Raw genomic sequence first — 288,358 nt, 5'->3', positions numbered from 1 at the left:
GACTATGACTGTGTACAATTTCAAGACATTCCAAGATACTTTTGGGGTCTTTTTTGACAAAAAAGTTAAGTCACTGCCTAAGTGCATGGATCGCTTTCCTGATTTTCAAAAATTCATTAAAAATATTCCTTAAGCGATATGCAAATATTTTCAACGGATTCTTGTTCAGGGCGTCGTTGACTATGACTGAGTACAATTTCAAGACATTCCAACATACTTGGAATGTCCAAGTGCATGGATCGCTTTCCTGATTTTCAAAAGTTCATTAAAAATATTCTTCAAGAGATATGCAAATATATTCAACGGATTCTTGTTCAGGGCATGCTTGACTATGACTGTGTACAATTTCAAGACATTCCAAGATACTTTTGGGGTCTTTTTTGAATAAAAAGTTAAGTCACTGCCTAAGTGCACAGACTTTCATCATTTTCAAAAATTCATTAAAAATATTCCTTAAGAGATATGCAAATATTTTCAATTGATTCTTGTTCAGGGCGTCGTTGACTATGACCGAGTACAATTTCAAGACATTCCAACATACTTGGAATGTCCAAGTGCATGGATCGCTTTTCGGATTTTCAAAAGTTCATTAAAAATATTCTTCAAGAGATATGCAAATATATTCAACGGATTCTTGTTCAGGGCATGCTTGACTATGACTGTGTACAATTTCAAGACATTCCAAGATACTTTTGGGGTCTTTTTTTAACAAAAAAGTTAAGTCACTGCCTAAGTGCATGGATCGCTTTCCTGATTTTCAAAAATTCATTAAAAATATTCCTTAAGCGATATGCAAATATTTTCAATTGATTCTTGTTCAGGGCGTCGTTGACTATGACTGAGTACAATTTCAAGACATTCCAACATACTTGGAATGTCCAAGTGCATGGATCGCTTTCCTGATTTTCAAAAGTTCATTTAAAATATTCTTCAAGAGATATGCAAATATATTCAACGGATTCTTGTTCAGGGCATGCTTGACTATGACTGTGTACAATTTCAAGACATTCCAAGATACTTTTGGGGTCTTTTTTGAATAAAAAGTTAAGTCACTGCCTAAGTGCACAGACTTTCATCATTTTCAAAAATTCATTAAAAATATTCCTTAAGAGATATGCAAATATTTTCAATGGATTCTTGTTCAGGGCGTCGTTGACTATGACCGAGTACAATTTCAAGACATTCCAACATACTTGGAATGTCCAAGTGCATGGATCGCTTTCCGGATTTTCAAAAATTCATTAAAAATATTCTTCAAGAGATATGCAAATATATTCAACGGATTCTTGTTCAGGGCATGCTTGACTATGACTGTGTACAATTTCAAGACATTCCAAGATACTTTTGGGGTCTTTTTTGACGAAAAAGTTAAGTCACTGCCTAAGTGCATGGATCGCTTTCCTGATTTTCAGAAATTCTTTAAAAATATTCCTTAAACGATATGCAAATATTTTCAACGGATTCTTGTTCAGGGCGTCGTTGACTATGACTGAGTACAATTTCAAGACATTCCAACATACTTGGAATGTCCAAGTGCATGGATCGCTTTCCTGATTTTCAAAAGTTCATTAAAAATATTCTTCAAGAGATATGCAAATATATTCAACGGATTCTTGTTCAGGGCATGCTTGACTATGACTGTGTACAATTTCAAGACATTCCAAGATACCTTTGGGGTCTTTTTTGAATAAAAAGTTAAGTCACTGCCTAAGTGCACAGACTTTCATCATTTTCAAAAATTCATTAAAAATATTCCTTAAGAGATATGCAAATATTTTCAATGGATTCTTGTTCAGGGCGTCGTTGACTATGACCGAGTACAATTTCAAGACATTCCAACATACTTGGAATGTCCAAGTGCATGGATCGCTTTTCGGATTTTCAAAAATTCATTAAAAATATTCTTCAAGAGATATGCAAATATATTCAACGGATTCTTGTTCAGGGCATGCTTGACTATGACGGTGTACAATTTCAAGACATTCCAAGATACTTTTGGGGTCTTTTTTGACAAAAAAGTTAAGTCACTGCCTAAGTGCATGGATCGCTTTCCTGATTTTCAAAAATTCATTAAAAATATTCCTTAAGCGATATGCAAATATTTTCAACGGATTCTTGTTCAGGGCGTCGTTGACTATGACTGAGTACAATTTCAAGACATTCCAACATACTTGGAATGTCCAAGTGCATGGATCGCTTTCCTGATTTTCAAAAGTTCATTAAAAATATTCTTCAAGAGATATGCAAATATATTCAACGGATTCTTGTTCAGGGCATGCTTGACTATGACTGTGTACAATTTCAAGACATTCCAAGATACTTTTGGGGTCTTTTTTGAATAAAAAGTTAAGTCACTGCCTAAGTGCACAGACTTTCATCATTTTCAAAAATTCATTAAAAATATTCCTTAAGAGATATGCAAATATTTTCAATGGATTCTTGTTCAGGGCGTCGTTGACTATGACCGAGTACAATTTCAAGACATTCCAACATACTTGGAATGTCCAAGTGCATGGATCGCTTTCCGGATTTTCAAAAATTCATTAAAAATATTCTTCAAGAGATATGCAAATATATTCAACGGATTCTTGTTCAGGGCATGCTTGACTATGACTGTGTACAATTTCAAGACATTCCAAGATACTTTTGGGGTCTTTTTTGACGAAAATGTTAAGTCACTGCCTAAGTGCATGGATCGCTTTCCTGATTTTCAGAAATTCTTTAAAAATATTCCTTAAACGATAGGCAAATATTTTCAACGGATTCTTGTTCAGGGCGTCGTTGACTATGACTGAGTACAATTTCAAGACATTCCAACATACTTGGAATGTCCAAGTGCATGGATCGCTTTCCTGATTTTCAAAAGTTCATTAAAAATATTCTTCAAGAGATATGCAAATATATTCAACGGATTCTTGTTCAGGGCATGCTTGACTATGACTGTGTACAATTTCAAGACATTCCAAGATACCTTTGGGGTCTTTTTTGAATAAAAAGTTAAGTCACTGCCTAAGTGCACAGACTTTCATCATTTTCAAAAATTCATTAAAAATATTCCTTAAGAGATATGCAAATATTTTCAATGGATTCTTGTTCAGGGCGTCGTTGACTATGACCGAGTACAATTTCAAGACATTCCAACATACTTGGAATGTCCAAGTGCATGGATCGCTTTCCGGATTTTCAAAAATTCATTAAAAATATTCTTCAAGAGATATGCAAATATATTCAACGGATTCTTGTTCAGGGCATGCTTGACTATGACTGTGTACAATTTCAAGACATTCCAAGATACTTTTGGGGTCTTTTTTGACGAAAAAGTTAAGTCACTGCCTAAGTGCATGGATCGCTTTCCTGATTTTCAGAAATTCTTTAAAAATATTCCTTAAGCGATATGCAAATATTTTCAACGGATTCTTGTTCAGGGCGTCGTTGACTATGACCGAGTACAATTTCAAGACATTCCAACATACTTGGAATGTCCAAGTGCATGGATCGCTTTCCTGATTTTCAAAAGTTCATTAAAAATATTCTTCAAGAGATATGCAAATATATTCAACGGATTCTTGTTCAGGGCATGCTTGACTATGACTGTGTACAATTTCAAGACATTCCAAGATACTTTTGGGGTCTTTTTTGACGAAAAAGTTAAGTCACTGCCTAAGTGCATGGATCGCTTTCCTGATTTTTTAAAAAATTCATTAAAAATATTCCTTAAGCGATATGCAAATATATTCAACGGATTCTTGTTCAGGGCATGCTTGACTATGACTGTGTACAATTTCAAGACATTCCAAGATACTTTTGGGGTCTTTTTTGACGAAAAAGTTAAGTCACTGCCTAAGTGCACAGACTTTCCTCATTTTCAAAAATTCATTAAAAATATTCCTTAAGAGATATGCAAATATTTTCAATAGATTCTTGTTCAGGGCGTCGTTGACTATGACTGAGTACAATTTCAAGACATTCCAACTTACTTGGAATGTCCAAGTGCATGGATAGCTTTCCGGAATTTTAAAAATTCATTAAAAATATTCTTCAAGAGATATGCAAATATATTCAACGGATTCTTGTTCAGGGCATGCTTGACTATGACTGTGTACAATTTCAAGACATTCCAAGATACTTTTGGGGTCTTTTTTGACAAAAAAGTTAAGTCACTGCCTAAGTGCATGGATCGCTTTCCTGATTTTCAAAAATTCATTTAAAATATTCCTGAAGCGATATGCAAATATTTTCAACAGATTCTTGTTCAGGGCGTCGTTGACTATGACTGAGTACAATTTCAAGACATTCCAACATACTTGGAATGTCCAAGTGCATGGATCGCTTTCCTGATTTTCAAAAATTAATTAAAAATATTCCTTAAGCGATATGCAAATATTTTCAACGGATTCTTGTTCAGGGCGTCGTTGACTATGATCGAGTACAATTTCAAGACATTCCAACATACTTTGAATGTCCAAGTACATGGATCGCTTTCCTGATTTTCAAAAGTTCATTAAAAATATTCTTCAAGAGATATGCAAATATATTCAACGGATTCTTGTTCAGGGCATGCTTGACTATGACTGTGTACAATTTCAAGACATTCCAAGATACTTTTGGGGTCTTTTTTGACGAAAAAGTTAAGTCACTGCCTAAGTGCATGGATCGCTTTCCTGATTTTCAGAAATTCTTTAAAAATATTCCTTAAACGATATGCAAATATTTTCAATTGATTCTTGTTCAGGGCGTCGTTGACTATGACTGAGTACAATTTCAAGACATTCCAACATACTTGGAATGTCCAAGTGCATGGATCGCTTTCCTGATTTTCAAAAGTTCATTAAAACTATTCTTCAAGAGATATGCAAATATATTCAACGGATTCTTGTTCAGGGCATGCTTGACTATGACTGTGTACAATTTCAAGACATTCCAAGATACTTTTGGGGTCTTTTTTGAATAAAAAGTTAAGTCACTGCCTAAGTGCACAGACTTTCCTCATTTTCAAAAATTCATTAAAAATATTCCTTAAGAGATATGCAAATATTTTCAATTGATTCTTGTTCAGGGCGTTGTTGACTATGACTGAGTACAATTTCAAGACATTCCAACATACTTGGAATGTCCAAGTGCATGGATCGCTTTTCGGATTTTCAAAAATTCATTAAAAATATTCTTCAAGAGATATGCAAATATATTCAACGGATTCTTGTTCAGGGCATGCTTGACTATGACTGTGTACAATTTCAAGACATTCCAAGATACTTTTGGGGTCTTTTTTGACGAAAAAGTTAAGTCACTGCCTAAGTTCATGGATCGCTTTCCTGATTTTCAAAAATTCATTAAAAATATTCCTTAAGCGATATGCAAATATTTTCAACGGATTCTTGTTCAGGGCGTAGTTGACTATGACTGAGTACAATTTCAAGACATTCCAACATACTTGGAATGTCCAAGTGCATGGATCGCTTTCCTGATTTTCAAAAGTTCATTAAAAATATTCTTTAAGAGATATGCAAATATATTCAACGGATTCTTGTTCAGGGCATGCTTGACTATGACTGTGTACAATTTCAAGACATTCCAAGATACTTTTGGGGTCTTTTTTGAATAAAAAGTTAAGTCACTGCCTAAGTGCACAGACTTTCCTCATTTTCAAAAATTCATTAAAAATATTCCTTAAGAGATATGCAAATATTTTCAATTGATTCTTGTTCAGGGCGTTGTTGACTATGACTGAGTACAATTTCAAGACATTCCAACATACTTGGAATGTCCAAGTGCATGGATCGCTTTTCGGATTTTCAAAAATTCATTAAAAATATTCTTCAAGAGATATGCAAATATATTCAACGGATTCTTGTTCAGGGCATGCTTGACTATGACTGTGTACAATTTCAAGACATTCCAAGATACTTTTGGGGTCTTTTTTGACGAAAAAGTTAAGTCACTGCCTAAGTGCATGGATCGCTTTCCTGATTTTCAAAAATTCATTAAAAATATTCCTTAAGCGATATGCAAATATTTTCAACGGATTCTTGTTCAGGGCGTCGTTGACTATGACTGAGTACAATTTCAAGACATTCCAACATACTTGGAATGTCCAAGTGCATGGATCGCTTTCCTGATTTTCAAAAGTTCATTAAAAATATTCTTCAAGAGATATGCAAATATATTCAACGGATTTTTGTTCAGGGCATGCTTGACTATGACTGTGTACAATTTCAAGACATTCCAAGATACTTTTGGGGTCTTTTTTGAATAAAAAGTTAAGTCACTGCCTAAGTGCACAGACTTTCATCATTTTCAAAAATTCATTAAAAATATTCCTTAAGAGATATGCAAATATTTTCAATTGATTCTTGTTCAGGGCGTCGTTGACTATGACTGAGTACAATTTCAAGACATTCCAACATACTTGGAATGTCCAAGTGCATGGATCGCTTTTCGGATTTTCAAAAATTCATTAAAAATATTCTTCAAGAGATATGCAAATATATTCAACGGATTCTTGTTCAGGGCATGCTTGACTATGACTGTGTACAATTTCAAGACATTCCAAGATACTTTTGGGGTCTTTTTTGAATAAAAAGTTAAGTCACTGCCTAAGTGCACAGACTTTCCTCATTTTCAAAAATTCATTAAAAATATTCCTTAAGAGATATGCAAATATTTTCAATTGATTCTTGTTCAGGGCGTCGTTGACTATGACTGAGTACAATTTCAAGACATTCCAACATACTTGGAATGTCCAAGTGCATGGATCGCTTTCCGGATTTTCAAAAATTCATTAAAAATATTCTTCAAGAGATATGCAAATATATTCAACGGATTCTTGTTCAGGGCATGCTTGACTATGACTGTGTACAATTTCAAGACATTCCAAGATACTTTTGGGGTCTTTTTTGACGAAAAAGTTAAGTCACTGCCTAAGTGCATGGATCGCTTTCCTGATTTTCAGTAATTCTTTAAAAATATTCCTTAAGCGATATGCAAATATTTTCAACGGATTCTTGTTCAGGGCGTCGTTGACTATGACTGAGTACAATTTCAAGACATTCCAACATACTTGGAATGTCCAAGTGCATGGATCGCTTTCCTGATTTTCAAAAGTTCATTAAAAATATTCTTCAAGAGATATGCAAATATATTCAACGGATTCTTGTTCAGGGCATGCTTGACTATGACTGTGTACAATTTCAAGACATTCCAAGATACCTTTGGGGTCTTTTTTGAATAAAAAGTTAAGTCACTGCCTAAGTGCACAGACTTTCATCATTTTCAAAAATTCATTAAAAATATTCCTTAAGAGATATGCAAATATTTTCAATGGATTCTTGTTCAGGGCGTCGTTGACTATGACCGAGTACAATTTCAAGACATTCCAACATACTTGGAATGTCCAAGTGCATGGATCGCTTTCCGGATTTTCAAAAATTCATTAAAAATATTCTTCAAGAGATATGCAAATATATTCAACGGATTCTTGTTCAGGGCATTCTTGACTATGACTGTGTACAATTTCAAGACATTCCAAGATACTTTTGGGGTCTTTTTTGACGAAAAAGTTAAGTCACTGCCTAAGTGCATGGATCGCTTTCCTGATTTTCAGAAATTCTTTAAAAATATTCCTTAAACGATATGCAAATATTTTCAACGGATTCTTGTTCAGGGCGTCGTTGACTATGACCGAGTACAATTTCAAGACATTCCAACATACTTGGAATGTCCAAGTGCATGGATCGCTTTCCTGATTTTCAAAAGTTCATTAAAAATATTCTTCAAGAGATATGCAAATATATTCAACGGATTCTTGTTCAGGGCATGCTTGACTATGACTGTGTACAATTTCAAGACATTCCAAGATACCTTTGGGGTCTTTTTTAAATAAAAAGTTAAGTCACTGCCTAAGTGCACAGACTTTCATCATTTTCAAAAATTCATTAAAAATATTCCTTAAGAGATATGCAAATATTTTCAATGGATTCTTGTTCAGGGCGTCGTTGACTATGACCGAGTACAATTTCAAGACATTCCAACATACTTGGAATGTCCAAGTGCATGGATCGCTTTCCGGATTTTCAAAAATTCATTAAAAATATTCTTCAAGAGATATGCAAATATATTCAACGGATTCTTGTTCAGGGCATGCTTGACTATGACTGTGTACAATTTCAAGACATTCCAAGATACTTTTGGGGTCTTTTTTGACGAAAAAGTTAAGTCACTGCCTAAGTGCATGGATCGCTTTCCTGATTTTCAAAAATTCATTAAAAATATTCCTTAAGCGATATGCAAATATTTTCAACGGATTCTTGTTCAGGGCGTCGTTGACTATGACCGAGTACAATTTCAAGACATTCCAACATACTTTGAATGTCCAAGTGCATGGATCGCTTTCCTGATTTTCAAAAGTTCATTAAAAATATTCTTCAAGAGATATGCAAATATATTCAACGGATTCTTGTTCAGGGCATGCTTGACTATGACTGTGTACAATTTCAAGACATTCCAAGATACTTTTGGGGTCTTTTTTGAATAAAAAGTTAAGTCACTGCCTAAGTGCACAGACTTTCCTCATTTTCAAAAATTCATTAAAAATATTCCTTAAGAGATATGCAAATATTTTCAATTGATTCTTGTTCAGAGCGTCGTTGACTATGACTGAGTACAATTTCAAGACATTCCAACATACTTGGAATGTCCAAGTGCATGGATCGCTTTTCAGATTTTCAAAAATTCATTAAAAATATTCTTCAAGAGATATGCAAATATATTCAACGGATTCTTGTTCAGGGCATGCTTGACTATGACTGTGTACAATTTCAAGACATTCCAAGATACTTTTGGGGTCTTTTTTGACGAAAAAGTTAAGTCACTGCCTAAGTGCATGGATCGCTTTCCTGATTTTCAGTAATTCTTTAAAAATATTCCTTAAGCGATATGCAAATATTTTCAACGGATTCTTGTTCAGGGCGTCGTTGACTATGACTGAGTACAATTTCAAGACATTCCAACATACTTGGAATGTCCAAGTGCATGGATCGCTTTCCTGATTTTCAAAAGTTCATTAAAAATATTCTTCAAGAGATATGCAAATATATTCAACGGATTCTTGTTCAGGGCATGCTTGACTATGACTGTGTACAATTTCAAGACATTCCAAGATACCTTTGGGGTCTTTTTTGAATAAAAAGTTAAGTCACTGCCTAAGTGCACAGACTTTCATCATTTTCAAAAATTCATTAAAAATATTCCTTAAGAGATATGCAAATATTTTCAATGGATTCTTGTTCAGGGCGTCGTTGACTATGACCGAGTACAATTTCAAGACATTCCAACATACTTGGAATGTCCAAGTGCATGGATCGCTTTCCGGATTTTCAAAAATTCATTAAAAATATTCTTCAAGAGATATGCAAATATATTCAACGGATTCTTGTTCAGGGCATTCTTGACTATGACTGTGTACAATTTCAAGACATTCCAAGATACTTTTGGGGTCTTTTTTGACGAAAAAGTTAAGTCACTGCCTAAGTGCATGGATCGCTTTCCTGATTTTCAGAAATTCTTTAAAAATATTCCTTAAACGATATGCAAATATTTTCAACGGATTCTTGTTCAGGGCGTCGTTGACTATGACCGAGTACAATTTCAAGACATTCCAACATACTTGGAATGTCCAAGTGCATGGATCGCTTTCCTGATTTTCAAAAGTTCATTAAAAATATTCTTCAAGAGATATGCAAATATATTCAACGGATTCTTGTTCAGGGCATGCTTGACTATGACTGTGTACAATTTCAAGACATTCCAAGATACCTTTGGGGTCTTTTTTAAATAAAAAGTTAAGTCACTGCCTAAGTGCACAGACTTTCATCATTTTCAAAAATTCATTAAAAATATTCCTTAAGAGATATGCAAATATTTTCAATGGATTCTTGTTCAGGGCGTCGTTGACTATGACCGAGTACAATTTCAAGACATTCCAACATACTTGGAATGTCCAAGTGCATGGATCGCTTTCCGGATTTTCAAAAATTCATTAAAAATATTCTTCAAGAGATATGCAAATATATTCAACGGATTCTTGTTCAGGGCATGCTTGACTATGACTGTGTACAATTTCAAGACATTCCAAGATACTTTTGGGGTCTTTTTTGACGAAAAAGTTAAGTCACTGCCTAAGTGCATGGATCGCTTTCCTGATTTTCAAAAATTCATTAAAAATATTCCTTAAGCGATATGCAAATATTTTCAACGGATTCTTGTTCAGGGCGTCGTTGACTATGACCGAGTACAATTTCAAGACATTCCAACATACTTTGAATGTCCAAGTGCATGGATCGCTTTCCTGATTTTCAAAAGTTCATTAAAAATATTCTTCAAGAGATATGCAAATATATTCAACGGATTCTTGTTCAGGGCATGCTTGACTATGACTGTGTACAATTTCAAGACATTCCAAGATACTTTTGGGGTCTTTTTTGAATAAAAAGTTAAGTCACTGCCTAAGTGCACAGACTTTCCTCATTTTCAAAAATTCATTAAAAATATTCCTTAAGAGATATGCAAATATTTTCAATTGATTCTTGTTCAGAGCGTCGTTGACTATGACTGAGTACAATTTCAAGACATTCCAACATACTTGGAATGTCCAAGTGCATGGATCGCTTTTCAGATTTTCAAAAATTCATTAAAAATATTCTTCAAGAGATATGCAAATATATTCAACGGATTCTTGTTCAGGGCATGCTTGACTATGACTGTGTACAATTTCAAGACATTCCAAGATACTTTTGGGGTCTTTTTTGACGAAAAAGTTAAGTCACTGCCTAAGTGCATGGATCGCTTTCCTGATTTTTTAAAAAATTCATTAAAAATATTCCTTAAGCGATATGCAAATATATTCAACGGATTCTTGTTCAGGGCATGCTTGACTATGACTGTGTACAATTTCAAGACATTCCAAGATACTTTTGGGGTCTTTTTTGACGAAAAAGTTAAGTCACTGCCTAAGTGCACAGACTTTCCTCATTTTCAAAAATTCATTAAAAATATTCCTTAAGAGATATGCAAATATTTTCAATAGATTCTTGTTCAGGGCGTCGTTGACTATGACTGAGTACAATTTCAAGACATTCCAACTTACTTGGAATGTCCAAGTGCATGGATAGCTTTCCGGAATTTTAAAAATTCATTAAAAATATTCTTCAAGAGATATGCAAATATATTCAACGGATTCTTGTTCAGGGCATGCTTGACTATGACTGTGTACAATTTCAAGACATTCCAAGATACTTTTGGGGTCTTTTTTGACAAAAAAGTTAAGTCACTGCCTAAGTGCATGGATCGCTTTCCTGATTTTCAAAAATTCATTTAAAATATTCCTGAAGCGATATGCAAATATTTTCAACAGATTCTTGTTCAGGGCGTCGTTGACTATGACTGAGTACAATTTCAAGACATTCCAACATACTTGGAATGTCCAAGTGCATGGATCGCTTTCCTGATTTTCAAAAATTAATTAAAAATATTCCTTAAGCGATATGCAAATATTTTCAACGGATTCTTGTTCAGGGCGTCGTTGACTATGATCGAGTACAATTTCAAGACATTCCAACATACTTTGAATGTCCAAGTACATGGATCGCTTTCCTGATTTTCAAAAGTTCATTAAAAATATTCTTCAAGAGATATGCAAATATATTCAACGGATTCTTGTTCAGGGCATGCTTGACTATGACTGTGTACAATTTCAAGACATTCCAAGATACTTTTGGGGTCTTTTTTGACGAAAAAGTTAAGTCACTGCCTAAGTGCATGGATCGCTTTCCTGATTTTCAGAAATTCTTTAAAAATATTCCTTAAACGATATGCAAATATTTTCAATTGATTCTTGTTCAGGGCGTCGTTGACTATGACTGAGTACAATTTCAAGACATTCCAACATACTTGGAATGTCCAAGTGCATGGATCGCTTTCCTGATTTTCAAAAGTTCATTAAAACTATTCTTCAAGAGATATGCAAATATATTCAACGGATTCTTGTTCAGGGCATGCTTGACTATGACTGTGTACAATTTCAAGACATTCCAAGATACTTTTGGGGTCTTTTTTGAATAAAAAGTTAAGTCACTGCCTAAGTGCACAGACTTTCCTCATTTTCAAAAATTCATTAAAAATATTCCTTAAGAGATATGCAAATATTTTCAATTGATTCTTGTTCAGGGCGTTGTTGACTATGACTGAGTACAATTTCAAGACATTCCAACATACTTGGAATGTCCAAGTGCATGGATCGCTTTTCGGATTTTCAAAAATTCATTAAAAATATTCTTCAAGAGATATGCAAATATATTCAACGGATTCTTGTTCAGGGCATGCTTGACTATGACTGTGTACAATTTCAAGACATTCCAAGATACTTTTGGGGTCTTTTTTGACGAAAAAGTTAAGTCACTGCCTAAGTTCATGGATCGCTTTCCTGATTTTCAAAAATTCATTAAAAATATTCCTTAAGCGATATGCAAATATTTTCAACGGATTCTTGTTCAGGGCGTAGTTGACTATGACTGAGTACAATTTCAAGACATTCCAACATACTTGGAATGTCCAAGTGCATGGATCGCTTTCCTGATTTTCAAAAGTTCATTAAAAATATTCTTTAAGAGATATGCAAATATATTCAACGGATTCTTGTTCAGGGCATGCTTGACTATGACTGTGTACAATTTCAAGACATTCCAAGATACTTTTGGGGTCTTTTTTGAATAAAAAGTTAAGTCACTGCCTAAGTGCACAGACTTTCCTCATTTTCAAAAATTCATTAAAAATATTCCTTAAGAGATATGCAAATATTTTCAATTGATTCTTGTTCAGGGCGTTGTTGACTATGACCGAGTACAATTTCAAGACATTCCAACATACTTGGAATGTCCAAGTGCATGGATCGCTTTCCGGATTTTCAAAAATTCATTAAAAATATTCTTCAAGAGATATGCAAATATATTCAACGGATTCTTGTTCAGGGCATTCTTGACTATGACTGTGTACAATTTCAAGACATTCCAAGATACTTTTGGGGTCTTTTTTGACGAAAAAGTTAAGTCACTGCCTAAGTGCATGGATCGCTTTCCTGATTTTCAGAAATTCTTTAAAAATATTCCTTAAACGATATGCAAATATTTTCAACGGATTCTTGTTCAGGGCGTCGTTGACTATGACCGAGTACAATTTCAAGACATTCCAACATACTTGGAATGTCCAAGTGCATGGATCGCTTTCCTGATTTTCAAAAGTTCATTAAAAATATTCTTCAAGAGATATGCAAATATATTCAACGGATTCTTGTTCAGGGCATGCTTGACTATGACTGTGTACAATTTCAAGACATTCCAAGATACCTTTGGGGTCTTTTTTAAATAAAAAGTTAAGTCACTGCCTAAGTGCACAGACTTTCATCATTTTCAAAAATTCATTAAAAATATTCCTTAAGAGATATGCAAATATTTTCAATGGATTCTTGTTCAGGGCGTCGTTGACTATGACCGAGTACAATTTCAAGACATTCCAACATACTTGGAATGTCCAAGTGCATGGATCGCTTTCCGGATTTTCAAAAATTCATTAAAAATATTCTTCAAGAGATATGCAAATATATTCAACGGATTCTTGTTCAGGGCATGCTTGACTATGACTGTGTACAATTTCAAGACATTCCAAGATACTTTTGGGGTCTTTTTTGACGAAAAAGTTAAGTCACTGCCTAAGTGCATGGATCGCTTTCCTGATTTTCAAAAATTCATTAAAAATATTCCTTAAGCGATATGCAAATATTTTCAACGGATTCTTGTTCAGGGCGTCGTTGACTATGACCGAGTACAATTTCAAGACATTCCAACATACTTTGAATGTCCAAGTGCATGGATCGCTTTCCTGATTTTCAAAAGTTCATTAAAAATATTCTTCAAGAGATATGCAAATATATTCAACGGATTCTTGTTCAGGGCATGCTTGACTATGACTGTGTACAATTTCAAGACATTCCAAGATACTTTTGGGGTCTTTTTTGAATAAAAAGTTAAGTCACTGCCTAAGTGCACAGACTTTCCTCATTTTCAAAAATTCATTAAAAATATTCCTTAAGAGATATGCAAATATTTTCAATTGATTCTTGTTCAGAGCGTCGTTGACTATGACTGAGTACAATTTCAAGACATTCCAATATACTTGGAATGTCCAAGTGCATGGATCGCTTTTCAGATTTTCAAAAATTCATTAAAAATATTCTTCAAGAGATATGCAAATATATTCAACGGATTCTTGTTCAGGGCATGCTTGACTATGACTGTGTACAATTTCAAGACATTCCAAGATACTTTTGGGGTCTTTTTTGACGAAAAAGTTAAGTCACTGCCTAAGTGCATGGATCGCTTTCCTGATTTTTTAAAAAATTCATTAAAAATATTCCTTAAGCGATATGCAAATATATTCAACGGATTCTTGTTCAGGGCATGCTTGACTATGACTGTGTACAATTTCAAGACATTCCAAGATACTTTTGGGGTCTTTTTTGACGAAAAAGTTAAGTCACTGCCTAAGTGCACAGACTTTCCTCATTTTCAAAAATTCATTAAAAATATTCCTTAAGAGATATGCAAATATTTTCAATAGATTCTTGTTCAGGGCGTCGTTGACTATGACTGAGTACAATTTCAAGACATTCCAACTTACTTGGAATGTCCAAGTGCATGGATAGCTTTCCGGAATTTTAAAAATTCATTAAAAATATTCTTCAAGAGATATGCAAATATATTCAACGGATTCTTGTTCAGGGCATGCTTGACTATGACTGTGTACAATTTCAAGACATTCCAAGATACTTTTGGGGTCTTTTTTGACAAAAAAGTTAAGTCACTGCCTAAGTGCATGGATCGCTTTCCTGATTTTCAAAAATTCATTTAAAATATTCCTGAAGCGATATGCAAATATTTTCAACAGATTCTTGTTCAGGGCGTCGTTGACTATGACTGAGTACAATTTCAAGACATTCCAACATACTTGGAATGTCCAAGTGCATGGATCGCTTTCCTGATTTTCAAAAATTAATTAAAAATATTCCTTAAGCGATATGCAAATATTTTCAACGGATTCTTGTTCAGGGCGTCGTTGACTATGATCGAGTACAATTTCAAGACATTCCAACATACTTTGAATGTCCAAGTACATGGATCGCTTTCCTGATTTTCAAAAGTTCATTAAAAATATTCTTCAAGAGATATGCAAATATATTCAACGGATTCTTGTTCAGGGCATGCTTGACTATGACTGTGTACAATTTCAAGACATTCCAAGATACTTTTGGGGTCTTTTTTGACGAAAAAGTTAAGTCACTGCCTAAGTGCATGGATCGCTTTCCGGATTTTCAAAAATTCATTAAAAATATTCTTCAAGAGATATGCAAATATATTCAACGGATTCTTGTTCAGGGTATGCTTGACTATGACTGTGTACAATTTCAAGACATTCCAAGATACTTTTGGGGTCTTTTTTGAATAAAAAGTTAAGTCACTGCCTAAGTGCACAGACTTTCCTCATTTTCAAAAATTCATTAAAAATATTCCTTAAGAGATATGCAAATATTTTCAATTGATTCTTGTTCAGAGCGTCGTTGACTATGACTGAGTACAATTTCAAGACATTCCAACATACTTGGAATGTCCAAGTGCATGGATCGCTTTTCGGATTTTCAAAAGTTCATTTAAAATATTCTTCAAGAGATATGCAAATATATTCAACGGATTCTTGTTCAGGGCATGCTTGACTATGACTGTGTACAATTTCAAGACATTCCAAGATACTTTTGGGGTCTTTTTTGACGAAAAAGTTAAGTCACTGCCTAAGTGCATGGATCGCTTTCCTGATTTTTTAAAAAATTCATTAAAAATATTCCTTAAGCGATATGCAAATATTTTCAACGGATTCTTGTTCAGGGCGTCGTTGACTATGACCGAGTACAATTTCAAGACATTCCAACTTACTTGGAATGTCCAAGTGCATGGATAGCTTTCCGGAATTTTAAAAATTCATTAAAAATATTCTTCAAGAGATATGCAAATATATTCAACGGATTCTTGTTCAGGGCATGCTTGACTATGACTGTGTACAATTTCAAGACATTCCAAGATACTTTTGGGGTCTTTTTTGAATAAAAAGTTAAGTCACTGCCTCAGTGCACAGACTTTCCTCATTTTCAAAAATTCATTAAAAATATTCCTTAAGAGATATGCAAATATTTTCAATTGATTCTTGTTCAGAGCGTCGTTGACTATGACTGAGTACAATTTCAAGACATTCCAACATACTTGGAATGTCCAAGTGCATGGATCGCTTTTCGGATTTTCAAAAATTCATTAAAAATATTCTTCAAGAGATATGCAAATATATTCAACGGATTCTTGTTCAGGGCATGCTTGACTATGACTGTGTACAATTTCAAGACATTCCAAGATACTTTTGGGGTCTTTTTTGACGAAAAAGTTAAGTCACTGCCGAAGTGCACAGACTTTCCTCATTTTCAAAAATTCATTAAAAATATTCCTTAAGAGATATGCAAATATTTTCAATTGATTCTTGTTCAGGGCGTCGTTGACTATGACTGAGTACAATTTCAAGACATTCCAACATACTTGGAATGTCCAAGTGCATGGATCGCTTTCCTGATTTTCAAAAATTCATTTAAAATATTCCTGAAGCGATATGCAAATATTTTCAACGGATTCTTGTTCAGGGCGTCGTTGACTATGACTGAGTACAATTTCAAGACATTCCAACATACTTGGAATGTCCAAGTGCGTGGATCGCTTTCCTGATTTTCAAAAATTCATTAAAAATATTCCTTAAGCGATATGCAAATATATTCAACGGATTCTTGTTCAGGGCATGCTTGACTATGACTGTGTACAATTTCAAGACATCCCAAGATACTTTTGGGGTCTTTTTTGACGAAAAAGTTAAGTCACTGCCTAAGTGCATGGATCGCTTTCCGGATTTTCAAAAATTCATTAAAAATATTCTTCAAGAGATATGCAAATATATTCAACGGATTCTTGTTCAGGGCATGCTTGACTATGACTGTGTACAATTTCAAGACATTCCAAGATACTTTTGGGGTCTTTTTTGACGAAAAAGTTAAGTCACTGCCTAAGTGCATGGATCGCTTTCCTGATTTTTTAAAAAATTCATTAAAAATATTCCTTAAGCGATATGCAAATATTTTCAACGGATTCTTGTTCAGGGCGTCGTTGACTATGACTGAGTACAATTTCAAGACATTCCAACATACTTGGAATGTCCAAGTGCATGGATCGCTTTCCGGATTTTCAAAAGTTCATTAAAAATATTCTTCAAGAGATATGCAAATATATTCAACGGTTTCTTGTTCAGGGCATGCTTGACTATGACTGTGTACAATTTCAAGACATTCCAAGATACTTTTGGGGTCTTTTTTGAATAAAAAGTTAAGTCATTGCCTAAGTGCACAGAAATTCCTCATTTTCAAAAATTCATTAAAAATATTCCTTAAGAGATATGCAAATATTTTCAATAGATTCTTGTTCAGGGCGTCGTTGACTATGACTGAGTACAATTTCAAGACATTCCAACATACTTGGAATGTCCAAGTGCATGGATCGCTTTCCGGATTTTCAAAAATTCATTAAAAATATTCTTCAAGAGATATGCAAATATATTCAACGGATTCTTGTTCAGGGCATGCTTGACTATGACTGTGTACAATTTCAAGACATTCCAATTTACTTTTGGGGTTTTTTTTGAAAAAAAAGTCAAGTCACTAAGTGCATCAGGGCAAATGGATCGTTTCCTTCGTCTCACCTGATATCCTGCTGTGTGATCCACGGTGTCCAAACGTTTGTTTCCAGCGACTGGACGACATGGATGAACTCCTGCAGCTTTAATTCTTTAAAAACAACCCAAAAACATCAAAAGTTAAGTCACTGCCTCAGTGCATGGATCGCTTTCCTGATTTTCAAAAATTCATTAAAAATATTCCTCAAGAGATATGCAAATATATTCAACGGATTCTTGTTCAGGGTGTCGTTGACTATGACTGTGTACAATTTCAAGACATTCCAAGATACTTTTGGGGTCTTTTTTGAAAAAAAAGTCAAGTCACTAAGTGCATCAGGGCAAATGGATCGTTTCCTCCGTCTCACCTTATTTTCTGCTGTGTGATCCATGGTGTCCAAACGTTTGTTTCCAGCGACTGGGCGACATGGATGAACTCCTGCAGCTTTAATGCTTTAAAAACAAACCAAAAACATCAAAAGTTAAGTCACTGCCTAAGTGCATGGATCGCTTTCCTAATTTTCAAAAATTCATTAAAAATATTCCTTAAGAGATATGCAAATATTTTCAACGGATTCTTGTTCAGGGTGTCGTTGACTATGACTGTGTACAATTTCAAGACATTCCAAGATACTTTTGGTTTTTTTCTGTTAAATCAATCAATCAATCAATCATTTTTTGTATAGCCCACAGTTTACAAAACATAGTTTGTCTCAGGGACTTCACAGGGTTGGTAACATCCTCTGTCCTTAGACCTTCGACCAGGGTAAGGAAAAACTACCAGCGAAAAAACTCTTCTAACAGGGAAAAGGGTAGAAACCTTAAGGAGAACCACAGTTGAGGGATCCACTCCCTGGACGGACAGACGTGCAGTAGATGTTACCAAAAACATACAATACACAATGACAAAGAATAAAAAGTGAAAAGTCTTTAAATGCCAGGATCATCTGTCACAGCCTGTCGTGAAGGCTGTTGTGGTCAGAGACTTGAAGATGACGGAGTCCTCTTTCCTGTCCTGACCTCATGTCGTTCACTGGTGTCAGCAGAACTGTAAGAGATTAAACATCAGTTAGAGAAGGTCTACATGTGAATTTATGGTCTACATGTGGATTTATGTGCTACATGTGGATTTATGGTCTACATGTGGATTTATGGTCTACATGTGGATTTATGGTCTACATGTGGATGTATGGTGTACATGTGGATTTATGTGCTACATGTGGATTTATGGTCTAAATGTGGATTTATGGTCTACATGTCATGGGGGACATCGGGTAAGTGGTGAGGGTTGAGAAATTGAGGACGGGGTAGAGAAAGTGCGGCTCGTGCAAAGTCTGTGTGCTCATTCTAAGTGCATGATGGGAAATTCCTCCAGCAGTCTAAGCCTATGGCAGCATAAGATAGACTATTCTAATCAGGACATACCTGATCTAGCTTCGACTATAGTCTATGTTAAAAAGGTAGGTTTTCAGTCTCACCTTAAAGGCAGAGACAGAGTCAGACTGTCTGACTGAAAGCAGAAGTTGGTTCCACAGGAGAGGAGCCTCGTAGCTAAGTGTTCTACCACCGATTCTACTTCTAGTTATTTTAGGAATAACCAGTAGACCTGAGTTCAGGGTCTATTGGGTTGATATAAAGTGATTAAGTCACAAATATAAGAAGGTGCCTGATTATTCAGGGCCTTGTATGTGAGTAGAAGTATTTTAAAATCTATTCTACTTTTCACTGGGAGCCAGTGAAGAGAAGCCAAGACAGGAGTCGTATAATCACGTCGTCTGGTTCCAGTCAGTATCCGTGCTGCTGCGTTCTGGACAAGTTGAAGGCTTCTCAAGGACTTACTAGGACATCCAGACAGTAAGGAGTTACAGTAATCCAGCCTAGAGGTTATAAAGGCGTGGATAAGTTTCTCAGAGTCTTGTCGTGATATAATATTTCTAATTGTCTTAATGTTGCGAAGGTGGAAGAAGGCTGTTCTACATATATGCTTAATATGTTCATCCAGTGATAAATCCTGGTCAAACAGGACTCCTAGGTTCCTTACTGTAGTGCAAGGGACTGAAGTGTTACTGCCTCGGTTTAGAGCTCCACTTAAAAGTGCTGCTCTTATATCTTTTGGCCCAAGGACCATGACCTCAGTTTTTTCTGTGTTAAGCATCAGAAAGTTCAGAGTCATCCACGTCTGTATGTCTATGAGACAATCCTGGAGTTTTATAGATGGGTTTGGGTCATCCGGTCGTACAGATACATATAGCTGGGTGTCGTCTGCATAACAATGGAAATCTATGTTGTGTTTCCTGATAATGTTGCCTAATGGCAGCATGTACAGGGTAAAAAGAATAGGTCCGAGCACGGAACCCTGAGGAACTCCGTAGTTGACCTTAGTGAATATGGAGTAGTCCTCGTTAACACTAACAAACTGAAATCTGTCCCATAAATAGGACTTGAACCAGACAAGTGCAGATCCTCTAATCACAACATCTTGTTCTAGTCTATGTAGCAGGATCTCATGATCTATCGTATCAAATGCTGCACTGAGATCCAGCAGGACCGATCTGGCGTTGTCTGGTAAACCAGCAGATGGCAGCAACTTTCAAGAGACCAGCTTCTCCATCTCTGAGCCCAGTAATGTTCAGGTAAGGCATTGGATATTTGAGATATTATTCAATAGAATCTTCCTCTTACTTCTAATCTTACTCTACGTATGTAGAAGATGTTTCTCCTGCTTTGATCTATTCTCTCTCATGCTCTGCTTCATCAATGAAGAACGAATTCATCGACAACATCCTTTCAGCTAATGTTCTACCTTAAAAACATCCCTACAGTTTCTTCCTTTCATCACAGTGACTCAATAATGATGGATTGTCATGAGTGAAAGTGGCTTCAGCTGCTTTTCCTTGTGTTTCAGGTCCGTGGAGATTTGAGGCCGAGGAGAAGCGAGCCTGGTGATGAGTCCAGAATCCCTCAAGGCTCCATCACACTTCCCTCCTCTATCACAAAAGTCACTTTACATGTAGAGGGAAAAAAAAGAAAACAAAGTCACACACTCATCCAACAAAGCAGCCTTTCAGCACCACGGACAGCGCCCGAAGCTCCACAGTTACCGTAGCGACCCGCCCTCACCTATTCCATTCTTACTCACACACACAGGGATTGGATTGGAACAGAATGGCTACTTGAACTTTTTAAATGTTAAACTTCAAAAAAACATATATCTATATTATATATTTTATAAAATCTAAAATAAAATGCTTGAGGGGCTTAACTGGGGCTACACAGATGTTTGACGGTGTAGCGTGTTCGGTGTGAGTGAATGGGGCGATGGAGGAGGTCTGAAGGTAAGAAGGATTTGTAGGTGGTGAAGAGGATCTTGAAATGTGTTTACATGTTGAAACTGCCCTCTGGTGGACACGTTTGACATTACATGTAAGGTCACATGAGATTTAGAGCTGCTAAACTGGTGAAATAAATAGTAACTTTTGTGAGGGAAACAGTTTTTTTATGTTTAAGACCCTGCCAGGCCATAAATAATTCATCATAAAACAGAACTGCAAAAACCTGACCTCCAGTGGACAAAGGTGACATTACGTGTAGATGAAAAATGTATTCAAAGCTGCTGAATTCAAGTCACTGCCAGCCCATAAATAACTTGAGAAAACATTCAGGGTTCAGGCCATACAGAGTTTCACCGAGGGCCAGACTGTGGCACACATTTGTTCAGCCAGTTCAGCAGAGTGAGTGTGAGTGAAAGAGCGAGAGACTTCAAATAAGTGACTTATTTATTTATTTAACACAAAAGATTCAAGATGGAAAAAACATCAACACAAAGCAGAAAAGAAACAAAACGGCATCAAAGAAACATATAAAGGTTAAGTAGAAATTAAAGTCAAACAATCACAGGCTCTTTTCTTCAACGCAATAAAACAATACAGAGAAGAAAATACAGTTAGCTTTAAATAACAATAAAAACAAGAACTTATTCTTCATAAACCCTGTTGGCTTTAAACCCCACTTACACTGTGAATTAGAAATGGAAAAGAAAAAAGACTCAGCTTCACCCACTGAGGCTGAAGTGGCTGTGACGCCCCCTGCTGGTTGGACTAAAACCTCATTTAATCAGAAAAAGGAAGGAAGCAATAAAGTCCATTAGAGAAGGAGAGAACACAGGGATGGAGGAAATGGCAAAAAGAAAGGGCTGAAAGACATGAAAAAGAATGGAAGGAAAGAGAAAAGGAAAGCAATAAAAGGACAGCAAGGAAATAAATGAGTTTGTCGACTCACAGGGAAACCACATCAAGTCCAGTTGGTGAAATCCAGTCCATGTTTTGCTGCCGTTTCTGGACACATGAAAACACATGAAGTGAAAATTAACTTGACTATCGTCACAACAATGACAAACATTCAAACACATTCTACACATTAACATTTACTCAAAAAGATCAACTTTTCAAATAAGTCACAAATGTCCGGGTAAACTTATCGTTTGCCGCCGTCGTTAGCGTTACCCAGAGTGCACCACGTGGAGGTGACAGTCGGACTTGCACTCCTTTTTTTTTTTTTTTTTTTTTTAAATCATTCATAATATTAGAGAGAAGAGAAACCCAACAATTCACACAATGAGCAAGCAATCGTGGCAACAGTGGAGAGAAAAAAACTCCCTTTTAACAGGAAGAAATCTCTGGCAGAACCAGACTCAAAGTGTGCGGCCGTCTGCCTCGACCGGTTGGGGGGAATGGGAGGGGAACAGAAAGGACAAGAGGTGGTAACTTTTGTTAGTCAGTGGTTTTGGTTGGACGACCACAAGGAGGCCATTTTGTGCAGTTCATGTTGGGTTTTTTTCAGATTCTTGTGTTCCGTTCCTCCAGGTTTTGAATCCACTGATCCCATTTCCTCAAAGATCATCATGCAGATCCATCCATTTTCCAAGAGTAGATTCACTGAGGTGAATGAATTCCTCCATTTGCTGCATCATCGTGTTGACAAAGTTGTCCAGAAAGTTACTTTTGCATTTCCAAGCCATGATTCCAGTTTGTCCATCCTTGTGAGCAGATTTTTGTTTTGCTGTCACGTATGGAGAGTTCCGTCCAATCAGAGTTATCAATCCTCCGACACCTGCACCCGTTTACTGTCAACTAAGTTTTGCTAAGTGTACACATTTGTGTAACAACGACAACACAGGAAGATGAAACGACAGACCAAAGTAGAAGTGCATATTGACACAAACAAAAAAACACTCATCTTGTTTTGACAGCCGGTGTTCAGAGTTCGTCTAAGTTGTCCAGGACGTAAGAAGTCCACCAAGTGTTAGGGTCTCAATTCTGGAACAGATTAGGAAAAACAAAACTGAAAAGCAGTAGCAAAGTGTCATTGATGTCAAAAGGAGTCTAATATACTCACCACTGTAGGTTCTTGTGTAGTGGAAGTGGTTAACGAGCTCTGCAGAACTCTGATAACCTGTGCACCTGAACCAGGTGTTTTGGGGATAACTAACTAAGGTTAGCTAACCCTAACCCCCTCATTTGTTCCTTGTTGCAGAAAACGGCCCCTTGCCAAAAACTGCTGTAAAAATATCTTAATATTTATTTCCACTTTAAATGAGTCAGTCTTTTGAAGCTACTTCATCCTGAAATATGCATATCAAATATTAATATTTTTAAAAGGTGAACCTTTAAAAAATATTATTTTTAAAAGGTTCACCTTTTAAAGGCCATATTGTTTACGCAACTACACTGTTTTTATTGGGAAAAAAAAACTACAATAACTTTAGATTCTGATGCATTCTTATTTTTTGCAATGTCAGATTTTTCTAAAAACTGTCTCCTACAAAAATATTGTTCATATTTTTTTCAACTTTAAATTGTCACTCTTTTAACGCTACTTCAGACTGAGATATACTCATCAAATTATATTTTTAAAATTCTAACCCTTTAAAGGCCATAATGTTTATGCAACTCTTTAAATCAACAAAAAAACTACAATCCTTTCCAATCAATCATAAAATACCTTTCAAGGACTATTTATTATTATCAGGCCCTGAAATGGTCAGTGATTGGAAGAAACATTGATTTTGATGCATTGTTAGTTTCTGTAGTGGCAGATGCAATTTAATAATCTTGTGATATGATGGATTTTGAACCGTCTCCTTCTATAAGCAAACTTTTTTCCAACTAAATAATTATTACCCTGTTTTGTTTTAAGATAAATAAACAAGAATAGGTTCAACCTGAACAAATATTTATTTTGCAAAGACGACCCTGAATGATGAAGACTGAAATATAAACATTGAATATGAAACATGGGGCAGTTGGGTGTGTTGTTGGAGATGGGGAGAAAGGAAGAGAGATGGTGAGTGAGTGCATCATGTGTGACTGAGTGAGGGAGTGAGGGAGTGAGGGAGCGAGTGAGCGAGCGAGCGAGAGTGAGTGAGTGACTGTGAGTGAGTGAGCGAGCGAGAGTGAGCGAGCGAGCGTGACTGCGAGTGAACGAGCGTGATTTGGAGTCTCTGCTCCACCTGAGCTGAACTCTCACATTCACACATGATGAACTCACTCACCATCTCCATCTTTTCCCTTCTCCCCATCGCCAACAACACACCAAACTGCCCCATGTTTCATATTCAATGTTCATATTTAAGTGTTCATCATTCAGTGTCCTTTGCATAATAAATGTTTTTCAGGTTCAAACTATTATTGTATGTTTATTCATCTTAAAACAAAACCAGGCTATAATTGGGTTAGTAGGAAAAAAATGTTTTACTTGTAGTCGGAGACCGATTCAAAATCCATCATATATCACAAAATAAGATTAAATTGGATCTGCTACTACAAACAACTAATGCATCAAAATCAATGTTTCTCCTAGTCACTGACCCATCTCAGGGTCTAATAACAACCAAATATTCCTTAAACCACACCAAACATTTCATTTCAAAAATGAAACAAACTTGAACCCTGAGTCTGTTTATATATCAAATAACAACCTGTGTTTGAATCGTATTCAGTGCTTTGTGACTAAAGGGATTTTTGTACACTTCAAAAATAATGGAAAAACTAAATAATGAAAAGGGACGAGAGCAGCAGCAAACAAGTAACAATACTCATCTTCTTCTGACAGTTGGTGTTCAGATGTTCAAAGTTGTGCTGGACGTCAGAAATCCACCAAGCCTTGGGTCTCCATCCTGGAACAGATTAGGAAAAACGAAACTAAAAAGCAGCATCAAACAGTCACTGATGTCCAAAGGAATCTGATATACTCACCACTGCAGATTCTTCTTGTGCAGTAGGAGTCACCGATGAGATCAGGGAAGACGCGACTGTAGGGTAGAACGTCCACCAAGCACCACCTCGAGGTCGACCATGTTGGGTCACCCTTCTGGAACAGATTAGGAAAAACAAACAAATTAACAGAGACAAAAGCAGCAGCAAACAATTAACAATACTCATCCTCTTCCGACCGCTGGGGTTCAGAGTTCTTCAAAGTTGTCCAGAACGTAGGAAGTCCACCAAGCGTAGGGTCTCCATTCTGAAACAGATTAGGAAAAACGAAACTGAAAAGCAGCATCAAACAGTCACTGATGTCCAAAGGAATCTGATATACTCACCACTGCAGGTTCTTCTTGTGCAGTGGGAGTCACCGACCAGATCAGGGAAGAGGCGACTGTAGTGTAGAACGTCCACCAAGCACCACCTCGAGGTCGATCATGTTGGGTCTCCCTTCTGGAACAGATTAGGAAAAACAAACAGATAAAAGTGACAAAAGCAGCAGCAAAAACAACAATTAACAATACTCATCCTCTTCCGACAGCTGGGGTTCAGAGTTCTTCAAAGTTGTCCAGGACATAGGAAGTCCACCAAGCGTAGGGTCTCCATTCTGAAACAGATTAGGAAAAACAAAACTGAAAAGCAGTATCAAACTGTCATTGATGTCCAAAGGAATCTGATATACTCACCACTGCAGATTCTTCTTGTGCAGTAGGAGTCACCGATGAGATCAGGGAAGACGCGACTGTAGGGTAGAACGTCCACCAAGCACCACCTCGAGGTCCACCATGTTGGGTCACCCTTCTGGAACAGATTAGGAAAAACAAACAAATTAACAGAGACAAAAGCAGCAGCAAACAATTAACAATACTCATCCTCTTCCGACCGCTGGGGTTCAGAGTTCTTCAAAGTTGTCCAGAACGTAGGAAGTCCACCAAGCGTAGGGTCTCCATTCTGAAACAGATTAGGAAAAACAAAACTGAAAAGCAGTATCAAACTGTCACTGATGCCCAAAGGAATCTGATATACTCACAACTGGAGGTTCTTGTGTTGTAGGAGTCACCGATGAGATCAGGGAAGAGGCGACTGTAGACGAAAGTAGAGGTCAACAACGATGAAGCAAACACAAATAAGAAATATCACCATACTCCTCCTCTTCCGACAGTCTGTGTTCAGTCAATATGCATATCAAATATTAATATTTTTTAAAATGTTAACCTTTTAAAGGCCATATTGTTTATGCAACTACAATAACTTTTGATTCTGATGCATTCTTATTTTTTGCAATGTCAGATTTTTCTAAAAACAGTCTCCTACAAAAATATTGTTCATATTTTTTTCAACTTTAAATTGTCACTCTTTTAACGCTACTTCAGACTGAGATATACTCATCAAATTATATTTTTAAAAATTCTAACCCTTTAAAGGCTATAATGTTTATGCAACTCTTTAAATCAACAAAAAAACTACAATCCTTTCCAATCAATCATAAAATACCTTTCAAGGACTATTTATTATTATCAGGCCCTGAGATGGTCAGTGATTGGAAGAAACATTGATTTTGATGCATTGTTAGTTTCTGTAGTGGCAGATGCAATTTAATAATCTTGTGATATGATGGATTTTGAATCGTCTCCTTATATAAGCAAACTTTTTTTCCTACTAAATAATTATTACCCTGTTTTGTTTTAAGATAAATAAACAAGAATAGGTTCAACCTGAACAAATATTTATTTTGCAAAGACGACCCTGAATGATGAAGACTGAAATATAAACATTGAATATGAAACATGGGGCAGTTGGGTGTGTTGTTGGAGATGGGGAGAAAGGAAAAGAGCGATGGTGAGTGAGTGCATCATGTGTGACTGAGTGAGGGAGTGAGGGAGTGAGGGAGCGAGTGAGCGAGCGAGCGAGAGTGAGTGAGTGACTGTGAGTGAGTGAGTGAGTGAGTGAGCGAGCGAGAGTGAGCGAGCGAGCGTGACTGCGAGTGAACGAGCGAGATTTGGAGTCTCTGCTCCACCTGAGCTGAACTCTCACATTCACACATGATGAACTCACTCACCATCTCCATCTTTTCCCTTCTCCCCATCGCCAACAACACACCAAACTGCCCCATGTTTCATATTCAATGTTCATATTGGGTTAGGGTGTCCTTTGCAAAATAAATGTTTTTTTAGGTTCAAACTATTATTGTATGTTTATTTATCTTAAAACAAAACCAGGTTATAATTGGGTTAGTAGGAAAAAAATGTTTTACTTGTAGTCGGAGACCGATTCAAAATCCATCATATATCACAAAATAAGATTACATTGGATCTGCTACTACAAAAAAGTAATAATGCATCAAAATCAATGTTTCTCCTAGTCACTGACCCATCTCAGGGTCTAATAACAACCAAATATTCCTTAAACCACACCAAACATTTCATTTCAAAAATGAAACAAACTTGAACCCTGAGTCTGTTTATATATCAAAAAACAACCTGTGTTTGAATCGTATTCAGTGCTTTGTGACTATAGTGATTTTTGTACACTTAAAAAATAATGGAAAAAACTAAATAATGAAAAGGGACGAGAGCAGCAGAAAACAACAATACTCATCTTCTTCTGACAGTTGGTGTTCAGATGTTCAAAGTTGTCCTGGACGTCAGAAATCCACCAAGCCTTGGGTCTCCATTCTGAAACAGATTAGGAAAAACGAAACTGAAAAGCAGCATCAAACTTTCATTGATGTTCAAAGGAATCTGATATACTCACCACTGTAGGTTCTTCTTGTGCAGTGGGAGTCACCGATGAGATCAGGGAAGAGGCGACTGTAGACAAAAGTAGAGGTCAGTTTTCCGGCCAGTTTTCTGCTGCCTTTAACCAGCTCTGTGTCCCCTCTGAATTATTACCAAACACGGAGGTGCTCAGTTCTTCGTTTCACTCCTCCTGCCGAACCATATTGGACTCTGTGGCTCCATTTAAAACCGTGCAGCCCAAAGCTAAACCTGAGCCCTGGTTCAATGCGAGAACTCGCGCAGCCAGACAGGATTGCCGCAAAGCTGAACGCAGGTGGAAAAAGGACAAGCTGCAGGTTTCTCGCCAAATCCTAAAAGACAGCTGGCGCTGCTACCAGAGCACTGTCAAAGAGTCCAGAAGAGAGCACCTGTCAAATATTATTGAATCAAACTCTCACAACCCACGTGTGTTATTTAAAACCATAGAGTCTGTTCTTGGCTCACCTCAGCCTGTGTGCACAGAGGAATCCCCTGAAATGTGCAATAGCTTCCTGCAGTTCTTCATTGATAAGGTTGCTACCACAAGGGCTCTAATCACCACACCTGTGTCTGACCCCTCTGACAGTGTGCTTTTCTCAGCTGTGCTTGATTCGTTTGAGCCCGTGTCTCTGATTGCCTTAGAAAAAGTGGTTGCCCAGATGAAGCCATCAGGCTCTCCCTGTGACACTGTCCCGCCTCACTTTTTTAAAGAGGTATTTCCTTGTATAGGGCAGTCAGTCCTGGCCATTATTAACAGCAGTCTGTCTTCTGGTGTTGTCCCCCAATGTTTTAAACATGCTGTTGTACAACCCCTGCTTAAGAAACCTGGCCTTGATCGTGTTATGCTAGCCAATTATAGACCTATCTCCAAGCTGCCTTTTATTTCAAAGATCCTGGAAAAAGTTGTCCACGCCCAGTTGCAGTCGTTCCTGGACGAGCATGATATTCTGGAGATTTTCCAGTCTGGCTTTAAAACAAGGCATAGTACAGAGTCAGCTTTATTAAGAGTGTTCAATGACATCCTCCTGACGGTTGATTCTGGAGACTCTGTGATCCTTGTCCTGCTGGACCTAACTGCAGCGTTTGACACTGTGGACCACAATATTTTAGTGGCACGCTTGCAGCACCTAGTGGGCATTAGTGGTAGCGCCCTTAATTGGTTTAGATCGTATCTTGAGGGAAGATCTATGTGTGTACGCCTCGGTGGCTCTGAGTCCCGCTCTGCTCCACTGTCATATGGGGTTCCACAGGGCTCAATTTTAGGGCCCCTGCTCTTCTCCCTGTATCTGCTTCCCCTGGGCTCCATCTTGAGAAAACATGGCATCTCATTTCATTTTTATGCAGACGACAGTCAGATTTATGTCCCACTGAGTAAGAAAAATGCCTGTCTGCAACCACTTCTATTATGTCTTGATGACATAAAAGCATGGATGTCACTGAACTTTTTAAAATTTAATGAAAAGAAGACGGAAGTCATAATGTTTGGTCCTAGCGGCTCTAGTGAACCCCCCCCTGCTGATTTGGGCCCTTTGGCATCGTATGTGAAGCCTTTAGTGACAAACTTAGGTTTTATATGGACAGTGATTTTAAATTGGACCGGCAAATTGGGGCAACAGTAAAGTCCAGCTTTTTTCACCTCAGGCAGCTGGCAAAGGTGAGGCCCTTTCTCTCACAAAAGCACTTTGAAACAGTAATCCATGCCTTTGTTACATCTCGGCTGGATTACTGTAACGCTCTTTATCTTGGAGTCAGCCAGTCCTCCCTCTCACGTCTCCAGTTGGTCCAGAACGCTGCTGCTCGCCTCTTAACTGGAGCACGTAAGAGGGAGCACATTACTCCCATTTTGGCCTCCCTTCACTGGCTGCCTGTGCATTTTAGAGTCCATTTTAAGATTCTTTTATTTGTTTTTAAATCTTTAAATGGTCTTGCCCCGCCTTACCTCTCTGAGCTTCTCCATCCTTACACTCCTGCTCGGTGCCTCAGGTCAGCTGACCAGCTGCTCCTGGAGGTACCGAGGTCTAAACGGAAGCTCAGAGGGGAAAGAGCTTTCTCCATTGCCGGTCCCAAACTTTGGAACGCCCTCCCGCTTCATATTAGACAGGCCCCCTCACTGTCCATTTTTAAAACTCATCTTAAAACACATTTTTATTCTTCTGCGTTCAACTCAGCATGAGACTCTGCTCTTGTTTTAGTGTTTTATTGTTTAAACATTTTTATTGTTTTATAGTTTTATTGTTTTTTTTATTATTTAAACATTGTTACTGTTTTATAGTTGTATTGTTTTTATTTTGTCTCCTATGTTTTATGTGCCATGTTTTATTTATTGTACTGTTAAGCACTTTGTACCAGCTTTAGCTGCCTAAAGCGCTCTATAAATAAAGTTGAGTTGAGTTGAGTTGAGTCAACAACAATGACGCAAAGAAAAATAAATATCACCATTCTCCTCCTCTTCCGACAATCTGTGTTCAGAGTTCGTCGAAGTTGTCCAGAACGTCCACCAAGCACCGCCTCGAGGTCGACCATGTTGGGTCTCCATTCTGGAACAGATTAGGAAAAACAAAACTGAAAAGCAGTATCAAACTGTCATTGATGTCCAAAGGAATCTGATATACTCACCACTGCAGGTTCTTCTTGTGCAGTAGGAGTCACCGATGAGATCAGGGAAGATGCGACTGTAGGGTAGAACGTCCAACAAGCACCACCTTGAGGTCGACCATGTTGGGTCACCCTTCTGGAACAGATTAGGAAAAACAAACAAATTAACAGAGACAAAAGCAGCAGCAAACACAACTACTAACAATACTCATCCTCTTCCGACAGCTAGTGTTTAGAGTTTGAAGTTGTCAAGGACCTAGGAAGTCCACCAAGCCTTGGGTCTCCATTCTGAAACAGATTAGGAAAAACAAAACTGAAAAGCAGTATCAAACTGTCATTGATGTCATAAGGAATCTGATATACTCACCACTGTAGGTTCTTCTTGTGCAGTGGGAGTCACCGACCAGATCAGGGAAGAGGCGACTGTAGACGAAAGTAGAGGTCAACAATAACTCAAACAAAAATATCACCATACTCATCCTCTTCCAACAGTCTGTGTTCAGAGTTCGTCGAAGTTGTCCTCGACGTCCACCAAGCCCCGGCTCGAGGTCGACCATGTTGGGTCTCCATTCTGGAACAGATTAGGAACAACAAACAAATTAACAGAGACAAACGCAGCAAACACAACAACTTACAATACTCATCCTCTTCTGACAGCTGGTGTTCAGAGTTCGTCAATGTTGTCCTGGACATACACCAGGCGTGACCGTTCCATCACAAGGTCCATGTCGGGTCTCGATTCTGGAACAGAAAATTTGTGTCCAGCCATGGCAAAAGGGTTCACATGTCTACTTCGGGACATTTGGAGTTATTTACAGATTCCGAAAGTGTGATATCTAAGCTTTCCAACAATGTCAAACCCATGTCCATCTGATAATTTTTGAAGAAGATGTGGTCATTTGAATGTAGACACTCCTCAAACTGCTTTAGGGAGAAATTCAGCCTGAAAGATTTCGACCCTCTTGAGGAGCCAGGCCAATAGCTGCTCATTTGCATGACATTAACATGGTCACAACCCCCCACCCAGTCTAGCTGTCAGTGACATCTGATGTCTGTTAGCCCACAGGACAGTAACAGTGTAGCAGTTTGGAAAAAAAAAAGGAATGAATGTAGTTCATGTCAATGTAAGGCAAGGCAAGGCAAGTTTATTTGTATAGCACATTTCAACAACAAGGTAATTCAAAGTGCTTTACATAAAGCATTAAAAAGCATAGAAAAGAGACATTTATAAAATCAGATATAACATCAAAATAAAAACAAGCAGGTGAAATTTAAAGATTAAGATTAAAAAATAAAATAGATACAAATAAAATAAAAAGATAACAAATAAAATCAAGAGTATATATAAGGAATAAAGGTTACAGTGCAGTATTGGAAATGACTGAAATGCAGCGGCAAACAGAAAAGTCTTCACTCTTGATTTAAAAGAGGTGAGAGTTTCAGCAGACCTACAGTTTTCTGGGAGTTTGTTCCAGATATATGGTGCATAGAACTAAAATAAAGAAATAAAATATATCTAAGTGTGTGAAGGAATATTTTCCAGACCATGGACTATATTATCATCTTCAATACCAGTTCCTCCCCCACAATGTGGCTGTACCCACTCTGTCCATCACAGTTGATATGCGGACTAAATGATGACATCACAAACGCACCCTCTTCTGTGCTGTAACCTTTGGTGCTGGGCATGTGAAGAATTTTGCCTCATCAGAACAGAAAGGCCGGATTTTTTCAAAAAGATATGTCTGCCTGTCCATGGTCAGTCCAGGTGGGGCCAGGACGGGGAGACTGTCAACAGGGGGCAGAACTCCTGGGTTGCGCAGTAGCTGAAACTCGATAGGCTCTGCATCACTGTGAGTTTGAGCAAGCACCACACCTGGTCTGTTGGCATCAAAGCTGTGACAGAATAGAAGCACACAACAGGATATTTAAAACATGGCTCACTGTTCACATGGAACACTATTATGTTCATTCGTGATTTTTTTATTCATAAAATGCAGAATTTTGAATATAAATACCTAAAGTTCTGATAACTCTTGATCTGTGGGAGCTTTTGAAAGTAGGGACTCAGATGTGTCTGCCAGTCGATGGTCTTTACTATCACTCTGCCATCTGCCGTTCCAACAAGCTGCGGAATATTGAGGCGACTTTCAGCAGAGCTGTGTTCCACTACCTGTTGACAGCAAGAACCACAATGAAAATAATTATTTTATTTTTCCAAAAAAATCACATTTTACACATTACATATTGCAGTCTATATAAGCATTTGGCTATTGTATAGAAATCAATTTATACACATACCAAGAGCCTTAGCCGACCTCATGTATTGACGCCACACTGAGGCCTTGGACACATGGGTTGGCAGCAACTTCACATGCCAATCCTTATGCCCAGGATTCTGAAAAAAAAATAAAAAATACTTATTTCAGATCATGGTTCATGTTAAAAGGCATTTAATCACTGAATCAGTATAGATTGATCAGTAGTATTGCTTGAATTATGTGTGAATGCCACACCTTTATGTGCATGAATTGCACGTGTAATTAACACATTCATCACACATTGTGTTAATCATGTGTGATTCATGCATGCAAAGGTGTGGCATTCACACATCATTCAATGCAATGTTAGGTTTCGAACACGGGAGTTTCGTCTCAAAGCATTTGAATTATCAAACTGAACCTGCGGGTGTACAAAATCTCAAAGAGGGCCGTGACATGCTCCTCTTACGGCTTATAATACGCTCATCTGACCGAACAAAAGTTTCGATGTGCGCATCATTCTCATTGTAATAATACAGTACCGAGCTAGCGAGCTAAGCTAGCGAGCTAAGCAAGCATGGCTAATAACAATGTAGCCAAACGGCGTTATGAAACGCACAGTGGATTATTAAAAGACAGCTTCCCTATGTGCGTCTGAATGTGACTTTGAATGAACACTAACATAACATCGATTAACAACGTTAAGGAAAACTCACCCCATAAGAACATCAGTGTGATCATAAGAGGTCCGGGCTTGCTTCCTTTTCGTTGCAGTTTTACGTCTGTTCGCCTCCAAAAGTCCAATTCGATAGGAGATAGAGCGGTGCTGGCGTCATGTCATCATCTCAGACAACTACCGTGTGTGTCCTGCTCTCTTTCAGCCGCGGAATAATCATCTGTTTGTTGTTTTTGTGACGATGAAGTCTGCTAACACGTTAGCATAAAGATCGCTAGCTTAAAATGCTAACAGTCCACACACAGCAGTCTCTGTACGTTCGCTGTCCTTGTCCGTGAAGAAGCTGCTCAGCCACAGACTTATTGTCCTTTTCTCTTTGTCTTCCTTTGTCAAACAAAGCTTTGATGATGACTGCTTTGATGATATTCACGCTTTAATTTCGCACTGCACACATACGCTGGACATTCGACACACTCTCTCTCTCTCTCTCCGTATAATTAGCCATGTGTATTCTCTGTGATCGTCAGCTGATTGGCTGAAAAAGCCGATTGGCTGACACTGTTTTCTTCACTTTTAAGTTTTCACAAAGCATTATGGGTAATGGATTGGTTCACATGGTGTAACAGCTTCCTGGTGAACCAATGTGTTTTTACAAGGAGGGTCACATTTGATTTATGGCTGCTGAATTATTCAGACTGCTCTCTGGTGGACAAAGTTGTTATTACATGTAAGGTCAAATCTGATTTATGGCTGCTGGGTTCTTCAAATTGCCCTCTAGTGGACAAACATGTCATTACATGCAAGCTCAAATTTGATGTATGGATACTTAATTATTTCAACTGCCCTCTATTGGACAAGTTTGACATTACAAGTAAGGTCAAATCTGATTCATGGCTGCTGGGTTCTTCAAACTGCCCTCTAGTGGACAAACATGTCGTTACATGTAAGCTCAAATTTGATGTATGGATACTTAATTATTTTAACTGCCCTCTAGTGGACAAGTTTGACATTACAAGTGAGGTCAATTCTGATTTATGGCTGCTGAGTTCTTCAAACTGCCCTCTAGTGGACAAACATGTCATTACATGTAAGCTCAAATTTGATGTATGGATACTTAATTATTTCAACTGCCCTCTAGTGGACAAGTTTGACATTACAAGTAAGGTCAAATCTGATTTATGGGTGCTGGATTGGTCAGACTGCCCTCTGGTGGATAAAGGTGTTATTACATGTAAGGTCAAATCTGATTTATGGCTGCTAAATTCTTCAGACTGCCCTCTAGTGGAAAAAGATGTCATTACATGTAAGGTCAAATTTGACTTTTGGCTGCTGGATTCTTCAGACTGCCCTCTGGTGGATAAACATGTCATTACATGCACTCTCAAATTTGATTTATAGCTGATAAATTATTTCAACTGCCCTCTAGTGGACAAGTTTGACATTACAAGTAAGGTCAAATCTGATTTATGGCTGCTGGATTGGTCAGACTGCCCTCTGGTGGACAAATGTGTCATTACATGTAAGCTCAAATCTGATTTATGGCTGTTAAATTCTTCAGACTGCCCTCTAGTGGATAAAGGTGTCATTACATGTAAGGTCAAATTTGACTTTTGGCTGCTGGATTCTTCAGACTGCCCTCTGGTGGATAAACATGTCATTACATGCACGCTCAAATTTGATTTATGGATACTAAATTATTTCAACTGCCCTCTGGTGGACAAACATGTCATTATATGTTATGTCAAATCTGATTTATAGCTGCTTAATTATTTCAACTGCCATCTAGTGGACAAGTTTGACATTACAAGTAAGGTCAAATCTGATTTATGGCTGCTGGATTGGTCAGACTGCCCTCTGGTGGACAAATGTGTCACTACATGTAAGCTCAAATCTGATTTATGGCATGCTAAATTCTTCAGACTGCTCTCTAGTGGATAAAGGTGTCATTACATGTAAGCTCAAATCTGATTTATGGCATGCTAAATTCTTCAGACTGCTCTCTAGTGGATAAAGGTGTCATTACATGTAAGCTCAAATTTGATGTATGGATACCTAATTATTTCAACTGCCCTCTAGTGGACAAGTTTGACATTGCAAGTAAGGTCAAATCTGATTTATGGCTGCTGGATTGGTCAGACTGCCCTCTGGTGGACAAATGTGTCATTACATGTAAGCTCAAATCTGATTTATGGCATGCTAAATTCTTCGAACTGCCCTTTAGTGGATAAAGGTGTCATTACATGTAAGCTCAAATTTAATGTATGGATACTTAATTATTTCAACTGCCCTCTAGTGGACAAGTTTGACATTACAAGTAAGGTCAAATCTGATTCATGGCTGCTGGGTTCTTCAAACTGCCCTCTAGTGGACAAACATGTCATGTTTGTCATGACATGGGTTAACCCATGCCAAACTATGTCATGTTCAAAAGTTCATTAAAAATATTCTTTAAGAGATATGCAAATATTTTCAACGGATTCTTCTTCAGGGCATGCTTGACTATGACTGTGTACAATTTCAAGACATTCCAAGATACTTTTGGGGTCTTTTTTGACGAAAAAGTTAAGTCACTGCCTAAGTGCATCGATCGCTTTCCTGATTTTCAAAAATTCATTAAAAATATTCCTTAAGCGATATGCAAATATTTACAACGGATTCTTGTTCAGGGCGTCGTTGACTATGACTGAGCACAATTTCAAGACATTCCAACATACTTGGAATGTCCAAATGCATGGATCGCTTTCCTGATTTTCAAAAGTTCTATAAAAATATTCTTAAAGAGATATGCAAATATATTCAACGGATTCTTGTTCAGGACATGCTTGACTATGACTGTGTACAATTTCAAGACATTCCAAGATACTTTTGGGGTCTTTTTTGACGAAAAAGTAAAGTCACTGCCGAAGTGCATAAATCGCTTTCCTGATTTTCAAAAATTCATTAAAAATATTCCTTAAGCGATATGCAAATATTTTCAATGGATTCTTGTTCAGGGCGTCGTTGACTATGACTGAGTACAATTTCAAGACATTCCAACATACTTGGAATGTCCAAGTGCATGTATCGTTTTCCGGATTTTCAAAAATTCATTAAAAATATTCTTCAAGAGATATGCAAATATATTCAACGGATTCTTGTTCAGGACATGCTTGACTATGACTGTGTACAATTTCAAGACATTCCAAGATACTTTTGGGGTCTTTTTTGAATAAAAAGTTAAGTCACTGCCTCAGTGCACAGACTTTCCTCATTTTCAAAAATTCATTAAAAATATTCCTTAAGAGATATGCAAATATTTTCAATGGATTCTTGTTCAGGGCGTCGTTGACTATGACTGAGTACAATTTCAAGACATTCCAACATACTTGGAATGTTCAAGTGCATGGATCGCTTTCCGGATTTTCAAAAATTCATTAAAAATATTCTTCAAGAGATATGCAAATATATTCAACGGATTCTTGTTCAGGGCATGCTTGACTATGACTGTGTACAATTTCAAGACATTCCAAGATACTTTTGGGGTCTTTTTTGAATAAAAAGTTAAGTCACTGACTAAGTGCACAGACTTTCCTCATTTTCAAAAATTCATTAAAAATATTCCTTAAGAGATATGCAAATATTTTCAATGGATTCTTGTTCAGGGCGTCGTTGACTATGACTGAGTACAATTTCAAGACATTCCAACATATTTGGAATGTCCAAGTGCATGGATTGCGTTCCGGATATTCAAAAATTAATTTAAAATATTCTTCAAGAGATATGCATATATATTCAACGGATTCTTGTTCAGGGCATGCTTGACTATGACTGTGTACAATTTCAAGACATTCCAAGATACTTTTGGGGTCTTTTTTGACGAAAAAGTTAAGTCACTGCCTAAGTGCATGGATGGCTTTCCTGATTTTCAAAAATTCATTAAAAATATTCCTTAAGCGATATGTAAATATTTTCAACGAATTCTTGTTCAGGGTGTCGTTGACTATGACTGAGTAAAATTTCAAGACATTCCAACATACTTGGAATGTCCAAGTGCATGGATCGCTTTCGGATTTTCAAAAGTTAATTAAAAATATTCTTGAAGAGATATGCAAACATATTCAACGGATTCTTGTTCAGGGCATGCTTGACTATGACTGTGTACAATTTCAAGACATTCCAAGATACTTTTGGGGTCTTTTTTGAATAAAAAGTTAAGTCACTGCCGAAGCGCACAGACTTTCCTCATTTTCAAAAATTCATTAAAAATATTCCTTAAGCGATATGCAAATATTTTCAACGGATTCTTGTTCAGGGCGTCGTTGACTATGACTGAGTACAATTTCAAGACATTCCAACATACTTGGAATGTCCAAGTGCATGGATCGCTTTACGGATTTTAAAAAATTCATTAAAAATATTCTTCAATAGATAAGCAAATATATTAAACCGATTCTTCTTCAGGGCATGCTTGACTATGACTGTGTACAATTTCAAGACATTCCAAGATACTTTTGGGGTCTTTTTGGACGAAAAAGTTAAGTCATTGCCTAAGTGCATGGATCGCTATCCTGATTTTCAAAAAATCATTAAAAATATTATTCAAGAGATATGCAAATATATTCAACGGATTCTTCTTCTGGGCATGCTTGACTATGACTGTGTACAATTTCAAGACATTCCAAGATACTTTTGGAGTCTTTTTGGATGAAAAAGTTAAGTCACTGCCTAAGTGCATGGATCGCTTTCCTGATTTTCAAAAATTCATTAAAAATAATCTTCAATAGATAAGCAAATATATTCAACGGATTCTTCTTCAGGGCATGCTCGACTATGACTGTGTACAATTTCAAGACATTCCAAGATACTTTTGGGGTCTTTTTTGAATAAAAAGTTAAGTCACTGCCTAAGTGCACAGACTTTCCTGATTTTCAAAAATTCATTAAAAATATTCCTTAAGAGATATGCAAATATTTTCAATGGATTCTTGTTCAGAGCGTCGTTGACTATGACTGAGTACAATTTCAAGACATTCCAACATACTTGGAATGTCCAAGTGCATGGATCGCTTCCTGGATTTTCAAAAATTCATAAAAAATATTCTTCAATAGATAAGCAAATATATTCAACGGATTCTTCTTCAGGGCATGCTTGACTATGACTGTGTACAATTTCAAGACATTCCAAGATACTTCTGGGGTTTTTTGGGACGAAAAAGTTAAGTCACTGCCTAAGTCCATGGATCTCTTTACTGATTTTCAAAAATTCATTAAAAATATTCCTTAAGAGATATGCAAATATTTTCAACGGATTCTTGTTCAGGGCGTCGTTGACTATGACTGAGTGCAATTTCAAGACATTCCAACATACTTGGAATGTCCAAGTGCATGGATCGCTTCCCGGATTTTAAAAAATTCATTAAAAATATTCTTCAATAGATAAGCAAATATATTCAACGGATTCTTCTTCAGGGCATGCTTGACTATGACTGTGTACAATTTCAAGACATTCCAAGATACTTCTGGGGTTTTTTGGGACGAAAAAGTTAAGTCACTGCCTAAGTCCATGGATCTCTTTACTGATTTTCAAAAATTCATTAAAAATATTCCTTAAGAGATATGCAAATATTTTCAACGGATTCTTGTTCAGGGCGTCGTTGACTATGACTGAGTGCAATTTCAAGACATTCCAACATACTTGGAATGTCCAAGTGCATGGATCGCTTTCCTGAGTTTCAAAAATTCATTAAAAATATTCCTTAAGCGATATGCAAATATTTTCAACGGATTCTTGTTCAGGGCGTCGTTGACTATGACTGAGTACAATTTCAAGACAGTCCAACATACTTGGAATGTCCAAGTGCATGGATCGCTTTCCTGATTTTCAAAAGTTCATTAAAAATATTCTTCAAGAGATATGCAAATATTTTCAACAGAATCTTGTTCAGGGCATGCTTGACTATGACTGTGTACAATTTCAAGACATTCCAAGATACTTTTGGGGTCTTTTTTGAATAAAAAGTTAAGTCACTGCCTAAGTGCACAGACTTTCCTGATTTTCAAAAATTCATTAAAAATATTCCTTAAGAGATATGCAAATATTTTCAATGGATTCTTGTTCAGGGCGTCGTTGACTATGACTGAGTAAAATTTCAAGACATTCCAACATACTTGGAATGTCCAAGTGCATGGATCGCTTCCTGGATTTTCAAAAATTCATAAAAAATATTCTTCAATAGATAAGCAAATATATTCAACGGATTCTTCTTCAGGGCATGCTTGACTATGACTGTGTACAATTTCAAGACATTCCAAGATACTTCTGGGGTTTTTTGGGACGAAAAAGTTAAGTCACTGCCTAAGTCCATGGATCTCTTTACTGATTTTCAAAAATTCATTAAAAATATTCCTTAAGAGATATGCAAATATTTTCAACGGATTCTTGTTCAGGGCGTCGTTGACTATGACTGAGTGCAATTTCAAGACATTCCAACATACTTGGAATGTCCAAGTGCATGGATCGCTTCCCGGATTTTAAAAAATTCATTAAAAATATTCTTCAATAGATAAGCAAATATATTCAACGGATTCTTCTTCAGGGCATGCTTGACTATGACTGTGTACAATTTCAAGACATTCCAAGATACTTCTGGGGTTTTTTGGGACGAAAAAGTTAAGTCACTGCCTAAGTCCATGGATCTCTTTACTGATTTTCAAAAATTCATTAAAAATATTCCTTAAGAGATATGCAAATATTTTCAACGGATTCTTGTTCAGGGCGTCGTTGACTATGACTGAGTGCAATTTCAAGACATTCCAACATACTTGGAATGTCCAAGTGCATGGATCGCTTTCCTGAGTTTCAAAAATTCATTAAAAATATTCCTTAAGCGATATGCAAATATTTTCAACGGATTCTTGTTCAGGGCGTCGTTGACTATGACTGAGTACAATTTCAAGACAGTCCAACATACTTGGAATGTCCAAGTGCATGGATCGCTTTCCTGATTTTCAAAAGTTCATTAAAAATATTCTTCAAGAGATATGCAAATATTTTCAACAGAATCTTGTTCAGGGCATGCTTGACTATGACTGTGTACAATTTCAAGACATTCCAAGTTACTTTTGGGGTCTTTTTTGAATAAAAAGTTAAGTCACTACCTAAGTGCACAGACTTTCCTCATTTTTAAAAATTCATTAAAAATATTCCTTAAGAGATATGCAAATATTTTCAATGGATTCTTGTTCAGGGCGTCGTTGACTATGACTGAGTACAATTTCAAGACAGTCCAACATACTTGGAATGTCCAAGTGCATGGATCGCTTTACGGATTTTCAAAAATCATTAAAAATATTCTTCAAAAGATATGCAAATATATTCAACGGATTCTTCTTCAGGGCGTCGTTGACTATGACTGTGTACAATTTCAAGACATTCCAAGATACTTTTGGGGTCTTTTTGGACGAAAAAGTTAAGTCACTGCCTCAGTGCATGGATCGCTTTCCTGATTTTCAAAAATTCATTAAAAATATTCCTTAAGCGATATGCAAATATTTTAAACGGATTCTTGTTCAGGGCGTCGTTGACTATGACTGAGTGCAATTTCAAGACATTCCAACATACTTGGAATGTCCAAGTGCATGGATCGCTTCCCGGATTTTAAAAAATTCATTAAAAATATTCTTCAATAGATAAGCAAATATATTCAACGGATTCTTCTTCAGGGCATGCTTGACTATGACTGTGTACAATTTCAAGACATTCCAAGATACTTCTGGGGTTTTTTGGGACGAAAAAGTTAAGTCACTGCCTAAGTCCATGGATCTCTTTACTGATTTTCAAAAATTCATTAAAAATATTCCTTAAGAGATATGCAAATATTTTCAACGGATTCTTGTTCAGGGCGTCGTTGACTATGACTGAGTGCAATTTCAAGACATTCCAACATACTTGGAATGTCCAAGTGCATGGATCGCTTTCCTGAGTTTCAAAAATTCATTAAAAATATTCCTTAAGCGATATGCAAATATTTTCAACGGATTCTTGTTCAGGGCGTCGTTGACTATGACTGAGTACAATTTCAAGACAGTCCAACATACTTGGAATGTCCAAGTGCATGGATCGCTTTCCTGATTTTCAAAAGTTCATTAAAAATATTCTTCAAGAGATATGCAAATATTTTCAACAGAATCTTGTTCAGGGCATGCTTGACTATGACTGTGTACAATTTCAAGACATTCCAAGTTACTTTTGGGGTCTTTTTTGAATAAAAAGTTAAGTCACTGCCTAAGTGCACAGACTTTCCTGATTTTCAAAAATTCATTAAAAATATTCCTTAAGAGATATGCAAATATTTTCAATGGATTCTTGTTCAGGGCGTCGTTGACTATGACTGAGTACAATTTCAAGACAGTCCAACATACTTGGAATGTCCAAGTGCATGGATCGCTTTACGGATTTTCAAAAATCATTAAAAATATTCTTCAAAAGATATGCAAATATATTCAACGGATTCTTCTTCAGGGCGTCGTTGACTATGACTGTGTACAATTTCAAGACATTCCAAGATACTTTTGGGGTCTTTTTGGACGAAAAAGTTAAGTCACTGCCTCAGTGCATGGATCGCTTTCCTGATTTTCAAAAATTCATTAAAAATATTCCTTAAGCGATATGCAAATATTTTAAACGGATTCTTGTTCAGGGCGTCGTTGACTATGACTGAGTACAATTTCAAGACATTCCAACATCCTTGGAATGTCCAAGTGCATGGATCGCTTTCCTGATTTTCAAAAGTTCATTAAAAATATTCTTCAAGAGATATGCAAATATATTCAACGGATTCTTGTTCAGGGCATGCTTGACTATGACTGTGTACAATTTCAAGACATTCCAAGATACTTTTGGGGTCTTTTTTGAATAAAAAGTTAAGTCACTAAATGCATCAGGGCAAATGGATAATTTCCTCCGTCTCACCTGATTTCCTGCTGTGTGATCGACGGTGTCCAAACGTTTGTTTCCAGTGACTGGACGACATGGATGAACTCCTGCAGCTTTAATGCTTTAAAAACAAACCAAAAACATCAAAAGGTAAGTCACTGCCTAAGTGCATGGATCGCTTTCCTGATTTTCAAAAACTCATTAAAAATATTCCTTAAGAGATATGCAAATATTTTTAATGGATTCTTGTTCAGGGCGTCGTTGACTATGACTGAGTACAATTTCAAGACATTCCAACATACTTGGAATGTCCAAGTGCATGGATCGCTTTACTGATTTTCAAAAATTCATTTAAAATATTCCTCAAGAGATATGCAAATATTTTCAACGGATTCTTGTTCAGGGCATGCTTGACTATGACTGTGTACAATTTTAAGACATTCCAAGATACTTTTGGGGTCTTTTTTGAATAAAAAGTTAAGTCACTGCCTAAGTGCATGGATCGCTTTCCTGATTTTCAAAAATTCATTAAAAATATTCCTTAGGAGATATGCAAATATTTTCAACGGATTCTTGTTCAGGGAGTCGTTGACTATGACTGTGTACAATTTCAAGACATTCCAAGATACTTTTGTTTTTTTCTGTTAAATCAATCAATCAATCAATCATTTTTTGTATAGCCCACAGTTTACAAAACATAGTTTGTCTCAGGGACTTCACAGGGTTGGTAACATCCTCTGTCCTTAGACCTTCGACCTGGGTCAGGAAAAACTACCAGCGAAAAAACTCTTGGAACAGGGAAAAGGGTAGAAACCTTAGGGAGAACCACAGGTGAGGGATCCACTCCCTGGACGGACAGACGTGCAGTAGATGTTACCAAAAACATACAATACACAATGACAAAGAATAAAAAGTGAAAAGTCTTTAAATGCCAGGATCATCTGTCACAGCCTGTCGTGAAGGCTGTTGTGGTCAGAGACTTGAAGATGACGGAGTCCTCTTTCCTGTCCTGACCTCATGTCGTTCACTGGTGTCAGCAGAACTGTAAGAGATTAAACATCAGTTAGAGAGGGTCTACATGTGAATTTATGGTCTACATGTGGATGTATGTGCTACATGTGGATTTATGGTCTACATGTGGATGTATGGTCTACATGTGGATTTATGTGCTACATGTGGATGTATAGTCTACATGTGGATTTATGTGCTACATGTGGATTTATGGTCTACATGTGGATTTATGTGCTACATGTGGATTTATGGTCTACATCTGGATTTATGGTCTACATGTCATGGGGGGACATCGGGTAAGTGGTGAGGGTTGAGAAATCGAGGACGGGGTAGAGAAAGTGCGGCTCGTGCAAAGTCGGTGTGCTCATTCTAAGTGCATGATGGGAAATTCCCCCAGCAGTCTAAGCCTATGGCAGCATAAGATAGACTATTCTAATCAGGACATACATGATCTAGCTTCGACTATAGTCTATGTTAAAGAGGTAGGTTTTCAGTCTCACCTTAAAGGCAGAGACAGAGTCAGACTGTCTGACTGAAAGCAGAAGTTGGTTCCACAGGAGAGGAGCCTGGTAGATAAATGTTCTACCACCGATTCTACTTCTAGTTATTTTAGGAATAACCAGTAGACCTGAGTTCAGGGTCTATTGGGTTGATATAAAGTGATTAATTCACAAATATAAGAAGGTGCCTGATTATTCATTGCCTTGTATGTGAGAAGAAGTATTTTAAAATCTATTCTACTTTTCACTGGGAGCCAGTGAAGAGAAGCCAACACAGGAGTTATATGATCACGTCGTCTGGTTCCAGTCAGTATCCGTGCTGCTGCGTTCTGGACAAGTTGAAGGCTTCTCAGGGACTTACTAGGACATCCAGACAGTAAGGAGTTACAGTAATCCAGCCTAGAGGTTATAAAGGCGTGGATAAGTTTCTCAGAGTCTTGTCGTGATATATTTCTAATTGTCTTAATGTTGCGAAGGTGGAAGAAGGCTGTTCTACATATATGCTTAATGTGTTCATCCAGTGATAAATCCTTGTCAAACAGGACTCCTAGGTTCCTTACTGTAGTACAGTGGACTGAAGTGTTACTGCCTCGGTTTAGAGCTCCACTTGAAAGTGGTGCTCTTATATCTTTTGGCCCAATTTTGACCATGACCTCAGTTTGTTCTGTGTTAAGCATCAGAAAGTTCCGAGTCATCCACGTCTGTATGTCTATGAGACAATCCTGGAGTTTAATAGATGGGTTTGGGTCGTCCGGTCGTACAGATACATATAGCTGGGTGTCGTCTGCATAACAATGGAAATCTATTTTGTGTTTCCTGATAATGTTGCCTAATGGCAGCATGTACAGGGTAAAAAGAATAGGTCCGAGCACGGAACCCTGAGGAACTCCGTAGTTGACCTTAGTGAATATGGAGTAGTCCTCGTTAACACTAACAAACTGAAATCTGTCCCATAAATAGGACTTGAACCAGACAAGTGCAGATCCTCTAATCACAACATCTTGTTCTAGTCTATGTAGCAGGATCTCATGATCTATCGTATCAAATGCTGCACTGAGATCCAGCAGGACCGATCTGGCGTTGTCTGGTAAACCAGCAGATGGCAGCAACTTTCAGGAGACCAGCTTCTCCATCTCTGAGCCCAGTAATGTTCAGGTAAGGCATTGGATATTTGAGATATTATTCAATAGAATCTTCCTCTTACTTCTAATCTTACTCTGCGTATGTAGAAGATGTTTCTCCTGCTTTGATCTATTCTCTCTCATGCTCGGCTTCATCATTGAAGAAAGAATTCATCGACAACATCCTTTCAGCTAATGTTCTACCTTAAAAACATCCCTGCAGTTTCTTCCTTTCATCACAGTGACTCAATAATGATGGATTGTCATGAGTGAAGGTGGCTTCAGCTGCTTTTCCTTGCGTTTCAGGTCCGTGGAGATTTGAGGCCGAGGAGAAGCGAGCCTGGTGATGAGTTCAGAATCCCTCAAGGCTCCATCACACTTCCCTCCTCTATCACAAAAGTCACTTTACATGTAGAGGGAAAAAAAAGAAAAAAAAGTCACACTCATCCAACAAAGCAGCCTTTCAGCACCACGGACAGCGCCCAAAGCTCCAGTTACCGTAGCAACCCGCCCTCACCTATTCCATTCTCACTCACACACACAGTGATTGGATTGGAACAGAATGGCTACTTGTGAACTTTATAAATGTTTAACTTCAAAAAAACATATCTATATTATATATTTTATCAAATGTAAAATAAAATGCTTGAGGGGCTTAACTGGGGCTACACAGATGTTTGACGGTGCAGCGTGTTTGGTGCGAGTGAATGGGGCGATGGAGGTCTGAAGGTAAGAAGGATTTGTAGGTGGTGAAGAGGATCTTGAAATGTGTTTACATGTTGAAACTGCCCTCTGGTGGACACGTTTGACATTACATGTAAGGTCACATGAGATTTAGAGCTGCTAAACTGGTGAAATAAATAGTAACTTTTGTGAGGGAAACAGTTTTTTTATGTTTAAGACCCTGCCAGGCCATAAATAATTCATCATAAAACAGAACTGCAAAAACCTGACCTCCAGTGGACAAAGGGGACATTACGTGTAGATGAAAAATGTATTCAAAGCTGTTGAATTGTTGGAATGTGAGGAAAATTAGCAAAGTCATTAGCAAACAAACAACGTGTGATAAACAGATGTGTGTTTAAGTCACTGCGAGCCCATAAATAACATGAGAAAACATTCAGGGTTCAGGCCATACAGAGTTTCACCGAGGGCCAGACTGTGGCACACATTTGTTCAGCCAGTTCAGCAGAGTGAGTGTGAGTGAAAGAGCCAGAGACTTCAAATAAGTGACTTATTTATTTATTTAACACAAAAGATTCAAGATGGAAAAAACATCAACACAAAGCAGAAAAGAAACGAAACATATAAAGGTTAAGTAGAAATTAAAGTCAAACAATCACAGGCTCTTTTCTTCAACACAATAAAACAATACAGAGAAGAAAATACAGTTAGCTTTAAATAACAATAAAAACAAGAACTTATTCTTCAAAAACCCTGTTGGCTTTAAACCCCACTTACACTGTGAATTAGAAATGGAAAAGAAAAAAGACTGAGCTTCACCCACTGAGGCTGAAGTGGCTGGGACGCCCCCTGCTGGTTGGACTAAAACCTCATTTAATCAGAAAAAGGAAGGAAGCAATAAAGTCCATTAGAGAAGGAGAGAACACAGGGATGAAAGTAGGGATGGAGGAAAGAAAAAAGAATGAAAATATAGGAGCAATGGCAAAAAGAAAGGGCTGAAAGACATGAAAAAGAATGGAAGGAAAGAGAAAAGGAAAGCAATAAAAGGACAGCAAGGAAATAAATATGAGTTTGTCGACTCACAGGGTAACCACATCAAGTCCAGTCGGTGAAATCCAGTCCATGTTTTGCTGCCGTTTCTGGACACATGAAAACACATGAAGTGAAAATTAACTTGACCTTATCGTCACAACGACGACAAACATACATTCAAACACATTCTACACATAAACATTTACTCAAAAAGATCAACATTTCAAATAAGTCACAAATGTCCGGGTAAACTTATCGTTTGCCGCCATCGTTAGCGTTACCCAGAGTGCACCACGTGGAGGTGACAGTCGGACTTGCACTCTTTTTTTTTTTTTTTTTTTTTTTTTTTTTAAATCATTCATAATATTAGAGAGAAGAGAAACCCAACAATTCACACAATGAGCAAGCAATCGTGGCAACAGTGGAGAGAAAAAACTCCCTTTTAACAGGAAGAAATCTCTGGCAGAACCAGACTCAAAGTGTGCGGCCGTCTGCCTCGACCGGTTGGGGGGAATGGGAGGGGAACAGAAAGGACAAGAGGTGGTAACTTTTGTTAGTCAGTGGTTTTGGTTGGACGACCACAAGGAGGCCATTTTGTGCAGTTCATGTTGGGGTTTTTTCAGATTCTTGTGTTCCGTTCCTCCAGGTTTTGAATCCACTGATCCCATTTCCTCAAAGATCATCATGCAGATCCATCCATTTCCCAAGAGTAGATTCACTGAGGTGAATCAATTCCTCCATTTGCTGCATCAACGTGTTGACAAAGTTGTCCAGAAAGTTACTTTTGCATTTCCAAGCCATGATTCCAGTTTGTCCGTCCTTGTGAGCAGATTTTTGTTTCGCCGTCACGTTTTGAGAGTTCCATCCAATCAGAGTTCAGAGAGTTGGTCAAAGTTGTCCTGGACGTCCACCAAGCGTGACCGTTCCATCACAAGGTCCATGTCGGGTCTTGATTCTGGAACAGATATGAAAACAACAAACACTAAAGCAGCAGCAAACATCAGTGTCTCATATCAGAGGAGGAGTCTGGTTTACTCACCATCTTTGGAACTTGGAGATTGAAGCCATGTTGGGTCCTTGATTCCAAAGTAGTTCACCTTTTTATGCACAGCAGGAAAAACCTCACACCAAAATACAAACACTATACAGCGCAGTGGCATTTTCCCCCACTTTGTCCCATACCAGCGCCCTCTTGTGTTTAAAACTTTAAATACCACACATTTGACACTCAAACCAAAGCCCCTCAGTACGCCATGTAATCAAACACCAAAAGTAAGCAACCTTAAACCAAAATACCTTTGAGATGATAAATCCCATTGAGCAAAATGGCTTTAAGTTGTTTTTTCTAAACCGGGTTTGTACAAACACCAAAAATAACCAAAGTACACCACACATATCAAACCTGTTTGAATGTTATCAAAACCATTTCATTCAGCTTTCAGCCATTTTAAGTTGGTTTACCCAGAGAAAAACCCAGAAAGTAAAAACACACCATTGACACCTTTTAGATTTGATGAAACCACTTTGTAGTTTGAACCTTTTGATGCACAACAGGAAAAACCTCACACCAAACCAAAAAGACACAAACCTTTATATACAGCACAGTGCTAAGTCAAACACCACAGTTTAAAAAAACCTTTCAACTCTGGCAAAACCTTGTTTTGAACACCGCACATTTGACACTCACAGGACACCATACCACATGTTTTATGAAAGAAGTTCAGAGTAAAAACCTTTGTAAACCTTGTTTGTACAAACACCGTCAGAAGTCCACCAAGCCTTGGGTCTCCATTCTGGAACAGATTAGGAAAAACAAAACTGAAAAGCAGCATCAAACTGTCACTGATGTCCAAAGGAATCTGATATACTCACCACTGTAGGTTCTTCTTGTGCAGTGGGAGTCACCGACCAGATCAGGGAAGAGGAGACTGTAGACCAGAACGTCCACCAAACACCGTCTCGAGGTCGACCATGTTGGGTCTCTGTTCTAGAACAGATTAGATGAGGATGAGTTTAAGAGGCGACAGGGCGTCACCCTGGCAAAGAAAAACACCACTATACGAGAGTACCACACCACAGTAGAAACGCTGTGGTTTACACAAACAGGGCCAGAAAAGACTCCCTCATAACAGAGTTTAAGTCAACCTTTGACGAGACTGAGGCACTCGGTAAAGAGAAAATACCGCGGGAATACTGGGAGCAGGAGGTCGCAAGTAGAAAACTTGATAAACTCAGAAACACCGTGAGTACTTGGCAAAATTATCGACCGCACGGAAGAGAGAAATGGACTCTTTTTGTCGTTGGGAGAAGATAAGGAGGACCTGATGGATGAGTGGACACGCTCGCAGGAACAAAAGAACGGTGGCAGTAGGAACGATGAGTGGACACACCGTCACACACCAACCTCCACAAAACCAGAGGCCGAGGTAGAACCAGAACCGGAGCCTGGGGTCAAGACAGAGCCTGAACTAGAGGTTGAGGCAGAGACTGAAGATGACACCAAGCCAGAGGTGGATGAGGATTCCGGGCCAGAGATGGGGACCAAACCGGCCGAACCCACCCTGGACGTGGATGATGACGATCCCCTGGGACACGTAAGACCTCCAGGTTAAGATGCCGAGAAGGCCGCTGACGAGATGGTGGCCTCTGCTGAGAAAGACCCAGATGCCCTCAACCCCATTAGAGTGGTTCTCCTCAGATTCAGGGAGGGTGACATCACCAAAATGCACAATTCAGTGTGGCTGGAAGAACAAGAAGTCTACATGCATGGATTCTTGTGGAGAGACTCGCCGTCTGATGAGATTGAGGACCACGCTGTCGTGAAAGTGGACATGGGAGACAAGCCCACTGGATACATGGCACAGGTAGAAGTTACCCCAGTTTGTTGGTCTATGCTCTCTAATTGAGTAGCGCTCTTATTTTGAAGGACACCGGAAGTCACTATTGTTGTTTGTTGAAGCGGATGTATTTAATAAACCCAGGTGTCCTGAATCTTGGGATTGGCAAACGCAACTTACCTGTGTGGTCGCTTTCTTCTCCGTCTCCCTGGTCTCCTGAATTATGTAGGAATTGAAACAACTCTGCTAACAGGTTATGGGCCCAGTCTATGAGGTGACCGCCTGCAGAGCGAAAGACATTGTGGCGAGGCAATGTGTGTGAGAGCGAGTGTTGGCGTGCGAGCATGACCACGCGAGCTGAGTCGAGCCGCAGCTGGTCCCGGCTGGTTTTCGACGGCGACGAGAGAAAATATGAACTGTGGGAGGCGAAATTCTTGGGACACCTGGTGCTGCAGGGAATGAAAGAAACTATCCTCCACGATGAGGGGGAAGAAGACGATGAGACGAAAAACGCCCAGGCTTATGCGGAGCTGATCCAGTTCCTGGATGACAAAAGTTTGTCCCTCGTTATGCGGGAAGCGGCTGATGATGGCCGCCGGGCGCTGCAGATTTTGCGGGACTATTATGCAGGCAAAGGTAAGCCTCGTATCATTTGCCTGTACACTGAGCTGACATCATTACAGAAGGCCAGCGGAGAAAGTGTGACAGAATACGTCATACGTGCAGAAACTGCAATTACAGCTTTGAGAAATGCTGGAGAGACACTGAGTGATGGCCTGTTAGTGGCGATGGTTTTAAAAGGACTACCAGAAACATTCAGACCATTCGCAATTCATATCTCACAGAGAGAGGATCAAGTGACTTTTGCAGACTTTAAAACCAAGCTCAGGAGTTTCGAGGACACCGAGAGGATGCGCGGGGCAACGGCCTCTGAGGACAACGTCATGCGGGCACAAGTGCGGCCGACAGTGAGGCGCGCTCCAGCAGGTGCCGGTGACCGACGGGGGAATGGGAGCAACGCGGATGTGGTGTGTTACAGATGCGGTGTGAGGGGGCACGTAGCCAGAATGTGCCACCACAAGCAGTGGTGCAATCACTGCCAAAGTTCTTCACATCGTTTTACAAACTGCAGAAGGAGACCGCAGCGGCGGGACGACGTGAGGAGAGCGTCGGAGGCGCACTGCAGCAACGAGTTCACGTTCGGGGTGAGTGACTGCGACTCAGAGGTCCAGCAAAGACCCCACGTCAGGCAGACGGGCCTGATGGTCGACACAGGCGCGACTTCTCACATCATCACGGACATCACGAGGTTCAAGAGGTTCGACGACGGATTCCGGCCAGAGACTCACTTCATGGAGCTGGCTGATGGGACGAAATGCAGCGGGGTTGCAGAGCGCAGGGGAGATGCGGAGGTGGTGCTGATTGACAGCAGGGGGCAACGCCACAAAACTACCTTGACACAGGCGTTGTACATTCCCACCTACCCACAGGACATCTTTTCCGTGCAGGCTGCGACCACCGGAGGAGCCACGGTCATCTTCAGGAGAGGTAAAAACCTTCTCAAGTGCAAAGACGGTACAAACTTTAACATATATGTGTACAACAGGCTTTATTACTTGAACACTGTAGATGATTGTGTGGATGACCAGTGCAATGTGTGTTACGATATAAAAACATGGCATGAAATCCTTGGCCACTGCAATTATGATGATATTCTGAGATTACCAAATGTGGTTGAAGGAATGAAAATCAAAGGGAAAACTGACAGATCTGTCATGCACTGTGATGTATGTACTGAAGGTAAATTTGTTCAAACCAGGAACAGGGAGCCAGATACTAGAGCCAGATCAGCCTTAGAATTGATTCATACAGATCTAGCAGGGCCAATAGACCCAGAGTCCATAAATGGTCATAAGTATGCTGTATCTTTCACTGATGATTATACCAGTGCTGTTTTTGTGTATTTTCTAAAATACAAGAGTGATGTTGTACAGGCTACTGAGAAATTCCTTGCAGATACATCCCATTATGGGAAGGTTAAACGAATTAGATCTGACAATGCCTTAGAGTTCATGGGTAAAAACTATCAGGCATTGCTCAGCAAAAATAGCATCAAACATGAAAGGTCTGCTCCATACTCACCACATCAGAACGGCACCGCAGAGCGTAACTGGCGCACTTTATTTGACATGGCGAGATGCATGATAATAGAAAGCCACTTACCAAAAGAGCTGTGGACCTATGCCGTGCAGACTGCATTTATGGTGAGAAACAGGTGCTTTAACAACCGCACAAAGCAGACACCTTATTTCATGCTAACAGGAAAGCGACCAAACCTGGCGAAGATGCAGAAGTTTGGGTCGGTGTGTTACGCCTACAGACAAGACAAACGAAAACTTGACCCGAGATGTGACAAGGGGATTTTTGTTGGGTATGACAAGAATAGCCCAGCCTATTTAGTATACTATCCTAGCAGTGGTAAAGTTCAAAAACACAGGCTAGTGAAGTGTGTGACCCCAACCGTTGCAGAGCACCAGACACAGACAGAAATGCCTGCCGATGATGATTTTGAGGTACTGAGGCGGGTTGATAGGGCCAGACGAACTCTCCCTCTCTTACCAACAGGACAGACACAGGAGCAGAAGCTGGACCCTACAATTGGGCCTCAGGAGAGCCAGGTACAACCAATCAAACAGGAGACCGGGCGTTACCCCTCTAGAGTGAAGAGGAGACCAGATTACTATGGTGATAATGTAACTGAGGCAAGTGATGACCAGGTACAGATGACCATAGATTACTGTTACAGGTTGGTGTCTAATGTACCCCTCTCATTTAGTGAAGCTGTGACCTCACCTAACTCAAAAGAATGGTCCAGTGCAATGGATGAGGAGATGGAATCACTTAATGACAACAACACATTTACCTTGACCACACTCCCAGAGGGTAAGAAAGCAGTGGGGGGTAGATGGGTATATGCTCTCAAAACCAATGCTGATGGGTCCACCAAATACAAGGCACGTTATGTAGCCAAAGGATACAGTCAGAAGCAGGGAGTGGATTATGATGAGACTTTTTCACCCACTGCTAACCTGACAAGTGTACGAGTGTTAATGCAAAAAGCGGCACAAGAGAACCTGATTTTACATCAGATGGATGTCAAAACCGCTTATCCACATGCTCCAATAGATTTTGAGATATATATGACACAACCAGAAGGTTATGAAGTAACATCTGACAAAGGTGAAATGTTGATGTGTAAACTGGAAAAGTCACTGTATGGTTTAAAACAATCAGGTAGAAACTGGAGCAAAATGTTGCATGATTACTTGAGTGACAATCTCTTTACTCAGAATCCTGCTGATCACTGTGTATACACCAAAGAAGCAGAAGATCAGAAAGTGATCATTGTGATATGGGTTGATGACCTGGTTATTGCAGCCAGTGATGATAATGTGATGATGAATGTCAAAGAAATGCTTACTGCTAAGTTTAAAATGAAAGACTTGGGTAAATTAAACAACTTTCTGGGTATTGATTTTCAGCAAAGTGATCACTGTGTGAAAATGTCACAGAAAAGATATGTGGAGAAAATACTTGACAGATTTGATATGCAAGATTGTAAGCCACGAGCAACACCTTGTGAGCCAAAGCTTAACTATACTGACAATGCAGAGGTAATGAGTGATGTCAGAAAGTACAGAGAGGCTGTGGGCAGCTTGATCTACTTGTCAACATGTACCAGACCAGATCTGAGCTATGTAGTAAGTAAACTTTCACAGTACCTTTCTGAGCCAACTGTACAGCAATGGGTTACTGTAAAACATGTACTCAGATACTTAAATGGCACAAAGGAAAAATTGTTGTGTTATAAAAGGAGTGACAGTGTGTTACTTGGGTTGGAAGCATTCAGTGATGCAAATTGGGCTGAACATGAAACTGACAGACGTAGTACCACAGGTTATTGTATCAGCTTAAGCCAATTTGGTCCTTTGATTTCATGGAAAACCAAAAGACAAGCTACTGTAGCTCTTTCAACTTGTGAAGCGGAATACATGGCGTTAGCTGCAACTATACAAGAATGTATGTATTTGCTTCAACTGCTACAAGGTATTGACAACTCTCAGTACAGGCAGCCAAGGGTCTATGAGGACAATCAAGGTGCCATAGCCCTAGCTAAAAATCCTGTACAAAGGCAAAGATGCAAACATGTTGACATAAAATATCATTTTGTAAGGTCAACTGTAAGTAATGGTAAAGTCATGCTTGACTATTGCCCAACAGAGCAAATGGTGGCAGACATCCTGACAAAACCACCAACAAAATCTAAGTTAAAGAAGTTTATGACTTTTATGTTTGGAGAGTAATATGTTTATGGATGTTTATGTTTATGTAATGTATGCAAAGGGCAACATGAAGGAAAAAAAAAAAAAATAAATTCTGTTTAGCAGCATGAAAAGAAATGTTTATGTTTCATGAAGATCTGTAATACTGTAAAGATTGTATTTCTGTTTATGTTTTGAATATACCAACTACCAACATTTGAGAGCAAGTGGGGGTGTTGGTCTATGCTCTCTAATTGAGTAGCGCTCTTATTTTGAAGGACACCGGAAGTCACTATTGTTGTTTGTTGAAGCGGATGTATTTAATAAACCCAGGTGTCCTGAATCTTGGGATTGGCAAACGCAACTTACCTGTGTGGTCGCTTTCTTCTCCGTCTCCCTGGTCTGCTGAATTATGTAGGAATTGAAACAACTCTGCTAACACAGTTCACTGACATCAAAGAGGAAAAAGGAGAAATGGAGGAAAACGTCTCCCACAACAACCTACAGCACCGAGATGAGATCCTGAAAGCAGTGGAAAAGATCCTGAAAGGAGGGGGTTTTTAGGAAACTGAAAAGCAGCATCAAACTGTGATTTATTTCAAAAGGAGTCTGATATACTCACCACTGTAGGTTCTTCTTATGTAATGGGAGTCCACCAAACCAGAACGAGGGGGGGGTGTTCAGGGAAGAGGTGACTGTAGACGAAAGCAGACAAAAGCAGACGTCAACAACATTGACCCAAACAAAAACAACGACGAGCACCATACTCATCCTCTTCTGACAGTCGGTGTTCAATGTTTCTCGAAGTCGTCCAGGACGTCAGAAGTCCACCAAGCCTTGGGTCTCCATTCTGGAACAGATTAGGAAAAAGTCCAAGTCCATTAAATAAAAAAACAAAATGTAATCTTTTCATGACATCACTTTCTTCTATAAAAGCTATTCATTTCCATACATTTTTCAGTAAATTCAAAGGTTTGTAGATCTCTGTCAAATACAGAGAAAAATACACTTTCCATGTCAGGTGGAAAACTAATGTAAACCAATGTAAAACTAGAAAAAAAATATTTTATCATAAAACTATTTCTTAAAAAAGTGTTCCGTGTGACCTTCATGACAAAGGTAGAAAATAATGCTTCATCCAAACAGAAGCCGTTTTATTTGAGTTTAGTTGCAATCGTCAGGTGGCACAACCGTTAATCAGGAGGAACAACTGCAGGTAATGTGACTATATAATGCTATTCAAAGCTCTAAGGTTATCCATGACACTTCTAGAATGTTTATAAAAAATAGCAATATCACCATACTCGTCGTTTTCCGACAGTCGGTGTTCAGAGTTCGTCGAAGTTGTCCAGAATGTAAGAAGTCCACCAAGCCTTGGGTCTCCATTCTGGAACAGATTAGGGAAACTGAAAAGCAGTATCAAACCTTCATTTATTTCCGAAGGAATCTGATATACTCACCACAGTAGGTTCTTCCTGTGCAGTGGGAGTCACCGACCAGATCAGGTAAGAGGCGACTGTAGACCAGAACGTCCACCAAGCACCGCCTCGAGATCGACCATGTTGGGTCTCTGTTCTGGAACACATTAGGAAAAACAAACAAATGAACAGAGACAAAGGCAGCAGCAAACACAACAACTAACAATACTCTTTCTGACAGTCGGTGTTCAGAGAGTTGGTCAAAGTTGTCCTGGACGTCCACCAAGCGTGACCGTTCCATCACAAGGTCCGTGTCGGTTCTTGATTCTGGAACAGAAAACAACAAAAACTAAAGCAGCAGCAAACATCAGTGTCTCATATCAGAGGAGGAGTCTGGTTTACTCACCATCTTTGGAACTTGGAGATTGAAGCCATGTTGGGTCCTTGATTCCAAAGTAGTTCACCTTTTTATGCACAGCAGGAAAAACCTCACACCAAAATACAAACACCATACAGCGCAGTGGCATTTTCCCCCACTTTGTCCCATACCAGCGCCCTCTTGCGTTTAAAACTTTAAATACCAACCAAAAAACAACCTGTGTTTGAACCGTATTCAGTGCTTTGTGACTATATTCACGTATACACACACACACGTATGTAACATATATACATATAGAGACAGAGAGTATTATATCTATATATAGAGATTTTTGTACACTTACAAATAACCTAGAAACTGAGCTCTCTGTTGTACTTACAGCAGAAACCCAAATCCAATCCAGTCCCGTCTGTCCATGGAATCCGTTCCGGGTTTTGCAGCAAAGAGCAATAAGCCTGTTCTGGTAAACGGACGATAAGAATGAGAGCAGGAAATAAGCTGAAAAAAAAAGCAAATGTGATATGATACCACAGCACACTGTAAAAAAAAAATTAAAAACCAAACATCAGTGAGCTAATGCTAACCTGAGCCTGTTTAGAGCAGTGTTTCCTGACCCCGGTCCTCAGGGAACTCTGTCCTCCATGTTTTACATGTTGTCCTGCTCCAACACCTGATTCAGATCAACAGCTCATTATCAGGCTTCTGCAGAGCTTCATGACGAGCTGAATTTACATGTTTTTACAACATGAAAAAAGGGCAAAACAACAATCACTGTAGAGTCAAATTCTAAAATGTCACATAACTGGAGATTAGCACTTTAATAAGAGAAGAGAAAGTGCAGAGCAAACACTTCACTCACCATGTGCTGCCTCCTAGCTAGCGTTAGCTACTGCTGCAGCAGGTGTGAGGACTGCAAACATCAAAGGTTTTTCATCAAATTCATCTCTAAATTAAGAACATTGTTGCCAAATTGTTAATTATATTTAAACAAGCCAATATCAACAGGCTAACTGAAAATGCTAACAAACTAAAAGCTAGTGAGCTAACTTACAAATGCTAACATGCTAACAAACTAAAAGCTAATGAGCGAACATACAAATGCTAACTAACCATAGGCTGACATAAATGCTAATATACAACACAAAAAGCTAATGGACTGACATACAATGCTAATATGCAAACAAACAAAATGCTAATGGCTAACATACAACAAACTACTGGGCTAAGTTGCTAACAAACAAAAAACTAATGGGCTAACACAAATGCTAACATGCTAACAAACTAAAAGCTACTGAGCGAACATACAGATGCCAACTAACCATAGGCTGAGATAAATGCTAATATACAACACAAAAAGTTAATGGGCTAATATACAAAAAGCTAATGGACTGACATACAATGCTAATATGCAAACAAACAAAATGCTAATGGCTAACATACAAAAAACTACTGGGCTAAGATGCTAACAAACAAAAAGCTAATGGGCTAACACAAATGCTAACATGTGACAGTCAGGACTCAAAGACAAGAGCAAACAAACCTCCAAACTGGTGAACTGCTCCAGGCTGAGTGAACTGAGTGGAGGCAATCACAGTAACATGCAGCAGGTGAGTTAGAGGGAAACCAGGGAAAGGGGTTGCTCTGGCTTCTTCTTCTTCTTTTAGTTTTACGGCGGTTGGCATCCATCTACAGGTGCATTATCGCCCCCTTCTGCTCTGGAGTGTGGCCCAGATACAGGCCACCCTTACACCATACACTCACGCACACATGCTCTTATCCTATATATTCCCCCAGTTTTCTATTTCATACCCTATGAAATAGCCCCGTAATCCGTAAGAAATGTATTACTACCCTAACTTGTGCTTTCTCCCTCATTTCCAATACTCCTTTTAAATTAAATTCTTGATCCCCTAATTTCCTTAGATTATTTTCCATCCCCTCTCCATGTGCCTCATATGCCCTACACCTCAAAAGTACGTGTTCCACCGATTCTTCCTCTTCCTGACACCTCTCACACAATCCTGTCTGATGCTTCCCTATTAATTTAAGTGATTTATTCAGTGCACAGTGTCCTAACCTTAACCTCATCACCACGACCTCCTCTCTCCTGTGTCTCATACCTGCTCTATTTACCCTGACGCCTCCCTCTACCCTCTCTATCACACCTCTCTTGCCACATTTGATTGATTTTCCCCCAGATTACACTCTTTAAGGCCACATTATACTTCTCCGACTGCATATGCGTTATCCGTCTGCGTCACCACGGAGACGCCTCGAGCATTTATACTTCTGCGTCGTGGTGACGGACACTCGCTGCAATTTCCCGCCCGATCAGTAGGGGTCGCTGCGCAAGGTTGTTGTGCTTCTGGCTACAGTGAGCAATGGCGTCCGAGAAAGAAAGAGAGAGAAAGACTGTTATTGTTGAAACAGTGGCCGTTTCTCACTTTTCTGTGTGACGGAACGCAGTTTTAAGATAATTTGAGGCGAGAAATTGGCCATTTAGGGTCTAAACATGTGCTGTGTGTGTATAGATATGACATAGATATTTATAGTTCGGCAGCGGCGTTATCGGCGGGGATCAGCTCCGCCTCTGTCAGGACGCCCGGAGCGCACTGAGAGCCGGCACAGAGCAGCTTCGCTCGGCCTGTCCTGAGGACCAATCCCAGCTCTTGCCGTCTCCGTTGTCCCTTGACGGAGTGACGGACACTTAAAAAATATTTCGTGCAGACGGAGACGACGCAGAGGCTCTTCGACAGTCTCTGCGTCGACGCAGAGTCTCTACGTAGCCTACGCAGAGCACTTTACGCAGAAGTTTAAATTGGGCTTTAAAAAATATTTCGTGCAGACGGAGACGACGCAGAGGCTCTACGTAGCCTACGCAGAGCACTTTACGCAAAAGTATAAATTGGGCTTTAGCCTCTGCCTTACTGACACTCACTTCCATCTCTACTCTACTTTTCCTTAATGCCCTCTTTGCCAGTTCATCTGCCCTCTCATTCCCCCTCACTCCTACATGTGCTGGTACCTACATAAATCTAATTTGATTTCCTCTCTTCATTATTCTGTTTACTGACTGCAGAACTTCATACAGTACGTCCTGTCGGCTGTTGGAATGACATGAACTCATGCTCGATAGAACGATGACGAATCAGAGCAAATCAGTATCTTATTATGTCTAGCCTCTTCTACCCAGCTTAGTGCCATCAACACTGTGTAGACCCCTAACATATCTGATGTTCTCCTATTTAGTCCAATTCTCTTTGCTGGTACAGCTACCCCAAATCCTGTCACTCCTGTTTCAGGTTCCTTAGCTCCATCTGTATATATGATTATAAATTCACTATATTCTCCCATTATATGACACTTAAATGCCCTTACCAAATCTATTTGGTCTTTTCCTTTCCTTTTAAGCTTGAGCAAGTGCAAGTCTATTTCTGGACCCTCAAGCATCCATGTTGGTGTCACTGGGTAAACTATTGTAGGGCTTATTGTCAATTCTAATACGAGCACCAACATGACTTTCAAAGAGCCCATATTATGCCCTGTTACCCCAAGTTGAACTAGTTCCTGATGAAATTTTTTCATTGGATTCTTGTTCAGGGCATGCTTGACTATGACTGTGTACAATTTCAAGACATTCCAAGATACTTTTGGGGTCTTTTTTGAATAAAAAGTTAAGTCACTGCCTAAGTGCATGGATCTCTTTCCTGATTTTCAAAAATTCATTAAAAATATTCCTTAAGAGATATGCAAATATTTTCAATGGATTCTTGTTTAGGGCGTCGTTGACTATAACTGAGTACAATTTAAAGACATTCCAACAAACTTGGAATGTGCAAGTGCATGGATCGCTTTCCTGATTTTCCAAAATTCATTAAAAATATTCTTCAAGAGATATGCAAATATTTTCAACGGATTCTTGTTCAGGGCATGCTTGACTATGACTGTGTACAATTTCAAGACATTCCAAGATACTTTTGGGGTCTTCTTTGACGAAAAAGTTAATATGTTACATTAAATTTGTTGTAGAATTACTGATACAAGCTTCCAGCTACTTATGCTTACATAAGTCCCTGTTCTCTCTCTACAGTGCTCACTAACGCATGAAGGCCAACCCTAAAGTTGAATGGCTTTTGTTTGCTTGACATTTTTCCTCACCAAACGGCAGAATCTGATCTTCCTGACCAACCGTTCACATTATATATCGCAAGTGATCAGATCTGCGTGTGTCGGCCTGGAAATACAAGTAGTCTCAACAAAATGGACGACAGAAATCTGTGCCCGTTTCGGTCCCAAATGGTCATGGGCCCATTGTCTTCCACTGTGTTGATATCTCTGGATAAATCATTGTTGTTTTTCAAGTCACGCTGTGAGTGACAGAAAAGACACCTTGAAATCCTATCAAAGTGACCGAGACATTTAGATTGAAATCAGGACCAGAATCGCATTAAAAACCACTGCAGTTTGTGGTTTGAATCAATGTTGAAAAAATAATATCTCATACTTTTTTAGCTGTCCAGACTGCCAAAAAATCAAAGAACATACAATCTAGATATGCTTAAAAATCTGATTTGTGCTGCAGTCTAAACAAAGCCAGAGACCTTCCTGGCTGTAACCTGATTATCCTGCACCCACTGCTGTTATTGGGTAGAGGATATAGACACACTTCCTTCTCAGAAATAAAACGAAGAACACATAGGGCAACATCTCTACAGATTAATCTGCGATTTCTCTGAGGCTATGAAAGTAAAGATTTTAAAGCTCACATAGAGTGGTCCTGTTGCACATATATGTCAGTTATGGAGGTCTACTTGCATACATTATCTTGTTTTTATGGTCAAAAACCTCCTAGTTGCTGTAAACGAGCCGATAGAAATCCTTTCTGAACTCTCACACCCAGAAGACAGACTGTGTCGTGATTGGCCAGCCAACGTAGAGCCTTGCCAACTGTCTTGTGATTGGCCAATACCGGGAAGTGACATAATCACCACACCCGCTCCCTCTGGAACGGTGGATGTACTGCTACTCATTATCAAAACATTCTTTTAACAATGTTTAAAAATAGCTTCGTCACGACTCCCCGCCGCAGTCCCTTTTATGACTTTGACCCGGAGTCAGAAGACAACGTCGCTCGTGAAACACCTCCACACCGGACGTTATTCTTCTTCTGTGGTTCAATGTACGCAACCGGATGTGCCAGGACTAGTGCCCGGAGCAGGAGGATCTGCTGTTCAGGAGAACCGGTGTTTACGTAACCAGACCGTTTTTTTCAGAGATCTCGCTGAGTCCGAGATTACAATAAAACACAGTGTTCTCAGCAGTGGCTGAACTGTTTGTAGGTAATGAGGGTAATGACGCAGATACACACTAAAAAACAGCATTAATTGGAACTTCCGGTCTAGGTCCGCTTTAAAGGGGAAGTAAGTAGTTTATAGTGACATCTAGAGGAGAGGCTGAAATTTACAACAAAGACCTGCTGCTCTGCTCACCCCCTCCCTTCCCTGAGCGCTACGGTATCCGCAGCTGGTCAAATGTCTTACTCGTTGTCTTTCTCCGTGTCAGCAGATGAGGTTCGTGAGGCGAGGGAGAGGGCGAGCTACCGCGGCCGTAGCAGACGAAGTGGAGAGAGAGGAGGCGGGACTTCCGCTACAAGTAAAGAGACGCTTGATTTGTTCTCTCACGTTTGTCCTTACAGGCTCCGGCAGAAACATGGCGTCTCGCTGCTAACAGTGGCTATGCAACCGCGGCCCGCGACCATGTTATTTTAAATGACTTTTTGAAACACTACGAAAATGAAACAAAGAATATTATACAGAGACTAGACAATGCAGGAGCACATAATATGTATACAAAAGTGGATTTTGGGTAATATAAACCCATAAATACTACATATTGTCCCTTTAAAGTGATAATACAAGTATGCCATCATACTTAAGGGTCGTATATTCAATTTCTGCCAATAAATCTTACGGAACATTCCACTCCAAACCTTTAACATAGCTATTTCCATCCTTCCTTTCATCCCGCCATTTGCTTAATATACATTTCCATCTTACGGACAATGGGAAGCACTGATTTAAATCGACAAACTTGAGTAATTTGCGATAAAAATAATGTTGTTGTTGAAGGGGAATGTAATTTTATATCAGGAGTGTATTGAATCAATAAAGCTCTCCTCAAGCTTTATTAATCGCTTTGCATTGAGAGTGAAAGCTGCTTTCAGAGCACTCACTTCAAAATTCGGCAAATTTCAGCCTATTGAGGTAATTGATGTGTTGCTCGAAAAAGTCAAAATTGCTACTTTGAAAACATTTATGTGTGGAACCATTTGAAAAGTCAGAAAAGAGCAATGAGTAAGAAGAGTCAGGATTAACAATGAAGCCAGTTTTAATGGGCCACTGAAAACTGAAAGGAACTCTTACAGAATCCACACTCACTTTGCAGGGAAAACAAATTTCAGGTTATTGTTTGATCCTCGCGTTGTGGAACGACGCCGTCTCTTCCCTCGCTCTAGTCCCACATGCACCGGTTGTCCTGAACTGCACCACACAACAGCGCAGGTGTCAAAAATCACTCTACATGTGGAAATAATGTTACAAAAGAATATCAATAGAACTAACAACAACAGTTATCATAATATGAATCATTAATGGCTGTCAGCAAGAGTTATTATCGCAATATATATTTTCCCTTCGTACACTTTACATACAATATACATCTATATTTACTTTATTTTGTGTGTATTTTCTTTCTTTTTTTGTTTGTTACTGACAGCAGTACCATAATGCTGATGACCTTTAACCTGTAAGAGGCAGGGTCAGATATTCCAGTTGTGATTGGCTTTAAGAATGTGGGTTAGTTCCACCATGGGAACTAAAACACCAACACACATGACGTCATACACACACACACGCACACACACGTGCGCACACACACACAACCCCTATGATGGTGAAGAACATAAATACACAAGGAATGACACTGAAGATGCGTTGATGGAACGATTTACGCCAGCAAGGGATGCACGCGGAGCATTCGTGCGACTGCACACATCTACATCTGAAGGTTGGGTAACACTTAACGTTACCTTGTAGTAACAACATTGTAACAACGTGGTGATAATTTGCCTTAATTATGTATTGTTATGGCAATGTCATCTAATTTTTAATGCAATTTCCAGCTTGTTACAGTAACACCATGTTATTTTCAAAGTAAAATCCAGCTTTTTTTTGTCCGATACCGATAGCCCAACCTTGAATTCCTCTCGCTACCAGTATCCACGTGATATACTCTTTAACTTTTTGTTAAATAACTTTGGTTTGTGCTAATTACTTTCCCACCAAACTATAACCAGAGATGTATATGAAATGGACATAGTGTTCTGCATTTAAAATAAAGTCCTGTTCATAGACTTCAACTGCAGTTAATATATATATTTTTTATGTTCTATTTTCCTCCAAATGGGAAAATACACTGCCTGGCTCCAAAAAAAGTTGTCACCTGGATTTAAGTAAGCAAATAGGTAAGAGCCTCCTATTGGATAATTATTATTTGCCCATAATAATTATGCGTCCAAAGAATGGTCCAACAAAATATTTTTGGGTGTCAACTTTTTTTTTTGGCCAGGCAGTGTAACTTACAAAGTTGACATCATGTGATATTGAAGAAATCTTGAAACTAATCATTAAGACCAATAACTCAAACGAGGAGTCAAATGAGAGGCTCCTTTTCCTGTAGACTTCCATTCAAAGGTATTTTTGCAACCAGTCGCCCCCTAGAGGCTTAAATGCTACTTCCGTCATATTTCCCAGGCTTCACCTTTCAGACTACTTTTTAATATACAGTCTTGGGCTATAACCAAGCATTTCAAAAACATAATGCTCCAACGTACAGTAGGGGACACGTTTGCAGGCTTCACCTGGTCACATGACAGTCGTGGCTAACCTGTGCTTAGTGAATCGTTTATGTCATATGTAGGGTTTCGACATGAAATCAGATTTGACTTTTCTTCTACTTTTGTCCAGTATCAGACAGATACAAAGTATTGTAATGTGAATTACTATACGCTACCAATCAAAATGGATAATTATCATATTATTATGCTGAAATAAATCTGGCGTTATGACCTAAACACACTTTCCATTGTTATCATCAAGCTACTACTTGATGATAAGTTGGTATTACAATACAATTATTCCCCTATTACAAAGAAATAACCAAACAATTACCACACTATTACTTTATTGTTACTGTGCTGGAATGTTAAGTGTTGTTCTCCTATGTTAGCTCTACATTTCCCTGGTTTGTGCTGAAATAGTTGTCTGCGACTCCTACAGAGCTCGGCCTAGACAAGCTGCTCTACTTTGTGCACTTAAAAATTAAAACAGTATCCTCTTACTTTTTAAAAAGAAGTTGGGTGTTCCTAGCTCCTAGCTTTATGTCTAAGACAAAGGAGGAAGAGCATGGACATGAAGAATTAAAAACAAAATAAGCTCAAAGACATGCCAAAGACTCTTGAAAAGAAGAAGAAGAAGAAACGAAAAGGCAAATATGTGGCTTCAAAAGCCAATGAGAGGTCAAGCCTGTACCCACAGAGCTAGAATACATGGTGAAGGATGTAACTGGCACTGCCCAGAGAGAGACATGGAAATCCAACTTACTGATCCAATTATACTGAACCCTAAAACCCTCTGACTCAGGTGGAAGAGAAGAATAAAAGGTTGAGATTCCCCTTCTTCTCATCTCCTCAAACTGTTAAACTTGTGTCTCACTTCTAACGCGGCGAGTCTTCCTCACCATCGTCGTCTCGTTAACTCTTCCCGTTACCTCCTCCGTCTCCCTTTCACGACTAACCACCTGCTTTTCTTGTACACCCGTCTGCTTCTCCACCTCGACCTCGCTCTCTGTGTCTCTCTTTGGGTAGGACTCTCTGTGGGCACAGGCTGCGGGTCAGCAGGATCCCCCCAGGTCTCCGCTGACCATGTCTTTCTCAGGCTTGGTGTTGAGAGGTGCTGCGCCCCTCTTCTGCTGGCTCTGGAACTGGAAGTGTGACGGAGGTAGGGGCGGGGGTTGGGAATAAGCCGGTGGTTTTAAAACAGTCTGGACCAAAGGGACAGCTGAGAGCAGTGGGTGTGGTTGGGGAAAGGGATGGAGATAAGCAGGAGGTGTGATCTGGGACTGGGGCAGCATTTGGGACTGGTGCACTGGCGGAGGCAGAGGGTGGGGCTTGGCCTGAGGCTGTTGCGGGATCTGGACCTGTGGGGTGGGCTGGTGGTGAGGGTGGTGCTGGAGCGGAGGGGAAGCGGCTCCGTTTTTACTGAGGCCACAGGACTGAGCTGCACAGTGGATCTGACGCAGCGTGTCCATCGCCTCGCTCTTAGCGTGCTTCAGCAGATCTGCCTGGCCCTGAGATTAACAACGAGAGAAAGAGAGAGAGAGAGAGAGAGAGAAAGAGGGAGGAAAAGGATGCTTGTTAAAATCAAGAAGTATCTGAAGTAGAATATTCCGACATTTTTATGGCAGACCAAGCACTAAATGAGGTGAACAAAGTAAGGTATTTGGGTCACATTATCAGTAAGGACTTATGTGATAATGAGGATGTATAGTATCAGGATTGAAAACTGTATGTGCAAGTCAATTATGTTGACACAGACATTTAATATGTGTACAGATGGAGTCCCTGCAACAGAAGAACAACAGTAAAAACACCCACAAACTAAACACGAGTATTGACTCTTAGTAAAATTATTCTTTTAAACATTAGTATCAGCCTAAACTTTCATAACTAGTACATCATCATTGCTATTTAATCAGGACAGAGGCTGAAATGGCTCCTGGCACGAATTTGTGCGAGAATCCTTGTTATCCTTCAGATGACTATTATTAACGTTAATGTGTATAAAAACTCTTAAAATTTAGCACGGAGGTCAGGTCTGGCATAAAAGGCGATATTGGCTTAGTGCCCAGACCTGTGCGTTGCTCAAGGGCTCTATTGCGCCCCCCTGTAGGGTGAAAACAGGCAAAATAGAGTTCCCCAGAATTTTTCTGAAAATTGGTGGGAAGAAGTTACAGCCCAAGACGAACACAAAAAAGTAGGTCGCAACCAAGTTGTTATTTTTGTTGTTGTTGTTGTTGTTGTCCTGGTTAAGAGGACAGACACAAAATAACAAAAATCCCATGTTTTTAAGCCAGTGAATTCAACTTTTAAAACTTTTATTGTTTCACTGATATGTTTTTATGTTTAGAAGTATTGTTACTCCAGTGTGAGAAGGACACTTGAATATCTAATCTAATCTGAATTAGAGTAACATTTACATCGACATGTGATATTATAACATTCATTAAACATTCATAAACTGTCAAAAATGATGTACAGTATTCAGCAATAAAACAGAGCAGAGAGGTTTGGTTAAAGCATCTACAGCTGGATTAACTTGACTCCACATTATTCAGTTCATTTCAAAACACACAATACAAAGAAGTCCTGTGAATGTGAATAATAAACCCAGCATTTGCCAGTGATTGGACCTACAAACAGATAAAAGTGGCAATTAGTGAGTATCTTTTATTAGAGCACATTAGTTATTAGCATTTAGATACAATTTTTCTATGATACACTTTCAAAATTGTGTCTAATTAAGTATTAGTATAGATTAAATCGAAACAAGTGCTGCCAGGGAATATTTAGAGCATTAACTAACATGTTCCAGGAGGGGGCAGTATAAAGCCACAGTACGAGGCCCTTTTGGTCGCCTGCCAACTGCTCTTGTCAGCTGGTGAATAGTGCTGTCATATGGTGATAGTGTTATACTACATTTCTGTAATTTATCTTGGAGCACCCAGGGATGAATACATGCCATATGTGGAGGAAGTGGTCAGGCAGGCGTCCCGCGATACAGCACTGTCGAGTCAGTCTGGGCCACTGCCATGGCCGCTCGCCTCCCTAAGCTCTGCCATGTGGGAATGTGGTGGGGTTTTTTTCCACACTGGTGGGTGTTGCTGTGCGTGAGGTGTTTATATTATTAGATCTGGCAAACAAAAGAAAAGAAATCTGACCACATGGTTTTACCTTCTCTCTCAGGTCTCTTGCCAACTCTTTCCTCTCTCTCTCTCTGTCTCTGTTCCAAAACTCTCTGCTGTGCCACTCTTTCAACATCTGCTCACAAGCAAGTTTGACAGAAGTTGCCTGCATATACCCCCCCCCCCCCACCCACCCCGCCTCCCTTCCACTGAACCACTCCACTCTGGACTCTATCTGATCCGCTGTGACAGCTCAATGGGCTAACATTCCTGTGAAGAGGCACAGACACCGAAATGTAGACGTGCGAGGGCCGCAGTTCTCGGAGCCAGAGGGCCGAGTGCAGCGTGTTTGAAATATTGTAGGTGTGAGTGAAGGTGTGTGCGGCCCTGCACACACACACGCACACTCACTCACTCACAATGCTCATCGTCATGGTGTTTATTAATAAACTCTAAGAGTCCTTTTTTTTTTAAATTAGCCACTCCACTGGTACACAACCACGAGCATGAATAAGTCATACGTAAAAAAAAAAAAATAATAAATAAAAATTATGTAACTCATGAGTCACCAGGCATAAAATAAGATAGCGAGAAGCTTGTGCTATGCTGCCAGAGTTAAATCAGGATGGCGCTTATATATTTATTTTATATAGAGCACATTTACCTCAACAACTGGCCTGTATTTACAGAAGCTCACCACTATATCCTCAAGAAATCTTCTGTGGCAGAAATACGATAGTAATTAACCTGACATTAGCAACACATCACTATTAATGGCCATTTCTTTTTAAATAATCGACTTTGTCTGATTGTTATTTAAGTAACTAATAATTGGACTAATCACTTATAACTTCCTCTAAATGGGACAGCCCTTTAGTTTTCCATCAGTTGTCAATAGAGCTGCAGTTTAAGATTATTAGTATAACCGATCAACCTAATGATTACTCTATTATTTATTACCTGAAGATGTTGATCAGTGTTAAACAAACCTGGAAATCATTCTTAGTCATAGTCTCAAGTCTTAGTCTTTGTCCATGAACCAAAATTATAAATTTCTTTGACAAATGAAGAAAAGAAAGCAGAAAATATTCACATTCAAGACACTCGATTGTCAAAGAAGTTGTAGAATAATTCAGTAATTGATTAATATCGATGAATCGAATAATCATTGCAGCCCGAGTTGTCAGTGGAGGCTACTTGGACTTTGTCAGGTACCTTTAGTGATAAATTTGTTGGAAAATGTTTACATTGTCGGGACTTCCGCTACAAGTAAAGAGACGCTTGATTTGTTCTCTCGCGTTTGTCTTTACAGGCTCCGGTAGAAACATGGCGTCTCGCTGCTAACAGTGGCTATGCAACAGCGGCCCGCGACCATGTTATTTTACATGACTCATTGAAACACTACGAAAATGAAACAAAAACTATTATACAACGACTAGACAATGCAGGAGCACATAATATGTATAAAAAAGTGGATTTTGGGTTATATAAACCCATAAATACTACACATTGTCCCTTTAAATGTATTTCGTTACTTTCCACCTCTGACAAGTAGTCTTCAACTGGCTGTTATTAATCTCTAAGGCTCTCTTGGCTTAGTTCCTTCTTCAAAGAACTAAAAGCCACTATTCTCTTCATTCTTGTGAAGTTCTCCATCTTTCTGTTAGAACAGAATTAAGGAAAAGGAAAACACTCTCCAGACTGAAGTTAATAGTCTGACCTGATTTCACTTGGAGCGTTTCCTTCGATCGTATTAGACAAAGAGGAACCAGTGAACTGTGCCTGTGTTTTTCATTTATGACTTACTGTGACCTCAACTCCTGCACTTTAAATGTCATGTAGACAGTAAACACAGTTACATTACAATGTTTTTGTCAAAATTATTGTTTGTAAACTTACTCCTAAATCTAATCTAATCTGTATTATGACGTGTGCTGCTGACCTCTTGGCCAGGTCACTGTTGAAAAAGAGATTCCGATCTTAAAGGTTTTTTTTTACCTGGTTAAATAAAGGTGAAATGGAAAACTGTACCTGTGTAATAGTAACTTGAAGTGATAAAAGTGGCCTAAATTGTTTTTGTAAAATGTTTGAGCATCGGGATGGGAGGGACGATAGTGGATTCTTTACCCTAAGATTAACACACCAAATTGTATTCAATGTTTTTAATGTTTTAAAAAGTCATTTCCATATTAAATACTAATTTTTTTATTTTTTTATTTTTACGATTAACCCTTAAATTGCCAAGTTTTTGTCATGATGCACCTTCATTTTATGGTCTAGAAAAAAACACAATAAAGGGATTATTTTTGGTTTGATTGCAACCTGGTATGTGGATTATAAGATTAGCAGAAAAATGTGTTTATATGCATTATTATTTTTATTTATTTACCATAAAATACTCACCCAGAGCACCAAAATGTGCTCATGAAAAATTAAGCCATAAAAATTGTATGAATTATTAATTTCTTCAAACCAGTGTCAGTAACCATCATAAATATCAAACATAATTAATTTTAAAGTTTTTAACCCTTAAATTGCCAAGTCTTTGTCGAGATGCATCAAAAATAGTGATTTGAATTGGTTTCAATGAGCCCATTGGTCCATAGGTGTGTTAGTGTGGGTATTTTATTAAATTTGCATGAAAAAAGGATAACATATTGTAGAAATGAAAAGCCAAAAACACAAAAAAGGTGTATCGGTGTGCTTAAGGGTTTTATAAAAATAGGGGAAATGTAATTTAGGATTTTCTGAATTTCAGCTAATGAAAATATGAGAGGACAGTAACAGAATAATTCATATTGACCGTGACTCCAGCTTGCACTCTTCAGTGTCCATTATCCCTATTGTGGTGGAGGGAAGAGACGTATCAGGCAATCAAACATCTACCTGACCCAACACTCCGGGAAAGACCTAAGCCAATTGGGAGCTTCTTCACTCAATGCTAAATGATTTCACGGCGATGAGATGAGATAAAAATATCCCCGCTGCTCTGTCTCCACTTAGCCAAACGGGCTCGCTGTGCAATGCACAGCCTGAGCTGCACATGGTGGTTCTTTTATTCTTTATTTTTTTATTTAAAATCACTGCTGGTTTTACTACCAGTGTTCATAGACCCAATAAGATGCAGGCATTAGGAGATCTTATGTCCCATGTTGTGGGACAGGCAGAGACAGGAAGCCCTCATTTTCCAGGCCCAAATTCTCCTCGTGGGGAGAAATGCAGCAGCCTGCGTGTGTTGGCAAATAAGTGTGAACAATCCAATCATATCTTACCAAGATGTTACATAAGCAAATACAGCACGAGGATGCAACAGCAAATAATTCAGAGGTTTAGGGATTAAATAGAATTAGCTCAGGGAGCTTTCTTAAAACACCATGTAGTTTAGTCTCAGTAGCAGGATTCAGTGCTTATCCTAGCTTGTTATAGTTCCTGATATAAATCACATGTTGGCATGAAGCAAAGGCATTAATGACTGCGTCATACAGACAGACAATGAGCCCAAGTTAAAGGTCCCATATTATCCGCGAAAAGTTCTATTCTTGGCTCCACAGTGCAGCACAGAGTTCTACACAAACTTCCAGCCTCAGAGGATTTATCTGTCCAGTGGATCCATGTTATATATGACGGCAATGTGCCTGCTAGAGCCTGCAAATTATCACTTTTCCAAATGTTAACTGCTGTTTGCTCCCAGTAGCCTCTGTGGCTGATGTCATTTCCTGTCCCTTAAGTTTCGTTTAACTTTTTTATTGTATTATTATAATTTTTTTTTTTAAAGAGATACTACTAAACTGAGCGTTCTGAACAGGGATGTTTTGGCAGGGTGAGTGAACTGCTGTGGTGCTTCATTATGGTATTTTGACCAAAGCATGTTAATTAGAACACCAGGGAACTAGGTTAACTTGGAGAAAAAGGATATAATATTGGACCTTTAAAGTTAACTTCAGCATGGTTGGGTTCATCTCACCTTGAGCACAGTGATGTTCCACGCGTAGCTCTCCATGGCTTTCTGGAGTTTGCGGCCTTTCAGTCCCTCCTTTGCTCCGATGCGATGCAAATCCTCGTGAAAGTCCAGACCTGGACGGAGACACGCGAGAAAACACACAATCATGTTAAAAATATGTAGATTTAAACAAGTCATTTATTCACATCTATTTGTACATTTTGATTGTGTACAATATTGATCACTATCTCAGGAAAAAAATGGTACATATTTGAATCCCATCATGTATTGCGCTCTTTTCTACAGTTTTGCCGAGTCACTATTGTAGTTTTTTGATTGTCTATTATTTTGAATCTGTGCCGCAGGTGCACCCTTGGTATTGTATTGTGTTGTTGTGGAAATAATAAACAACTCCTTATATGGACATCCTGGGGGTGTTTGTATAGGTCACACCTTTAGGCTTTTTTTTGGTCTCCTTATGTGTTGTTGAGTTAAAGTTATGATTCATTTTGCATACGAGAGTGGCAGGTTTTGTTTATAAAAACAAGCCAAATTCTGAAATCTGATTTTTAATAATTTCAAGTACTTTTGCTCAGGTGTGTTTATAGAGTTGGGGAAATATGAAAAAAAGGATACAAGACACTCTATATGGCACATTCTTATAGTCTCTGTGTGTATGTTTTAGGGATGCAACAGTATTCGGTATTTTACCGAACCGTTCGGTTCAATACCCAGCGGCAAACAGCGGTATTTCGGTACGTTTCAGTCCATCACAAAACATTATCAAAACTTTGTATAGCCGTGCGATTAGATCCACTCAGGAGCAGAGACATGAGAGCAGCGCTGCGCATGCAAATGATGAGTACTGTCTGAACAATGGAGAAACAACGGTGAGTGAAAGTTTGAAGAGGCACCGTGTGTGGGAGTGTGGGATTATTGTGGATTGAGTGCAAACTACGTTGAGAATGGGAAAAGGATTGTCAACAAACAAACCACGGTGTGCAAGCATTCGGTTGCAAGCTTCGGTAATGCACCGCAGTGAAGTTAGTTTTAAGTTGGATATTCGACGCTCTGGGTACACGTCTTCCTCGCATCACAACGCTGAAGTTGGCTCCACATTCACCTACAGCATGACTCCGCGCAAGCCTCTCATTTAAGCTGCTATCAACCGCAGCATGGTGTATTTGTAATTGTAGTTTCTGTGAGTGGGTTAAAATGTTTATTTTTATTGGATAGCACTAAACTTTATTTATTTTTAATTTGTGTGGTTTGTGGTTTGATTATATCTGTGCTTTTAATTACAATGCAATATTGCCTTTGCTAGTCTGAGTAGTTTTATATTAAGATATTGAAACCGTATCGATACCGTGGCCCAAAAAACGTGATGCATACCGAACAGTGGGAAAACCTAGTATGTTTTAACACAGTAATGGGGGGAAAAAAAACAGCCTAAACGCGCTGTGTTCTAAGGGTTAACTAGTTTATAACCTCTGTGTGTACTGTTTATATAATGTTATTTGTCTTGTTGTTTTAAGACAGAGTTAAACCTTTGGCAAACATCTTACAGAGAGCACAGACATGACAGACACATGTCACAAAGAGTTAGATAAAAGTGTTTCATGTTCCATCAATCAAGACTTTAAATACATAATAAATATAACAAGTATTGGGCCAATATTAAAACAAAAATATACAGCAAGAATAAAAATAAATGCAAAAATAGTGTATGTCAATTTTTAAACTTGTTTCTGCCAAACATAGATCCATATCTTGACTCACTTGCTCCATATCTTTCCATTTTTTATTCTGAAATCAGTGAATCTGTTCAGTCAACCGACAGAAACACAAAAACAAACAACATCGAACAACAGCTAGCTCCTCAGGTCAGTGTCACACCGCTCAATAATGCTGCATTACCAATTACACCTCTAATTAATCTATCTATAGGTCCGGCTTGGTTTATCCCAGGCAGATGATGACTAATCCAATGGCTTTAAAGAACACACTCTGCCTAAAGCTGTAAGTCTCTGCCTCTTTGTCACTCTGTCCCTGACAACTGACCTCATGTAACTCCAGCTTTGATTCACTGTTGCACAGACTATTGACAAAACATAATACACTATAATTTACAGCAGTGGCAGTAACTCACTGTTTAGTCCTCAGCTCTGTGCAGTGACTAGTTGGTGCAAACAACTGCCTGCCCCATTAAATCAATGTGGGTTAGCTCCATAACAAAATATATGGTGACACATCACATTACTGTGCTGTGATAACATGGCAGCAGTATGGTCACAATTGTGTTTTAAGGATGTAATATTATGGTAATACTATCACCTTAGTAATAACCTTGGTATCAAGGAGATTATATTGCAGCAATAACATGTTATTTACAAAGTAATATCCAGATAATTTATGTCCCACACACATTTTCCATTTTTATCACCAAGCTATTCCCTGCTGATTACTAAATAAATAATTTCCATTATGCATTACAGAAGTATTACATACAGTACATATTAAATCCAAACTAACTTAAAACTAGGAAAAATGAGGAAAGAGAAAAGAAGAACAAGAACAAAAAGGGGAAAAGTAGCTCATGACCACAGTGTGGCTCTAACACTGACTGGGGAGTTGATGTCAGAAGGTTGTCCTGATCACACAGGGTTTTTCTGCAGTGTAAGTGTACCTAATAAACTGCTAACAGAGTTTGCAGCAACTCAACCTGTTGTAAAAAAAACATAAAAATCTTTTAATAATGAATTGTGCTTGTCGTATCTATGTGAAGGGAATTTGATTTAAAAAATATATTTGGTTTAATATTCAGTATGGCTTATAGATTACATTTTATGCTTTCTCTTTCTGTTTCTGCCCAAAAGAAGCTGTAATGGTGCAGTAAATGGTCTGTACTTATGGAGCGCTGTTATAGCCTTGACGACGACTCAAAGCTGCTTTACTCGACACCTTTGCCTTTCACCCATTCACTCACACTTTCATACAGCACATACTGTATATGTGCAGTGCATTTTCTACCACTCATCTTTCATCCTGATTCACATGGCATCAGGCCATCAGGAGCAACGCGGGGTTAAGTGTCTTGCCCAAAGACACATCGGCATGTAGACTAGCGGAGCTAGCCACGACAACCTCTGAGTTGAAAGAGGACTGGCTCTATCACTGAGCTATCGTCGCTTTAGTTCCTTCAACCCTTTGACACCTACCTCTTAAAATGTCCATCTGGACTTTTGTGCTTAATTTAACCATGAAAGGACCAGAAAATGTCTTGTAACTTAGTGCTTTTGCGCATTTTCCCCAGAATAACTTCCAATATCTGGCAGTGAAGAAAAACTAAAAGGTTTATTTAGAAAAAACACTGCAGTTACAATAACATTTTTGTGTCTTTGTCTCCCAATGTGCAAAAACAGGCCAAACAAATGTAAACTATGCACAGGTGTTCTTCCCAGTCTCTCCTCTCTGGTGACAAAGATGCTGATTGTTCAGCTTCCTGAAAGAGCACAGGTGAAATCACTGTAATAATGTTAGCTTTGACGTGCCACCTCTCAGCTTTCAGAAACCGTTGGATTTTTTTTTTGCGATAACAGAAACCATCGCGTAACTACGGTAATGCGAAGTGTGTTGTCGGTGATACGCTTGGTGTTAAAGGGTTGATTAGAAAGTTTCAGTGTGCAAGAATGAATCTAGTGGTGAGACTGCAGGTTGCAACAAACAGAGGACTTGTTCATTGTCCAAGCCCCTCATGGAAGTACGGTGGCCTTCACATACCAGAAAGGATGTAAACAAAAAAAATATCTCTCTATTCTTACATTCTCTCAGCCATCTCCTCTCTCTTTGTTGATGGTTCATGCATCAGGTGTATATGGGCAAAGCCTTTCAAAAGAAAGTCCCTTACATATACAGTACAGGCTTATTCTGTTTCTGATCCTCAGAGTTGTATTAGCAGAGCTCAGGGTTGATTTGATCTTGTAATCTGGTGTAGTTTATGGGCTGCTGCTGCTGCAGAGCTGAGCCACAGTGGTTTCTGATCACAGGACTTGGGGAGCGAGGCAGACACGGAGTCGAATAAGAGATGAAATTAGCTAGTGGCGGCTTGTCACAATACGGCCTCTTCAAGCATTTAATTTCCCAATTATTGAGCATTTCCTCCCTCTAACAGTCCCACAGTTGCTGTTCTTTACTGTCACTTAAAGTCTTTGAAATCTGAGCCAATAAACAGAATGTGGCCCCTGTAGCAGAATTGAACGAAGAGAAAATGTAGTGCTTTGAACAACAGAGAGACTGAGGGGGACAAAACTATGTCACAGTAGAGCAGACACACATAGTCAGACAAAAGCATCCGTCAGGATTTACAGTCTGCAGAGAGGTCCCCCCTCCCTTTGTAATAAGAGCTGCAGCAACATCTCTTATGCTCCAAATAAATAACGCCTGGACAAAGCGCGCTCACGACACAGAGACAGAAAATTCGAATCTCCAAAGAGAATGTGATGAAAAGAAATGATGAAGCCAGAGAGGTGAGAGCGAGAAACAATCACATCAGCGTTTCATTAATGTCGAGTCATACACACTGCAAAGCCTGAGCACAATACCATGACTGAAAAAGGGGGAGAGAGATTTTCCAGCTGCTGAGGAGCTGGGAGAACAGCGTCTGTTAAAATCCGAGGGAGACAAACAGAGGGACATGTTTTTATCCCTTGGATTTCCACGGAAATGGAACGGTGTGGCCACAAATCGAGCCAGCACTGTTGTCAGCCAGAGAAGCTCTGCATTAATAAGTACGGTTACGCTTGCCGAGACACAGCCTGTTCCCTGAGCCTTTATCAAAAGATCCAGTCTGTATAATTTAGGGTTTATGGGCAGAAATCAAATTAACTGCAACACAATAACGATTATCTTCACAATCAATTCATCTGTTGATTATTTTCTCGATTTATTGATTATTGATCGTTTGGTCCATTAGACGTCAGAAAATGTACTCAGTGTTTCCCAAACCTCAGAACAAACAAGGTTCGGGTTTTAAAGATTTCTTTGTTTTGTGGAGCAAATGAACGAGAAACATTTATTAACATTTATTTAAAATGCTGAAAAATCAGCAAGCTTAAAAAAATAAGAAAAAACACTCAAACTGATTAATATTATTGAAATAGTTGACAATGAATCTAGTAAGCGATTAATAATCATCCCCATTCATTTGATAAAATATAACAGTTTATTAACAAAGAATGTTACACAAACTTGCTTTACTTCAACATTTGTTGAACACTATCTCATTTAAACTAACATTAACATTAAATAAAAATGAGTAGATCAAATACTGACCTAATTATTATTAACAAAAAAGACTTTAGTGACTTAGAAACATTAATTAGGTTTCTGAGAGCAATCATCTGAACTCTTGTTCTAAAGCTCACTATGTCCTTATTTGGCTTTTAGGCCCAGTTGTGCTTGATATTTACTTTACTTTATTTAAGCATGTACAGCATGAAACAGGGGCGACCTTGAGCTTGACCTTCTGTAGCAGCCCAAAGGGACAAACCAGTCAGGATTTGCGTTATGGTTGTGGAACATGACCACGAAAAACAAGGCACAAGACACTCCTCACGGGGGCCACCGTAGCTCCCCGACATGCTTGGAAAAAGGGAGCGGTGAGCGGAAAAGTCCTGTGTTTCTTACAACCTGCAATCCGACCATTAGATGTCACAAATTTTCACACGCTGGACCTTTAATATGGCTGGACAGAGGGCTGTTGTCAAGCCAGACCAATGAATGCCTCACAGCCTTAGACAAACAAAAAAGAGACGCTCAGATGCACAGAGATGTTGTATAAATGGCTTAATTAAGTCCCGATCTGTCTCTCAGCGACCGTATCCTCTATAATGGCATCGGAAAATCAGTCTTTCTGAAGTCAGACATGCTCACTGAAGGAAATCCACTAAGTTATGACATCAAGGGCAGCAGAGGCTGGTTAGGAGACGGAGTGGGAGTTCACAGATTAGATTTGCATTCAGACTCATAAGAGTATACTGTACACACAGAGACACACATTAAACGCAGTGGTCGCATCTGGATGTGCCAGAGTGTGTATCCCAGCTGTCCGTCTGGTCCCCTATTAGTGGTGTGTGTGATGCGGAGCCATCAATAGTGCCCAGGGGGGGAACCATCAAGCACCTCTCCATCCTCATCAACACGTCAGCTTCACTGCCCAAATCAAACTGATTAGCTGCAATAATGACCTGGCATAAACTGAACACAGGGAGGCAAGAGGAAACAGAGGTGGGGCTGCTGGGAAACAAGAACCACAGCAGCTCAAAGATGTCCGTTTGTGTGACCATTATTGTGATGCCCAGTGTGCCAAGTCACTTCGTTTTGCTCGGATTTAAAATTTAAAAGGCACAAGGTTAAGTCAGGTCGCTCATTTCAGATTGCAGCCTGCGTGTAATTATGATTACGGCTTTGTCACAACAGCATTCAGCTGATGAGCACAGCACAGTGAGAACAATGTTCACGACGAGGGCAAAAGTGTCTGATTTAATCAAGTGCCTTAAAGCTGCAGTACGTAACTTTTGGTGCTGTTGTTATTCTGCCTCTGTTGGCAGCATTTATCCCGTCAAACTGATGAATGACTGCAGTAGAAGTCACTCTTAATATTTATGACTTTACTCACACTCCAATCTGTTTGCCTCCGTCTGTCTTTACATAAATTAAATCACTTCCTGTGTGAAGTGTGAGGACGTAGCCGGGCGACATGATATCAGAGCTGCGACGTTTCTTCGATTGATCGATGACTTAATGAATCAAGTATTTTGATAATCAAGTGTTTTGTCAATAGTTAAAAACAAGCTTCCTGTTTTTTCAGCTTCTTAAATGTGAATTTTTTCTGGTCTCCGTATGACAGCGAAATCATTAAAACTGACTCAGTTTGGTCTGTGGACAAGACAAGACATAAAAGAACATCATTATTTCCAGGTTTGGTCAATACCAATCATTGTTTTCTGACGTTTTACTGAGTAGAGCGTGGAGTGTTGGTTTTCATGTCTGTGGCGACATTCCTGCACTGATGGGTTTTACCTCACGAGATAACAGCCAAGCTAGTAAAGCCAGACGGCTGTGAACTGCAGGAGTGAGGCAAGTCTGATGTCACCAGAGGGCAATCGCTGGTCTTTGAAACAGGGGAAGCTCATCTCACCTCATTCATAAATTCTTAAGTTAATACTGCAAATGACTTGCTGAGCAAATAACACACGACCAAATATTTGTAGACAGACTTCCCTCGCAAAATCCACACAGAACTGAGGTAGAAACAGAGCGAGTACACTGTGGAACACCACCTGTTAAACGCTGGAAAGTCTCTGCCCAAAAGCAAAACTTGGCTGCGTGCGGCACAGATTATGAACTCCCCGCGACATTCACTTCGCACAAGAGAACATTCTCTCTCTTTGAGCAGTTAACTAAAGACATCAGCTCATCTGATGCATCTGTTATTCCCTTAATTACAGCGTTAAAGCGTCTTCTTTCACAAAGATTAAGACCACGGAGTAAAAACGATGAAATGTGCGCTCTGATCTTAAGAGCCACAAGTGTCACCACGTTTCACTCACATCACCTGCACTTCATCGCGACTATATTCCATCTTCCTCATTAAGATCATTATTTTTATGTGGGGATAAAACACGTAGAGAAATGATCCAGTCTGCTTTAGATATGAAATGAGCGCTTGGAGGCGCAGAGGAGCGACAAACGGCATAGGAGAGGGAGAAGAGAACAGCGCAGGGGCGGTGCGCTGTTCTCCTTGGAGAATAAAAAATACCAAGAAGCACCCACGAAAAAGTTGACCTTAGTCCTGACTCGTGTGTCTGTGTGTGTTACACGACAACATCCTCTCTGTCAGTCACTGCAGCTCAGTTTGTGTCTGTTTTTACTTCCAGCAGCTTGTTTTTTAGTTTTAGATCATAACCAGTGAAAAACTGTCTTTGTCTTTGACACGAATGGAGGGTTTACATACTGGAGCTTTAAGCAGCAGTAAACTCATTTGACAATGGCTTCAATGTAATAATGTAATGGACAAAGCACGCGATCACACATTCTCTCTCTCTGATACTGAGAGACAACCCATCATCTAACAGTACCTTTCATTCCCCCCCACTGCTCACACAACCATTAAGCCAAAATTATACCTTTTGGCTTCCACATCAATGGAGACAAAACCTTTAATTCCTTGCAAATCTACCATCGTTGTCTTCGTTGTTTCCCACTCGCTAATCCTCTGTCTGCGAATCGCACTGTTCCTATTGTTATTATCAGTCTGTACAAAGTCATATGGCTAATGAGACATCTTCTGATGTGCACATTCAGAGCTTTCTCAGTCTATCAAAAAATAAATTGATGCCTTCCGACCACGGCAGAACAATGCAGCGTTTGATTGAGGAGCAGCGAGTTCAGCCTGTGAGGTTTTCTGTTTACGGGCGAAAAACAAGGCAAAGATGACAGAGCGAAAGTGTGTGTCTGCATACATGTGAAATGGCGTATCATTTTTTTAGGGCTTTCTGACTCTTGGTTGTAAAATTAAATTGGAGTGGCTTACCTCTGACCTCTTAACCTTTCTATTTGTCACGCGTTCAACGATGTGAAGGTCAAGTTGGATCACTGCCACAATGAATAATTCATGCTCTCCAGCAACTCAGTGATTTTGTTTAAGGCACTATAACACACGATAAATTAATATACACTATTAAAGTAACACTGTGAGACAGTAAATGCAGTAAATTATCCAGTTAAAGCTACAGTGCAATGGTGTGTGTGTGTGGGTGTGTGTGCCAGCACTTCTACCAACACCTGATGAGACAGGAAGCAGATAGAGAGGACAAAGAGCACGCTGAGCAGAGGAGCAGGACAGAAGTGTCGGAAATAATATCGAGAAAAATTATTTGTGCATTAAAGCTGAGAACAGATTAAATAAGGCATATTTAAAAGTCTCAGCAGTATCAGACTTCTGATGTTCTATACGTCGACCCTTTCTATAAAATTCGATAAAACACAAACATAGATTTACATTTATGTTTTCTTCAGAACGCATAATATTTTAAAAGGTTTAGCATGCCACACTAATGACACATATATCACCTATGTAAAAATATAGAGGAGAGCAGAATTTAGAGTGACGTAACACTCCTCCTCTGTGTGTTGTTAATGAGCCTTAATTTTGAAAAATGTTCGGCCTGTTCCATTTAAGAGGTTTATATGTGTCCAAATATGATGAAATAGCTTGAGCTATATGAAATATACATGCAGCAAAATAGCAAAACAGCAAAATGTATTTAAACAAACTAATTAATAATAATTCGCTGTTTGAAAGGAAGTGGTCAGGAACTTACATAAACAACATAACATAAAAACATAAATAACACATACGTATGCTGTGTTGAAATGGGGTTGTTAAACATAAGCATGACATACATAATAAAATAAATCCACACATGTAGCTCAAGAGACGAGTGCGAAGCTTGTAAATGACTAAATTCCCATCTTTCCTGAAAGCTTCAAATTAAGGATGTCCAGTCAAACTTCTCATATCGTGATCATCAGTTGAATTTTAATGCAACGCCGTTCAGCAGTGACAGAAAGTTGTTCAAAGCCTCCAGCTGAAGGCAATTCTTCATTTTTATTTCCAAATAAAGCCATTTTCCTCCTGGATTTGTACGTAATCTGACGCATACATAACGTTACGAGCCTGTTTTCCTGTTAGCATGGCCGACACACATGTGCGTGTGGTTGTTATCACGATCCTGTTTGCTTTGCCGGCTCCCTTCCTCCCTCCCTCCCTCCCAGATTTTGCATTTTACACCCTTAACCGATGTGAGCAACGACTGCTGTGCATTCTGAGCTACTATTAATTCAGACCATACATTCCCACTGGCCTACAAGGTTAAAACTAATTTAAATAGGTAATATGCAATCAGCAATAGGTCACAATCCACACCTCTTCTACTCATCAATTGGAATTCGGTAATCGGTGTTGTCTGGCAATCTGCAGTAAGACGACGTGACATGATGTTTGGCGTTCTTCTTTTCTGCCTCGTGTCACATATCACAAATTAAAAATGCAGTTAATGTCTGGATGCACGAACGAAAAGACACAGAATCATGTGTACATATATATACATACACAGTGGTTGGTGGCTTAGATTGAGGCATGTGTGTTAGTGCCGGGGGCAGAGGAGTGGGAGTAGGCGATATGGGAGGTGCTATGTTTGGCATGCAGCTGAGGCCCCTTAGCGCTGTCGCTCCAGCCCTCAGCCTCATTGTATCCATCATTCTTACATAATCCTGCTTTAATGTGGAACACTGGTAACTACCAATGAAGGAACTTCCATGTTTTCACTTTAATTAGATTCCAGAAAAGTCTTATGAAGCCCTTTGAAAATAAGTTGAATTATCACAAAACAAAGCTGATTTCCTCACTGTAAGTTCTTTTTATTTTTATTTTTTTGGAAGAACAAAGTTTTCCCCCGGCAGCAGCAGTGAGTTAAGCATCGGCCTTCGGCCTTGGTCGTGTGAGATTTCAGCCAAACTTCCCCAATCATCGCCTTTGAAGATGCCTTCAGCAGGAACCGTGCAGCCCAGGGACAGTTAAGCCATTCAACACACACCCCTGGTAACTGCACGGCACGAATATCAGCTCGGCTTGTTGTGCTGGGCATGTGGGCAGAGTGGGCTTAAATTGGCTTATCAGCCTCAGGATACTGGGCTGCCATGTGCCAGTGAGCAAATCTCCCAAGTTTACTTTGGATTCATCTACATGCACAAAGTAAAAATGGCTTCCCATGTTTCTGCTCAAATCTATATAAACATACACACTTTCACGTTAATCTAAATGCATTGCTGCCACTAGGGGTCTCTCAGACCTACTTCAGTCTCACTGTTGTACCGGCTTTAAAATAAACAGCTTTATTTTAACGCTATTTATTGAACTGTTATGTTAAATAACAGAGTAATGTAACTAATTACTGTTTCAATTGAGGGGGGCAACTGCATAAGTAATGATGATTGGCTCAGGTTGAGTACAATTTCCTGGTAAGCCAATCAGAGGCAGAGTTAAGCCAAGAGACTTGCGCAGTGATGTCGGGCCCAGAGAATTCTGAGGTAGCATTTTCAAGGCAATAATGTACATGTATATCAAAAGCTCTAAAACATGTGATTGTGTTTCTTTGTTCTACTATAATAAACATAGCAATGATAGTACAGTGGCTCAGAGCAAGTCGTCGTTCTACTCAAAGGTTGTGGGTTCGATTCCTGGCTCCGTCTACAAGAAGATGTGTCCTTGGGCAAGACACTTAACCCCACGTTACTCCTGAGGGCTGTACCGGCAGCGTGTGAGTGGGTATGAAAGTTGAGTGATAGAAAAATGTATGAAAGTGTGAGTGAATGGGTGTGAATGGGTGATTGGAAACTGTAGTGTAAAGCAGCTTTGAGTGGTCATCATGACTGGAAAAGCGCTATATAAAAAAAAAAACATTTACCATCTACAATAATGCATTAAATGTGGTAGGTATCTCACATTGTCCTACAGCAACATTAAAATAGTGTACAATGTTTTCTATTAGTTGCCATTCATTAAACATTTTTAATATCCAGTAATTGAGCATACAATTACTGCCCAATAACGCGCCCAACACTGCTGTTATAAGATATTTTCATGCAGAGAAGTTAAATAGTATTTCTTCATTTGTTGTCTATTGATTTAATTTTTCCTTTGCACCACTCAGTCATGTCATTTAAACCTAAAGTGAATCACTTCTGTTGCTGTAAATGACATATACACCACATCCCCACCCCTCAACGACATAGTTGCAATAACAACTCCATCCAATTGCAGCCATCTTGATTAACTAGTGCGATGATGCCGTTGTGTTTCGACCTTGCCTCTGTCAGACATGCCGTACATATAAATCACTTCCTGTGTGCAGCGCAGCAATGTTGCCAGGCGACATTGAGACTTATTACGCCACTATGGAGAGTCACAAGGAGCGGATAGACTTAAGGAAAGGGAAGGAAGGGAAGCCAATGACGTACAGAAAAGGATCTTCATTGTCATAATACAACTGAAATTGCACAACAAGGTCAGATGGAGGGTTTGATCAGCGCCGCTGCAACTGAGCCACAAGGGACCAACCTGACCGAATGTGTCTAACATGCTAACATTCATTCATTTTGATGGTGGGAGGAAACCGGAGAGCCCAGAGGAAACCCACGCAGACATGGAGAGAACATGCACCAGTGCTAACAGCATCGTGTGAACTCACTTTGGCAATGGCTTACATGTAACACGCATTCATTTATATTTAAGTAGTGTGAAGTACGTATGGTCTGTATTTATACTGCACTTTTCTCATCTTGATGACCACTCAAGGCTGCTTTACACTTCACAGTTTTGGCACCCATTCACTCACACGTTACAATGGAGATGTCCAACGTGCTTCTATTTAAGCGGGGTGAAGTGGTGAAGAAGCAAAACAAACGAGACGCAATTAGTGCTGAATGTCAAATAGGCCGGAGAAGATCGGTCATTTAAAGTAGTTTGTCTCCTAATGAGCTTATTAAGGTCAATTTTATTCTCTCTTGTGAAAAACACAATTTTAACAAAAATACTTTGGGTTCACCCACTTCTCTCTGTTTTGTCATCCCTCCCCTTTCGTCTCATTTCTCTCCCTCTCAGTGGACGTTTACGCTCAATGTTCTCTTCCTCCTGCAGCTCTTTGTCTGTGCGGCTGGCAGATTTTTATTTTTGTTTTTCCACCTTTTCAATGACATGATAACGATACGGTTCATTCAACTCATTGATAATGACCCGATCTATCAGCAGCTGCTGTTGACGGAGATGCTGTTGAGAATAAACGCACTGCACTAATTCTATTAGATAAGAGGATGTGACACATAACACGTGACGCAAGGTCTAATAGTGTATGAATCATACGGTTTCTTCAAAACAGAGGAGCTGAAAATAGTCCTCTCCCAAACAGAATTTCTTTTGTTTAATGTCTTATGATCTTATTTCCCTGACTAATATATGAAGAAATGGCAGCAAGTGACATAATTCCATTTGACTAGCACACATCTTGGCCTTGAGTTGTGAGTCATCTCTCTCTTTCAGTGCAGAGTCTATTGTGTGCTGCTTTTTCTGCATTTGAAAAAAACAACAACAACCCAGAATCATCTCAAGCTGATAACAAGGAAATTGTCTCTAGTTTGTTTTCAGGATAAAAAGCATGACATCCAGCTGTGAACTGAAACAGAGGACGCGGGTGTTGCAGCTAAGGACTTTTGCACGTTCCCAAAATGTAGCAAACCTGCACGTTGTGCTTGTGTGAGCTTGGAGTAGACGACATCGGCTGACTCGATTAGCGTCCTGGTGGTTTGTATCATCTGGAAGACAAAGATACATCGAGTTAGTTTTGCATCATAGCAGAGTCACGCAGAGCTGGGATGCAATAATGAAGCAAAATGAAACATTTCAGAAAACGTGAAGGTGAGGTGTTTCTTGTTAGGCTGTAACCTTCAACTGATTCTACCCTTTCACCAACAGGGGCTTTTGTTTACAGGCACATTAACAATAAAGCCTCAAGCAAATGAGCTCTTATGTAAATGTGTTCATCCGATTACTTTAACTGGGGACACATGATCGTCAGAAGAAGTGGATATTTTCCAACTAAACGAGTGTGGGTGAAAAACATTGTTGGGAGTTCCTTTTTATTGAAGTGAAGTGAAATCAAGATCGCAATCGTGGGAAAAGTTAAATTGTAAGCAGGCAGTTAATTCAGTTTCACCGTGTTCAACATTATAAGCCTGTAAAATGGAGATTGTATTGGTCTGAGCACACTGACTCTACAAATCTAATTTAACTGAATTTATACACTGTACATATAATCTCAGTATAAGCCCATTCAATCACTTATGTATGTGGAGAGACTCCCTATAAATGATTTAGTCCCACATCCCGAATCTCACTGCACCATTTGTTATGGACATACGAACTACACAGGAATAACCTGACCCATGTAAAATCTGTATGTTTGTTTATATGCACGAGCATGTGTACATGTATATGTCTGAATCTGTGAAGAGCAGTGGTGGTTGCTGGTCTCTGAAACAGTGGAAGCTCATTTCAGGCCCAGTTATTTATTCATAAATTCTGCAAACGACTAGAACAAGGAAAAGCAATAGTTATGTAAAACATGAAATACTATAGTGGTGTTTTTATTGTCAGTGTTTATGTACAAATGAAAATGGTCCAAAGCAGCAAGCAAATTACACACCACAACCAGCTATTTGTCGACAGACTACGCTCCACACGGGACTGAAGCAGAAAAGGCTCCACAGTCATGTTTATTTCTGCAATGCTGTCAATCAAAAACTGGCTCCACCTGACAGGCAGTTCCACTTCCATCGACTCTCAGAGAAGCTGAGCTTCTCTGGAAGTGAAATTTGTGCCGCATTTGTCCAATCACCATCTAAAAACCTGTTATGTGCCCATAGAGAACAGTTGAGGCTTCAAGTGGTTTTAATGCGTAGGCTGCTACAGGAATACAAAAATAATGTAAGACAATCCGTCCTTCCATGATAAGCAGCTGATTCTGAACGAACTCATTCTAATTGCATTCTAGCGCACGTTAAGTATTGAAATGTAAAAACAACACAGTACATATTTGACCACGTTTTAGAGGAAGCCGAGTTCTTACAGCAAATGCCACTGGTTCAGAGCTCAACACTGCAAGCTTGGCAGTAAAAGTGGAGTACATGTACTGTATTTGTAAAGTAACAGAGGTGCAGACGGGTACAGGTGCCTGTTTTCACCTCCACTTTTGCAACTGACCATCACAGCGTGGTGTCACCTGAGCTGTAAACATCGTCCCACAGGCTGAGCAGAAACAGCGAGAGCTGCCTTGCAGCAGTGAGAAAAACATACGGAAGATAATGAAGTTTCACACTCCTGTTAGCAGAGAGACAGGAAGTGGACTCTCATACTATTGGTGTGTGTGCATGTGTTTTCTTGTTCTGCAGTCCTAATGAGAAGTATTGACAGTGCAGACAGTGAGCTCAGTTTGGACAGTCCCTCCGTAGAGGCGATGTGTCAAACGTACCCAATCAGCCTACACTGCCAAGAAATTACTGACGTGAGCAATGTGTGACAAATGCATTATAATCACTGAGAGTTGTAGCCATAGCAAAAGTTAAATGGAAATGATTGAATGCGACTGGGTCTTGAAGCTAGATTACTTCCTGTTGGTGCACAAAATGTTGAGTTGAAAAAGAAGCCCAAGTATAATTTATTATAATTATTCATGATACAGAATTTTAACAAACACAAATAATGGCTAATGAAGCATTTTGGTTAAGTGTACGTTTAAAGGTGCATGATGTAATAAATCTAAAGCAACTGGCCGTAAAATCCTCCTAATGTCACAGATGCTCAGGAATAATATTCATATAACAAACTGAACTCACCAACAAAAACAGTAGTAAAATATTTGCATTAAAATAATATTTTGCGGACCGCAAATTGATGTTTATGTTTTGGAATTATGTTTTGGCATGAGGCGCCACCTACCGCCGTCTACCAATCATTGCAGTCAGTAGTGTCTCAGCTGCCGAGCAACCACTGGCTGCCAGACATGTCTGAGCTACAATGGCAGAGAAAACGAAACCTAAAAGACCTCGGTATGAATGTCAAAAACGCCAAGACAAAGTTTGCGGCAAAGCGAGGGTCTATATAGGACATGCTTTTTAACGGTGGAGAGACAGAGAGAGAGAGAGAAAGAGACTCACGAGAGTGGCACGGAGAGAGAGAGCGGAGTGCACTCAGCGCACGAACAGCTGTTTTCATTTGTTTTCTGTATTGCTGACAATAAACAAACTATGTACTCAAACAACACCGTCTCTCTGTCCTTCCCAAACGAACTGTGTCTGGACCCAGCCTACTGCAAGCGATCAGAACCAGAACGTGCTTATGTCGCCGACTGATTACCTGATTCTGATCACCGGCTGAGCCTCTCTTCCAGCAGTCGCTGCCTTCACTGCCACAACGGATTTCCAACACAGAGGGAACAGTTTAGAAATCAGAGGGAACTGAGGAAGACTAAGCCAAATTCGAGTCCTCTTTAGGTCTTTGCATGTATATCGCCATAAACTATATAAAGTTATAAAAGGGGAGGCAAAAATGAAGGACAGTTCTGTCAAATATCATGCTATCAGCTAACGTTACCATAAATTATAACACATCTTGATCTTTACTGAGAGAACAGAATTGTGTGTCTTAGAGTCACTCATTTATGATAAAACTCGCCATAGTGGCTCCTCACTGACGGAGGACACGCCGCTCTGGCAACCTCGACTCTGGAGGGGAGGGGGGGAGTGGGAGGCGGGTACGACTTGCCGCAGTGTTTTGATTTGTAGTATTGAGTGTAGTAACCGCTTTTGACCACATTGTTACAGGTGGCACCTTTAAAGGTTACAGAACGAATGGAAAAATGCAGCATCGAAATATGTTTACATGCCCACACTGAACGTTTGCGTTAGCTACTACTATATGTTCAGCTCAAGGTCAGAGCCCATATGTGGGGTTAACTTACTATCATAATCAATTAATAATGGAATAATAATAAAATAGGACAATTAAACTGCAAATAAGAAACATGAAAACAATGAATTGTTCACCCCCACTCCATTTAGTTAAGTTGATATATGTAGCTTAAATTGATAATCTGAACTAGTCTCAAAAAGACTTAAATACGATAATCTAGGCTTATTTCACCTTGTCTGGAGAAAACATTTTGTGGAATGGAGCGTGAGAGTTGCTCTGACATCACCAGGAAGCCCCCTGCTTGATTTGGGCCTCGTAAAAAGCCAAATTACTGGTGCTGCACACTGCGTCACTGCTTATGTCAGCAGAAACTCTCGCTCCCCCCCAAAACACACAGATAACCTGAGCACAGCAGCATAAACTAGACAACCTTGTTCCTCACTCGTGAGTGACCCACTTCACCAGCTCCCACTGAGCCTCACAAGCAGCAGGATGAGGGGGAGTAGACACCGCGGGTGATAACTAATTACAGGCAGAGTTCTTCAAACCCTCTTTTTGGGCTGTGCCAATGTCAAGTGGTGAGAAATGCAGTGTTCTTGTAGCGGAGGAGGCAGGATGAAGAAGGACACGTGAAATTATACAATGAGCAGTTGTAGCTCGACAGACTGACTGGTTAAATATGCGGTTTGGGCCGTGTTTAAATTCCTTGCCAAACACACCCAGCAGTGTGAAACATCAGCCATCTACCAAGGGAGCGAGATAAACATCTGCGTTTTTCTGTTTTTTGTTTTTTTTGGTAGTGGCAACACCTATGAATATCTGCAGAGAGCAGGAAGTGCTTATCACATCACCACAAACCTCTGATATCAAACCTCCAAGCATGAATGCTTTGTTTTCACCTTAAGTAGTGCAATGTTGTACACTGATGATGATGTTTGATTGCCTTCACCAGCCAAACTTACAATCTTGAATCTAATCATCATTTGCACAGAGACATGATTCAAAACTCTTATCAAGATTTCGTTTTCTACCTCATGCCTGACCCTGTATTACTGTCAGAACCTCCCCAGGGGGCCATGAAATGTTTTTCTTTTAACCCATTGACGCCGGGAAAACATTGCCGCATTTCTACCATTGACGCCGGTAAAGCAGATACGGCAATTTTCGGGGGGTATAAGGGTTCCTCGCGACATTGTTTTGAAATGTCTTCACGCAATGCAGATGCCACAGCGCTGTAATCACCGTCACATGTGAAGCAGACTGTTACAGTCATTACATGCTGTTCTTGTTCTTCACAGTCCATCAGGACTAAATCAATGCACTGACACAAGTTGATATTACTTTATTTTCTCATGTTGTATCTAAATAACTAAATTTCACAGGAAAGCCACAGGTGTAAGCTCTCAAATACTTCTTGAATTGTGTTCCTATCTGCTACAGAGGCTGAGAAATCAGTCATTTAGTAGGCATTGAACCTCAGGTTTTAGAGGCATTTTTTCCAGGCGCTTCAGGCCTTAATGGGTTAACATTGATTTATAGATTCAGGGTGTAAGAATGTGTGACTTCTTTTCCACATGCATCAGGGAACTACGGTGGCCTTCGCATACCAGAAAGGGTGCATGTCTTCTTTGTTTGTAAAGTGCACATACTGTAAGTTTTAAAATGTGAAATGCAGCTGGTGTATCTGTTACGGCGACTCTAGAAAACATGATGGCACAAGATGGCGACCACCATAAAACAAGGTTCTTGCTTGCATAAAGGATTTCATAGCAATTATCCCCTCAGTCAGGCTTATGGTTTATTTCTGCCAATAAATGCTCTTAGATTGCACACACTGGACATCTGTCACGCTCCACCAGATGTCCCCAGTCTTTACCAATTCCCCCATCTTTGGAACCATTTCTCGTGTACCTCAATTGCTAATGTCTCACTCTCACTGGTCTGAACTGCCCTGAATGCACAGAAACTACATGCAGACGTAGTTTGAGGATGCATTTGTTCACATTTCTGAGCTGCAGGAAGCTGTTGTCTGACCAACAGAAGTGTCACAGCTAATTTGCAGACACTGCCACAATATTTCTAACTTCTTAGAAATATGTGGATAGCACATGTAATAACTTCTTAACCGTCTGTCCACTCTGTGCTCCTATGGCCAGCTGAGATAAGTACTGCACTAACTCATGTTTTAATAATGATCCACACAGCAAAAATTCAGATTTATCCACAAAACTATTCCAGTTCCAGAATGAACCCATTGCATTTCTGGTACATGTGCGTGTGGATTATTTACCATGTCATAGGCGTTGAGCACTTTGCGCAGCAGCTCAGGAACGGGGCCCTGAGCCTCCATGATGGGGTAGGCCTCGCTCAGGTCCACCGTGACCCTCAGTGACCGCTCACTGTTCATCAGCCATGTGGACACCGTGAGGATACACTGCTTCATGTTGGCCGCTGGGGTCAGGCCACACAGTTCCTTGAAGGACACCAAGGCATTCTGGGAAGAAAACAACCATAGAGAGCGATAGTTATATAATTACAGTGTGGATGTGTGGAAAAAAATGCATTAATAACCATAAATGTTCCATTTTCCTGTATAATGACACAGATGCATAAGCAACAATTAACTCCTGGTATGACTAACTATGTGATTGTCAAATCATCAAGTGTGTAATGGAATGACAAATATTTATAGCACATTTGCAGAGGACCTTGAGTGAGGAGATTTAAACAGAGCACTCGTAATTCTCCCCTCAGACCACAAACAAGATAAGATACTATTGAGTGTTTTATGAAGGAGCAAAAATCTGTTTCCTAACTTTCAGCCTTTCTCCTTCATATCTGAAATCTTCATATATAGGTCACTACCACAAATAGTCATGTTACAGATGGTAACATGTTTCATGTTATACACATGCTGTGACACGGATCACCGCACATCTTTTCAATGCTGCTCTATAATAAGTCACAGGAGCTCCATCTCACCGTGTCAACTGTAACAATAGCAACAATAAAAGCAGTATTTATAGAACAATCCTGACAATGTAAGAAAGTAAAAACAAACCAAAAAAAAAATCATAAAATAAATAATCATGCCACAGTCTGGTGGTGATAAAATCACATATAAACAAAACACAGAGAGCGAGAGGTAAATTACGCAAAAGACAAGTAGGAGAAGTCAGGGTTGGAGCCTTGACAGCAAAGTAGCACCGACAACAAATCATACGTTTTATCAGGGGCCTCTGCTGTTCATTCGTAAATCCACCACTTATCACAAGGTTAGTGATTCAAACCTTGAGCTCCACTTTGCCATGGTGAAATGTGTGTGTTTATTCGTACAGTTTATGAATCACTTTGCAGGAAATCATCCGTCAAATAACGAGAAGCAGTGAATAAATCTGCCAACATTTTGTCTCGTTTTTTCCCCCCCGTCACATTTCCAACACGTTTTTTTTTCTTTACAGGTTTCTGCATCGCTGTCATCACTGCAATGCAGGGCTGGGCAGTATGTATTATTGATTATATCTCAGTATTTTTTGGCTACGTCCTGATATACCAGATATGTATTGATATAAAGCTGGACACAGGCTTTAGCTCTGAGCTCATGAAGTGATTTCTGTATTCTAATTGTTTATGATTTAACTTTATTATTATCAATCCATCCAGTATCTACACAGCTTGTTTGATAAAGCAGCCAAATCAGGAGCCAATCTCAGCTGAAATTGGTCAACAAAGTTGAATTTACATTTAATGGACAAGTTATCTAATCAACCTAACACCAGTCTATTTAAGTCAGACGATGGGAGGAAGCCATAGTACCGAAAAGGAAAACCAACAATGCACGATAATGCAAACCGCTCAACAGAGGGGAAGCATAATTTGAGATGGTTCTTGCTGTGCAGCACCAGTGCAAACCGCCATACCACTGTGCAACTTGGAAGACACAAGGACAACCAAAATGTACCAAAAGTAAACATAATTCTTAATGTAAAATGTACACATAACCTCACAGTTTGCAATATACACTAAGTTGTTAACAGTGCATTAGTCAATAATATTCCAACAGACACATTGTTCGATTTTTCCCACCAACTCCTCACGGTTCAGATCAACTTGATTGCTTGATTGAGTGTAGCATCACCACGTTCACCAGCAGTTTATCAGCCTCAAGTCAATTTAATTTGGACTACGATGCCAGTGTCACTTCCTCTCCCTCCGGCTCACTCTTCACCTTTGCTGACCCAGTTTCCAGTCCAACACTGTACGGATTCACAGTCTGCTGCTACAGCAACAGGGTGACCGTCTCTCTCAGAGTATTCCATTTCTCTGCCAAGAATGGGGGGAATTCAAGCATTTGTCTTCATAGCAACACATAATTTTGGTTGGTAAAGGGACAGCAAGAGAAAAAAAAAAGTGTGGGAAAATGGTGTGAGAGAAAAGGAAGGGACAGCAAGCAGAGCAACCAGGAGCTGAGTCAGAACTGCAAAAACATAAGAAGAGTACATGCGATGGCGAGGACTCAATGTAATGGTAGTGTAACAGAGCATGAAAGAGAATAAGAGGTGAAAACTGAGGGAAGAACATGAGTATCATTATTAATATTGACACCGACAGATACTTGGGGCCAATTCCAATTCCTATCTTAACCCTCAACTCCAAAAAAGAAGAAGAACGCATTTATGTCACGATTATTTATTACGATCCGTTTGTCAGTCAAGTTATTAGGTTGTCAGTTAGTTATTGAAAAGTAAACGATAGCAAACGATCGCTTGTCCGCACCGGCCGGCTATTGACAAAAGATCGTAAAATAAAAATAAACGTTACGCAACAATGACGTAAGTAATCCACAAAACTAAGATAATACAATGGTTTCCATAATTTTTATATCTCTATTAACAAAGAAAATACTTAATTTGTAGCGTACTCGTTTCGCTGCTTTCGGCGTCATCTTTGTTATTTGAAAACACGCAATGCATTCTAGGTAGGCCTTGCTCCCAAGGGTGGTCTCGGAAAATCTCAATATTGAGGGCGATACAGCCCTTAATCTTGCCCCTCAACTTAATTTTTCTGAGAATCTGGACACACTTGCATGCTGCATGTTTTGCAAGGATGCCAGTGTTAGTGACCCTGTTTACTTGCAAAAACATGTTTACATATGGTGCAAATCTTTGCTCAATTTAGCAAAGTGAATCCAAACTATTGAACACTTTTCTGCCATGATAGATGGAGAGTAAACAACCACATAGAATCGCTCGATGTCTTGACTGTATGTCTTGAAACCGGATTTTAAGTTTCCATTCCAATGTTCCATTTCAACTTTTGCCCCAAAGTCTGAATGAATATCTTCTACTGCTTAATCCTCCACATGAGGGTTGCCGGGTTGCCAATCCCAGCAGACAAAGGGTGGTGAAAGGCAGGTGTACCCTGGAGAGGATACATGGAGACAAAAAAACATCTACTCTCACAGCTATTGTCAATTTGTCTAATTTTCCTAGTCTCCAAATCTGCATGTTTTTGGACAGTGGGAGGAAACCGGAGATCCCGGAGAAAACCCATGCACACACACAGAGAGAACACGCAAGAGTGCCAAACACTACACCAACCTTGTGGCTGTCAATTTAATCCTTTTTTTTTTTTAATTCCCATCCCTGAACATGACTAAGGAAATAAAAGAAACCACTGTCGGTTGTAAGTCCTACCACACACTGTACAGTGTGGGAACCAGCCGTCTCTGCAGGCTACACCACGCTATACCTGAGAGGATGGGGTGACGCTGTGGGGCCTGACCTTCGTACGGATGAGGAGATAGGCTGGGGGGACACAGTCCTCATGTGTATGCTGAACCTCACCTACACCTCTTGGGCCACTGGGCCGTGGAGAAACACACAATGGTGAAAGGAGAAGTGCTCTAGGGCTTTGGATGAACAACCAGTGTGCAGCGATGACCGTGTGTGAACTGAACTGTAAGCATGTATGTGTTTATGTCTCATTGTGGTCTTAGCTGAAGTTATTAGCATTCATTATGCCTTATATAATTGCATGCATGTGTGTAAGGGACCACATGCGTAAATGTTTTTCAATAATTGTCATGCTATCAAAGCCACACTGTTTCAAGCCATGGTGTTACAAAAGCCAATGAGAGGCTTGTGTTTTTAATTAGTCCTTCCCCCTCTTTCCTCCCCCTCTAGCATTCCCAAATGAGAGCTCTGTGTCCATTTACAACACTGCTTTTGTTTCTTTATGTCCCCTCCCTCTCTCTTTCCCTCTTTCTGATTTTATCTGTGTAACTCTCTCCTCTGCCTCACTCTCTTCAGCATTGAGTGGTGGTGAATGAGCCTGTGATGGCACACTCACATTTCAGCAAATAAAACGGAATTCCAGGCGGGCAGCTCTCCTCCTGCCCCAACAACATTTCACAAGGTTCTTCAGCAGCAGCATGCAGGAAATTACTTTATATAAGTCTCCCACAGAAATAATTGATTTTGCAGATTCATGTGAAGTATGACAACCTATCACATTTGCCCTCTATCTAATGTCCCCAGTGTTTTTAATGGTCAAAGAGACATCTCTTTCTAGTTATTCAAAGTGGGCCACCTGGAAGCTTTGCTGCTCAAGGATAAAAGGAATCTTAGAAGTGCTGTGTGTTGAGTTGTGTATCTGCGGTTGTGTGTGCATGTCTTGCTAAAGTTGTCAGGACAAATTCTGGCTCAAAATCATCACTGTGAAGACACACAAAAGACATGTCTCTCGCACTCTGCCATTTAAAGTTGGCTTCCAGCTCAGAGCTGGTGAAGCTTCCAGAAGCTTACAGTCTGGTTGCCACCTTGCGACTTGCTGGCCACCAGCCCTCTTGTTCCCCTCTGTGGAGCCATGGCAACAGGCTCCACACAACTGGCCTCTCTGCAAGGCTTTGACATCTGTGTATTTTTCACATTTAAAGGGCAAAGGCCTGATTCAGCCTGTGTCCTTTTTTTATGGCCTTCCTCTCAACTTCACCTCTCGTTTATTTCAATAACTTTTATCTTTTCTTTTCAAAAGGAAACATTTCCATTTCAAACCTGAGGATGGGGTGGTTTGGTGACAGTGCTTTTGATCAGGCTAATTCAATTATTGGTCAACCCACTGAAATTGTTCTATGAAGGCCAGATGATTCAAAGCCACAATACATAGATATGACTCTGACATAGGCATAACCTGTGACAAACTTCTACTTAGAGCTGGTTAACTTTTAGTTGTATGTAAGAAGTACTGTAGGTACTTGATAAAGAATGAATGTTATCATCAGAACACAAACACATTTCTTTACATATGGAGTCTTGGAGATGATAATGAAGTTTGCTTTCAGAACATGCCTGTTTCTACAACTTACAAATGCATGACAACATGCCACATGATCACATCTGTGCATATTTATTTCGACCTGGCCTTTTGTTTGCTGTGCCATTAGACTGGTATTTATGACCTTGACAAATAAAACAGTGTGGAACTTAATATCTTGAGGCACCAACAGTTCATGTTTGCACTTGTTAAGCCTCTATGCATCCTTATTCAGATACCCATAGCCAAATTTATTTAAGAAACTGAATTTTGAAAAAATTTTCCGGAGTAGAAAATGTACAGTCTACATGACTATTTTATATTGTGAAAAAAGGCTAAAAGGCTAAAACTGACAGCCAAAGAAACACAACGCATGACAAGGTAAAGGCTCACTGGCTCTCCCCGTGTTGTAATTTGTAGGGTGAGCAAATAACACAAGCTTTGGATCCTAGCTTCAGTAATCATGGCAAAATAAGAAACTGCACTGAAAGACTTCTACTGGAAATCTGCCAAACATACTCCATGGTTACTAATCTTCATTTGAGTTGTTTTCAAGTAATGCACTAAGTGCCTAGCAACCTAGTCCTTTCCCCTGAACAGTAATTGTACCTCATTAATGATTACACTTTTCATAAACCTTGTAATTGTACAGCAATGTCACTTTATTGCTGTTCTGTTCAATAAAATTAATAAAGAACAATTAGCGACAAGCCCCTCTCCGCTATGGCAAATGAAATGAGTCTGATGAGAAACACTTCCATCAGTTTGAAAACAAAACATGGTGCAGTTTAAACTGATGCAAAGGCTTATCTGCTATTTTACATTAGAACAAAAAAGATAGAAATGAAGGAATAAGGTGATCATTATTCTGAACACACAAGGGAGTCCTATCTACCTAACCCAGTGCAACACAAATAAACATCAGCAGTAGTTTTGTGTGTTAAATACATGCATCTACAGAACCTTACCTGCACATTCTCCCGAAGGTCTGTGGCCTCCCTCAGGGGCTGGGTGGATGCTCTAAAGAGCTCGTCTACTACTTTGATCCCTGTGGTCTTGGTGGTGGTGTACTCTCGGGCCTTCCTACCCTTTCTGACAGACAGACCCCTCTTGTGTGCCTTTCCTCCACCCCGCCTGTTGGTGATGGCTACATGGACGAACAGGGTGGTATTGAGTAGGAACTCTCCTGTAAGAGACTGTAGGGGAACATGTCTGTAGCCTGGCTGTAGGCACTCAAATGGGATCGTGTACTGCCCAATGAACTCATCTCCAATGTAGTCATCATCAAGCACCACAAAGCGCAGTACTGCTAATTCTGGTAGGTTGATCTGGAATTCAAAACTTTCATCAAAAATAGGATTGTCACCATTCTGGGACACAGTCTTGGTTCTTTGCTCAGCACAATCAGCTGGGATGCCATGGATCTCCACATATATGTAGGGCTCCACCACATCACCCTTAGCAGCAGAGCCACGAGGTTTGGGCAGATTCTGCCCACTGATGACCTTGATGTGAAGGAGCTGTGCAGAAACCCCTGGCAGGGAGTCCCGTGCATTGGCACTGAAGTAGGACACCTCCTCTCTCATAATGGCTGGCCGCAAAACATACCCACAGTTTCCATTCTGCCTGAACCAGCCAAGGTTGAGATCCATCATCAAGCCTGGGGTTTGGTAGTTCATGGCCACAATCTGGCAGCCACACTTCCAGAAATCCTGCGGGTTCATGTTACTTGCATCAATTCTCATAGGTGTGGGATAAACCCTTGAGAGAAAGCGCTTGTTGTAACAGACAAATTCCTCTGGGAACTCATTGGCAAACCTGTTTGCATCAACCTCATTGAAGGAGCAAATCTCCCAGTATTTTTGGTCCCTTTTAGAGAACTCAAATTCCCTGAACTGTATTGATCTGCAGAGAGAAACAAGATCAGAGAGCTCCCTGCACAGTCTGAGTCTCTTGAAGCCTAAGCCATTTAGTTGGTCCTTCTCATCAGATCCGAATCGTCGGGACATTTCCAAACCCTCCTCTTCATCTGTCACATCACCCTCAAGATCTACGCAATTGGGTGGAAGCTTCTTACCCTTGAGGAGGATTTTTCCTTTGAGATTCTCAGGGGAAGGTAGATAATTTTCCTCTTTGTTTGGGGGATTCACATACAGCTTGTCGCCAAGAATCTTTTTTATATGCTGTGCCATAACCCTCTGCTGTGGGATGCAGCAGTGGGTCACCACACAGAGAATCAGGGGATAATCAGAGCTCTCAAAAGCATATTGGTTTATAATGTCAAGGACTTTAGATAAAGCGAGCTGTGATGCAACAGAACTACCTACATATACCACTGGTTCATTATCAGGGCCATCCCAAACAATGACCTCAATGCTGCGACAGCCCATCTTCAGAGCTCGAATGTAGCTGCTGATGTCTGAGGAACCCCAGAAATGGTCTTCCAGAAGGGAGGCATTATGTGAGGAGTTGATGTAGTAGTGGGACAGAGGCTGGTTCATATCCTGGCACACACGTTTGTGCTGCGGGTCAAAGATGTGGCATTCAGAGGAGAGGAGGTAGTGTGTAAAGCCGTCAATGGAGAGATATCCCCTTTCCCTACCTTCAGCGGATGGCTCAAACTTATGAACAATATCCCTGCACATGTCCTCTGTTACACCTTCTACACCCTGCTCCACCTCTACGAATAACATTAAATCTTTACTGTCCAGATACTCCTTATTACTGGAGAACTGCACCAGTAGAAAGAAAATTTCTGGCCGTGTGCAGAGCTCACAATAGGCCTCCACAAAGGTGTCCATGTTTATTGCCTCTCCATATTGGTCTTTTGCTTTCTGGAGTTCCTTGAACTTCAACTCTATCCTTGATTCTTTCATTCCTGGGTTGAGCCCCTTGATTATCTGGGTGGCCCTAAACAAATCTATGTGCCCTTCCTTTTCTGAATCTGCCAGCTCAAACACAGAGCCAATCCAAGATGTTCTTAGACTTGGTTGGCTGGGCTCCGCCATGTCAACAGTGTGCCGGCCATAAGACACCAGATACCGCAGGCCCATCACCCAAGTGCTGACAACATCTGCTGTACTGGCTACCAAGTCTAACGACTCATAGTTATCCCCATAGATGATTGAGAAGGCGCACTCATCAGGGAACTGGTCTGAGAGACCATTGCTGCGCAAAACAGGAGTTTTCTTTCCCAAACGGACCTCCTTAATGCTCTTGATCTCCAGTTTGGCCTTCTCTGAGTCTTTCTTGGATGGCTCCCAGCGTAGCCAGTGCATATCTGGGTCCAGCAGGAAGTATCGGTTGTACATGCGTGAGTTGGAGCGCACCTTCTTCATCTCACAACCCTCCATCATGAAGGCCATGCAAGCAGCCGTGCTGTTGATCTTGCGGTCACTTGGCATCGTGCTGAAAGACACCGTCTTCTTCCTCACCTGCCTTTGTTTGGAACCATCCTGGGGTGAAAAAAAATGGGATGGGGGAGTAGAGAAACATTTCTTGATTAGACTCTGAATTCAGGAAAACAATACTGAAAACAATGCAAATATAGAAAAAGTGAAGAGATAAAAGACAGTGTTTGCCCTGTCATTACAGAGAATCAAGTCATCACTGTCCAAGATATTCAATCTGAACATATAAATGTAACATCAACAAAAGTAAACAGATAAAAAAAAAATTAATTAATGTTTAACAGGGTTTCTTTGTAATATTGCTTTTAAAAGGTTACCTATGTATTTTCATTATTTTATTATCATTAATATTAAATTGGTTTTAATAGTATATTCATGGCAGGCCATTGACCTTAGCAATAATTACATGCCTACTTAAAATGCACAACACCTTATCTGATTATTCTGCTCATATTTAAAATAGCATAACATCATGTGTGGACTGCTAAGGTGTTTCCTTGAGACAAATCATAGTACAGCATGAGGCCTGTTCCTTTTTACCGGACTGTATTAACAAGGTGCTTGGAATATTGGCTTGTTGAATGCATACCACATACAACAGAACAATATAATTGAATCTAAACCTTTCCACAAATTAGTGCTACACATAAAAGATTATAGAGACAAAGCATTTGAGAGCAGATCAGCAACTATTATGGTGGCAATAGTGATGATTAATTACTTGCAAGAACTGTATTACTTAATATGTAAAATGTGACTAAAATCCACTTCATCTCAGGTTTTTTTTGTTTGTTGTTCTACACCTTTTGATCCTAGTTAAAAACAGAATTCTATAAAGTGTAAAGAGACCCTAGGCCCATGGAGGAGTGAATACGTCTTCCCCCAAGACAGGGACTGCCTGTACAGGTCTGATGGATCACCCCAGAGCATGGTTGAACACTAGCCACAGTGAAACACGTCAGGGCCATCTATCTTCCCCCTGACGGTCAGAGGCAGATGACGCCTTGTACCTCATCACAATTAATGAGCACCACTTGATGCAAAGCTGAAGCGATGACACAATCATCACTCTCTTGTTTTGCCCTTGTTTTATGACCTCTATCGCTTTTCTCCAGTCAGTATCATAATTTCCATGTGAAAAACGTTCGATCCACGATCCACATAATTCCAAAAATTAATGTGGATGAAAATACCTTCAGGGAAATATCAGTGACTTTACTGATCTTACACCAGATGGTGTGCGGTGCTTAATGATGCTGGGACCCCCTAGGTCAAAATGGTGCCTGGTTCACTCCTGTCTGGCTACTGGGTGTCTCTCCCCTAGTCTCGCATTCCCTCCTGTCTCTTCCTCACTGTTGACAAACTGTGAAAATAGCAATAACCATAATCATCAGTGAGAAAATAGACTGTATATAAAAATCGATGTAGTCTTTTAGTTTGAAAAGTGAAGCCCAGGAAGCAGGACATAAGTAGTATTTAGCCACCAGGGGGCAAATAATTCCTTCTGAATGGAAGTCTTTGGAAAAATTAGTCAACTTCTTGCTTGATTTATAACATCAGTAAACGTTTTTCTGAGGCGTTAAGGATCCCTAGTTTTAAGTCTTTGTCAAAAGCACATACTGTCAATTTTGTAAATTATGTTTAGATTACAAGAAGTGACATATGAGTGGACACAAGTGTTATTGACAGCGGTCATCATCCAATATCATCCTGGTTGTGGGTGACCTCTTTGAATTTCTGGTCTAGTGGTCAAAATATGACTCTCAAAGCTCCAAAATGGGAGTTTGTTTTGCAACCAGATATGGTTTTAACCATTTTATAAAATACCAAAGAGACAGTTGGTAAAAATAAAAAAACAAAACAAAACCATTTACAATAAAGTCATTGGTCAAACTGCAGTGGCGCGAAGCAGCTCTGTTCATGTCTAATCGTTTCCAGACCTTTCTCAGGAAAGTGGAGGCCACGGAGGGTCAAAGGGTGTGAGGGGTGACCTGATGTCTCATTAACATGCTGTTACAATTAGCATGTTGTCTTCTGGCAAGAAGACAACATGCTGTTATCCCCAGCCTCTCAATCACAAACAACCAGGCGAACTGTGGCTATGCTCAGGCTCATTTCACACACTGTTGAAATTTAAATGCAAACCTATAAATCTAGTGACCTAGAGATAATGAATGTATTACTTGGCTGGCCAGTGATATTTCAATATTTTAATGAATATTTTTTAAATTACTGTCTGTATTTACCTACATGTACTCAACACTCCTTATAAAGATGTCCTGTTTGTGTGTGTGTGTGTGTGTGTGTGTGTGTGTGTGTGTGTGTGTGTGTGTGTGTGTGTGTGTGTGTGTGTGTGTGTGTGTGTGTGCCTGATGCTGCAGTGATATAAGGGTATTTTGGAAAATCCTCCACACTTCACCCCACCCCTTTTCCTGTAGTGCCTGAAGCCAGAGTCAAACTCCCTGGTGGAGGGATGAAGCTGCTGGGGCCGTGGAAAGGCTGTGAGAAGAGTCACCCAACTTCCTCTGAAAGGCAGCAGTGTGTCACACACTCTCTCCCTCCCATCACTGCCTGATGCTGGGCAACATAAGCAGTGGAGGAATTGACTCTAGGGAAGTAATTAATGGAACATGAGCTCTCAGGTTGCCTGTTACACTGCAGTGCTCCACTGAGTGGAGCATGCAAAAGCAGCAGTACTTTAAAATGGAGCAGTTGTACATGACTGACAACTACTTTCATACACTTCCAATTGTTGCATATTTCTGTAATCATGACATTTCCAATTACATGTATAACCTCCATAACCTTTTTTTTTTAGGATGTTTTCTGCCATTAACACTGACCTTGTCAGGACCAGTAGTCCTCAGGAACTAAACCTGGTCCAAATGAGGCAGAACCTCCTTTCCGGGTAACTGAGTAGCAAAAATATTATTTGTTCAGCCCTGTTGCTGAGCTGCTGTTTTTGAAAACATGGAGGATGACTCTTCCACCAAACGTCTTCCTGTGGGACCCTTGACATACTGCCTCTTTCACTTCTGTGGCCTACTTCCTCCTCATCCAACCAAACATCCAACCATCCCACCTCCATGTCACAACCTGGCTGCCTGCCACTCTCCTAACAATTCTCAAAGGGTCTGCAAAAAGTAAGTCATATACGCCTCAGTTGCTCTCACCCACAGAGCTAATGTGTCATTTGTGTGTGCAATGCAAATTGGTGAATAAGGCAACATGGGACCATGGGTAATGGGGAGTGAAGACAGAGCAGAGCAGATCCCACATGATGACGTACACTCCAAAATGTGAGTCATAGTATGCCTGTTGTGTTGGAGTACATGTGTGCTGGAGGATTGCAGGATCAGTGTCATGCTGGCAGAACATGCTGGCAGACAGCTCTTCACTGCTAAACCACATCGAGTGAACATACTGACATGTAAATACTTAGAAATCTGACCACAAAAACATGTGCCTGGTGTGCACATAATGGTACAGCATCCATTTTAAAGCTCACATAGAGTGGTCCTGTTGCACATATATGTTAGTTATGGAGGTCTACTTACATAAATTAACTTGTTTTTATGGTCAAAAACCTCCTAGTTGCTGTAAACGAGCCGATAGAAAGCCCTCTTTTCTAATGCTGTTCCTCAGCCGCGATATTTCAGACTCAACTCTCACACCCAGAAGACAGAGTGTGTTGTGATTGGCCAGCCAGTGTAGAGCCTTCCCAACTGTCTTGTGATTGGCCAATACCTGGAAGTGACATATTCAGCACACCCACTCTCAGAAGCGCAGCTCCCCCCTCTGGAACGGTGGATGCACTGCTACTCATTATCAAAACAATGTTTTAACAATGTTTTGTCACAACTCCCCGCCGCAGTCCGTTTTATGACTATGATCCGGAGTCAGACCCAGAGTCAGAAGACACTGTCGCTTGTGAAACACCTTGACAACGGACGTTATCCTATTTCTGCGGTTCAATGTATGCAACCGGATGTACCCGGACTAATGCCCGGAGCAGGACGATCTGCTGTTCAGGAGAACCATTGTTTACGTAACCGGACCAGGTTTTTTCAGAGATCTCGCTGAGCCCGAGATTACAATAAAACACAGCGTTCTCAGCAATGGCTGAACTGTTTGTTTTTCGAAACTTCAGGGCTTCGTAAACAAGGTAATGACGCAGATACACACAAAAAAACAGTTAATTGGAACTTCCGGTCTAGGTCCGCTTTAAGGCTAGATATGCTGTATACTTGCTGTTTAGTAAGGGTATATGCATTGTGCATATGCTAGGCAGTGGGATAAACTATCAATACAATTCCAATAACACAAGAATACATGATAACTTGTGAAATATGACTATTGTTACACTGGTGTCAAATTCCCCTTCCCCAAGAGGGGGAGCACGTTCAGCCAAAGGCTTCTTTGTACAAACTGTCATTAAATATCAGTATGAACTGATTATTATATGGTATGATATACTTATTACATGGTTCATGGTTATGTATATTTGCCTTGTATTGCATGATATAGAATTTTACCATGCATTCGTTTTATCTTGTACTTGATCTATTATTGTATTATTATACATTACTGATTTCTTGATCAATCTATCATTATTCAGCGGTTGCGACCAAAGTCATTTTCTCTTTGGGGATTAATATTCTATTCTACTCTGTTAACATCAAACTTTTAAAATATTACCATACAAATTTCACAGTTCGGTGTCACTACCTCATGACTCCTCATTATTGATACTACCATAATCGTTTGTCATGCATTGCATACCATATCTTGACTTACCCTGAAATTCCCACCACTACTGTATCCATCACGTTATAATCAAAATCAATATTCCTATGAATGTTAGTGGTAGTGTTAGAGGTAGTACAATCATTGTCGTTATTCAAATCATTTGATTGATAATTAGGGCCCGAGCACTCACACAGTGGAGTGAGGACCTATTAGAATTTCTTCCTTTTCTTCCGAAAGGAGCACATTTCTGAGGAATCTAAACGTTGGTGAAAAAAGACAAAAAGAGTCACACAAATCAGAACTGTCATAAATGTTTCTAAAATAAGGAGCATACTTAAAAGTGGTGCAAAAAAGTAGGACAAAGCAGAAACTAAGTTGCACCAAATTTCACAAAACTTGGTGGAAGCATGTCACGAGCCAAGATGAACATAAAAGTCCATTGGGACCATAGCCTCAACTCAACAGGAAGTCGGACATTTTGAATTTGGCATCCATCTTGGTGATTTGTAGGTTTCGTAAATTAACAAACTTTTCTGACATGAAGGGCAAAGTGCTACCGGCTGGTAGCCCGGCGGCTTTTCGTTATAGTCTGTACCTTCTGGATGATACCAAACGCTGTTCCCTGCAGAAGCAGAGGACACAAGTTCTCTGACTTTTGCCCTGAAGGATTCCATAACTCAGTGAGCCTCTGTCCACATGAGGATGATGCATGTGGGATGGCACTATCGGAACATACACCCTCCCACCTCGCTCATCTTCAAAAGTCGAGGCTGCCCACCACAACCCTAAGGCACCACAGAGCCTCATCCTTCCTGCATCCAAGATGGTTACTCAAGCTGACATCTGAATTCTGCCACACACAGCTTACGGAATATGTTATTCAGCCTCTAAGAGACTCCACCATGAGAGAGATGGAGAAAAAGGATGAGAAAAAAGAGGGGTAAAGTTGTGTTGATTGAGTATATTGAAGAACGTAAGCTAGAAGGAGCATTTGATAGAAAATTAGAGAGCGTAAGTTTAATAAGCTTAGGCTTAACCCAATTTGCTTGGATGTTTCAGGAATGCTATGCAACCTTATTGCCAATATAGCCAATTAAATCAAAATGGAAAAGTAAATGTACATATGGGAAGTGGACAAGATGTCAGTAAATAAGATGTCAGTGACATTCTGCTGTGGCAACACAGCTTTGTTATCAGCCATGCCAATAAAGTATCTTGAAAGAGAATATATGAGCCAAAAGAGGGATGGATGGAGAGACTTAAGAGATAAGAGAGAGAAGTCAGGCCTGTCATCATGTGTCACTAAAACCTCTTTTGTGGTCGACTGCTTGAATTCTCCCAGCAGAAGTCTGAGCTGCACAATGTGCAACTCATCGCACCATTTCAGAGCAACTTTTGCAGAACACAAACACAAGGTGTAAATAGGCGTCAAAATTGAAGGTCTCAGAGGAAAATCGAGATGTGTGAATTGACTACACGCAGACACGCTTGCGTTCACGTCAGTTTACATTCTCATCCAGGTGTTACATTGTGCCCAGCAGTTGCTCCAGCTTTTCTGTTCACACTCTTTCTGTACTCGAATAATAAGAGGAAATCCCTCAGAGAACACTGCACAAGCCAAAGAGGACCAAACACTCTCACTAATTACTAGCCCTGAGATACAGAGAGGGGGTCAATGCTATCGAGCTGTGGAACCACAGGAAACAGCACAAGAAGTGTTGCTGTCAAACCTGGATACTTCATGACACAAAGCATTTGTGTTCAAGTCAATTTATTTTCACCATCAGCCGGGAAAACTTTAGGTATAGTGACCAGTAGTGGATCGCATCATACCTACCTGAGTCACTCCACATTTGAATGCACAAATGCATATAAACTTGCACACCATCGACAGATTCTCCTGTGGTTTCTTTATCAAACTAACCTCATCCTCCCCAGCTGCTTTTCTCATGCTTTCCATAACCTTGCATCACCAATGGGGCCAATTATTTCCTGCAGAACCTATTTTCCTACGCTATATTCAGGTGAGTGTGCGTTCCTTTGGTCATATGTGCAAGCTTGTTGCTAACAGATTGGGACAAAAATGGTCAAAGGGAGCCTTTTTGAAATTTCCTCATCGTTGTCCGCTGTCAATCTCAGCCACAAGTCAGTCTGAGTGATTGTGTTCCTATCAGGTCATGCTGGTAATTCTGTAGAAGCAGTGTTAAAAAATCACAAAATAATCCCTGAAAATGGAAAAGAGTGCGGTTTTATTTGTCCCTGGATTCCATAAAAATCTCCTGTCAGTTGAACTCTCCACTGTTTTCCCTGATTTAATGGAGGCTGCTTGAATTAGCACACATTCAGGATCTTCATCTTACACCTTCTTAGAAATGAGGGTTCAGTTCTAACTGGGGGAACCATTCGTCCAAAAACATGTACCCAGCACTCATCTACTGCTGTCAGATGTAGGACTGTAAAGTCGACCGGTCGATTAATTGGTCGACTGAATTTCATCAGGAGGACAGTGTGTCTTCAGAGAACCCTCGTTTTCTACTATTTTGGTTTAGTCCAACCCAGTGGGTTGTTGTCGCTCCGTGGCTAATGAGCGACAGACAGATTAGCGCTGCCATTAATTAGACGGGAATTTTGAGCTTTTCATTTGAGGCTACAGTCAGTCCTCCTGTCACATCCATGTCAAAGACATCAGCAGTGTGGCAGCATTTTTCAAAAGTAGATTACGGTAAAAAAGTGGAATGCAAACTTTGCAAGCAACAGTTTGATTTTCACAGCTATACTACAAACATGGCTTATCATTTAATAATGGTAAGCTTAGGTTGTTCCTTCCGTTTTGAGTATGAACATATCAGAATTGGCATATTTCAGTGTTTTAGTCTAATAATCGTTGATTCGTTTTATAACTGCACACACACCTGCCCGCAACAGCGGCAGTGTCCCACGGATTTGTGTTTGTGTCTCAGCCGTGAAGCTGAGCTCCTATGTTCTGTCTCGCTCTGCATGAGGACATGCACAGAGCCAAATCATCTTAATATTCCTCAACAGTTATTGTGCTGATATCATTAGTTGACATATTAATTTATTTTCGGATATCACGGGCTATGGTATTGCGCAGATGCACTTAATGCAAAACGCTGTCAGAGCTGTAAGATTCTGAAATTAAAAGAGCCGTACTGCCGTACTAGTCAACGAAGAGTTTCTTTGGTAGGTTACAGCCCTAGTGGAGATTGCACAGAAAAGCTTGAACGTTTTATCACTTGGAAAATGCCATAACCATGGACTGGAGTGGAGTAATGTATAAGACAACAATGGCAGCAATGTCATTATTGCATACCACCAGAATTAATTCATTAATTTGACTCAAAATATGCAGCAAAAATATTAATTTATGGCCTTTTTAGATAACTAACCTGAGCCCCTTACACTAACCTTACAACATAATGCCTACCCCTAACCTAACCCAATAATAAAACCAAATCGAGATAGAATTGTTTAGTAAGTCAAAATGTCCACACATAGATTTGAACCAAAATGTGTCCACACAGCGTACTAAAGACAGGAATACACACACACAAAGCTCCTCTACTCAACAATAGCATATCAAAGTAAAACATAGTGCATAAATGAACAGAACAGAGAAAGAGTTATAAAAAATAAGCTGAAACAGCTGTATATGATAGTCATAGGATGTTGCAGTGGCGCCAGCTCACTCCTGATTGAATTTCACAGCACGTGGACAGCTGCGTTGCCTTCCAATTCAAATAAAATAATTTAAGTCAATAAAAATTCGAGTTGCAGGGTTCTTATCTGTCAGCGGCCTTATGCTAACAAACCCATCACCCCGTGCCAAGGCTCTCACAGCTATCACTGCTGGAGGCACTCCTGAAGCCCCATCAGATATAACTGTTTAATACTCCACCATGGTCTACATTGCTTTAATTAAACAGTGTTGTCTCATCTTAATGCATTCCTCTCATTACATTCATTACCACTGCGTTTTCTCATTTCCCGAAAATGGCTTTCAGCCACAGGCACCGGATCTTGAGCGTGTTTGCCAGAGATATGGAGGATGTGGGGAACGAAAGTGTGTTTACCAAACCGATGACTAGTGGAAGGACTATCGTTGACACTGGCACATCAACACTGAGGTCGTGTCATCCGTCTACCCTCCTGCTTGTCCTTTCAGTCGCTCACTTATTGTTTGCTTCCCCGTTTACCTCTCTCACTCTGTTAACTCCAACATCTCTCATCTCGCCAAATAATTTATTCTTTCCTGTCTCTCTGTCTTTCTTTAAAATATGCCAAGTTCATACAGCACTAATAAAGACATTAGATTGATACTGGGAAATAATTAAGGTCAGCTGAGCAGTGTGCTGAATGTTTCCACCCTGTGGGAAATGATCTATCACTTCCTCAATAACACCTGACAGATGCAGCTGTCTTGAACCTGCACACAATTGAATGGTGTGTCTGAGTATCAGCCACAACAAAAGGAGAAGCCAGGGGATTGAACACACACGCAGACATGTACAGGCTGCGGAAATGTCTCCATCATCATTGGTTTCTTCTCGACATGACTTTGTAAGGCTGCAGCTCGCTTTCAACAAGAAATACTGCAGTGGCTCTAACATTCATTGCCAATGACCTTAAGATGAATGAGTGTCTTAGTATTGCACCTGAAAGGAAGCCCTGGTTTGCCATTGCTGCCAAAAAATTAAGCAAGCAAAGAGGAAATTAGCGTCACCCACAGGTCTTACATTTCTATAAATGTTGGTAAGTGCCAAAAGTCAATTAAAACCATCATGTGTTGCAGAGGAATTTTACCCACTGGTCAAAATCCAGATTAAACAACCAAAAAATATTAGGGAACTGCATTATATGTGCAGTGCAAGAGAAACATAATGCAGTCTTCTTAGCCCCGGAAATATAAGGTACTATTCACGGACCTGTTATGGGATTTGCAAGTCTGAGCATGAAGGTTCTTTGGCTATAAATAAAATCAGTACAGGATACAACATTGCAGGAGCCTAATTGCTGGCTGTTTCTTGAACTACATGCACCAACATCCTGAGTTCTTCAGTTTGTCAATGTGGCCGCACAGGCTTAACCTTGACTGCCAACGTCTGCAATGCAGCGAATGACAGGGAGAGACGTGTGCCCCCGCCTGCCACCAGAATGCTGTGCTGCTGCAGTACAGGACAGCACTGATACACTGCTCTCCCCCTCCTCCACCCTGCCTACACCTCACCTCGCTGTTTTATTTATTTATTTATTTTTTTAAACGCCTCTGCTCTGCTCCCTCAATGGGACTAGAAATAGGGGGAGATAAAGAGGGAGCAGGATCCTGCATTGTCCTTTGACAGATACACCTTGTGCTAATGGCGGATCATACAAATGCAAATACTCACACATAACCTCTGCTTGTCCAACTGAAAATTTACTAAACTGAATTTCTTAAAGTCGAAATAACACACCCAGATAATGTGATTTGGTGGTGAATTACTACTACAACTATACATTTAGTTGTATTCATGATGGCCTGGGTACTTTGCACATGCTCCACATCCATCCATGCTTCCACCCCATGTCTTTGACCCGGAAGTGACCAATTTTCAAGAATTCAATATTTTAAAGAAAATTGGTGGCGCTCAAAATGCTAACAACTAGCTGCTAGCTATAGTCTGTGATGTAATGGGTCAACCACAAAATGCCTAATACTGACAAGCTCACAGGAGCTGACATAATCACAGTAGTCCAAATAAAGCATAGTCGTGGAACTTAACTGCACATGGAAATGTACGAGCTGTGTCCATGTCTTTTCAGGTGTACATAGAAGAATAATTCACAAGCGGTTAAACAACAATCTACGCCTACAATTACTGAGTCACAATCCAAAAATGAGTTTCAGTTTTTTCCTTCCATGCCTCCTTCTGTTCACCTACACACGCTACTACAGTGTGAAACCCACATATTTTTGTGGGGGTACACACCTGCCTCTTTGTGCACCACACTCACTGTCCAAAACGCCCACACTGCATGTATTTTAGACAACCGAGAGGCTTCATAGACGCTGGATAGAGCAAAAGAAGAGGGGCTCTAAATTGGGCATGTGTTTATTGACGTCCACTCACCTGTGTAGGTGCAGAGAACAGTGTGTGGATAGATGAGCAGGCGAGCTTACTATAGATGCCTTTGGTTATGGCATTTGTTTTCTTTTTTAAAACCCGTCTCTGCTCAGTGTTTGGTAAAAATAAGACTACATCCCTGAGCAGGTTTTGATCAATGATGCATTTTCTCTCTGACACATTCCACGCCTGTGTCCGTGAAGCCCACTCATCTCTATAAATAATCCCAGTGAGTCCGATCCTTGGCTAGGCTTCTTCTGTCTCGTCAAGAGGTTAGAAAACCGACTCGTGGGCTGTTTCATTGCCAGTGGAGACAGAAAAAACAAAACTCTGCCATGGTATTGTTTATCTTTGATCTGTATGAAGATTATTTCTTTCACAGCTCTGTCCCTCTCCATATCCATGTCATAATTATTCACATTTAATTGGCTAGTATATTATTGAAGTATACTGTTCCGTGCCTTGAATGTTTTACGTTATACCTTTAAAACTGTATCAGCTCTTCAGCAAGAGAAACAGCTTGTGAAATGTGAGTCAGTGCAAGTACTCCTGTACCTAGAGCTGGAGTTATCCACTTCAATGTTCTGCCCAACTGCATTGCACATAGGAATTAAGTATGTGCTCTGACATTTTTACTTTACAAAAATATGGTTTAAAGATTCTGTTTCCTAAATAACTAATAATATTTGAAAAATGCTGCTTTCCCATTCATGCATCAGTGATAATCACCTCATTATTTAATACACAATAACACAGCCAACACTTCCAAGGGCTATTTTACACAGTGAGTTTGTATGAAAGTGAGATTTTGATCATGTGTAATTACCACACATGTGGATTTGACCACTTTTCACTTCTATAGCATGGTAACTATAAGTAGTAGATGCTTAGAGTGTGGATACGCTAAACTGTGAAAGAGATGAACAACAATTTATTGAGCTTTTTTCCTCAAGTAGTAGATGCAAATGTAGGACATGGCAGAAAGTGGGTGTGTTCAATATGCCCGCTTCGCAGAGAATCTCTGGGTGAAGGTGACCTTAGTGTTTGCCTGGAAAGCCTGGCTGGCGCAGCTGCAGTGAGGAGAATGAGGTCCTACTCTTGCACTGCTCTGATGGACTGCTAATGATGGACTGGGAGAGGAATAACATGGGTGAAAAACTGGGGGTCTCTAGTATGGGGAAGAAATAAGGCAGTTAGCATGCCGGGAAAGAACAGGGAGAACAGCAGAATCCTATTTTTAGGTCCTGCTCACTCTTTTTTTTTTCTTGCGGAGTGAGGATTCCCTGGAAAAGGAGGGAAGGAGAGAAGGTGAATCTGATGAGGATGTGTTAGAAATCCACATCAACAGGCCTCGATACAAGTTGACCCATTTTCAAACAAAAAGCCAAGAGCACCACGTTAAATATGAACTAAATTCTCCAGCGTAAGGTGTGTTCTTGTTGCTAAAGGTCACTTGAAGGTGACAAACCCAGAAGAAGATCCAGGAGCAGTGAAAATACTGTCATGAATTGATGGCGTCCTTTACAGAGTTAACCACTGTGCGCTCCTAATCTAAAGCAAGGTCTGCACAGTGTCACCTGTAGCCAGCTTCCCTTTTGTACTGACCATGTTGTTATTCTCAGCATGTGAGGGATGCAATGGGTTCAATACACTCAACACATACTATACATGCTAAGCAACATGATCTACAGATACCATGAAGAAAAACAACATTTATTTACAGAAAGCATGTTTTTGCATTTTTGCATTGCTGCATTTAGTGATTATGGGCACTTCATATGCTTATAACACAGCTCTGAAACTACTGAAGAACTCAGAAAAAAGCATGGCCAGTAGTCATGTTTTCTCTACTGAGAGAAGAATTATAAATTGTAAATGTGTGAGCTCACTTTCTGTCAGCATTCAGTGTCACCCCAGACAAGCTCCAAGACAAAGCTAAACAAAGTGATTGACAGCAGATCCCTCATGCTAAAATAAGTCGTAACCTGACCCCCATCTAGGTGAAGCTCCTGGACCATCTGGTGCTACTTCACTGTGATTCAGTGGTTTTCTTTGGTTTTACCAGGATGTGGGGGTTCACTCTGCTTCCTGTCTCGGCCGCAGTTTTCCCAAGACTTCAACCCACTGGCAGTATCATCTCAATGTTTTACTTTAAGAACCAGAAAAGCATGTTAACTTTACTTCATGGGGGCTTGTTTTGGAAAATAAGACTTTAAGTCTAAGCATTTAAGTAAGTTACATGAAAATAAGAATGGGCCTTCTAAACAATAATATTTGTTGAATAATCGAATAAGCTAAACTCCAGCACATGAGAGTTAGTGAAAGTCATGCAGGGTTGAAAGCGTGTTGAGCTAATAGGAGCAGCTTCACAATGCATTCCAGAAACCTTTTAAATTATATCACTTCTGCCAACAAACATGCAATCCCCCAACTAACTTTTTTTGAATAACCAAATAATCAATCCCTAGTCTCAAACAAAATCAACTTCACACTAAAGTTATTTGTAACCGAGTTGTAAGAGAGGGTAAAAATCACACCACCATCTCGCTTCCTTATGAAGATCTAGAACGTGAAATCCGCATCAGTGGGAGGAAGCACCTATAATGAGTTTGATAAGTGAGTGAGGCACCGCTAGGCTATTTTGGGGCCTGTGTAGTGTTATCTCTTCATGTGGTTGACTTTACAGCTCCCTGTGGAGCTCAGTAAACCTTGTAAGCCTTCTGGCAGCAGCTGCAGAAGCAGTAGTTCAGTCAGAAGAAACACAGCGCTGTTTTAGGGAGGACCTGACAGGGCTAAGCCCTCAACCACCACCATTAACATCATCTTTGGGGAACTATAAGACCTTGTTTGTCAAAGATTACCTTGAGGACAAGTTTTGCCCCTACTACCATCACTTCCCAGCATACACTGCACCGATATCCACTAGTATTTCTATGTCTAAATCTGCAGAGATGGAATGTGAAATCCAAGGCAACACATTAACCCAGATGGAGTCCTTACTTTATTTCAAAGGTAAAAAATTGTGCCCCAAAGTCACAACATTACTCACATCTCTGCAAGAACAAAGACTAAATGTTTTTGTTTGGCGTTCATTAATTATGAGGAGATGAAATAAGTACATCAAATTTTACTCTGTGTCCTTAAAAAAGGGAAACATCTCTAGTGTGGAGTGGCTGAAGGTGTGTGTGTGTGTGTGTGTGTGTGTGTGTGTGTGTGTGTGTGTGTGTGTGTGTGTGTGTGTGTGTGTGTGTGTGTGTGTGTGTGTGTGTGTGTGTGTGTGTGTGTGTGTGTGGTGTTACAAGGACACAGAGGGAGGAACCAGGGTCAGTACAAGACTTGGGGGAACATTGGATGGTAGGGATGGTGAGGTCAAACACAACACAACAAATTGTGCTCAGTTATGACTCAGAACAATAATGATGATTTTTGCTCACTTCAACACTGGAAGACAATTCTTTAGAAAAGAAAAACACAATGTGTGCTGTATGGTGAAGGAAACTATGTGAGCCTTCCTATGTGAGCCTGAAAAATCTATACTCTTGCAATTCAGACGGTTCTTTTGGGGTTGGTAATCACTTTGCGGTATTTGAGGATAGTTCACTAACTGGCAGTCAGGATTCCGACAAAGCACTCCTCTCATCATCCTTCTGCTACTCACCCATGACCTTCCTTCCTTCCCGTTGACACGTTGAGCCCAGTTCTAAACAAAAACACATTTGATAGACGCTCAACCACAATGCAGCTAAATATAACGAACACTATTCTACTTTTTTGTTGTTTTTCTATGGGTAAGGAGAGTTGTGTGATTACTGGTTCCTTGGTGCAGGTGGAAGCTCCCTTGTCACTTCCTGTACAAAGGGATTATTGTGATTTAACATGCTACATCCGGCATCTGTGAGCAACCAGGCTGATTTACTACACTCATTACAGGCAACACCAGCTCTGCCCTGCTTCAACATGCAGGCTTAGTGTGCAGGAGGGAATTTAACAGTATAGTAACACTGCAGCAAGGTGATAATAATGCTACACCAAGTTTTACTACACAGTGGAAGTGAACTTGCAGAGGAAATACGTTAAGTCTTCTACAGTCGGGCGCATTAAAAACATAATTTTGTTCACACAAACAGTCATGACGTCAATGTATGAGGGCATGGGAAGCCAGATCCGATCACATGCGGTCCCAGGAGATGCATCCAGGATACATTTTAATGCCAGTCATACTTGGTGGATGTTAATACCAGGTCTAAACAGGGCTTTAGTAGCTCCACCATCTAATCTGAATATGATCTATTCTGGTTTTGAATAACAAAATGTCGCAGACAAAACCACTAAAATCGAGGTTTCAAAATGGCAGTTCACAAACCTATGAGTGACGCCCCAGCTGCTGAGAGGAAGTCACTGTGGTGTGTAAACAGTCTTCACCACATGCACGCTGCACAGACGCAGCAGCTAATCTGAAACAAACGTGAGGACGAAAGGAAAGACAGCCATCTGCATAATCCTATAAGATTTTCATCAGTGAGCAAACATTATGTTAAAAACACTGATCTGGGAACATGTTCAAAGAAAAGCAGTAAACAAAAAACACGTACATACAGTATTTGTATTACATAGATCTTCACCACACAGTAGCAGCAGTATTGGATTCAGAGGTGATACCACAACACCCACACCCTAACCGATGCTGCGTCTTGTCCTTGGGAAAACCAGCATTTGTCAATCAAATTTCAGTTAAAATTTTCAGTTAAATGTTTGAACCAAGATTATAATCAGCAAATATCTGCCGTATAAAAAAAATACAATTCACGAGCAGTGACCTTTCCTCAAGGAGGCTGGGCAAGGCTGCACCTTTATTTTATTCACACACCTGTCTGTGACAGATAACAGAGAAATTATGAACAGGAAAAGGAAACGAGACCTACACATACAGGAAGCCTCTCCGTTTTGCATGTTGTCAACGCATCAATTAAATGATAATGTCAGAAATAGATGGAGATTCTGAAAAAAGATTTGCTGGGCTAATGGGGTTCAACAGATAGCAGAACTCATCAGGTGATGAATGAAAAAGCTTTCAAACATAATCACAGTGTAGGTATGTTGACAGGCAGCGTGACGCTACGGTAAATTATTCATCTCATGGTGACAAGACATTTCACACATTAGAGTTTTTAAAGCACATTTTGGAAATAAAAAAGCTGACTTAATCAGATATGCTCATTATGAGTCTTTTTTTTATTTGGGAGTGCATCTTGCTGAAACCCATCAATGCCTGTATTCACACACCACAAGAGCCAGTATAATATACAGTACATGGTAAGTGGCCATGAACCCTTTAGGAAATGGGAGAAATGTTAAATAGAAGGGCGTGAAGAAAACACTAAAGTGGACTGATCTGCTTTCCTCCGTCAAGAGACGAGAGAGGCCTTTTCCCGATAAAGCTTTTGTTGTTTCTCTGTAAAAGAAGCTTAGCCTCTTGATGTTCATACAGCTATTCATTGTAAAAGCTTAAGAGCTTACAGGCGAAGAAACCACCGCCATACTTGCAAAAATGATGTTAAAGTTGACTCACCCTTCAGTCCACTTTCTTACATAACCTCTATTAGTAGCATTGTTTGTATGCTGCATCCTTCATTTGAGGGCTCGGTTGAGCAATACTATCAGACCTGACTGGGGGAGCGTTTGCGTGTATAAGTGCAGATGGGGGCAAGAAGTGTTTATACCATCAGACTGCTGAACGAATTGGTTTTCTGATAAACTCGTTGCGGGCTCTTCTTTGTGTTTTCAGTCGTACTCCAACCTGTTTGCAGTCGTTTCACTTGACAAGGGCAATGTTGCTGTTACCTTCACCTGTCCAGCCATAAAACTAAGTGTGCAGCATAGGCATCTAAACACCGATATACCGAGAAACAGTCATGCCATTTAACAGACAATTGTTTAAGCATGCAGTCTTTTGAAAAATAACTTATTTTCCCCCTTTTGTCCATCCTCAACTCTTCAATCATGTCTTATGAAGTACAGTGCGATCTTTTTAAAAAGTGTTGCTAAAGTTAATTCTTTTGTAAATTTACAATGACTGATAATAATAATAATTATGATGATGGCTCTATTTTCCATTTGTATTTATTTAATTAAAAAAAGATAAATTACTGTATATTATTTGTTTTCCCAGCCAGGAACTAGAACGTCAACAGTCGCAGATGGCGAGAGGCTCAGCTCGGAAAGTTTTCATGAAGGACTTTGCAAAACATGACAGGAGATTCAATATTGTTTTGAAAAAAAAAAAAAAAAAGAAAAAGGTAATCGGACAGCAAATCGAAGCAGACGATAAGCACTGAAGCATGAACTTGCTAAATCTGCCATATGCTGCTTGGCCATTATATACTGTAGGCTCAGGAGAGCGGCTAATTAATTAAATGTATAAAGCACTGGTGCCTTTTAAAATCTATATTCTCGTACATGCAGAGTTACTGTGTGTGGTCTGACAGGATCCTGATCCTGGGTCTGATAAGATCCTCTGAGCAAACACCTGTTAAACCAAAAGGTTTTAAACATAACACTTTTTACGCTCTGAAAAATGGAAATTGATGGAGCAGCAACATAGTGGTCATCCTCCTTAACTCTGAGCACGTGGAAATATAATTTCGTGATATATTTCACATTTGAAGCATGATGTAATAATAATTTAAAAAACAAAAAAACAATCACATCAGATTGTTACTGAGAGGAGTCGATCACTGTAACGTGACAGAAACAAAAACACTGATAAATCTCTGTACGAGCGACTCGGCAGCTGTCAGTGATGACGACGAGTGATGACAAAATTATAATTCTCTTCACCATTGAGTGTCTATTCTATAAAGAGTGGAGAATGAGGGAGTGATGAGTCAACCGAACATGCCGTTGCTACTGGCAACCACTATTGGCACAAGTCTGTAACACTTAATTGTCACTAATATGTTATTCTCAGATCAGTGACCAGGCAAATATTAAAAAGCATCTTTGAGTATTATGTGATTGTTGATTTATATATCCTAACTAAGCCACTGCCATATTAGTTTATTAATGATGTATTTTTTATTTTTGACTATTCCATAGGCAGCTTCATTTGTATAGCTTCATTTGTTCAATAATTAGTTCTCTAATAGATCTTTCACAGTCACACTTGCTTAAATATCTTCAGCCTTATTTACAGGAAGCTCGCTGCACATCAGTGCATCTACACACAGCAGTGCTGCAGATATTGACCAGGCGGACAGAGAAGGCACGTAAACGGTTTGCAGAGATACATTGCCTCTACTTTCCAGGGAGCTCCAGCCTCTGCCTTCCACTCAGAGGTACAGAAATCCCAAGAACAAAACCAATCGAGCCTAAAAGTAATTTGTTCCATGCGGCAATAAACCACACATAATGATGCAACCACGGGGAGTAAGTACAACATGGATCCATAAGGGCAGGGGACTATTCTATGATTTCACTGAACAAGTTTAATTATCTGTAATCTTAATTATTCTCTCGAATTGTGATTGTGAGGGCTGCTACAGATTATCTTGATTATCCGTCTCTCTGTTTATCTGGTCGTAACTATGGAATCCTGTAAGTGTGTGTCCTTCCAACATTCCTACTATAATTCATTAATTTCAGCAACAGAGAGAACTGTACAAAGAGGTTAACAGAGTGGCCGGGTTGCCTAGCAACTCGGCAATGCCTTTCATTTGTTAATTTACACTCAAAGAAGGTGAGTGCATCAAATACGAAGAGAGGGAGCGACTTCAATCTGACACAAAAAAAGACGAGCATACAGCTGCAGACAGGAAATTTGAAATCATACACTGGAGACAATATCTCAAATACCTCAACGCACTCCCCACCTCAACCTGTGCTACTTATTTTCAAAATAGCTTTTTATTCCGTCCTTACTTTATCCAAGTACATGTCTCAACAAGATTAATAAACCATAGCTTCAGAAGGAGAAACTGATATACAGTATGCTCTAAATTCAGGGAAACAAACTGTATATCATGACCATCATCAGAGCAAAAGATGAAAGTGATTTAAAAAGAGGTGTAAACACACTTAACTTGCTAACTAAGTTTAGAACATTCAGTTCCCGAGCTGCACAGAAGTGGCCTGAAGGACATTAATGTCAGTGTAGAGCAGCAGCGCGGCATGAGGAGAACAATAGACATGAGTCATCCTGCTTTTACTCTGCTCAAACAGTGTGAAAATGCAGAAAGCAATCAATGCAAAGGTTGATGGGAGCGCGTGAGGAGGTGGGGGAGGCTGTCAAATGGAAGGTACACGGAGTTGTGTTTGGAAGCAGAGTTGCTAAAATATTTCCTTGTTTCAAAGTAAAAACACACCTTTTCTCTCTTCACTCACTTGATGTTCTCGACAGACTTATCAAGATGCATTTCAGTATCTATCAGTTACACCGGTGCGGGTGTAGGGAGGGAGAAGCATCCATTAGTGGACTTACAGACCGTCTCTGGTCTCTGGTTCTTTTCCGTATCTCTCTGTCTGCGAGTGCTGAGTCAGCATGATGCAAGCGTGCATGCACAGTATAGATATTCACTAAAGCCTGCACAATATTACTCATGACGCTCAAAAGACTTAACCATTAGTTCAGAGTTGGTTAATCACTCATAACAAATACAAATCATTGTTTTATGATTGATAATTCTTGTTTAATAATCATAAACAGAAGTAAGTCTGTTAAGATCACTAGAGCTGAAACGATGAATCGATGAATCGATTATTAATCGATTACTATTTTGATAATCGGTTTGAAGCGTTTTTCATTATTAAAACAAGATTTCTGATTGTTTTAGCTTCTTAAATGTGAATATTTTCTTGGTTGCTTTGCTCCACATAACATCATTTCAGTTTGTGAACAAAACAAGACTTTCGATAACATCATAATTTCCAGCTTTGACAAACACTAATCAACGTTTTTTAACATTTTCCGAACCAAACGATTCATCGAAAAAAAAAAAATCGACAGATTAATCGATTACGAAAATAATCGTAGTTGCAGCTCTAAAGAACACTGTCATTGAGGTGCAGCTATTACTTGGCTAACCTGGAGAACTGTGGTGCATTAGCTTTCCAAAACACCGGCTGGAAGAAGGGCCTTTCTACATGGAGTTTGCATTATTTCTCCTGTGTGTGTGTGTGGGTTTTCTCCAGGTTTCCTGTGCTCCAAGTTTCCCACAGTCCAAAAACATGCAATATGGGGATTAGGTCAATTGGACACATAGGAGTGAGAGTGAGAGTGGATGGTTGATTGTCTCCATAGCCCTTTTTCCACCTATGGTCCCAGCTCGCTTCGACTCTGCTCGACTCGGCACAGCACAGATTAGGTTGGTTTTCCACGACAAAAATATTACCTACTCAACACGGGCAGAGTCATCACTGCGCTGCATGAAACCGCCCTCACTTTACTTGCGACACTCACAAACAAGTGACTAGTGACTTGTAAAGCAGTTATTTTCAGTGTAACAGAACCATTAGAATCATGCAATTAAATACATTTCCCCTGGTAATAGTTGGAAATTAATTCACGTTTTTATGATTGTTGTTAACTGTTCTACTTGGAACCTTGCCAGAGCAGGTACTAAAACATTCACCTGGTACCAAGTACTATGCTAGTTGAAAAGCAAAATAACCGTTCTGAGGCGAGGTGAGTAAAGTAGAGCCGGTGGAAATGCACCATATACTGTATTTGGCCCTGTAATGAACTGGCGGTCCGTCCAGGGTGTGACCCCGTCTATCGCCCTATGTTAGCTGAGATTGACACAGCACCCCACACAACCCTCATGTGGATGATAAAGTGATAGAAAATTGATGGATGGAGAGAGGGGAGGGGTTTGTTCCTCAGAAAGTTTTGTTTTCCTTACTTTCAGCATTGTTGGATGCTGTTGAAAAGAAGTTCACGCCAAGGAGAAGCACCATGGCTGTAGCACCTGAATCAATACTGCAGTTCATCTTCATCTCACCTCACCTCACATCAATTTCCCCGACTTATTCTTATGCTTATTTCTTCTTAATACTATGATTGATACCCACTGCTGGTATAAAACTTGTCTGGAGAAATGACACGCAAACAAAACGAAACAGTCACTCTCGATTAAAAGTGCAGTGCATCGAGGAGGGTTTATTGGGAGAAATTGAATATACTGCAAATTATTAGCCTTGGACTACACCTTTTATATGTACATTAGACAAGAGCCTTGCTATATTGAAGCTAACATCTTATACTGCAAACCAAACCAACCATTTTGATACAAAATCTTTCTTAACAAATGAAGAAGAGCGACATCCTGCTTCCCTGATATACTCGGTCTGCAGTCGGACCATTCTATGTAATTCTGAAACACTGGTCCTGTAAGTAATTACTACATTTTTAATTAGTTCAAGACTTAAGGGCTATTAACTAGCACCACTAAATCATATTAGCCACCAAACTGTGCATCAGAGCGTGCTCATTTTTCACCTTCTGTGAGTTTGGGTAACTGTTTGACCATTCTAGCCAGGTCAACCTGCCTCTTAGTTCCCCCTCCGGCTTCCCGCCAGCGTCCCTCATTACTCCACAACAAAGCCAGACGCGGGGAGAAAACCTTATGAGGCGTCACCTCCCAGCTGTCCTGCCTTCTGTGCGGCGGCTCGCTCTCTTTCAGACAAACATGCTCGCATAAATACCGCCGACTCGCCACTTTTCCCCCCATCAGACTGTTCAGCTTTCAGCTTCTGCTTTTCAAAAGTGAAGAGAAAACAATTCCCCGTCACACATCCTCTTCTGCTTTCTGTCACGAGCTCAAAGCCAGACCAAGTTGTGACTGTACAATTACACAAGTAAACAGTTCTCATGTGATGACTCCAGTGTCTTTGTGGTTTTGTGAAAGACTTGATTGTTTCTGGTTTGTCCCAGATTCTACCTGGTATCACTCAGCACATCAGAAATTGATATTTTACACATTAGCACAACAGATCACAAAACCTCCTTCTTGGTGCCTCACAGCAAGAAGGAGGATAAAGCGGTAGATAATGGATGGATGGATGGATGGATGGATATTGGATACGACATCTATTAGCTTGTAAATCTTTACTTTCCGTAGGCTCAGGGTTAGGGTTAGTCTCAAAAGATTCAAATGTTTTGGTTAAAAAACACAGGATTTTCCAAATAAGTATGTTTGTTTTGGATATTTTAACTTGATATTAAGTGGCACCACAAGTTTGAGACCTCTGCCGTGGATCCTCAGACCATGGTACCTTTAGAAATTGAATCTTCCCTGTTATTAAAAACATCCGTTCTTCGCGCGACCAGAAAAGCTCATAGGTAAAAACGTATGATACCACTGCACATCGTACAAGAGCAGAATGATTTTTGATGGATGAACAATATGGAAAACCACTGCGTGACGCCAACAGGTGGGACAGACTGACTCAAGGAATAAATCAAATCTTGGTGGGAAACGATGGGAACCTTGTCACACAGCGTATGTTTAAAATTCTTCCATCAAACAAATACCTTGCAAAATGTGGAGCAATCCGAGAGGCGTCAGCTGTCAGAGAGCAGGCAAGTTTATGACCTCGGCGGTTTTAAAGTTGACCTTAAGTTGTCAGTCACACCTGGACAACCACAATACGTCCATTCAAATATCACAACATTTTATGATAAAGAAGGTCAGAGTTGGCCCTTTGCTGCATGTCACATTAAAAGTCTGCTTCAATGACCCTATGTTTTAAAGATTACTAAGAATTGTTTAGTGAATCTGAAGGTACAAACTCCAGTTTCTTCTATGCATCAGTGGAGAGTCTGACGTGCGTAGAATCAGAAAGGGGAGCAGCTCTTAGCAAATGATGGATTTCAAGCTGTTGGGGCAATGCTGCGGGATGTGCTGCAGATAAAAAAAAAAGAAAAAAAGAAACCCATTCTCCTGTAGGATTGCAGAAAATAGCGCGACTCCACACTGACAAATTTACTGATCTGAAATGATAATAATGTGCGTTAAGCTACGAGTGAGCTGTTAATGTAATAGTTACCTGCCTGTCAATGTGGGGCTGCTATTTTCACAGCTAACAGGATCTACTATTCCACGTATTACTGTTATTTAAGTGATGTTGGCATTATTATAGTCATATTCTGACTTTCTGATGATTCATAATTGATACAACTCATATTTTGTTTGCACTGCAACGGTTATTTTCAACAAAATTCAAAGATGAGCGATATTCTGGGGCAGGAGAAATCCTATAGCTCTAAAATGTCATCACAGTGCTGTTTTCATGCTTATCAAATAACTGCATTTGATATTGCCTTCACTTGTATTATGATTTGTATTACTTTGGGATTACGGATTGTGCAGCCCTACTGTAATGATATGGATAAACAATGTGCGGAGTATCATTTAATATAATTTATACAAGGTTTGTGGTCTTTTTATTTTGCATTGCTAAAAGCTGGGAAACTGTAGGCGTACACGCTCCCCCCCGACCACCACCACCATCACGTTATGAAGGCTGCAGGAATATACTTAACTTTATGGCCCTGACTAAGTTAATAACATTTCCACAGTGCAGGCATCTATTTCAATTTATTTCCAGTCAAGAGGTCCATCAATAACAGATGTAGCAATTGACCTGATACCACAAGCAGGCTAATGGCCCTGCAAACATGACAGCCATAACATACAGACGTATACACAGCGCTGTGCAGGCAAACACACCACTACATCTCCATTGGCGATCAAAACTCCTGTCAGATGGAAATCAATACTTGAAGTACAGGGGAAGATTGTGGAGATGAAAGATGCTTTTGACTGATAACTGGCTGCCAGGTTCTTGTATCACCTATGCAGCGTTGACTCTGGGAAATGTGATCCTCTTTCCTTTCCTCCCTCTCTCCCTCTCTCTCTCTCTCTGTTGTCTGGCATTGGGTTGAGTCATGAGAGGGAGAGGAGGCAGAGCATCGGAGGAGGGGAGGACGAGCACATCCTGTTACAAGGACAAGCATTTAACAACATTAGCAAACAGCACACATGCATGTGTGTGTGGCCGAGTGTGTGCTTGTGTTCTGGGATGTGGAGCTTTGGCCTTCACCCATGTTCCACTCCAGTTCTAGAGCACCACTGTTTGATAAATTGCCTCCTAATAGGATTGGCATGCATTTATCTGCTAATCTAACGGCACCAGGCCAGGCCTCGAGATTTAGCTGGCCGTCAAGTCAATGCTCCTTCTCCACCCTCAAGTTCTCCTTCTCCTCCTCTGCCATCCAACTGTATAATCCTGTTATACATTTATATGTTTGTGTTCGCCAAAAACAAAACAAATCAAATTTTTCAAGGTGGGACTAACACACACAGGTAATGCAATTGAAAGGTAGTCAGACTCAAGCTGGCCTGGGTGTTCTGTGCATGTCCTCACCCCTGGAAAATCCAGAGTACTGACAATTTATAATGTGTCAACTAAAAAAATCTAATATTTTAAAGTTCATGGATGGTAGATCAAGGATGCTTTAATTTTAATTTAACATGTACATGATAAATGACATCCAGTGCTCAGCTCTCATTGTGCTACCTATAACGCAGAATTTGTTTGATTAAAATAAGCTATGAAAATATCAATAAAAACATACTAAAATACAAAAAGGTGCATTACAGTTAATCAGTGCATAATAATCTGGAGGAATTTAGCAGATCAACAGTCTTATGGCATCCAGGTAGAAGGTGTTCTTCAGCCTATTTGTTGTTGCCCGAATGCGACGCAACCTCCTGCCAGAAGGAAGGAGGGTAAACAGTCCATGTGCTGGGTGGGTGGAGTCCTTCATGATGGAGGCTGCTCTGTCCTTGCATCTAGTGATGTAGATGCTTGACAGAGATGGCAAACTGCAGCCGATGAGTCGCTGGGCGGAGTTGTCGTGCCTGCTTCTCTGCCACTGTGCAGCTGCAGTACCACACAGTGATACAGGAAGTGAGGATACTCACTTCCTGTATCACTGTGTGGTCAACACGCTACCAACCAGCAGCCAGCTTAACGGGAAACCACCTATTACTTAAAAAGCTGTAAATTCTTACATAAAATCTGCAAACTATGCTATAATAGTGTTTTTTATTTACAGTGTATATGTTCAGATGAAAATGGTCTATATCGCTGAGAAAATAACACAGAGCGACTAGATATTTGGGGCCAGAGCCTTCAGCTGCTCTACCCCCTCGCCTCTGGAACTCCCTCCCCCCTGGTATCAGGAACATTGTCTCATTCCCCATCTTCAAATCCCATCTGAAAACCGACATTTTTAAACAGGCCGACTCCCTCTAACTCTCTACCTATTGCTGTTATTTTTTGTTATTATTATTTTGCTGTTGTACGGCGACCTTGAGTGTCATGAAAGGCGCCTTCAAATATAATGTATTATTATATTTGTCTGCAAACTTCCATTGAAAAATTCCACAAAGGACAGAGGCAGAAAAGGCTCCGCTGTCTTGTATGTTTCTGCAATGCTGTCAATCAAACACTTGTTTCACCTTTCAAACATAGTGCAGAAGGAACGTCCGTGCCCGCCCTCTGCTCCATTGACTCCCAGAGAAGCTGAGCTTTCGTGGAAGTGATGACATTTTTGCCGCATTTGTCCAATCACGTTGAGTTCATCGCAGTGAAAAAAATATTCACACTTCACACTTCATACGATAAACCAGTTCCTCACTCGTGTTTGCATTATAGGACAAGAACAATAGTCCCATTAGATGCCATTAAGTCAGTCACAGTGAATTAACCATAGCTCAACATAACTGTACATGGTAAAATGCCGCCTTGTGAACGCCCGTCACTCCCTCCCTCCAGCTTTCAGCATGACCTACCCAGGCTACTCTGTCAGAAATCTCCATCTCCACCATCACCTGCTCCCCACATCCATCCAGACCTCCATTTCTCATCCTTTCATCTCTACTCATAGCAGGCGGCGACATGAAGCGAGGCACGCACACAGGCACACATTATGCGTCTGTGGGTCTCTGGAGTCTGGAGTGATAAGTGGCAGGTAGAGGAGAGGCTGCACCACAGGGGCTGACATCGTCGCCAGCGCCACGAACGTTTCGACTGTAAAAACAATCACACGCGCACAAAGACATGCACGCGCAGACACACACACACGAGCAATGTAAACAGAGACAGAGGCAAATGGGGAAATGCACACCGGTTTCTCACTCCAACACACACACGCAAAGCCTGAAGGAGTTTATCACTCTCAGCATGAGGTGTCTGTGAATACAGTGTGAATACTAACTACCTGAGGTGAGGGAGATGACTGACATTAGATGCGCCTGCTCTGTTTAGTTCACTAGATTCAGCAGTTTCCTTCCTATTTTTCTCAGTGCCTTCACTTCAGTAGCTTTCAACAACGTGATGATTATTTTATTTCTTGCTCCTATGCAGTCACATCACTCACACACACACACACACACTTCCGAACCAAATAAATAAATGCAATCAAACAAACATGAAGGGAGGGCTCTACCTTCTTTCCGTAGGCAGTTTTGGCAGAACTTCTCTTGTTCAAACATCTGGCTATAATTCATTTTGCTCATTCATCTGTCATGTTGGTAAAAATGCACTACACAGTTGAATTTCTTAATTTGCCGTGCTGTCTATTTGGACTTAACATTAGAATAAGATGATGGAGCAAGTACCATGTCATGAAATGTGAAACTTTAGAAACTTGAGCTGACTTGGATGAACCCGGCACAGTCTGCCAGTAATTGGATTTTGCTTTGCAGAAAATGTCTGGCAAATGTCCTTAAAAAAAAAAAGGCTAATCATAAACCCATCGCACGCTAGAGGCGGGGCTTAACGCAGTGACAACAGAGAAGCGATGTCTAGCAGCTTTCAGGGATCACACACCGTGGTTGACATCAAATTCAAGGAATTTTCAAGGACAGTCCTGGACCATTTCCCTCAAGAACTGAATCTGCTGACACAGGTTAAGACGAGACGGCAACTTGTAAGAACCGCTTCACCCATGGTGTCCACTTTTATTGATTTGCAGCATGTTCTGCATCTGGACAAGTGATTGTGCTTGGGATCTTGGACAGATCAGATCTTGGAATTTGCATTTCCCAGGCATCAGATAATGTAAGCATCTCTTGCTTAGCGTTACTCGCTCATTGTTCTGCAATGGAATCTATAATGTCAATGGTGGAGAGAGACCGTGGACAGTGTCCACAACACTGCTGGTAACAAAGACTAACATTTATGTCCTGCATAGGCCAAGTCTATGGACATCAGGCAATGCAGGGCATGAAACAGTAGGTGGCGTCATAACAAACAAGGGCACCGACATCTGAACTTTACTTCTTTTCAAGCAGTTTCAGGGACCCATGTGGATTTTTCAAAAACTTTTAAAATAATTTTTTCGAAATCATAAAATCTTTGCATCTATGCATCCAACATGGCCACCGTCTTTTGATTCGGCTGTTGCTTCCATTTTAAGCAACTTGCTCCTTTGAGCTCCCTTGGTCAAAAGTCATTAGAAACCATTAGTAGACTGACATCACTCCTAAAAACTACAACAACCATGTTTGTTGACACGTTTTCCGTCTGTCTCTCTGCACACATAATTGGTTGTAGGTCTATACAATTGCGTGCAGAGGCATTTTGCAGTAATGAGATCTGTTGGGAAAAGAGGATTTTATTTTCTGATTTGTTTTTGAATTTTGCATGTGAATATTCACACGCAAAATAAACAATGATTGTAAATCATGGAACTTGAATGAAAGAAAGAGAAGTGACACCTGGCAGAGAAAAAACAATTCCAAATATCTCAAGCAGCAAGTCCTTCAGAAATGAGAAAAAGAAATGTTATTATCAGCTCCGAGCTTCTGAAATGGGAAGATTTTCCGAAATTACTTAATTACATTACATCATAGAGGTACAATTTTTATTCAGCGGATTTGAGATTCTATTAAATAGTTTAATTGCTAAAGGAAATAACCGTCACAGCTCGGAAACTAGTCCTAAACTAGACTTACAGCCATTGTAAAACTAGTACACTGTGGAGTTGACAAAATTCATTGTGCAGGTACACACACGCACACGCAATTCAATCAAAACAATCCCTCTACCTGAGAATCTCAATCTGAGGTAGTTTTGTTTAGTCTGACAAAGCAGTTATTACATCATGTAAACACACACGCGTACACACACACACACGCACGCCCACATACATGCACACACACACACACAAACACACAAGTGCCTCTTGAAACAAACAGGATCCACCCAGTCGTCTCACACACATACAGCTTGTCAGTTTGAAACATCTGGTAAAGAATCTGCCTCTATCATTCCAAGCCTCTCATGGATGGAGAGAAGAGGACTAAATTAGGACAGTGAGACAGGAAGAGAAGAAGCCTTGTGGCTCCACTGAACCAGGAGCATGCAAAATGCATAGCTTTCGCATGTTGACTCTTTCCTTTCATCTCACTTTCCGTCTCTCTCTGCGTTTCTCCTGCTTCGTGACTGAGCTGCAGGGAGAAGACTGTGCAGGATTGCTGCCAACGGAAGGTGCAAATGGTGTATAGCTATAGAAGAGGCAGTGCAGTTGAGTTTCTCATTCCTCCATCATCATTATCATCTGCCTTTGCATGCTTCTTTTCACCATCTCTGTCTGGCACACATTAGTCACATTAGTAAGCAGAAGGGTATGAATTAGTGTCTGGACCAATAATTATATGTTACATATTCTGACTTCACAATAGAACGGAAATAAAGGAAAATGTTAATGCTCTTTGATAGAATTTTCAAAGCAGCTGGTTGCAAAAAGAACTCAGGGTGAATTAGAGGTTGACCAATGTGGGTTTTCTATGGTAGTTTTTTTTCTGGGCACTCAGGGCAGATTATGGTCCATAATCAATACTGGGTTTTTTTGGCGCATATATTCATATTAGTCAAATATTATTTTCCTCTATCCGATAATATTTTATCGGATAGAGGAAAATATCTATTATTCAATAGGTGCCTGGATGCAAAAACTACACATTTATCACAATAATGCACATAAAAATTGCAAATTCAAAAAGATTTGAGGTTCTGAATATAAAAGCGCATAAAAGGGTTTGAAGGTTTATTTTCTCTCAGAACCTCGAAATGCATTTGCTGCAGGGTAAAAACCATCAATGTGTAATTTCTTTGTCCATTCATTCATTTATTGATTTTAAAATAAATATTGATTTCAATATTCGTGCTAAGCAATATATCAGTGGTGTCAAGCTCATTTTAGTTCACATACAGCGCAATTTGATCTCACGTGGGCTGGAACGGTAAAATAATACCATGATAAACTATAAACAACAAGAACTCCAAATGGTTTAACAATATTATTTCAAAGTTTACCAGTTACAAATAACGACCTACTGATCACAGTGGATACAAATACACAAAAATGTAGTCACAGGTTTCTGAAAAATAAAGTATTTAACAGTATGATTAGGTTGTAACTGTGAAATTCATCCTGTGGGCCAGATTGAACCATCTTGTGGGCCGTGGGCCATATGTTTGACACCCCTGCAATATAAGAAAACTATAACGTTATACTTGACATTAAGATAGAGTAGTATCACCGTTTTCATGTAACTCAAGAGAATGTAATTTGCGTTTCTTATTTACTAATCTGTACTAAATCTATACAACTACAATGTCTGGAACATATGGATATACAGTACTTACATCTTTCGAATGCACATTTTCGAGGATTCATCAACAAGTTGTAGTTTATCAAGAAAGTTTCCTGCATAAATCTATCCAAATATAACATGTTGGAGAGGAGTTGTAGCCTGATTTTCTGCTACAAGCTGAATTAGTTTATTAGAGATACTTGTGTTTATTTTTGGTCCATGCTGTGTGCCTCCCACACCTCTCAGCCACAACCGTGACCATTTGACAATCAGTGATGCACAGACTGACCTCGATTCTTCTTTGATTACTAAACCAACTGCCCTGATGCACGAGTGTCTGACCTTCACACACACTTATACAAGAGGGCACTCAGGATGACAATTCTAATAAAATGTGCTTACATCCGTTCTGCCAAGTCCGTCATGCAAAATCATGTAAAAACAAAAATCACCTGGACTCACGGAGACATACATTTTGACATGTCCCTGTGTGCTTGTGTATATTTATACATAAATAACAAGCTCAAATCAAGGTTCTAGATTCAGGCTGGTCTCCTCAGCCTTCTTCCTCTTCTAAACACTTCTGCTTCCATCTAAAAAAAGGCTTGCGACAGCCACCTTTTCAAAGCACAGGGTGACAACTGGGTCACCCTGTGCTGAGAATCTGTATCCACTTACTCACACCTGACCTGCTCTGTTCAAACTAATTGGGATCTGCCATTATGGCATTTATCATGTGGCCAAATAAAAAGGACACTATTTCAGAAATGTGCAGTCATCTGTGAGCAAAAGTCTAGATTGGTTCAAATATTGGTGCAAATGCAGCCGTGTTTTTATTTTAAGGACACATTCCGCTTCCCTTATCACCTTATTTATTGTTGCAGTGATGTTCAGACAGCATAGGTCATGAATGAATTGGTTTTTCCAAGTGATGCCAAAAGTCAGAACGTCCTTCATTGTATCATCCAGAACATCTTTGGGAACTTGTCTATTACCCCAGAATGACAAATGAACCAAATATTCCTTGGCTGTGTGGAACATATGACATCAGTCTTAGAGTTTGCTGTCAAAAATGACTGGCAGTCAAATCTACAGAGGGATAAATATGGAAAACAAATATATGGAACATGTGCTATTTTTTTTTTTCACAGTGAATGGCGGGTTGAACCACAGGGATTCCACTGTTTGGAGAGAATGTAGGCTTTTCACCACTTCTCTTCACCGACTGCTCTGCTCTGGCTTCTATCGACCCAAAACTGGCTTATTTTCCCCTTTCCTTCGAAGAGAAAAAGGTGTTTTCTCCTCGCTGAGAGGCTCAGCTGGAGCTGCAGCAGTCGGCAGAGCAGAAATAAACATGAGCTAGTGGAAATAATATTCACTTTGGTTCAGCATTTACCATCAACATCAACTCTCATGCTAAGTTGCTCTGTGATGCAAAGTTAAGGTGGCGGATTAAGGTGGTGGCAAAAGACATTGTCCTGAAGACACAGTGGTATTTTGCTGCATGGGCTCAGTGCAATTTAGCTCAGCATGGTATGTTTCGGAACATTAAACCTTCATCTGGCTTGCGTTTCCATTGTGGTGTGTGTACGCTGGATGACAAGAGAAGAGTGTGACATCATACAAGTGTCAATAAATTCAGCAAAGTACAACCCTCAATTCTGCTGTGTGTAGATATACTTTGTTAAAAAGAAACACAAAACTGCACACTTCATTTAAAAACGGTACTTTATGTTCCCTTCTCTGTTGATAAGATAAGTCTCCAGTCCATCACAGGGCCATAGAGACAAACAACCATCTACACTCACACCTATGATCAATTTAGAGTGTCCAATTTGCCTAATCCCGGAGAAAACCCATGTGCACACGGGGAGAACATGCAACTCCATGCAGAAAGGCCCTAGTTCTGAACCAGGTCACCAACCCGGGTCTTCTTGCTGCAAAGGCAAGAGTGGTAACCACTACACCAACCATGTGGAATCAAACAGAGTCCTGCTATTTTCGTATTTTCTATTTTGCTAAAATACTGTTTGAAGGATTTTCACTCTGCTTGAAAGGTAGCTGGGTATGTTCAAACAAGGGTTGGGCGATTAATCGATTTTAAATCAAAATTGTATTTGTTTGGACAAAAAATTAAAACCGATTTTTCCAATTTTTCCTTTTTACTTCGCTCTCTCAGCTCCCGTCCCCTCCGATCCATTCCATTCCCCTCCCCTTCCCCCCACTAGTTCTCTGACAATATCGACATGGCAGCGTGTGTGGAAAACGGCGAGTGTGCCGTCACAGGAAGAGACCTCCGACACAAGAATCAAGCCGAACACTGCCGAACTGTAAATAAGTTAAAAAGACTTAACAATCCTAAAAAACCTGGGTTAATCTCCCGACAATGACCAGGGAATTTATATTATATTTAACAGAGGAGTATATTCCGTGACCAGCATCACACTGCCGCTGTATGTCAGTCCAGAGTCTGTGCTCTGGTCATGGAGGACGTACTGAACTAATATTTGTAATTAACGGCTTTACAAGTCACAAGACACGCATTTGTGTGTGTGTAAAAAAAAAAATGTCATTCATTTGCACATAGTACCCCATATGAATCATTATGTTGTATTTACTTTTTGTATTTAGTTTCACTTTTTTTTTTATCGTTTAAAATCGGATCTGGTATAAAAAAATCTGGGATTGTATTTTTAAGCCATATCCCGCAGCCCTAGTTCCAACTTGTAATAGAAGTAAAAATGAAAAAAAAATTACTCTCTAAACTCACTTTCTGTATTTATATCGAGAAAAGCAACATCAGTGACCAAAAGTCTCTGTCAAAATGGCCCCTTACTTTCGCTCTCACTTATTTTCCCAGCTCCAGGGGAGAGCCGACAGCACCGTTTCACATTCCACAGTGCAAAGTCAGGATCTACTGCATCTCTCTCAAGACCCCTACAAAGAACACACATTATAAACCCCTCATTTCAAAGTCACAGCATAGGCGAGTCCGCCTTCAGAGAAAATATACAAACTGATACTTAGAACATTTAACATGCTGAGGTCTGGCAGGCCAGAGGCCCAGAGCATGAGACACGTGGACCTAATCCCCCCCAGTCCCCAAACCTAAATACTCTCAGACCTGAGAGACGACATTCTGTCAGTAAAATGCTTTACAAACACTAAAGACCATACAGAAATGTGTACTGTACAGGAGAGATTATTTCACAAACACACAAAAAAACACTTCTGAAAACACACCTTTAGGTAAGTCGAGAGTGATTTGTGACGCCCTGAAGATGAAACTGTGTATGTGTGTGGAGCATTAGTGGAATGTCTGAGCGACATGCCCGCACTTGCACTGTAACCTGCAGAAAGACACCCTGGGGCAGCTCACAGCAGGTCACAGGCAACATGAATGAGGACATGGTGGCATAACAAACAGCTCGACATCTTTGCTACAAGGCAGGCAGATGGCCTCCATAACGTCTTTGCAAGAGTTGAGACGAGCTGCTACAGTACTTCTATGGACGAAAAGGTCTAGTGTAAGATATCGGGGGGTGATTTAGTTAATCTGAGCTGCAGTGGAGTAGAGTCATGGTTCACGGTCACTGACAAAGGCATGTAATGTTTTTGGAATGCATGCGTAGAGCCATCATCAAAAATTTAAAAAACAACATCAAAAAAACACAAACGGGCAACCCTAGCAATTAGCTTAAGCTTCCCCACCAGCCGTCATACAGTAAGTAATAGATGATGGATGGATGAGTCAGCATATTTCCTGGAATGGTTTCAAGTCCATGACGTTTGCAAAACTCACAATTTGAAACTACACGGAAATGTAACACATACTGTACATCATCATTAGGGCTGAACAACTTTGAATAAATATCTATTTATGATTACTTTGACTGAAATTGTGACGGAATGGTACTTTTTACATAATCATTCTCCTTTTCATTTGAATAACATATTTAAAATGATTACTGTGCGATATTTGTGCTGATCTGTGAGAAACAAAGATGTTTTCTTCAGTCTGTGGAATATAATGTGTATAGGCCAGGACAATATATAATCTAAAATAGTCATTATTTGCACATTGTGGCTTTAAGAAATATTTCACCTCCTGCGATTTGAAAATCGCAGCATTGTCATGTTGTGATTTTGATCCATTGTTCAGCCCGAATCATCATTGTATTCAAAAGTTGAGTAGCTAATGATTTTAATGGTACTGTGTGAAAAATGCTCCATTGCTCCAATATTGCAAATCAAATCACGTTCACAAAACCTATCAGAAAAATCTCAATTAGATATTTCCCTCAAATTGTTCGGTCCCATCACTGAATCAATCCAACAAGACAAATTAATTGCACGTCACATCTCTTTCCAATCACATCAATACTGAGCTGGGAAATTCCCTCACCTTCTGCCATCTGTGCCAGAGCAAAAAGATAAATGGTGAATGGCACCATCTGTGAATCACCGTACCACTGGCTAAAATCAAACACAGCAACAACAAAAAAGACTCCCAGTTCAGCACAACAGACAAAAAGCCTGTCCTTACACTCAGGTCCATGTTATTTGTCAGATTCCATGATGTGCTGTTTGAAACTACAACAACCCCCGACCGACAGACAGGGTTAGTGCATCTTAAATAACGGTGGCACCAACGTGATACAGCTGCACATTTGGAACCTGATTACAATTACATGGTCACATTTCAACAGCACCTGAAGCGATGTTTTCTCGGTATCACTTTTACATCATGCATTTTGCATCACTTAGCAATGCATTGAGATGTACACTTAAAACAAGATTAAACCATGCAAGTGGTTCTGCAAGGCCTCATTTCAGCACAGCACTACTTTTCTCATGGTTAATAGTATGTGTTTAGAATGTTCTAATATAGCTATTGATGTAAAAAAAAAACAAAGGCTCTCATGATTAAGATTATATAATTATATCAAAGTTCTTTAAGAATTATTTATTATTTTATTTAACAGACCAATTCAATACCTGAGATTTTGGAGAGTTACATTTTTTGTCTTAGATAGATAGAAAGATATCAATGATGTATCAAGAGTGACAGCAGCTTATAAATGCATCAGGGTTTTCTCTGCCTTGACGGCCCTAAACGCACCTAAAAGAAGTGAATGAGCACTCCCTGAAATGTAAAACTGACGAAAATAAGCTGATTTTTGTGGATGGCTGGATCTTGACATGGTGCAAGGTTACGAAGAACAAGTGAACTAACGCAATGAAAAAATGAAAGCAATTACAGCAAAGCCAAGCAGAGCAGACACAGCCCTGAAAAGGCATTTGCTCTGGCATGGGAGAAAAACCAGACAGCATGAGAAAGCCAGAGAATTTCTGCTCAAATATATGGGAATCCAAACCTCTAAACAAAACCTTACACTATTGCATAACCACTTCAATTGACCTGTGGAAAAGAGTGCAGAGGTGCGTCGGTTCGGTTAAAGCAGAGACCTTCACCATACTGCACAGTATATCGATTTTCTTTTGTACAGAAGAACTTTTCAGTCTTGTAGTGAACTCACAGATAACAACAGAAACAACAGATAAGTCAAGATACAAGACAACCTATGTTCTCAGTCTATGTACACACCCACAAATACCGTATACATTAAAGCCTAATCTATGATTTCTTAACATCTCAGCAGTTTTGATGAGCCTTGATAAAATTCCACCCACAAGGTCATACGTTATTTCCTCCTCCCTCTGCAAGGGTTTGGTCTTCTGTCATATTCAACTATTAAGATAAATGTTTTACTGTCTAACGCAAGAGAAAAGTTGCTGCAGTACTTAAAAACCAGCTATGGCTCAGAATGCAGACAAGGTCATTCACCAACAAGAAGGTCAGTGGTTCAATCCCTGGCTGGACCAAATTATTCTTGGAGCATGACCTGAGTGAGTGAATGATGATGATGATGTTATAGAAACCTAGAATTACCACATTGTAGTGGTCCGCCCCCGTCAAGCAGTTTAATGTCCGTCATTTAACCACAGCAGCAAATACAAAGTTACGTGGTCACCGTGACCTTGATCTTTGACCTATGGCCACAAAAATCTAAAATATTCATTCTTGAACCCTGCTGAACCTCTGTGGTAAATTTATGAGGTTCCCCTCAAGGCATTCCCGGAATATTGTGTTCACAAGGCCTTAAATGTGTTTTGCAAGATGACAGTGACCTTAAGCTATGCTCTTTAACCACCACATTCAAATCATTGTGTCCAAGATTGTTTATGCCAAACGTAGTGATATTCAATCCGTGCTAGTAGTACAGTATATTTCATTTGCAAGGGTAAGGTCACCATGATCTTTCTTTGTGATAAAATGCATCTGAGATATTGTATATGCCCTGACAATATAATTTTTGTGGGACAGATCACTTTGACCACCAAAGTCTAATAAATTGATCCTTAAGTCCAAGTAGATGTTTTTGCCAAATTTGAAAGGGTTCCCTTAAAGGTGAAGTAAGAAGTTTATAGTGACATCTAGAGGAGGCTGAAATTTACAACAACAAACTGCTCCTCTGCTCACCCCCTCCCTTCCCTGAGCGCTACGGTATCCTCAGCCGGTCAAAAGTCGTCCTCGTCGTCTTTCTCCGTGTCAGCAGATGAGGTGCGTGAGGCGAGGGAGAGGGCGAGCTACCGCGGCCGTAGCAGACGAATCGGAGAGAGTGGAGGCGGGACTTCCACTACAAGTAAAGCGACGCTTGATATTTTTTCTCTCGGGTTTGTCTATACAGGCTCCTGTAGAAACATGGCGTATCGCTGCTAACAGTGGCTATGCAACAGCGGCCCGCGACCATGTTATTTTACATGACTTTTTGAAACACTACGAAAATTAAACAAAAACTATTATACATCGACTAGACAATGCAGGAGCACACAATATGTATAAAAAAATGGATTTTGGGTTATATAAACCCATAAATACTACACAGTGTCACTTTAAGACATTCTTCAGATATTACAATTACAAGAATGGATGGACGGACAACCCCCCAAAATACAGTAATATCTCAGGTCAATGATGCAATGGTTGTCAAGATGTCAAGACTAGACAAGACTACAGACAATTTACCAATGTACACCATCTAAATTTAGCATCAACATCCACTAGTGTCACTTTATACCGGAGAGGCTGCAACTGAAAATGACCGCACGCATTCTTCAAAAGTCACGCACGCACACGTCCTAATTCATCCATCACACTGTTCCCTCTGCTAATTGTTCCCTCCCTGCTCTGATCTAAGACACAGAGGTAACTCCACCAGACCACCTTTGGGCAGCAGAAGGAGATAGAGAAGAGAGTGAAATGAATGGACGTGATGACAGTGTGCTCCCTGCAGCAAGCCAAAACTAACAGACTGTCTGAGGAAATAACGCAAGGCCACTGAGGAGTTGGCACTGGCCCTACCTTCTACCATCCTTTGCAGCATATGAGCAGAATTGATTTATCAACACAGGTACAGCTTTCAAGCACTTATGGTTAGATCAGGACACTCCACTACATTAGAAGGACTGAGGCGCCTCAGCCAGAGATAAAGAAACGGATTCTTCAGATCTGCCTGATATGAAGGGTTTAAAATGGGTCTGTGTCTGAATAGTAGATTGGCTTGTACAAGTGAGTTAAAGCTAAAACAACTTATGCACTTTATTATTTAAGTCTCTGAAGGTTATCCTTTTATGCAGTGGTTCCCAATAATAGGACCAGAACAAGCCTGCTAAAACGCTTTAGACCCTGGTATACTTCTGCACATGACACGAAATGCATCATCAATGCACAACACGCAGGCTGCGTGTGCACCCCAGATTTTGGAACTGCAGAGTGCGTGTTGGGGGCGCGTGGACAGCGCGAACCCCACCGATAGGAGTATAAAGGCCACATTATACTTCTCCGACTGCGTAATGTGTTATCCGACTGCGTAACCACGGAGACACCTCGAGCCTTCATACTTCTGCTCGTGGTGATGGATACGCACTGCAATTTCCCACCCGATCAGTAGGGGTCGCTGCACAGGTTGTGTTGTGCTTTTGGCTACAGTGAGCAATGGCGTCCGAGAGAGAAAGAGTAAGACTGTTGTTGTGGCCGTTTATCACTTTTCTGTGTCACGTAACGCAGTTTTAAGATAATTTGAGGTGAGAAATTGGCCATTTAGAGTCTAAACATGTGCTGTGTGTGTTAAGATATGACGTATTTATAGTTTGGCAGCGACGTTGTCGGCGGTGATCAGCTCCGCCTCTGTGGGCGCTCGGTGCGCACTGTGAGCCGGCACAGAGCAGCTTAGTTGGGCCTGTCCTGAGGACCAATCGCAGCTCTTGCCGTTTCCTTTGTCCCTTGACGGAGTGACGGACACGTAAAAAAATGTTGTGCAGTCGGAAACGACGCAGAGGCTATCCGACAGGCTCTGCGTCGACACAGACGCAGGAGAATAAATTGGGCTTAAGTCCCACTTAAAAATCAGTAAAATCATTTTGGCAACACCCCGCAAGTGATTGAAGGTACGTAAGCGACTCCCGTGCCTGACGGGCCTTTCATATGTGAATCCGACGTGTCCGAGTGAGCTGTAGCATTGTTCTCTTCTTCATTGGTAGGAATGCGTCCTATCCCCTGCGTCCAGACTTGTAACTTGCATATCACAGGTAGTGTATAATATATGAGTGAATATAAATGAATACATTTACTTTTTATTTATAATTACTGGCTCTGCTTGTTACCAACATAAAAAGTACTGTACCACGCAATGACCACACTATCTCAGCAAAGCAGGATCAGGGCTCAGATGGTTGGTTAATTAAGTGTTAATCTGGACTTTGGGAGAATGGTGCGCCAAGAAAAAAAAACAGAGAATGGGAAGAATGTGCAAACTCAAGACAGACTGAACTGAGCCTTAGATTCCGTGGAGGAAACAGGTAAGTACCACCATGTATTGACCCCTTGCACACTACACTACTCCCTTAAGAGGAATCCCTGATCATAGTTTCTACAAGTTAGTTTGTAGTTTCAGTTAAATGTCACCGGGATACACTGGATTTTTTGGAGATGGTACACAAAATTGTTTTCAAATGTGAATGTCTGGGGTGGGTGGGGTGGGGTTAGATAGTTGCAAACTGTTTCATCATCCTTAGTCACACAGCATTCTCTGGAGCATTTCCTGCCTTACTGCACATCAATATTAGAGGAAAAAACATGTGAAAGAGGAAATGACACGCAAGCAGTAAAAAAAAAACATGTCGGAGTAAAGCCAGGTGGAGCCGCTCTCACGTTATCACATTTGGCACATTATCCTGCTCATCCATCAGACCTCCTTGTTCCCGTGGCTGAGATGGAACAGGGAAACATCCAGCTTGACAAATTTGAATATTAGTCGTTCTTGATCATGTCCTTGAAACGACAATAACTCTTCTGTTTCTCCTCTGGTTGGTGGCAGACTTTAAATACTGTGTAGTATCACCTCCTCTTCAAACTTCATAGATTATTCCCTGTCCTAAAGACCATGCGTATAGTAAACATTAGCGTTAATCGGCCACTGCGGCGTCTTCACTGCTACTCGCCTCTCGCAAGTATCATAGAGATAAACCATTACACCAAAACACACCCTGGTGGTGTCAAATCAATTCAAATGTTCTTTTTTTAAAAGAACCGTTTACCTGAAGCACAATTTCGACAAATGGCAACTTCAGAGTGCAGTTCAGAGAGAGTTTTCCTTTAAAAGGAACAAAGATCTGAAGACGAAGGACTTTGGATAACACCACCCTAGTGAAATGGCACACAGATGGCCGCAGGGACAAAATAATCTAAAGTCAATTACACCAAATCCTCGTCAGCGCTATGGGAGTACTAACTTTAATAAAGTGTTTGCTCATTCTTCTCTAAAAACTGCCTCTATATTCGACATAATTTATTGCCTGGAGAGTTGGAACACATAACATCTGCTCTCAGGATTTGCTGGTGCTGCATTTCACTATAGAATTCAAACTTTTTTAAGGCTTTATTTCCTATATATTTAAAATGATCTGCAATGAACCCGACACCCTGACGGATTTAAAGGTTGTGTGTAACATTTACGTGAAATTATTCAATATTATTCACAATTGATGTAGAAATACATCCTTTTTAGTGTACAATCACCTGATCATTGTTTGTTTTTCAATACACCAGAATGAGCCTTTTTATATTTACACAGTAGAAGCCGCCATTCAAAACCACCCATACATTAGCCCAGAATGAACAAAGGTCCCGTGAGTTTTTGATGCTAGCTGAAGGTTACATACGTTCTCCGACACACTTGCTAATTCACACTTCAGTGTGTGAGAATCACAGGTATCTAATGGTAAGACTGCATATTTGTGACAAACTCCAAGGTCCCCTGCGCTCACCCCACCCTTTCCCAAGCAGGCCAGGGAACTACGGTGGCCTTCACAATCCAGAAAGGATACAGTTCTCCGTCATAACTCATTCAGGGTTTGTAAGCTGCCACCTGAAAATGTAAAACGCGCACTCTTGCTGGTTTGTCCATTCAAGCTGCTGTAGAAACATAGTGATTAGATTATAAAATCTAACCTGGGTGTCGGTGTGAATGTGAGTGTGGATGATTGTTTACTTGTGTTTGTTGGCCCTGTGATAGGCTGACTAACCTGTCGAGGTTGTACCCTGGCTCTTGCCCAATTTTACCTGGCTTCAACACATGACACATATTTTTCTTTTATTTATTTTTTATTATAATCACTATTTCTTTGTTGTATTAATATTATGGCATTGTTGCAATCACTTGTGTTTGTTGTATGCTCTGTTTACACACTTGATTTCAATAGGAGTTCCTTGATTAAACAGGTTTGTATAATTACAATTAGCACTCTGAAAATGGAAACAGGTAAATAAGAGGCTGCAGGAACATGATCTCCAAGTAAGTAAATAATGTTCAAGCTGTTGCTGTTGAAGAACGTGTATGAAATCCAAACCTCAAACACAGCAACAACATTGACTCTTAATATCTCAAGTAAACTCTTTAACCTTTTCCTTGTGTTTATTTATGTTAATCACGTTTACAGCCTTTTTAAAAAGTGTCTTTCTTTTGGTGACGCTCTCAGGTTTGACGCCAGCTGTGGCTTCAAAAACAAAACAGTCTGTTTGAGGTGTTTGCATTTTGCAGACCGCTGTGTTGAGGCAGCCAGTCAAAAGAGCAAGCGATGATTCAGCAGCCCAGGACGTCTATAATCATCCCTTCACATCTTGTGCCGTCTCCTTTTCAACACAGTTGCAGGTTTCTGTTTTTCAAATATATCTAAAACGTCTTGTTTTGGGAAACATGGGGAATACATGTGCACTTTAAAATCCTTAAAATAAACTTGCATTTTAGCCTCAGTTCTGGGAACTTCTTAACCATTATTACATTACTTTAAATTTAAAGGTGAAGTAAGTAGTTTATAGTGACATCTAGAGGAGAGGCTGACATTTACAACAAAGAACTGCTCCTCTGCTCACCCCCTCCCTTCCCTGAGCGCTACGGTATCCTCAGCCGGTCAAATGTCGTCCTCGTCGTCTTTCTCCGTGTCAGCAGATGAGGTTCGTGAGGCGAGGGAGAGGGCGAGCTACCGCGGCCGTAGCAGACGAAGCGGAGAGAGTGGAGACGGGACTTCCGCTACAAGTAAAGCAACGCTTTATTTGTTATCTCGCGTTTGTCCTTACAGGCTCCCGTAGAAACATGGCGTCGTGGCAATGCAACAGCGGCCCGCGACCATGTTATTTTACATGACTTTTTGAAACACTACGAAAATGAAACAAAGAATATTATACAGCGACTAGACAATGCAGGAGCACATAATATGTATAAAAAAGTGGATTTTGGGTCATATAAACCCAGAAATACTACACAGTGTCCCTTTAATGTCTGGAGGACCTATTTTATATAAAGCTTGTGATAAGAGCAGTGAGGCGTGGACAAGCCCTCATTCCAATTCTCACCACCACCACCACCACCATCATCATCATCATCATCATCTCAGATGATCCCACAACATGTAATCAGTGTTATTTGTTCGGGCTTGTACCGAGGCATCCAAAGTCCTCGAGGGGATCAGACAAATCTCACATTAGGGAAACAACAACCTGGAGCGGAGGCAGCCTGACAGTGGGATACATCAGGGATTTTGAAATGTAAGACACTGCACTAGTGTCTGACAGATCCCCTACAGCTTAGTTTCAGTCCAGGTGTCAGACAGGTTTTCAGTCAACCTTTCAAATGCCATAAATGAAACCAGTCTAAAACAAAATGTAATGAAAAATAATATATTCTGATCATGTTTTTTTTTTTTGTTTGTTTGTTAATAATCAACCTCTATTGAGCTTAATATTGGAGTAATCACTTTGGTCATTTTGAGGCAAAAAGTAATATGTGTTGCTGTGACATGTTGCTGTTTTTCTTGGTGTTGAATTATATTAGATCGATTGTTATTATGATAAAAAAAAATGTTAGGAGCAGCCTTTACAACTGCCTGAAACATACGGATCAATTATGTGTAAAGAAGCACCAGAGACGGTTTCTACAGATTTACTGATCTGAGAAACCTGTTGATCAACTGTAAACTGCTGTACAATTGACTTTGTTTTTTGTTTTGTGAACAACAACAGTCCATTCCATATACAGACAAACAAAAACCTCACAGTTTTTAAATGTTTGCGTGCCACACATATGGCTCAGTGATTTATTTTACCTACCTCTTCCTGCTTTCTCACATTTTAAGGTGTAAAATAAATATCAGTGGCCCTCACACACACACACACACACACACACACACACACACACACACACACACACACACACACACACACACACACACACACACACACACACACACACACACACACACACACACACACACACACACACACACACACACACACACACACACACACACACACACACACACACACACACACACACACACACACACACACACACACACACACACACACACACACACACACACACACACACACACACACACACACACACACACACACACACAGCAGTGAGTTGTGCTGACTCGGACCATTCAGACTTGGCAACAAGAGCGTGCCACATCACACTTAATAATGTTTTATCTTTAAATCATTAATTTATGAAGCATCGGTTCATAGTCATACAACAAATTTGAATTGGATGTTAATGGATTTAGAAAAATAAAATAGCATCTGCTTAGAGTGACCAGTGTGACTCAGGCGGACATTATCATGAGGTTTATGAGCGTTTGAGGCACATGCTGGGTGGTTGGAAACTATTGTACATTTGAAAGCAAACAACATGCCGTGGGGGGGAAAGCAACAGCTTCCATTTGTTTACCTAAGTCAACATACATAAGTACATAATGAAACAACACATGCAGGCAATGTAAAGCCATTTTCCACACATGAAGTGACAACTGACAAGTTGACAAAAGACATAAAAGCCTGTACGTGTGTCATATTAGGTTCCACCATTCATTGCCGCTGAAAAATCCCACAGGGGAACGGATATTTTCACCAAGATAATGGACCACGTCATAGTGCAAGTATCTTCCTGAAATGATCCCAGGGACAATCAGAAAAGAAAGAGTTAATGACCTGGTTACTGTCCCTGATATCAATCCTCATAAAGCCCTCGAGGAATGAACTTAAATGCACCATAAAAAGGAACTATATCCACCCATCAACCTTGTGCCGTTATAAAAGGCACTGATGTGTGTGCTGCCGGTCAAGCTGAACAATTCAGTTCAAATATCTAATCAAGATTTTGCTGACAAATATTGTGCGATATGTCAAGATTCAGGTCAAGAATTGCTGTTGTGCTGAGGGAGCGTTTGTGTGAATACAGCAGCAGTGCAGGGGTGGGCGGAGGGAAGACGCGTTTATCCCATCAAACTGAAGAACGACTGTGAAGGATTCACTTCTGAAAGTTTTCCCGGGTGCTACTCGGACCCGTTTGCGGCCGCCTCACATTACTAGCACAATGTTGCTGTTGCCTCCGTCTGTCTTGACATAAAACAAATCACTTCCTGTGAGCAGCGTGGGAATGCCACCAGGCCACACAAGATCTCACCACCGCTTCACTGGGAAACAGAGAAAGAGTTGTGTGGAGCGGATGGGTTTAATCAGCACTGTGTGAACTCTCTTGACAATGGTTCAGTGACTCTAATGCAAGCATGAGAGCTTTTTTGTGTTGCACTTTTTTCGGTTACAAAAATCATGGAGAATGTGGTTTGCTGATTGCACTTTTATGATTGCATTGGGATTTTTATTTTTAAAAAAGGATCCATTGTTTAGCTCTTGCACATTACAAGTCCTCTGTTGAGTCACTGGCACAGTGTAGTGGCCACTGTTATCAGGACCAGAGCTGGTCAAATAAGGTGCAAGGAGCTTCTTCTATTTATATGGTCTGAGAGTGAAGGAGGTTAGCTTTCAGATTAGAAGACTTGTTCTTATCTGACAACTCCTTTTTTTGGGCTCTTTGTAAATGTGGCAGAATACTTACTGCACTTAACCACAAGCAGACTCTGAGTGAAGCAAGTGTGAAGTACACCTGAATCCTGCTTTTCTTCTGGGAACAGTTTCACAAAACTCTCCTTCAAACCACAAAGGCCTGATTTAGTCGAACTAAATGCAAGAGATCAACGTCAAGAGCAGAACCTGAATTATTTAAACCGTATCGTCGACCTGATTCCTCTTTCCTCCGAATCCTCACTCTTGGTTGACACTGTTGACTTCACTATAATCCAATCATGTTCACTACCTCAGCTCCTTATTAAGCATCCTTTCACACTCTTGAGCTGATGACAGTCCACACCGGGTCATTATGTTTCAAACCAATTGTACAAGGTCATGAATGAGAGTGTGAATCGATATCCTGCGACACATGGGGAAAGAACGCGGAGGTGGATAGAAGATGGGACCTTATGCAAGACATAACCACGTGATCTTTATTGATCTTCACTCCAAATGAACACTACATCACAGGCGTAACAGTGGCTTTTTGGATTACTTGTAACCCGACCATGGATCTTTTTTTGGCAGATCTCTGAAAATAAATGCTTGACCTTTTATCTGCTGCTGAGGTGAAGGACAACACAGTGCAAAGAAGAGATTAGGGTGAGAAAGGGAGAAGAGAGAGATTCTCTTTGGATGCTTTTGCATTCTTGTCCTTAATTTGCTCCTAAATGCTGTGTTCTTCATCTCTCGTTGTGCTGGTTGTCACTTCCTTCCACCCTGCAGCCATGCTGGAGCCAGCCTTGCAGCTGTCCACGATCCAGCATTACATAACACAGCTGCATCACAACCCCTCCACCACCACCACCACCACCACCACCACCCCTCCTTCTCACAACACTGTCACCCCACTGAGGAAATGACAAGAGGACAAAGTTGGATGCCCACTCAGGGAACAGACACACAAACCCGTCTCTTGTACGGTTTGCTTGTTGAGGGCCAAGTTAATGAGGTAATGCGACACTGCAATTGCTCATTTGCTTCTCCATTCCGTTGGACCCGTGGCCCCTTCACCTTTTGAAGCTCCACTCAAAACACACTAGACAGAGTGCTGCTCAAGTGTAGGTGGGTGTGTGTGCATGTACCAAGGCTACATCAATTTGAAAATGGCAGTTTTCTGATAGAAACTGTTTACTTCGTTCCAGAAAGTACTACCAACACTAAACAACAAGGATAAAATGCTTGAAACTGCCGTGACAACGTTTAAGACGGGGCACAAACACACAAACAAGTAACAAGCAAAGCAGTTGTTTTCGGTGTAACTGAAATCATTAGAATTGTTTTGATGGAACAGATTACGATTCGGCCCATGGTCGCATTTATTTAACAGTGCTGAATATAAAATAAAATACACCAGATTCCTCTGTTAAATGTTGAGATTTTTAAAAAATGTCCTTGCTAAATATTAGAGATCAACGTATGTTTTTTTTGGAATTTTTAAGTCTTTTTAACAGATCTACAGTTTGGCATTGTTCAGTTTGATTCCTGTGTTGGACGTCGGCGCCGTGAGTCTTCCAGTGACTACACTCTCCAAATCAGTGGTCGGCAGTCTGTCGATGTCACATTTAATTATTGGCTCAGCTCGTTTGGAACCTCGCCAGAGCAGTTACCAAAGAAAGCACCAGGTGCTAGAAATGTATAATGGAAAAGCGCCATAAAACACGGGTGTCAACGGAGCCTTTCCTTCACAGCTGATTGTCAAGTCATAGCCAGTGAAAGACAACAAGAAGTGATTGTGGGGTAACTGCATCAGCTTTTGCCTGCACAGACTAAAAAGTGGCCCCTAAGTTTAACTAAAATGGAGCCAGCAGCATCTTTAACCTTCTCCGTGGGTGAGGCTGTAAAAATGCTGCTGTAGTGTGGACTGCAGACATATCCAGACCAAAATGTATGCATTTTTAAACAAAAACAGAGTAGTGTGGATGACTCCCAAGTCTAAAAATGGCTGACCCAGTTTCTCATCATGGCCCTGTTCTATCTCTGTGCGTACTGTGTCGTGACTGTAAAACGCAAGGCATCTTTTCTGGAGGTGCTCACACATATTAAATAAGCTCCACATAAGGAAGTATCACAGTTCTTCTTCATACTGTGTCAAAAATGTGTCACCACTGCGCTCTGAATCTCATTATGCTGTGCGCTCAAACTTGTTCAACAAGACAATCATTGGATTACCGTAAGACGGCAACATTTGTGTACTGGATGAAGCCAGTGGAGTTTTTCTGACTGCACTGAGAAAAGGAGGAACATCAGGGATGTGACAACAATCGATTAACATTCAAACATAATTTCGCAGTTATTCATTGCGCGGCCTGAAGCGCAGCTGAACCATGACAAAAAGGGAATTCCACAAACTGTGCTCCATCAATCCTTTAAATAACTGGGCTCTCACAACAGAGACCAGTGAATGTCAGTGTCCTGCTCAGAGAAAGAATGATGGCTCACCGACCGATGTGGTCGTTACATGCAAGTGTAGGAAGCCGCACTTGAGAGACATGAGGTGTGAAGGTACCCACAGGAGGCTGATTTGTCTGAATTCCAAATATACTCACACGGATCATTTTCCCTTTCCTGTAAGGGAAGATCAGCAGTGGAAGCTCTACAGCCTCAGGTATAAAACACGCTGATGAATCTTCTTTTCAGAGCTCTGCTCTGCCTGGTTATTTAGGGAAATGAGATGTTTGAATTTGCTCATGCTACCCAAAAGAGCAGCGCTCAGCAGGATTACCGTCTGTATGAACATGATTTTCTGAAGAGCAGCCTTTGAAGATTTGTTATCAATCACATTCAGACAGCACAATGCCCTCCCGTCTCTGTTATGTTTTGCTCATGAGCCGCGCAGATGTGGACTGATTCTTCTGTGGGGAGCAGAGGGATTCAGATCAACATGATAATTCAAAGTTGTCTTCCTTTTTTTTCTTTTTTTTTTCTTATGCATAAATGAAAACAGTTAAAAATACTTGGATTCCACTGAGCTCAATCTGTGTTTGTTGGGAGGGAGAGCTGCATTTACCCAACATCCAGGGGAGAATCAAATAATGCGGGCAACAAAGAATCTGCCAGTGTTTTGTGTCAGTTGCTAAGCGAGCTGGGTCTGATTTGACAGCATGCAACTCTCCAGTGTGTCCCACCTACGCAATACTTGTGTTGCCACCAAGGACCCCTATGAAGCAGTCTGTCATCGCTAACAGAGTGCACACGGTGCACAAGGCATTCAAGCATAATATGGTTGAACAGTCTATTAAATCTTCTTCCAAAACTCTCACCTTATATCAATCAGTATGTGGAGGATCAGTTAATTAACCTCCATCTATGGAGGCTCTAACTAGGGCTTTAAAAATCACGGTGTCCATTACTGAAACTCTTTTATGGAGAAAGACGTCCCACAATTCAAGTTTATACTCTCTACTCTCTGTGCATCTTCTGTTTCACCACAACCTACTTCTGCTAATTTCACAGTATTAAGTATGTATATACATATATGTATACATATACATAGATATCTAAAACACAGAATGTTATCTGTGATTTGCATCTAAAAAATATCTCAAAATGGTTGTGAGCTCCCACAGAGAACACACTTCAGCCATCTACAGGCACTGTATTGGTGTGTGTTACTCTTACACTGTCCTGGGGTGTAACTGTAGAATATTGGATGATTTTTTAGGAGGAATAACAGTGAAGGTGCTGCAGAATCAATGAGACCAATGAAAGCAATATGCAGTCTTTTTTTTTTTAAAGGTGCAACAATACCTGAAGATTTCTGGGCCTTTAACACTAACAGACATAAGGTCAAACCTACATAAGTAAATGAAAGTATTTTTGTGTTCAAATCTGGTACAACTTCAGAAGAATGTTACTCTGGATTTTTTTGGAGGGAGGTTGTCCCATGAAACTCTGAACCCTAAAAGTCTCTGAACCATGGATTTGACACCTTCATGGTCTTATACAGGCTTATTGTCACTTTGTTGGAATGCACTGCGCTTCATTCCCCTTGTGTCACCTTGAGAATCGTTGTCAGTATGAGTTAAGAGTTTCAATCAACCAACCTTCATGATGCCGCAAGGTGTGTTTCCAGACCCCTGACTTCTCTCGGCGGAATTGTCGCGGCTGCCACTCCCGATCCTTGGACTGCTGTGATCCCTGTACCGTCCATTGGTGTAAACTCCCTCGGCCCCGTAGCCCTGGAGGGCGGCAGACACCTCCAAGTACGCGCGGGTGCCGGTGGGAGTGAGCGCGGCCGCGTCGCCGGTGACTCCCGCTGCCGCGTTCGTCGCGCCCTGGACCAACACGGGGTCCAAAAAATGTCCCGACGCAGCATCTGAAGTGTGAATCCCTGCCATGATCCGCCGGTGTTACAGCAAAGCCCGTCACTGCACAACGTGAAAACAACCCATCTCCGACCCTCACACTGCACTACAGTGGACCAGCTGTCTCCTTCCCCCGTTCACCACAGCTGCGTGTCCATCATCATCGGAGCGCACGGCAGCGGATGGTCACGCTGAGCTGATCCGTCCTGGAGGAGCGAGCAGACGGCGGCGGACTTCACACGCCTCCCTCTCCTTCTCTCTCTGGAGGAGTGTGCTCCAACAGAGAAGGGGAACAACAACAACAACAAACGCTGATTGAAGACGCTGCTTCACTGCTCACATCCCGCGCTGTCGTCTGTCTCCGTGTCCTCACAAATCTGCTCCGCCACTGTGCGCATCGCCTCGTGTCCTCGGCACTTTCTGCAGCGTTTGCAAACGGGAGAGCGGGGCTTCCTCTTACTCACGCATCCGCGGGACAAATTCAAGAGTCAGAGAGAGGGCGCAGTCGCAATGAGCCCGCAAACGCGCGTGCACTGCACACACCGGCGCGTGCGTGCGTGCACTATCAAATCCACTGTTGTCCAGCGCGCGCAGCCTCACGCAAAACAGATCCACAGTGGACCTGAAGTTTCTCAAAGTGTCGTACTTTTTTAACATCTACCTGAAATTGAAGCTTGAAACTCACGCACAAATTCACACGAGCCTGTTGTGACTTCTCCACAAGAGGGCGCTCACTGTGTTTATTCACAGGTTTTGTATGAACGTTTGATTTAAAGGGGGAGGGGGGGGGGGGGACTAAATGTATTAAAGGTGCCATATGTAAGAATGTGGCCAAATACGGTTACCACATTCAAATTCAAAATACCGAGGTTTTTTAGGTTTCTTTTTCTGACATAACTGACATAACCAAACCATGATTTGCAGTCTGCAAAATATTTTTTTAATGCAAATATTTTGTCTGTACTGTTGTTGTTGGTGAGTTCAGTTTGTTATATGAACATTATTCCTGAGTCTCTGTGACATATTAGGAGGATTTTATGGCCAGTTGCTTTAGATTTATTACATAATGCACCTTTAAATATAAATACATTTAGTTTAAACAGCTTTGTTTAAATGGGAAAAATAACTGTGTCACAAGTTAAAAAGGATATTTCAGGTGTTTTGAATTGTGGCTGTGTCAGGTGTGTGTGTCCACGGTACATCCCGCCTTTTGCCCTAAATCAGCTGAGATTGGCACAAGCGACCCTCATGTGGAGGATGAAGCAGTGGAAGATGGATGGACTTTGCCAAGGACCAACATTTCCATAAACTAGATTGCAAGCTGGACCCTTGCTCTCACTGACAGCAGAGACAGAAATACAGATTTTAGCCATCCAATAAAAGGCTCACCTTAAAAAAAAACATATACCTGCTTAAGAATATGTTTGCCCATTATTCTCGCCATGAAACAGTCTTTTCCAACTCGAGATTGAATATTGTAAACTCCTGTCTCGCTGCATCAAAGTCCATAGAAAATATATGTCTCCCTATAGGGGTCGCCACAGTGGATCTACTGTTGGATCTACCATTTTGTCTCTCCATGTGTCTGTTACACCATCTGTCCTCATGTCCACCTTCACAACATCCATGGCAGCTCCATCTTCAACATCCTTTGTCCAATATAATCACTGTCCCTCCTCTCCATGTGACCAAACCACCTTGTCTCTCTTACCATTCAACCTGAGTTGTCCCTTGAATGTGCTCACTTCTAATCCTGTCCATCCTGGTCATCTTCGGCTCTGCCACCTCCAGCTCCGCTTCCTGTTTTTTAGTCTCTAAACCATACATCATAGTAGGTCTCACTCCCATGTAGACCTTCCCTTTCGCTTTTGCTGCTATCCTTCTGTCACACATCACCCCTGACTTGACACTCGTCTCCACCCTCTCCACTCTCCGTTGCTTTGGAATCATTGACCCCAGGTATTTAAACTCATCCACTTCCTCTTCCTCTTCTCCTTGCATCTGTGCACCTTGCTGCTACTAACCTTCATTCCTCTTCTCTCCAGCTCATACCTCCATGCTCTCTCCCACCTGTCCCTTACTCTCACTACAGATTACAATATCATCTGCAAACAACAGAGTCCACAGAGACTCCTGCCTGACCTCATCTGTCACACTGCTGCCTCCATCTTTCTTAGCACACAAGCCAGCAGCAGAGCGCCAGAGTCTATGTCCTTGCATGATAAAAAGACAGATTTTTTTTGTTTCTTATGGGAACATTTTATAATCTTCATTTTCCAGCCAGAACACGGAGATGAAGCAGCTAACATATTCATAACCAATATTCTGCAAACACCTAAGGGCAAATAAAGTGACAGCAGTTGCAGTTTTCAGGTGCTGTCCGCAGATAAAGAGCGTCCCAGGTTTGTTTTAAACAGATATAATTTCGTAAAATATTTTATGTCAATGATCAAACTCACCATGATTCGAACTTGAGAGCTATCAGTAAACCAACAATATTTTCTTTTTCTGATATGTATATTTCTTTAAACCGGGTTTACACTCCCTCTTTTGTTTTTTTTCTGAAATCAAATCAGCGTCGGCGCCACAGCAAAACAAACCTATTAACACTCAGCCCAAACTTATCAACACTCAGTTGGTGGTGAAAACAATTCACAATGGTGACAAACACAAAGGAGCTAAAGAGAATTAGAAATCGTAGGAGTGTTGAGGCGCGGAAGCAGCACAAGAGTCCAGATTGTTTCGGCTGTTACTGTTCTTTCCTCTCACAGTGGCACAGGCTGCACTGGAAACACATCTGTCTGCTATTGCAGGTTATGAAGCTGCACATTCTGCAGTTCATTTGGAAAAGATGTTGATAAGTGACTGATTCTAGCTTCAGCTGCACTTTGCAGCAGAACAGAGAAAGGTTGTTGATGAATCATGTTAATTGTCTGGTCCACAAAATGTCCGAAAATCTGTTTCCCAAACCTCAAAATGACGATCTTCCCAGACGTCTTGTTTTGTTCCAAACAGTTTTTTTTTTTTTAAATAATTTATTTGTTACATTGAGCGAAGGAACCGGGAAATATTCACATTTAAGAGACTGAAAAACCAGGCAGATTGCTTTAATTATCCAAAAAAACAATCAATCAATTATCCAAAATACATTAGTTCCAGCCCTGCTCACTATACACTTAACATTTGGAAGAGCATTTTTCCAGAGTCTAGATGAATACTAATTGTCATGAAAGCATTTATCTGTTTTTGTTGCTGAAACATCTTTGCAGGAGAGTTTTGTCATTTGTTCACCAGTCAAATGTGCTGAGAAGAAAAACAGAGCATATAAATAGACAGTGCAGTTTCATAGTATCACTCTTCATCAAAGATGCAAGGAAACTCATCTGTCACTCCACTGCCACTTTGCTTAGTTCAATGAATCAAAAAAAAAGGCCAGCAATGAGTTAAGACTGCAAATATTAGTCTCATTCATTTATAATATGATTCAGAGTAAACTGGAAAGTCAGCAGTTGTGTAACACAGCATCTAACCTCAGCACCACCTCAAACACGATGAATTCAAGCGTCTGCATGAGCCTCTGAGGCTTAAATAAACTGCAACCACGGGGGCGTGACGTTCAAAGTCAGGAAAAACTCCCATGGCCAGGGAGCTGAGATAATGCAACGCCATTTATAGCCAACGGAGGAGACAAATCAAATCATAGCCAATTTGAAGGAAATGCTTTGTGTCTCACGGAGAGCATGATCTCGGTGTCTCATCACAACTGTCAAGTAGAGCAATGTCTTCACATCACAATTCTGCATTTGGGTTGTTATTCGTCTGCAAATGTGAGAGCGTTCTGATGCATATATGAAATCAGTGGATGTGTTACGTCCGAGTGTGGGACAATCTGCTGAGGTTAAGGGTTTCATTCAGGGGACTGTGTGTGGATGTTTTCACAGGCCTTGGTGATGATAAGTGGTTTAATCTGCAGACAAAACACAGCCTCTCTAATTGCACTCAGTCTAATGAAGGAAAAGGCATGTGAGGACGGTCGGAGCGCGGCTCCTCCTCAAGGACAGTCCAGGGAAATCTGTTTGTTGTGACAGAGGGGAAAAAAGTCAGCAAAAGGGGCAACTGGAGCACTGTCTGTTGGCGTAAAACTGTGTCTGTTCATGAAGTCGAGGCTGAAACACACTCCTCCTTCTTCTCCTATGATCTCTCAGGGTCATGTATAATGCATTCTCAGAAATAATTTAGCAAAAGTTCTACTTTTAAAAGCCTCCTTGATCGGCCCAGCTGTCTCCCTTTAATGTGAAAGAGCCTCCGACAGCCTGGCTCCTAACTCAAACATCACCGCCATGTGGACTTTACTGTATATCAAAGTTCACGTAAGGCAACGCAATCTGACCACTACGTCTAGATACACAGCAACATTCTATCACTCATCTGATTAATACAAGAGCACAATGCCATAGAAGCAGCATTTTCTGATTACATTAACCAGAATAATGACGATCTCAGGCACATCATGTCAAAAATGTACACGCCTTAATCAGATTATAGCGTCCTCGTTTTTCCTCAGAATGTAATAAAGACACAGCGTATGAATCATAATCGACCGTGTGCTCCAACATGTGAGTGGATTACGAAACCAACCGTCCATATGCATCAATTATAACTTAAATTGAACTGCGATTAAAATAAAATTCGCTGAAATGTCAGTATCATGACATCAAACAAACAGTCCTGTTGTTTTCCCGTGGCAGGATCTGAAAGGACTTTTGTCCTGTCACACACGAGCCAGGCTATTGTAAAAATGTCAGCCAGGCTATTGATCAAGTCATCAATTGCTGCTTGGCTGCAGGTGAAAAAATAGGTGTTAAAAATCACCTCATCAATAAATCAGTCGATCCAGAGCCACGTGTCCTTTACTGAAATAAGAATGAAATGTACCTTGTGACTCTTACATGTTCTACTGTGTAAATTATTTGATTCTTAATGATGAGGATGATATACATACATACAGGAAGTTCCTGCCGCTCACAGCCGGGGAGGGTGTGTCTTCCTGAGCTTTGCCACCGCACTTCCTGTGCTGGCCCCCGTGTGATTATCGAATCCAACGAGATGAGAAAACTGTGCATAAAACCAACCATTTCACACAAACACTTTCACTGTTGATCTTTTGCTGCAGGTCATACATGTCATCTCATTTACAGGAAACCTACACCACACTTTTAACATGGGACAACCAGACATTTTCTATCCCAATCATGAATAACAAAAAGCCTTACTGAAGGTTTCAAATTTTGCACTTTATAGTAGTCAAACAAACAGCGAATTGTGCTGATTAAATAAAACATGCATTTATATATCTACTGTTTCTATATCTCGGGGTCTGATTTTAACATATAAATTTCTGCAGAACTCGTAATAGAATAATTAAGCAGATCAGGTCATCAATCTGGATTCTTACTACAGATGGGGTTCCACAAAGTTTAACCCGAGGCCCCATCATGTTTATCCGGCTCATTGGTCACAGTACACTTAATTATTCAGTCACATCTGCCTGTTATTCAAAAGGAAAAACAATTTACATTTAAATGGAAAAATATACACTACCAGTCAAAAAGTTTGGACACACTGCAGAGTGAAGGCAACAAGTGCTCAGAATCTCTGGGAACTCCTTCAAAGACAACCTCCAGGTGATTACCTCATGAAGCTCATTGAGAGAATGCCAAGATTGTGCAAAGCAGTAATCAAAGCAAAGGGTGGCTACTTTGAGGAATTTAAAAAAATTAAACATATTTAGAGTTTTTTCACACTTTTGTTTACTACATAATTCCATAATATGTGTTCATTCAACATTTTAATGCCCTCAGTGAGAATCTACAATGTAAATAGTCATGAAAATAAAGAAAAACCATTCAAATGACAAGGCGTGTCCAAACTTTTGACTGCTCGTGTATATAAACATCACTATCAATTAAGAAAGTTACCTACTTACCTCGTGATCATTTGAGTGTCTGGGTATCTGGTTGGATGAAAAAACGAGAAGCTGAAATGTAAATATGTAGAAATAGAAATGTTTCTCCCTCTTTGCAACACGGTGTGCATCTGAATAAACACTGTGTAACAGTGCACTTACATTTATTACAGGAGACAGTTGTAGGACCCATCCTTGTGTTCACTTTGAGAATGTAGGTTGGACTCACAACTCAAAGAGCACACAACTGTGTTCTATTCACTTACACAGATCTCCTCCTCAATAAACTGCCAGTTTCATTTTGAGGCATTGGTGACCATGCTGCACATCCCTGGTGTTCATGTAGAAATGGGGGGAAATTACATTTGTGAGGAAGATTAAGCTCCGATGGATAATGATGTCGGACACGTTTTCTGCAGAATTGCAGAACAATTTAAATAATTCTTAAAAAATACCTTTTGCATAATGGATGCTCATGCGGCTCTAATACTGGTCTGTTTCAACCATTGGATTCTACTGACACCTGGTGGTGAAAGAGCTAAAACGACACACAATTAAAGCATGTGCTGCTTTTTAAAATACTGCAGTATCAGTGTATGTCCGATACCATTAATCTACGGCGTGGTGGGAGATAAAAAAGCATGTGTGTTGTTGTATTTTCTCATGCTAGCTGGCCCTTAGTGGATTAGGATTTTTAAACATCAAATTTGTCCTTTCTAAATCTGCCTATTTTTATTTTAACAATGTGCAAAAGAGAGAAATAACATTTACAGCCACCAACATTTGAAAGCTCTCTGTTACCAAGAGCACAAAGCATCACCACACACTTAAAACAATCTGAATCGGCCAAATAACAAATAAAAGCCAGATTAAAGGAAAAAGGCATATCTATTCAATCTGCATATAACCACCCTGTTTTAAATTGTACATATTGCCTTGATATTGTTCTCACTATTTAACTGACATCACCCTTTAAAATGTATTGAATTGTGTACCGTTTGCATGATGCAATGATTTATTAATTGCTGCAGGAAACCCTTAATGTGAGTCTATTATCACATCAGAGGCAAACGCCCAGTGATCATGCTGTCTCACTTTGAGCTTGTAAAAAAGACAGGTTTAGTATCCATGCAACAGCCCACCACTGACCTATAGAAGCCAGTTCCACTGGACACATATATATATATATATATATATATACATATATATACAGCCTCTGACTCATTTTCAGTCCAATGATGGAGCCGCATGAGCACCCATTATGCAAAAGGTATTTTTTAAGAATGACAACATTGTCTATAGATAAAGAATTGAACTCTACCATCTTACATAAACATGACAACATTCATCCTGGTCTGACGTCACTGAGATATCCTTGTTAAATTGAAATGGCTGCAGAATCTCTAATCTGGTTCAGATCTGGATGAGACTCGGTCTGATAGTAGAGTTTCTCATCCTGCAAACTAAACAAAACTGCAGAGAGACAAAGTCACAGCGATGAAAGTATCACCTCCTTGGCTGAGGAAATAATTTAAATATACCTTTGCAGTGCACAGCCAGTGAATTTCTGGAGGTATAATTAGTGAAAATTGGTGAAATCCAGTGCAGGTTATTATAATTTTTTCTTATCACCTATACCAGATATGACACCAGGCAGGTAATTAGTATTCACTGTAAGTGACAGGCCAAATAAACACACACTGCTTTCCATGACTTAAGAGGACATTGCATTGACTTGACATACATTTCCTGGGGACTTCCTCTGACCCCGACTCTTATCTTAACCTAACTGACCTCCTGTTCACTTCAAAACATGTCTTCACCTTAAAATGGAGTCAAACAAGAAGACAAGTCCTCATAAATTGACAGTGTAAGCAGCTTTAGGTCCACCAGATGGCAGAGATGAGCTTTATATGAACAATAAAGACCAGACTGCACCTTCCACAGGTTGTTGTTATGTTTCAGATGCCACTTTTTTATAAATACATATATTAATCGTATCATCCCTGAACAACCATTGTTTACATTTAGTTTAGTTAGAAAATAACCTTGACTCTTTGTGTGTAAATGCCTTTAAATGGCAGATTATTTCTACTTTTTAAATGTGATTTTTCATCTTGACTTTTGATGTTCAGAAGAATATGTCATTTTCTACACATCGACTGCCATGAAACGTCTACACTCTGTAGGCTGATCTTGATATTGTGGCAGGAAACAAGAGGCTGACGGCAGTGGAGCTATCACAAAATCTAGACAAGTGTGGCACATTTAAAAAAGAAAAAAAAAAATCTGCAAGGATGGAAACTCTGGTAGTTTGCTTACGTCAAGCCTAAAATCTGTTTTGTTTGTGTTTAGGAAAGGCGTTGAAAGGTTACAAGAGGTTTGAAAAATGAGAGTTCACATTCAATAAATAAAGAAAATGAAACATTATTGTCTATATGATACATCACATCTCATAGTTCTCTGAAAAGAAGCTGTAAGATATATATCATCACCAGAGATTAAAGTGACCCCATCCATGTTGAATCCATGTGTATTTTTGCAAGTTAAATCCACAGTTGGTGACTGCACACATAAGAAAATAGCATTTATTTTGTAGTGACATCAAAATCTTCCGTACGTCTACAGGCTGAGTTCAAATTATTTATAAAACTTTTATTTTTCTTCTTGTCAACCAAACCTCAACCCAAGTGATGAACGCAGACCACAAACATGGTACATACACCGAACAGCACACAGCGGCGTCTACATCAAAAAAGGAAAGTACACTGTCTACAAAGCGCAAAGGTGATATATATATATATATGTATATGTATATATATATATATATATATATATATGTATATCACAGGACTGGGCACGGAGGCTGGGATGTAAGAAAGAGATAAGAAAGAGTCAAAGAAGTGAAATGAAACATGAGGGGATATTTTAAATACTGTAATGTTGTTGGACAAACACAAAGTACACATCATAGATTTTCAGTTGCTCTGTGTCCTTTTTTCCTTCTTTTTTTTTTCTTGAGACTTGAAAACTGCTCGGACCGGGTTTGTTTATGTAAATCCTCAACAGGGTCATGCAAAGGGGTTACATTCATTTGGGGGAGTGCCAGAGAAACAATAATAATAATAATAATGATAATAATAAAATAGAATTATGCAATAGATAAAATAAAGTCATATATTCTGTAAAATAGATCATTTTCTATTTGGCTTAAACATCGGCTGAGCAAAGCGATTTATTCCTGAGGTGCAAGGCTGTCGTCAATGACTATTAACTGTTGAATATATGCATTTGAATCAAGAGGAGGCAGTGGAGACTTCTACACTAATGTGTTGTATTGTCTTTGATGTGTAGCACAAAAATGAGACGCCCAATTAAATCTTGACCCCCCCCCCCAAAAAGAAACGCCAGATAAAGAGACAGACTGACTCGACTCAACAGGCTTGTGTTCTATATGTGGCCCAGCAGCTGGTGCATGTGTGCGAGCATGCAAAGCCCGCACCGATCTATCTATACGCCCTTGCAACTTCAGTTGCTGGTGCGGTCATGATGTCACACGGCAGACACGCAAGTGCTGGTTATGACACAGCATCATGACACGGCTGTAGGGACGAGCGGACGGACAGGAGAGAGAGAGTCAGAGGGGAGCAGCCGATCGTTCGGGCATGCAGACCAAAATGTGACAACATCATGACATCGTCAGGTGATCGCTTTCAAGCGTTAAAACAGGCCACAGTGCACTTCCCAGGCAGTGTGAGGAAACTTCTTTACTTCACACATGTCAACAAGAGAGCGAAAAAAAACGACCTTCTGTACCTGCTGGTGTGAGTGCGGTGCAACACAAAACAACAACAAAAAGGCTGTCAGTGGAATAATGCGAGGTAGCACTGATGATGGGAAAGAGGGACCTGAGAGGACAAGCAGGCAGCGCTGGGTAAATGCTTCAATTTGCATTTTCTGTGTTCAAAACACACGAGAAATAGCCCTGTGAGAGCGAGGGAGAGACATAAACACCCTCCTGTGATTCAGCTGGTGAGAAAATCCAAAACAAACACATTGTAATGTACACTCGTGCATGTGTACCGCATGCTGACGTCTGTGTGTGTGTGTGTGTGTGTGTGTGTGCAGTCAGTTGCAGAGTGCAAAGAGAGCGACTCCGCCTGAAGGTTAGTGTATAAGGATTTGAAAAAAGTGACCAACTCTGCAGAGAAATGACTCGGATGGTGTTGTTTTGTTTTAGAGCAAAAGCAAAAAAAAACTACTTTCTTTTTTGTCAAAGGGCAAAAATGTCAAAGTCACTTAAAAATACTGATAAACCCATTTACAAAGAAGAAAATATCACAAAGTAAAAACATTCAACTGTTAAAATGACATCATACAGTAGCATATTGTTTTAAATCCGTTCAAAATCAGCTAGAAATGCATGCACAATGTGAATGAGAATTATTTCTTGTTTTCTTTTTCACAATACTGTAACAATGTAGGTTTTTGTTTTGACCGAGGTCTGTTTTACAAACACTTACAGACACAAAGGAAACTAAAGAGTCACTGACGTGCATGCTCTCATGCTGACAAAAAAAAAAAAATCACAACCATTATTAACATTTCACATTATAGCTATCTGAAAACAAACAAACAAAAAGAAATTGAATGGAATTAAAACATGAGAAATGTCAATGTGAGTGGGGCAACATGGGAGGCAGGGTCCGTTTGGCAAAGGACGGTCGAAGGTCACGACTGTTGGCCGCCCCACTGGCTCTCCGGCCGCCGGAGCAGCTCCTCCACGTGCCTCGCCACATCCATGGTGTCGTCCAGGTCGAAGTCTCCTTCCGTGTCCAGCATGGAGTCACTCCTGTCACAGGACGCACGGACAACTCAGACAAAGCTGGTGCACATCACCGAGACAGCAACAGGAGCAGCGAGACACTGACACTCTTTTACAAATAACACGTATGGGTGTAAACGTTCATACATTATGTCACTCACATTGGCTGGTATATGCCATAGGCGTGAACGTGACTGACAGGTGCCGGGGACGCGCCGTGATCCATGTAGGTTTGGTTTCCGGTTGTTGGATCCGGATTGGCTGTAGCAAACCTGTGCACACACATAAACCCAAATAAAGGCATGTGAGTCCGTGTTCGTCAGTTGCCTAAGCAACTGCCCACAGCGTGTTTTCCAGTCCCTGCTGCATCATTATGGTCATTCAATGTGCTGCAGATGAACCAACCGTGGAGACAAGCGGGGAGCAGGGCCTGCGAACTAACAAGCCTAACTCTAATGATGAGCCGAAGACAAGCTCTCTCAGGAACCCTGGCAATCCTTAATTGGCCTCCTCCAACTGTAACAGCTAACTAATAGCTGATCTGAATTCAGGCTCCAATATTTAGTGATTAACTCTAAATGTTGCCATGGAGGAAAAAAAAAAAAACTGGCAGTTTTCACAGCAGTGGAACAGCAAGAAAAGAGAGGCGGGAGAAAAGAAGAACAGGGAGACTGATACTTACTCGGGCACCACTTGTTTGATCTGCGGCTTCACGTAGCCGTCCACTGCTTTTGCTTTAAGACAAACAAGCACGAGAGGAGAGAATGAGTGACAGATGAGTGCAAAACATCAACAGCTATCAAGTATGTGACTGTACGTTTACATGCACAGCTTAGTCCAGCTGTGGCCGTAGCTCGACTGAGTCCGAGTATACATGCAGAAGGGAGAAAAGATTTATTGGCTGCATTTGTCCAGCTCTGCAGGGGGCGCTGTGTCTCTCTATAAATGAGCGCGTATTTAATCAGTTTCCTGTTGACCTTTAAATAAACAGTGAACGGCGAGATGGACCGTGAGATAAATCACTCTTGTGGTCGCTGTGTTGTCTTCGCCACCGCCACAGTATGATCTGGTAGAGCTTCTGGGTCAAAGACCGGAGAGAGACATATTGGTGCATGTGCAGCACCATGTACACCAAGGGTGAATTCCAATTCCTTGCTTAACCCTCAATCTCAAAAATGCACGCTCCCTCTAGTGCCAGTGCTGTCCCGATTCTCAGAAAAATTAAGTTGAGGGGCAAGTTTAAGGGCTGTATCGCCCTCAATATTGAGATTTTCTGAGACAACCCTTGGGAGCAAGGGCTACCCAGAATGCATTGCATGTTTTCAAATAACAAAGCAGCGAAAACGAGTACGCTACAAATTAATTATTTTCTTTGTTAATAGAGATATAAAAATGATGAAAACCATTGTATTATCTTAGTTTAGGCCCATTTTATGGATTACTAATAGCCGGCCGGTGCGGACAAGCGATCGTTTGCTATGGTTTACTTTTCAATAAGCCGTGGTGTGTGGTAACTGTCAGCTGAATATGTCTGTGGTTGTGGTATTTGTATGAGTATCATCTTATAACTAACTGACAACCTTATAACTTGACTGACAAACGGATCGTAATAAATAATCGTGATGTAAATGTGTTCTTCTTCTTCTTTTTCGGAGTTGACGGACTGGATGCAGCTTTCGCGTTATTCTGCCCCCTACAGTCTGAAGACGTATCTGCATTTAAGGGGTGTCCCATTTCTAAGTGACAAAATAACCCTCAACACTTGGTTTTGAGGGCCAGTTAAGATTAAGGGTTGAGCTTGAGGGTTAGGATAAGAATTGGAATTGGCCCTTTCGACTCCAGTCCTACTAAACATATACATACATGAGTAATTGGACTGTGAATCACATTATCCAAGTTAGTCTAAATCTAGCTTGATTCTGTTTACATGACATTAAGAAAAAACTAATAACTGCCTTTTATTGACTTTTAAAATGCATGTAAACGCACTGATGTTGTCACATATGATTCAAAGTAAGAGCAGGGAGGAGCTTACAGAGTGGTGGGGTGTAATATTTGGAGAACACCTCGTCCTTGTGTCTGTCGGGGTAGAGAAAGAGGAGGTGATTGAGATCACTGATGCGGTCGGCCAGAGAGCGAATGGAGAAGTCTTTGGTTGTGTAGGGCATCAGGTTCCAAACCATTCTCTCACCTGGAGAAAGAGCCACACCAGCGTCAACAGTAACGCAAACACAATCTCTCTTTTTTTTTTCCTCCAGAAAAGTTGTCACTGGAGTCACTACATCATATATCTTCTCACACACACGTGACAGATAGCAGAGGTTAAATGTAGGAGAACTCTTTACTTGTGTAGCTTAAAACTGAGCAAAAATAATTATTGCAGGTAAAGTGTGATAAAGACACATGCTTCATAATCTCAGCCTCCTTGCTTCAGCAAGCAGACAACAAAAGCCATAATACACAGTATGTAAGGCCCGAGGACTGAAGGCGAGATTATTATTAACCCTTAAACACACAAGACACATTTCTGGAATATTTATCCTTTTTTCATGCATGTTGTTAAGAAATGTACGCCAGGTTGTGCATTTTTGACTGTTCTCAATTTTATTCCATGTATTTTTTTATTTTTAGCCTATTGTAAACGACGTCAACTAAAATACTCACAGTAACACACCTACGCACCAAAATGTGCTCATTGAAACCCGTTCAAATCACTACTTTTGATGTCATCACGACAAAGACGGCAATTTAAGGGTTAAAACCTTTGAACATTTATTAAATATATGCATATAAACAAATGTTTCTGCTAATCTTTCACATATACCAGGCTGCAATGAAAATAATTAATTTAGTGTGTTTTTTAGACCATAAAATAAAGGGGCATCATGACAAAAACTTTAAATGCATTTAAAGAAATGCATTAATAATTGATATGCATCAAAAGGCCTGTTGTTGGTTGAAAACAATAAAAAGAGAAAGAAATTAAACATTTTTATATAGCTTATAGCTCTAGGTGTGTTAATGTAAGTTCTTTGAAGGCGCATTTGAGGGTTATTCTGCTACAAAAACACAATTTTACATGTTTGGACATATACAATTTGCAGTATAAAGGCTCCCCTATATACTGAATACATCCATGTTAGGATTAAGTTGATACAATGATTATACAGAATGGTAATTGATCATAATTTATTTATATTAATGATAAACTATATATACATTTATCATTAATCATGAATGGACAGGAAATCAGCCATTATGTGAACATTTTCATTGTCCAAATGGCTGGATGAAGTACGTGCAGTAAGTGCTTCCATCAGTCATTGTCATGCTTGCACTTTCAAGGATCAGAAGAACATCATATCATACCTGCTTTATTAGGATTTTCTGCCACCCAGGCTATCGTAATCCCTCCAATCTCAGAGTCACTAAAGCGCAGGAGAAAGGTACCATTGGGTTTGGACATCAGCATGTCCTGAGCCTGCTGCTTGTTCACAAAGCCCAATATGGCTCTGAAAAACAAGAGCGAGAGAGAGAGAGAGATGCACAGAAAAGATCTCAGGTCCAGCAAACACAGGTTTCCATGGTAATTCATATAAGAGAAACGTTGCCTACATTTGCAAGACTGACTAAATGACAGCAGGGGAAAGAAGTACTTTCACAGAGCATGCATTCTAGCTGTCAAAATGAAATAAGAGAGGTGGTGTTTTTATTTCTTTGTCCTGACTCATTTTTTTTCACTTACCCATCATTCCAGTGTGGTTTGAGATGTTTTTTTGTGAGTTCCATCACACCATCAAACCATTGCCAAAATGTGAAGTTCCTCCCCGGCAAGCTTTCCTGCAGAGGGAAAGAGTTATGGGGTATGTGTACATCTTTTATATCATACTATATTCCATCCATGCAGTCCAGAAAGAGAAAAACATGTCCTCATCGCAGTTTTTGTTTATGGTTTCACTGAGACTGCAGCCGAGTCTGTGCGTGTGTACATGTTGTGTATCTGGGCTGCAAACGTGTGTATGTGTGTGGCATGTACACAGAGTCTGTGAAGCGCTTGAAACTTGATGTTCCTGTAATCTAATGAGACCGATGGTGTGTGCTGAATGTGAGTGTGTTTTCCGCCATTGCCAGCTGCATTGAACCAGAAAATGAGGCCTCCAGCCTTTCAGTGTGTGGACAAACAGGTCCATTAAGACGAAGACCTGGCTACCGACGAGGCGTTCTCACTTAAGTTGACTGCAGAATAGGGCAGTAGGGCCACTGCAAATGGAGCAAGAAATACTCTTCTGTGTGAATGACCGATGGTAAATCATTCTGTTCATGGTGATGAAATGGCTCACTAAAACAGGCCGGGGGGTATTTTAAAAATGCAAAGAGGAGAATCTCTTTCTTTTGTGCAGCATGACAGAGACTCACAGGTGATTTTCACATATATTTGTATTAATAAAAGGAAAAAAACATTGGTGCTGACCCTGTTAAACTGAGACCAGGTCATTGTCATGTTGCGGTAATCGTCCGGGTTGTTGCTGGAGCTGCTGAAGGCCTTCTGAGCCAGGAAGACCAGGTTCTCGTCAGACAGGCCTCGGTTGCTCTGCACTTCAGCCTTGTACTTCATATTGATGGCATCACACAACTGAGGCCACAGCACTTTATCTGGCACGAGGAAAGGCACCCGTCCCTGCAGACAGCAGAGGATTTACAGGATGCTTTACGGGAGGCAGGGAGGCAGCAGCAGAGGGTAACACCATCAACGATGACCACATACACTAGAGAACAGGCTGTATTTTTTTTTTTTATATTGTTTTATGGACACCGAAAAGCATTACCACATGTTACTTTGAGATTCACGAGGCAGAATCATGCATGTACGTAAAACATACTGAGACTACCTTGAAAGCCAAGTGTGTTTTCAAGTGTTTTCCAGTTGCACTGGGAGGTCATCATTTTCCAGTTATGAACAGGAAGTTTCGTTTGGAACGCTCCACGAATGCTGTAATTCCATGTCTTTAACTCTTTCATCGTACTCATGTCATGAGCTGAGTTTTTACTTCATTTTTTAGAGCTCATCTTTTTACCTCAGTATTGTCTGACAGGTGTTTGTGGGCATGTTGCAACAAAGGACTAAATTAGATTGTTAGATTGTGAACCAACTATAACACTAGCGACTATCAAATTACCTGATTTAAGGTTATATGAAGTTATGTGGAAACTAGATTACACTAAATTCATGTTCTTTGTTTTTTTATTTGTTGTTTTAAAGGTGCATTATGTAATAAATCTAAAGCAACTGGCCATAAAATCCTCCTAATATGTCACAGAGACTCAGGAATAATGTTCATATAACAAACTGAACTCACCAACAACAACAGTACAGACAAAATATTTGCATTAAAAAAAATATTTTGCAGACTGCAAATCATGTTTATGTTTTGAAATCATGTTTTGGCATCTACCGCCATCTACCAATCATTGCAGTCAGTAGAGTCTCACCTGCCGAGCAACCACGGGTTGCCAGTTACGTCACAAAACGAAACCTAAAAGACCTCGGTATTTTGAATTTGAATGTAGCAACCGTTTTTGGCCACATTCTTACATATGGCACCTTTAAGATAAAAACCTTGTTAACCATTTTCAGAGTGTATCTTCCGTCTTCCCCTGGGTCTCTGGCCTCTTCTCGGTGGAAGGCGGAAGATACAGTACACGCCAAAACTAGGTAAAAAATACTTGATTTTGTCGAAAAAAACAAACCAAAAAAGTTCAATCAGTAGACATCATGAAGTTTCGCAGCAAATTCCAGTTCAGTCAGTGTCACTAAGACAAACTAACAATGAAATACCATAGACTTTGGTGGTGATATGTTCTATTGTTGTAATATTTTGGTTGTTATTGTCCCGCAGGACAACACATGATATGCTTTTGTCCAATAATAAAACCTTCAAATAGTCTGCATTGGAGTCACTTGACGTATTCAATCAGAGAGTTCATGCGACGGGTGTTTGTGAAACATTTTAAAACATGCATTATAATAACCAGCGCAACCATCTCCTAATACAAATGTCACTCTCACGTAAACACACATCAACAAACAGTTACTCACTGGCTCAGCAAAAGCGTTGTCCCACAAAACCGTTGCTGTGGCATTATTGTCTTGACTACCATGAACTATCACCACGACAGGAAGTGATAACGTCTGTTCAGAGAGAGAAAGAGAATGGATCCTGTCAGTGTTAACAACTCTACACAGTCCATAAATACTGAACATGCCGCAAAAACACAACCTCCATTGTAGACGTGCAGCTTAAACAACATGAGGCCTTTAAAACAGACATCGTTAAACCACTGGGAAGAAGACAGATAAGGACCGGGGAAAGTGAATCCTCACGTTCTTTGTGACTCGGGCTTAGAAATGTATAGATTGGTATTTTTTTTTGCAGCTCAAATGAGGCTGTATTGCTTACGTGCCAAGGGTCGAGCAGACTTTCTTTGGACACCGTGTGCCTACTCTTTCTTACCTTCACTTGGAAAACTAGCTCGTTGCCTCCGACACTGAACTGGGACTCAAACAGAATGGTGAACTTCTCTTCTGTGACAGACTCTGCCCCTCGTCTGTCCGACCGCTTGATCCTCTTCAACGACTACATGAAAGAGGCCATGTGTGACAATTAGGAAAACCGTACACTGTGTATGTGTGTGTGTGTGTGGCAGACAAAGAACATGTACATACAGTTCACGTATGAATTATTCACTTTAGAGTCGCACATACAAGCCTGACATGTAAATAATCCATGTACTGTGGAGCTCTGGGGATTTGTATGTATGATATAAAGAGATGCTTTACTGATGTTTCCTGGTGATGAGTTGCTACATGCATGCTGTACTGCAATACCTGCACTGCATGAGGAATGTAATCCAGTAAAAATCCTATTAGAACGACTTATTTAGGTTATAATATAGCAACACAAGCTTATTTGCCAGGCCTGGAAGAGATTTCGTTCAAAACTGTAAAATAATATGTCGCTTTTATTATTCATTTCAACGTATGAGAGTGAATAATCACCGCTGTCCTTTGTACGCTGTTTTGGCCAGCTTTGTGAAAATGTATATTGATGGTAAACATGGGACTTAAATGTGCATATTTAAGCTCTGATGTCATTTCTGCCCTAGGAAGGACATACTAGTCATTTCAGTTCCAGTTTAAAGATGAGTAATCTCCACTGATCATGTAGATATGAGGTACTCGACTCAACTCACCATGTTCCTGAAGTGGGCGCTGAGAGTGCCTGTAGTCTGGTGGTACTCCATCACACAGTTATTGTTGAGGATTTCTCCACTGCTATCACTGACACACACACAGAGAGAGAGAGAGTGACAGTGACAAACGTGTGGAGAATTATAGCATAATATTTATAGAAATAATTAAAACAGAATGATTGTCATTTGAAAGGCATAAAAGATGTGCTCAGTGTGTCTGGGTGAAGTTGACACTAATGTCCCTAATGAGTGGAAATATGAAAGGCCACCTCCTCTGCTCTGTCTTCTCTACAGCAGATGTGTCTGCGCTGTGGATCTGTGCATCGCTTCAAGTTTTAGAGAAGCAGAACACGATGGCAGATCTGTTCAACTTCTCCCCCATTTAACCACTTGCTACACTAAACTACACTCATGGAAGGTTTGTATTAGCCAGGAGGAATGTGGGCTGAGACTGTGGAACAGGCTAAATGTGGATTCTGCATCCACACCATAGATTCCTCTGAGGAATTGTTCAAGTTCCAGCCGTATCTCTGTGGTGAGGTCTGGAAACGCACTGGGCCCAGAGTTCATCCTGGGATCTTCGTAGAAAAGTGTGGACGCCAAGGGAGCTGAACACAGTGTCACCACTGAAGGAAGTGGGGAAACTAAAACAATGTGAATCCAAAAAAAGAGAAACGCATGGATTGCACGGTGCTGATATGATTTGAAAGCACTTGTTGAGAACATCTAAGATGAATGATGTGCTAAATGTCAACAATAAGGGAAAAGACTGACACCAGAAAATCCTTAACATGTTTGTGTTTTATTAAATCCACTCAAATATGGGGGGAGAAAAAAAGTACTCAACTTACTTCCTTGTGTTCTCGTTCTTCAGCAGTGCCTTGGCTTGCTGTTCACTAATAATGGTGGCTTTGACCTGCGGGGGATTCATGTGCACATTCAGCTTCCCTCCCACTAAGAGGCGCACTGTGGCGGCAAACTTGGTTTGGGTTTTTAACACCTGCGGAGGCTGTTTCTCGATGATGAAGGTGCTGTGGAGACAGAAAACGGTGAGTTTTATTGAGTGGTAGAAGAAAAGACCTGTGGATTTGGTGCAAAGGGAGATAATTATATTAAAGGTCCCCTATTGTGCAAAATCAACTTTTTAATATTTTAGTACTTATATTTGGGACTCAGTGGGCCATACCAGTCCCCAAAATGTAAAAAAACAAGACTCAGTCATGTTTTAGTGGTTCCACTTTGTGTAAGTATAGGCGATAAAACACGCGATGTTTACACCTCCCGACCAAGTGACGACAGTGCGACATTTCACCGTGAATGTTGGCACCCCGCCAGGCAGAGTACTTCACAGCTCCACCGTAGCTCCCCCTTGTCCCTGTGAAATACGAGAGTGCAGGCGAGGGAGGAAGAGTGGCTGCACAGCGGAGCACAGTGTTTTACACAAACTTCTAGCCTCAGAGGACTTGTGTGTCCAGTGGATATATTTTATTTATGAAAAAAATGTTCACAAGCTTCACAAGCCCTTTGTTGTTGATCGTGTATGTAAATTCCTATGCTGGAGGGACACCTTGAACGCACCAGTTACGTGCCTGCAGTTAGCGAGTGGCGTGTGTGGATCGGTGATATGAGGAGCACACGTTTGAAAGCACTGCAGAAAGATGTAGATGTTGTCCTACATTTCTTCTCAACCAAAGGCTTCCTTTCTGTCGTGTTTCCACGTTCTCTCCTCGTGTTGTTGATCCACACACGTCAGTCGGAGCCGCAGTTACACTGGTGCGTTCAGGGTCTTTTTCTAGCATGGGAATTTACATACACACTGCGCGGCGCATTAATCGTTTTTCTTCGATATTTTTATGATCGCGAGAAGCCAAAATTGTGGTCACTCTATGCATTACGGTGAAACGCAGTAACAACGGGTAAACGGACATTACTATGGGGTATATGGAGCGGGGGTTGTGACAACGCTGCATGACAATAGGTGATAAGTGGCAACACTCCCCTGGAAGCAGTGGATGTGTGTTTACCTGGGGCACAAAACCGAGCGTCCTGAAAAAGGCTGTTTTGGCAGAGTTATTGAACTGCTGTTGTGCTTCATCCTTATGATATTTTCACTAAAGCATGACACAGACATGTTCATTAGGGCACCAGGACCTAGTTTAACTTGGGTTAATAGGGTATAATATGGGACCTTTAAGTGGCTAAATCCGGAAAGCCTGTGCATTTCACCTCACTCAGGCCTAGCAACTAATCAAATGACGCCAAAAATATCTTATAAAATCTAAAAAATAAATAAATAAAAGTAGTTTGTTCACAGTCTTTACCGGCTATTTTAAATCCTTCTTGTGGTGCTAGTTACAATGTAGCATAATTGTCCTAATAAAACTGGATCTCAGTGAAGGCTGAATCCAAACCAAGATTGTAGAAGGCTGCAAATGTGGTTCAAACACATAATGTGAGTCACGCAAGTTGCCTACCTATAAAATAAAATGCATTTGTTTTATGATGTTTGTGAGAAAATTGCCTTTAAAATGACGATTAAGACTTCAGATCTGCACTGTTTTGGTAGGAAATGATGAACGTAGACGAAGGATAACAAACGCAGTGTTCCACTCAGATGCAGAGTTGAGTCTTTGAGCATGTACAATGACCTTAATTATAACAGTGTGCTTTACTGGAAGGGTGATAAAAGTACTTCATTCTATTATCACGGTTACTTTCTTCTCACAACCTGCTTCTGTCAAAAGCCTTTTTCCTGATTTCCACATTGATACAAACTGGGAGAAACAAGAGAAACAACAGCAGACAGTAATAATTAAGCCTCCAGGCTCAGAGGAAGCAAACACATACTGTTGTTATGATGAGCCTTCAAGCTCTTTGCTCTGTAGCTGGACTAAGTGGTGCTGCCTCCACCGCTTAAAAAGCTTTCAAGGTTTCAGCCTGGAATTACATATTTTAGAGGGAGATGGTTGATGAGAAAAACCTGAAAGTCACAAATCTCTGTGACAATGACACGACTCCTCAATATGTTTGAGGTCCATGCAGGGGAAACTGAAAGTGCTAGAGGAGGCTATCAAAAACTTTTCATTGCTCACTGTCGAGAAAGCCTCAGCCAGATGTTCCGTCAGGACCAAAAATGTAATGTGCGGAAACAACTGCACACACTGTGATCTGCGTCTCTCTGTAGATTTCTTTAGGTGCACTGAAGTAACGTCAATGTTAACATCATCAACGTCAAAAAATTCACATTCAGGCTTGTTATCTTCTTCACCCTCCTCCTCCTCTTCCTCCTCCACCTCTCCTTGTCTGCTCAATCTGCACTGATGGGGTTTGAATGACGCATGGACGACACAGGAGAGTGTGTTCGAAAAACCATCTCTGACTGAGACTTTAACGCGCGCAGACAGGACGCACACTTTGCTGCACTTAGACTTGCATGAATGTTGCTTCATTCCCCGTCGCCACCACAATCTGTTTTCAATTACAGGATTTTCATAAAACTGAACCCCAAATGATTTGTGGTCAGCATTTTTTGTCTTCTTACATTACCATTATGTATTTTGTTTTTCGCCGTTAGTGGTGGAGAAAGCCATTCTCATGTTGCGTAACAATGGCCTTGACAAACGCCTAGCATGAAGCAGGTAAATGAATGTATTCTCTTTAAACTGCATGAGAGCATTAATAAGTGGCTGCAAATGCAAACTAAACACGTCAAACTGCCATTGCTTCACAATGAACAAGGTTGGGAGCATGGTGCTTGTATTCTTCGGCTATTATTATTATTATTATTTTTTCTTTTTAGATGTTTACAATGATCATTGCAATGTTTACATTATAGTGTATGTCTACATTTCACTTTGGAAAGACTATTTTCCTGATTAAAATTGTTTTTATTGATTACAATTTGTCCTGAAACTGTTTTTTTATGCACTGCTGTAAAATATCATCTTATGCCAATAGTTTTTGCCCCCTCCCCCCCATGTAGAACTGTCAGGCTCTACAGTACACAGGGTGGGGTTTCTACACAGAAAACAAAAAAAATCTGCGAGTGTTTGTCAAAATCTGTCTGCAAAGAGGACAACATGTCTTACTCAATTTTTAAATATTACAGGGTTACAGATGTTAGGCAACAGCGTGCAACTTTTATGTGCTCTGCTGATGCGTGGAAAGTTATTTATACTCTACACAGCATGACGATATATTGTGGTTACCATCATTTTTTTGTGGTTTCAGATGTTGTTATTTGTTCGTTTGACCACACAGTCAACAGAAACTGAAAACCACTTGCTGTTCTCGTGCACTTCTCGCAAAGCTCAGCGAACAACGATTTCCAGTATAAGACTGCATTTACTGTGACCATGGTAACCACTTATGGGTTTAAATTGACTGAAATCTTAGAGATTTAAACAGAAAGCCAAAATATCCTCTTAGTAAAGCAAATACTTTATCAAACAAACAAAACATGATCCCAACACAGCCACACATTCTCTGTTCATGTGGATTTAATCAATAAATGGATGCATTTAATGTCTGAGTCGTTTCATTTTTAGCATCAGATTATATCTCCTGCTCTGTTGTCCACAAACGCAAACCAAAGTCATGTCAACAGGATTTGCCAGTGGCGAGTGCAGGAAAGGGCAATGCCTCAATGTACATAACACACCCACTGGCATATGTGCATACTTATAGGCTACTGATACTGACCTACATTCATGCCCTTAAAGGTATAGACAGCAATTATGAGCCATCACATGTTTTGGTCACTGTCTGCACAGAACAAAGAGCCACGTAAATAGGAAACAAGCAGACTATTCAGCTGATCAGCATTTGTACTTATGCACAGGACAAGGAGGCCAGAAATGTGGGGTAATGGGATGAAAAAAGAAAATCACGCTGAAGTCAACACAACACAGCTCACTGTGCAGAAGGGAAAACAATGAATACATGCAAAGAACTGTGTTGATCTAAATGAGGATACGACTTTGAAGGTTTAACCCTTTAAAACCAGATGTTCAAAATGTTCGTCTGGACTCTTTTGCTTATTTTAACCATAAAAGGGCCAGAAAATGTCCTCTGCTTTTGCCCAGTTTTACAGAATATCTTTCAATATCTGGCAGTTATTTACAACTGACTGCATGTTCAAACAATTTAAAATAAAGAAAAACATACATGAACACTAGATTTTAGAAACTACGTACAGGCGTTTTTCTAATTCTCTGCTCTCTGGCGACAAAGATGCTGATTCGCTGCCTTCCTGGATCGTCCACAAGTGAAATTACCGTAACAACCACATGTTGGCTTTGACGTGCAACTTTTCAGCTTTCAGAAACCTGTTTAATTTATAGCACAAACCGCCGTGTTGTTGCGGTAATGCGATAACATCTGTCAGACAGTCAAACGTGTCATCTGCGATACGCTCGGTGTTAAAGGGTTAAAACAGATGTAGGTCTGTGTAGTTTTCTCTCATTGCTAATGTATTTATACATTGTATGTTCTAATGATCATATCAGTGTGTGCGAACTGATAAGATCTTCTAATTTCTGATATATTTATCTTTTGGTTTCAGCTTGTCCAGTTAAGTGTTGTTGCCAAAGCATATTGATAAATAAGGAGGATAGAGCTTGTAAGGCAGCATTAAAATGATCTATTTGGCTGTTGAGTCCAAATATCTTGTCTTGTAATTCCCCAAATTCAGTCATGAATCAGTTTTACAAAGAATAGATAAACAGATACAAACACACACACACTGCACATACCTGGTGACCAATGCTGAAATGATATCTGTGATAGTACTGTTGAGTTCATTGAGGAGCTCTTCAATGGGGCCGGGGATGGGCAGCTGTTGTCTAAGGTGCTCCGCTCTCCGGATCTGCTGCCTGTTCTGCCAAATGGTTTCTGCCAGCTTCTCACACCTGACACACATAACATTTTCATGGGTGTTTTTATGCACATTTTTAATTTGCACATTGAAAAGCCTGAATAGAAGAACAGAAAATTGCAAAAAAAAAAAAAAGTGAGGTGGAGAATTTGGTGTATTGATAATAAGTGAATGTGAATGTGAGCAATGGAAGAAGATTTAGTTAATAAAGGATGACATTTTTCCCAGCTTCCAAGGGTGGCAAAGAGGAGACGTGTAGACTAATGAGGAAACGACTACAATCGTTGCCTTAGTGTGAGACACATATATTATTAGTCAAAAATGTCCCCTTTCCCCTGTCATACATGACAAGCAGCAATGAAAAACTTTTTTGAGCAATTTTTTTATAGTATCCTCCTGTGGTGACCGGGAACATTTGTGACACCTACTGCTTATCTGCACCACTGAACTGAAAAAAGACTCTTCATGGTCCACAAAAGGAAAACACAAAACAACCAGGTGGACAATGAGATATTACGAGATGTCAACACATGTCTCTCTTATTAGGAGTGAAAATAAACCCAGTGGGAGCCAATTTCAAGCTTGTAAACCTGTGACCCTTTGTTTTGCGAGGGAGTCTCGTGGCTGTGATCTTGGTGGGAGGTGGAGGAGAGACTCACCAGGACTGCAGGATGTCCAGGCCTCCCTCTGGCGGGCCCCCGTTGCCAGCCAGCTGTTGCCGTCTCTTCCACTGGATTAGCTCGTCATCCAGAATGATGGTCTGCTGCTTCCTCAACAGCTGCAGCGTTTTCTGGTGCTTCTCTGCCAGGTCCTGCACACAAAACAGACAAAAAATAACAACGCACCACTTCGTTACCACAGATTCACAAAGTCACACACATTCAAGAAGAGTCACATATCATTTGTACTGCATGTTCATGTCCTGACCAGTCTGTATTTCTGTAGTGTGTTTGCCTCTCTGGTCAGCCAAGCCTCCACAGTTGCCCTCTTGCTGAGGAGGGCAGGCTCTCGTAGCTGTCGGTCAGCAGGGGGCAGCGTGGTCAGGCTGGTCAGCTGAGCTGTGGAAAGATTGGGGGGGGGGGGGGGTTGTGTGTGATCCAAAGAGCGGAAGAGGAGAGATGAGTTAGAGATGGAGGAAGGAAAATAAATGGGCGGTGCACATATTGCGGTGCACATATTGTGAACATTATCACCCTGAGAGGAATAGCGATTGACTCGAGCAAAGCTACTTGTCGCATAATAGAGGCGTCGTACAAGAGCTATAGGTGATGTTTTTTGAATGCCGGCGTAATATGCAGTGGTCACTGGGTTAAAGAATCTCTATCCATCATGATGGTCATCCAACATAACATATCATACAGCTGCCAAAATGTGAGTGCAATGATTTATACACAGTTCCACAACTTAGTAGTTATAGTTCAAACCTATGACATACAGTTTGTTTACCATTTCCTTTTCAGCATAAAACAACAGCTTTCAGTTTACCTGTACACTATATTGCAGAGAAGGCTCTCGTTGCAGGTAAACTGTGTTTAACATTAGACCATCACTCAAAGCCAAAGCTGCCCTTAAAAGCGTTTCTGTAATGGTTAATACACCAGTATGTAGAAGCTCTTCAATCAAAACGGTATTTTTAATGCTAAAATGCAATTATTACTGTTCTACAAGAAGTAAACGGTCAAATTCTAGTTATTTACTTGCATTCCTGAACAGAAAAACAAGTTTCAGTGGTTGAATGTTATGCTTATAAAATCCATTTGTTTTATGATGTTTGTGAGAAAATGCCTTCAAATGATGATAAGACTTCAGACCCACACTGTTTTCGTACACACACACACACACACACACACACATATATATATATATATATATATATACATACACAGTCAAACAAATAATTCCCACAGGTAAAAATTTAAAAAGGTTTAATCACAGTTTTAAACTGGTTCTTGATCATTGGGAATGCGTTTAATTGGCATTAATTCATTGGTCAAATGTACACAGATTTTTATTAGCTTCCACTCTGATTAGTGGGAACACAACAATTCTCCTTCGTTTGCTTCATTTCTTTTGGAGCAATGCAAATGTCAAGCATCATCTCTGGCCGTGACGAACATTACTTTTCTAGGCATTAGCCGTAAAATGTTTGTGACAACCGAGCGATCACCCGAAAGAGGGACCAATATGAGAGGTACATTAGACATTATTATCCCTGAGCTATCTGCTAATATCATAATGTGATATCTGCTAATTTCAGTGTAAAGAATTCAGTTCATAGTCCTGTTGTCTCACCCTGAATGCGGAGACTCTCCTGATACTGGATGATGAAGTATTCCTGGTTGTGCTGGAGCTTGCGCAGGTCATTCTCTGTGTCCTGGGTCGACAGGCGAAGCTCTTCAAAGGCCTGATTGATCTGCTGGTATTTCTGAGACATGCTGTCCATCATCCCGCCCACCGGTGAGCTTGACTGTCAATCAAAGTGTGATGAATAAATTGTGAGTTTCAGAATTCATAATGTGGGTTTTCCACTGGATGCTGAAAGGCTTGTAAATTGTCCGTCCCTGGATAATTTATGATAGTTGTTAAGGGAAAAGGGCTGACCACTGTTGAGCAGAGAGTCAGGCTTGTGGTGACCACAGGGGAACAGAGCAGGGATACAACATTTATCTGGACAAGACATACTAACCCCTCCATGCTGGTCGAGGATGTTTGACAATAAAAACCTCAGAAACCAGAAGCAAATAGAGAGGAAGGAAATGCATTTGCTTATCACACTGAGACAGAATGGATGGTCAGTTAAAGCTCTGAACAAGAATACCACGGTGCCTAAAGGTTCAGACTAAACAGGGTGAAATTCAATCAGGCCAAATATGCATTCCACTAATAGAAAAGGCATGTTGTGACTGGAAATCAATTCACCGCAGGAGCTGCTGAGAGTCAGATGTTTTATGCACTGCTGCCTTTAAGGTTTTATAATTCAGTGCTTGTTATAAACCATGAAATGATTCATTAACATTTTTGACTTTCCACCATGTGTTGCAGTGGGAAAAAAAAACACAAGGCTGCTTTTAGAAAGCCATTTTACTGTTTGATTGAGAAAGTGTGAGCATCCTTATGTGCCATATTCATAATAATCTGAGGGGATCTGTAGACTTTGGAAGATAAATGGAGGAAAGAGAGATTAGTTACCCAATTACCTCTGAAGCAGTCACCATTATGTAGTTTGTGTTCCCAGGCTTCAAGGGCGGTGAAATGAATAATGCATAAAGAAGCCACAGGTGTTTGCAAGTTTACATTTCAGCGAGGACAAACGAGCGCGTGTGTGCACGCGGCTGGCAGCCCCGCGTATGCATTTCACAGTACACAAAAGGCACCGCACTCACATTTGTAGCCTCTCTGACGAGCCTCTGCTCCGTGTACAGGATGTGTTTGATGCATCTGACCAACTCCAGAGGACATCGGTCATACGTGCTCTGAAAGACAAGGAGCACATGTGCCGCGTTAAGGCCGGTTAGCCCCTGAAGAGCGGAGCGGCTGCTTGATACAGGGCTCGCCAATTTAGTCGCATCAAGGGAGCTCGCTAAGTTCTGGAGCCACCGCTGCAGAGACACTAAAACCCATTAGATAAGTCTAATGAGACCCATCTCTGAAGCTCAACACTCTTTATAAAGAGACATGACTCATATACACACACACCCACACACACACAGACACACACACACACACACATTCACACCAGAGCAGAGTGGTTTAAGGTTACAGTAATACTTCACAGTTTCACTTTCAGTTTTAAGAAAAAAAATAGAATCACTTAGTATAGATGTTGCCGTTTCCTGTTTTAAGTGAAAGAATGAATTCACATTTTTTTGTTATACTTGTGTCTGACATGAGAAAACAAAAAAAGACTGTTAACTTGCATTACAATTCATTTTTTAAAAGACAGGACAAACTCTCACAGAAACGTGGTATAAACCCTGCAGAAAACATGTCACGCAAAAAACACTCTGTGCTCTGAATACACCAAACAGTGTGGTAGGAATTCAGGACTACAGTTTCACTGTGCACAGCCAGCCCTCTCACCCTGTTTCTCTGCCTGGATTGGGGCAGGGGAGAAGACAAACAGAAGAACGGATCTGTGAGCAGGGAGCTGGATCATAAATAGCCGTGCTGGCCGGCTACCAAGGCTCTCGCTTGTGTTGTCCTCTTGTTTTTCTCCTGGTGGAAACAACCTGTTCCTGAAACATTTTGTGTGCTGTGCACTTTTTCTCGGAACAATTACAAGGGAGGTTGTCAGAGCTGAGCGGCCGTGCCTTCTAACCATTTGCTTGTCATCTTGTCAAACTGTGAACGAATGAAATCTTTGACATAGCTACAGTCTGGAGAAGAGGAACTCTTGAGTTTATTCAGCGATTTCAGGGTTTGTACAATCACAAGGACATTTTACGTTCCAGTATTCTTTTTTTAATGTTAATCAATACAAAATATAATACTTAGTCAATAGAAGAGCATAGACTACTACAAGATAAAGTAGGTCAGAATTATTTAAGTGCCAAGTATATTCTCCATCGCTAATAAATCTGATAAAAAACTGTCAGCATGGTTGACCTGCTTTTGGTCTTTGTTTCCAGCTTTTGCAATACTGTCCTCAGATCCCCTGTCTGACTGCAACCAAAGCCTTAAAGTGAAACAGGCTGCATGAACCAGACAGGGTGGCATTTTTTTTTTCTTAGCAAATTTTTTAACCCAAAATACAACAATAATATGGTTAGTACCATCACAGTGACATACCTTGAGCTGGCTTGCGTAGTGTCCCAGTTTGATTTTGAGGAGAAAGCCGTCTTCTCCCACCTGGTGCTCAGCCTTGTTCTGCAGCTCCTGTATCAGACTGTCCAGCAGGCGCTTGGCCTTGAACTCCTCCTGTGGGTTCTCCAGGTCTATGACATCCCTAAAACAACACACACACACACACACACAGTTAGTGAATGACTGCTAAGAAAAAAGAAGGAAAAGTCATCAAATATTCTTTCATTGACAAACAGACAACACAAACATGACATCAGGCACGTGGGCATATCTGTAGAGACGCCCTCATACCTGTTCTGCTGAAGAATGACTCACCAGAGCTGGCCCTCTATCCACTGGGACAGATAATGTCGCACCTCAATGGGGAAGTGCTGACCGTACAGAGACTGCATCTGGTGCAGAGCATCTCCCTGCAACTGCTGCGCCTGGATCCACACTGCCATCTTCAACACCCTGTGGGCCAAAGAGGGAATGGACATAATTATTATTGACGTTTTTGCATGCAATTGACCGCAAAACCTATCGCAGTCGAGACTGGGATTTCTCCAGAAGCATGGAGCTGTAATAAGACCATCATTTGGTATTGGAGTTTGTTTTTCTACAAAAATATTACAGAGTACTCATCAAATGTGAATTCCATGGCAAAAGAACAAGACTTCATTGGAACAAATTGATTACACTACTCATGAGCATCATTCTTTGGTTTTAGCCTCAGAACAAACCTTTTATCTGTACTTCAGGTAAGGGCCTTGTTTTACAGAGGTCACCATATCACATCGCCATGTTTCTACAACAGCCCAAAAGGACAAACCAGCCTATGTCTGCAGAGGCTATTGTCACACAAAAGGGAGGGGTGAGCGAAGGAGTCCTCTGTTTGTTCTGAATCTGCAGTCTCATTATTAGATGTCATTCAGTACATTTTCATGCAGTTAGACCACTGCCCTTGTCAAGGACTTTTAATGTCAATTTTCTATATGTACAGGACATCGAAATACCATTTCTCTTCTCTCCTCAGTACTGAAAGGAGTGGCAATGCACTCCTCTTTCAGCTTGTTAGTATTAAGGCCTGCACACACCCAACAACATGCGAGAACAGAGAAATGTGTTGTTATTCTCGAGGTGGCAAGAGCAAGAACAAAGTTAGTTGTGGCCAAGAGCAACTCAAGTGCAGAACTCCGGGGAAGTCCTCAGAGGGAATTTCCACATTCACCACGCCTACTTTAACTTTTTAATATCACACAATAGCGGACACCACACAAGAAAAAGGTTCTGCCCCGATGATGTGTCAAGAACAAGCTGCAAGAACCCCCAAACGAGAGAGAAAAACTATGAGAGAAAAAAAAAGCCTTGTTCTTGTGGAGTATGTACAGGCCTTGAGACAGTTTCCAGTTAAGATGTTTTTTCTTTAAGCTGCCAGAGCATACGGTTGGTCAAACAATTGATGTGCCTGGATTTCCCCCATGTTTTTATCAATGTCTTATTCTTCTGTGGACTGGATTCTCCTATTATTTAGTGGTACGAACTGTGGTGCATGCCACCAGTCCAGCTTTAGTCCGAATCTGGTCCAAGCACATGCAATAATAATTTGACTCCTGATCGCATTATCTGGGTGGGTTAGTCTGACTTTGAGAAATTCAATTTAGTGCTGAAATTTAATTCAGTTGGACTAATATTACATGTGTTATAAAAGTCTGGTTTTTATCCAACTAACACAATAATTCAGCTTTTCTGGTATCGTATAAACGTCATTCTCACATACTGGACCTTTCAGCAACTTCAGCAAAAAAGAAAAAAAAAAAGAAAACAAGAAGCCCTGATCAGAATGTGCACCATGTGGAGGCCACTCCTGGATGCTATGAGGGGTTTAGGGGGGTAATATTAGAAGCTCTGTCCTGATCGTTATTAGACTGGGGTAAGTTTACACTCCAGCCAAACCAGCCAGCGTTGGGGCTACAATTACTGCACAAACACACTGGTATAATGTTAGAAGTTAAACATTGAACATGTTTTTTTTTGACATTTTGGTCTCTAATGTGCTAATTATGTGGTGTATAGCCATCGTATTTAAAACACCACTAAAAGACGGATTTTAAAGGGCCAGTGTGTAAGAATTGGTGAATGTAATGTATGTCAGTGAGCTACAGTATGGTGGACTCTGCACTCAACAAGGCATGCCATTGTTTGTTTGGGCAGTAAAGTTCCATTTAAAAAACAAAACATACATTCATTCTATGGCTACTTAAGCCAAATCATTTTTGTGTCAAAGAGATTATACACTTATGCAAACATTCTTATTTACTTTCTCCTAATAAGCTCTCCTGACTCCTACTTAAAGTCAGTTAAAAACAAGCCTTCAACTCAAAGAGCTCAGGTTACTTGGGTTTATTATAGGCACTGGTGGTAAAATACATGGCTGCAGCTATAGATGAAAAGACTGGTAATGTCTACCTTTGTGTGATGCTAAACATTACTAAGCATTTTGAGTGGTAAATGCACAGCTGGAAATGTGATGGAACGCAGGCTTAGTCACCTGTATGTTATACACTTTAAAACCACGATAGAAACATCCACTGTAAATGAACCACAGCGCACACACTTGGTGAAATGAAACCTACAACTGACTTCACTTGACTGCATCTCCAAAACATAAGAGTTGACCCTCTTGTGTCTCGTCCCCCCCCGAACAAGTTAAACAACAGTTCCACCGTGACTGTGACGGTGTCTCTGTGGTAAGGACTTTGTGTTGGGTCACTGCTACGTGTTTCCAGTCAACACACCCACTCAGCCTTCTCAAAAGTGGCACAGTCACTGTCAGTAAAACACTGGGTGATATGACTATACACGGGAAGTTTGTGGTGTAAATGTGTGTGTGTGTAAGAGAGAGAGAGAGAGAGAGAGAGCGTGTGTGTGTGAAGTTGAAGGCACTTCCACATCCATGGTTCTGCTTGTGCATATTGTGTTTGTTTATTATAAACACAGCACACAAAAGGTGAGAAGATCCACTTGATCTATTATTGACGTCATCTCTCCTTCTCCCTCTTTACCTTTATTCATCGTACAGACAGACGGACGGACAGATACATGCATGGCGCAACCCATTCTATATATTTATCTGGCTGAGTGATATGGCCTGAAAATAAAATCCCATGTTTTTTTATACTAGATCCGATTTCTGATTTCACTTGAGTTTTTTTTTTTCAAACGATACAAAACAATACAATACAAAATAATTATTCATATAGGGTACTATGTACAAATGAAAGATGTTTTACACACACAGAAACCCGCACACACACACGCAAAGGAGCCTCTCATGACTTGTAAAGCAGTTAATTAAAAATATTTGTTCAGTACGTCCTCCATGACCGGAGCACAGATTCTGGACTGAAATACAGCGGCAGTGTGATGATGGTCGCAGACCAGACTCCTCTGGTAAATATTGAGATTTTAGACATTTCCCTGATAATTGTCGGAGACTAACCCACATTTTTAGGATTGTTACTGTAAGTCTTTAAGTGATTTACAATTTGGCAGTGTTTGGCTCGATCGTTGTGTTGGAGGTCTCCGGAGCACAGACTCAGTCTGATACAGTCACATACAGCGGCAGCTCAACAGTGGCCGGTCAGCGGTGCTGTCTTTTTAACTGATTTGCAGTTCGGCACTGTTCGGCTTGATCCTAGTGAGAGTGTATTTAATTTTTTAATATCGTCCAAACAAATAAATTTCGATTTAAAATCAATTCATCGCCCAGCCCTAATACACTCCTGATCAAAATTTGACCAAAAGACCAGTTGAAAAATTGCAAGAATTTACATTTTGCACTGTTGGATCTTAAGAAGGTTCTATGTAGTGCTTCAAAATGCAAAAAGTAGAAATGGGACCGCGTTCAAAGAGAGAAAGCTTTTTTGCCTTTGCCATCAGGAGGTCATGACAGTGTGGATACCTGACAGAAAATGGCACTGAATCCACATTTTGGCAAAAATGTAGGCTTTTAAAGGCTGTGGTCTTAAACTTTTCATCAGCTGATGAACAGCTTACTGTATTTCAGTTTAATGGTTGTTAATAAATTGCTTACTCATATTTTTTTTGTCTCACTCCCAATTCTACCTATTTTTGCATTTTGAATCACTAATTAGAACCTTCTTAAGATCCAACAGTGCAAAATGTAAATTCTTGCAATTTTTTCAACTGGTCTTAAAATTTTGATCAGGAGTGTATATGAACATCGGTCTGTCGCCAAATGAGTTCACAAAGTCCTGATGAGGTCTGCCAGCTAAACACAACTCTATGTTTTTGTGGCAACATTCCCGTGTCACATTTGACAAGGCACATTTTTTTTATGCCCCCAAATAGGCAATGGCAGAATCAGCACACAGCGTTCACTAAAGCTGTAGGACTGTAGGACAATCACAATTATTGCCCCTCACTAACGTGATCCTGCAATGTTGAACATGCCAGCTATGCCAACAGCAAACGAGTGCTCCCTGAGCAGATGTCTGACTATATTGTGCCTGCATGTTCAATCACAGCTGCTGCTGTTTCCTTCAACATGCAGCTCCAATGAAGTTTCCTGCGGTCTGAGCAAGTAATGCTGTGTTAAAAGACATAGATATAAGAAGATATAAACACAACTTAAGTACTGTAGAAACAATATCACAAACACTTTTCTCTTCTCTCTCTCTCTGTGAATGTGTGTCTGTGTGTCTGTGTGTGTGTGTGTGTGTGTGTGTGTGTGTGTGTGTGTGTGTGTGTGTGTGTGTGTGTGTGTGTGTGTGTGTGTGTGTGTGTGTCTTTGTGACTGTGTGTGTTTGCGTCTCTGTGAATGTGTGGGGAGAGAAAACTAGGTCATGAACTGCAGGGTCTTAGGCCTCCTTTACACCTGGCATTAGAATGCGTTTTCTGTGACCGGGTATATTGCTTTACCACATGCATTTACACCGGGTATTAACATGTGTCTCCAGTGTCCACATCAAGATCCTATTGCTATCCGATCACGGCCATCTCTCCCTTACATCACCGCCCCCTCTTCTTCTGCAAAGCTTCACTGCAGAGGAGACTGTGCAGTTTTGTCACCGCTTTCACATTAGCTGTTAGCTTGGAGCCACCAACTTATTTTCCGCTCATGTAATTGTTGTGGCTCAAGCAGAGATGCATTGGAGACTCGGTGCATTTACACTTCTATTCAATGTCTCCCAAGTGGTTTGGCAGATCGGATAACAATCAGTCCTCAATGTGTCTCGGGTGTATTTACACCTGTACTTACACCTGTACTTACAAGTGGTCAGTCCGATCACGGAAAACGCATTTCAATGTCAGGTGTAAAGCGGCCGTATGACATTTGGTTTTGGTTTCACAATACATATTTTGTTTTTGTTTGAATTACATCAGGAATAGCAACAAAATAACTGGCCCCCAACACTGAGCTAGAGCTTTAAGGTTAAGAACCAAACGAATGCTAGTATACAGAAGAAGGTTTCATTCATTTGCATTCACGGAAGCAAATGCTCGCAGATTTTTAAAATTATTTATTATAATATTGTGAATTGCATTCATTTTGGTCAGAGTCATCGTAACGGAACATTTTTAGCTCGTTGCCATGCCCTGTAATTATCAGTCCCGTCAGCCTATGCTCCAGACCATAGCACAGACTTCACACCAATTTAATAAACTAAAATGACACAAACAAAGCACACAATGCTCTGTCTTTCGCGTGCAGCTTGCTTTTGGACCGTGTTGATCATGTATTGCAGGCATAAGACACCATGTTCAAGATTATCTTTTTCAAAGGACAATTTCGTGCTTTTCAAATGAGTCATCTGGACATGCTTTGTTATCTCTGAGGGCATCACCGATCAACCGATCAGCTGACAAGAGGAGGAACCGAGCAGGAAGAGCATGAAAATTGTTCTATCACCTCGTTATGTGACGCCCCATTGTGAGTGTCATTCTACCTCATCCTCTCTCATGGAAACATACAATAAGAGCATGCTGGGAATGAAAGTGTTGCAGAGTTTGTATGTTGTGCTGCAAGGGAAACTGGTGTATACCGTCCTGACTGTCTCTTCACAAGTTCTCACAAAGGTGAAAAGCTCCAGGTTCCATCAACGCCTCACCTCCAAAAGCAGAATTAGATGCTTCCTATCTGTTTCACTCTGACTAACCACAACATCCAAGTGTCCCGGACTGAAGCCCGAGATAAACTGTGAGAAAACGTTTCTTTCTTCATTTCCTGTTTTCATGACGTTCACACGTTGTACCAAATTCTGTTGACTTAAAAAAAACCTGGTAAAATCGTTAAAATGCACCTTACCTCTTGTTTTCAGCTCTGTGTTACCATGTAACAGCAGGAAACTCTGAAGAGGAGCACCACAAACCTGAGACAGAGAGAAACAGAGACAGCATGAGGGAGAAAGCAAAAGGAGGAAGTGAGTCAACCTTGGGTGCTTCTGAGGAAGTTATCTTTTTTCACAAGGACAAATGCATTAACAAAAACCACTAGCAATTGCGGGAGAAATGACTGAAAGGGAAAATCCACTGAACAGATTTCTCTCGATTCCAGTTGTCTTGGATATATGTCATTATCTTACTTGATGACAATTGACAAACACTTCTCATACTCCCCTCCTAGGAAGTAAATTGGTAACATTTTCTTAATGGTGTTACACAGCGATCTGCTGCAATTTAAGGTGACGTGGGGGAAAGTTTCCGTAGAGATGTGAGGAATATGTTCAGAAAGAACGAATTAAAGACTAAATATTCTTTAAAACGGTCTTTGGAGCTTCAGTAACAGGAAGCAATCATTTTATTTGCACAGTAATGTTAATAAAATATCTTCAAAGGTTAAAAACAAAGGCCTCAATCTCTGCACAGCACCCGTCACGAACAACAGATACAGATGATGACAGATGTTTTATTATTAACATGCATACAACACAACCTGAGACAACTCTTTCAGTCCCTGAAAAACTAATATTGACATGTTGTATGTATTGCATTTATTGTCAGACACTATTTATGTTCATTTTAGAGCTGAAACAATTAATCGATTATTAATTGATTACTAAATTAATCGCCAACTATTTTGATAATCGATAATCGGTTTGAAGCTTTTTTCATGATTAAAACAAGATTTCTGATTGTTTTAGCTTTTTAAATGTGAATATTTACTTGGTTTCTTTGCTCCACATAACAAAGAAATCATTAAAACATCATTATGGTTTTATGAATCATTTTGGTTTGTGAACAAAACAAGACTTTCGAGAACATCATAATTTCCAGCTTTGACAAACACTGATCAACGTTTTTTAACATTTTCTGACATTTTATGGACCAAACGATTCATCGATTAATTGAGAAAATAATCAACAGATTAATCGTTTACGAAAACAATTGTGAGTTGCAGCTCTAGTTCATTTATTCAATTAATTAGTGCTTGTTTTACAGCATTTAGAGCAGTTGTTGCCAATACTGGAACAGTGACATTTCCAGTGAAGGGACAGCAACATTTTGTCATAACACTACGATTTAACATCATTGAGAATAGGAAGTGACTGTGACGTGTGTAAGTTGAACAAGGACGTTTGTCTGTTAACTGTGATGTATGACGATATACAGCACATGTACAGTGCAAAAGGAATGTCTGATTGAAAGCAGTGTTTACATTACATCTAAAAAAGAAAACACAGATGTATCATTCTGTGGTGTGCTCTCATGCATGTTTTCAGGGGGTTTGGCTGAATAAAGCGGTCAGGAAGCATCTGGTTTGATTAGTCGTACAGGCGGTTGTCCTGTGTCATCCTTAGACTTCAACCTACAGCGACCCAAAGCCAGTGTCTATGAAGTTGAGCCTATTGCGATCGAGACAGCTCTCATTCCTGGCTGAACCCTGAAGAAACAGAACATCAGGAACCCACATGCTGGCAGAAAACTCCAGACAAATATGTGTATCTTCAGTTTTGCTGTCTGGATCTGTCCTCTTTGGCTCAATCCTACACAGCTTCTCTGCCATCCCACTTTTTGTCCACGTTTAACTCCTTCACTACCTTGCAACTCTTTCCCAGCTGAGACAGACGAGTTCAACACTGCCTCGCCTCCCAAACTGACACACAGTTTAATCTAAAAGTTGTGTCTAAAGAGTTGCCAAGGTCCTGGCTGTGTGTGTCTTTGCACAAAGGAAGGAAGCCCTTGTGTCATGTGATTGTGTGAACGACCTTCTCGGTGCTTGCATTGCATCTGTCAACATGCATGAACAGCACACATCAACTCATGTCTCAATGCAAAATAAAAACAATCTGGTGTTCGGAGATATCCTATCATGGAAGACTCCACACATTTAAATATCCTTCTGACACACAATTCAAGTGGCCACCAGTCCTTTATGCCTGGGAACGAGATACACGACGCATGGCCATGCATTATTCACACATGCTATTGTTTGTTATATTACTGTTAGTGTTGTCACACAAGTGGTGGGTTTTTTGTCCAATCAAAGCAAAGTAGACACTCAGCTACAACCTCTTTTACATCTGAATGTGCATGTATGAACTACTGGCTGTGAGATGAAGGGACCATCTACAAATTGCAACCTATGGAAAACAAATAAATACTTTTTCCATTGCCATTAGAGACCCCACACTGTTTGCTTTGTCAATGTTGCCATTTGTAGACAGTCCCTTTGTGTCTCCCTTACGTAATGCTAGGATGCCCCTAGCATGCTAGGAAGGCATTCATGCAGAATGATTTTGAGCAGTGTTTAGGGTCGTTGTCTTGTTAAAAGATCCAGCCCCGGCACAACTTCAACTTTGTCACTGATTCCTGGACATTGTTCTCCAGAATCTGCTGATATTGAGTGGAATCCATGCGACCCTCACCTTTAACAAGACTCCCAGTCCCTGCACTGGCCACACAGCCCCACAGCATGATGGAAGCTGACTTGTCCAAATGTGCTTTAGCATACCTCAAGCGACTCCGTTTGAGACGGGTGCAGAGAAAAGGCTTTTTCTGCATTACTCTTCCATACAGCATCTCCTTGTGTAAAGTGCACTGAATAGTTGAACGATGCACAGTGACACCATCTGCAGCAAGATGATGTTGTAGGTCTTTGGAGTTGGTCTGTGGGTTGACTGTGACTGTTCTCACCATCCTTCTCCTCTGCTTATCTGAGATTTTTCTTGGTCTGCCACTTCAGGCCTTAACTAGAACTGTGCCTGTGGTCTTCCAATTCCTCACAATGTTCCTCACAGTTTAAACTGAGAGCTTAAATCTCTGAGATTGCTTTCTGTATCCTTTCCCTAAACCATGATGTTGAACAATTTTGTTTTCAGGTCATTTGAGAGTTGTTTTGAGGCTCCCATGTTGCCACTCTTCAGAGAAGATGCAAAGAGGAGAAACACTGTAAAATGACACGGGTGCCTAATTTTATGCACCCTTTTATGCACATTTCTGTTTAGATAATTCTTGCACACTTTCTGTAAATCATATAAACTTTATTTCACTTCTCAAATATCACTGTGTTTGTCTCCTATAATATATGTAACTGAAATGTCTTATCCAAACAACCAATGATTTATAAAGGAAAATCCTGAAAATTTACAGGGGTCCAAACGTTTGCATACCATTGTATGTGCAGCATTTGTCAATTTTACAATGTCCAGGTGATTATGTTTTTTTTTAAAGACCTTTGTCGGTGGTAACATTTGCATTTGCTGTTTATGCTGTTTTTGAGTGTCCACATAACGCAGACACAAACATTTGACTTTCACCTAATGCTTCAAATGATCACTTGTCATTGTCCTATATCTTTGCCGGACATTGCCATTGTTTTTTTAAAAGAGGGGAAGCTCTTGGCTCCTTCTCCAAAGCTGTTCTCACACACGTTTGATGTCCACTATGAATTGCACTGCACTGCCAACATATTTCTGCCTCTCTCTCTCTCTCTTTCTCACACACACACAGTCACACTCTCTCCACTACATGCTGCAGCTGGAGCCACTCAACACCATGGTAACAGCGCATACTCATTTGGCTCAGCTGATGTATTGGCAGTTAAATAAATGAAGCTGCGTTGGCTTCCAGTGTTTGAATGCCAAATAACACACAGTTTAACATCAGGTTAAAACTAAATCATGTGTCTCCCCCGGTGCCTTCAACACTATTCAGTGCTATTCAGAACTGTAGGGAACAAGTACACTGGTTTTCTTTTACAATCGCTGCACAGAAACAAACATATATTCATAAGTCGAGAACCTCAGGAGAACAATGTGAACATTATAAAACAGCAAAACATGGACAGATTAAAAATCTTTTTTTTAAGACAGGGTTCTCCAGCCCAGACATAAAAATAAATGCAGGACAAAACCTCTTACATTCTGCCTTAAAACCTCATATCAGTCCGGTTCACACCCGGAAGTCAAAACAGTTGACACCACATACTGACTGACACTGTCCTCGTCTTTAACCCTTAGAACACTGAGCATTAGGTTGCTAACAGTCTATTTTATTTTGTGACTTCTGCAGATGTGACCACTCAAGACACACCCCCAGGATGTCCATATAAGGAGTTGTGAATTATTCCTATGGAAATATAACGGTGCACCTGCGTCACAGATCCGTGCCACATGAGCACTAAGCGTTAAAGCTGGGGTCTCCTGAATTTGTTAAAAATCCTCAATAATCAATAAAAAAAAATACTAGAATTAATACTAAATACTATTACACATTAAAATACTGCAATGATAAAAAGAACCAATTTCATTCAGACTGCAGAGACTGTACCCGTCTGAGTAACTGATCTGTGCAAATTCTTTGCTCATGATAATAATAATATTACTTATTAGGGATTTGAATCTTTGGGTGGCTCACGATTCGATTCCGATTCTTAGGGTCACGATTCGATTCAAAATCGATTCTCGATTCAACCGATTCTCTATTAAAAAATGTATACAATGCATAGTGTGTTAAGGCAAATTATGTCATCAAAACAATACAGTTTGTATAAGATAATGTGATAATGTGATCACACAAAGGCAAACTTAAGACAAAAGTTAACATTTATTCATTCAAAACAAATAAAAACTTACTTACTGTATAAAAAATAACTTGCATAAATAAAAGCTTAGGTTAGCTGTCTTTTTCTCCCAGAAGTAACCAAAATAAACTGTACACAAATAACACAAACGTGTGTTTTTTTCAAAATAGAAACTTAAAAAAAAAAAAAAAAAGATTGTTATTTTTTCAAAAATCGATTTTTGAAGTTTATGAATCGATTTTTTTCCCCACCCCTATTACTTATTGCCATTTAGGTTTTAATAGTCATCTGTATCTGTGATAATAACTATGATATAGTACTTTTCAGATTTATAAAAAGGAACGCAGAGGAGAAAAAACAACCCCACAAAATGAGCCAATTATGGAACAGATATTGAGTAGATGTCTGTAAATATGTTAATAAATAATCACATATACAATACAACCTTTTGAACTGCCCCAGATAATCGTAATCAATGTCCTTGTTTTCTATTAACTCTCAACAATCACAGCACACGAGTCCAGTGTGTGCTTTAAAGCCCGGGTGAATGTTGCTGCTTTTTTTTTCTCAAAATATCCAATCGTGTTCACGGAAAAATGAAACACAAACTTATTTCACCCACTCTTTCCTCTGAGAGGGAAAAAAAACTCAACATTCACCAACGTAAGTATGCACTTCCTGTTAGGAAACTCGTGTGCCACCCACCATTCAAACCAACCTCGCTGCTCTTCTTTACACCAGAGCGCCTTCGTCAACACCAGCGACGAAACAACACACACGCACATACATGATGTCATGTTGTAAATGGAACTCACACATGTTACGATGACTAGTTGCAAAATCACAACACAGCTTTTCAAGATGGCAGCGATCGTTTATAAAAATCGATGATCATGGAAAGCATCGATCAAAAGGTCGATCGGTCAAAATAAAAGTTAAAAGTATACTCTTTGAATCTTTCTTATTTTTAGTACCAATGTTTATATTATTTTATCTTGATTTTTTTCTGACTTATATTTGACATCTACAAATCTCACACAGGAAATTGTGACTGTGGTGCCAATAAGACATTGTTGTGTTTTTTTTAAGTCTAAGATTTCACGATGCTCAAGGACACATGAAGTTCAAGTTGATTTTCACACGACAGAGCACTGGCACGATGAAGCACTTGTTCATTCCTCTCTCAATCACACTCATAAATGAGCGATTCAGGGGGAGGAAGGAAAACAAAGGTGATTGTACTGTGTGTCGGTGTGTATGGGGATTTGTTTGTACACAGGGATGCGTGGGCGTATTTATGTATTTGTATTTTTATGCACGACCTGCATTGCATGTATGGTTTTATCTATCCGTACAAATTTCTCCCACGGGGGAGAAGAATAAATAAACTCTACTCTTGACTTGGCCAATGGCTGCATAAATTCACAGACTTCAACTATTGTCAAACACAATGTTGATTAACAATATCAGCTCCACGTGGCGCTCTCTCTCTCTCTCTCTCTCTCTCTCTCTCTCAGTTTCTCAGTATCACTGTGTTTAGAGCTTGTGTTGCCTGTTTATTCCCACAGTGCACATGGGAAGTGATCCATTCAAAGACAGTCGGAGGCAACGGCAACATTTTGTTACTAAAGTGAGACGTCTGCAAACAGGTTAGAGTATGACTGAAAACACAAAGAAGTGCCCACGAAAAAACTTCACAAGTGGATTCTACTGCTGAAAAATATTTTGTTTTTCAGCAGTTTGACACGATGAGCGATCCTTGCTCACATTTCCACCGAGTTGAACGGTTGAGTTCGGTTCGGTACATATTTTTTTGCCATTAGGAATTGTCCCAAAATAACTGGTCCCAAATGCTCCATTCCCTTCGAGTACCAGAGTAATGGTACTGTACAGTATGGGTGGAGCTAGACCCGTGACATTGACCCTGATTGGGTGAAAGAAAATTGTCCCTTGCAACCAGTGTTTCTTCAACGCCCACAGTCTATTCTTATTCAAAGCTTGATGCTGATTTTACCGTTCCAAACCAAACTGTATAAAAACTAGAGTTCAAAGTATTCTATTTCTCCAAGTTAACCTAGTTCCCTGGTGTCCTAATGAACATGTATGTGACATGCTTTGGTCAAAATAACTTAAAGATGAATCACCACAGCAGTTCAATCACCCTGCCAAAACAGCCCTGTTCAGAACGCTCAGTTTTGAGTGCCTGTCACTTTAAATGCAAATGAGACACAAGAAACTACGTCAGCGTCACTGAGGCTATGGCAGCTAACAGCAGTTAGCATTTGGAAAAGCCATCATTTGCCGACTCTAGCCAGGCACATTGCCGTCATATATAACATGCATCCACTGGACACGTAAATCCTCTGAGGCTGGAAGTTTGTGTAGAACTCTGTGATGCACTGTGCAGCCAAGAATAGAACATCCACTCTTGTGGATACTATTGCCCTCGCCTGACAACTAACTGAAACTGAATTGTGTGTTTATAACTATAACTTAAACCAGGGGTCTCAAACTCAAATAACCTGGGGGCCAATCCGCATCTATTGTGGTCAAGAGGGGGCCAGGCGAGAGAACAAAAAGTGGGGAAAAAAACAACTGTTCACAATATTGCATCATGATATCACACGTGTACTTAAAGGTGCCATATGTAAGAATGTGGCCAAAAACGGTTACGACATTCAAATTCAAAATACCAAGGTCTTTTAGGTTTCGTTTTCTGACGTAACTGGCAACCCGTTGTTGCTCGGCAGCTGAGACTCTACTGACTGCAATGATTGGTAGACGGCGGTAGGTGGCGCCACATGCCAAAACATGATTTCAAAACATAAACATGATTTGCAGTCTGCAAAATATATTTTTTAATGCAAATATTTTGTCTGTACTGTTGTTGTTGGTGAGTTCAGTTTGTTATATGAACATTATTCCTGAGTCTCTGTGACATATTAGGAGGATTTTATGGCCAGTTGCTTTAGATTTATTACATAATGCACCTTAAATGATACTATTTATGATGCAAAATGAATGTATTCATATCAAAAACAGACATTTATTTTAATTGACATAAATAATAGTGTGGACAACTATTATTAATTTTCATACGAATGTTTTCATTATAACATGATATTAAGTGGGGGGCCGCATGTAATTGATTGGGGGGCCGCCAGTTTGAGACCCCTGCCTTAAACTGACTAAAATCGTAGTGAAAATGTGCTTAGTTGTGTGTGTGTGTGTCCTGTAGCTTTAAAGCTACAAAACCTGTCGTTCAGTTCTATCAAGACTTCATTTTAATATCAATGATTAGTTTTACTGGGAGACTACAGTACTGACTAGACTGCATGCGTCACAGTCTGAGCCAGTCAACAGATTATGACTGGAATTATTTTAACAAGGTTTGTATCTTCATTGCCTTTCTTTTTGACCCTTTTTATTCTTACATTTTGCTTTTGTTCAGCCTTTCCCATGCATGATGTCTCAGAATAAATAACGACAGTTTGATGGATGATTGTTCTGCTGCAGTCACGATCATTTGTGTTCTTGAGGGAGGCTGACTCTGAAGTGCACTGACTAATTCAACTTAATGCATTTATCCATTCATGCAACACAGAATGCCTGTGCTTCTTTCAGTCAATACCTTTAAAAAATGTGTAGGAGTATTGTATTCAATAACATTCAAGTTTCAACTTTACTTGGGGGGGGGGGTCAAAATTTAAAGTCATGTTAACTGTATGTGAACCATGACAGAAATTAGCATTACATACATACAGCATACGTGCAAAACAAATGTAAAAATGAGGAAGTTGTATTGTTCCTGATCTGATGCAGCTCAATGACTTTTGATTTGTCACTGCCAAAATGGTTTGTAAAACAAACAAACAGCTGCAACACACACAGAGGATCAACTATTTTTTTTTAAGAGGCCAAAGAAAAGCTACTGTTTAAGCTAAAAAAATAAAAAAACACTTTTGTACAAATTCTCCATATTTAATTGAATGATGCTGCTGGTGCCTGTTTGTTTATTCACAAGTCGAGTGGCCGGAAGCTTAAAATCACTAATTAGCTTTTGTTGTGAACGTATTGCGACTCAGACTTCTTGTTCTAACAGGAACTACTTGTTTTGAAAAATGCTTTGCAAAGAAATGAGGGGATCACTTACAGAGGTAACACATACTTGACTGTAGTAAAGCCAGCAGGGTTTTTTTTACGAATCATGACATAATTTTGTCTATAGATAAACAAAGGGTGCCTGTAATAAATTAACGACTCCACCGTCTGCCCTTTCCATTACCTCGCAGCTACACTTCCATGCTCCTCTTCCCCTCCGTCTCTCCCTCACAGTCCAGCTGCTCCATGAAAGAGGCTGCGCATTATCACACCCACTCTAAGGCAGCACTTATAAATAACATGTCGTAAGAGTAATGGCTGAGTAAGGCTTGCCGAGGGTAAAATGAAGCCCATAACTTACTTCCGGCACAACATCCAGTGCTCATGGTGGCATCTATTTCCACTCTGAGATATATGGAAGCTTATTGCTGCCACAAAAATAAAAAGAAAGAAAGATGAGAGCAGCACATTTTGGTATTCTGACAATTTTCTTTTCAATAAATTGCGTATATATGATGCAGCGTTTTGGCAGATTTTCCATTTTTATTTCCTTTCTTTGACAAAATGAATTAGAAAAAAAATGAGAAATAATAAGTGTCTGCACTTAAATATTTCAATAAAAATAATATATGCTTTTGTACATGAAGCTTGTCAAATAAACGGTTATTTTAGATTCTTTGCAGCATTTATCTCCAATTCCAATTTTTGAAAAATGCAAAAAAAATGTTTTCAAATATTTGGAAGCAGAAACAGTTCAGTAAAGTCCATGTGCACTTGGCTTGACAGTGTGTGTGTCTGAAGCTTGGAGCCTTTTTCCTCGGCCTCATCCTTACTCTCACAAGAGAGAGAGCGAGAGAGCAAAACGTGACAATCGATTCACGTTGAAATATATGAAAATGAATTAATGATAGAGGAGGAAGACGTGGGGGACTTGTCACAGAGCAGCACATGACGAGCAAATGTGCCAGGAGCTGAAAATGGAGAGACAGACGTCTACAAGAGGATCTTTGTGCTGCTCAACCTGCCCCGAGGTCCTGTTGCTATGCTCCAACCCACATCCCATCATGCTGTCAACGTGAGGACGGCGGCTCATTAGTTTAGTAATGTGCCTGTGTGTGTGCGAGTGTGTGTGTGTGTGTGTGTGTGTGTGCAGGTGGCGACACATGGCCCGTCCATTGCCTCACATATTAATGTGGAAAAACTCCCATGAAATACATGTCACAAGATTAACACTGAACGCTGAACTGAGAGCTGAACGGTGTTCTCCCATCAGCTCCTCTTCTTATTTCTTCAGCCAAGAAGCTAAAAAAAAAAAGACCAGCCGTCGCCTTCACATCCTCAATTTAAGAAGACGAGCTCATTTTCGAGCTGCCTCCGACACAAAAGGCCGACATCGATCAAGACTCTGGCTGTGCTGATCACTTAAAGTTCGACAAACGCTCCCCGTGAGTCAGAAGCACAGGGAATCAGTTGTGTGTGTGTGTGTGTGTGTGTGTGTGTGTGTGTGTGTGTGTGTGTGTGTGTGTGTGTGTGTGTGTGTGTGTGTGCGAGAGTGTGTTTTCCAGTGTCCCTCGTTGTGTATGTGGTCATATTAGATTCAGCTTGGAAGTTAATGGAGTTAAGAGGCTCTTGATTTTCTCCGCTTGTACGAGAAGCTACATGACAAACATGTGACTGAATAATGGTTTAATGGAAAAGTCTAACATATGACATTTAAATGACGCAACAGAGACGCCATTGTTGCTGTATATAGACGGAATCTGTACAACAAGCATCACAAATGTCATTTATTTTTGATTATATCATTACTGTTATTATTAATATCATTAATATGTACACGGGGGGTCCTTTTTAAGAGTTGGACATTCTGCAGCACGTCACTGAATAACTGCCATGAACGTTTATATAAGTGAGATTAAATGTGATTTTCTTTTTTTACACCAGTGCTCCAGGTGATACAAAAAGTAGCTGTGTGCACACACATAAACATGTTTTTATCTCTTCTTGAGGACACATCATATTCATAATGTATTCCCTAACCTTACACTAACCTTTGACCTAAACTAAACCTAATTCTAACCCGAAAACCAGGTCTTAATCCTCAAAAAGCCTGTTAAAGTTGTGTGAACAAACCAAATGATGTCCTTACAAAGATAGGTTTGTTTGACCATTGGTCCGCACAGCTTATTTATGACACACATGCCTGTTTTTATATCTTCTAGAGGACACATCATAGACAATAGACAACACAACAAAGTGCCTAACCCTAACCTAAACTCAATCCTAAACCTTACTCAAAATGTCCTCACAAAGACAGGTTTGTATGTTTTTCTTGGACCTCGCAAATATATCAATACAAGTGCACATACACACAAACACACAAACCAGCTCCACAGGAAATAATATCCAGGGGGAATAAAAAAGCACTGGCTGTAGCATTTAAATGACTGCAAGTTACCAATTTAATAAGAAAGACTTAATGAAACGTCTGCCTACAGCTACAGTATATCATTTGGTACTCGAACAAAACATTTATGATGTTTGAATGCCAAACAGAGAAAATGAAAACCCGTGATCCGGACAGGAACTGTCAGGAATGGACAGTTTGACGCAACATCAGATAACGCTCCATCATTTAGTGGCAGCATAAGAGCCACTGTCAACCTGTGAAATTAGTCACATGACCAAAATGTAAAGCACTGCAGGAAGGAAGCGATTGATTTCAGTTATTTTTTCCAAAGGGTGTGCAACCAGATATTAAGGGTGAGGGTGCCAACAATCTTGTCTAGCCCATTTTATGAGTTTTGAGTGAATTTTCTGGAAAAAAATCGAGGGGTGCCAACACTTTCAGCCATGACTGTATATGCTTTGATTTTAAAACAAAAAGCCTTGTAACAGTTTAAATTATAACCAACTGTCCTGGATGCTTATCAAATGTCAAAATCAAGCAAAAAGACAAGTATCTTACCAAAACTGAACAGCTCACAACAAGCTACAGTGTCTTTTAGATGCACAAGCAGACATTGATAGAAATGAAGTGTAATGGAGCAAAAAGAGGTAAGAGGAGCAGATACACATGGTGCACAGCAGCAGCCAGTTACTCACAGCGCAGCAGCCGAGGCTCGAGGACTCGATTTGACTTCTCACTGTGATGATGAGCCACTTCAAATAGAAGAAGAAGAAGAGAAACCCGGGCATTTATTATGAACACAAGTTATCAGTCTGTGCCTGTACACTGTATGAAATATCAAACACAAAGATATACCAAGTGTTTCCTTCAATTTAAATCACACACACACACAGACTCAAAAAATATTCATTATTGTATCCAGTTCAGTGAATTGAACTTTTAAATACAAGTTAGTCTGAATGAAATTGTACTGAATTGACAGTCGGAGAAGGAGACTGAATATATGCTTTGTCAGCTTAAAGCTCACATAGAGTGGTCCTGTTGCACATATATGTTAGTTATGGAGGTCTACTTACATACATTAACTTGTTTTTATGGTCAAAAACCTCCTTGTTGCTGTAAACAAGCCGAAAGAAATCTGTCTTTTCTGACACTGTACTCAGCCACGATATTTCAGACTGAACTCTCACACCCAGAAGACAGAGTGTGTTGTGATTGGCCAGCCAGCGTAGAGCCTTCACAACTGTCTTGTGATTGGCCAATACCCGGAAGTGACATAATCAGCACACCCGTTCTCAGAAGCGCAGCTCCCCCCTCTGGAACGGTGGATGCACTGCTACTCATCATCAAAACATTGTTTTAACAATGTTTAAAAATAGCTTCTTCACGACTCCCCGCCGCAGTCCCTTTATGACTTTGACCTGGAGTCAGACCCAGAGTCAGAAGACACTGTCGCTCGTGAAACACCTCCACAACGGACGTTATTCTTCTTCTGTGGTTCAATGTTACGCAACCGGATGTGCCAGGACTAGTGCCCGGAGCAGAAGGATCTGCTGTTCAGAAGAACCTCTGTTTATGTAACCGGACCGGGTTTTTTCAGAGATCTCGCTGAGCCCAAGATTACAATAAAACACAGCGTTCTCAGCAGTGGCTGAACTGTTTGTTTTGAACCTTCAGGGCTTCATAAACAAGGTAATGACGCAGATACACACTAAAAAAACAGCGTTAATAGGAACTTCTGGTCTAGGTCCGCTTTAAAGGATTCAATATTGTATTCCCTGTTCATGCTTTAACACTGTGAGGACAGAAACATACTGAATAACAGACGCTATGAGGAATCAATTCAGACAAATTTTACACGGCTGGAAGATGTACATAAAAGTATAATGTTGACAAATCCATTTTTTTTTTTTTAACGACACGGTAGCTTGAGAGCAGTTTTAGTAGACTTGCAGAGTATGAAAACTGACTTTCTAACTTGACAAACTCTTATTTTATGGACGTGTATTTGCAATCGTCAGCAGGAATAATAATAATAATGTTCACACAGACAGTAGCCTCTCTCAGACATGAACTGAAATCTCAGATTGACTGTGCAGCGCCACAGAAACTGCTGCAGTGACAGATGGGGAAGATAAAGTGGTGCAAAAGTGGTCTGCAGAGTCCACGACTCATGACACTTTGAATGTTTGATTTGTTTGAAAATGTTTTTGGACACGGTTTATCCAAATACAGTAAAGGCTTTTGCTGCTGCACTTAAATTGTTTCTCAAATCAAAGTGACTATTTTGAGATTAAAATTAGCTATTTTTTCACCTTTACTTGGGCAGAACTATAACACTTCTTTTACTGGGGTAGAATATGTTAGTTATCCTTCCAACTCTGCTGTGCTCCAGAAACACCAGACCAGTGCAATCCATAATTTCTGTGTGCCACTGGCTGCAGCTGTGCAGGTTGAGTGATGGAGCAGCAGATGATGTTGGATCGATCAAGAACGTCTTAATATACTGCAGGTGACAGCGTCGCCACAGATTTTCCCCGACTCCCAGCCTGAAAACTAATGATTAATCGTCATTGTGGGCCTCACACTGTCAAGCAAACTCGTCTCTCATGTCAGCTCACACTCGCTCCTTCACGCAAACGTACACGCAGAGGTGCGCCTGAGTCTTATTTAAGTAACAGAGAAGCCTTATTTCACTGGTGATGACAAGTGGCAATGGTGGCCTTTTGCAACCTTGTGGGAGCAGGAGACTATTTAAAGGAGTTGGCCCGGTAGAGAGAGGTTGAAATATTTTTTTTGATCATTGTGATCTCTCACGAAGCACCTTGTAGTACATAGACAACTCAAAGATGAAAACTTGTGTGAAAACTAGAGCTGCACAATATGGTCAGAAACTATTGCGATGGCGGGACAACACGACTGAGCATTTCTGTGTTAAAGGTGCCATATGTAAGAATGTGGCCAAAAACAGTTACTAAATTCAAATTCAAAATACCGAGGTCTTTTAGGTTTCGTTTTCTGACGTAACTGGCAACCCGTGGTTGCTCGGCAGCTGAGACTCTACTGACTGCAATGATTGGTAGACGGCGATAGGTGGCGCCACATGCCAAATACACGATTTCAAAACATAAACATGATTTGCAGGCTGCAAAATATATTTTTTACGCAAATATTCTGGCTGTAATGTTGTTGTTGGTGAGTTCAGTTTGTTATATGAACAATTTTCCTGAGTCTCTGTGACATATTAGGAGGATTTTATGGCCAGTTGCTTAAGATTTATTACATAATGCACCTTTAAAATCTCATTTTGCCTGACAACTTTCCAGGTCTGATAGTATTGCTTGACCATTTTTAGATGAAGGTTCTAGCACGACTCTGCTTGGCTCAACTCTTCTCCATTTGGTATCAGGCAGGTTGTTTTCCATTACTTTAGTATCTCCTCAATAGGGGAGTGTTTGTCATCGCATGGCTGCACAAAACTGCCGTGACGTCGTTTTATACACGACACAACTAGTGACGAGCGAAGCAGTTGTTTTCCGTGTAACTGAATCATTAGAATCAGTTAAGTAAAAAGATTAGTTCAGTACTTCCTGCAGAGCATGACACCATCTGACGCAGCCACTGAACTGAAATACGGCTGAACAGGTTGTGATTCGGCTCAGGATCGCCAGCTATAAATTTCCTTTGCTAAATGTTGGAGATATAATGCATGTTTTTTTTTTTTTTTTACTTCTTTGACCTCTTCTTCCCTGACCCTCTTTTTGGAGTCCCTGCTCAAAAATGACATGCCCAAACTAAATAGAGTAAATCTCTGCAGTTACAAGCTCTATGTGAATTATCTTGGTATCAAAATAAAGATAACACTTGTGAGATTCTACATAAGTTCCATCTAAGTTTCACTGTAGGTGCCACTGTGTCAGAGTAAATGAACATGGAACACAGCATAACTGAAGGATTTTTTTCTCTCGCCTTAAAAAAATATTGCATTTTAAAGCAAATATCACCTTTAAAATATGCAGTAGGAGCTTAAAAACACATGGAGGTCACGTAACAACATTTGGACATGAGCTGTGCAAAGTCTGATGCTGTTGAAGTGAAGCAGAGTAAAGTTACAGAGGTTTTAGTAAAGAGATGTCTAGGCGTTCTATCTGTGCCATTTGAGATTTCTTAGGTACCAAATTATTAAAACCCATTTAATTTGGTTTACATGTCACTATTGGTCTAAAAAGAACTTGTTTTGAAAAAAAAAAAAGTATGAAAACTCGCTGTAAATGGATGCTCCCTGTGCGGTGCGTAATAACGACTGTGACTCTACAGCGTCTTCAGTTACGCAACGCCATAGCTCTGGCTTACCTTGGTCAATTTGGGTGATTGACGGCTCGTTTTAAACCTCTTAACCGGTAGAATCAGACCCAAATGCGTGTGAATCACTACATTAGCGAGTCAAAAGGACATAAATGCATATGCCGCATTTGTGCGGACATTTGCCCTTCTACAGTTTGGCATTGTTCGGTTTGATTCTTGTGTCGGACGTCACATTGGTCAGAGAGTGTCGTCACAACTCTTCCAGTGACAACACTCTCTGACCAATCAACATGTTAGTATCCACTGAGCCTCTTTTTGGAACCTCGCCAGACATTCACACAGTGAATACTTCAAGAAATGCTTTATATAAAAATAATAGTGACAGCAGTAGATAAGCCTTCTCATGTGAGTTATACTTACTTAAATGTCCAATATCAGATTGAAACTTAAGAGAATCACAACATGGCAAGATAAACACAGCGGGCAGTTTCACTCAATACTTCACTAGAGGGGGAATAATTCCTCTTGCAGATCTCTGTTGCTGTACTCTCTGTGCACCCGCTGAGTCCCTGGCAGTGTGACCTGATTGTGCTCAGTTGGCCTGGTAGCCTCTGGCCCACCCCACCCTAAACCTCTTCCAGCCAGAGCTCATCCAGCCAATGATCTGCTTTGTTCCCCCGGCTCACACTCTCCAACCATCTGGACAGACGCCCGTGAGTAAGTCAGGATATTGGAGGTGAGACACACACCACACAGCCTATGTACTGTATGTATGTGCCGTTTTGAGTTATAGTGTTGCTGTGTATATATACTGTATGTGCACAGCTGTGGAATACAACGAAAAGTCACAATGACACTCGGCTACAAGCGACACAAAGGTTTTATCACAAATAAAAAAATAACATGGCTCGTGATCTTTCTCACAGTGCGTACAATGCAGGACTCAGAAGGTTCATAAATAAACATACAGAGGCAAACGGAGGTTAAACAGCAGCCAGTGGGTTGTGTGTGTGTGTGTGTGTGTGTGTGTGTGTGTGTGTGTGTGTGTGTGTGTGCATTTTGTTACCACAGAACAACAGATGCAGATATCATCCAAACAGGTGATGCAAGCAAGCGGGTTCTCCACTGCAGTCACGCTACAATTAACACATTAAAAAAAATAAAATAAAAATATCTCTCTCTCTCTTCTATATATATATATATATATATATGTGTGTGATAGATTAAAAACTGTCCTTGAATGCACAACAGAGCCAGATTTAAATGAGTCCTTGGAAAGTAGACTACCTAAAATCTGTATTAATAAAGCTGCAGGATGTTGATTTCATTTTCATGTCGGTCATGAATGAAATAAAAAAACTAAAAAAACTAAAAACTGCCTACTGGTGGTTTGCAGTGAAATATAGCTGTCAGCATTCAGAAGTGGAAGTTGAACTTCCCTTCTTTATTGTGTTTCAGAGTCAAAGACACTAAAATCTAAATATCTGGTGAAATTATGCAACTTAAAAAAGCACATTATGACAAATCAAAACAATCTTTACCAGAGGTGGAAAGTAATGAATTATATTCAACTACGTTACTGTAGGTTTTTTTTTGTTTTGTTTTTTTTAAGTCATTTTGAAATGTATTATTTTATTTTTACTTAAGTATGTTTTTTTTGGGTAAAAAAAATAAAAAAAATAAAATAGAATACACACGCCAAAAACTTTGTCAGTGAATGATGAGGACAGGTGAATGAATGAATTGGCCCTAATCAAGGTCCCTGAGTGAGTGAGAAAGTTAAAGCATGTGTGACCTTTGACCCATTTGGACTGATACATTATGGGTTTACATATTTTATTTATTTTGCTTTTTTGCACGACACAAGAAATAACCTTGTTAAAAAAGTATCTCTGTAACTTTTATTGAGTACATTTTAAACAGGCTAATTTTTAACTTGAGTACATTTTTAGACCAGTACTATTAATTTGACTAATTGTATCAAATTAGTGGTACTTTTACTTATTTCAGTACTCTTTCCACCTCTGCCTGTCAGTTACATTCACACTTGTGAGTGCGTCCTCTTTTTTTTTAATCTTCTGGATATAGAATTTGACCTATGACACAGTGTTTTTGTTCAGCGTATGGCTGCGCATCCATGCATGCTGGTGTGAACTTAACAGATCCATTGAGTGACATTATATAATTGGGGACTCAGAGGGAATGTTAAATGTGGACATGCCCTGCAGCTGAAATCAGTGGAAGCACAGGAATGTCAGCTTGTTGGGATTGGGAGCCACTTTTAGGAGGGAAAAGCCCTGCAGCCAGAGCAGAGATGCACAGCAAGGATGATCATGTAGCCTGTTGCCTCTGTCCGGTAAGTCTGCTGTTATGAGTCAGTGCAAGTTACTGTCAGTCCACCTTTAAAAGGCACATGATCCTACATCTATCTATGACCAAACACTGAACAGCAGCCACTGCTCAGTCAGAATAAATGGCCAAATGTATTGTTATTATCTAAAGTATTAATTAACCTTTCAGTCCAGTGCTGACAGAAAAAGACAATAAAGTGTTGCTAACATTTGCATTTACTTAGGATACAAACAATAGTTCCCACAATGCTAATTAACCCTTTATAACGTTAATCTCAAAATGTCAGTGTGGACTTTTTCTTTCTTTTATTTTTGGCTTATTTTAACCATAAAAGGGCCAGAAAATAATCCTGTGAGTTAGTGCTTTTGCCCATTTTACCAGAATAACTTTCAATATCTGGCAGTTATTTACAATTGGCTGCACGTTAAAAGAGTGTATGAACAATTTAAAATGGAAAAAATGCCAAACATGTTTTGTTTTGTATTTGTACATGAACACCAGATGTTGCATGTTCAATTTGAAATTCAGAACACATTTAAACATTTAAAATAACATTTGTTTGATTTTTTTGTCTCAATGTCCAAAACCAGGCCGAAAAATTAAGTTACACAGTGGACGTTTTAGATGCCGTTGACTGAAGCAGTCATAAATTACAGTCTGGAGGCCGTTAGTTCAGTGATTTAAATCAGTTTCTCATTCTGTCCCTGATGGCAGTCCTGTTCTATCATGTTACTGCTTCATAGTATGTCAATATCTCATACAAAACCTGGAACTGAACCCTTTAAAGGGGACATATTATACCCTATTTCTCCAAGTTAACCTAGTTCCCTGGTGTCCTAATGAACATGTCTGTAACGGTCAAAATACGATGGATGAAGCACCACAGCAGTTCAATCACCCTGCCAAAACAGCCCTGTTCAGAACGCTCGGTTTAGTAGTATCTCTTTAGGTCCACCTTAAAAAAAGTAAAACGAAACTTAAGGGGCAGGAAATGAAATCAGCCACAGAAGCTACTGGGAGCTAACAGCAGTTAGCATTTGGAAAAGTGATCATCAGGCTCTAACAGGCACATTGCCATCATATATAACATGTATCCACTTGACAGATAAATCCTCTGAGGCTGGAAGTTTGTGTAGAACTCTGTGCTGCACTGTGGAGCCAAGAATAGAACTTTTCGTGGACTTCTGGTTTTCGGATACTGTTGCCCTCGCTTTAATGATTCAAATATGAACTTACACTATTTTGCAGTGGGATTACTATGTGATTAAAGGAATAGGAAAAGGAATATGCACCTGAACAACTGGCCTGTGCATCACAAGACACCAACACGATGTATCTGCTTCATGAAGTTAGCCCTTTATTTTTTGTTTCAGTGCTTTTACTTGTAATGAAGCCTGCCTTAAAACAGACCAACAGAGCTCTACTTCACAGAAATGTCATCATTAAACCATCTGGCAACTGAAGTGACACTGGTCTTTGTTTCCAAACTAGAAACACACTTTCAGGCCAAAGACATAAAAAGGATCTAAAACATTTCTAAAGGAAATCACATCATCACCACATCCACCTAGTTTCCCTCAATCATGGATTCATCTGTCTGTCATCTGTCAAGTCTCAGTAAATACACTCCAGACAAGCTTCTTAAAAATGTTTGCTTCAAATGAATGTCCTTCATTTCAACATGGGGTATTATTCACGCTTATGCTGCTTAATAAATAACAGACAAAGAAGCTTTCCCACTTGAATAACAGCAATAATATCTCTGTGATGACCATGTGCACAAAACAGAAGGCTTTAATCACACCGCTGAGAAAAACCCTCCAAAATAATCATCCAACAAGAAGCTTAACCTACATAAAGCTCACATTGTAGAGACAGGACATGCAACAGATCCAGACAAATAAGTTCACCAGTCCATGTGTCAGCTGAGGGCATTTGGGGTAATCGTTGAAATGCCCCCGTCCCTTTCTCTTCTTAACCAAACACATGCATTAGTGGGAACTGTAATCTGTCAAGACCTTTGGCAACACGCTGGTTTCAAACGGCTGTGTCCTTTCCACACGCAAACAGCATGACTGGACGTTTCTGCACGCCCTCTGTCTGCAAGACATGTTTAAACAGAGATTAGAGAATCTATACATTTGCTGCTACATCACTCAATATCACCAGTGTGTGGATGAATTCAAAATCTCAAGACGGGAGAAGAAAACAAAAATCTGGAGGCAATGCAAGGCAGTTTTGTTTATCGGGCACTTTTTCATACACATCGGCACATTCAAGGTGCAAGTTAAGACATTTAAAAACAACACAGGGACAGAATTTGTACAAACAATGTTGAAGATTACTATCCACAAAAAAGAAGTCACAATTTTAGTGGAGATAAAAGCACAAGTTTTTTAACGATTTTTGTTACGCTCTTCAGACGATATAATGCTCATTTTGTGATTACTTCAATGTAATTCTGTTCCAATCTTCAGAGTTCAGAGATTAGGAATAACATTTATGACAGATCAGTTATTAGACTAAAAATTGATTTACCTAAACTAGCGCACAGACAACAGACATTGTGTTGATTAAAATTGTGATTTATATTTGAAAATTATTAATTGTTCTGCTCTACGGGTCGGTACATGAGATAAGTACAAAAAAACATTACTTAAAAGGTTTCTTCTTGAGTTAGCTGCAGGCAAACGGACTTCATTTTATTTAAAAAAACATCCTCCTTAATCCTATACCATCTGCCCATCCTGCATTCTCCTGTCAGGTCACCCACTTTTCTCTCGCGCCTTTCTTGTTGTGTTCCTAAACAGCGTTTTTAACGACATCTGACAAGTGAACAAACATCCCAGGGGCCCTGCCGTGTCCCTAACTAGGACCATGGGGTTGGGGGAAGCCCCACACAGAAGCTCTGCGAGGGAATGTTGGAGGTCTCTGGGGCAGTCAATAAGGGGTTGTAATGAGGCCCCAGATGAGAGTGTTGTTTACATAGTCCTGCGGTACGGCAGATGAGATGAAGACGAAGACCCTAAAACCCCTGGTGCTTGCAGAATGCAGACACTGGGTTTTAAAAAAGCTACTGGGACAAGACACAGGAGAAGATGAAACTCTGAGATAAAGCTCAGAAAATCCCTTCCAGACTAGGTTTGACGTGAACTTTCATGGGTTTGCTGTGTTGTACTGTAATATGAATATATATTTCTTGATGCTTTTACAGTATCACCAGGTTAAAACTGTTACTCATCACAGTGATCTCAATGATCAGGCAATCCTTTAGATGTAGGGTTTGATCACACTTCCTCATTTGGTGTTTTTCCATTATACAGTTCTAGCACTGGTCGGCTCTACTCAGCCTGGTATCAGACATGTTGTTTTCCAATACGATCGTTCAATACATGACATAAAAACACCAAATAATTATTTATTTTTTAGCAAATATTCACTATTACAAATATACTTATGGATAGAATATTCTATTTCAATACTAAATGTTTCACACTAGACCTTAAACAGTGTGTTCTTTGGGTGTCTTGTTATTGTTGGCCACTGTTATCTTCTGAAACATTTGCTGGAGCACAATGACTCCTGGGTTAAGTTGGACATGGAAGGATCTAAAGGTCACATACTATGTTGTAGTATGGATACCATGCTACTGACCCTTTTAATGCAGCCACTGAAAGGAAATGGCCCCTAAATTGAGACACGGCGTATATATCTCCTATGTTGTGGAGGCTAGGGAACAAACTCAGGGTAACGGTAATAAAAATAACCCACTTTTGATTGTTAAAGAGAAACAAAGAATGTTTGCTGAAAGAATCTCCGTTTGGCAACATGAATGCAAAGCATCTCATGATTTTCCGTTAGAAAAACTTTAGATAATCCAGAACACGCTGCAAACTTCGTGTCTACCTGCTCTCCTACATCTAAGAGCCTTGCAACCAAGTCGCAACTGGCCATAATGTCACCCATAAGTAACTGAACTCTCATTCTGAAGCCTCACAAATTGCAATTCGGTTCTACAAACCAATGTGTAGATGCATCACCTGGCAATCATGATCCTATTCAATGATATCAGCTAGTGTCAATTCATAATGTGCCATTATTTATTGTCTATTTTCTTCTAAATTGGAACATAATTTACAAAATTGTCATCATCTGATATTATGAATCAAGAAGTAGGCTAACTTTCCCATAAACTTCCATTCACATGTAGTTGTTTTTGGCAACCAGCATAGTTGCTGCCTCGAGACTATTGCATATATTTCTACATATGCATGGGTGATGTCCTCAGAAGAACCAGAATACAATATCCACATTTTCTATATGGTCTATGATTGTAACTAGGACATACTGATATGGCCAAAAACAACAAATCAACAATTCGATTTAAAGGATTTGAGTAAAAGTTGAATAAACCAGTAGTAGTACTTAATAAACACAGAAACAGTTCACCCATCTAAGCTGAAACATTAGACATTTGGTGTCAAAGTGTGTGTGTGTGTGTGTGTGTGTGTGTGTGTGTGTACAGAGAAGAAACTCATTGATACATAATTGAAACTTAGTTATATTGAAGAAATATATTGTAATTTAATTATTGCCCAACCATAACTGCAACTAGTCCAATCACAGCACCATGAATCGTGAAGTTTTTCATTGGAAATGATGCATGGTTAGTAACAAACTGTTTAAGAGCCTGTGAACTTCATTCACCAAAGCTTCAGAGGGGGTGGCCGGTAGAGACAGAAGCTAAAGAAAGACCTGGGGACAGATTTTAGAGCAAGACTTTGTCTGGCCTGTGCTGGAGCTAATAAAAAACTCTCACACTGCCAGAATGTGCAACTGCAAACTGAGGCTAGAGCTCTCTGTCAGGGGTGTCTGTGAGGACAGGCAGATCATTATGTATCTATGAGCTGACAGAACACAATATTGGTGCAATTCAAATGACACGTCGCTTATTGGGAGGACAGTTCCCCCAAATGCTGACAAGGCTGTTTTTTCCATATCTCATTAGTCTGGCAGGTCATTTCTGTTCTTCCTACTCTTTTAAATAACCCCTCTATCTCACTGTCAGAGGGTTAAGGACCATCACTGAGCTGCAGCTGTAAAGTAAGAGGATCCTGCAGCATAACATTCAGCTGCTGTGGACTCAGACATCCTGTTGGGAGGAGATGTCTGTGCTCTGTGTGAGCTCACACCCATGAGGAGAATGATCAGATTCAGGCAGTTGAATCAATGCTTTTCATCAGCTGGGAGAAAAGTTAGTGCTGCTTTATTAGTTTACCTGCGCCAGTCACTCTGTGTTTACATGTGATTAAATAAAATAGATCTAACTTTAACCAAATTATCCTTAGAAATCCTATTCAATATTACACCTGATTCATTTGTATTAGAATGTCATAACTCTATTAACCCTTATCTACATGGCTCATGTTCTCGGCCATTTCCTCTTTCAGTCATGCAGACTCAATCTTCGTGACCTCTAATCCTAAAGGATGTGTGTGTGTTGTGAGTGTGCAAGTGTTTTTTTGTACATGTCAAAGGAAAGGAAGGTGGTAGGGCAAATATGGGTTATGTATTGTATCAACATCTTCGGATTAGTTTTAAAGGTGCATTATGTAATAAATCTAAAGCAACTGGCCGTAAAATCCTCCTAATATGTCACAGAGACTCAGGAATAATGTTCATATAACAAACTGAACTCACCAACAACAACAGTACAGACAAAATATTTGCATTAAAAATATATATTTTGCAGACTGCAAATCATGTTTATGTTATGAAATCATGTTTTGGCATGTGGCGCCACCTACCGTCGTCTACCAATCACTGCAGTCACTAGAGTCTCAGCTGCCGAGCAACCACGGGTTGCCAGTTATGTCAGAAAACCAAAACCAAAAAGACCTCGGTATTTTGAATTTGAATGTTGTAACAGTTTTTGGCCACATTCTTACATATGGAACCTTTAAGACAGAGAGCATTGCTATGAAATTGGTATAAAATGGCAGCATTTACTTCACTGAAAATGTAATGTTTACATTGCTAGTCATAAGTCCTCTTTGAAAGTACATTTTTTTCCTGTAAACAGTTTCTGAGAGCCACGCCCTGTGGTCTTCCCAGCTTGTCATGTGTCAGAGGTCATAGTGCTGCAGTTTCTCACACACAGTATCTAACTCAGTCACTAAAGCTGCAGACCCAGCCCCCCCAAGCCCTGTGCTGCTGCTGCTGCTGCTGCTGCTGCTGCTGCTGCTGCTGCTGCTGCTCCCCTTACCACGTCTCCCCTTCAATCATGGCCAACTCAGAGCTTTCAGCAAAGGTCAATTCCACCTTTACCCCACCGTGAAAACAGCTTCAGGACCTACTTAATGATAGACCTGGTTGATTTTGATCAACAGTGTCGAACAGAGTTGAGTACTGAGAACAAGGGCTAAACCAATAACACCACACATACTGTATGTGTTAGTTGATGAAAAATATATTGTTTTTCATTTGGGTAGAATTATTATTATTTGTATTTTTATTGTTTATGAATCTGAATGTTTTTAAATGCTGAGGCTTCGGAGACTGGAATGAAGTCACCCATGTGGCCAGGCAATACCAGTAAGTTTAATTTCCTTCACAGGCATTTATGAAAATCCCCGTTTAAGTTTGGCTCATAAATGCTCAATATTAGATGCGAATGTGGAAACAGACCTCTGCATTCATTTCAGCCACAGTTGTGGACTTCTTCTGAAAACTTATAGATACCAGAAATAGTGGGAGGTGGGAGGAGGTATTGAATACAATATTTTGAAAAATAAACTTGACAGTAAAATGGCTTCTTCTTGCATTTCTTAAGGAACATTATTTCAAGTCCTCCCCCTTCACGATATTTCTCAGAAACACTCAAAAACTGAAAGCACAGCTACGTGAGTCAACAGTACAATTAGTAGTTATTTCTCTTTTTGATTAAATCACCGCATCAAAAAAAACAGCTACTAATTACCATGTGAATGCATTTCCATTCAGGCTTTAAAGGTGGTAAACTTGATTTGATTTCGCCATTTCAACATTAGCATGTCAATGTGTTCTGGAGAGAACATTCAAGAAAAGTCAGATAGGAAAGAGGCAATCAGCACCAGGGTGTTTTGTCAGTCCTCCAGTTTTCAAGGACCTTGTCTCAGGCCAATGTACGACTGCCAATATTATAAATGCCAGTCCTGCAGCAGCTGAGCATGTTTTGGACCTGGCACAGGCTTAATCTTTAACTGGAATAAAATATATAATACAGAGGTACAATCTTTTTTTCCCCTTCATTTCACAAACCATCATGAGGCAATTACATAAAAAGTTTTGCTGGTTGGCTACTCAGGTCATTTAACACATTTAGGCCGCATTGCCACATTTCTACCATTAAAGCCAGGGGCACTGTTGCGTAATTCTACCATTGGCGACAGGAAAGCGGATACATCGATCGATATTCGTTCTTCGAGAAAACATCACCGAGGACTATCACCGTCACATTTGAAGCAGACAGTTACAATCATTACATGCTGTTCTTGTTCTTCCCAGTCCATCAGGGCAAAATCAAGGCACTGACACAAGTTGATATTACTATATTTTATGAATTTTGTTCCTATAGAGGCTGAGAAATCAATCATTTAGTAGGCATTTACACAATTACTGAATTTGAACCTCAGGTTTTAGAGGTCCTTTCTGAAATCATCCATAGGTTTTACAGGCATTTTTTCCCAGGCGTTTCAGGCCTAAATGGGTTAAACTGTAAATTGTAATTTTGCTGGTTGGCTAATCAGGAGAAAGCGACTAGATGTGTCTACATGAAATCCATTCTTTGCTTCACCTAAATCTTAGAATTGGTCACTTTTGCACACACACTAATTATTGATGGTGAATGTGTCATTTGCATTTAACCCATCCTGATTACACAGCAGTAGTGAACACACACAAGCCACACATAAGAGCAGTGGACAGCACTTATCTGCACCCGGTTGCCTTGCTCAGGGGCATCCCGTCCCTTGACAACCTTCCGGTTATGAGCCCAATTGTCAGTTTGTCAGCTAGTTTTAACACAGTTCCATTCAAAGAAACATGTAATTTTAGTACAGACTATTTTAAAGCTGTGGTTCGTAACTTTTAAATATAAACAAATGAGTTCACGAGACTGTCCTCCAATGAAAGTTACGACCAATGGGTCAATGTCTGTAACCTTAATGCCTAACCCTGTCTTTTTTTTTTTAGCCCTAACCCTAATCTCACTAAAACACTTAGTGAGTTGAAAAATACTGGTGCACTAAAAACATACCTATGGGTCGTATTCAGGGGTTGGACAAAATGATCCATAGTTAAGTCTCAGTTGGAAGACAGGTGGGGCTCACACAATACTGTTCAAGCCAATTAGCTCCACGCGAGCAGTGTTTTGTTTCCGTGTCTGTGGTGGAATTCCTACTCTACATACAGAGTTATGCCTTTTAAGGGACTACTGAGCATGGATGCAAGTGTAATGCGACAGCTTCATACAGCAGCCTTGGGGACGAAAACGCCAACATGAAAGGTTTCAGAAGCAAATTCTACTGTTAAAAATAAGCGTGGACGTTCACGATTTTGGCTCAACTTGAACGTTATCATGCAGTGCTGAAAACTATACCTGCCTGCATGTGCATCACGCAGTCTCACAAGTTACGGTGACACAAATAGTACTGTTTTAGTAATTACTCAGAAGTCCGCAGAGAGCGATAGAGGTTCATGCTGCAGCTTTAAGATAGCTCTTGCTTTTGTGTCTTTCTCATGGACACTAAATTACATTTTAGACCCAATGCATGGAACATGAGCCTCCCGCTGACACAAACTGTCCTCACAAACTGAGAATTGTCATTCTGTTTCTATGTTGCACTGTTGACCTGGTGCTTCGTGCGGCTGGGTTGTTGATGATCGAGGGCTCATCCTTTTTTTGTAACCACAAAACAAGTGTCACCCTGAACAAGGGAAAACAAAAGGCATCAAGTTCACGACGCATGCTGCATGCAGAGTACAGTGGGTTATTATGGTAGTAGCATGGGGATAATCTGGATAAGCTGAGCGTGAACGTTGAAGTCACACGCAGTGCATCAGCCTCGTCCCTCATCCCCGTGCTTTCCCTGTGTAAGATGATTTTTTTTTTTCTAATTCACTATGTATTTGTTTGAAAACAACAAGTTTTCCCAGCGCAACACCCTCTCACAAACACATCCTGGCATCTTTTCAGAAAAGCTTCTTATGAAATCATGGTAATTTTGAGCACGGATTATTCCTTCATTGTAAATTACAGTTTAGAGGAGGTATGTAAATACAGATTCAGTATAATCAACAACAATAGAACAGGAGTGGGGATAAGAATTGTACTTCAAATATACATATTTCTTATAGTTTAGTCAGTTTGAATTTGTAAAAAGATATCTATTGACAGGCATTTTGGTTTGCATTGCAACACACATGTTTCCGATGAAAGATAGATGTCTTATAGTTCCAAACATTCAGGCTTTTCTGTAATACTAAAAAAAAGAGGGGGTGGGGGGGTGGTTAAAAGTACTAATAAAATCTAGTGAGTTCCCCTTTTCTCCTTCCATCGGTAATACACAAGCCGCCTTGTTGTGCCTTGTTGTGAACACAACAAAGAGCAGTGGTATGAGATCATGTGAAAATGGAAAATGTGTTTAATGAGGTTTGATGGTAATCCCACACAACAAGAGCCATGGCAGTGGTACAGTGTATCCGCACAACACGCACACAATGTGTTTTTCCCACCCCCCCCCCACTCTCAGCATATGTATTTAACCGTATACATGTGATTGACTCACGTGGCCAGATGCCTCAGAGCAGAAGACGAAGAGAGCAACAGATTTGATCCTAGACTATATCCACATTAGATAAGATCAAATTTGATAGTTCACAATTATAACGACAAGGGTCTCGCATCTGACTTTCATGTGAACATGACTGCCCCCCTGAAAACAACACGCAGGCACACAAATATCTCTGTGCATGCGTCAACAACGACAGAAAAAGGTTGTATTACGAAAGCCATAGACAGGTCAGATAAGATGCACCTTTAGTCAGCCCACACAGGGAAATGATACTGCAGCACATTTGTGGGTGAGATTTTGCTCTGCCTTCAGTTTGGCCACATATCATATATGCTGTATATCTCTTCTCAGATCACTTACAATGAAGTGACGCAAATTGCATTTGCCCAATGTAGCCCAACATGCAGAAATGGTAATTGTTGGCTCGAGACTTTTCGTGTCTTGTGTACTGTATCTACTGATACTGATCTTATACAAATCTTAAAATAAGTCACTCACATTCTGCTTACAGGACATTAGCGGCACACAGTACGTAGCTCTCTTAACAGCCCATGCTCAGTAATTATTTATTAATTGTGTCTATGTACAGTGCCTTGAGATAATGTATGTTGTGATTTGGTGCTATACAAATAAAACTGAATTGAATTCCCAAAAGGGTTCATGCTTTTTATTTTCCGATATCCAATCCAGTGATTTTGACTAGTATTGGGCCAAACCTACATTTCTTCCTCTGTATGGGTGAATTGTTATTATCAATCCACAAGGATAAAATGTTGCAGATGTTATGGTGTTTTTCCACTATAACTTGGCGCGACTTGACTATACTCGGTTTGGTATCAGCCATGTCGTTTTTCATTACCATCGTACCTCCTTGACGATGGTTAGGGTTGGGGTTTTCATAGCACGGCTGCACAAAACTGCTGTCACGTTGTTTACACACAAGCTATTGACGAGCAAATAAGTTGTTTGCTGCGTAATGGAATCATTACAATCAGTTAATTCAAAAGATGAGTTCAGTACTTGCTGCACAGACTCCATCGGACTGAACTTAACGGGTTGTGATTCGGCTCATAATCACCCGGCTTTCAGCAGTGCTACACCAGATTCTGCTATCAAATAGAAATGTCCTCACTGAATGCTGGAGATTAACGCATATTTTCAGGATTTTTAACTGATCTACAGTTTTGCATTGTTTGGTTTGACTCCTGTGTCGGATGTCGCGCTCATGCCTCTTTCAGTGACAACACTCTCTGCCAATCAGTGGCCAGCAGTCTGTTGACGTCATATTTTAGCATCGGCTCAGCTCGCTTGGAACTTCGAGAGAGCAAGTACTAAAAAAAAAGTACCAGTTACCAGGTAGTATCACTAATGGAAGAGAAAAAACGGAAATGGAGTCTAGCTGCGTCGTGAGAACTATATAGTGAAAAATCGCCATTAAACATCATTTTTGTAACACTTTTGTTAGATAAATATAGAAAAATAATGATTTATATAAGAGCGGATGTTTAAAGCATGTGCTCACATTTACATTAGGATATGTGCACAAAAATAGAGAAAATTGGAAGCAAATCTTAATCTTTGCTATGTTAACATCGGGCTTAATCAAGACAACAAACCATCAACAGTTAACTATTAGAGGCTTGTATTTCTGAGATGATTGTTTTATAGTAAAGCCCAAAAAAATGGTTCTGTTGTGTTGTTGTTGGGAGTGCTAGGCCTGGTTGAAGATGCCATGAAGCCAGCTTTCATCCGAAACTGCCATGGGCACAGATGAGCTCACAGGATCAATATGGAATAACGGCTCCACAAACGTAAACACGGACTTTGCATTATATCCCACCAGTTTCCGGGGAACAGAGTGATTGACTCAGATTTCGCATTTCATCCCTATGGTGTTGTTACAAAAGAAGGTAATACAGTGTAGTGCAACAGTGGAGTGTGAAAAAGCAGCAAAAGTCACACACATCTTTAAAAAACTAAAAAAACTAAACAGAAAGACACAAGGCACTCCAACAGCTGTTTGTGTGTTTGATCTCATTTCTTCTCTAATCCAGCACAGTACATCAATATTTAAGATTCGTGTTCCCTTATTTGTCATCTTAATCATTTTTTCATTAAATACCTGTAGTCATCCTTGACCTAAATCTATAATGTAGCAGGGTGGGTGAACACATTCTTGCATTTCACTCACATCCATGCATGACAAGGGTCATGAATAATGGCAGCACAAACAACTGAGCTAAATTGTTGATGCTGTACCTCCCATGTGAATGCATGGGCTATGTATGCGTTACTCACGTGCCCTTTGTTTGCACAGTCTCTCTATCTTTACCTACTACAAACAGAGATATTTAATTATCAGTGAGCAGTCCATTTCCAGCCTGTCTCATTTGGTGTTTAAGCCTGTAATAGGATTGAACATAGCAGAGGCAGTGTGGCACCTACCTCTTCATGCTCAATCAAGTGTCTCTATGCAGACTCTACAGAGAACTAGCAGCAATGTGAAAAGAAAATGACAATAAGCAAAAGCTTATAAACTACGCTCACCATGTGTTGTGTGTTAGTGACCCTTTATGAGAAATGTTTTATGTTTGCCTCAACATCATCAGTGAAACAATGATTTAAAATGCTGCAGATGACATGAGGAAAAATAATATTGGCAAATGGGCGGGGGGAATTAGAAGCCGAAGCTGGTGAATCAGCAAAGCTGATATTGGTGACACCGGTGCATGACATCGGTGCTGCCAGCCAGCAAGCTTCAGAAAACCACAGTCCAGAGACGCCGGAGGCAACTTGGAAACAGACAATTGTCAGTTCACTTTTTCAACTGTAAATCTGCTGCACATCTTTAACAGTACATTATAGCATGGTGGCAATTCTAACTTCATAACAGATTTTCCATCAAGCGCAATAATTGATATCCTTGTTGTATTTGCCAAGAAATTCATGACACATGGTCACCAGTGAATATTAAGTATATTAAATTATTAAAAAGAAAATAACAAAGAAAACCTGAATAGCATTGATATGTTCTTAATCACAGGGCATTAAAAGGTTTGACAAAAATGTAATAAAAAACTAAAATTGCTTAATATGCACAGAGGCAATTTAAGAACAACATACCTGCCTGAGTACTGAACTCATAGCTACTATTTTAATTGGCTTTTGACAATAAAACAAATCAAATAAAGACATTCAATAGCACATCAGTCCACCTTTCATTTGCCTTAATCCCCAAAGCGTTGGCTTAAATCTGTAATATCTCTAGCAATATTGTTGATTTTTGAGCATCATCCAATCTGTCTGTCTCTTTAATACTTTGCCAATATTGATATGTTGCATTGCTTTTGTAGTCTAGCACTCTTTATGACTAGCAGCTGTTGCTAAGGCCACATCCACACAAACAGCGCTTTTTAAGATGAAAACAATCTGCGTCCAGAAGAGCATTTCAGCTTCATATCAGAAGTTCGTCATCTGCATCCAAACTAAAACACTTCAAAAGTTATATTACATTCAGGTGACCATTCAGGTTAACAGGGCATACTGTATGCATCCCCATGTAAACAGGAAGCTGACTCCCTTCTTGACAGTTGTTTGCTTAGTTTCAGAAACTACTACTGACAAGAAACAACAACGGTGAAAAGTTTGAGCAGGGAATTCTGTCATGAGAGCGATGACGAGAAGAAACTGAAACTCACTCAAAGTAAGTGTTAAAAGAGCCTCTTTTCTTTGCAGCTGTTTGCCAAGTCGTGGCTGATAAAAAACGATCAGGAAGTGATTGTGGGTAAATGCAACACTGTTTCCAAAGGTTTCCTTTTCTGTCCGTTCAGACTAAAACTGAGCCAGCAGCTTTATTTTGACTCCATCTTAGGGGCTCTAAAACATCAGGGAAGTGTCATTGTGATGTTTTAAAGAAAACAATATGGACGCGCCTGACTGTGAACCATCCACCAAATGGATTTGTTCATCGGTGCTTTTTGCACTTATGGTTTCTCCTGGAGATTTGGTATTGTTTCACAATCTCCTAACTTGTGGTGAATCTACACTGGATGGTTATAATGTTGTCCATCCATCCATCCATCCATCCATTATCTACCGATTTATCCTCCACCAGAGGGTCGCGGGGGGTGCTGTGCCTATCTCAGCTGACATTGGGCGATAGGCGGGGTACACCCTGGACAGTTTGCCAGTGTTATAATGTTGTGACAGATAATATAAATCTCTTCTGGTGAAATGAATGGGATTTTTAATTAACATTTTTAGTTAGTTACTTCACAGCAGACATTAGGCAATGTTAAGATGTTAAGAGTGTGGTTATACAAAAAAACGCTTGCATGAACAGCATCACAATCCTAACTTACGTGGATCCCCAAAGAACATTTAAGGACAAGAGCAGTGCTTATTCTGCCAGGAAGACCGAAGGTTTGCTGCTTCTGCTGCTTGAAATGTTGATAATTTCTCAGTGTGTCAGAGTTACTGTAGATGCAGCTTTTGTATTACTGGCAGATGGCAGCGCTCTTAATACTGATTCAACTGCACTGACTTCAGAAGTAGGCCAGCAGGTCAGGCTATATACGGTTATGACCCACTGTGTGACCAGTGTGGGTGTGAAAAGGAAAAAATAAACTGCCAACCCTCTGCAAATAACAAAAAGCTTTGATGTCACAATGAAAATATCTTATCATAATCCCACTTCACTCTTCAGTATGTCTACTGCCATATATATATATATATATATATATATATGTATATATATATATATATATATATATATATATATTTAAACCACAAATAATGTGAATTTGTTCTAAAAAAAAAAAGGGCATTAAATCTTCTTCATTATACCTGTAGTTTTGTAGCTCCTGAGACAATGTCGTAATGTCAATGTCACATGATAAACATCACAACAACTGTCATTAAGATGGAGAAAAAGCTCAGTGACTGGCTCATACTGATATTCCGCTGATAAATGTGATGCCATCACTAGAATAAATAACAGAAGAATCAAAGATGGCCCTCAAAATGTCAAATGCCAGATATGCCAAAGGAATCTGTCACATTATAAAGCTACAAAAACCTCAAAAAAAAAATCAGCAAAAGTAAAATCCTGCATGTCTTGAAACTTCTAACATGAAACTTGTGAAAGAAAACACAACATTAAACAGCAACTGATAATTGCACTACAACCAATATGCCCCACACATGTCCTGCACTTAACAAAGAAAATATGTGATCCACATTTTCAGATTAAAGACTGCACATGATACAATTTCCTTCAGGGTCCAGATGAAGCCATTCCTTCACATACTTAATGCATGAGAGATTAAGCATGACTTAAGGCCCAAGGCATTAATAACACACGGAAGATGTTATGCAGTGTAGCTTTCCAGCACGACTATTAAAAGTGTCAAAAATCAATAACTCACCCAGTGACTGATCCAAAATTTTACAACAAACCATACTTTTGCAAGACTCTCAGATATATTACGGCATTCCTGAGTTTTACGGTGATAGTTTTGGATGTTTGAAGTGCGACTGCATGAGGCACTTAATCATAGCTAGTGTATTTAAAGTTAATTATGATATAAATATGTTATGGAAATTATCATGAGGTTAACTTCTACTCCTGAATGAAGTTGAAGAAACTTTTCTTTTTAACTTCTTGTTGGCCAGAAAACAACAAACACCATTTTCAAACATCTGAGGTAAAAGGTCCGATACTGGTCAAAATCACTGGATCACATATCGGACAGATCCGATCCAAAAGAGCTTGGGTTGTTTATTTCGTATTTGTTACACAGTTTATGTATTTGAAATGACTCAGCACAAATGTGTTGTTTACAGATTCATAATTGACAAATGGTCTGAATCGGACTAATATCAGTATAGGTAGAGTCACTACAAAGCAGGAACAATAGAGACCTTTTAATTTAATAATTCCCTTGCTGCAACATTTCACTGAGTTCCCCATTTATCTACCCTTGGATGCTTCTCAGCACAGAAAATGCAGAGCTCAGTCATGTATGAAAGACACTGACTATGTGAGTACATAATAAAACCCCAACTATATCCCCTTTACGGCACAGCCACAGTTGTGTTCTATTGTTCCATGAACCTCCTACAGAGTAATGATCTGATCTGAGGATTCATACAGCAGGAGGAAGCAATCCGCCGCTCTTTGCTCACCAAGTCCTCCATGGATCAGCTGAGCAGGAGTGTCACAACATTAAGCCACAGGTTGAGAGATAAAGATAAAATTTGCTCTTAACTAAATTACAAAGTGAGCTCCTGAAATCAGTTTTGATAAAGTCATGCAAGATTATGCATCATCTATGAACCTTAGTCAGCTTTCATAATCATGCGTGCTTCTGATTAGCGAAAAAGTCGAGTCGAGACATCAAATAACGTGTAGTATTTAGATGTAGTGTCATGGGCAAGGCTTTATGCTGTGACCCCACAGTGGCAGCAAACTGCAACATCGTTTTGCTCCTGTATGTTTAGGCCTGCAGGGGAGTATTGTGTAAACATGGGGAAAATGATAAAACCTGCCCACGGATTTCAATTCTTGGCTTATTGAGGTTCTTGACCTCGGTCTGATGTCTCCTTACACAATTTTAAAGTCACAGCGACAAAACTGGATGCCCCCTCAGCAACATCAATTGAATTTCAAACGTATACTCTCTTGATTTGTGACCTCCTTCATTTGCCTTGGCGCGAACTTGCCTTTGAGAGTCTTCTGGCTATTCTTGTTGTTGTGTCACTAAGATAATCACCCCGGGGCCTTATCATGCTTCTCAGTGTCAGCAAAGGTTGACTGCCACCCCTCCTCCCACTTACTCGCTGCACAGAGAAGATGGGAATTTCCATATAATTTAAACAATTGGTCCATTTACATCAGTGGGAATAACATTAGGGGAAAAATTGCTTATTGTGTTTTTACATATATAAAATACATGTAAACATGTCAGTCTGATTGAAATTGTCAGACAAGTCAGACAAGCACAAATAAATAGATTGAGAGTCGGCCACTTCTGTACATATTCAGTGGGACTCGAGATAAAAACACGGCACCCATTCAGGCTGGTATTATTTTTTGGACTGATGAGGAGACCAATTTTATGCTCTGTGAAAATTCATGGATAGAGGAGCAGAGGCGAACACCTAGCGAGCTAAACTGTGCATTGAAACATCCATCCATCCATTATCTACCGCTTTATCCTCCACCAGAGGGTCACGGGGGGTGCTGTGCCTACCTCAGCAGACATTGGGCGATAGGCGGGGTACACCCTGGACAGTTCGCCAGTCCATCACAGGGCCACATATAGAGACAAACAACCATTCACTCACACACTCGCACCTACGGTCAATTTAGAGTGACCAATTCACCTAATCCCCATATCGCATGTTTTTGGACTGTGGGAGGAAGCCGGAGAACCCGGAGGAAACCCACGCACACACGGGGAGAACATGCAAACTCCTTGCAGAAAGGCCCTTGTTCCGAAGATGTTCCAAACGGGGCTCGAACCCAGGAACCCGGGTCTTCTTGCTGCAAAGGCAAGAGTGCTAACCACTACACCAACCGTGGGCCCGCATTGAAACATACCGAATTAAAAAGACAGGTGCAGAAATTAGGATAAGGGGAAATATAGAAGTAAGGGAAAGAAAAGATCTTCACACCTCAGAGCCTTTTCTTACCTCTGGCGCCTTTTACACTGTTCTTAAGATTATTGATTGATCCAGCTATTTTTTTTTTAACTGAAAGTGTGTGTCCTTTTTCTATTTTTCAAATGCAGCTGTACAGTCAAAGAGAGGGCAGATCTCATGAAACAGTTTGCCGATAACCCTGCAGTAACTTGCCAATGATCAAATGAATGTCTTGTGCGGAGCAGGCAGTGATCATGGGACAGAAGTGCACGCTCTGGATGCCAACAATCAGCAACGCTTTTGAACAGATGGATCAGACCACTACTGGCCTCGACCAAAGTCAGAGCTCATGCTCACGTGACCAGGGATTAGCGTTAGCCCAACTGAAAGAGGGAGGAGGTTAGGGTGCATGTCACCTCATGCTTCCTGATCACTTCCCTTTGAAATGAGTTTGCCTCTTCTGTCACTCACCCCCATTTACCTTTCAGTTTAAAGAATGTTCTCCTTTTCACATGATTTACTTGATCAATTGCACTGAAAATAAGGCTCAAAATGAAAGGAAATTCTTTGTGAGGTTCCATTTAACTCTTTCATCCATACATCCATCTTTTCCTCCATTGATTGAACTAATTTGCAAGTGATTTCTGAAACCTTTGACTCATGGCTCACTCAGGTCCCCAACCACTGTTCTAATCGGCTCACTTCCAGCTACTCATGATGCCAGCACTGAGAACATGTCCCCAGAGCTGTCCTTGCCAACCCCCCCCCCCCACCCCCTACTTAACTGCACTCGGATTTTCTCATCAGCCTCTCCAGGTCCACTAACTTTACACTTGTCTGGCAGCAGAGAGTGAAAATTTGAGAAGCACAGATGAGCTTAAGGGCATGCCATGCTGTGAGCATATGGCGCAGTGGGGCTTGTAGGGTAACAGAGTTCCCATAGATTCTTTGAATTCCTTGGCAAGAGTGTGGTAAGCAGTATTTTTGAATAGTTTTGGCAATTTTAAATCTAAAACCATTCGGTAACATCTACGTTAAAATAGTGGACCTTTTGCATTCGGTTTAATTGCATTCATTTCACAAATCATGACTGTGACAACCACACGCACGAAGCTGCTCAATAGAGATGCACGGTCTACTAATTGACAGGGGCTGAGCTGGGCGGAGACACAACTATGCATGTTGTGTAGCTCTTCACAAATTACGCAAGAACCCCACCTCCCCCTCGCCTCATAGTCGGTGACAGTGATTACGACACTGGTGGGAGGATCATTAAGGAAAGAAAACAGAATGGGAGAGAAATACGGAAATTGTAATCAGGTGATCTCCTCGTGTGTGTAAGTTATGGGTAACACTTGGGGTGACTGTCTGTCAATTACACAGGTCAATATAATATATAAGGAAGGAAGTGCACCAAAGGTAACAACCAGCTATGCCTGATGAAGTGCAAACTCAATGTAATGAAATTGTGTATGACACATGTTGTATTTTGTACAGGAATTATTTCAGATTCTGCACATTGACAATGAAGACAGATGAATCCCACATGCAGAAGCAAACAAAAAGCTGGCAGGTCAAAAAAATCAGTTCAGTATTTCCCTGTTCATCTCCATCTCCAAGACCAGTGCGACAAGGCAAGAAAGCAACAGATCTCCGGACATGATTCAGGAGTACACCTACACTGAAAGCAGAGATTCTGTTGTGTCCGCACAGTGAAAAATCATCCGCCAAACAAGGTAAATGTCAGAAGTAGGAAACTTTTTCACTTCATGCTCCCAAACTCAGAATAAACATATTTGCATGTTCACAGTTGGTCCACTATTCTAGCCTTGTCTCCATCTTGCCTTAAGCTGTATGATCCGTGGATAAAACATTGGTTTCCCGTCTCCCCTGCTGCTTCACCTCATGCAAGTCGTTCAGGGACACTGTGCGGCTGCCAATTCATGCCTGATCAGTGTGCCATATTTCTGTGCCACCCACCGCCCACCAGAAACTCCTCCTTTTCACAGAAACTTGGGAAAACCCGCCATCCCAGCAGTGACAGAGGGAGCTTGCAAGATCACATGGTGTCTGCCAACAAGGTTAAAAGCTGAAAAACACTGACGAATAGAGTCGGAGCAGAAATTACCAGCAAATAGAAAATTATGGGAACAATTCTGAGAGTCATAACCTAATGTGAAATCAATTTATAGAAATTCACAATTGCCTGTTTGTAGAAAATTCAGACTTATTCAAGCTCAAATCATAAACCAAGAAACACAGACGCGTAAGCTGATTCTAGCACCACAAACCAAATCCAAAAGTATCACATTCTAACCATTTCTACCACTGCGATGAGTAGAAATGACTCAGAGCACAGTCACAGACACCAGCCAAAGTTTTCACACAGCAGGAGCAGCATTATCACAGTGGGTGCAGGACATTAGTGTCACAACATGTAATTCTGAGTTACAAAGAGCCATGGGTAACTGTGTCGCTGCCAACATGACAGTAGGGAGTCAAGACAAAATCTCTCCATAGGTCCAAACACAAACAGTCTTATCACAGGCAACTCAGCATCCAGCACAGAGGGCAACACCACAAAAGTATGCAAATTGAGAGGGTGTAGTCTCTGCAGGTGAACGCATGAACAAACACCAACAGGTTCTTCAAATGTCTGTGTCAATGCAACGGTCATTATTGATGAAATATAAACAAGTTGATGAGTCTGGATTTGGATTGTCTCGAGTTCCTATCACGCTTTTTTTTCATACAGCACACAAACAGATATTAATCTTTTGTTTAATTAAGTCCTTATATTTCCACAAAAACTCACCAGTGGACAAACAAAATCAAAGCGAGCTCAAAGGGGACCAGTGTTGTTTTCTATCACCATTACATCGGTTTTTGCATCAGTTTTAAAAACTGCAGTGCATAACTTTTAGTGATGATTTTGTCAAGAGTTAATATCAGACCTGATTGAGGGAGCATTTGTGTGTATACAGCTGCAGCACAAGGGTGTACAGAGGTATGATGCATGTATCCGATCAAACCATCCGTTCAGGGTTTATCAGCAGCAGAACGTACTCCTGAAACGTTTCTGTTCTCTGTTTTCAGTCATACGCAAACCTGTGTGCTTACTCAGCATTGTGTGAACTTATCGGACAATGGTTTGAATGTAATTTGAAATGTTTTATTTAAACGTTACACAATACAGAACAAAAAAAATGTGTTAAGTTCAGCCTTAAAAGTGTCATAGACATTTTTTTTTATTTGTAAACAAACACCTGGGTCTTGATTCTGGAATTGTGCTGCGATTGTTCGTCAGTTTTGTACTGTGACCTGGATGAATCATCCTCTCATGCTCTTTCTATACTCACACATCAGTGGTAGAAATGAAAAGAACAGTTACTCCTTTATATGTAACGCACATTGACAGAGGTAGAATTCAAATGGTACAGCCCTGATAAGGTATAACCAAACCCTACAGTAATATGTTCAGCAACAACTTTCAAATTCATGCTTCAGTTTTGGATTCATGAAGAGAAACAAGACAAACACCAGGAGACTTAATGTCTTTCAAAATAAGACACAGTATATTGAGCCACAATCCTATGAATGACCACTGACTAGGGCTACAACTGACAATTATTTTCAGATTTTTTTATTTCCGTAAAATGGCAGAAAATGTTGAAAAATTATGATCAGTGTTTCCCAAAACCTCTAAATGAAGATTGTTCTCAGTTGTCTCAAAAATAATCAGTTTTAATGATTTCTTTGTTAAATGGAGCAAAGAAACCAGAAATTATTGAAGCAGCTGAAAAATCAGAAAGCTTATTTTAAGTATAAAAAGAACACTGAAACCGATTTAGCAATTATCAGAATTTAGTAATCAATTAATCAAAATAATCAAATCAAATAATCGTACCAGCCCTAACTAAGACAAAAACATATAGTGAGATTATAACTTTAGTGACACACATTGCCATAGAGACCAACATAGAATTTGTGGAAACCCAGTACTAAACAAATACCTATTTTACCTTTTGATTTATTATTATAATGGCAGGCTGCAACTTACAATTATTTTCATAATCAATGAATCTGGTGATTGTTTTCTCGATTAAACGGGGTAATTGTTTGGTCCATAAAATGCCATTTTGTGTCTCCAAAACCTCCAAATGATGATGTTCTCAAATATGCTGTCTATAAAACCAAAATGTATCAGTTTTGATGTTTTCCCTTGTTATATGGAGCAAAGAAATAAAAAAAAAGGCAAAAAAGAAAATTAAAAAAGACCCCAACCTGTTAATTTCTGCTTAAATAAATAGTTGGATTTGCAGTGGCATTTCTGTGTTGACACATAGGAACCGTGTTGCACTGCATCAAGCGTTTGCATGGTTGAGTCTTTATCTTTGAGCGAACGCCAGTCGTCAGAAAATTGTCATCGAGTACAAAGTACAAGACTTTTGCACTTCAGTTACAGAAGCTGAAGCTGCGTTTGGACACTGCAGAGATTACAATATGGGCAAAAATCTGCTGATGCTGGTCATTGTCATGATAGGAGTCAGACGATGAGAGACTGATTTTGCACTTGAGCGAAAAAGTTGAAGAGATTTGTGAAAGGAAGTTTTAAACGTTTGAGGGTTTTTGTTTTTGACAGAAGACAACAAATATCTATAGATATGGATATAGCTGGTGATACCTCAAAATGTGTTTGTACAATGCATGAACATTATATCGAGAGAGAGATATATACACATATGTATTGGACATTTGTAAGATTACAACTAAAGGTTGTATCAGAACACTGTTATTGCAATACTGCTCAGGCCAAACAGGATATGAAGCACAACAGCATGGTGCCAACACACACAAACACATGCCAAACCCTAACCTTAACCAAACCACAATTCACAGCTCTGAGCCCTAAACTTAACCATTTCCTCAGCAACAAAGTTCTGCCTCTTTAGGACCAGGTTCTTAGACTATATATACAAGGACTGCAAGTCCTGACATGGTCAGTTTTTGTGAGAAAAATGACGTAAATCCACGTACCACCGGTGGTACACAAGCTTTCTCTGATGGTTTGCAACAACCGATTTACACCACAGTTACTTTTTTTTTTTTCAAAAGCGTAATATTTTATAATAAGGTGGTGCTCGGCAGGGATGTGAATCTTTGGGTGGCTCATGATTCAATTCGATTACGATTCTTAGGGTCACGATTCGATTCAAAATCGATTCTCGATTCAAAAATTGATACAATGCCTAGTGTGTTAATGCAAATGGCATCAAAACAATACAGTTTGTATAAGATAATGTGATAATGTGAGCACACAAAGGCAAACTTACGACAAAAGTGAACATGTATTCATTCAAAACAAATAAAAACTTACTTACTGTACAAAAAAATAACTTACATAAATAAAAGCTGAGACTAGCTGCCTTTTTCTCCCAGAAGTTACAAAAATAAACAACAACAATAACACAAACTGGTGTTTTTTCAAAATAGAAACTTTCAAAAATCGATTTTTGAAGTTTATGAATCGATTCAGAATCGTGGATGATTCGAATCGCGATTCCTATGTGAATCGATTTCCCCCGCCCACCCCTAGTGCTCGGTATGAAAAGTGTGAAAACACCTGGTCTAAAGAGTTGACAAAAACTAACACACACACACACACACACACACACACACACACACACATGCTCTCTCTGTGTGTGTGAGCGTGTGGACTTGTTTGTGTTGCCTCTTCAGGACCTACACTCCACACCGTCTATTTCAGGACCAGCAGAACGCCTGGTCTTCGTGAGTTCTCTGTTTAAAGTGTAAACTTAAGTGTAATGTACTGAGTGGGTTGTGGTGAATGTTATGAACTGTAGTGACGAGGCTGCTGCTGCTGCTGCTGCTGTGCAAATGAATGGGAGTGAGTGCAAGAGCAGCCTGTTGATGGAAGAGAGAAGGAAGGAAAACACGCAACAAAAACAAAACAAAATGATATTACACTGTATGTGTGTGTGTGCGTGTGTGTGTCTCAGCTTCTGACACACACACACTCGGCAGTTTGTTTACAAAGCGCTGTTAAAATATTCTTTCGCAACCGGTGAGGAGGAGGGGGGGGGGCAGAGTGGACAGTGGGACGAGACAGCAGTGACATTCACCTCCACACACATGCACACCCGCACGCACGCACACACGCGCGCGCGGCAGTTTCGAGAGACATTGAAGTGTCACGCTTACCTCCGTGGAGTGGAGCTGCTGTCCTTTTCTCATGAAACGAGAGCAGAAGCTGCAGCGACGTTAACCCACGAGACGAGTCCCTCTCTCTCTCTCTCTGTTTCTCTTTATGTCACTCACTCACTCACTCACTCTGCCAGCTAGTTTTGCAGCTCTCTCTCTCTCTGTGTGTGTCTCTCTCTCTCTCTCTCTCCACCCACTTCCGGCGCTCTGTCACAAACACTTTCAGCTGATGTTCTTGTGTCGCTGATGATTGACTTGGATTCGTCTTCTTTCATCGTGTATAATTATGAAAGCAGAGACAATTCTTCAGAAAAAAAAACAATAAAACTCGTTCCCCATAATCCTCTGACACTCTGATATGGCCCATATGAAATCTGCGTAGTGTAAATGGAGTGAATGAAAATAAACTACTGAAAAGCCAGAAGAGTGAAAAACAAACTAATGTACAAGTAAATACTGAAAATGTTATATAAGAAGAAGGAAAAAAACACAACTCTGTCTAATTTGTCATTTGTCTTTGGAGTCACTATTGGTTGTTTTCCCACAGAGAATCATGACCAGATTATGCTCAAATCTGTTTATTTTTTACCTTTTGTGCCAAAGACCAAATACCTAAATATAACAGTCAGTGACACATTTCATTTATAGCTGTGGTTCAAAATTCAGTACAATTTATATGATATTTAACTGGTTTCTTACTTTTGATTTAAACTGGAAAAACACATTGAAACAAAACAGTAAAACATAGTCTTGTGATTTGTGGGACTTCCTTGTGGGACTTGTGATAAGTACAAACGTATCCTATATAAAGTACTACTGTGCAATTAGATTTGTTGTTTTAATCATGGCTCTTTATTAGTCTCTTTATTAGAATACAACCAGAAAACACAGGAAATATGCATGCAGTGTCACAATAACATGTTTATGTGTTTAAGTAACCAAAAATCTCATTGAGTTCAAATTGAGAAGTGAACTATTTAGTTAATTTAATTGCACCCAAGAGTATTAAAATAGCACAATTGCTTTCCAGGTTACAGAGAATTAAATTGAGTTAAACCAATTTTCAGAATTCAACTTTTTTAACAGTTTAATTGCACTTTGTTCAAACGATGTCTCGCTTGGTGGCGTGTGGGAGTTTTAAACTCAAACTGAGTCAGATCTTTTCATTTGGACACTCAGCGTATACTTGTGGTTTTCCCTACAGTGGTGGATGTTATGTCCCACATCTGTGCACAATGCACATGATACTGTGCTCAGTGTTGGAATTGAGGTTCTGGTATCAGCACATCCCGACAAGTAACGTTAGAGTCAGGATCATTTTTAAATCAGCTTTACCTTGTTCTCCGGGTGCTTTCTCTAGCTTATTTAAGGAAAGTATTTGATCTCCTGTTTTGTTTCCACTTTAAAGAACTTTAACCTTTAAGTCTTAACTCAGTCTTATCAATCTATTCTTAAGTATTTTAAGTCTTGTATCTTTATGTGTTGTAAACAGTGTGGACGTGGTGTTTCTTCTGCTCCTGACTAAAGACTTGTTGGTCTTAGTGATGAGTCATGTAAGCCACTATCTTCAAGAATAGTGCTTCTTCTCTTTCGTCTCTCCATCTTGGATTCTTGTTGACAAACCTGTGGGAGCAATCATAATATTAAAAGATCATTTTTATTTTGCTTTATTCAAATTAAATTTGTTTGCCTGTGTTTTCAATTACATTTTCTGTGCACCTGTTCCCGTTGTTATTCTACAATGTCTTGACATAACACATGTTTGATCATTTGCATAATAATAAATAGTCACGAATCAATCAAGAAAACAGTCAGTCAAGCAAAAGTATAATTTCAACACTACAATAAATAAACAGTTGAATGTTATGGCCTATGATATAGTAGATGAATGCATTCATACTGGACTGCAGCAGGTTAGGTTGATTTTACTTATTCAGATTTAATCTGCTGTCCATCCGCAATCTGGAGAGCAGCACCACCTGCTGGTTGAAAAAAAAAAAGATTACACATTATTGGTAGTAGTAGTAGTATAAATAAAAACAAATCATAAAAGAGAAATGTAAAAAAAAATATATATATATGAAAACCAGAGAAAGACAATACCACACAAAAGGAAGTATATATAAAAAAGAATAATAAATAAATTGAATGAATGAATGAATTTCAGTGTTAGTCTTTTTTTAGTGGGATGAAAGAAGGAATGAGCGACAGAGAGAAAAATAGAAAGAAGGGAACGAGGAGATGGAGGTGGTGGAGGCCAAAGATAAATCTGCCAAAATTAATTAGGAAGACAACGTGTGCCTGAGGCTCCAGCAGCAAATAAGACAGCCATGTATGGAAAAGCCTGAGACAAAAGCAATATCCTCATAAAAGGGCAAGAGGCACAGCTGTGAGCACACATGCTAATTGTTGCCTTTTTTAAATTATTATTATTTATCTATGCTGCGAGAAGAACCATATTTGTATGTATGGGAATCAAAATAGCACCTGTTTACGAGAAGTGAAGTACTACTTCTTTTTTCTTCTTTGTTGCAGCAACGTTACTGTTAAAAAAAAGGGGGACTGTTAAAAAAGGGAATAATGAAGCTGCACTTTGTCTCTGAGAAAATAACCCAAAAAACCTGGTGATTGTTATCTGAAAAGCAGAAGAAATTCACGGCTTCTTTTGGCCACATTCAAGTCAGGAGGACATTTATGTCTCTTTATCTAGAACACACACACACCAACAGTCTGGTTTCCATGACTTCAGAGGACATTATACTGACTTAAATTCATTTCCTGGAGATTTAATCTAACCTTAAACCTAATTCTCACAGGCCTAATCCCAACTCTGACCTCAGTTTAAGTTAAAAAATGTGTCTTCACCTTAAAATGTAGTAATTTTGGGGACTTTATTTTGTCCCTATAAGGAATTCAAAACCCTATAATGTGACTGTTTAAACACTTTTTTAGGATAACAGGAACCTTAACTATAACAGTAAAATGACTATATAATGTAATAACTACTACTGACCGAACCCTAACTTTACCCTAATCCTAACCATACAACATGTCTTCACTTTAAAACGTAATGGGCTTATGTTTGTGGGGACCTGCTTTTTTTGTCCCCATAAGGAAGACGAGTCCTCATTACATAACTGTGTAAACAGATTCAGGTCATGAGTAATACCTGGAACACTGCAATGACGTCCGTTTACAAAGTCATATCCCTAACCGTAAACCTAACTCTAACCAGCCATGACATGAGCTTCTGCCTCATTGGAACCAGGTTTTGGTGTCTCTTGAAGACGAGCTGGTCCTGACAAAGGTCCTTAAGAGGTAACAAATACAAGACCACACACACACGCACACATGCACACAGTTTCATTGATTCTCCAGATCGATTGGTCGTGTCCCAGAACTGAGCGGTGACAGTTGCCTTCTCAGACAGCTGAGTCAGCAGCCACTGGCGGTAATAGATTTTCATCTCCACTCCCACTCAACCTCCTCTAAACCAGAGAGTCTGTGTTTATGTCTCCTATCAAAGAGACACACACACAAAACATGCAGCCTGTGTTTGTTTGAGCTGCTGTGTCTCTGCTTGCTCATGGGAATCCCAGCAGTCACTGTTCATGTCACCGGCCTGAGGGACGGTGCACAGTAGTTGGTGTTTGCACACATGCAACATGGGGTTTCCAGGCAGGGAAGTCCAGAGATCATGTGTCGAGACTTCAGTCACTCTAGTGACAACGACAAATAACAGTAACAGGCAAAATAGGAAGTGCACCCACACCTCTGCTCGTGTAGTGACCAGAGGTGGAAAGTAATGAATTACATTAACTCACGTTACTGTAATCGAGTAGGTTTTTATGTGTACTTGTAAAAGTATTTTTTTACATATTTAGACCATTACTTTTACTTTGTACTTAAGTAAATGTTACCAAAATACTCAATATATTCATTTGTTAAAACTATGCAGTTCATTTCCCCGTGCAGTTTATATACACATATATTAGAAATTAGGCCTTTATGATTAACCTCTGTAATTCACGATCATCATGTGAATATGGAAATGACTCACATTATGATCATCTAATCTTAGTTATGTGCGTTCTTCAGTTCCCAGGGGCAAACTTCAAATAGAAATACAACAGAGACTCACATAACTATAAAAACTGAAGTATAAAAGAAAGGAATAATAAAATATTTACATCTGGGTCCATTTAAAGATAGGAAGTCCCCCGAGTTCCTCAAAGACATAAAACATTTATTCGTTTTTGTATTATTTATCACACGTTGCCCCAGTGCTCATCTTAAATCTTTCTTTCTTCATTCACTGTCTTTTACTGTCCTTTCCCAGCCTGCACTGGTGCACGTCGGCACATTTCCAATAATGAGCTCCACTGTAGAGCTGAGTTTGGCTTTTCTCTCACTTCATCACTTTGTCGTAAATGTCCAGCAGTGGGTTGATTTTGTCTCTAATCTGTTACATCTACATCTAACAGTCAAGACCAATTTAGTTGGCAGGAAAGATTAAAAACTACTGTGGGAAAATTAATATTTGTAATTGCAGTTATTTTAGATTTTTTTTTTTTTTTAATACAAATGCATATACTGCTATGCTATTTATGTAATTAATATTTAAGTAATATTAATATAATATATTATTATTAATATTTTTATTTTTTATATGTTTAAAACTTTGGCATCTGCATATCATCATCAGTACTTATCATGGACAAGTAAATCCACAAAATCAATATAAAATGCCTTTAGTGTTTAATTAAATTCATTCTAGACCATTTGAAATACACTGATTATGACAAGTGTCAGCTTTTTTTCACTTGTTCACATTGAATTTAACTTTTTTTTCCTTTAAACAAAGCTAAGCCAAATGTGATGATTTTCCCGGAAAATTGTTGTTTTAGTAACTCAGTAAATCAGTGGATCAACTTGTTTTTTTCACATTTCTCAAAGTCAACAATAACACTAACGAAACACTAGAACACTTCTAGGTCCAACTGGTTTTATTGCCATCTGTCAGATCGTGAATAGTTCCAGCATATTTAACAGGAAAACCTTGTGACGTGCGTCCGCTCGACAGGGAAACGTGACGTTGTTGCTCAACTGTGTCACAGGTTGAAGGTCACCTGCTACACACCTTCAAATGTGTACGAATCAGTGAAAAAAATCTTTGAAACCAGAAACATTTGTAGTTGATTTGATAATAATTTGCCCCAAATATGACTTACTTTGTGTAATCTGAGGGTAATTAACTCCACTCAGCGAAAAGAAAAACACAAATTACAGCATTTCTATAGGGAATTAAAAGAACACCACCTCTACAAGTTATAATCACAACTAAAGTTCACGGGTGATTTACTTTGATGGTTGAAAATCCATCGTTCCCACTGTGTCCAACTTTAAAATGCATCAAATTGATCTGAAAAATATAACAATTGTTCAATTTTGTGTAAAAACCACAAAAAAACAGGAACAAATTTAAGTGCAATCCAAAAGGTATTTTGGAAAAACCTGTGGCAAAACATTTGGCAGGACATAAAAATGCAAGAAAACAATAAATGCATCGCAGTAAATTCTACTACAAACATTTCAAAAGCGATATATAGCTTATACACCAATTACTTTCATTACATTTTCTTATTCAAAGAAACATAAAAAGCACATCAATTCATCACAAACTGCAGGAGACAAAACAACGTTTTTAAAAAAATACAATTCCGGATACTTTAGGGTGCATACTGTGGAGACAACTGTGAAGATGAGGAAGTACTGAATGCAAAGTCAGTAATTAAGTCAGTAATGATGGACAGTTTCACACAATAAGTACAGGTGTAGAGTCGAAGTCTAAAAAAATGTGGTAATGTCTTTCAAAAGCATTCGATTCCCGACTACCGCGTGTCTATTTTATACAGGAACAAGAGAAACAAACTGTACAGGAGGAGAGAAAAGAGGAAACCATCATCCGGTCCTGATACACATGGAAACCTCTTCACATTGGTGATGCAACGTCCATGTCCAAAGTGAGTGATTCTGTGATGGGGGCAAAAAAAAAAAAATCACAATATAAGCATTAATGACATTACTTATAAATGAAGCTCTACTGTGTGTACTACATTTGTCTTTGTGAGGACAATTTTCACCAGAAGGGACAGGGTTACGGCCAATTCATAGTTTCCTAGGGCGCTATGAATACCTTCATCAACTATCATCACTATTGTCACAGTTAATCTTGATCTGCATCTACTGTACCTGTGTTTGTCCTGGAAGAGGATTCCTCCTCTGTGCCTCTTACTGGGGATTCTTCTTTAATTTTATCCCTGTTGTAAATTGTTTCTAACCCAAACCACAGGTCTAAGGACAGAGGACACTGTTATGTGTACAATTTGTAAACAAAAAAAAAACAAAAACACTGAGGCAAAGTGTGATTTGTGAATTTGAACTGTAAAAATAAAACTATGGCTACTATGACACAAGTGGCAAGACAAAATATTGGAATGGTATACAACAGTCAACCCTAGAGATGGAGCAGGGAGATTTTCTTTTTGGTTTGTTGAATAAATGTACAGCTTTTTAAAGTTCTCTCTCTACACACAGATGATGGCATGGGCAAAAAACCCTCTGTGTTTATGTTTTCTATGTCTTAACCCAAAAGAAATGAAGGCCCTTCAACATTTTTAACATCTGTAAGAGCCTTGAACTGGGCTTTTATGCTAAAACTTCTATTGGCATAAAGTGTCAATGTCTGGATAACACCTATAGAGACACCAGTGCAAAATAGAGAAAATTGTACTGGAAATAGTCATTGAGTTGTCAGGATTTATATTGTGAATAGTAATATCATATCAAAAGTTTAGGAAGCACTTTCACAGAATGTAGGTTCAGGTTCACAAGTGAGGAACACCATGAGTGACACGGATCCTTATTTTCCTTAGTAATGGAACCGGTAGACATGTATAGTACATGTGGCCCAGATGACATGAAGTATGAAGAAGCGTTTTTATGAAGCAAACGACTCACCCAAATGTCCTGGATTAGCTTCAGCTTCATTGTGCATCAGAGAGTCGAGGGTACGAGGCGACATGGGGAACAGGTCACTGGTGTTTCCAGAGTTTGTGCTGTGAAAAAAAAGAAAGAAAGAAAGATGACAAATACTTTAATACATTAGCTTTAACAGATTCACAACACTGCCATCCCGCTGGTGACACGATAACAGGAGTATTTAGTGTTCATCTTCATCACAATCAGTACGTTTACATGCACAGTTTAATTGAGCTAGGGCCATAGTAGTCTGACTAAGACAGGCAAACGGACAACTTGCAGAGTCTGAGTATATATGCGGAGGAGAAAATGTAGTTATTGGCCGTGTATGTACAATATGACCCTGCCTCCATAGGTGGAGCTGTATCGGTCTTTAAGCAAGTGTGTATTCAATCAGTTTCCTGGTGACTGATACATCACAGAAAAACTAATGGCGAACAGCGAGATTGGACGGTGAGATTGATCGTGATCTGTGGTTCCGTGTGTTTCGTACCTGCTGTACACATTAATCGAGATACAAATTAGATGGAGCATGGCTCTTATGGTTGCTGAAAGACGCAACTGATGTATGATTACTGGGCAACTAGGGATGTCAATCTTTGGGTGGCTCACTATTCCATTCCCATTCTTAGGGTCACGATTCGATTCAAAATCGATTCTCGATTAAAAAATTGATACAATGCATAGTGTGTTAAGGCAAATTATGGCATCAAAACAATACAGTTTGTATATGTGAAAATGTGATCACACAAAGGCTAACCTAAGACAAAAGTTAACATTTTATAATTCAAAACAAATAAAAACTTACTTACTGTAAAAAAATAACTTGCATAAATAAAAGCTTAGGCTAGCTGCCTTTTTTCTCCCAGATGTTACAAAAATAAACTGTACACAAACAACACAAACTGGTGTTTTGTGCGGTTTTTCAAAATAGAAACCTAATAAATAAATAAAAAATAGATTTTTGAACTGTATGAATCGTGGATGATTAGAATCGCGATTCCTATGTAAATCGTTTTCCCCCACCCCTACGGGCAACAATACTGTAGTTTATACATCGTCTCCTTCTGTATACGTGCAGGAGTAATCTGAATATATGTACGCAATATCCAGGTATGTTAATCTGCTTGAGCTCGATGTTAGTCAGTCACCAAATTATTGTCTTAGTCTGACAAAAATTTGACTTTTAAAAAGCATATAACTTCATGACTGATGCACACGGCTGTTAACATATCCAGTGTTACGCTGAATTCACACATGTGCTGAGGGCCTTGTGCTGGAGGTGGCTGTCTGAGATTAGCAGAGCAGTGTCTGTTGTGGTCGACTACTTCTTAAGAGTTGCCAGTGTTGCTTAAGTGAAAGTAAGTGTTGTCCAACAACAAATAACAACAGGGAGACTAGGTCAGCTCCAGTCAACTCCTGCCACACAAGATGCAACGGACACACACAGCAGTTTGGCGACGCTCCATTCAAAGTGAATTAGAAGCATTTCAGCCATACCACCACCCCCGTATGTGTGAATACAGCGTGAGTGAAAACTGTGCTAACAGTTCATCAGCCTCATCCTTTTCTGCTAGATAATTAAGCATTTAGCTACAGTCATGATCAAATAAAGACAAAACATGAAGCTGTACCACAACAAATGGCAAACGAAGACATGAAAGCCTAAGTTTACAGACACTAAAGGCTTTTATGTTGAACATTGCATGTTAATGTTAATGACGTTAACTTCACATCAGTTGTTGGTTAGCACAGTGGTCTGGACAGAAGAGAGCCATTAAACATATTTCTTCAAATTTAAAGTTCAGTTTCCTTTTTTGTTTTCTTCTTCTGTCAAACTGATTTTATCTCACCTATTTCCTCATTGAACTATTAACAACTATTAACTATTAACGTGAACATCTGAAATCTCTTGTCTTTACTCAAACACTCACAATGCAAACTCTTTGAATCCATTCAAACAGATTTAGATGACTGAAATGTCACGGAAACTAGGGTGAACCTAATTATGGAAAAAAAACAGATGAATGACAGGGAGGTGCATTTGAGTTAGTCAGGGAAAAACAAACAGGAAAAGTATGCCCGGAATCCCACCCTTTAAACACACAGACAAAGTGACGTGATGCATATCCAGCCCTACATGCCACCTCCCCACCCCCGAATGCCTACCCCGGGAATCCGTTCCCAAGCAGATCACTGTCCGGCAAGTCCATGAACACGGAGGGACACCTACGGAGACAGGTCAGGATCTCACTGAGCAAACCTCACAACCAACCAGCACCATACCCACGACCAACCAACCAACCTGTGTACACACAAACCCACTCTGATCTGACCTCAGTCAACGTCCTACTATAAAGACTCACCTGCAGCCAAGGTGAGTGCAGCCAATCCCACATTAAAATATGTTCTTTAAATAAAGAAATATTCTATGTAAAGCGACAGTTTCACATTTCCAAATGTCAGCCAGTTCAAATAATTTTTTACAAATACCTAATATTGCAACTTGTGCTTTATTTAAGAGTGAATACAGAAAAAAACCCTACAATATCATTAAAAGAAATTTAACATTTTGAGTGGGAGCAGGTTTTTACAGTGACCGCACTCTGATCTACAGAAATTCAAGTGATACCATGGTTATTTGAAAACGGAGCATGGACATTAAATGGGGCAGAGAGGACCACTGCTTTGCAGAATTCTGGCTCCTGATTGATTTAAGTGTTGTGAGTATACTGAAAGAGATTCCTCTAAACCCCATTCATGCCTGCATTAAGATCAGTCCATCCTGAATGTGTCCTCACGTTTCATCACTGAAAGCACATGCATGCAACCCGTCCTCAGGATGGATTAGAGACCACCTCCTCTGCTCAACTTTTCTGAAATTGAAAACCTTAATTGAGCAACTCAAGTAGAGCATTAATTCACAGCTTCTCTCTCGCTCTCCCTCTCTCTCTCTCACACACACACACACACACACACGAAAACGCTGACAAATATGCAGTCAGACTCGTTAAAAAACATATTTTTGTTCTGGCAAACAATGTCGGCTTGTACTTGAAAGAAGGGAGGGGACACCCGATGTGATAGAGAATCTACAGTGAATCTCCATATTAGCTGGATTCACACACACAGATGGTTTCTCCAATGACAGTGGTGACTCACACTGAAAGCACAACTAGCTTTGTTCTCCTTTCTTAGAACATTTGGAAACACTCGTCGTGTGAAAAAGAACTTAAAAGAGGGAAGTTCACGTGTTCATCAAATTCTATTTTTCCTTGAATCCATTTCTCATTCTAACCTTTTTATGCATGGCACAGACCACAGAAACTACACAACAACAAAACGTCCATTTTTGGTGCAATGTGACATAATGTCATTTTCTACCATCTTGGAATCTGATCTGCAAATCTGCACAGTGCTCAAAGTACAGACCTGACTATCAGGGTGTTCATTACCAACCCCATTATCACAGGCTGAACATATTATCAAAGTGGTAAGTACTAGCAATGTTGTCAAAGTACTCATTACATGTTATCTTATCAATATATCCATGACAGACAGACCTTATGATCATTTATGTCTCCTAAAGATAAAGAAGGGATGATGAATACTTACGGTGTAACACAGATGAACTTTGTCTTTAAGTACGGCTGAATGGCTGTGAGGGAAAATAAAAGATTTGTCATATTTGCCAAAGAATTTCTGTCCACAAAAGAAAGAAAAAAAAAGGTTATAAAATGCTATAAAAATAATAGTATATGCATCAGTTGCAATGTAATTTTCTAAAATTACAACTGTGTTAATAGTTGTAATCATATTTTTTTTTTTTTGACAGAAAAGTTTCATATCAATGCATGTGAGTTCACTTACTGCTTGTAGAGTCTCCTCCAATCTCGGGTTCAGGAGCCGCCTCTGGCCTGCAATATTTCCCGAAAGCCTCCTCTTTGGGGATTTCGGGGTAGAGGTAGACGAGAGGTGAAACCAAGATATTGGTGGCATCCATGATCTTGTAGCCCATGATGATGTCGGCGAAAGACATGCTGTTGAGCTGCTGCTTGGTGTACGGCTCCACTGACTGAATCTGTGTCTTACCTGTTGTCACAGTAGGAAACTAGGTGTCACGCAAAAACAACAAGATGGTCTTAAAACTAATGGAATCGTAAAGGGAGGCAGGAAATACTCACCACTGATGTCTTTCTCTACCCATGTAAATGTTATGCCCCCTTCCTTACTGCTCTCACTGAAACGCAGCAGAAAAGTGCCAGGAGGTTTTGGACTGAGAATGGCCCTCTCCCTCTCCTTACTGATAAAACCCATGATGTATCTGTAGATAAATGACAGCAAGACAAATAAACAATTTAAAATAGTAACACTATTTCAAAACTAGGTCCTGCATTAAAATAGCAACTCTATCTTTAAAACAAATTATATCTGCAGGCCGAAACACATTGTAGTAATATAATAAACAGACATCTCTAGAGACTCCTCAGTGACTTGACTGTAAACATAGAATTGACCTCTCACCCTTCATTCCACAGTGCCAGAATATACTTCTTCACCAGGTCAATGATGTTGTCCAGCCACACCCAGAAGGAGAAGCCTTTACCTGCCATGTTTTCCTGTGAAGAGATGGGAAATAAAATATAAAAAATAACTCATAAAGTTAAATGATGCAACAGCAGTAAGGTGAATTAAACCAGCTGAAAGCAGAAATACCTTGCAGAACTTGGCCCAGGTGATCTGACAACCAGAGTAGTTGACACAAGGCCCTGAAAGATAACATTGCATTCCAACATTATACATTTGTACATTAAACAGTTTATAGTTTCACATCAAGTTTCAGTCCAACTCACCCAGTAGTTTCTCAGCCAGTGTGGTGAGCTGTTCAATGGTCAGCCCTCTCTTGGTCGTGGAGGAGAATTGCCAGCTTAGCACCTCAGCCACCTGGTCCCATGTTCCCACCGGAGGCTTGGTGAAGAAGTTGACATTCTGCACAGACACAACACGTACACATTTTACACAAGTTTGTACTGTGCACTAAATAACAACATTCTGCTTTGAGAGAAAAACAGTAAATAATCCCCCTTATCTCGAGTTCAGCCCATTTCCACTAGAGGGTGCTGTGTCTTACCTTTGGGTGGTTTGTAAGCATGTTGTACCACAGGATGGAAGCCCAGGCGTTGGGCATCTGGCAGATGTTGGAAATGACAACCACTGGCAGGGAATGAGTCTGCATGAGTATGTAAAAAATCCAAGTAGAGAGTTGTTTATGTTAAACCTTTGTGACATGTACACCAGCAAAAAGACGCTGAAATGTTTTGGCTTCTGAAGGAACATGTCTAGAAATGTATTGGTTCAGTTTTTCACAGTTTATTGTTCACACATGGAGCGTGCAAGAGGGGACAGAGGTTAGGAGTTGTTACATGGGTTTAGGAGGCAGTTCACTGTCACACATAGCGCTGGGCGATTAATCGATTTCCAATGGAAATGGGATTCATTTGTTTGGATGATGTTAAAAAAATTTAAATCGATTTTTCAGATTTTTCCTTTTTACAGCGTTCTCTCAGCTCCCGTCCCCTCCGCTCCATTGTGTGTGTGTGTGTGTGTATTAAACGTCATTCATTTGCACATAGTACCCCATATGAATAATTATTTTGTATTTAGTAGTTAAAAAATAAAAAATCGAACTGAGACGTGTGTCCTTATTTGCGGTACTCACCTCCAGATCTATTTTCAGACCTTGGTGATAAACCTCCGTCTCAAACGTGATAAGATGCAGCTCCTCAGTGACAATCAGAGAGGCCTGAAGAGGACAGTTTAGTTAGGCCTATATTGCATAAACATGTTTATGTATTTGTTGTGAAAGATTTAATATTAAACTATCCCACTGAGAAAATAGAAGAGTACCTACATCACTATTGGTCCGGCCACCATTACCGCACCTCTGTTCTCTAAGGGTCTGTAAGAAAAACAGGAAGTCAGAGCTCTGTATCAGGCTTTCATCAGAGAACATCTGATGATTGTCAAACATCAGTGTTTCGCCTCCATAACTCACCAAGTGTTTAAACTCTGCTGACAGGCTGCCATTGTTGGATTCCTCCATGTTCATTACTTTTGTGTTGGTGCCAAGGATGTTAAACTTTCGTGACCTGATAAAGTCAAGAGTGAACAGCGAGTGGGACTAAAATCAGAGAGAGTAAAAGCCAAAGTGTTTTCTTTAAAGCGTTCTAGAAGACTTACCCTCGAATTGCAGCCACATCACCAGATTCCCTGAAACATAAACAGATCAACTCAGTGAAGCACTCATTTCTCTTCTTCAATCAATCCAGATTCTGGCAGATTATGATGAAGAAAAAGATGACTCAACTTACTTGTCAATGCAAACTTTAATTTTCAGCTGGTAATTGAGTTCAGGAAACTTCACCAGTAACCTAGCAGCAGAGGTTAAAACAATGTCCACAAAGTAATTTAGATATAAAATGTCAGTCTCTTTGAAATTGCCACCCACACATTTGAACATGTTGTGCCTGATACTTACCTGACTTTATTTGTGAACTGCACCCCTGTTTTGATCACCAGAGGTCTGTCTGGGTGCATGGGCATACATGGCTGTCTTTCCACGACAAAGGCGCTGGAAGAAAGAGTGTTTCGTATTTCAGAGAAGATCGCCACCACACATCACTGCTCTGGTTGTACAGACTATCACGTTAAATGTCAGCTCTTACATTCAAAGCATGGGTCTATAATATAGATAGTCTATCTATCAACAAATGCACTCACCCTGTGAATCATCAGATATTATCTGATGATTCACAGGGTGAGTGCATTTGTTGAATTTAGACTGCGAGATGTGTGATCTTCAATTCCCTATTTGAGCAGAAGTACATTGAAGATTTATCACATGCGTTACCTCTTCATCAAATTTCTGAACAAGTCCACAATCTTCTCCTCCAGGGCAGGTCGGTGCTGAATGATGGGGTCTCCTTTGTAGGACACCTTCTGCTGAAGCTCCTCCAGCTTCTTGATCTGCTGACGAATCTGGAGTTGGGACTCAGCCAGCGATGTGATCCTGTTTCCAAAGGAAACCCAGTTAATGTATTTACATCTACATGTTTTCTTATCTTAATACCTAATTAATTAAAAAGTGCCTCAAAAGGACAAAATGTAAAAACCATGTTTCAAGGCGATCCAGGCAGATGTTAGGTGGACCTCCAATACAGGCAATCTGCTGTCTTCTTTTCCAGTCTGCTAGTTCATCATCCGTCAGGTTCTTCTGTACATAATCCATGGCTGTCAACAGGCCTCCCATCTCTGTCACAATTTGCTGCAAGACAAGAAGCACAGACATATCAAGCAAGATGAGATAGCAAACATTTTTGGTTTAAACTTCCTTTCACTATTGCTGCAGGTAAATGGTTCTGCGATACATCTATAGTTGTCAGTTTACTTATGTAATATCATTAATATTAATACAAGTATAATTAACCAGCTAATTAATACTTATTAATGCAAGTTTCTTATACAAACATGATAAATGCTGCTTTGTGCTTAGTTTATCCATCATACAGTATATCTGCCATTGGCAGCCCTGATTTCTAAAGATCAGCATCAGCAATAGATCACATAATAAACCCTTCAAGGTCAGGCATCAGCACCCACCCTTCTGAGCTGGTCCAAGGCGCTCAGCATCTGTTCAAGCTGAGCCATCTTCTGTCTTGTAGCAGCTGCCTGGCTGTTTCCATTCAGGTCCTGGGACAACTCTGAAACGTAATTGGACAGTTATGAGTGTACTTGAACATTCAACAAAAGGTATTTTACATAAATGGTCATGAATAGACAGTGTGTCGCGGACAAAGATAGTATATACCTCCTTGGCTTTTCAGTGTTTTGTAATTGAAGTCAAAGTCATCTTGCAAATTCTCAAGCATTTTCATCTTCTGTTCCATATCCTGTTGGAAATGATCAAGGTTTGTTAATCTAAACAGAAATCATCAAGCACGCTCAGATATTTAATCAGAGATTCGGAAGGAAACTAACCTGCACCCGCTTCCTGATGTCTTGAAGGTTGTGCTCCAGGATCTGCTGCTTTTCTGTTACTACTGTACCAGTGGGATGAGCTGCCTGACCGTCCTGCAGAAAAGTCAAAGAAATTCTAAAATGTAAAATCATTCTGCCAACACAAACCCAATAATTGTCGAATTACAAAATAACGTCATTCAAGCTAAAGCTTGTTTAGTATATTTTATACCTGTGCAGCAGATGTGGCAGTCTGCAGGAGCCTTTGCTCTTCCCATAAGCAGCGGGCAACAATGCGGGCAATATCCATTGGCTTCTCCAAGTACTTGCTCTGCAGATGCTGTTTAATCCTGCGCAGGTTATGCTGGTAGAGTACGTTGTTTTCCTGCAGGAAACGGCTGTACTGCTGATCTATTTCTCCCAAGAGGTTGTGGAACACCAGTGTTGCATGTGACTCCTTATTGGCAGCGTAAGCCCTTGTTATAGGAAAGGAAGAAATAATAAATGTATCTAGTTCCTTCTCAGCCCTGGTTCAAGATTTAAAGATATATACACCTGCTTGTGTTACCTTCATGACTGCTTTTTGAATCCCATCAAAGTGTCAAACAGACAAAGTATAAGATAAAGTACAAGTTCTTCAGCAGATACAAGGTTATATATTAATTTGGCCCAGTATCAATCTGACAACACATAGTGAGTTTAAATAAGTTTGGATTATCCCTTCATAATAAATCTGACCCTCTTTTTAAAATGATTAAGACTTTAAAAGACCCATTTCTTCTTTCTGGCCTTCTGTTTTAGGTATGAACATTTTATCAAGACAGATCCTACTAGATTTTAACACTTTACTATTTTACTTTTTTCACGATTTACTGTGTTGTATGTTCTTGTTGTAGCTTTGGTCAATGCTGGTTTTATTTTAAACATGCCATGTTGAAATAAAGCCAACTTCATTTGAAATTGTTGTAAGGAGGGAGAAAGAAGGCAAGATAAAAAAGACGGAGACAATGGATGACAGAACACAATGCTTTCTGTGTGACAAACTAAACAGCAAGTCAGGGTGAGAAGGTCTGTCAGGGTTATTACACAATCATCTGCTCACATTGGTTCTAACTGCAATTATTTTGCGTGATTAAATTAAACTTCATACAAACAGTAGCTTGAAGGTCTCTTACAGTTATGTCACATGGCTGAGCGTCTTGAGTTGTGATTCCATTAACTGGCATTAACTGATGAGTTAAAGCCCAACACCCACTGTGCGAAATACACGACCAACTTATTCAATCACTTAAAGGGATACTTCACCGATTTGAATGTGGCTTTGTATGGCTAGAATAGAAAAATCTGTTTTCCCTTATCCAAATGTGCCCTACTGTGATGCAAAACGTGTCATTTGACTCACAGTAGGGCACATTTGGATAAGGGAAAACAGATTTTTTACAAGTCAGGGAAAAACTGAGGGAGGGAAGCACATTTCCTAAAAAATACTACTGCTATTCTAGCAATACAAAGCCACATTCAAATCGGTGAAGTATCCCTTTAAAGTGTAGTCATAAAGTGGTCTATGACCAGGCGATAAAGTTCGTCAGTCAGCGCCACCGCAACACAATTAAGGACTCTATTAAGGACACTCTTTACAATGCATCCCATAATATCCCACCACGTCCCGCAGACATCAAGAGATAACGGGGTAAGTGTGTTTTGCATGTTGTACATTTTTGCAAATTGTGCAGCAGTGCAAGTAGATTGGTTATTTTTTGTTTTTATTGCTATCATTATTTTAGTTATATGTATATATATTTTTTGCTTGTTACTAATGTATTTCTGGCTGTTCTTTTATATTATATTTAAAGTTGAGTTAAAACTTGAGTAATAAATACTCAAGTTTTGAAATCAATGAATATTTTTGTTTATTAATCATGATTTCAATATCAGTCAAAAAATAATTGTGACTAATATTTTTGCCATAACCTCAGTCCTAGTTTAAACATGTTACAGTGTCATTGAAAAACATGTTTTTTCCCTAAAGATCTTTGTAGTTTCAGTTTTACATACAGACCCGGTCTATTGTGTATCCCGATATCGTCAATAACATCTTTATCAACCTAACCTTAACTGTATTATATCATGAATACCCAAGGTCACTGTGCGAAATACAGGGGGGTTTGGGGGGGCTGGACCCCCGATTAACACTCGAGACCCCCTGAAAGCCTCAAAAGCAAAATCTGAGGGGGGACTAAACTAGGGCTGGAAAATTAATTTAATTTTATTAATGATTTAGATTTTGGCTTCTCACGATCATAAAAACATTATAATCTAAGAAAAACGATTAATGCGCCGCACAGCGCGGCGTGTATGTAAATTCATATGCTAGAAAAAGACCTTGAATGCACCAGTGTTACGTGCAGATGCAGCTAGCGAGTGACGTGTGTGGATCAATAATATGAGGAGCGAGCGATTGAAAACACGGCAGAATAGTAACAAAGGTAGGACATATCAGTTATCTGGAAACACTTTGGCTTCAATTTGACGAACGTTGAGCAAAAGGAAATTGTTTGCAAAGTTTCTGGCGCTGTCGTGTCTGCTCCTCAAGGCAACACGAACGTATTCAATCACTTAAAGTTCAGTCATAAAGTGGTCTATGACCAGGCGATAAAGTTCGTCAGTCAGCGCCAACACAGTCCTCTATTAAGGACACTCTTTACAAAGCCATCCCTTAATATCCCACCACGTCCCACAGACATCAAGAGGAAATCAATGAATATCGTGTCTATTAATCATGATTTCAATATCAGTCAAAAATAATTGTGACTAATATTTTTGCCATAATCGTCCAGTCCTAGTTTAAACATGTTACAGTGTCATTGAAAAACATGTTTTTTCCCTAAAGATCTTTGTAATTTAAGTTTTACATATATGATCTACATACATAATACACTTTGCATGCTTTCTTATCCTTTATAACCAGACAAAATGTAAATTATTTTGTAATCTATTTGTAATTTTGTATTTTTAATGTTTTAATGAATTGCTTTCCAAATGGCGCTGTGGAAAAGGCCCACACAAGCCCACATCTGACAGGGAAAATGGCCAATACTGCAGCGTAGCACCTGGGGTGGTGAAACAGTATTGCGCAACAAATGGGAGATGGGACCCCCCACCGATTATTAATGGGTATTTCGCACACTGCCAACACCACATCACTCACCTCAGTGGGGACATGTTTTTTTTAAACAATATGGGAAAAAAAAGAGTCCAACAACTTGAAGTAGAGATAGTGGTACTATTTTAACTTCTAATTGGGCTTATAGTTCAGTTGTGGCATGTGATGAACAGAGGGCAACTCAATCATTAATCACAATTAATAATGACATGAACTAATTAAAAAGATGATTTTATGTCATGATGCCAGAAGAGTTTGATTATTTCTTACCAGTCCTGGCTCTCAATCCATGGAGCAAGAAACTGCCGAAGCTCCATGGGGAAACTGTCACTGTACAAGTGGTATAGCTGCTCCAGATACCTGGTCTCCAGCTGCTGTAACTGGTTCCATTGTGCCATCCTGACATACACCTCCTCAAACCTACATGAAAATTATAAAAAACACATCTTATCATCACACATCTTAAATCTGACCACAGAAAAATGGCTCAATGTCAGGTTTCCTCTGAAAATGCTGGCAGACCTTCAGGAGGCCTGCCTTTCTGTGCACTCACTTCCTGTTCATTGAAACGCTAAGCCTCCACCAAGAAATACAGGCCCACATGAACAGCTGTCAACTCCCATAGCAGATGGGAGTTAATGATCTTTGGGTGAGGGAGGGTTTCACTCGAAATTGAACAAAAACCACATTTCCTTCTCTAGGCTGTTTGAAAGGCAATGGCAAGTATGGATTTGAAACCAGAGAAACACACAGTGTATTTGTTAAGGATATTGGTTTTTTTTCTTTTTATAATTTTGTGCTTTTAACAACCACAAAGCAATGACTATTATCATTGAGCTTCACCTGGCCTTCTCATCTTACCAACAGCAGCCTACAGCCGAGAAAGCTAATAGCTGTGCACTAAAAATAACCACACAACAAGAAGTTGTCTCTTTTAACATCCATCCATCTTCACACACGAAGCCCCTTACGTAACTGTTTCACTTTCATCCACATTAGTCAGTTTCATAGTGTCACTGGCACAGTACAATGCTGATTGGTGCAGTGCATACAGGAGAACTCAAATAAAGGCAAAGAAGTTTGCAAAAGCTCTGATCCTTGGTAAATGAGTCAACAATATATTTGTGTTACTCAAGCAGAGTGCTTACGGTTCCCCGGATTCCTAAAATATTTATTTTACTGTCATATTATCATGGATAATGTTAACGTTTGAAAATCTTAAAAATAATATTCTATATTTTTTTCTATGTTCATGCATGACTCACACTGGTTGAACACATTTCACACTTGAGTCATACATTAATATGTTTGCAATCTTTCATATCACCTCCACTTACCACAGTACCAATGTTAATTATCGGTTTAATCTTATGTGACGCTGTGTCAACAAAACAAGCTTTTTCAATTTCCTTCCTAGATACATTTTGACAAAATTTATATAAAAAAAAAAGAAAGAAAAAAAAACACAGATGTAACCATATCAGTGGGAAGTGTAGGTGGAGGCCTTTTTGTAACCAAACAGAAAGATCATAAATATATTTAAGGCCACATGTAACTGTATAAGTATTCGATGTTTTGTTTAAATCAAGTCAGTATTTAAGGGAAGCCACGTGAATACAGATAAGCAGTTCAGTTAGCAGTTATTCACACTCAGACATCCTGAGAGAAGTCGGGTTTTTTTTGGATAGGCAAGCCACATTTCCCTGACATATGAAAGTGGTGTATCTGAATAGTGTGAATTACTGAGCATCTGAAACTAAGAGAATCACATCTAAGTTAGCTCTGCAACTTCCTATATTGCTGGTAAATTTGGGATGGGTATATGAATGGTATTTCAACTTAAAATTCCCCTGATATACAAAGAGCAAGAGGAAAACAATGTAAAGATATGATTTTCTTAAATGGCAAAATAACAAAAGCTTTAATGATGTGTCTGCATTGTGAAAATTAAGTGGGATATAATACACACAACTACGTTGGATGTTCACATCAGATTTGTTAAATGTTGTTATTAAATTTCTTTTTACAAAAAATAATACCATGACCAGAATGTATTGGTTTCTTAAGCTTCCATGCGAGAGTAAATCTTCAATTATTTGATATTTATTCCAATAATCATTGATACTGGCTAAAATTTAAACGTGATAACTTTATCAGCCATATATCGAAACCCTAAAACTACAGTTAAACTTTCTTCCACAACCTTCATCTGAAATTGTTCTCTTATATTGTGTTGAATTTCAAACTGTGCTTTCATCAAGCTCAACAGCTACATTAAGTTGCTGTACTTCTTCAACATGTGGTAGCTAATACCCACAAGCCAGTCCTGATAATCTTTGCGTTTTAAGTCAAACAAGGCAATCCGAGATAGCAAACTTCACCCCATTCGTACAATAAGCCTCTGTTGGTCATATTGGCAAGTGCAAGTGTGGATGCACAAGCAAACAAAAAAGGCAGACGGACAAACAGACACAGAGCCACTAAAAACAAAACTTCACTCTGACTGCGTGGGGTGAAGTGATAAGAGGCACTTTTCTTTCTTTCTGACTAACAATGAACGTAAATCTAGCACCATATAAATGATGAAAAGTCACTGAGGCACAACTTGACTTTCATCACAAAAAATGAAGGCTAAATTAATTGGCATGTTGACCTGACAGCTCCAGGTCCATAGCTCCACAAAATCTGAATCATCAAGGCTGGTGTATATTGTAAATGACAACCGTGTGGCTCCAGATGTTATGTAAACAGACTTTGTGAAAATTATTGCATAATATGCCAGGCCTGTCACATGTTTTCTGATGGCGCAGTTTCCAGTGTGTGGCACTTGTAAGGAACAATGAGTGATTCCATAAACCATGTGACAAATATTCTCGTAAGTACTTCCTGGAACTCAAAGAAAAAAGGGGACAGTACAAAGCATGCTGACTTTCAGGATTTTTGGTATTTAAAAAAAAGGTGACAAATAAAGCAGTTATATGTAGGTCATTAAAAATGAATGTATTTGTTTAGTGTCAGCCATGCAACAGTCAACACAGTAAATAGTCTGATATGGTACAGTACATCACCATGACAATGCAGGTGGTTCTATGATGATATTAAAAAAAATAACTTTACCACAAACATTTTGAAAATTACAGGTGTTCACTGACCTCATTTTAAGATGTCATTTGTAGACACAAGCTAACAGAAATAGTTTGAGGAAATTGTGTCATGATGTGAGGTGTCGCCACATGATTTGCTTGCATATTTTATCAACATCACTACGCTAGCTAGGCCTGTCAAATGTTGTGTTGACTGTTCAGTTCCCGATAAATGGTAAAGCACAATGAGTAACTCCATAAACCAAACTCCAGCTCTAAAATGTCATGAGAAGAACGTAATCAGTGTAAGTGATTAGGATAAATTGTATAACGGTGTAAGGTGTCCGACATGTTGGCCTGCAGCTGTAGGGAGGGAGGAGATGGGAGGATATGGGCGTGACGATTCAAAGCGAACACAAACAATGACCCATGTTCCAGTAGTCACACAAAAAATATTATGATACATAATGGATCACATATAAAGTGTCACAGTCCTGTTTGCCAACAACAGACGTGGCCATTTTGATTTTACATCACTAATGCACAGCAGAACACGTACAACCACGACTCCAGGGGCTGAAGGTTAGGCTGTGGTGTGACCAGCATCGTTAGCAGCAAGCAGGGTTGAACTAGCATCAGTTAAAATGTGGAAACGTTACTGCACTTATTACACCAGTGGCAGCATGAGTTAGTTTTAACGTACGGCAGCTGCACTTCAATAGTTACTGAAAACACCGTTATGCACTTAATGATGTATGCTGTGACATAATCTATGTTAAAAAAAAGTGAAGTACATAAAACACAAAAGCAGAAGAGGTTGTAGTCGCTTACCTAGCTTGTTTTCACTTCTTTGGAAAGTTTCTCCGAAGGAACAATTGGGTTGTTTAACTTAATACTTAATAAACACGGACGAAACAAGTCGGTGACAACCTTTTTAAACACCGAAGACACGTATGGCGAGTAACGACACAATAAGGAAAAGCAGTATCGCTATTTCTTCCTTAGTACTCGGATATCACTTCACCCAGACTCGAGCGAACCTCTTCTCCCAGCCCATCCTCTACATTGCAGTCTTTCCGGCCACACAAACTTGACTGAGTATTTTTACTGACAACTCTGACAGCCAATAGAAGCCAGGAACTGTGCTGTCGCCAACCAGAGAGTGACTTGAATGGATTAAAGGCGGGGCTTATCGTCGGGTTGGTTGAGAACGTCGTGTTTACCGCTGTCTCACCTCGGCTGTTCCCACTGCTGCACCCTCCCGGCGGAAAGACCGTAGAGCACACACGCGCAGCGACACGCTCCGGCGGGCGGACCAGCGCGTCGACAGAACAGCCAGACTGGAAGTCATCTGAATTACTGGCAGTGCTGACGTCATCGGGAGTTTAATAACGCCAGGGCTGTTCTTCACTGCCCTCCAATCACAGGTCTATGTCTTATTTACCTTTCTCTTCCTTCTGTACGTAAGCACATGTACTGTAGTTAGTAGTGCACATGAAGGTCCATTCAACAATAATAATAATAAAAAGTAATATGTGTTTTTCAGTAAGCTTTTATTCGCATTGAGGTGATTAGGCAACATTAGGTCTTATACACAACAGAAAAGACAAACCTAAATGTCTGTAAATGCATAATAGCTACCTATTGCAATCATGTTTAGCACTTTTAACTGACTAATCTCCCTAAAAGAAAAACAAATGTTATTCCATATATTAACTGTGCATAACCTACATCACATTGCAGCAGGCTGGTTCAGTTTATTTTAAAATAACCAGTAACTTATAAAAATGTACATGTTGGCAAAAACACACTTTTTTTTTAAAGGGACAGATATCTTACAAGTGTTTCACTGTTTGATGTGCAAGACAACGTGTTGAGGTTTTTTGTCAAAAAGAAGAAAGAAATCAATAATACATGTATTTATATATATACATGAGAGGCCAGTGTGATGTCATAGGCTGATTTCTTTGCATCCTCAGTGAAATGTTCACTCATTGTTGACATTGTTGAATTTAGGGTATGCACATAGTCCTCACAATCGCACGCGCACACACACACGCACACACAGGCATCCTTTCCGTCTGTCCTTCTGACAGCTCTCTACCTTGCTCAGTGCTCAGAAGGAGCACTCTCCCTAATTGCATCCCCCAGCCTATTGATTATATTAATGGTGTTCCATGACACACAGTGGAGCTACGGTGTGTCTACACCAGTGCATCAAGGTCACATGCAGCTTCTAGGCAAGAAAATGGAGCCTCTATATGTACATCCACCATCTGTGGCCTTGCTTTACATCATCAAAAGCAGCAATGATTGAGTGCTGCTTTTTTTTTTTTTTTTTTTTTTTTTTAGTACAGTCCAGGTAGCTTCCCTCTAATCCTCTACCAACACCTTCTCTACAAGATTAATAACCTTATTTGTTTTCCTCACTGTTTTTTTCCCTTCCATCATGGTGGACATTCCTTGTTTACTTCAAAGAAAGTGCACAAAATTGCAGGATGCTTCTGTGTTCTGACATTTGTTAAAGTCCCACGCCAGTCATCTTACCTTACCTGACAGTGAGCTGTCTGCCTCTAACTGCATTTAGAATGACATTTGAAACACCAGTCTTTAAACTGTCATATTGCTCTTCAGACCCAAATTCTTCTGTCGGCAATTACCTTTAATGGGGTTGTGAGAGTGTACTAGGATGAGCTGTAACCATGGCGACACCATTAATTCTTTTCCTCTCCTTTGAGCAGGAGTGTGCTTTGTTAAACTTTAAAAACATATATATATATATATATGACGCAGTGAATAAATACAGTCTTTTCAAGCATGCATGGCAAAAATAAATCACAGCAAAGTTTGCAATCCACATTTTCGTTATTGTCAACTTTTAGTATCTCATTGTGCTCCGGCTGAAATGAGGGGCCTTTAAAGCATCCTTGAATCATAAGAGATACTATTATACTATACAGAAGTATAGTATAAATTAAAACTCAGTTGTTTGTAATGATTGTCACAATAGTTTCTGAACTTCCATCATTTACTTGGGAATAATTCATGCTTCTTTACACATCCATTTCAGTACTTTACATTTGTAATTTACATTACAGAACATTGACAACAAACAAGCATCCCATTTTACTATAAGGCGTAAACCCTACTTAAGCACTTTTGCCCTAACGCACTATGAATTATCAGAGGCATGTTCATTTTTCCTCCTGCCTTCTTACATATTAGTCCTAACCCTTGTTTGTCTATGTGTTATTTTTACACTCTGCGTCACTAAAACCATCAAGCGCAAGTACACCAAGTTGATCCAAAACAATGAAACCGGTTACCAGTTTTATTGTTCTGGTAGATTGGTGTAAACCCTGCCAACTTCCTGTTACCATCACTTTTAGTGCCTTAGTGCTGTGGCACATGGGTGTATATATGTGGTCTGTTAGAACAAGTTCATTCAGAAACATTAGTAATGTGATTTAAATGATTTTCCTTGAGTTATTCTAAAATACACTGACCAGCCACAGCATTAACAATGTCTACCATTCTTAATTTTGTGGCAGATTGGTGTAAATCTTATATTATAATATAAGCAGACTATTTATACATTTTTGTACTTCTGTAGCCCCTCAATTAATCAAACCAACAACAAATATTCTAAACATACGTGTCTAAGCTATCAGCCTGCAGCATGTTTTAAAAGCTCGCTTTGTTTTTGTTATGTTTATCTTACTTATATGCCAAAAAGGTGCAAAAATGAAAGTCATCCATATTGGGTACAGTAAAAAGAGAACAGAAAACAACAGATATCACTTGGATTGTGATCATGTCTACAGAGTCCCCACGACTAATATTGTGTCCTTGTGTTTAGAATCATTTATCACGACGTCATTCCTTTCTTCATCTTCAAAACTTTCTCTGCGGAGCTGGGATGCTCATTCCCTTTGTGCCTTCTGAAGGCCATCTGGCTCCACCATGACCAGCTGAGAGTCCTCGGTCACCTGCAACAGCTCTTCCATCTCTGGGCTGTCTACATTCACCAGCTCCCCTTCTTCCACGTCCACGTGCACGCCAAGCCCGTTCTCCTCTCCCTCTGGTTGGCCCTCCGTGTCAGCCACCTCCACCATCTCTGTGTTCTGCACAACCTCCTCCTCCCCTTCTCGGATCTTCTTCACGTGGAAGGTGAAGGGGGGCACGCGGTACACAGAGGTCTTCGAGCGAGCATAGGCAGTGTGGTCAGGGGTTAGGGACTTCCTCACCTTGTCTTTGGAGCTCTTCATCTTCGCCCTGCGCTCCTGGTTGGGGGTGACGCGGGTCCCAAGTTTGCCAATCTTCTGTTCCAGGTTGTGTTTGGTTTTCTCCAGATTGTCTCTGGTTTTTTGCCTCGTCTTTTCCAGGTTCTCACGGGTTCTCTGCTTGGTCTTCTCCAAGTTCTCCTTTGTCTTAAGTTTGGTCTTCTCCATATTCTCTTTGGAAAAGGCTTTCTTTATGTTGTCCACTTGCTGCTTGGTGGAGCGTTGGAGGCGCTTGGTACGAGACTCTTCGATGATCTCCTCAATCTCCACCTCCTCATCTGAATTGAGATTGACAGGAGGTCTTTCCTGTCCCTCCTCAGGTATCTGCTGAAGACCTTCCACTGCATTACCTTCAACAACTGTCTCCGCTGTCTTGGTTTTTGATGCCTTTGGTGCCTTTACTTGGTCCTGCAAATTAAGATAAGAAAAACAGAAGACTGTTGAGTCACAGCAGCACTGCAACACAGCACAGCAACATTTTCACTGGTGACATTTACGACAAAATTAGCAGACATGATGGTTCACTGATAGCACTGTACGATTCATGTAAATCATGGCATTTAATTTCATATGTCATATGGAAATTATCAGCGTTACACAGAGAAGTCGATGGCCTTTGGCTGAGAAATTAGATTGAATACGAGTGTGTGACTTCACAGCTTTATGTTCAGGTGGTGCAGTGCCATCTAGTGGTGTCAATTAAGGCAAGTCTTAAACATGGATGAATACACACATTTCAAATTATTTGCAGCTCTACAGTCATACTGGAACAAAAACCAAGAATGTATTACATGTAAATACAAGCGCATTCCTGTAAAATCTGTATATCAACGCTCTATTAACAATTGAAGACCCTTTTCTGTCAAATCTAAAAGTTAAAAGGGAACATGTTATTTTACAGATAAACATCTGAACGATGTTTTAATAGGATTTCCATGACACATTCCCATGTCCTTACTTGTTCAAGCAGCACACTACAGTGTATTTCCATGGTGTTTGGCAGTGCACCAGATCTCCCTGTGTGGATACCAGATATCCACATAGTTTGAAGCATGTTAATGTAAATAATGTGATCCCCTTGCGACAACCCTAGAGATTAATGGCCCAATTCTGCTGCATGGTCACAGCTCACTGCTTCTCTTTGGATTTAGTTTAGTTAATTGTCTACTTTTATACTTGAAGTGTCACCAGATCATATATGTAAATACCTTCATCTATTCAAAAATATACATTTGTATTTATATTGGTTCACTGCAGATGTTCATTGGGCACGTTGTAAAAGCAAACATGTTTACCAGCGAGCGCTAACCTGTCAGTTCAATCACCATCGTCACGTCAACAGCTTTAATTAATGCATCACCTCTGCCACGAGCATCCTCGGGATCTCATTTAATTTCAGGTGTAATCACTCTTCTCTCCGTCTGCCTCGCCGTCACATCACATTAAATCACTTCTGGTTCCATTTTTTATGGCTGCATGCACCACTTCACCTCCTCTCTCCTCCCATGACATAACAGACATGGACTGAAGCCTCCTCTATATTGAAAACATGAGGTCATAGAGATTTTAGCCAAACTTATTTAATTTGATTTGTTTCATATCTATCATGTACAGAACATGGCTACAGAAATAAGGCGAATCATATAATGGTTAATGTAGGTGTTTGGGAAAATAAGGTTTATAATGTAGTTAAAGGTCCAGTATGTAATATTTAGGAGTTTAATGGCAGCAATTGAATACTCTATCCGTCAGTATGTTTGTATGTGTATAATTGCTTTAAAAAATGGTTTGTTTTTAAGAAAGGGACTTTCTTTACCAAGGTCACCATCTTGCAGCTCAGCCTGCATAAATATGATGTATAATCTAACGAAGGAGATTATCATTCTGCGTGATTTAACACATTTAAAGCAGAGTTTTTCAACTTTTTTGAGGCAGTGCACATTTTTAGATGGATTACAAACCCGAGGCACACCACAAACTGTTATGTTACAAAATGACGTGACTAAATCACATTTTCTTTTCGACATATTAAGTAAAATTGGATAATTTCCCACGGCACACCAGATGATCTCTCGCGGCACAGTGGTTGAAAATCACTGGTTTAAAGGATTTTACTGGTTAATTGCATTGTAGATTCACATGATAGGTAGATTTTGTATGCTGTAAGTATTCGACAGCTGCAGTGAAGACAGACATGAACTTGCTAGTAGAAAGAGAAGGGAAATGACCTGCAGTGAACTAGGATTCAAACCCGGACTTTTATGTGCAAATTTTACCATCATAAATAAAATATGAGAGTGTTTGTATGTTAAATCATCAGTATTTATAAAAAATGACAAGATCCTGATATCTGACTTGATCTGACACCTGTCAGAGTACATCAGAGGGGGCGAAATTCTCCAGCCACTTCACATCCTGCCATATGTTCTGATTATAAAATGGACATTGCCTCCTTATCTGGTGCCGTGTATGGTCCGGCTCTGGTCAACCCACTCTGTATAGGTTTATTTTGGGCTGGCCTTTCCCTCTCGCTGGATTCCATCAAACATTCTCTGGCCAATAGCCACAGCAGCATTCAGGCCCGAGTGACACCCACCACCACCCCACAGCACCCTCCCCTCCTCCCACATAGCAACAGATAAACACAACGCTCTGTCACCATGACAACCACCTCCTCATGTTGTCTCAGGTGGGCGGAGAAGTTTAGCGGGATAAACAGCTGACAACAATATACGGACATGAGGCCGCCAGTTGTTGCGAGTGCATTACAATTAAACTTGGATTGGATACTGCACCTGCTCTGCAGATAAGAGGAAAGCAAGGCAGTGCTTTATTAATAACAATAATGTGGGGGTAATTTATGAGTCAGTGAGCACATGACTCATTTGAACAAGAATATCTTTCCACAGGTTTGATCTGGAATATAACAAAGACTTTACAAGTCCAGTGAGTACGGATCAGTGACATCTAATGGCGTGAATGCACAATGCCCAAGCACATCCTGGAACTATGGAGAGGATGTGGCTGTTCTTCTTACTCAGAGTAATATGCTCAGTTTTCTGCCACTAAATCCTCCTACACATCGGACCTTTTCGATCTAAGCTACAACAGTAAACACGTGCATACCCACCCAGTGATATAAAAGTGTATGAAAAATCCTGTGCACTGTGAATAGCCGTTCCTGTGATCTCATGTGTCCCTGGCAAAAGCTTGTTTTCATCTGTGGGGGGTAAATTTGGCCACTCGGCTAAAAGTGAAAGTCAACGCGTAACGCTTACACTTTAAAAATACATCTGTATACAATCGAGTCTCTTGTGCTGCTGTAGAAAGTGAAGCAACATACGCGAGTATGGGCACCATCATGTGTGCACCCTTCCCTACACACAGTGTTTTTTTCCATGAAGCCAAACTGTGAATACCTTTCATACAAAATCCCTGGATACTGAGCAGTGATATAAACAAAGAAATGATGAACTATATTCCAGCCTAGAGTTAGTATAGTATTTTTCAATACATTTTCAGATGACTACTTTTACTTCTACTTGAGTAATATTTCATCAAAGTATTGGTACTTTTACTCGAGTACAATATTTTAGTACTTTTTCCACCTCTGGTTATACACAAATACCAATATCTGCAAGTGGAGTGGTTTTAGGTCATCCATTATTTGGCTTTTCATGGAAACCACAACCAAAAATAGAGTTGTTGCTTTTTCTTGGCAAATTGGCGATTTACATTCTTAAAACTTGACTCAGTCGTCTGTGTCTGCGGAAATTGTGATCATATCGTCAAATTATGTTTGGGTTTCTCTGCCTGATTACAAACTAAGAGAAACCCAAGGAAGGAGATGGCAAGCCCATTAGTGTGCCTGTGTTACCTTCCCCTCTCCGTCTGTCTGTGTGTGTGTGTGTGTGTGTGTGTGTGTGTGTGTGTGTGTGTGTGTGTGTGTGTTTTCTCCTCACTGAGACGGAGGTCTGTTGCTAATCACCCTGGCATGAATCATACCTCATGGAGAAGCTGGCTAAAGTTAGTGGGGAGTCTCTCTGTCGCTCTCTTTGTTCTATTTGCGCCAACTGTCTTTCGGGAAGGGAGGAACAACAACACAGCAGATGCAATTAAAAAAAAAGTCTCAGGAGACACAATGAGGACACATTTTGGTACACGGCTACATGTATGAGGTACAAGTTAGATGTACATTTTAGATCTTGAAAATGTCTGATTTATAGTTCCAATTTAATCAGAAATGTTGTACATATGTAATATAACAAGTTTGGGAAACACTTATTTAAAGGACCACTGTGTAGGATGTTGTGGTATTTAGGGGTTTTACTCCATAGCCAAGTGTGTGATTTGTCCTTTCTGAGTTCCGAGTGGACTCGGGCGACTTGCCTCATATGAACTGTAATATAAAATGCTGATTCTAAAGGTAACAAAAACACAACAGTATTTAATTTACAGCTGATAAAAAATTAATTCAAGGTGCCATATGTAAGAATGTGGCCAAAAACGGTTACTACACTAAAATTCCAAATAGTTAGGTTTCGTTTTCTCCGCTATTGTAGCTCAGACGTAACTGTCAACCCCTGGTTGCTCGGCAGCTGAGACTCTATTGACTGCAATGATTGGTAGACGGTGGTAGGTGGCGCCACATGCCAAAAGATTTGCAGTCTGCAAAATACTTTTTTTAATGTAAATATTTTGGCTGTACTGTTGTTGTTGGTGAGTTCAGTTTGTTATATGAACATTATTCCTGAGTCTCTGTGACATATTAGGAGGATTTTATGGCCAGTTGCTTTAGATTTATTACATAATGCACCTTTTAATCATCATAAATATTATATTCAAATTCTGTTACTGTAAGGCCCTTTGGATACTTTACACAAGCCCTTAAAATATTAATTCATATGCAACACGTGATATCTGTAGATCTGTCAGTGGAGCTGGTGACCATTAAAAAGAGCAGATATGACTCTCTTTAGATAAGAGTGTGGCCTCAGGTGATGAAAGATGGCTTTTGGCCCCTTATATCACAGTGTCTGTCTCTCCTGTTACTCACGTATATACTGTAGTTTCTAGTAGACATATCACTAGTGTTAGTGATTATCTCCATCAAGGCAGGTTAAAGAGTACATTTGAAATGTAATTTCTGATTGCACAATCTAATGGGCATGCAAATATTATCTATCTATTTTTCATCATTCTTGAGAATAAGGTGATTTTGTTAAGACATTAAATCTCAACAATAAATATCTATTGCTTTAAAATATGTATCTATTTGTTTCTATTCAAACATAAACATGTCTCATATTATTGTGAATAGTGAACAGTGATAGTACAATATGAATACAAATTTAGAATAGTCTTTTTTTTTACAGATTATTCCAAACATAACTGATGCTGGCAGCAGTAAAAAGGTTGAGTATTTGTTTGGATAATAAATCCCTGTGCAGTAACGTTCACAGTCCCGGTCCGGCCCACCTTCACACACGCAGACGAGGCATGCACCGTCCCCTCTGAGGCATCGTGATGAAAGGTTCTCCGGGTGAGTCACAGGAGCAGCTGTCGCATCGTGTCCGCTCTCTGCAGCTCAGGACAGGGCAAGGCCAACATGAGAGATTGGAATGAAATGAAGGTGAAGGTTTGCATGTTCGAGCCCTGTACAGGCCTGAATCATGATGCTGTCATCTTTAAAGAGACCCCACAGAGTTGCAGGCTAAAATAAGGACGCTAATGTACTCTGGTAATTACAGTGATATTGATTCCTCCCAAACAATTCACAGACGACTGTATATGGCTGCCTGCTGGCTAAGACTGGTGCAAAATCTGTTTCCGAAGCCCTGTTATACCTTTTGAAACAATCTGCTCTGCTGGACACAAGCTTAAAGCTCCATGTTCATGGAGTTATTCATAAATAATTCCATAATTTCTGAGAGACAACTTGATTTCTACATCTATACTGGCTCTATTTTGAGATAAGAGACTTTGATCAGTCACAGAGCAGTTCAGTGACAGAGAGGGCAGTAGAGCATCCTCAGCTCTACTGGTTGCAAAAAAGAACTCTGGAAGTCTATGTGAAAATGAATTATTGGCCTCAATCGCCAGTTACAGGTCTTCTCGAAGAGAACATGATGTCAATTTTGTAAATTAGTACATATAAGTGGACACCAGTGTGATTGACAGCTGGTAACAGGTGACGTCTGGGAATTTTCAGTTTGAAAAACTGTCATGTTCCAGTTAAATCGCATCACAACGGGAGTTTGTTTAGCAACTGGAAGACGATGTCCATTTTAGTCTATGAGCTGGACAATATATAAGCAATCGAGAACACGTCAAAGATGGAGACGTTACAGTGTGCGTCTGTCATTGCCTTCCTGGTGAAAGTGGATCAGAACAAAGAGAACTCAAAAGAGTTAGGGCCAATTCCAATTCCTATCTTAACCCTCAAGCTCAACCCTTAATCTTAACTGGCCCTCAAAACCAAGTGGTGAGGGTTATTTTGTCACTTAGAAATGGGACACCCCTTAAATGCAGATACGTCTTCAGACTGTGGGGGGCAGAATAACGCAAAAGCTGCGTCCAGTCTGTCAACTCCAAAAAAGAAGAAGAAGAACACATTTACGTCACAATTATTTAATACGATCCGTTTTGTCAGTCAAGTTATTAGGTTGTCAGTTAGTTATAAGATGATACTCATACAAATACCACAACCACGGACATATTCAGCTGACAGTTACCACACACCACGGCTTATTGAAAAGTAAACGATAGCATTGACAAAAGATCGTAAAATAAAAATAAATGTTACGCAACAATGACGTCAGTAATCCATAATATGGGCCTAAACTAAGATAATACAATGGTTTTCATAATTTTTATATCTCTATTAACAAAGAAAATACTTATAAAAAAATACTAATTTGTAGCGTACTCCAAGGGTGGTCTCAGAAAATCTCAATATTGAGGGCGATACAGCCCTTAAACTTGCCCCTCAACTTAATTTTTCTGAGAATCGGGACAGCACTTGCACTAGAGGGAGCGCACATTTTTGAGATTGAGGGTTAAGATTGAGGTTAAGCAAGGAATTGGAATTCACCCTTAGTGTATAATATTTTGGGGATGAGACTCTGCAATCAATTACTTCTCTAGCAATCCCGCCTACTGCAGCTTTAAGTATCCAGTGGGGGCGATGGAAATATTACCAACCACTCCTGCAGTCTATGGACTGATTCATTCAGCGAGAGAAGGCCCGTCTGTACACCAAATAGCCGCCATGGTAATATAACGTTAAGTGCACACCACAGGAAGGGAGTTCCCTGGCTTCTCCGTCACAGTGATTTGTGATTTCGCACACAGGACCCTAAAGGGAAAAGCCCTTTTCCACCGCTCACTCTTCCCTCATCCAACAGCTCTGACACCACAGGAATCCTCGGGTCAATGACAGAAAAATTTACTTTTCCTTTTACATCCCTGCGTGAAGTGACAGCACTGGAATAATATTATGCACAGTTACCATCCTTTTCCTCTCTAACAATGATATTTACAGAAAGGAAGGAGAAGTTTAAAATTCTGGTCACATACAATTATCCAATCATGTGTTCGTAAGACAGGTGCACAACTATTAATGTATTTATAAAATTGCCATTATTATCAGTGAAAAATACTAATTATATAATGTGATGTGTGGTTAGGTGAAGTGAGGCCATGAATTGGGCCCAGCTTTAGGGAATTAAAACTTCTGAATTACTTCAGACGAATACTCTGCCAGTGGTTAATAACAGCAGGTATTCAGGAGGAGGGCATGAGGCCAATCACAAACACTGCTCTGCTTTGTTCTGAATTCAGCTGTTGTTTGTGTGTGTGGGTCTGAAAAATGCAGTGGAAAAACTGACACAAGCCTTTATTCTCGCCTCCTTTCTTGTTCAGAAGTGCAAATATTTTCGCTGTAACCCAACACCGGGGCCTTGAATCAACTTGCACAGTTTGTGCTACTTTGTTGTTCGTTTTCTTGCTGTATTTTGCATCTCATTTTATTTTATTTTACTGTTCAGCACCTTCTATTGCAAGTGTGCATGATTGACACATTGCTTTTAAATTAGATTTTACTTAAAGGTGAAGTAAGTAGTTTATAGTGACATCTAGAGGAGAGGCGGAAATTTACAACAACGAACTGCTCCTCTGCTCACCCCCTCCCTTCCCTGAGCGCTACGGTATCCTCAGCCAGTCAAATGTCGTCCTCGTCGTCTTTCTCCGTGGTGCGGGCGTACGGTCAGGTACTGGTGTTCCTTTATCCGCTGTAAAATACGTGTGGTCCTTCATTCTAAACGCGTAAAAAGATCCGCTCTCAGCCTCGTCTCGGTGCTCGATTTGTTCTCTCGGGTTTGTCCTTACAGGCTCCCGTAGAAACATGGCGTCGTGGCAATGCAACTGCGGCCCGTGGCAATGCAACAGCGACCCGCGACCATGTTATTTTACATGACTTTTTGAAACACTACGAAAATGAAACAAAAACTATTATACAGCGACTAGACAATGCAGGAGCACATAATATGTATAAAAAAAGTGGATTTCGGGTTATATAAACCCATACTACACAGTGTCCCTTTAAATGATTTATGTATACTGAAGAAATTCTTCTTTTAAAGTAGCTGAATAAGAGGATAAAATCTATTTTATATGTTGCTTATTTACGTTACTGTTTGAGGGGTTATTTCATACAGATGTATGATTTAATTTGGGTTTATTCTTTGTGTCTCTGCCATAACATAACACAGCCAAAAGCATCAAACCAGAATGATTCTTTTCCAAACATTTCACCTTCTAACTTTGCCTTTTGTTCTTATAACTTAACTAAGAGTTGTAATATTTGTAGATTAATCATCCTAAACATTTACGTGCATGCAAAATCCAATCTGAATGCTACCTGCCATGACCCACAGAGGGGCGCACTATCTGTCAGAGCCTGTAAGTAGCCAGCAGCCAGTGCTAAGAGCAGCAGCAGCAGCAGGATCAAACTCTAGATTTGCACGCAATGTGTTAGGTTACAGAAATAACAGTAAGTTATATTTAACGGAAAAGTATTGACACTCCTTTAACTGCCTGTTGTAACTATATTGACAGACTATCTTAAGAGAGGTCTCTGAGTTTATTTCCACATTCATGCACCCAAAAACTAATTAACATGTGGAAATGTAGTCACATAAAGAGTATTTTGTAAGATGCATGTACTACGTCAAGTCAGTACTGCTGATTTCTCAGTTCGGAACGACTCAATGAAACGAGACACTACGCCATTCCACTGCATGCTCCTGGTATATTTATAATCAAAAGCAACATAGTGGTTTCCTTTAATACAGTGCACCGATTGAGATAAAATTGGCCGAGTGTTATATCGTAGATAGGAGGGAGTGTCAACAATTTATTTAGAATCAGCAGCTTCCACCGAGTTGTGATGTGGAATGAGGACACATTGCTGTTCGCCAGCCAAGAGCCTGCATGAAAACTACAACCGTTCAAATGGAGGGGGCGATCTGATCGGTGTTCCAGCTGGTCGATCCTGTCTGCTCGTGTGGGATGGGGATGTTCAGTGAGATGGGAAGGCAGCTGTGGTGTGAGATTAAGCAAGAGGCAACCAGAAGGTATACCTTAATGTGACTGGGGTGACTTGGATTGTCTTCATGGAGAGGGAGTTTCAAGGAGAATAACTCGGACTCGGGTGACGAATCCCAGTGTTCGAGTCTGAGTTTTGAGTCTGATTACGATGAGTCAAAAACTAGTTTAAGTATGTTTTTGACCAGTGGGAATGTGTTAAATTGGATTCACTCACAGATGAACTGACTTATTTCCTCTTCCTCTGTTTTGTTTTTGGCAGCAATGCGAATTTGGGTGCCTTTTTCTTTTTTGCACAACACTAACATTGTATTGGTACAGCCATTGGCCATGAATGCCACTCATTGGACCAAAATTTACTCAAGTGCTCTGCTTAGAGCTGACATATCGGTAAAAAACAGGGGAAAACATTAAACACAAATTACACCATTTCAAAGAGCTCATTTAACTGTAAAATCAAATTTACGTGTATCACGTAAAGCACTACAATACACTCTTAGAAATAAGGGTTCTAAAAGGGTTCTTCTACAAGGGCTGAGGTTCTACCTGGAACCATTTGCTTCTGAAAACCCCTTTCCTGAAGAAAGTGTTTTTCAAGAGTTCTTAGTAACACTAATGGTTCCAGTAAGAACCATTTTGATCCAGAGAACACTTTAAAACCCATTTCCTGAATAAAGGCTTTTAAAAGGGTTCTTGGTGGAACCTTTATAAAAAAAAGGTTCTACCTGCAGCCAAAAAGGGTTCTCCTATGAGGACAAGCAGAAGAACGCTTCTGTCAGCAAATGCATATGCTCAGTTAAATACGCTCTATATTCTGTGTTCAGTGGGAGGAGCTTTGGTCCTCACCAACCACATGCATGATGTATTAAAGGGAATGCAGGGGAAGGCAGCAACAGAGGAAATGAGTTAAAAAATCGGTACTTTTAATATAGCATATACAGGAAAAGCCCGTCAAGTCCGAATGAAATTAATACACTTGTCCAAGTCTGGGTTGTGTATCCTGAAAGTCCTATAGGTACAACAACACTGTTGCAAAAGATACATATTGCACAAAAAATGTCTGCACAAAAAATATTTATACATATTATGTATAAATATTTTTCCCATGACATTTTTTTGTGGCACACAGTAGATCAAGCTCAGGTATAAATAATAAATTGAGTATGGCTGAATTTCGTAGCAGCTTCAGTTTGGGTGACATGGTTGTCTCACTGTCATATCTTACTGGGACACTTAAGCGAGGCAGTTGTGAATATTATGAATATATGTTATATGTCCAATGTGAAAAAAAAGTTATCAGTTCATTTTTGTCAAATCTGGAGTTTCGCAGCACCAAAGAAATACAAACATTAAAGATCTGCTAATATTCAATGCTGTTAACTTTAACATGTGCAGTGTTGCCACGTGTTAAAACTGCAGGGATCTTCTTTCAGCTGTGCAAGCTCCATACACCACACAATCCACATCCTATATGTCAGACATACATGGCACGCAACGCCACAGAGTGTTGGAGACTGGATTTGGAAACGCAGGGCGATGAGGGAAAGTGCTGAATCTGTAAGTGTCGCCTTTATAAAAAGACACGGTCCAGTTTTGCCAAACCCTGTCTGACCTCTTCAAAAATGCTTGTTCTATTCTGAGAAAAAGCAAAGTTTTGTAACAGCATATCAGCTTAAAGATCTATCTAAAGAGTCAGTAAAGTGAAGAATGGTCGAGGATGTTGGCAGCTGTACATGTGAAATGAAAGAAGGGGGTTTAAAAGCGAGGACAATGGTTCAGATTTTTCTAAAATATACAAAAATACTCAATCCGTGTTCTCTGTATGAAAAACAATGTAGCTGAATTCTGCTTAAACAAAAGCGAGGGATACACGCAGGGGGAATTAAAATTGAAATGTTAAAGGAATAATATCACAAAGGTTGATTATATAACAAACACATGGTATCACACTTACCGTTTAACCATTTTCTGCACATGAACAAGTTCACCCTTTAACAGCGAGCGTATCGCAGACGACACCACGTTTGCATTACTGTAATTACACAACATCTGTGCTATTAGAAAAAAATCCAACGGTTTCTGAAAGCAGAGAAGTTGCACGTCAAAGCCAACGTGTGCATAATTATTGCAGTAATTTAATAGATGCTGTTGCCGGTGAATCAGCGTCTTTGTCACCAGACAGGAAAAAAGAGGGAAAAACGAAAGTTTCCATTTTTTAACTATGTTGTATACTGTTCAAATTTCACATTTGAAAAAATCTGGTGTTCATGTACAACTACAGTGTTTTTCTAAATGAACCTTGTTGTTTTTCTTAATTTTAAACTTTTAAAACCATGCAGTAACATGCTGTAAATTGTAAATAACTGCCAGATATTGAAAGTTATTCTGGAAAAATGGGCAAAAGTATTTTATGGTTAAAATAAGGCCAAAAAAAGAGAGTCCAGATGGACATTTTGAGGCTTAGGTGTTAAAGGGTTAAAAACCACAATCAACTACTTTCAGATTTTCAAATGAATCTTTGATTGTCTGACATTTATCACAAACTTACGGAGGCCCCAAAGTGACATGAGAGAAAGAAAAAAAAAGACAAAAAAGTAAGAGAGTCGAGATCTCGACTTTCCATTTTTTAAATTTTTTTTTCTTTTTCTTATTTTTTTGGAAGCTCTAGATCTCTACTTTGAAACTCAAGATCTCAACTTTTTTTCCTCATGCCACTTCGAGGGCTCCGTACAAACTTCAGGGTCGGTACCTTCATAATTTAAATTAGCCTAACATATAATAATAATAATATAATATATACAAGTACACGTCAGTATGGACTATATTCTTCCAAAGCTCTTTATGATCATAGAAGTTATACCATCACGGACAAGACTACAGGACTCTAAACACATTACTGAACAGTGCTGGCTCGACATAGCAGCTGACACGCAATAGTGAAATGTGGAGCTTCCCAGATAGCTTTCCAGTCACCAGGTGAAAGAGGAGTGCGGCCGCGGAGAAAGACTCCGAGGAGACACGGTTACTGTACAAGCACTGTAGCAAATACTGAGTGAGCTGTGGTCTTAGTTATGGATTGTAGGACAGTGGCAGCGACAGGGTGAGGAGAAACTGAGAAGAGGGGAGGAACAAGTGGGCATGTTTGCAGAAAAAAAAGGGCACAGAGATGCCAGCAGGATGAATCACTACACTAATTTGGTGCTGCGCTTCTGGTGCTGCTCGGTTTTGTTACTCCTCCTGACTGCAGAGGGTGTAGCTGAGTGATCCGTCTCTGTAATGAGGCTGAGATCTGATTTATGTCTGGAAACAGATATTATTAAGCCAAGGCGTGGTGGATTCACTGCATCTGCAGTGGAAGTGCATGAGTTAGAACACCGTCTGGGTTTTAGCTCCCAAAGCAAACTGGGCCGAGGCCGGCTGGTTGTTGGCTGCAACCTGAGCTGTGGAAGGTCTGTGAAGTCGGCGTGGAATAAGTAGACGTGTAAGTGAGAAGTCTTACAGCTCCCTGATAGAGTTGACCACATGACTATGTTATTGCCCTTGAACTGACGCCAAACACGCTGACTCCAGACACAGAACAGCACTGTCTCACGCTATCACACACAGCAAACTGGACTCATTTACATAGTCAAACTGATAATGTGCAAGAGGAAACACACGTGACCTTTAGTTCTTATGGCTTAGGCTCAGCTTAACGCATGTGAGATTAAATTATGAAAAGAAAACCGACCCCGTGTTACCCTAATTACAGATTATGAGATGTGTTTACTTATACACTGAATAATCTGCAGATTAAAAATTCACTCATGTCTCACCCATGGTATAAAACAATGAAATATTTCAACATTTTTGGCAGACCGTTGATTTGGGCTCATAACCATGAGGTCACTGTCCAATACTGGGAGGGGCCAAGGGCTGGGGTGCCTCTGAGCAAGGCATGAAGTGCTGCTCCGGCTTAACTACTGGTGTGTAATAATGATAGTGGGTTAAAATTCACTATGACTAATAATTATTGTGTCTATTTTGAATTCTGATCTCATCAAATACATCAAATAAAATCGAAAGAGACATGAAAAAAGCTGCACATTATCTTCTTTTAAAAGCTGAAATAATTAAAAATTTGACAAAAAGGGTTAACCTTTTTGCAGATCAACTAATTGAGTGCAGTTTGCAGTTCTTCATACTAAAATTAAATCCGTTTTGCCTTTTTCGTTGCTGTGTTGAGCAATTACTACAACATATTATTAATGTCTGACAATTAATGCACACACACTTTTCCTACTTTGGTTGAGGTTGCTCATTCCTGGATTGATAAACACAAAATTATTTAACGTATTATCCTTTAATTTGAAAATCTCTGATGGAAAAAACCTCCTTGGGCCATGGGAACATAAATATTTCTTAGTAATTAATCAATTAATTTGGTTCAATTAGGTTGAATTTGATTACTTAAAGGTGCATTATGTAATAAATCTAAAGCAACTGGCCATAAAATCCTCCTAATATGTCACAGAGACTCAGGAATAATGTTCATATAACAAACTGAACTCACCAACAACAACAGTACAGACAAAATATTTGCATTAAAAAAAATATTTTGCGGACTGCAAATCATGTTTTATGTTTTGAAATCATGTTTTGGCATGTGGCGCCACCTACCGCCGTCTACCAATCATTGCAGTCAGTAAAGTCTCAGCTGTCGAGCAACCATGGGTTGCCAGTTACGTCAGAAAAAGGAAAACTTAAAGACCTCGGTATTTTGAATTTGAATGTAGTAACCGTTTTTGGCCACATTCTTACATATGGCACCTTTAATTGATTACGTGAAGAAAATAATGAAAATAAGTAACTTGTAATCAAAATGCTCAAATTTGTTAACGTGTCAAGAAAAACAAGCATAATATCCTCACTGTAACACTGAGCCACAGATGATTATATTACCACCATCAAGCAACATAAAAGCCACAGCATTTCTGTTAACAGTCTCCATTAAGGTTCAAACACGGCAACAGGAAATGAGTTAAAAGGCTCAGCTAAAACAGTCCGTCAGTGTGAGACTAAATGAGAGGAATCATTTCCCACACAATCAGAATGATTAAGAATGGTTCTGTGGAAAAGACAATTGCTCAGTAAAAGGAGCAGGATATGACCTGGAACTCAGGAGGGAACAGAAAGAGGGAGTGATTGCAGAGTCAACACTCACAGTCAGTGGCGTGTTCATTTAAAATATCGCAGCTCCAGAGACACCACCCAGCCCTGGAGGACTCGTATCGCACGCTTTTCAAATCCTCAACTGCTCCCACAAAAATGAGGTGGGATCACAATGAGGTTGATTCAGGAGAAAACCACAGTGAAACCATTGTTTCAGTCATATCCAAACACACTGAGGTCTGTGTCATTATGGTGAAATGCAGCTTATGCATTTTGAGAAAAATATTGTTGCATTTCCCCTCAGTATTTGATAACACAGATTATTCTGAAATGGGCAATGTTGTACTTTTACTAATTATAATTGGCAGCGCTATAATTAAAGTAGAGGTTTAAGTCCCAGCTGCAGCTGATAGTCATTTTAATAACTGAGGAATCTGTTGATTATGTTTCTTAAAAGATGATTTGAGGACATTATGACCAATTTACTGTGGCAACGGTGCAAAAAAACCAGAAAAAGCTAAAAAATCAATGATTAAAATGTTGTATTCATTGATCATTTGTTGCAGGGGTTTTCTTGCAGCTACACGGGACACAAGGATTATTTCTAGACTGTGGCATTGCCCACTTTTACTCAAGTAAAGGTTATGAATACTTCCCACACCCATGCTGATAACGTCTTCAGATCCACACCCTGCTGTTGCCGGGGGGATCCCGTCGGTCAACATCGTCGTAGGTTTAATTATAAAGCATCACTGTCAAAGTCTTTCCAACGAGAAATCCAGTATCTATGTATATGCGGCTATTCTCAGAGCACAGAGGCAGAACCTGCAGTTAAAGCCAGGTGTAGCAAAGCATGGCTCTACACAGCAGGAGTAATAATATGACAGTTTCTGTCTCTCTGTGTGCTGTCGTCGACCTTTAACCTCTAGATGCCTACCCCGAAACCCTGATATCATCCTTAACCTGAATCTCTTTTTTAGAATCATTCCATTTTAACCTTTTAACACACACACAGAAGAAAGTGGTTTAACCCGACTGAGTGCTGATTTGCAGTGCTGCCAATAACTCAACGGCCAATATCTGTCAGTCAATTAAACCGGACACTGTGCGGCCATTGTCTGGCTGTAAATATAGACTGTGGGAGCCCAAAAAAGCCACTGCAGCACTGGAGCTATACAGCTCTCCAGACTGCTCTGTAACTGTGACGGTGACTGAGAGATAAGAGCATTTCAGCTGTAATACTACAGCCAGGAAGTGGTTTACACCTGTTCTGTGCGAGTGGAAACGCGAGATGAATTAGAAACTGAATACAAATGTTAGAGATCTGATGTATAAGAACTATTGGTGACATCCTCTGCCAAGTGCACTACGTTTGTCCATTTTGGGATAGGGTTGTCACTTTGTATTTGAAATTCCAACGTTTAACGCTGGAGTTCAAAATATACAGCCAACAAGAGCGTCAGACTGCCTGATGTAATTACCGAGTGGTCCAGCAGAGGGTGCTGTTTGTGCAGCTCGGATTTAAATCTACTTTGAATCCATCAGAAAATGAGAATAGGGATGTTATATATTGTTTTGCTGTGAAAATGGAGGACATGAGTAAGATAGTTAAGATAGTTAATCACAACACCAACTAATACATATCGATAATAAATAATGTCACATTTGTGTGTGTGTGTGTGTGTATTTGGTCACATGATATTTGTCCTAACTTGTAAAAAGATGGTGACACAAGATGGCGGCTTCTGTAAAGCAAGGCCTTTAACTTAAAAAAGGCTACGAGAACCAAACCATACTAATTTAATATATAATATACCAAACGTACTTATTTTTAGCATATTCAGCGTTGGGCGAGAAAACCTCCTAAATGTTACACACTGGACGTTAAGATGTAAAGAAGATCTTGAAACAAGTCCACTTCTGCAAATGCTGTTGATACCTGAAACAGTGTCCATCATACGCTGAATTCGAGTTGAAAAGTTTGAAAAGACACAAACAGCAGGAGGAACCTGCTTTAAGCGGTAATTTATTAAGGTCATGGTACGTGTCTATGATTGGATTTCTGCAAGATGCCGATAGTGTAACCTGCTCCCACACCAAACATCCCAGGAGGGGGATGTGAAAATGTCTGTGCCTGCCAATAAAGACTCTGAAGTAAGCTCTACTCACGCAAGGCCCGCAACTCTCTGATTCTTTGGCCAGTAATGTTTTCAAGGAAAATCTTCACTCTTTGTCTTCTAATAATTTCTGGCAAACTGCACACTGATAGGTTCAATGCGGCCCTCTACAGGAAAAAATATCTCTGCAGTTTAAAGCTCCCCAACACAGTTCTTCTCCACCTGCTGCAATTACGATGAGCAAACTGTGACTATTTTTTCCCCATTGTGTGGTAGTTTTGCAAAATTCCAGATCATGGCACATGTGAACCTTTTTCACATATCAAATCGAATAAAACACAGTTGCTTCTGCATGTTGGGAGTTGCACCAGCCAGACATGACAGCACGTCCTGCTAAAAAAAGGGTTGCTTGACAAGTCTCAAATGCACAGCGGTACTTAAACCTCTCAAGTGAATCCAAAGGCGTTCATTGACCAAACTGTATCTTGAAGTCTCTCCTTTCTTCGTAAAATGCACCAAAGTGAACACTTTCTCTTCTTATTCAAATTGACGCGTGGATATAAAGTGTGTCTGATTTCTGAGAAGTCTTCATAATAAAACTAAAATCTTCATCTTACATTGCTGCCGCCTGCCAACTATCTGTCCTCTGAGCACTCGAAGGTTCATGGGGCGTTGGTTGTGTCTCAAGTGGCCTCCAATGCCAGTATTTATTGGGGTTATATTTTTATTAACACCGACGAGTCTTTCTTTAGTATCACTGGGTACTCATGTAAGTTGTCCTGTGCAGTGGGAGAGGTCACTCACTACCTGCCTTTATTTTTCCATGGAAGCCTCTGGTATTCCGGTTCTCTGGTGAGAGAAGGAAAATGTTCGCCTCTGTTTTCCTTTTCTGAACAGAGCCGCAGTGTCTGATATAACCCAAAACACTTCAGGAAAAAGTGATTCGGACAGTTATGTCATGGAAACCACAGAGAGGCGGCAGTGTGTTAGTTACACCTATATGTTCATACAAACACAATAAATCCTACATCCATGACAGTTACAGTATTCAGACTGTGCTGACTCAATGTAATGGTCACTTTGGAGGCTGCAGTTTGTGCTGCTGTTGATTAAAATGCATTGATTAATGCACATAAACTGTTTTTCTGTATAATGCTGCTGCTCAAATGCATAAAGGATTAGGGTTACTGCACAAGACAGGGTCAAAATATGCCAGAGCGATGTCAAAAGTTTGCACTGATGGTCTGGGAAATGCACTTGTACTGTGAATGTGACTGAAGTGATTTTTTTAAAATGAATGTCACATGTAATCATCATCAAATAAATATTACTTGCTATTATATGATGAGAATTATATTTAAAAACAGGCTCACATGCACACATACCTGGTAGATGAGGACTTTGAAGTTGCGCCTCTTGAGCAGTTCGGTCTCGTTGCTCTCCAGCTTCTTGATCTGGCCTGCCTGCTTCTCCAGGTTGCTGCGCACCATCTTGACATTGACACTGACTTTGCGTACCTTCTCCAGCATTTTATTGACACTATTGGTGGTGCCAACGTGGTTCTTGGTCAACTTGGACAGCTCCCCTTGGATGGTTGACACGGACTTCTCCATGGCTTCCTGCCGGGCCTCAAGGCCATGCTGGGTCTGCTGGATCTGGTCTACCACCCCGATAATCTTGTCTAACAGAGAGAGAACCATGACCCCGTTCATCTGGGCTTCACTCTTGCCAGTGGCCTGCACCTGGGCAGCATCATCATCAGGGTACTCATCATCCACAGCCGGCTCAGTGGCAGCGGCCACCAGAGCGACCTCGTCATCATCATCATAAGACACCTCTGCCAGAGCTGAGTGCTCCTTCTTGACACCTGTATCCGCCATGGCTGTCAACTCCAAATACAAACCACTTGCACACTAACTACAGAATACGCGAGTGAAAAAACAACCCCAGCCAAAATTATCACAAACTCAAGCCCGGGTGCTTTTCTCAATCTTCAAGACAACTTTCTCCAACACTTGTTTGCCTCCGCCTAGTCTACTTTTTACACTTTAACTTTCTCTTCACCCTCCGTCTCTGTCTCTCTCTGCCTCTGCTCTGGGATGCCAGCCAGCCAAGGGGAGAAGGGCCTCTCACAGCTGAGGCATGTGTGCCCTGGCTCAAATGCCTCTGCTCCCTGTGAAACCACCCCTTCCAACACTTGCCCCCTCCTCTCATCCCTGGCTTCCCTGGGCTCCACCCAGTTGTGTCCTGAAGCACAGGGGGGGGGGGCAGACATGACAGCGCTGTAGCAGGGAGAAGTGAGGACAGGAGAGGGACCATCATCATCATCAGTGTGATCTAGTACCATCAAACATACAAAACACCAACCAGACATGACAGTTTGAATTCCAAGTTCAAAAAGTTGCAACAGGCAAAAGATATACCTGTTTTCCATCATGCATAACATATGCAAAAACATTGACATAGTTCACAAAAATGAACACAATGTCCTAATTGAAATAATGAGATATACCACTATAAATCATCATATAAAAACACAGTGTTATCTATAAACAATCTCACCATGATTTTCACCACGATGTTGCCATTGTACACTTCCACAAATACTGATCTGAAACCAAAATTAGGTTACTTATGTATGTGCATAAGTGTGATAGGGTGTGACATTCTGTCATTTAATATAATCATTTCATGGTTATGAAACAGCACACATTATGCAGAAAGTGATATGTCAAATATTTACATGTATTTCTTAATATAAGATATAAAATATAAGAAATATGGCATCCATCAGGGCTGTTTGATCACCCCATATGTATTCTCTCTATACCACTGCTCATCAGTCACATTAAAATAACTCATTCCAAGGTAAATTCATCACAATCAGTCATTTTGAAGATGATGCAACCATGTTTTTTAAGGGTCCATTGCTGTTTAGGTCATACAGTCAGTCAATATACTAGTTAAAGAAAACGTTATTTATTTAGGGTCTTTAGGATCACAGTTCTTAAGCAACACAACACAATGACATGCAAGAGCTGTTCCTAAAAGAAATACGACTTAGACTTAGTAAATGAAGAAGTCCTCCCTCTGTTACAATCTGCAGTCTCACTGTTTGATGTCACTGAACCTTTGTTGTTATTTTTTGCATTCAAAGATGCAATATTTAGATTTAAATAAATATACACATCATAAAGTTCTCATTCTTGCATTAGAGTATAGTTGTAATTGGTGTCTTGCGCGGTAAATTGTTCAACCATACTTATCTCTGTCAGATAATCTCTTACACACATATGACATCATATATCACACTTTGATATCACGGGAGATCAAAGGACAGGGGCATCACACTGTTCTCGAAAACTCCACTCAACAACGCAAGAACAAGCAAATTAAGTAATGGATGATTAAATCCAGAAGAACGCATTCATGTAACATTATGGATGTCATTTATCGTGAAACACCAACAACAAACCAACCAATCCATTCAGCTCCTTTTGCTGTGTATATTTTTTTGTGTTGAACAAGAGCACAAAGACAAGAAGAAGTCATGTCTGTGAGTAGAAAGTCGACTGAGGCCTTGCCTCAAACTGAAGGTGACGGCGATTATGCAAAGCACAACAGCACCAACAGCAGGTCCTGCACTTCCTCCAAACTGTGCTGTGGCTCGCACCGGCAACATGACTCGTGCTACGGTGAAGACTCGATTGACTCGCACAAAGGCAAGACCTCACAGAGCAAGTCATCAGACAGGGGGCAGAGGTCAAAACAAGGTCGGACAAAGACGAAGAGTAAAAAAAGTCAAGACAATCATCAAACTCCATACAAGCCCATGCAGACGAGGCTTGAGAATGACATATTGATGAACACCAAGGCCCTGAAGAGCCAGGTATGGGACCTTCAACGGCAACTGTCTGAAGCACACAATGAGAACAAACTCCTGAAGCGTGTCCAGCATCGCTACATAGTGGCACTAAAGCACTTTGAAGACTCGGAGGACAACATCACAGAGACAATCACCAAGCACAGGAACGAGGTTCGGGCCCTGCGAGCGCATCTCCATGACACCCGCAGGTGCAGGAATCACCTGTTAAAGAAGCTACGGGCCACCGAGTTCGAGTTGCAGACCACAAAAAACTCCCTGCAGCATCTGCAGAAACTCAGCCAGGATCAAAGCCTGCTGGAGAAGGCAGAGCTCGTCCGCATGCTGGACAAAGCCACCACCGAGCTCGAGGAGAAGGACAAGAGGATTCTGTACCTGGAGAGGGACTTTCAGTTGTGCAAAGACTCATTCAATCGGCAGTTAGCAACTATGAAGAGAAAGCTCACTCAGGCAAAAAGCTTTTCCACCGATCTACAGCAGCAGATTTGTCTGTTGACGAAGGAAAACGAAGAGCACACAAAAAAGCTACAAGCACACAACATTTACTCCAATCGATTTGTGAAAGGAGCGCCCAAAATAGACAAAGAAAACAAGGTGGTTCAGACTCATGGGTTAATTCTTCTCCCCGTTTCCTACTCGCCTTCCCCTCGAGGTGTTTCTGAAATAAAGGTTTCTTCATATAAAGAGGAGTCTTCCGAGACAAAACATCGAGAAACAGAGACCGCTAGTAATGTCATGTCAGAGGAGAGTTACCTGGAGATAACGGATGTCAATATAGACAATTTCTCCTCAGAGTCAGAGGAGGAGTTATTCGAGTTATTCGAAGAGCCAGTAAAGTCAGATTTTGAGATATTACAAGAGCCAGCAAAGTCAAAATCAGAGATATTAAAAGAGCGAGTAAAGGTAGAATCAGAGATATTCGAAGAGCCGGAAATAGAGGAAAGTGAAAGCAATGAGACAACATTGAATACAACAAAATCTAATAGACAAGAACACATGCAATCACAGAACCCACAAATCAAAAAGAGCCTTACCTTTCAAACTCCTCAGAGCCTGCTCAAACTAACCTGCTCGAGGCCTGAAAGACACGGGTCCTCATGAATGTCCCTTTTTAATATTGTACGATATGGAAAAATAGCAAACTACGCAGCAGTAACCTGTAGGTTTTTCTGCCCTGTCGTGGTCATGTTGAACAACTTTAATGCGTCAAGATAGCAGGATAGCAAAACACTCCAAAAATAATAGTCATGGGAGACTTATTGTTGTTGACAACGCTGTGGCCTCAACAGGACAATAAATATGACATTTTGTCAACTGTTGCACGGTAATTCTATGGTTTATATTCCACATCACGTGTTGTGTTTTGAAATATACACTACACACACATCTGTGTTGAAGATTTTTTTGTCGTCCCTTTTCATTCTCAGAACTACCATGTTCAACTGTCACACAGTATGTGTTTTTAATAAACTATAAGTGCTATGGCATACTCATACAAATTATACCGGGTCTCTGTTGAATATCCCTATAAGAACAAAAACATTATTAGATCAGTGGTTCTGAACTTTTTATACCAGTACAGTAAAATACAATACAGTTTGGTGCAGAAAGACGTGCTTGATAGTACTATACTACACTATACCACACCCTAGTCTGAGTCTTTGTAGTCTTTGTGGCATTAGACCACTGCCGAAGTCATCTTATACAAAATGGTTAATCTAGTTGAAATGACCAGTACAGTTCAGTGTTTATTTAATGCATACTATGCATTCACTGCAGTATAATATAGTATAGTGCATTAAGTACTGTGCACTACACTGCACTGTACTGTAGTAAAGTACTGTACAACACAGTATAGTGCAGAAAGATAAACTTGATAGAACTATACTATACTACACTATACTTTACCCTGGTATATACAGCTGAACAGTATTTCTTTTATTTTCCAACTAAATTATTAATCTAGTTGAAATTCCCAGTGCAGTTCAGTGTTTATGCATAGTATACTATACTATTTACTGCAGTATTGTATAGTATTGTACGGTATAATATAGTATAATATATGCATTAAATACTATAAACACTGTACAGTACAGTGCAGTTTAGCACAGAAAGATATGATTGATAGGACAATACTACAATATACTACTATCTACTACGAGTATTATTATGAACAGCACTTGTTGTTTTTAGTGCTGTATAAATAAAGTTGGATTGGGTGCATTTTTCAGAATTGTGCGGAGTTCTACAGTTAAATTGTTTTGTGCCTATAAAGTAACTATAAATGCATTCCTGACAAATGGGGCTGCTCTATGCACGTTGTCCACGGTGGGGCGCTGTACATTTACGACGACTGAGCAGTAGTGCCAAGCATGATTGTGGCGTCAAACTCGCCGGCAGACAAATACAGCATATAAAATAACATCCGGTAGTGTTTTCAAAATAAAAACCGGAAAAAAGACCTGCAAATCCACAGCGCCGCTCGGTGTAATTATCGTTGTCCTGTTGGAGCAGAGAGGAGAGGGAGGCATCTCCACGTCTTGCTGCGGCACTTCCTCTTTGTGAAGAGTCGAGCAGAGTTACTTCAAACCAGCGACTTGTCCACAACAAACAGAGCAGGAAGCAGAGACGGAAACCTCGCAGGAGGAAACAGGATTTCCATCCAACTGTAAGCACAGAAAAACAAACTGTTTACCACTGTTAATTCATATTGCTATATCACGAAAGGAGATTAGAAACGATGTGAACTGCGCTAGCGTTCATGTTATTACTATAACGGCTTAGTCAAATGAACAGGTGCGCTAGGTTAGCATTAGCTATCCTCTTAGCGCACACGTATTTAAACTGCAAACTCGCATTGTTTACAGTCATCTCAGCTCAGTAACTTAAACGTCTGATATCAGTTAAAGTCCAAATACGCATCATAACAACCAACATTACATTACCTTTTTGTCTCGGTGTTGAAGTTTAACTGGCTAACCCCTGCTAATCTGACTATTCAGCTTTTACTCGAAACAACACCAACGCTAACTCATTGGCTAAAACGCAGCTATTAACATGGGTGTGTTACGTTATTAACACGAATTCATGATATTAGTGTTGACAATTAGTGATATTTTTGCAATGTGCTGTAATAGTGTGAGGTAGGTTTAATGCAGTAGTTGTTAGCTCTTCAATACCCTCACCTTTGACAGAAGCTGTAGTAGTAAACGGGGAGCTAAAGCTGTAGCCTCGTTAGCTGTTTAAATTTAAAGATTTGTATGTTTTTATTGTCACTATTCGTTTATGGGAAACGCATTTAAAACGTCAGATCAGTAAATATGCCCCCCCCCCCTTGACGTGTTAAAGCTTACTGGCGCTACAGGTCACATGCTACCTTGTAATCCACAGATAAGCCGTGTGTGGTACTTTTACAGTAGGGGGTGACGAATCTGTAGCTGCAAGATATTCTGTGAAAACCACACCTTTCTCAGTTTAAGCCAAAATAAATGCTCAATTGAACTGAGCTTTTGGGCTTCCTTCCACACTAACACTTGAGTATATCACACAATAGAATAAACTCTCTTTTAAGCACAAGAACATTCCTGCTCTAATCATGGGATCTGCATGGGGCAAACTGATTTTTCTCCCCTTTCTGTCACATGCCACCTTCTCACATTTGTGTTAAACTAACACCAAACTGACAAAAGAGGTCTTTTACATGTGATTTTCACCCTTGTGTTCCATGTAGAGAAAAGTGTTCAATGTATAAGTAAACGAAATGCTGAGCTTGCTTGGCTTTGTGCCACTAATTTACATCAACATTGTTTCTATCCAGAGGTTTTGAGGCTGCACAGCGCTCAAGTCCTTCAGCATCATGGGGGAACTCTTCAGAAGTGAGGAGATGACGCTGGCTCAGCTCTTCCTCCAGTCAGAAGCTGCCTATTGTTGTGTCAGTGAACTGGGAGAGATAGGGATGGTGCAGTTTCGCGATGTAAGTCAAGTTCATCCCATCAGTTTGCTGTGTAATTTATTAAAGTTTCATTATCCTGCATAACAACACAAGGCTATTATTTTATACGTAAATCATAGGCTACAAAGATAATTTTAAGACATTTTCAATCAGAAATTGTACTCTATCAATACAGTTTACTGAAAATCAGCAGCATACTTTCTGCTAAATATTTCAGCATCAGGCACTGAATAAAACCCTAACCAGTGTCAATTAAACTATCATTTGCTCCAAATCCTGTCTGACATTTTCTACCACCTTACTCCCAAAGCTGTAAGTCATCAAAAAAAATGAGACAATATCAGTAAAACTGTTGAGAAACGACATGCCGTCTGCATCATGTTGATCATGTGCTCACAGCTGACCCCTCATTCCACGCATATAAGAAAGCCCATTCCTGACAAGGCCTGAGGGAAGCTTTGTGTAAAAGTATCAGCTGGACGGTAACAAGAGAATGTCAGCAGGGTTGTCTTATTCATTAGGTTCTGTTACTCTAAGCTTGTAAAAAAGTTTTAATATTTAATAACAAGGAATTGTTTTTTATACTTTAAAATCTAAATGTATCTCAAATCACTTTATTTATTTATGTAGCCCATATCACAAACAGTTTGCTTCAATGAGCTTTACAGTCTGTAGAGAAAGTGACTCGCTCTATCCTTAGACCCTCACATCAAATGAGGAAACTCTCCCTTGTACAGTGTTTACTCAGCCATTTCTTCTTATTATTATTTCTTACACTTAAGCATGACAACTTACATTCTCTTGCTTCACCCCACATTAGTCTTTTCCTTTGTTTTTTTCTTTTCTTGCAGCTAAATCCCGATGTGAATGTGTTCCAAAGAAAGTTTGTCAATGAAGTGCGACGATGTGAAGAGATGGATCGCAAACTGAGTATGTGAGCTCACATATAAAGCACTGCAAATGGATTTCCGTCAGGAGTTTATTCCATCCTAATACAACTTTGTCTCACTAATTATCATTTTAAACGGTTATTTCAACTAAATATTTTTTAATTTTGCACTTTCAGGATTTGTTGAGAAAGAAATAAAGAAGGCAAACATGGAAATAGTTGACACTGGAGAAAACCCTGAAGTCCCCTTCCCAAGGGATATGATCGACTTGGAGGTGATCTTTCTCTCTCTCTGTCTCTCTAGCTTACTTAAATTGAGCTTCCTGCTGCTGACCTCTCCGTGTCCTTTACCAACAGGCCACATTTGAGAAGCTTGAGAATGAGCTGAAGGAAATAAACACGAACCAAGAAGCCCTAAAGAAGAACTTCCTGGAGCTGACTGAGCTCAAGCACATTCTGCGTCGCACGCAGCAATTCTTTGATGAGGTCAGCAACGTTGCACTCCACACAATGCGTGGTTTATTTTTTAACTCACTCTTAGCCAGGAAGAGATGTGAGACTTAAACTTTGGAAGCAGTTTATGGTTATGAACAAAATGGTTTAAACTAAAAAAAACAATAATTTCAGCTTTACTTTTCAGATTTCAGATTTCATGCAAGTGGGATGTCTACACTGATATTATAATATTGTTGTTATCCCACTGCTGTGTATAGTGCTTTTGTTGGGCTTGTTTCTTCGTTCATTTGCCAGACCAAAATCCTTCCCTTTAAACCTTTGCCCTCCTTTAATTCCACTTCACTGCCTCCACTAGCAAGATTATGTAGAATTGCAGTGTTAAGTGATCTTTTACAAGTTGTTATGAGCTTTGATTGAGGTGAATCATTGAACCAAACACTAACAGTGACAGTTCAGCCATTAACTGGTGTGATTATATCTGGCTCTTTTTCTTCTGTTTGTCTATATTTTGGTCAGATACATGTGTTTTAGTGTCGGCTTTCGCAAGCAACCATGTCTGAAAATGCTGTAGCTGTAATGATTATGTCCCTGCTGAACTGATATGTTGACCCACTCTGATTTAGATGGAGGATCCCAGTTTACTGGAGGAAACAGCTTACCCCCTGGATCCTAATGATGTGACCAGAGGAGCTCCGCTCAGACTGGGGTGCGTTGTTTTTTTGTGGAGTTTTGTAATTCGACCACCAGTGTTTGAAACTATACTGTTAAGAATCAGCCAATCACCTCCTACACACCAGCTCAGACTGAAAGGCTTAAGACAACAGTGGTCACCTACAGTGGAACATCATCATAAACCCACATTCACAAATGCTGTCCCTTCTAGTATAGACATTTCACTCAGGGTTAGCTCCCTTATCAGGCAACAAAAGAATGAAGTTACTACATTTAGTGGACACCCACCCTGGTAAATAAAATATCTAAAAAAAGTCACATACAATATTGAAAATAAACTGGGTTATATACGTATTATGAAAAAAACATGAAAACAGATGTCAGAACACGATTTAATTTCAAATAAAAACACAAAGCCAAGAGGGGAAATACAATTTGTGTTTAGTAGCTGACTGCATTGATTTTTCATCATGTGGCAAATTTGACAGTGATCAACAACAGCCTGCTCTCTGTTGTTAAGGAGCTCTTGCTAAGACACTGTGCAGTGTGGGTTTCTGTGTGCCAGTCTGTAACTGGTTGAATTTAAGGTCACAGGGAAGGAGATGACGCCATCATTATCACTGCAAGTAAAGCATTAAATGCCAGTGAGTGCAGGCAGGATGAGTCATCATATGGTTGAATCTGCTCCTGCACTAAGGGCCTATTTAAAATCTAGTTTGTACCTTTCACATTTCTTCTGTATTGAATTTCCTGTCTGTCTGTTATTCTGTTGTTCTACTCTCCTGATCAGTTTTCTCTTCAAAATTAGACTAAGTATCACAAACATTTAACCTTTATGCATACAAATTAAATTTGTTTTATTTAATTATAAATATAGTAAAACATTTTTTATTTTATTTTTTTTACATGTACTCAACAAATAATTAGAGATAAATGAGGAAGGATCAAGAGAAAGAGGAGTTGAGAATGGAGAATTTTACTTTTCATTCCCAGTGCTGCTGCTGTTTTGCTGTAAAAGCTGAAACATTGTTTGGTAACAAGTACAACAATGTAACAGTGACAAATTATAGTTTTGTTTTTTTGTGTGTTCTTGGCTTCTCCCTCTCTAGGGGTTGACACAGTGAATCACCTGCTCAGTGATCCGCATATTAGATTTTGCAGATGTATGCCCTTCCTGAAGCAAACCCTTTTGGGACTGGCACTAGAGTACACATGCCATGGCTGGGGTCAATTTAGAACGTCCAATTAACCCAATCAATGGTGAGCAATGGGTATTGTTTACCATAGTAACTCATTATTTTATGTCCACTTATGATAGATTTGTAGCTGGAGTCATTGGCAGAGAACGCATTCCCACATTTGAGAGGATGCTGTGGAGAGTTTGCAGAGGAAATGTCTTCTTAAGGCAAGCAGATATCGAAGATCCTCTGGAGGACCCGACCACGGTCAGTTACTAAACTAAAGTCTTTTCTTAATGTTTCCATTTAGTGTTTTCCTTCCAAACCTCTAACTGTGTGGATTTTCAACAGGGTGACCAAGTCCACAAGTCTGTCTTCATCATCTTCTTCCAGGGAGACCAGTTGAAGAACAGAGTTAAGAAGATCTGTGAGGGGTAAGTGAATCAGCACCATTCATCAGGAAGTATCAAATAACAGACCTAGTCCAACAGATCATTATTTGTATAATCTGTCTGCAGGTTCAGAGCCACCTTGTACCCGTGCCCAGAAACGCCTCAGGAGAGGAAAGAAATGCTAGCTGGAGTTAATGCTCGCATTGAAGACCTGCAAATGGTAAGGCAAAATGATCTCAAGCTCATGAACACCAACTTGTGCAAAACAGTCTTTAACTTGTTAGTTCTCTTTGCTTTTGTCTGCTCAGCATGATTTCTTCATTAGATAGTGGCTCTGGTTGAGGACATTTCACAAGTTGCATGAAAAGAGGAAGAGATCTGCTCTGAATGCAGTGGAAGAATATAAATAACATGCTTCTGCAGCCTGAGTCAGTTATGTTGAAGTGTGATAAACTCAAACACTAACCACTCGTATGAGACAGATACTTGACACTTAGCATGTATCTTTGTCTTTGTGGATGCAGTGTTATGCCTGTCGCTACGTGGGCTCAAGAGCTAAATGACAGAATGACATGAATGATGAGGAAGGTCAGGCTATTTGGCTAGCAATGAGCTATGTGTGTGGGCCATTAAGCCTCTTGACTGCCAATGAGACTGTGACTGTCTGCAGACAGCACAGAGTTTAGATATCCTGCGATTTGCTGAGAATGTCCTTTCAGTCATTCAAACCCAGCATTGTTTGTTCTTGCACACATGCATCGTAAAGGACTGTCAATACTAGAGGCATTTAAATGCTTCGAGGGTCGCTGGGGATTATTTGTGTTGTGAAAAGGAGCAGCTAGATAGATGCATTTAAGATGCATTAGATGGCCCTGGAAAATTTATTTTGTCACATATGATGGTTCCAGGGTTTTGCGTTTCGAGGATTGGCTTCGAGATGCATTCAAGAAACCTCCACTAAAGAAAACCTTGCTGCCACCTTGTGGTATTATGCACCATTATGTCAACTTGTTTTTGAAAATTAAATGAATGGAAAGTCAATACACAGAGATGTCAAGAAGAATATAAATTATATGGTGCTTCTCACCTCCTCAGGCTAGTCCAGCCAGTGTGACCAAACCCAATCCAAACAGGAATATGATTTCTAAGCACTTGTCAGGATCCGCCTTAGACAAATATGTTTGGGTTGGGTATCCACACTCTGCTGAGACCACACATCCCATATTTCTAATGAGAAGTATGAGATATGTATATTGTATTTCTAATGGGGGGATATGCCTAATGGAGTAGGGTATCCACTGCCCTTTAACTGACAAGTTACTGCTCAGTTATACCAGTAAATGTAAGCCCTCTCTATGAATAGCTAGGAATGTGTGATACATCACTGCTATTTATATTTGTCCTGTTATAATGAGCCTTTTCTCATTGTGATGGATAACTTTAATTATTTGAATTGCGTAAATCTGGCCAATGCTGACCACAAAAAATGAGCTACAGACGGATGCAACAAATACAACCACCTTTGCTCTTGTCTGTCCCTGAAGGTGCTGAACCAGACAGAGGATCACAGGCAGAGGGTCCTGCAAGCTGCAGCCAAGTCAGTGAGAGTGTGGTTCATCAAAGTGAGGAAGATGAAGGCCATCTACCATACCCTCAACCTCTGCAACATTGATGTCACTCAGAAGTGTCTGATAGCCGAGGTGTGGTGTCCCGTCTCTGACCTGGATTCCATTCAGTTTGCTCTGCGCAGGGGGACGGTGAGTAACTGAGCAGCAGTTAATGGAGACTATTTGGCACAACATAAAGAGAGCCACAACATAAAGTCACCAGCCATAATTGTGCCTCAAAAGCTCTGACGAGTTGAGTGACAGACTCCACAAAGCCTCCTGAGGTGTTGTCTGTGCTCTCCGACACAAAGACGTTATTGTCTGCTCCATCAAGCCCTCTAAGTGGAGCTTTTTGTGGATCAGGGCCTGTATTTATCAAGCGTCTTAGAATGACTCCTAAGAACCCTGCTAAGAGTTGACTTATGAGTAAAAAAAATCTTCCCTGAAAGCTGCACTTAAAAGTTAGTTATCAAGCATCTTACTCACACTTTCAGCGAAGTGTAGGACTGAATCTTAAGTGTCACTCTCGGAGCTGAATTACGACAGTACTATGTGCCGTAAACTGAATTTTAGGTGACGTCACTTCCGTGTCCATAGAAATGACCAATCACGAAAGGGAATCCCTTGTCTAAGAATAAAGAAATATCACGGATTCCGTGGGTGCTCCCGGATATTGCCGAGCACCCACGGAGATTGTCGAGCACTCGTATGTGCCAGCCTACGCTTGTCATTGATTTATTAATGACCACTAACTATCAACGGGTTGCATTGTAATGTCAGAAAACCTATCTGTGGTCCACAATGGACCAAGGCTGAACCACCACAAGACATTTTAAAAGAATAACAACCTGGAAATAATAGCGCACCAGTTTATAAGACGCACCACTACCAGAGGAAACATATTCGTCACCAAGAATTAAAAAGAATGGTGAGTGACAAAACAACAAATTAAATATTTGTTATAGAATGTGTCAGAATGGTTTTGAATTGCGGATTTGGTCCATGATTTGCATTTATTTGAGCCTTATTGCTGTAGTTTTGGTGGTTATGATTATTTCTTTCCGTGTGTGTAGTTGGTAACACTTTAGATTTAACCTACATTTGTGTCATTAAAGCCAGTTGTGGTCATTGACAGTATAATCAGGTTTTGATTAATTAATGAGTGAAGTTCCTGTTGAGTCGGTAGGCTGTTATTACCTAAAAACTTATAGGCGTTACGGTAGCTACGCTGTTCAATCCAGGCTGTGGTGTTGGGTTGTCAATTTTTCTTTTTTCTTCTTCAGTCTTTTGCGTTAGGGTTGCATAATTGAGATTAAAATCCTCTTCTGCATCACCAGTGTGTAGACTGTGTTTGTGAAAGAGATCGTGTCTGTGTCCGTGTGTGCGTGCGTTCATTGCGGCCGCTGCTGTTAATTGATCTAATGTGTTTTACTATGAGACGAATGTGCACGTGTCAAAATAGCAAGAATCATGCAAGCACGATGATGAGAACCCATCAGCAAAAACATAAATCGGCGCCCCTGCCGTTTGATCCGCTGCTCGTCATCTAACAAAGCCAGGACATCCTTCTCACCTCAGTGCTGCCCCCTGCTGGCAACTCCTAACCACTTAAGACACCTCTGGAGGTCTCTTAAATATCTGGAGAGTAGGAGTGATTCTTAGACTTAGGAAAGTTGATGAATAGCTTTTATTCTTAAGTTTGAGAGTAGGACTAAATTTCACAAATTCTCAGGACTTAAGTGTAAAATGGCACTCTAAGACGCTTGATAAATACGGCCCCAGATTTTCAGCATTTCTACAACAGCCCACGTAATTTTGATCAGTCTGAGATGTGGTGGCAACACCTCAAACTTCCTAAAGTTTCTCAAATCAATTCCTGAATACTTTTCACAGGACTTCAGAGCACATTATCCTGCTGAAAGAGGCCACTTCAGTCAGTTAATACAGTTGTCATGTAGCCTTGTATGAAGGTGGTTTCTGATAATAACCTGGTCAATCCTCAATTATATTAACTGAGAAACCAGCCGGATGCATCTGTGTGGTTGGCTTTCAGCATTCTCAGAACACAAGCCTTTTCTTGAAAAGACACCACTGAAAATTATACCAGGCTGTTGTATAGCTTCCACACTTTTAGAAGGTGTGTTTCTACCTAAGATTTCTAGTGAATTTTAATTTCTGTGAACATCAAATTTATTGCTGAAATTACCAGATCTTCTTATCCGTTCTCTGCGATTTAGGAGAAAAGCGGCTCCACTGTGCCTTCCATTCTCAACAGGATGCAGACTAAACAAACTCCACCCACCTATAACAAGACAAACAAGTTCACCTCTGGCTTTCAAAACATTGTTGATGCTTACGGAATCGGCAACTACCGGGAGATAAACCCCGGTAAGCATGCACCACACCTTTCTTTGTTCATGCTGTTCTTACCATGAACACAATTACTGTTATCCTTCATCTCCTAGGGCTGTTTGAAAAAGATATTTACCAAGCTGGTCATAGTATTCGTAGCTCATTATCACTGTGTTTGCGTATGCTAAGTTTCATATGTGTCATTCATTGGTCCTTTCACCTGCCACGCCACCTCCCTCTCCTGCAATACCTGCCTCCCAACCTTCTCGTCTCCAGCGCCATACACCATCATCACCTTCCCTTTCTTGTTTGCGGTCATGTTTGGCGACATGGGCCATGGGGTGCTCATGACCTGTGCTGCCCTGTACCTTGTGTTGAGAGAGAACAGGCTAATGGCCCAAAAGAACGATAATGAGGTATGAATCCCATCATCCTCATCTCATAAGCCCAACACCATTCTTACAGATGATATTTATGCTTGTAATGGCAGAGATGGAGCTTTTCAGAAACCCTTTTCATTTCTGTTTGTCTCGCTTTTCATGAGATTTGAATTGAGTTTATGTCTGTGGCAGATGTTTAGCATGGTGTTTGCGGGGCGCTACATAATCCTGCTGATGGGAATATTCTCAGTCTACACGGGTATCATTTACAACGACTGCTTCTCCAAGTCGCTCAACGCGTTTGGCTCTGGCTGGAGTGTCAGACCTATGTTTGACCCAAAAGTGGGAGGCAACTGGACGTAAGTGTCATTGGCATTATCTGAAATGGAGCTGTAACCTGGTGACTCCTGTAGGTTTACAGCAATAACATGTCAACAAATTGTTTGGTGTTTTCTCACATTCAGGTTTGATACACTTGAGGGCAACAGAATTTTACAGCTGGACCCAGTGATAGATGGAGTTTTTCGAGGGCCGTACCCCATTGGCATTGATCCGGTGAATATATTCATATTTTGTGATTACTATTTTGAAAATTCTACTGAGTACAAAGAAGCAATGATATTGCACAAGATTATGTATTAGTTAAACATCAGATATTATTTATTGCTCTAACACTGAAGAGTTGCATAAACATGACAGTCACTAACCTCAGTACAAAACCACTGTTCCACAGAGTTGATCTGACATTCCGCACGTCTACTTGATCCCACATTCTAGTCCATTCCAATCTGCACATTCACAAATTCTGAACTGGACATGGGGGGCTTTATATTATATTTATAATGACACGGACCATAGTGGAGCTCAATGGACTGGTGGAATTTATGAACTGTCCTTATTGGCAGTGCTAAAATTGTCTGTTTTATGTAACTCGACTATCTTGCCTTTCAGATATGGAGCATTGCAACCAACAAGCTGACATTCCTGAACTCGTTCAAAATGAAGATGTCAGTTGTCCTCGGAGTCATTCACATGCTGTTTGGAGTCTCTCTTAGTCTCTTCAACCACCTGTGAGCTTTTAATCCACTTTTATGCCACTTATTCCCACAACCATTGTTCCTTCCTGTTGGATTTCTGGTAATAAATTGTTTGTTTGTGGTTCCTTGCAGTTACTTCCAGAAGCCACTGAATATCTACATGGGGTTCATCCCAGAGATTGTCTTCATGGCCAGTTTGTTTGGTTACCTAGTCATTCTGATCTTCTACAAGTGGTTTGCATTTAACGCACTCACCTCCAGGGAAGCCCCCAGTCTTCTCATTGCCTTTATCAACATGTTCCTCTTCAGCTACGGTGACACACCTCTTTACAGAGGACAGGTCAGACCTGTGTTAATTACAAACTTCCATGTTTTTGCCCTCAAAACAAAAACCACAGAAAGATAATTGTCCTTCATTTATCTTCTGTCTTTCTCCTGGATTTGTAGAGGGTCATACAGACGCTCTTGGTGATCATCGCCTTGGCATGTGTTCCCTGCATGTTGATAGTGAAAACGCTGATACTGCGCCGACAACACATGTGGCGGAAAAATTTGGTAGGGTAAAATAGGCAGGCAGCTGCAATCATGTTGTGGAATAAAATATCTTACTAATAACGCAGAAGGTGATTCAAATTTTGTGTCACAGGGTGTGCAGAACTTTGGAGGCATCAGGGTGGGCAACGGGCCCACGGAGGATGAGGCTGAAATTATCCAGCATGATCAGCTCGCACAACATTCTGAGGAGGAACCTGAGGTAAGAGAGACATGTCCTCATAGCGAAAGCAGTTTCCCCGTCTAAACTGGGGTAACGTCAGGTCCGCAGTTACTCGGGTTATAAGATCACATCCTTGAATAATTCAGTCACTTAGACCCAGTTGGAAACAAAAAGCGATACCTGATGTCTCCAGTTCCACTGTGGCAATAAAAACATGAATTATGGATTAAGGACTGGCTTAGCAGAAACGTTTATCCACTGAATGTCAATTTTACATAATGTATAACTTCTGTGTTAATTTTTAAAATATTATTTAATATATTTTAATAACAATTCTTTCACCTACAGTCATGGATCAACAGTTGACATTTGGGTTGCCAAAGGTCAAGGTTATGGTGGCTTCACATCTTAAATTCAAATTATGAATCTGTGTAACCAGGACTGACTTGGTCAGCAAAGACCTTCAAGCTTCCATTGTCCATACATGCAAAGCTTCAATGTTGCCATGAAACAGGCGATGAATTGATAACTGTAAATCTTGAAATTTAACTGATACAATTACCTGTTGCAGATTCATAATTTAATTCTAAAATGCACATCCGATGTTCCCCATGTTTCTATTTAAGTTAACTGTTTTCTCTTATTACTTTCCTTCCATTTACTCATGTCTGTCTGTCCATTTGTGTTTGTGTGTGTGTGTGTCTCTGTGTGCTGGCAATAACCAAGCATTGCCTTTTGTCACCTGCTTCCAAGGCCCAAGAGGAGGAAGAGGTAGGACAGGATCTCACGCTGCGCTCCCTGCCCTGCAATTTATCCTCTCTTGTCAAAGTGCATGTTCATCAAGCAAATTTAGTCTTTTTCTGCCTCTCCCTTTCCGTCCGCCGCTCTTAGCTGTGTCTGTTGTGTTTGGTAGTCGGTGGTTGGTCAGTGGTTTCCAGGAGAATCGCGGGTTGCACAGATTCCTCGAGCAGTGGGTGCCAGTAGGCCAGTGCTTCCTTTCAGTCTCGTGATGTGCATGAGGCATCAGCTGACTAGCTGATCTTTGAGTTCACAAAGTCTTAAGATGGTGTTGCTTTGTTCAATGTTGGGGGTGGGTTGTGGATCTACAGTGGCAAATGGTTTTTCCTGACAGTTATCTGATTAATCGTGCACTCACAATGAACCAGAGTCCTTCTTTGTGGACCTCGGGACCTGTTGTAGATATGTGGTTTGCTACAGTTAAATGCTGACGTGTGTATCTCTCCCGCAGTTTAACTTTGGAGATATGGCAGTGCATCAGGCGATCCATACCATAGAATACTGCCTGGGCTGCATTTCAAACACGGCCTCCTATCTGAGGCTGTGGGCCCTCAGTCTGGCTCATGCACGTAAGTCCACACCGTGTAACCTCAGAGCATCAGAAATTAAATTATATATATATTATATTGATATAATCCTAACCAAAACTAATCCCTAACCTTAAATATAACCAATTGATACCTCTAACCACAATTAAAATCATGGTCCCCATGAAGACAAGTGGTCCTGACAAGGTCACTGTTTATGCCAGAAAAGGTCTTAAAGAGGTAACAAATAATAAGCACAAGCACACACATGCAGTCAAACCCACAGGGTTTAGAAAGAGCACAATTGTTAACCTAAGCAGCAGAGACTTATTGCACATGATATATTGAACATTTGAGGTATGTTTTCTCACATCTGATGTATCTAAATAGCTGAAATTAATACGTGTTAATTCTTCCCTGTGTTACTTTGGTAATTATGCCATAAAAACTCAGAGGAACAAGCCAGAGGAGTGCAATCATCTCTTATTTTAGATTATGTAGCTGCTTATAAAGACATATCTGCTTGGCTGGTCCTCCCTCGGACATTGCCAACTATGCACCATGTGCTCAGTTTGACAAATTCAGAGATGTTGCTGTCGTACATTACTGTCGCAGGCTCCTTTGCGCCAGATGTGTTGCAGCGAGTATAAACAAAGCTTAATGAGTCTGTATTTACATGTACTGCATGCTGTACCCCTAACTTGTATAATCTGTGTTTTGCATGTCTCGTCCACAGAGTTGTCAGAGGTGCTGTGGACCATGGTGATGCACATTGGCCTCGCTACTTCTAACATTGCAGGATTCCTCCTTCTGTCCATAATCTTTTGCTTCTTCGCTGTTCTCACTGTTGCCATTCTCCTCATCATGGAGGGTCTGTCTGCCTTCCTGCATGCACTGCGACTGCACTGGTAAGCTGAACACTTATTATTTATTTATTTTATGAACAACACATGTAGTGTTTACTTTTTTTCTCCCTTGGGGAAAAACCTGTGAGCAACCTGAATAAAGGAGACTCCCCTTTCTCCCCCAACTCCCAAGAAACCACCAGCAATGACACAAAACATTTTAAACCATTTTAAAGGTTTATTAAAACAAATACAATGTCTGCCGGCAGCCTGGATGCAAGGAGTGGTTTAACCCATTGACTCCGGGAAAGCATTGCCGCATTTCTTCCATTAGAGCCAGGAGAGCGGCTGTGCGTTTTATTCTACCATTAAAGCCAGTAAAGCAGATACATCAATTTTCGGGGGGTATTAGAGTTCCTTGCAACATTGTTTTGAAATGACTTCGAGCAAACATGGACGACTTTGACAGCGGAAATCGAAATGTCATCGACATTTTCGATTTCAACGCAGATAACCTCGAACGTGCTGAACAAATCGACGGGGATTTATGGTCAAGACATAATTAGTATAATTATCAGTGATAACGATGATAAGTACCACAGTAATTGACAGAGTATTTACAACCGCACACCAGGATTGACAGTGGATTTACCTTGGATTTACAGCGCTGTAAGCACTATCACATGAGAAGCAGACTGTTACAGTCATAACATGCTGTTCTTGTTCTTCACACTCCATCAGAACTAAATCAAGGCACTGACACTAGTTGATATTACTTTATTTTCTTACTGTTTTTAAATTGAAAATAGTTATTCACTTTACTTTTACATTTTTGTATCTAAATAAACTAAATTTCACAGGAAAGTCACAGGTGTAAGCTCTCAAATACTTTTTGAAATCTGCTACACAGGCATTGAACCTCAGGTTTTACAGGCATTTTTTTCCAGGCCTTAATGGATTAAGGGAAGTTCTACATAACTACAGAGCTATAGCTCCATCTGCTGGTTGGACCTTTTTTGTAACTTTATCCCAGTGGCACAGAAAAGAATGTTGAGATGAAGCAGCTTATTGCGTCTGAGAGAAACTGAACACAATTTTTCTTAACTTGAAGCAAAGCTATGCAGCGTTAACCTTTAAAATAACAGCCTCAAAGTCATTTTTGGTGGCTCGTTGCCTTGTAATGGGAGAATGGAGCCTCTTTCATAAAGACGCAGAGGTTGTCAAACGTCTACTTTTGTTGTGGTGCGTTTGCTACAGCGACAGCACATTGAGCAGTGTGTTGCATTAAGGCAGCGTTTCCCAATCCAACTAATATTGTTTTGAAGAGGTGAACCAGCCATTTTTAAGAGCTACTACATTATTTTTACAGTATTGTTTTAGTAGCTTGTTGAAGGAAAAAAACACTTAATATGGACATGTTAAATACTAAACATTTTGGCAGAATTAACAGGATAATTTGAGTAAAAGTCAAGTCTCCTGTGATCCATCAGCTGCCACATTTGTTCTGACTTCTCGTGGCCACCACTGTCACACATCCAAGTAACCATCAGATTTGGATGTGTCCTTATTACAAACTAACCAATAGGTTGTTCCCCATCACTCTCACTTTTTCCTGGCCCGTGACCTGGAACCTGTCACATTTTGCCGTGTGTGTGTGTGTGTGTGTGTGTGTGTGTGTGTGTGTGTGTGTGTGTGTGTGTGTGTGTGTGTGTGTGTGTGTGTGTGTGTGTGTGTGTGTGTGTGTGTGTGTGTGTGTGTGTGTGTGTGTGTGTGTGTGTGTGTGTGTGTGTGTGTGTGTGTGTGTGTGTGTGTGTGTACAGCAGTGCACAGCAGTGCACAGCTCCATAACACGGCACAGACGAGTCTTTGTTTCCCCTCGTTATATTCTTTGTCTGGCTTTGCTGAATGTCATCCTGGGTTTATAATCCACTGGCACATTGACAGAGGATGCCTGTGCTGCAGCCACTCTGCTCTATAATTGTCCTTTTATACAGGAATTATGAGTGAATCAGCTTTCACTGAACGGCCTTCAAGGACAATTGAAAGCCATTTTTAGCACAGTGATGCTTATAATAATGCACTCCTCATTTATTTCTCCCTCCTGAATGTGGTCACATGATTTTTAATATCTTACTGCCAAATGTGGACAAAATTAAAATAAAAAAAACAAACTAAGTTTTCAGTAGTCAGGTGTACTTGTTGACCTAACCCACATAGCAGTTAAATATATCAAATATCTCTATTGTCAAATGAGTTCACACAATCTTGATTAAGCCTTTCCGCTTCACATGACTCTCTCCATGTATCTCACAAGAAGTGAATTCTTCTGCTTGTCCCCGCTTGCCTATGTACTGCCACTGTATACACAAACGCTCAGTCAGGTCTGATAGTATTGCCTGACAGTTTTCAAATTAAGGATGCTGCATACAAAGACCCAAACGGAGGTAAAATAAAAAGTTATGCACCGTAGCTTTAAAGCTAGGCCCTGTAAGTCTCAAAATGCTAAAAAGAGCAGGCTATACTTTGACGATAAGAATGACAAGAATGGAATTTTTAACAAAGCCCTGCCCCCAAAACAATGGAAGTCGTTTGTGGTGGACCTGGGAAATTTGGCTCTACTTTCTCTCCCACTTTTGCATGACTACTTACTCACTAACTTCTGGTCATTGTCTCTTCGTCAGCAGTGAATTCCTCTCTGACTTTATTATAAACACTCACAGTGTTGCACTGTGAGACATGAGCAGGGTCTGCGAGACATAATCTGGATTAAAAATCAGTTGCGCTGCAGTCTAAACCAAGCCTTAGAGTAATGGGTTGTAGAGTTGGCAGTACTGGCTTCTCGCAGTAACCTCAAGCAAATTACCTTTTTTTTTTTTTTTTTTACTGCAAGCACACCACACCAAGTGTTGTCCTACATGGAGCATGAGAATCTGACGTATAAGGTCAGATAATCTTGCAGTGCATTGACACACGTGGAGGATGACATTCACTTCACCCTGGCGGGTCTTTGCAGATGGTCTGAACCAATGCGGGTTGGGTCCAGTACTGAACACCAACCGATTATTCCATGCGGTCTTGATTAGTCATGCTTTTTAATAGCATTGCAGCGACTAAAATGGCTTTTTATGCAAAGCTTTATAGATTAGCTATGAGACTTGAAGATGATCTCACCAAACAAGCTTTAAAATGTACTACATGTACTTTACACTCTAAGATAGTGCATATCATTTTAAACATACATGAAGATACCTTCATGTTTAAATATGTTCGTTTTCTCTCTTTTTCACCATCTGAGCAGTTTTACAAGAAAACATGCATGATGTCGTGCACAGTGCAGACACA

General features: G+C 40.1%; 5 protein-coding genes across 11 annotated transcripts in view; 1 reads left to right on the top strand and 4 right to left on the bottom strand.

Annotated features, from left to right (window-relative positions):
• Positions 1-64,569: 64,569 nt before the first annotated feature.
• LOC310932563 (inactive phospholipase C-like protein 2) lies at positions 64,570-146,294 on the bottom strand (the record flags this gene model as incomplete). The annotated part of the gene is made up of 6 exons (XM_083895889.1): positions 64,570-65,025; positions 70,604-70,713; positions 83,935-84,010; positions 89,455-89,658; positions 95,447-97,933; positions 146,001-146,294. 6 exons carry the CDS (start codon positions 146,292-146,294, stop codon positions 64,570-64,572), a joined length of 3,627 nt encoding a protein of 1,208 aa, XP_083752015.1.
• A 9,351-nt stretch (positions 146,295-155,645) lies between these two features.
• Positions 155,646-222,973, bottom strand: stat5a (signal transducer and activator of transcription 5a). 3 transcript variants are annotated; one of them, XM_083896778.1, is made up of 20 exons: positions 222,874-222,973; positions 181,291-181,354; positions 175,296-175,433; positions 174,966-175,122; positions 173,561-173,650; positions 172,470-172,644; positions 171,105-171,235; positions 170,837-170,988; positions 170,056-170,211; positions 165,154-165,333; positions 164,303-164,390; positions 163,564-163,686; positions 163,149-163,241; positions 161,523-161,729; positions 160,797-160,891; positions 160,421-160,563; positions 159,087-159,242; positions 157,734-157,785; positions 157,213-157,323; positions 155,646-157,078 (listed from the first exon to the last, which is right to left on the bottom strand). In XM_083896778.1, the coding sequence occupies exons 3-20, from the start codon at positions 175,421-175,423 to the stop codon at positions 156,958-156,960; spliced, it is 2,358 nt and encodes a 785-aa protein (XP_083752904.1). In that variant the 5' UTR covers positions 175,424-175,433; positions 181,291-181,354; positions 222,874-222,973; the 3' UTR covers positions 155,646-156,957. The 3 variants fall into 3 exon arrangements, with proteins under 3 accessions (XP_083752904.1, XP_083752905.1, XP_083752906.1); XM_083896779.1 differs by lacking the exon at positions 222,874-222,973 and adding an exon at positions 193,213-193,234; XM_083896780.1 differs by lacking the exons at positions 181,291-181,354; positions 222,874-222,973 and adding an exon at positions 181,028-181,041.
• Positions 222,974-227,869: 4,896 nt separating this feature from the next.
• stat3 (signal transducer and activator of transcription 3 (acute-phase response factor)) lies at positions 227,870-245,221 on the bottom strand. 4 transcript variants are annotated; one of them, XM_083896092.1, is made up of 25 exons: positions 245,008-245,221; positions 241,364-241,513; positions 238,163-238,406; positions 237,952-238,044; positions 237,782-237,863; positions 237,574-237,674; positions 237,087-237,238; positions 236,825-236,983; positions 236,453-236,545; positions 236,286-236,345; positions 236,155-236,184; positions 235,970-236,063; positions 235,826-235,873; positions 235,634-235,717; positions 235,046-235,144; positions 234,768-234,903; positions 234,631-234,683; positions 234,439-234,533; positions 234,099-234,238; positions 233,785-234,006; positions 233,530-233,572; positions 232,084-232,143; positions 229,894-229,991; positions 229,126-229,227; positions 227,870-228,906 (listed from the first exon to the last, which is right to left on the bottom strand). In XM_083896092.1, exons 2-25 carry the CDS (start codon positions 241,489-241,491, stop codon positions 228,866-228,868), a joined length of 2,457 nt encoding a protein of 818 aa, XP_083752218.1. In that variant the 5' UTR covers positions 241,492-241,513; positions 245,008-245,221; the 3' UTR covers positions 227,870-228,865. The 4 variants fall into 4 exon arrangements, with proteins under 4 accessions (XP_083752218.1, XP_083752220.1, XP_083752219.1 ...); XM_083896094.1 differs by lacking the exon at positions 229,126-229,227; XM_083896093.1 differs by lacking the exon at positions 232,084-232,143.
• Positions 245,222-246,497: 1,276 nt separating this feature from the next.
• On the bottom strand, positions 246,498-267,479 carry cavin1a (caveolae associated protein 1a). The gene is made up of 2 exons (XM_083897101.1): positions 266,719-267,479; positions 246,498-248,867 (listed from the first exon to the last, which is right to left on the bottom strand). The coding sequence occupies exons 1-2, from the start codon at positions 267,211-267,213 to the stop codon at positions 248,100-248,102; spliced, it is 1,263 nt and encodes a 420-aa protein (XP_083753227.1). The 5' UTR covers positions 267,214-267,479; the 3' UTR covers positions 246,498-248,099.
• Positions 267,480-271,820: 4,341 nt separating this feature from the next.
• Positions 271,821-288,358, top strand: part of atp6v0a1a (ATPase H+ transporting V0 subunit a1a) — a 17,738-nt gene continuing 1,200 nt past the window's right edge. The window contains exons 1-20 of one of the 2 annotated variants that reach the window (XM_083896329.1): positions 271,821-271,884; positions 273,034-273,189; positions 274,020-274,098; positions 274,235-274,332; positions 274,415-274,543; positions 275,137-275,219; positions 276,504-276,630; positions 276,715-276,797; positions 276,882-276,975; positions 278,300-278,512; positions 280,600-280,750; positions 280,991-281,130; positions 281,287-281,453; positions 281,559-281,649; positions 282,046-282,164; positions 282,264-282,471; positions 282,579-282,686; positions 282,778-282,885; positions 284,096-284,213; positions 284,908-285,079. In XM_083896329.1, the coding sequence (XP_083752455.1) occupies positions 273,073-273,189; positions 274,020-274,098; positions 274,235-274,332; positions 274,415-274,543; positions 275,137-275,219; positions 276,504-276,630; positions 276,715-276,797; positions 276,882-276,975; positions 278,300-278,512; positions 280,600-280,750; positions 280,991-281,130; positions 281,287-281,453; positions 281,559-281,649; positions 282,046-282,164; positions 282,264-282,471; positions 282,579-282,686; positions 282,778-282,885; positions 284,096-284,213; positions 284,908-285,079 (2,405 nt within the window). In that variant the 5' untranslated portion in view covers positions 271,821-271,884; positions 273,034-273,072. Of the gene's footprint in view, positions 271,885-273,033; positions 273,190-274,019; positions 274,103-274,234; positions 274,333-274,414; positions 274,544-275,136; positions 275,220-276,503; positions 276,631-276,714; positions 276,798-276,881; positions 276,976-278,299; positions 278,513-280,599; positions 280,751-280,990; positions 281,131-281,286; positions 281,454-281,558; positions 281,650-282,045; positions 282,165-282,263; positions 282,472-282,578; positions 282,687-282,777; positions 282,886-284,095; positions 284,214-284,907; positions 285,080-288,358 lie in introns of those variants that run through there. The other variant, XM_083896330.1, reaches the window with a different exon arrangement.

The sequence above is a fragment of the Microchirus variegatus genome (genome assembly GCF_963457635.1).
Source record: "Microchirus variegatus genome assembly, chromosome: 10".
NCBI classification, from domain to species: domain Eukaryota; kingdom Metazoa; phylum Chordata; class Actinopteri; order Pleuronectiformes; family Soleidae; genus Microchirus; species Microchirus variegatus.
The sequence above is the reverse complement of the archived record's forward strand: the minus strand, read 5'-3'. Positions and strand labels throughout refer to the sequence as shown.

Bases quoted from the DNA above. Each gene is read 5' to 3' on its own strand.
- stat5a (XM_083896778.1), bottom strand. From the start codon at position 175,423: ATGGCAGTGTGGATCCAGGCGCAGCAGTTGCAGGGAGATGCTCTGCAC. The intron at 170,989-171,104 runs GTCAGGACATGA...TTTTGTGTGCAG, and splicing joins CACTACAGAAATACAGACTG to GACCTGGCAGAGAAGCACCA. The intron at 157,324-157,733 runs GTAAGTATCAGT...GTGTGTGCACAG, and splicing joins ATCAAACAAGTGGTGCCCGA to GTTTGCTACAGCCAATCCGG.
- stat3 (XM_083896092.1), bottom strand. From the start codon at position 241,491: ATGGCACAATGGAACCAGTTACAGCAGCTGGAGACCAGGTATCTGGAG. The intron at 234,239-234,438 runs GTGAGAGGTCAA...ATTTATCTACAG, and splicing joins CTGGCACTGTGGAATGAAGG to ATACATCATGGGTTTTATCA. The intron at 229,228-229,893 runs GTGAGTCGTTTG...CTCTGTCCTTAG, and splicing joins AGCTAATCCAGGACATTTGG to ACCTGTGGTTTGGGTTAGAA.
- cavin1a (XM_083897101.1), bottom strand. From the start codon at position 267,213: ATGGCGGATACAGGTGTCAAGAAGGAGCACTCAGCTCTGGCAGAGGTG. The intron at 248,868-266,718 runs GTATGTGTGCAT...CTTAATTTGCAG, and splicing joins TCAAAGTCCTCATCTACCAG to GACCAAGTAAAGGCACCAAA.